Raw genomic sequence first — 268,707 nt, forward strand, 5'->3', positions numbered from 1 at the left:
GCAAGAGACAGACGTACATTTGATTTATCCACTATTTATTCCAAACTTTATTTTGGTTTAAGCATGTTCTTTCTTTATGATTTTGTGTGTTTCGCGTGTCTTGGTGATTTCGTGTCTTTCTGTTGTGTTTACTACCTAGATCATGTATTTGTTTAATCTTTTATATAAAGTATTATGATTAAGCACGCGGCCATCGTAAGGACATGCATGTGCATCAATATGCTTCGTGTAAATCGATATTATTATTCGTAGAATTTGAAACTTAGCATGGTGGAAACACGATATAGAAAGGTTTGCGGTACAGCATGTAATGATGATCTCTAAATGAGTGTGTGTGTGGGGGGGATCTGAAAAGAATCGTTGGTTTCAATATAATATAAACAAAATGACAAAACTATGGTGAAAGCTTAAGCCTGATCTGTCACCGCTTACCGGGTTCATAAGAATTTAGAGGGGAAAAAACCTTTTGGGCATATGCACTATCGGTTTTCAGAACTTGATGTTTTACTCACTTAAAAAAAATATTTACTGTTGGTAAATAATCAAAATAACTGTTAATTAGCATAACAACTTGTGTGTAATGTCTATTGTAACGTATATTTCAAATTTGTATACTGTGGTCAAAAATAAAGGTTGAAACCTTGAAACGAGTATTAGGCGTTTGAACGCACACAATTCGTGCAACGAGGGTGTTTTTCATTCATTGTTCTCGTGCAACTGCCATGACCAATTTAGTTCAAATGTTTACATAATTTATGCGTTATTGTATGTATACGTTTGGATACACCAATAATTAATCATACCAGAGACAAGACTGGCGTGCCTTCAAATATTCCCATATCTACCCATACACCCCAGCCAAATGAACGATTCTGTCGTTATTTCACAGCTATAGGAACAAAAGGTGAAAGCATGACAACAAGGAGTTATTTCGCATACGTTTTACCAAATCCCTACAAAAATGTCTAGGGCGTGGAATTACGTCACAAGTCCTATACAGCGAGTTTCCTTTGTGCTTATGCTTAATTTTAGACAGGCTATTTTGGTTAACAAAGAGCTGGTTTTCTTGTAAGGTGCAGAAAGAAAACTCCTAAGGAATTTGGCTAATAGCCGTACTTTGTGGCACTCCAAGCGGCGGGGTCTCGCGCTGCACCAAGGGCGGCCCTGGGACCCGGTACGCTGCACACCCCCTCGCCCGGTGTGCCTGAAAGGACCGAGTCGGACCGGCTAGTTGATGGTGATGGAAGGGGAGACCGACAGCGTATTGAAGAGTGCGGTATAGCATTAAGAGTATGAGCTGTACCTAATAATGAAGTGATCAAGAATATATTAATCTGAATCTATAGTCGGCAGAGCATACTATAAAAGAAACATCACACCAAGGAAACAACGAATACATTTCAGTTTTAGACATGGGAGGAAACCCCCCCCCCCCATTATAGGGAAGACCCACGCAGTCATAGTAACTGAAAAACCCGGTCCACATGCAAGGCTCTTTGTGCGGGAATCGAACCGGGGTGCACATAGGTGAACGGCAGGGACAGAACCCAATAGCTGACCTTACTGATCAAGTTTTGGGAGTACCTTCCTAGAAAGTTTGAAGAAAGCCTCAATAAGATCAACCAGCAACATTTCAGCCAATATTATTTTAAGCGATAGCTGAAGTGAGAGTGGTGATGATCGGTGAAGTTGGAGAATAGGAATATTGCCGAGCCCCGAGTCTTCCATACATAAGGGAGCCAGTTGAAACGGTAGGTGTAATGCTTTATTCATAAATGACTCAGCTATTCCTTTTGGTGGAGAGCGCGTCACGAGGGGTGTTTAAACGGTTTAGAATGACCAGCTGGAGCTGTTATAACCTGTACGAATGCATATCCGAAACGCTCGGGCCTTTATCGCACGGCCACGACCCTGCCGGATTTAAATAGCAGTTTAAGAACTCGTCGCTACCCCTGGTATTCCGTTATTTAAGGGCACTGGACACTTTTGGTAATTGTCAAAGACCAGTATTCTCACTAACTATATCCCGACAAAGGCCTATGCATAAAATAAAAGAGTTTACTTTGTGACCAAAAACATGGCGCATTATAAAGGTTAATTTATTATAATTTTTTTTCAGTTTTGGTGTTTGTTGTTGTAATTGTCTATTTAAATTGAGATCCACCTATGCCTTAAAGGCACTGAACACCTTTGGTAATTTGTCTATGAACAACTGAGTATTCTCACTTGGTGTGTACCATGCATAAAATAACAAGCCTGTGTAAACTTTGGCTCAATTGGTCACAAATATGTATGCTTCCAAATGCATGAGAAAGGCTTTAAGCCTGAAGTCTTTCTCAGATTCAAATGTTCAAGTGAGAAATTACCTTTTTCTCAATCCCTCAATCACTACGTTACTTCAGATGAAGTTATTAATTCTCACAATGATTTATACTATATGCAACAACTCACCGTATACACTTGCCCATTTCCAAGTAAGTTTGTATGCTGACATATATTTCGTGTAAAAACCGAGAGTGTGGACACTCTTTAAGTTGTTATATGACTTTTAGTTTTGCAGTAGAAGAGTGAGATGGGCGTTTTTATGTATTTCTTATTTACTCTGGGGAAACCTCTCAGTGAAACACTGTTTTTCAGAGGTGCCCAGCGACACAAACACATAAAAATTTAAAATTGTATTAATAAAAATATATCTACAAAAACTAAAGTTACCAAGAAAATACTTCCCGTTATGTAATAATAATAATAATAATAATAACGATAACGATAACGATAACGATAACGATAACGATAACGATAACGATAACGATAACGATAACGATAACGATAACGATAACGATAACGATAACGATAACGATAACGATAACGATAACGATAACGATAACGATAACGATAACGATAACGATAACGATAACGATAACGATAACGATAACGATAACGATAACGATAACGATAACGATAACGATAACGATAACGATAACGATAACGATAACGATAACGATAACGATAACGATAACGATAACGATAACGATAACGATAACGATAACGATAACGATAACGATAACGATAACGATAACGATAACGATAACGATAACGATAACGATAACGATAACGATAACGTAACGATAACGATAACGATAACGATAACGATAACGATAACGATAACGATAACGATAACGATAACGATAACGATAACGATAACGATAACGATAACGATAACGATAACGATAACGATAACGATAACGATAACGATAACGATAACGATAACGATAACGATAACGATAACGATAACGATAACGATAACGATAACGATAACGATAACGATAACGATAACGATAACGATAACGATAACGATAACGATAACGATAACGATAACGATAACGATAACGATAACGATAACGATAACGATAACGATAACGATAACGATAACGATAACGATAACGATAACGATAACGATAACGATAACGATAATGATAATGATAATGATAATAAAAACTTAATAACAACAATAACAACAACACTTGTCATGGTGTTCAAGGCGCAGTAAAAACAAAAACAAATCGAAAGAAAAACAGACACAACAAAATTAGTTTTTGAAAACCTGAGTCATGATAACACAAGTTTTGAGAAGAGATTTGAATTGTGGTGGTATAAAGACACCGACCTACTTGTATCTTCTTCGAATCTATTCATCAACATTAATATATATATAATATTTTTGTCAACTAGGCTTGATATCGCACGTAGCATACAACATCAGACGCAACCTCTGCTTGCAAAGTAAGTGAACACCATGCACACACAGACACCCCCTGGGTGGAGTGGCCCCACAGGTCAATCGGTATGGGAGTTTAGACTCTGACATTTTGGTTGTGAATCTAAGTATGTTGAATGCTTAATATTGCTTAGGCGATCTTTAAAGGATATTGGTACATTTTGTAACACAAAACACAATGTCTACAGATTTACATGTACTTTACATTTACACAGTTTGATAATAATAATGATAACGATAACGATAACGATAACGATAACGATAACGATAACGATAACGATAACGATAACGATAACGATAACGATAACGATAACGATAACGATAACGATAACGATAACGATAACGATAACGATAACGATAACGATAACGATAACGATAACGATAACGATAACGATAACGATAACGATAACGATAACGATAACGATAACGATAACGATAACGATAACGATAACGATAACGATAACGATAACGATAACGATAACGATAACGATAACGATAACGATAACGATAACGATAACGATAACGATAACGATAACGATAACGATAACGATAACGATAACGATAACGATAACGATAACGATAACGATAACGTAACGATAACGATAACGATAACGATAACGATAACGATAACGATAACGATAACGATAACGATAACGATAACGATAACGATAACGATAACGATAACGATAACGATAACGATAACGATAACGATAACGATAACGATAACGATAACGATAACGATAACGATAACGATAACGATAACGATAACGATAACGATAACGATAACGATAACGATAACGATAACGATAACGATAACGATAACGATAACGATAACGATAACGATAACGATAACGATAACGATAACGATAACGATAACGATAACGATAACGATAACGATAACGATAACGATAACGATAACGATAACGATAACGATAACGATAACGATAACGATAACGATAACGATAACGATAACGATAACGATAACGATAACGATAACGATAACGATAACGATAACGATAACGATAACGATAACGATAACGATAACGATAACGATAACGATAACGATAACGATAACGATAACGATAACGATAACGATAACGATAACGATAACGATAACGATAACGATAACGATAACGATAACGATAACGATAACGATAACGATAACGATAACGATAACGATAACGATAACGATAACGATAACGATAACGATAACGATAACGATAACGATAACGATAACGATAACGATAACGATAACGATAACGATAACGATAACGATACGATAACGATAACGATAACGATAACGATAACGATAACGATAACGATAACGATAACGATAACGATAACGATAACGATAACGATAACGATAACGATAACGATAACGATAACGATAACGATAACGATAACGATAACGATAACGATAACGATAATGATAATGATAATAATAATAATAATAATAATAATAAAAACTTAATAACAACAATAACAACAACACTTGTCATGGTGTTCAAGGCGCAGTAAAAACAAAAACAAATCGAAAGAAAAACAGACACAACAAAATTAGTTTTTGAAAACCTGAGTCATGATAACACAAGTTTTGAGAAGAGATTTGAATTGTGGTGGTATAAAGACACCGACCTACTTGTATCTTCTTCGAATCTATTCATCAACATTAATATATATATAATATTTTTGTCAACTAGGCTTGATATCGCACGTAGCATACAACATCAGACGCAACCTCTGCTTGCAAAGTAAGTGAACACCATGCACACACAGACACCCCCTGGGTGGAGTGGCCCCACAGGTCAATCGGTATGGGAGTTTAGACTCTGACATTTTGGTTGTGAATCTAAGTATGTTGAATGCTTAATATTGCTTAGGCGATCTTTAAAGGATATTGGTACATTTTGTAACACAAAACACAATGTCTACAGATTTACATGTACTTTAAATTTACACAGTTTGATAATAATAATAATAATGATAATGATAATGATAATGATAATGATAATGATAATGATAATGATAATGATAATGATAATGATAATGATAATGATAATGATAATGATAATGATAATGATAATGATAATGATAATGATAATGATAATGATAATGATAATGATAATGATAATGATAATGATAATGATAATGATAATGATAATGATAATGATAATGATAATGATAATGATAATGATAATGATAATGATAATGATAATGATAATGATAATGATAATGATAATGATAATGATAATGATAATGATAATGATAATGATAATGATAATGATAATGATAATGATAATGATAATGATAATGATAATGATAATGATAATGATAATGATAATGATAATGATAATGATAATGATAATGATAATGATAATGATAATGATAATGATAATGATAATGATAATGATAATGATAATGATAATGATAATGATAATGATAATGATAATGATAATGATAATGATAATGATAATGATAATGATAATGATAATGATAATGATAATGATAATGATAATGATAATGATAATGATAATGATAATGATAATGATAATGATAATGATAATGATAATGATAATGATAATGATAATGATAATGATAATGATAATGATAATGATAATGATAATGATAATGATAATGATAATGATAATGATAATGATAATGATAATGATAATGATAATGATAATGATAATGATAATGATAATGATAATGATAATGATAATGATAATGATAATGATAATGATAATGATAATGATAATGATAATGATAATGATAATGATAATGATAATGATAATGATAATGATAATGATAATGATAATGATAATGATAATGATAATGATAATGATAATGATAATGATAATGATAATGATAATGATAATGATAATGATAATGATAATGATAATGATAATGATAATGATAATGATAATGATAATGATAATGATAATGATAATGATAATGATAATGATAATGATAATGATAATGATAATGATAATGATAATGATAATGATAATGATAATGATAATGATAATGATAATGATAATAAAAACTTAATAACAACAATAACAACAACACTTGTCATGGTGTTCAAGGCGCAGTAAAAACAAAAACAAATCGAAAGAAAAACAGACACAACAAAATTAGTTTTTGAAAACCTGAGTCATGATAACACAAGTTTTGAGAAGAGATTTGAATTGTGGTGGTATAAAGACACCGACCTACTTGTATCTTCTTCGAATCTATTCATCAACATTAATATATATATAATATTTTTGTCAACTAGGCTTGATATCGCACGTAGCATACAACATCAGACGCAACCTCTGCTTGCAAAGTAAGTGAACACCATGCACACACAGACACCCCCTGGGTGGAGTGGCCCCACAGGTCAATCGGTATGGGAGTTTAGACTCTGACATTTTGGTTGTGAATCTAAGTATGTTGAATGCTTAATATTGCTTAGGCGATCTTTAAAGGATATTGGTACATTTTGTAACACAAAACACAATGTCTACAGATTTACATGTACTTTAAATTTACACAGTTTGATAATAATAATAATAATAATAATAATAATGATAATGATAATGATAATGATAATGATAATGATAATGATAATGATAATGATAATGATAATGATAATGATAATGATAATGATAATGATAATGATAATGATAATGATAATGATAATGATAATGATAATGATAATGATAATGATAATGATAATGATAATGATAATGATAATGATAATGATAATGATAATGATAATGATAATGATAATGATAATGATAATGATAATGATAATGATAATGATAATGATAATGATAATGATAATGATAATGATAATGATAATGATAATGATAATGATAATGATAATGATAATGATAATGATAATGATAATGATAATGATAATGATAATGATAATGATAATGATAATGATAATGATAATAATAATAATTAATAATAATAATAATCGAAGTCAAATTATAGTCTAAGTACAACCCCGGCTATTTTGTAGAGTATTACAATTGTGGGGTAGACAAACAAGCCCAATAAAAAATACGGATGTACATGTATATGTTTTGTTTTGTTTTCTGTGGGAAAAATTGGCCTTGATGCTGAACGATCAGATTATTGTCGGATTAATATTGTATTTAATATCAATATTTCCAAGGGCTTCCGAGAACTAAAACACTTAGAAAGACCCCGACCTCATTGTTTGGACCGACCCAGATGCAATTGATTCTTCTGCTATTTAGAATTGGCATCCTCAAATATTTTCCTGATTTTTGTTTAAAGATTCCCTTTTGAATCGATTCAGAAAGGAAAGAACTCCCATTGAAAAGCACTACGACGGTGGCAATTTCGTAGTGCCGTAAACAAAATGGCGACCCGCATCTGGAAAACACCATCATTAGACTCGCCCCATGTCTTTATCCGCGAAGAAAAAAAAATCATGAAGACCTATTGTGATTTTAACAGGTTTATTATTGTATGCATGTTTTTTGTTGAGGTCTAACAGAACCAGTGATTTCATCTGATACAATGATTTCATTTGATAAACGTGCAGTTACTTAAAGGGACACCCTTCGTTGGGCTACAAAAGGATTCCCTTTTTTGGAATCGATTTAGAAGACGAAAGCAATAATACATGTGGCAATTTCGTAGTGCATAAAAAAAACAAATTGCTATACCGGGACTTCGTACAATCACAGGCGAAACCAAAAACGGGTAATAGGATTCCAATATTATTTGCACAGTTCCAATCTTTGTGCGTGCATGCTTTAAACACGTATACCACTGTGGATATTAAAGGAACACGTTACCTTGGTGGTTTTTCAAACGCTTAAAAAAAAGCGTTTGAAACCGAATTGTTATGATATGGTTTGAAATGTGTTTTAAGAGATAATGATCCACCTACGCCTCGAAATTTATTTTGAGAACAAACACGGTCGGCCATTTTGTGGAGTCAAAAATGTTACCACAAAATGGCGTGCCGTGTTATTTCACGACGTATAAGGAAAAGGCGTGTAAGTTGGGGGCATGATCATTTGTGTGGATCATTATACTCTACTTTTAAAACACCTTTCCAACCATTTATTATACCTTTCATAACAAACGCTTTTCATAGATAGAGCAACTCACCCGAACCAATGCAGCGTGTCCCTTTAAGAATTTTCGTAATCCCCTCGTTTATTTTCAGCAGCCTTATTCAAAATTCAAGTCTATTCTCAAAACTTATCTTATGTCACAGGTTTTCAATGACTAATTTTGTTGTGTCTGTTTTTCTTTGTGTTGTGTTTTGTTTTTGTTTTGTTTTTGTTTTGTTTTTGGTTTACTGCGCCTTGAACACCCAGCAGGGTGGATATGTGCGCATTACAAGTCTTATTATTATTATTATTATTATTATTATTATTATTATTATTATATTTGGGTATCATTGGTAGTGATTGTGTGATAGTTCCTTGTAGACATAGCTGTAAATAAATAGTTCATAATCTGTACGATCTGTGTGAAAAGTTTGTTTGAGTAATCAGTGCACGTGAAGGCTTGGTGGGCCGGGTTTGTGCCATAAAACTACAAGCAGTTTTACGATGATCTCAATGATTTACGCTGTAGTATTTTGCCCGCAGGTTTTAATTTTTCCCCCTTTCTTTTAGACGTCAAAGTCATACAGTTTATTTGTGTAACTATATGAACCGTTAGTATGGATAATACCATCAAATAGCAAAACTATAAAATAGCAAAACATATATATATATTTTTTTTTTTTATTATTATTTATTGATAATAAAACCAAAATTTAAGAGACACATACTGGATAAGTCAACATGTAAATGAAAAAAAATACACAAAACCATGAGAAAGGAAAAGCAAAACAAATGAAACATCACATGTACATAGGTTAATTTATAGTGCCTTTTGCATAATTAACTAGAATCTCTCTTTTAACGATTTTGTATTTTTAATGCCCATTAGTGCTTTTATAGTTTTAACTGCTTGTACAGTTCTATATTTTTATACTGTATGCCATGTTTTAATAATGTCCATCTGCAATGTCCTTTTTGTCTCTTCGTAAATTGTGGCTTCAGGAGATTAACTCGATAGTAATTTAGTTTACTTTTTTAAAATCCTTCAGGGGTGCTGCTTTTTTGTTATTGTATTGTATGTTCTTGTTTTTGTTTTCTTACTGTTCTTATTGTCTGTGCTTGAATTTTTGCCTGATGTGAAATTAATAAATGAACTGAAATGAATGAAAATGAAAGGGGTCAGCTATAGTGTTATAGTAGCAAGCAGAAATCCCTATAATCATCACTACGAAATAAAAGCCTGAATAGGAATGTTTATGTTGGGCATACAATGAAGCAATGATTACGTATGTTGAGTTTCCCTGCGCAAAAGCAAAAATATCAATGCGCTTTATGTAAGGGCACAATTTCCGCGCTTCTTAAGTGTAAATTCTTTGATTACAGTGAAGCAGAGTCATTAAATTGGGCCAGTTTCACATGATTAGTTTGTACACAACAAGAAATTTCACATGTTTGAAGTGTACATGTAGGCCTATTACACATATCCGGGCCAAATTTCATGGCTCTGATTACCACCAACCTCTGCGCTTACGTTCACCATTCTCCGCTTAGGGGGCCAACTGTGCATGCGCAGAATTTAAGGTGCAAGAGCAGAATTTAATGTGCTAGTTTAGAAGCACACAAACAAAATGAATCCTTGCTAAGCTTTGTAATACGCTTTACTTAAGCTCACAATTCAAACGCTGGATCTTTGCTTCCAGAGCAGAGCCATTTGACATTGGGTCTATTTGCACAGGATTTATCATGTGAAGCTGGTGACTAGATTAATTTCCTACTTGACTATTCGCACCTCAAACCCAGCTATGGCTTTTGTCGCGACTAATTTTTGATTCTCAAGAATTGTGGCTATTTCTGCCGCAAGCACAATATTAATTATGTTGTTGTGAATAGTAGTAAGCAACACGTTCACCAAACAGGTTGAGCACGGTTCATACTTCCTGCTAATGCGAATCAAGTTTTCAAGTCAAGGTGCTGTTTTCGCAGCGAAAGTTTCGCAGGAGTTGAGCACAAGTCAACTGAAGCAAATTATTTGTTGTGAATAAATGTGTCGTCAAATTCAAAGCAGGAAATTAAATACCTTGTACAATTTCCAGTCATGGTTGGTCAAAACCCGATCACGTATTATCGTATGATAAGGACGGGTTTTGCAAAACAGTGAATAAATCGCCCCTAAACCAGCATACATTGTGTACAAATAGTTTGCGCTTTGCACTGTATCTTATACTTATTCATCAAAGTTTCATAGCAACTTCGCACACATGCGCGTACACGCTGAAACTGTATCAATTTTGATGTAACAGGTGCTCGCGTATAAACTCATTTGTCCATAATGGTCTTGTTTACAGCGACATGCTACATGGACGCTGAGCTCATACGCGCAATTTAACGCACAAACAGCTATCGTTGATACATTTACCTCCTCTGACCCCAGTGAAGGCGCTTAACAGACCATTCTAAGGAAAGAGTCAGTGGTCTCAAAATATCAGTATTGTGATTAATGCACGAAAGAGAGGGGAACCTTCGAAAGCTAAAATGTGGCCCCTGATTATGTCTGGAAGTATCACTGACAGAAAATCACAAAATTTTGACAATTTTTTCCGTTCGTTTCGTTAAAAAGGTATTCATAAATACCCGAGACAGTTTCTCCACACATATTGGTGGAGAGCGCATCACGTGGGTGTGCATAAACCTTTTGTAATGCACACTGGAGCTGGCTTCCACCTGTCGAGCGCGCAAGATTATCGCGCGGAACGCAATTCATAGCTATCAGCGCATAATCTAAGCGCGCGCGTACACACAACCCACGCGCATCGAACAGATTCTTCACTAAGTTTTGGTAAAAAATATTTCAAACCTCGAATTTTCAATTGTTAAAGTGTCTATAACTGTATTTTTTATTGTTTTGTAACAAAAGGGCATTTATGAATGGGAATAAAAGATTAGTGACTCGTTCTTCAACGTCTGTTTAAAACCTTGCAGGGTCGTTGCCGTGCGATAAAGGCCCCCGCCTTCGGCTTGGGCCTTTATCACACGGTCGCCGACCCTGCCGGTTTTAAACGGACGTTGAAGAATGAGTTGCTTAGTTATTATCAATAGGAATAACAATGTTTGGACCCGCGGTCTTCACTGTGTTGGTGACTGGCGCTGTTAACGGGCCTCGCCTCGGTCCGTTACAGCACCAGCCACCAACCCGGTCATTACCATGCAATGAAGACCGGGGTCGCACTGTTATTCCCCAAGTATGGACCGAGCTGACGTTTTTATAAGGCAAAGTAAACCCAACTTAAAGGCCTATAGGGCCCCGGGCCAGTATATCCACAAAATTTCGCAGTGACGCTCACCTTTCTCCGCTTACTGTGCTAATGTCAAATATCTAGCTAGCTTTCCAGAGCTATAAGAATGCAAATAAGCGAGGGTATAAACACGCTCAAGCATACATTCCCTGCTAGCTGTAAAATACACTTAACGAACGTAAGCGCATAATTGCCTGCTTCCGTAAGCGCCGATTCTTCCCTTATGGTAAGCAGAGGCATGTATCAATATAGACTCACTTCGCTCATTCTGAATACTTTTGCTGATTCAAAAACCATTTTGCTTTTTCGTTACAGTTTTACTCATTACACGGATGCTTGTTGATGTAGAATTGTAAAGGTAATTACAATCAACATTACATCATTCATGTCATTCAATGTTTCACCACAAGACACATGAATGAAAGAACCATTTCAATTTTTCAGTAATAAAAAAATGTGAATGAATCAATTTGTGTACTCAGAATCACTTCGCTGATTTGGAATCAGTTCGCTTAGTCTGAATTATATCGCTTATTTGGAAATCATTCGCTTATTCTGAATAACTTTTTTTGTCATTTAGCAACCATTTAACGATTTCGCTCATCTTTCGTTCATAACCATTACACTTGTTGATACAGATTATGAAAATTGTTTAAACTAATAATAAGAATAATAAAACAGTATTAATATAGTGCAATATGAATTGCCATTCCTCAAAAAGAAAAGCATTACAAGAAAACAAAACTTAGGCCTATGTTCCCCAATAAATTCCAAAACAAATAATAACAAAATTAGGCCAGACCAGCTGTTTACCTTAATGAAACCAATAAAAATACTACAAACAACTATAATGCCTAAAGGATCTGAATAATTACTCTTTACACTAAAAAGTTAAAATTACAAGTATACACTTAACACTACATCTTTATGATTCACCACAAGACACTTACAGTTGTTACATGCATTGATAGTAGGCCTACCATTTCGATGGTCATTTATAAAATGTGTATGCCGTGTAAACTTCCAAATCTCAGGCAGGTGTTATCGTCCATGCACGGTCCACGTTTACGCGTACATGATGCCTTTGATCGAAGCCAAATAAGTAAAGAAACAAGTTTTTATGTTTCACATAGGTTTGTCTTCAGTGATAAGGTTTAGAAAGAAAAGGCTGGCACTTTGTGTTGATTGACAACATACATAGAGCGAAAACACTGCAAAAATAGTGCTATTTATTAGCAAAAAAGAGGTTGTACGTAATCAATCAAAGAACCACGTACATGTCATGTAGAACTTCCTCCATAGTGCGTACACCAGATCGTGCTGCGCGAGGACAAAATCAGAATCGTTTTATTTTCCAAGAAAGAAGCTTCTCAAGAGCCAAAAATTTGAAAAATAAGAACATGTTCTACTGATTGTGTTAATGTAGGTACACGAAAGAAGCTTCTCAAGAGCCAAAAATTTGAAAAATAAGAACATGTTCTACTGATTGTGTTAATGTAGGTACATATTTCTTTTTGTAAAAAAAAATGTAAAATGTATGCATTAATATATTGATTCCGTCGAGATTCCAGGTGAAATCGAACTCAGGTCACTTGGGTAATAGCACCCGCGGTAAACCGCGGCCCAATCGATCCATCAACACAGAATCAGTGATTTTATTCCTTATATAATAAGTGTATTAATATATGACAAATAATTTCAAGATGACGTGACATAAAAAATTACTTCATTTGGCACAACTTCTATACCCAGAGAATCAAAATCTGAACTCTTTTTGAAAATCGGACGTTTATTTTGGGAGATATGGTGTTAACAAGATTGCCTAATTAAATATTCATGTCATTATAACTCAGCTAATTGATTAAGAAATTAAACAAAACCAAGTTTAGTGATTAGGTCACGTACTAAGCTTTTAATCCATATATGACTCAAGTCTGTCATTTCTACCGTTTCTAAGATTACGAATAAACAAAAATCGTGCATTAAACCTATGGCGTTTAGGCGGAAACCAAGAACAACGTTTCTAAAACGTTTTGAAAAACTCGTTGAAAACAATACCTGTTCCGACGGTAGGTCGGAACTAGGTAGGAACAGCTAATAAAAATAATAAAAATCTCGACGAAAACAACACCTGTTCCGACAGTAGGTCGGAACAGCTAATAAAAATCTAGACGAAAACAAAACCTGTTCCGACGGTAGGTCGGAACAGCTAATAATAATAATAATAATAATAATAATAATAATAAAACTAATAAAAATCTCGACGAAAACAATAGCTGTTCCGACTGGATCGGAACAGCTAATAATAATAAAAATAATACAAAACTCGACGAAAACAATAGCTGTTCCGACTGGATCGGAACAGCTAATAATAAAAATAATAAAAATCTCGACGAAAACAATAGCTGTTCCGACTGGATCGGAACGATCGGAACAGCTAATAACAATAAAACTAATAAAAATCTCGACGAAAACAATAGCTGTTCCGACTGGATCGGAACAGCTAATAATAAAAATCTCGACGAAAACAATAGCTGTTCCGACTGGATCGGAACAGCTAAATAATAATAATAATAATAATAATAATAATAATAATAACAATAATAAAAATCTCGACGAAAGCAATAGCTGTTCCGACTGGATCGGAACAGCTAATAATAATAATAAAAATAATAAAAATCTCGACGAAAACAATAGCTGTTTCGACTGGATCGGAACAGCTAATAATAATAATAATAATAATAATAATAAAATAATAAAAATCTCGACGAAAACAATAGCTGTTCCGACTGGATCGGAACAGCTAAAAATAATAAAAATCTCGACGAAAACAATAGCTGTTCCGACTGGATCGGAACAGCTAATAAAAATAATAAAAATCTCGACGAAAACAATAGCTGTTCCGACTTGATCGGAACAGCTAATTACTCAAAATAATTATTAGCATAAAACCTTTCTTGGTGACGAGTAACGGGGAGAGGTTGATAGTATAAAACATTGTGAGAAACGGCTCCCTCTGAAGTGCCGTAGTTTTCGAGAAAGAAGTAATTTTCCACGAATTTGATTTCGAGACTTCAAGTTTAGAATTTGACGTCACGTAATCAAGCATCTGAACTTAAAGCACACAACTTTAGTGTGACAAGTTTGTTATTTTATGCATATGTTGAGATACACCAACTGTGAAGATCCAGAGGAGCTGAAGAACTTTCGACCAATATCCAACCTTCCATTCTTAGGAAAGATAATGGAACGTGCTGTATGCATGCAACTCATGGCCTACCTGACTAGCAACTCTCTTCTTCCCTCCAGGCAGTCAGCCTACCGACGCCATCACAGTGTAGAGACTGCTCTGGTAAGAGTGTACAATGATCTTCTTCAATCCCTGGACAAGCAACACGAAGCGGTCCTCATCCTCCTTGACATGACTGCCGCATTTGACACTGTCGACCACCAGATTCTACTTTCTAGGCTCAACAATCGATTCGGAGTGACTGGTGTAGCACTGAACTGGTTTTCTTTCTATCTCTCAGGAAGAGAACAAAGAGTCCTCATTCAAGGTACATCTTCGGATCCATCTCCATTGCTTTGGGGTGTGCCCCAAGGATCTGTAGTAGGACCTGTTCTTTTCATCTGTTATACAACACCAGTTCAAGATTTAATTCATGCGCATGGTTTCTCCACTATGATATACGCAGATGACACACAACTCTATATTTCAATGAAATCTTCAAATCGGGACCAGATGATGGGGAAGCTTGACACCTGTCTGAAGGAGGTTAGAAGCTGGATGGGCTGCAATCATCTGGTCCTTAATGACAACAAGATGGAAGTTCTTCATGTAGCTTCCCAATTCAGACCATGTCAAGAGCTTTCCCCGATCAATATAGATAGTGGTCAGGTCACATCTTCAACATCAGTGCGTGACCTGGGTGTCATCATTGACAAGAATCTGAACATGCGTCGTCACATCAACATAGTCTGCCGAAACGCCTCTCTTGCTCTGAGAAGGATTGGAAAGATTCGCTCCTTCTTAAACAAAACTACTACTGAAACCTTGATTCACGCCTTTGTCTCATCTCTTCTAGATAACTGCAACAACAGTCTCCTGTACGGCATTCCTAATAAAGACCTCTCTAAACTCCAAAGAATTCAGAATTCAGCAGCACGGCTCATCGCTAGATCAAAGAAGCAGAACCACATCACCCCCATTCTACAAGAACTCCACTGGCTTCCTGTCAATGCTCGCATACAGTACAAAGTCCTGCTCCTCACGTTCAATGCTGTCCATGGTCTCTCCCCTCATTACATTTCTGAACTGATAACGCCATACACCCCAACAAGGTCACTTAGATCCTCTTCACAGCTTCTCCTACAAGTTCCCCCATACAGAACAAAAACGTACGGTAAAAGAACCTTTGCTTTCAGCGCACCCACACTTTGGAACTCTCTTCCTGCTACTCTCCGTTCCCAGATAAACCCGGACCTCTTCAAATCCCATCTCAAAACTCACTTATTCACTAAATCTTTTTTGTAATATTGTATTGTTTAGTTAAATTGTTGCTTTCTCTTGTATAAATTTGTTTTGTAAAGCGCATTGAGAGTACTTGCAGTACTGAATTGCGCTATATAAGCATTTCTTCTTATTATTATTATTAAGACTAGTCTTTGACAATTACTAATAGTATCCACTGTCTTTAAAATAGATATCGATTTTTAGATAAAATAGCACTTTATCACCGCCCGAAAGGCGTATCAAAGTGTTTCCAACATTATTACCCCCCCCCCCGATCACTGGGCCTTAAAGGCAGTGGACACTATTGGTAATTACTCAAAATAATTATTAGCATAAAACTTAAAGTCACCTGGAAGTGGTATTTTTTCAAAATAAAAAATCTGTTCTTATGTTATTTACAAATTTAAGAGTAGACCCCGACCCGAGAGGGCGCTGTTCGTGACGTCAATTTGCCTGTAATGCGTAGAGTAAACACAATTGCAAAGTACATGTACGGACCAAGTCGTGAGTTTGTACGTTTCAAAAAAAATTCAGAAAAACACTTTTTGAAATGTACCAACTCACAAATTGGACGTACATGTACTTTGCACGTGTGTTTACTATACGCATTGCAGGCAAAGTCTGCCTCGATTGACGTCACAAAAGGGGTAGGCGGAGTCAGCCCCCAAACAACTTTATATATTTTTTAAACATATAAATCGTGACAAACAATTACTAAAGAAATTGTTTAATTGTTCGTAAGCATATACTCTTATGTTTGAAAGAAAACAAATTATATTTCCAGGTGACTTTAACTTGGAGACGAGTAATGGGGAGAGATTAATAGTATAAAACATTGTGAGAAACGGCTCCCTCTGAAGTAAAGTAGTTTTCGAGAACGAAGTAATTTTCCACGAATTTGATTTCGAGACCTCAAGTTTAGAATTTGAGATCTCGAAATCAAGCATCTGAAAGCACACAACTTCATGTGACAAGGGTGTTTTATCTTTCATTATTATCTTGCAACTTCGACGACCGATTGAGCTCAAATTTTCACAGGTTTGTTAATATTTTATGTATACATGTATGTTGAGATACACCAAGTGAGAAGACTGGTCTTTGACAATTACCAATAGTGTCCACTGTCTTTAAAGACACTGGGCCTTAAAGCCATTGGACCCTTTCAGTACAGAAAACCAAAAAAAAGTTCACAGATTTACAAATAACTTACATGGTTTACAGAAGGTAGTGGTGAAAGAATGAAATGCTTTTCTTTTTGAGAAAACAGTAAAAAAATATCAATTCTCGTTAACGAGAATTACGGATTTATTTTAAACACATGTCATGACACGGCGAAACGCGCGGATACAAGGGTGGGTTTTCCCGGTATTTTCTCCCGACTCCGATGACCGATTAAGCCCAACTTTCACAGGTTTGCTCATTGATAAAGAAGTTGTAATACACGAAGTGTGGGCCTTGGACAATACTGTTTACCGAAAGGGTCCAATGGCTTTAAAGACACTGGACACTGTCGGTAATTGTCAAAGACAAGTCTTCATATGTGTATCTCAACATATGCATAAAATAACAAACCTGTGAAAACTTTAAGCTCAATTGGTCGTCGAAGTTGCGAGATAATAATGAAAGAAAAAACACTCTTGTCACGCGAAGTTGTTTGCGTATGGTTGATTTCGAGACCTAAAACTCTAATTCAGAGGTCCCGGAATTGAAATTCGTGGAAAAACACTTCTTTCTCGTTAACTATGGCACTTCAGAGGGAGCCGTTTCTCACAATGTTTTATACCATCAACCTCTCCCATCTACTCGTCACCAAGTAAGGTTTTATGCTAATAATTATTTTGAGTAATAGTGTCCACTGCCTTTAGATCAATCCTTAAACCATCTCAGCTCCCTGGGGGGGGGGGGGGGGTAAACAGCTGGCGCTGCGAGTTACCGCACTCGAAAATATCATAAACCATATCTGCCCTCACAGGTTACCGTTTTACCCCTTGGTAGAGAGAAGCAATGGTTAAGCGATGCTCAAGGACACAACTGTCGCGACCGGTATTTGAACCCACATCCCGATGAACCACCAGAACTGGAGTCTGATGCTCTTATCAGCTCGGCCACGACACCTTTTCTTAACTTTAACCAATACTTAGAGACAAAATAAAATTAACCCGATCTTAATGTCATTGTACACGGTAAAGGTCATGAATTCTTGTGTTGGTATTCGCTTTGCATCGAAACAATAACTCTTGCAGTACTTACCTGGTGTCGATATGTGAAAATGTCCAGAAGGTATTCAGTACAACTGTCATTCCTCAATGGTTTTCGGTAAAAACAACACTTCTAATATTGTGCGCTGTAATCATTCATAGCGCAAACAGTAAACAACAACAACAATACACAATCAATACAGAGCGGCAGAGCGACTCATTAAACGACTACCAACGAGCTGGTCTTCGAGGCTTATAACACACAGTTCGATGTCGGTGGATGTTTAATGAGCATGCTGCCTACTGGTCCCGCCTCTTGTTGCTATCGCTATATCACTATAGGCTGCTACATCAAAACGGTGGACTTTGGATTACTGTTGAACTCTGTGCGCATGTTTGATCATGAAGGAAGAAATTTCTACCTCCATGGTTTGATGCTAAAAATAGCATGTGAAGATAAGTGGTGATGGCCACGGTGCACAATCAGCGCGCTATACCATTGTAGTGAGCATTTAAAGTAGGATGGTCAGTTGATTTTATAAAACCGTCCCAATGGTAATATTATGTTAAATTTGCATCGGGGATAAAGAATATATATATATTTTTTGTTTACCCATAAACCGTTGTGTTTTAGCACTTTTTACGAATTTCAAAGCAAGCATCCATGACATTTACCGTGTACAATATCATCAAGATCGGGTTTATGTTTTTTTTTTCCAAGTGTAATAATTGGTTACGGTGAAGAAGAGGTGTCGTGGCCCAGCGGATAAGAGCATCGGAATCAGGTTATGGTGGTTCATCGGGATGTGGGTTCGAATCCCGGTCGCGACATTTGTATGGGTAAAGAAATTAACATTCTTTATCCCCGATGCAAGTTTAACCTCTAGTATGTCGTTGCGGTACCCGCTGCCAAAACATAGGATTCGAACTGCCTTTAGCTGCCGGGCAAACTCGGTAGTATAGTTGTTAAGACATTGCTCTAGAATTGCAAGGGTCGTGGGGTCGAATCCCACCCGAGTAATATGCCTGTGATTTTTTTTACTTGACTCGGGAAAGTACTGAGTAAACAGTGCTTACACACCGGTGTATGGGTAAAAACCAAAACTGTTATCTCAATGGTATTTAAAGGTTTGAAGTCATTCGGAGACGAGTTATCTGTTTTCCATTTTAGTTTAAAGGCAGTGGATACTGTTGGTAACTGTCAAAGACTAGCCTTCACAGTTGGTGTATCTCAACATATGCATAAAATAACAAACCTGTGAAAATTTGAGCTCAATCGGTCATCAAACTTGCGAGATAATAATGGAAGAAAAAACACCCTTGTCACACGACGTTGTGTGCGTTTAGATGGTTGATTTCGTGACCTCAAGTTCTAAACTTGAGGTCTCGAAATCGAATTCGTGGAAATTTACTTCTTTCTCGAAAACTATGGCCCTTCAAAGGGAGCCGTTTCTCACAATGTTTTGTACCATCAACCTCTCCCCATTACTCGTCACCAAGAAAGGTTTTATGCTAATAATTTGTTTGAGTAATTACCAATAGTGTCCACTGCCTTTAACCATTTTATTTGGTATTCTTTTGACATATAATGGGATATCTTTCCTCGCCGTCCACCTGTAGTGACCTCGGTTCGAATCACGCCGGGGGGGGGGGGGCGCGACCATACATGGACTGTGTTTTCAGTCCCTGCCCGATTACATGGGTTTTTCCTGTGGTTTTCTTTGGGGTTTTCCTCACACATTTAAAACCAAAACTTCCCTCATTTTGGCTTCTTGGCTAGTACAGTGATTAAGTTCACTTTTCTGCGAATCCTTGGTTACACATCCGTTTAATTTCTGTTTTGGTCTAATGTTTCTTCATCTTTCACGATGCTTGGATTTCGTGCCCAACGAGTTCCTGTTTCGACTGAAACTCTATCTGTATAATATAAAGTCCACTCTTAAATGTTAAACACTATCAGGACAACTTTTACAGGCAGCGTGGACGGGCAACCACACACAATGCATGCAAAAAGGGACACGTTGGAAGTCTACATACATTGTCTGACACATCGTGTCCTCACATACTATTAATGTGGAAATTAGCTTGTGAATGGTTATTTGTCTTGGAGTTTGCCTGAAAAAGGGTTTTCATTTAATTGCCTCGTCGTCACACGTCTCATCCGGTTTAAAGACGAAAACGGCAACATGTGAGCTTTGCTAAAACTCATTCAAAGTTGTTTCAATAAATAAAGAAATTGAGTTCACAGATTTTATTTGCAAGAAAAACATTCGTTTTGAGTAGCATACTATGTGAGAGTTTCTTTTTGTAAAGCCACTTTGTTGCAACATCCCATACAAAAACTCGTCAAAGAACTGCAATTTTGACGCACGCCGTCAACGGTAGAAGTGTAATTTTTAAATAATAATAATCTTCATACAGTGTAGACTGCGAAAGTGATTGGTGTTAAACGAAAGTGAATGGTGTTAAACTGTGTGTTTGAAAAAATAAGTTTGTCAAGCATAAAAATTTATTTGGTAACGAGCAATGGAGAGCTGTTGATAGTATAAACCATTGCGAGAAACGGGTCTCTCTGAGGTAAAAACGTATTTTTGAGAAAGAAGCAATTTCTCACAAAAATATTTGAATTGAATTCGAGGTCTCGAAATCTTATAATAATGAAATACAGGAAAATAGAGAGAAAGTGTGTAAGAGTTCCGTTTCAATGATAAAAAAATGCTTAGCATTTTGACACCTGCTCTCATATTGGTTTGTAGCACTCAAACACATACAAGAATCTAAAATGTGGTTATGTAAAAGTATCAGTTTCTAATGGCCTAAAATTTGAATTTGAGAATTCTCAGAACGTGTGTTTCTAATGTGTATTATTCTTCCTGCATAAATGCACTTTTCATCCTGCTCCGGATTTTCGGTGGTATCTAAAAAACGCGACCACCTTTTGAAATGAAATTCTAAAATGTTAGCTTTATTGTTAGAATACATCTACATTTAAATAGGATTAAAGGCAGTGGACACTATTGGTAATTACTCAAAATAATTATTATCATAAAACCTTTCTTGGTGACGAGTAATGGGGAGATTTTGATGGTTTAAAACATTGTGAGAAACGGCTCCCTCTGAAGTGCCATAGTTTTCAAAAAAGAAGTAATTTTCCACGAATTTGATTTTGAGACCTCAGATTTAGAACTTGAGGTCTCGAAATCAACCATCTAAACGCACACAACTTCGTTTGACATGGGTGTTTTTTCTTTCATTATTATCTGTGAAGGCTAGTCTTTGACAATATTACCAATAGTATCCACTGCCTTTAAAACAATCGAACTGTTCCAAACACCAAATGTTTACTTTGCCTTTAAGCTCAGCACATGGGAAAATAGTGAAGCAAAAAGCTGTTGTGGTTTCCTTTTAGACAGACAAAACAAAGAATGATAAACAAGGGAAAGTTCGACAGCTGAGAAAATAAATGCCCATGGAATAATTTTCCAACTGTTCCAATATACCACGTTTAATGGGTAGTTATAAACTGATAGTCCGTTAAAACATACAAATCACCCTTGAATACTCTTTTTGTATACTGATTGTCCTGGTTTATTATTTCATAAAGAATAAATCAATTTTATGAACAACGGACAAAGAAATCAATCCTCCCATGATGGCCTTGAGGAACAAAGGCTACACAAATCTATCCCCTCATATTTTGGGCTGGGTGTGAGGGGATCAAGATACGATAGGCCCCAACAAATGTACCCTCCTGTTATAGGCACTGGACACTATTGAGCTCTTGAAAAAAGTGTACATTGGTGATCATAATATTGTTTCGACTTTGACATTTATTTTGACATTTTAAAAGTATCCACATGGTCGAATGATCGAACGATACTGATTTCGGTTGAATTTAATACATCTTTTCGACAACTGCTAATCCTATATACTATGGGGCGCCGTTTGTCCATTAATTGTTTGACCCTTTTAAGGCATGTTTTTACCATGGTTTACAGCAATTAGATGTAAACCATAGAAACTGTTGCCAAATCCTGTTATGGTTTACATACCAGTAAAGTATTTGGTGTGTATAAGTTTATGGTTTACAAACCATGAACATGCAAAAAACATTTACAAATCGTGGTTCATAAACCAAGAAAATTTACGCATCTTAAAAACATGGTTAATAAACCATAAAAACTGAAGCATCAAATTCATGGTTTACAAATCATGGTTTATAAACCATGAAAATTGAGACATCTAAAAAACATGGTTTATAAACCATGAAAATTGAAGAATAAAAATCGTGGTTTACAATGGTTTATAAACCATAACAAATGAACCATAAAATCATGGTTTGTGACCATGGTTTATAAACCATGAAAATCGAGACTTCTTAAAAAACATGGTTTATAAACCATGAAAATCGAGACTTCTTAAAAAAGCATGGTTTATAAACCATGAAAATCGAGACTTCTTAAAAAGCATGGTTTATAAACCATGAAAATTTACACATCTCAAAAACGTTGTTTGTAAACCATAAAAAAATGTGCACTTACAAATCATGGTTTACAAACCATAAAAATGTGCACTCAGAAATCATGGTTTACAAACCATAAAAAATGTGCACTCAGAAATCATGGTTTACAAACCATAAAAAATGTGCACTCAGAAATCATGGTTTACAAACCATAAAAGTGTGCACTCACAAATCATGGTTTACAAACCATAAAAAATGTGCACTCACAAATCATTGTTTATAAACCATGAAAACGTGCACTCAGAAATCATGTTTTACAAACCATAAAAAATGTGCACTCAGAAATCATGGTTTACAAACCATAAAAGTGTGCACTCACAAATCATGGTTTATAAACCATAAAAACGTGCACTCACAAATCATGGTTTACAAACCATAAACAATGTGCAGTCAGAAATCATGGTTTACAAACCATACAAAATGTGCACTCAGAAATCATGGTTTACAAACCATACAATTGTGCACTGACAAATCATGGTTTATAAACCATAAAAACCTATATGATCGTCTCAATTAAACCTCCTTCCAAATTCTGATCGGTTCCCATTTCCCCCATGCCACGTGCGAGCCAGTAATGATGCAATGCACCGTCATGCTGTGATCAATGCACCGGAGGCTTGCTATGGCAGCATGATGACACATCATGCTGCCATAGCAAGCCTCCGACATTTTCTGTGTATTTTGTGGTGTACATGTATTTTGTATGTGATGCTATTATTGCATCAGCATTACACACACGGTGCATTGATCACAGCATTGACACACACGGTGCATTGCATAATTGCTGGCTCGCACGTGGCATGGGGGAAATGGGAACCGATCAGAATGGGAGACTTTCTGGGACGATAGAGGGCAGCAGACTTACCGGGTAAATCCATTGTTCTCAGAATTATGCGCATGTTCAGAACTACGTAAACAATAGACCTTTTCGCAAATACCGGTGCGTGCGCGTAAAGCTAAGAATTAGGTGCATTGTGGTCTTGCTGGTATCCAAATTTGATCCATATATATCCCACAATGCACCTCATTCAACAGTCTGCGCTTGCGCATTGGTATTTGCGATAAGGTCTATGGAAATTTACCCGGTATGTCTGCTGCCACCTAGCGTTGGAAAGTCTCCTATTGGGAAGGAGGTTTAATTGAGACGATCATATATTTTTTCATGGTTTATAAACCATGATTTGTGTATGCACCTTTTTTATGGTTTGTAAACCACGATTTGTGAGTGCACGTTTTTTATGGTTTATAAACCATGATTTGTCAGTGCACACTTGTATGGTTTGTAAACCATGATTTCTGAGTGCACACTTTTATGGTTTGTAAACCATGATTTCTGACTGCACATTTTTTATGGTTTGTAAACCATGATTTGTGAGAGCACGTTTTTATGGTTTATAAACCATGATTTGTGAGAGCACACTTTTATGGTTTGTAATCCATGATTTCTGAGTGCACATTTTTCATGGTTTATAAACCATGATTTGTGAGTGCACATTATGGTTTGTAAACCATGATTTCTGAGTGCACGTTTTGATGGTTTATAAACCATGATTTGTGAGTGCATATTTTTTTTATGGTTTGTAAACCATGATTTGTGAGTGCACACTTTTTATGGTTTGTAAACCATGATTTCTGAGTGCACATTTTTTATGGTTTGTAAACCATGATTTCTGAGTGCACATTTTTTATGGTTTGTAAACCATGATTTGTGAGTGCACATTTTTATGGTTTGTAAACCATGATTTGTAAGTGCACATTTTTTTATGGTTTACAAACAACGTTTTTGAGATGTGTAAATTTTCATGGTTTATAAACCATGTTTTTTAAGAAGTCTCGATTTTCATGGTTTATAAACCATGTTTTTTAAGAAGTCTCGATTTTCATGGTTTATAAACCATGGTCACAAACCATGATTTTATGGTTCATTTGATATGGTTTATAAACCATGATTTGTAAACCACGATTTTCATTCTTCAATTTTCATGGTTTATAAACCATGTTTTTTAGATGTCTCAATTTTCATGGTTTATAAACCATGATTTGTAAACCATGAATTTGATGCTTCAGTTTTTATGGTTTATTAACCATGTTTTTAAGATGCGTAAATTTTCTTGGTTTATGAACCACGATTTGTAAATGTTTTTTGTATGTTCATGGTTTGTAAACCATAAACTTATACACACCAAATACTTTACTGGTATGTAAACCATAACAGGATTTGGCAACAGTTTCTATGGTTTACATTTAATTGCTGTAAACCATGGTAAAAACATGCCCTAAAACAATTAATGGACAAACGGCGCCCCATAATATACAGCCTAAATTTCATGCATTTCATTTATTGAAGGCACATATAAACATATAAATCGTGACAAACAATTACTAAAAAAATTGTTTAATTGTTCGTAAGCATACACTCTTATGTTTCAAAGAAAAAAAATATATATTTCCAGGTGACTTTAACTTGGAGACGAGTAATGGGGAGAGATTAATAGTATAAAACATTGTGAGAAACGGCTCCCTCTGAAGTAAAGTAGTTTTCGAGAACGAAGTAATTTTCCACGAATTTGATTTCGAGACCTCAAGTTTAGAATTTGAGATCTCGAAATCAAGCATCTGAAAGCAAACAACTTCATGTGACAAGGGTGTTTTATCTTTCATTATTATCTTGCAACTTCGACGACCGATTGAGCTCAAATTTTCACAGGTTTGTTATTTTATGTATATGTTGAGATACACCAAGTGAGAAGACTGGTCTTTGACAATTACCAATAGTGTCCACTGTCTTTAAAGACACTGGGCCTTAAAGCCATTGGACCCTTTCAGTACAGAAAACCAAAAAAAAATTCACAGATTTACAAATAACTTACATGGTTTACAGAAGGTAGTGGTGAAAGAATGAAATGCTTTTCTTTTTGAGAAAACAGTAAAACAATATCAATTCTCGTTAACGAGAATTACGGATTTATTTTAAACACATGTCATGACACGGCGAAACGCGCGGATACAAGGGTGTGTTTTCCCGTTATTTTCTCCCGACTCCGATGACCGATTAAGCCCAACTTTCACAGCTGGCGCTGCGGGTTACCGCACTCGGAAATATCATAAACCATATCTGCCCTCACAGGTACCCGTTTTACCCCTGGGTAGAGAGAAGCAATGGTTAAGCCATGCTCAAGGACACAACTGTCGCGACCGGTATTTGAACCCACATCCCGATGAACCACCAGAACTTGAGTCTGATGCTCTTATCCGCTCGGCCACGACACCTTTTCTTAATTTTAACCAATACTTGGTGTGACAAGTGCATCATCTTGTCTTTGTCTAGCGCCCTCAGTTGGCTGCTCCTGCAACTGGATGGTTTCTAGCTAGCTGTATATAGTTTCACATGTTATGATTAGTCTTACTTACACACGGAGAGTTTATGACAACACGATTTGAGAAGCCCAGTTTATTGTTTCATAGTGAGTTATTTCTGATAGTATTTAGTTAGAGAAAATACTATTACACTTGGAGAGAAAAAAAATAAACCCGATCTTAATGTCATTGTACACGGTAAAGGTCATGAATTCTTGTTTTGGTATTCGCTTTGCATCGAAACAATAACTCTCGCAGTACTTACCTCGTGCCGATATGTGAAAATGTCCAGAAGGTATTCAGTACAACTGTCATTCCTCAATGGTTTTCGGTAAAAACAACACTTCTAATATTGTGCGCTGTAATCATTCATAGCGCAAACAGTAAACAACAATAATACACAATCAATACAGAGCGGCAGGGCGACTCTTTAAACGACTACCAACGAGCTGGTCTTCGAGGCTTATAAACACACAGTTCGATGTCGGTGGATGTTTAATGAGCATGCTGCCTACTGGTCCCGCCTCTTGTTGCTATCGCTATATCACTATAGGCTGCTACATCAAAACGGTGGACTTTGGATTACTGTTGAACTCTGTGCGCATGTTTGATCATGAAGGAAGACATTTCTACCTCCATGGTTTGATGCTACAAATAGCATGTGAAGATAAGTGGTGATGGCCACGGTGAACAATCAGCGCGCTATACCATTGTAGTGAGCACTTAAAGTAGGATGGTCAGTTGATTTCATAAAACCGTCCCAATGGTAATATTAGGGACTTTTCGTTTTCGGCGACGGATGGTTCTGCGACGGTTTTTCAGCTAAACGTTGTCGTTTTCAGCACAACGAAGATTCATCCCAAGTACTGTCGTAGAAATTGAGGGACGAACGTCCTCAAAGCCGACGCATGCGCAGATGACGCCAAATGTCATCTTTACCGTCGCAGAACCATCCGTCGTTGAAAACGAAAAGTCCCTGTTATGTTGCATCGGGGATAAAGAATATATATATATTTTTTGTTTACCCATAAACCGTTGTGTTTTAGCACTTTTTACGAATGTCAAAGCAAGCATCCATGACATTTACCGTGTACAATATCATCAAGATCGGGTTTATGTTTTTTTTTTTTCCAAGTGTAATAATTGGTTACGGTGAAGAAAAGGTGTCGTGGCCCAGCAGATAAGAGCATCGGAATCAGGTTATGGTGGTTCATCGGAATGTGGGTTCGAATCCCGGTCGCGACATTTGTATGGGTAAAGAAATTAACATTCTTTATCCCCGATGCAAGTTTAACCTCTAGTATGTCGTTGCAGTACCTGCTGCCAAAACAGGATTCGAACTGCCTCTAGCTACCGGGCAACCTCGGTAGTCTAGTTGGTAAGACACTGCTCTAGAATTGCAAGGGTCGTGGGTTCGAATCCCACCCGAGTAATATGCCTGTGATATTTTTACTTGACTCGGGAAAGTACTAAGTACAGTGCTTACACACCGGTGTATGGGTAAAAACCAAAACTATTATCTCAATGGTATTTAAAGGTTTGAAGTCATTCGGAGACGAGTTATCTGTTTTCCATTTTTGTTTAAAGGCAGTGGACACTGTTGGTAATTGTCAAAGACTAGCCTTCACAGTTGGTGTATCTCAACATATGCATAAAATAACAAACCTGTGAAAATTTGAGCTCAATCGGTCATCGAACTTGCGAGATAATAATGAAAGAAAAAACACCCTTGTCACACGAAGTTGTGTGCGTTTAGATGGTTGATTTCGTGACCTCAAGTTCTAAACTTGAGGTCTCGAAATCGAATTCGTGGAAATTTACTTCTTTCTCGAAAACTATGGCACTTCAAAAGGAGCCGTTTCTCACAATGTTTTGTACCATCAACCTCTCCCCATTACTCGTCACCAAGAAAGGTTTTATGCTAATAATTTGTTTGAGTAATTACCAATAGTGTCCACTGCCTTTAACCATTTTATTTGGTATTCTTTTGACATATAATGGGATATCTTTCCTCGCCTTCCACCTGTAGTGACCTCGGTTCGAATCACGCCGGGGGGGGGGGGGGGGCGCGACCATACATGGACTGTGTTTTCAGTCCCTGCCCGATTGCATGGGTTTTTCCTGTGGTTTTTCTTTGGGGTTTTCCTCACACATTTAAAACCAAAACTTCCCTCATTTTGGCTTCTTGGCTAGTACAGTGATTAAGTTCACTTTTTTGCCGAATCCTTGGTTACACATCCGTTTAATTTCTGTTTTGGTCTAATGTTTCTTTATCTTTCACGATGCTTGGATTTGGTGCCCAACTAGTTCCTGTTTCGACTGAAACTCTATCTGTATAATATAAAGTCCACTCTTAAATGTTAAACACTATCATGACAACTTTTACATGCAGCTTGGACGGGCAACCACACACAATGCATGCAAAAAGGGACACGTTGGAAGTCTACATACATTGTCTGACACATCGTGTCCTCACATACTATTAATGTGGAAATTAGCTTGTGAATGGTTATTTGTCTTGGAGTTTGCCTGAAAAAGGGTTTTCAGTTAATTGCCTCGTCGTCACACGTCTCATCCGGTTTAAAGACGAAAACGGCAACATGTGAGCTTTGCTAAAACTCATCAAAGTTGTTTCAATAAATAAAGAAATTGAGTTGACAGATTTTATTTGCAAGAAAAACATTCGTTTTGAGTAGTATACTGTATGAGAGCTTCTTTTTGTATAGCCACTTTGTTGCAACATCCCATACAAAAACTCGTCAAAGAACTGCAATTTTGACGCACGCCGTCAACGGTAGAAGTGTAATTTTTAAATAATAATAATCTTCATACAGTGTAGACTGCGAAAGTGATTGGTGTTAAACGAAAGTGAATGGTGTTAAACTGTGTGTTTGAAAAAATAAGTTTGTCAACCAATCTAGAATTGATGGTTTTTTTTTTTTAATACGCATGTTTGCACCTTTAAAGGCAGTGGACACAATTGGTAATTACTCAAAATAATTGTTAGCATAAAAACTTATTTGGTAACGAGCAATGGAAAGCTGTTGTAATATAAACCATTGCGAGAAACGGGTCTCTCTGAGGTAAAAACGTATTTTTGAGAAAGAAGCAATTTCTCACAAAAAATATTTGAATTGAATTCGAGGTCTCGAAATCTTATAATAATGAAATACAGGAAAATAGAGAGAAAGTGTGTAAGAGTTCCGTTTCAATGATAAAAATGCTAAGCATTTTGACACCTGCTCTCATATTGGTTTGTAGCACTCAAACACATCGAGAATCTAAAATGTGGTTATGTAAAAGTAGCAGTTTCTAATGGTCTAAAGTTTGAATTTGAGAATTCTCAGAACGTGTGTTTCTAATGTGTATTATTCTTCCTGCATAATAATGCACTTTTCATCCTGCTCCGGATTTTCGGTGGTATCTAAAAAACGCGACCACCTTTTGAAATGAAATTCTGAAATGTTAGCTTTATTGTTAGAATACATCTACATTTAAATAGGATTAAAGGCAGTGGACACTATTGGTAATTACTCAAAATAATTATTAGCATAAAACCTTTCTTAGTGACGAGTAATGGGGAGATTTTGATGGTTTAAAACATTGTGAGAAACGGCTCCCCATGAAGTGCCATAGTTTTCAAGAAAGAAGTAATTTTCCACGAATTTGATTTTGAGACCTCAGATTTAGAACTTGAGGTCTCGAAATCAACCATCTAAACGCACACAACTTCGTGTGACATGGGTGTTTTTTCTTTCATTATTATCTGTGAAGGCTAGTCTTTGACAATATTACCAATAGTGTCCACTGCCTTTAAAACAATCGAACAAAAAGCTGTTGTGGTTTCCTTTTAGACAGACAAAACAAAGAATGATAAACAGGGGAAAGTTCGACAGCTGAGAAAATAAATGCCCATGGAATAATTTTCCAACTGTTCCAATATACCACGTTTAATGGGTAGTTATAAACTGATAGTCCGTTAAAACATACAAATCACCCTTGAATACTCTTTTTGTATATTGATTGTCCTGGTTTATTATTTCATAAAGAATAAATCAATTTTATGAACAACGGACAAAGAAATCAATCCTCCCATGATGGGCTTGAGGAACAAAGGCTACACAAATCTATCCCCTCATATTTTTGGCTGGGTGTGAGGGGATCAAGATAATGATAGCCCCCAAAAAATGTACCCTCCTGTTATAGGCACTGGACACTATTGAGCTCTTGAAAAAAGTGTATATTGGTGATCATAATATTGTTTCGACTTTGACATTTATTTTGACATTTTAAAAGTATCCACATGGTCGAATGATCGAACGATACTGATTTCGGTTGAATTTAATACATCTTTTCGACAACTGCTAATCCTATATACAGCCTAAATTTCATGCATTAAAGGCACTGTACCCGTTTGGTAATTGTCAAAGACCAGTGTTCTCACTTAGTGTATCCCATCATGAGCATAAAACAACACGTGATTGTTTGGGGTTTCCCTCTATAATGGTTGCCTACCACACCTTAAACTGACATGTCTTTACTCCTTTTCTACAAAAGTATCTTCGAGCTTACGGTTCTTTCGACAAAGACGAATAAAGAACAAAAAGCGTGTTGCGTTTCTAAGCGACCATTGTAATATTGACAAGCGTAGCCTATAGGGGACATGTTATTGTCACCAGCGCAAAGAACAAATCGGATTTGTTGAAGTGCTTCTTGTCAGGATCGCGCTGCGTTTATTTATTTGTTACTGTTCTTTAGCCACTCCTGCCACACATTGGTTTAGCCTTCTCGCATGAGGTATAGCCAGAAGCCAATCGTGCGCGTTTAATTTTCCCGCTGTTAGAAACCTGGTTTTTTTTCCAGTGCTTTTTTCGTGTAACATAGGACGCTTTTTCGTTGTCACAGTATATAACGTAATACGTGGGCAGTGGTTATTGTCCCCGTTTAGCTCTGTTATCGTTGTTTAGTCTACCGTTTGTTGGTGTTTTTTTCTTTTGTTGATTTTGGGCGTATTGTGGAAAGTGGTGACATTTGAAACGGCCTGCACGCAGTTCCAGCGATTTTCAACAAACTGCAAAACAATGCGGATGCATATCAGAAAACTGATTGCAGCAAATTTGTTGTAAGTAGGCATGGAGAAGCGGTGCGTGCTTATCCCAGACGCTTCCAAAAAGCTGTTAAGTATGGGAAATGAAGGGTACAGATCAAAGCCGTTTTCATGCATTTTAAGTGAGGAAAGCATGCAGTGGTGCACAAATTCAGGCCGTTTCAAGACTCCGTAAGTTTTGAATTCGGTTGGTGTAACTACGCTTGTCGGATCGATCTTTGAACAAGATGTCAGAAAACGTAAGGAATAAAGATTATGCCTGCTGCATCTTGGCATTGTCGCACACAAGTTAATAAACGAAGACGCTCCTGCTGTGTATGCCTTGACATCTGATGTCACACCGTCGAGGCATGGACGCAAGAAAGTGGCCTCTAGCCTATGTCAATCCCATCCATAATCACCTTTGACCTACATCCATGTGAAGACGACCGAAAGTGCAGCTGCCAAACGTTTCCTCGGACCAATCAAAACACAGATATAGAAAGCTTACGTCACCAATGACGTCATTCAATCCAATGACATCTCTGGTTCTGAAAAGAAAGTACCCGTCTTTATCCTCGCAGATGTAGACAGAAGAATCCTGCTGCTGACCTGGGGCCAATTTCATAGAGCTGCTTAAGCAAAAAAAAAAATGCTTAAGCACGAAAATAGCTCATTTATTGTACGCATATTACTGGCCAAGATTTCATGCCATATACCTTGCTTATGACTCACTGGTATATAGCTGTACTTAGCATAACATTGAGTGGGGTCTTGGCCCGGTAATCTGATTTTACTAAGCAAGGATTTGTTGCTAAAGCAGAATTTTGTGCTTAAGCAACTCTATGCAAATGGGCCCCGGTGAAGGCAAAGCTTAACAGAATTCCACATCGACCTAATCCGCGGCGAGTTTTATTTTGTCCGTGCCAACAAAAAGAGCCCCAACACGTGTCACGTGTCTCTCTTGAAAAAGCGAATGGCGCCATCATCGTGTAGTTTGTCCCAAAGTCTTTTCTCGTTTTCGACGTCATGCGTCCACGTCGATTTGTACGAGCGCTTGATGAATCTCGTGTCGTAGTAATGCATTGTGTAGCGTGGATCGTATCCAAACCCGTAGATGGTTACAGAGTCACATAGGTGTAAGGCGAGCATGACTGCAACCGCCCCTGAGGAGGAAAAAAACAATACATTTCTTTCATTATTTTGTCTCAGATCGTGGCACGGGTGCCAAATTACAAAAGACAATCATTAGAAACAATCAAATTCTACAAACCATAAAACTTGCTTTAAAAAATTATATTTTGTTCGTAAAAAGTGAGTACCTTGAAAAGGGGTAAACCCTGAATAGTGGTTACCAACAGGGTTACCCTGAAAGTGGTTACCTTGAAAAGGATTACCTTGAAAAGGATTACCTTGAAAAGAGTTACCTTGAAAAGGGTTACCTTGAAAAGGGTTACCTTGAAAAGGGTTACCTTGAAAAGGGTTACCTTGAAAAGGGTTACCTTGAAAAGGATTACCTTGAAAAGAATTACCTTGAAAAGAGTTACCTTGAAAAGGAATACCTTGAAAAGGATTACTTTGAAAAGGATTACTTTGAAAAGGATTACCTTGAAAAGGATTACCTTGAAAAGGATTACTTTGAAAAGGATTACCTTGAAAAGGATTACCTTGAAAAGGATTACTTTGAAAAAGGTAACCTTGAAAAGGGTTACCTTGAAAAGTGGTTACCTTGAAAAGTGGTTGCCTTAAAAAGTGGTAAACTTGAAAAGTGTTTACCTTGTAAAGTGGTTGCCTTCAAAAGTGGTAACATTGAAAAGTGGTTACCTTGAAAAGCGGTTACCTCGAAAAGTGGTTACCTCAAAAAGTGGTATCATTGAAAAGGGGTTACCATAGAAAAGGGAATAACTTCCCTCACATGGCTTGAATACACTGCTCATAATTAAGGTCTGTTAAGCCAAGCATGTGGTCCTCAAGCCCCTTATCACGGTGTGGAAATCCTGATTTTCTCACATTAAACTCAATTTAATCAAACCGAGGCTGGAAGAAAAAATATAGTCTGGTTCTTTTTTTGTGCAATGAATTTATTAGTATCCATTACTGCTATACTGAACACAGGGAAATGACCGAGATGGTGCCATCACAATATATGTCGTAACCATGTGAATTTGCCATCAGGGCCCAATTTAATAGAGCTGCTTAAAAGCAGAAGATCTTGGTTAACAATTTTTTGCCTAGCAGAAATAAGCAAGATACCAGTCACCAAGTGTACGTAAGTTGGCTGGTAACCCTGTTCTGATAAGCATAATGTTGTTGTTGTTCTTAATGAGCCCTGATCCACGTGAGACTCGTGCGTCCGCATTATGGTCCCTTAAACTTACCCGTTGTGGGCTTCATGGATTTGCCATCCAGGTACTTGGCGAAGACGTAGCGGAAGAAATTTGGGTGGATTATCTTGACTTTAGTGGGGTCAGCTCGTAACTTGTGGTTTCTCCTGTAGGGGGGGGGGGGGGACAAAACACATCCATTTAACCACCACGTAATAAACGTAAACTTTGCTTTGTACATTAAAAAACAATATTATTACTAGCTTGACGGCAAAAATCAGTTCAGTCCACTCTTATATAAAGTGCTTCATTGTTCTTTAGATTCGCAGTTAAGTCTGACGTACATGACATACATAACACCAACATATGTCCCTGTCCCTGCAGATAAGGACAGGGAACTAGTCTAATGCAATACTTACTTGCCAATCCCGAACATTTCAGCAGCGTAGCTTAAATCAAATGAGTTGAACATGGCGTACAACAAACTCACATTCTGAAATAAAGAAACGAAAATTAATTGGAAAAATTTTCTGCGAGTATACTGGTTTTGTAGGGTGGCACAACTGTGTGAAGAATCAACTGTATATTCATGTAAAAGTGTACATGCATTCACCACATAGCACCACATGATGGCATGCATCAAGTTTATCCATCTCTCTACCGCCAGTCCTACATTATGGCATACATCCATATTAACTTATTTCAAGAGTGAACAAAATATTATGTTCTGACAAGTAACCAGTTTCATAAAAAGGATTCCTACAAAACAAAAACATAATTTTGTTTTAAAACAAAATATTAAACAACACTTTTTTTACCGTTGTTTTCAAAGTTTGGAGATGGGCCGACTGGGGGAAGAAGATGTACAAATTCGTCTTTTGTCCAACGTTGTCGGCGTGCTTTCCATAAGTGACCGCCTTGTTCAACCTATAATCACAAAAGTCAATCAAAGAAATGTCTTGTTAGAAGGCATTTTGAGAAACATTTCACTTTCCGTAAAAAGATACAAGTTTTTATGTCCCCAAATTTAAATACGAGAATTAACGCGGTAATGTTTCTCAGATTGTGTATTCCTATATAGGGATTATTCTTCCTGGATGCGTGGACATTCGTATTACATTGCATTGTACATATGCGTTTCTATCATTAGTTTCGTCATCGTTTAACCTCTTATTATAGACGATGTGACCTCCGACGTCACACGAAAACCATAAGATGATTCGCGCGCATACCTTTGTGTTTTGGCAGCCAGCTAGAAAGTGTACGCAATCTTACAGTGACTACGCAACTCAGTGCCCGGCGAAACATGACGTATATAGTGTTTTGTCAACAGAGGGCGGTTTGAATGTAAACATAGGTCACATCGTCTATAGCAGGGTGATGACGTCACGTATAAAATATCATGACCTTGACTATACCCATTGTGTTTTTATTTCAAACAGCTTACATAATTGTTATCCCCAATGGTTTCATATTGGATCTGGAATGCGAACAAAGTCCAACCCCTTTTTCAGCATGAATATAAATGTCTTTCACCACAGACCTTATGCATTGATGACGTCACCCAGCCGCCATCTTGATGGGCAATTGCCGATGAAGAAACCAAGAAAATGCACTTACTCCTATGAGCCGCACATGGTGCAGTAACTCAATATACTGCCCTATAGAACATGATGCTAAAGGTAGGATTTTAAACTTTGCATGTGATATAGATGGAGGAAGAAAAGTTGTCATCTGTTCTGCTGGTACCAGAATTGCAGAAAAGCAGATTTAATTTGTTTTTGAATTTTTCTACTTTTGTACTTTTCTGCTACCTGAAAATCAGATTGAACGTTTTGGGAAAATGCATTTCTACTTTACTGTTACCAGAAAAGCAGGTTTTACGTTATCTCCTTTACTACTGGCGGACGAAAAGTGGTCATTTCTTATCTGCTATGACAATAGTAGAAAAGCAGATTAAACGTTTTGTGAAAATGCAATTTTCTATCTCTCTGCTTTTCTGCCACCTAAAAAGCAGATTTTACCCTGGCGGCAGAAAAGTGGCCAACTCCTTTTCTCCTTTCAGATACAAAAAAAAATTTTTTTTTTCAAATCAAATTTTACTTAGGCGGCCAAAAAGTGCCCCATCATGCACGCTCATTGGTTTAAAGGATTTGGGTACCTTTTCAAAATGCCCATAGATTTACATTAAACTTACAGATTTGAAGATAATGATGGTGGAAAGCTTCCCTTCAAATATTACTTACTGAGGTGCTGTAGTTTTTGAGAAATGAGTAAAACAATGTCATGAAAATATGTTTGTAAATGATTAAAATAATTTCCGTCTCATGAGACGAAAATTATTTTCATGACATTGTTTTACTCATTTCCCAAAAACTACAGCACCTCAGCACGTAATATTTTCAGGGAAGCTTTCTACTATCATTATCTTCAAACTGTGTAAGTTTAGTGTAAATCTGTGGACATTGTGTTTTTTGTCCTACAAAAGTTACATAGACCCTTTAATAATGCGCAGCCCCATCATGCATCACACTCACACTGCACCATATTTCTATGCACTGCACACATGACGTACTTCCTGAACAAGAATCTGTGCAAGCTGATTAGCCCATCCCAGCGGTCCTGAATAGTCTGGCCGCTGGGCCGAGCAAATTTTTATGCGAACAATTATTTAGAGTAATAACCAATTAGTGTCCAATGCATTGAACCACCTCTTACCTGAAAACAAGGTCGTGTGAATCGATCTCGCGGCCGGCGTGCGAACCGTTGAGTATACCACCAGAGCCAACCACGGCACAGCTCAGGCAGTCCTTGCCTGCCCTCAACGAGCCGAGTGAGGGGTTCTTAAACTTTGGATGACGTAATATGTCCTTCAAGACTGAAATGAGTCAAAGACAATTTCAGGTGTTATTTTGTTAATAAATAAAGCAAGAAATGTTCATGGATACCTACTGACCATAGTATTTACCTACGGGACATTATCATTCTGGTCTTGGTTGCGCCAACATATAGCGGCTCACTTTACTACAAATTGAATTTACTTGTAAACTTAATTGGTTTGTTTTGAAGAGGCTTAACAACTTTAAAACTGTTTATTTTTTATTTTTGTTAATATTCAATTTAACATTGGTTGATATTGCGAAGTGCACAAATGGATACATTCAGCAGACAGTATACAGATATTAACTGGCAACGAGGTAACTAGTATACGTCTATTCCCACGAGGGACTTTCAGTGACCAGAAGAGCGACCTATTTCCCGAGGCCGAAGGCCGAGGGAAATATAGGCCCCTCTTCTGGTCATTCACAGGCCCGAGGGGAAATAGACGTAATGCACACTAGTTACCGAATTATGCAAGTCAATAATATGTTTTATAACACAGCTCGGTCTTAAATGTCAAATAAGAACAGAAAAGGGTATTTTGCACTATTTGCAAAGACTATAGTCCGCTCTGGTACTATTCCCGCAAAACACGCGCGCGCGATCACTATCCTACATTAGTTCATCCCACGTGACCGTGTTTCAGCCAACCAGAATACAGGTGTGTTATAATGCGTACTGTTAAATACTAGCAACACATAATGAGTTGTGGCGTGACGCATGCCTAATTAGCAACTCCACTGCCAACCAATAATGTATGAACGGTTGCGTGAGTTTAATCATTATCACATTTTGCGAGGAGCGGCTAAAACTAAGATGGATTGCAAGTGACGTCATTGACCGCCATCTTTGATAGCAAGTTTCATCCTGACGGTTTAACCGCCCAGCAGGTCACCCCAACCACCCTGTTCTTATGGGGGGGGGTAGTGGGAGACTAGGAGGCAGACCAGATTTCGACCCAGTACGAACCGGTTCGTTACAGTCTATACTTACGTGTAAGGTTCTCATTCTTGAGGCCGAACGGTAGATCATAAAATGACGAGTTATCCAAGTTTGCAATGTCATTTACGTCCAGGAACATCTTGACGTTTGGTTTGAATCTCTCCCTGAACCATCTGGAGTGAGCCGGTAGAGACGCTATGCTTCGTGGACATATCTATGGGTGGCCAGGGGAAGAAAAAGGACTGTGCCGTGCAATTAGGTTTGCTCGAGAAAAGCTAGATGTCGTCACACCATGTATTTTTTTTTCCAATTTCAATTCAGCTCGACATTATGTCCAAACTGCCAAATGTACATGTATACAGGCTATTATAAAGAAGGTTTACTGAACAAGGATAAATAAAAATATACTATTAAATAATTGTATAACTGACATATAATAAATTATTGTTGAAGTGAACTCAAGATGCTTCTGATTTTTATTCGCAAATTGCATCAGTCTGTGATCAAAAACAAAATTTGCTCGTTAGTAGCTCTGAAAACATCATGCAAATGAAAATGGTCGATATGTTCCGTTATGAAGCAAATAAACAGGAAAGTGGTATTCGATTAAAATACTTTACTTACCGACGGTTCAAAGTAATCGATTCTCCCAGGCACACTTTGCTGAAAGTTTGTTGAATCAATCCCATTAGTTATCCGTTGATTATCGACTAGCGATACTCCGCTTCTGGTCGGTCTTTCAATAAAACCACGTTCGAGAAGATTTGACAGCTTTGTCGCTGCGAAATACCTTTGCATAAGAGTCACTGCAATGAATGCAAGAATTGTAAAAGTAGCGAGAATCGACACTTTCCTCCAGGTCAGAGATCGAATACCGGTTATTAGGAGTCGGCATAATGTTGACACTAATACATGTGCTTTCCTCATTTTCCTTGGATTTGAGAGATCCTATGAGAAGCATCACAGCAGTTTGCAACGTGTAGTTGGTGTAACGTGATGTCGCATTGTTGTCAGTTGGGTGTCGTGCCTAATGGAAAGGAGAGGAGATAGTGGTCAAGTTGAATTGATGATAAACAAATTAAATTGCGGCCGAATGTCAGCATTTCAATCGTGATAAAAGATGATGTGACAAAATTCAATACTTTCTGAAAACTTTCAATGGGAGACTTTCAGGACGCTTGGTGGCAGCAGACTTACCAGGTAAAATCCATTGTTCTCGATAATGTGCGCAGGCTCAGAACTACGTAAACGATGGAAACTAACCCGATAAGTCTGCTGCCATGCACCTAGCGCCTCAAAGTTTCCCATTGTAAAAAAAAATACTCTCCCATGATTGAGTGCTCTGTTTCAAACAAATTCAACACTATTTCTGAACAAGTATTGTGTGACATTGTTACAAACCATCTGGGCTTTTTTTTCCTTTCCATTTATGTCTTCTTATTCCGTATAGTTTTCTAAGCTCGGTTTGCACAACTCAGACTGTGACGTTGATATAGACACTTCCCGAATCCACGCCCGGCTTCTGCTCAGGCTAGCTATACATGTAGGCCCATCTTTTTTGTTTTGGCTATGCGTGTGCTATATGCGTTCAGGGCTTCAGACCAGAGAAGCCTGAAGACGAATTCAAAACCGAAGCCGTGTATTCGAAAAGGGCAATTGAAAGGTCCGATCCATCTGACTATCTCAATTTGTTTGGGTAACAACAATTTTTTATTTTTGTAGGGATCGCCATGTGTGCTAACCCATATACGCACAACAAGTGTTTTTTGGTCTAGTGGCTTCAGTGAAAACCTTTCAGAGTTGATGTATACCTAAAGGTATTTATGAATGGGGATCAAAGTGTGTTGAATCGGTTTTCAACTAGTGGTTTAAACCCGCCGAGGCCTGGTTCTTTATAATTTACCTCGACTTCGTCTCGGTAAAATTATCAAGAACCAGGCCTCGGTGGGTTTAAACCACTAGTTGAAAACCTGTTCACCACACATTGATTCCCTTAATTGTGCATGACCATTAAACGTTTTCGGACTGTGACCTTCTAACCCAATTGAACCTTACTGTGTGTGCAGTTCCTGTCGCTCTGTATGCTCATATACTGCTGCATCCGTTTGTAAGTTCCTTCCTGTATGATGATAGCCACGACAAAGTTTACTCCGTGGTGACTATAATTAAGTTGAACCATGGAGGACTTATTCCTCCATGGCTGTGTACATACCTGAGTGAAGTTTGCTCGCTAAAAGTGGGTCAATGTCAGGGCGCACTACATCAGGCCTGATAATTCACGGAGGCATCAGCCTCCACGCCCCTCCATTGCCTTGGTGCCCTTGAAATGCTCAAGAGGAATTTCACACAATTTCCTCAGGTCATAAGGGAGCCCTTTGCCAAGGACAAAATGCCGTGGTGCCCTTACCCTTTCAAAACGCGGCAGTCCTTGTTTACAGATGGACTATAATGTAAATCGTACTTGCCTCTCTTAACTACAGTAGGCCTATTATACACAATTACAGCACAGTTTCTGCCACGTGTATTATTGATTATAGTCACTCCCATTTATTAATTATAATACACAAGCTCAGGCCAAACCGACGACAGCCGGGCAAAATGGCCGGTTGGTGCATGTGTTAGAGTAGAGAGGTGCACGCAGTCCAGTCCTCCGGTGAATAGAAAGGGTAATTTCGCAATGCTCCAATGCACATCCAAAACTCTTCATTCATACATAGAGGAAACGATTCTGGATGACCGTTGCCAACTTAAATTGTCCCGTGAATAAAATATCTGTGTTCAGAGGTTCATAACAATGTATACTTGGTGCACACTTTCTACACGCAAAGCCTCACGAAAAATCCCAAGCAAACCAGATGTTTCTTCGATTCCCTTTTTTTTAATCTCGGGGGAGATGCTTGAAGCTCTTCGAAGTATTTAGCACCATGATGCGTGCATGTCTTTGAGCGTATTATACATGGAGCTATTATTATATGCACGCATTGGGTGAACCAATGCCTTGTGTGACCATACGGTTTGGGTTCAGGGCTACGTATCAAGGTTGTCAGAACAGAGGGTGTCACCCATGCGTTCCGTTATGTTAATTCAGTCAGTGTGACCATGGAGCACTATTGAATAGTACAGTAATGGACGGGGATCAACATTGAAAACTTCCCATTTCTACGTGATCATATGAAGCGAAAATTACACTTGTATTTTTCGGTTTACTGGGTTAACTACAAACAAAACTTGCATTCTTTGGTGACATCATTCTCGAAAGAAGAAGGATGTGGTGTTAATCTGAACCTGAACTCGACTCACAGGAATCTTTACCAATTCGTTCTTATACAAACATCGATTTGGAAATCAATTGTTTTATGTCTATTGCCTAAAGTTTGCGTTTCGGCCTCAAGTCCAAGTGAAATATCTATTACTCGTGGTTATGATTATGTTGAAATCGTTGCCCATTGAATGATTCATACATAACAAATTATACGAACAACTGCCTACGATATACATATAGCTACACACGCAAAAACATACTTACGATTTATTTGCGTGAATATACTGTATTGTATTTGCGTGAATACTGTGTTGTACAATATGGACCAATAAACTTTAGTTTATGGATCAATGGTTCAATAGGCAACTATAAAAGGATGAATGAATTGAACTGAATCATTACCGTTAACTCCATAACAACGTTTTAGGAATAGAGCAGGTCGACCTTGCTCTATCTCATAAGCCTATCTCATAAGCTTATCAACTCGCCGTTATTGGTGTACTAAAATGATCAGCTGATAACAAACAGCAGCGGATTTCATAACACAAACTAACTCTGGAGCGCCTAGCTCGACTGTCTAAAAAAAGCTTTAGTGACTTTTGAAATGGCTGCCGAATGAAAAATATACGATTCTGGGGAAAAAGGATGATATGTCTGGATAGATTATGGTCTAAACTTTCATATGACACAAGGAAGTCCGAAATAATTAATGCCTGGGTGAGCACTGCTCACTTTTGTGAGGGTATGGAAATCAGGCTGCGCAGGAATATAGCCTTCCAATTTGTGAGTTTACAAAATTGAGGGTGAGTGATATAAATTCATGATCAATTGCAATTAGTTTGGGTTAGCATGAGTGAACAGTATTTAGCATTGTTTTTCTTTTAGCATTGAAACTTTCCCTGGTAGACTCACAGTTGTGTGTTCATGGGAGTCAGGATGGGCTGTGGTAGGCCTACATGTTGCAATTTCCACGTAAACTGGTTTTGTTTGCTTTCTTTCTTTACATCTGTGACTTTGAATCAAAACCTCCACCCCACATTTAAGTTCGTGTAAGATTAGTTGAAAAGTGATTCCTGAATAACCAGATGGAGATTAAATAAATTAATTATTCAAAAACGGTTTGTTGAAAAAAGGAATGTCAAAGATGTTGGCTACTTCTTCTTTAGAATACCCATTAGCCGACATAAGCTTGTATTGAATTCCTGCGCAGCATAATTTTTTTTAACCCTTCACAAAAGTGAGCAGTGCTCACCCAGTGTTTTCGGACTTTTTGGTGCCATATGAAAGTTAATAATAATAATAATAATGGTTAAAAACAGACAGAAAGTCAATCATGAGAAATTTTGAATAGGTGGGTTTTTAGCAGAGTTTTGAAAAATGTCCAAAGACGTTGTAGCTCGAATATGTAAAGGAAGAGAGTTCCAGAGTGTGGGTGCGGAGAAACAACGACGTAGAAACAAAGTTCAGACCATAAGCTGTCCATACGGCACCATAACCTTTCCCAGACGTTTTATTCGGCAACGATCAAAAGTGTATAGTTTTTATTTTTGTCGGGAAATAGAATTGCCCTCCTTTAATATGTTTTATAGAAGTTCTGATTCTTTGATGTCTGGGCAGATGGTTTGTCTACACCGGGCCCTGTGGAGTCACAGTGACTATATGAACACAATTAAGGGCTTTTAACAAACTGGTAATCATGGGTGATGATTGGAATAGATACCAGAGCCCTTCACAAATACTATTGGTCTCATTGTTTCAAGGATCTTTTCCCACAGCCTTGACAGTTATTTTGGGAGTTGGGGTACATAGTTTGGTGTCATTGAGTAATGAGGCAATCAGTTTTTAAGGTTGAAATGAGGGTCTGGAAAGTTTCTTCCAGTTGGTAAAATCTCGAATTGCACAACCCCAGAATGGGTGATCTTCTGGAAAATACTATGTGAATTGACCAATGGTAGCATTTGAGACTTCCCTAGGTATCATAAATATTCAGTACTCTTCAGCTATAGACCAATCAGAGATTGGTCTGGCGTCGCTGACCAGCAGATTTTTAGGGTATATAACGTGTCGCACAGAGGGCTAAAAAGTCATTCTGAACTGACGAGTGTTTTGCATCAATTGGTAAAAGCTTAGAGACAGTCTTCGTCACAGCCACATCTCGGGGTGAGTTTTGATCTTTGGTATTAAAGTTAATGTAAAATTGTAGTTGTGATCATTTATTGTTTTAATCTGTTATGTCTAACTGATTCACAAAGTTTAAGGTTTAACATCATTTTACAAGTTAATGATTTCATGGTATTGGTTTTACAGTCGGAGCACTTATCTTTTTGAGTATGTTTCAAAAGAACCTTTTTTTATAGTTAAATCCTGAAAATGTGTTATGTCCTTGCATCCGGAATAAGTTGATGTTTTGAGTTTCATTTCAGTGGAAATGCCAAATATTAATCTGTTCTGAAGTCAGTTGAATTAGATGTGTCAGTGTTGTGTTTAACTAATAAGATGTTCCTTGTTTATTATAAACTATAGCTTGTAGCATATCAGCCCGGGCATGGTGCCGATAAGAGTTTACGTGATGTAGAAAGGAGGTTAAAGTTGATGCTGAAAGTGTTCAGGTTAGCTTGTGGCTTGTTTTGTTTATGTATTTGATTATTCTTGTTTTGTATGCATTTTTCGGTAATCCAGAGTGTTTTCTAAATCATCTACAGTTAAATTCAAGAGACTTGTTTCTTTTAGTCTGTGGTCAGAATATTGGTTTTTTTTATCACAACTGTGCTCCTAAAAGTGTCAACACACTACACTGTGCACCACCTTAGTTCCAAAATTGTTGCCATGGCTACAAATGCCCCAAGGCTGTGTGTGTTTATGTCTGCTAGTCCCAGTCAATGGACCACTGGAAAGACAAGGACAAATTCCTTAGTAGTAAAAACACTACTACATGTATCTTATGTTTAAACTATAGTTTGACCTTTGTACTGGCTGCAGTGTGATGTATTGTGCACGAGTTCTTTATTATTATGTGTGTATTTTAAACCCTTGTTTTATACTTTAAATCTATTCAGGGGTCTGTCTTTCGCAAGTCTGTCTTTCGCAAGTCTGTCTTTCGCAAGTTTGTCTTTGCGAGTCTGTCTTTCGCAAGTCTGTCTTTCGCAAGTCTGTCTTTCGCAAGTTTGTCTTTTGCGAGTCTGTCTTTTGCGGGTCTGTCTTTTGAACTGTGTTATGAGAGTAGTCGTCAATAAAATCATCAAATACTGAATCTACCTGAACTTGTCTCGTGTGCTTCGGAAGTCGTTTTAGTACACTAAATAAAAACCCCATGCTAAACAGCATTGAAACTGTACTTCAAGCTCTAACGTATTACGACATTTTATTTTAATTTAGACATATGGTAGTATTATTCATGTATCGATGTTTATCGTTCGTCTACCACGGAGCATGGAGGTAGAAATAGAGCACGGAGGGAGGCAAGCCCTCAATGCGTCCACCGTAAGTGATAATTACTTACCTGCACTTCAACATGACACTGGGCCCTTCTCAGCGTTCATCCCTCACAATCGCTTTGCTTGATATTCTAGTGTTTATTTTACTTGGTCATTGCAATGTTAAACTGTGTTAACTAAATGAGGACAAACACTCACAGTGAACAAACCCATTTGGTTTGATAACAAATATAAACTGCGCCAATAACGTATCTAAACACTTACAAATGGTCAGATATATCGGAACCTGAAATAGAATGCCAAAAAATAATTATTCATTTCGAGTCACCGTTAATTTCTGCACATGTTGACACATCTTGTGTTGCGCTACGATGTTGTTTGGTGGATTTACGGGCACTTGAGTGGCTTAAGGTCGAATTTCAAAAGTTGCAAAAGCCCCTATTCAAGCTAAATCGTTGTATTGTGACGAGTAAGATCAGCGTTTCTTTTGCCCGCCTTTTATAAATGATTTTTTTGTCGCGTGTTGGATAAATCGTTTGCGATGAACATCAGCAATAGTTGTCAGTAACCAAGCAAAGGGGTCAAAGATGGGAGGCATACAACAATGGTAAGCAAGGAAAGGTGTTTCAAGATAAGATGGCTCAAAATGACCAAACAGGAAAGAGGACGGATCGTTGGTTTGATAGAAGCCGGTACGTCGATGCAAGCTGCAGCTCATCAGATAACAACGTCACCAGAGACGGTCAGTAAATGGTGGAATCGCTACCAAGCTCAGGGAAATGTGGACGACCTGCCATAGTCTAGGTTCCTAGACCATTGGTGTTGCGTGGTCACACACAACCAACGTTCCGATTATGCACGGCAAAAACTGTACACGCTTGTAATGAACGAACGCTAGCGGGCGCTCTGTTTCTAGCGCCCGCTAGCGTTCGTTCATTACAAGCGTGTACAGTTTTTGCCGTGCATAATCGGAACGTTGGTTGTGTGTGACCACGCAACACCAATGGTTTAGGAACCTAGACTAGACCTGCCAAGGAGTGGCCGTCCGAGGGTGACTTCTGCAGCAGAAGAAAGTGAACAAGTCCATCAAGCCTGACACCACTCTTGAGGGATTGCGACGCATCCTGATCGGTAAATGGCAGGGGATTGACCAGGGACAGATCAGAGGTCTCATTGAGAGTATGAGAAGACGACTCCTTGGCGTTCAGGACAGTGTGATGGAGGACATACCAAGAATGGGGGACAGGATATCAGCAGTTTTAAAGTTAAATATACGGCAATTAATTTTATGCTCATATAAACGAAACGAGTTTGTGTCTTTTGTCTTGATTTTGTCGGAGTGTGATGCTTATGTGAGTTCCCTTCTGGAATTGGGGTGAATAGGGGCTTTCGCAACTTTTGAAATTCGACCTTAAGCCACTCAAGTGTCCATAAATCCACCAAACAACATCGTAGCGCAACACAAGATAAGTCAAAATGTGCAGAAATTAACGGTGAATAGAAACGAACAATGAATTTTTTGTATACTATTTCAGGTTCCGATAAATCTTACCATGTGTAAGTGTTTAGATACTTTATTGGCGCAGATGAATGGACAGCTGATAGGTTGAACCAGATGTTATGGAGCGCCGAATGAGCACAGGATGCGCATGATTATGGGTGAACTCTCGGGCTGAATAAAAATGTGAAGTTCTACTTCTACTTCTAGTATTGGGGATCTCATTAAAGCCTATATTCAGCGTCTAGATGTGAGACTGGTGAGTGGTCATTCCGACAATGGACACTTAAACAAAAATACCAGTTGATCATCCGGGTTTTTCAAAACAAACAAAAAGAGGATGAGGGCATTTTTGTTTTGTGTTTTGTTATTTCTTTCAAAGGTGGCTACCAAGCATTTTCATTCAAACTGGACTCTATTTCTTCAGTTTAAATTCACCACTTCCTTAATGTTGCTAAAATGTAAAGTTTAATGGAGTGTCTGTAAAGTGCCGTGGTCCTAATGAAAATGCGCTATATAGAAGCCAAATGGACGTGTTGTAAACAGTTTTCTTGCTGAAATGGCGACCAATGAGTATTTCACGTTCCAACAACAGATTAGACACCATATTATACGTTGAATATCAAGGCTTGCCCTTTCGGCGCCCCGTGATCCTAAACATCCCAACTGAATTCTTGGTCACACAAACAGCACGTTTTGTGCTGGTACCGACGGCATAATATATAATTTTCACAAACCTTTTTTTTTGTATGACTATACTCGCATTTTGATTGTGATTTGATCCGGATGTATGGTATAGACCATGTGAACTCTGTTAACAATAGTGTGACCTTGTACATTCTTTGAGTAATCTGGCAGGCAAGATACTGCACAGGTCTAAAGCTGGACAAGTTTTGAGATGTGCCCCCTTTTATCATATCAAAAGTTGATAAGAATAAGACAGTGCAAACTCCATAACATATGAGATTTTATGTTTTCTTCCATTGAGCTGTGTACAAATCGTGCCTGCAGGAAGTCCAGGCTCTGTTGCTCTTTTGTAAATATGTGATGTCACAGGTCACAGTCATCGTTGACACTGGTGACCATTATTCTGAACATAACGGAAGGGTCGATTAACAATATTGGTTGCATGTTGGTCATTATGTATGTCATGATACCAAAGACTGAATGTTCTTTTAAGGTGGCCATAATAACAGAATGAAACACAAACACAAGTATGGATAATGAGGCATTGGACACTATTGTCATTATTCGAAATAATTATTAGCATAAAAACTTACTTGGTAACGAGCAATGGAGAGCTGTTAATAGTATAAAACATTGTGAGAAACGGCTCCCTCTGAAAAAAACCGTAGTTTTTGAGAAAGAAGTAATTTTTCACTTAAATACTAACTTGAATTTAATAAGAGACCTCCAGGTGAGGTCTTGAATTCAAGGCATCTTAAAGCACACAACTTGTGCGACCAATTGAGTTCAAATTTGCACAGGTTTGTTATTTTATGCATATGTTGAGCTACACCAAGTGAAAAGACTGGTCGTGGCCTTGGTGCCGATCAATTCAATTTAATTTAATTCAATCATCATGATTTAACATCTTTTCCACGGATTGGTCTCAACATGAACTAAGAACAAACTGCAGCACTATGTAAAACCATGGTAATAAAAAACTATGGTTTACCATTGGGATATACCCGACTGTACCCGAGTCCAACTGGATTCACAAGCTTTTGTGACTTGCGATTTGACTTGACTTTGGGAAACCATCATTTTGTAAAAACCATGGTAAACCATATACTAAAACTGTGGTATACCTGTGGGTTACCTTGTCCAATGAACAAGTACAATACCAGTACTACCATACCGATGGTATCACCGTGGTACATCGTGTTATTGTTGGCTCGTGTCGGCTACTGAAAGTCCAACTCAAGTCACACATTTTTGTGACTTGTGCGACTTGACTTGACTTTGGACAAAACTTACTTGGGACTTGACATGACTGAGGAAAATGATTAAAGTTATTGGAGTATTTTGGAGGCGTTGAAGTCGGGAGATCTGGTTGTTACGAAGACTGTATAGAGAAGAGCATTGCCGTAGTGAAGACGAGAAGAACTAATGCATGAATGACCTTTTCAGTGGCACTTTTGTCCAAGTATTTGAGAATCTTGCCTATATTCCTGATGTGATTTATGATGACAGACGAACAATGTGGATGATATGTGGCTAAAGTGTCATCGATGAATAAAAAAAACCTCTAAGTTCCTAGCTTTAAGCAGGCTTCGTACTGTGAGGATGCAGAACATCGCATGGCGTGCGCACAAGACGAAACAACAGATTTACGGAGACATTTCCACCAATCTCTGCTACTGTTGCTCAAACGTAGAGTCCGCTCTTGCTGGCCACTTTTCGTGCTACAGTACCTGGACGTGTTATTGGAGACCGTTCCAATTGGAGACCGTTCCACCTGCCGGCAAAACAATGTTTAAACAAGCTATTAAATCTCGTATCGTACTACGAGATTATGACATGTGAATGTCGAAAAGTAGCCAGACTATTTGAATTTGCATGTCCCGTATCCAAATTGTTTTGGATGTGCAAATGTTTCAATACCAGGGTGAGAGAGCGGTCAACCTTGTAACCGCTCGACACACCCTGGGGACGAGGTTGGCGTATATCCCTCTTAAATCTACATCGGCGTGATCGATGAGATACTCATGCGTCTGAAGTTGAGGACCTTCAAAATATGATGAGGGATAAACACCCCTGATGTGAAGTTTGGAATAGAATCTCGGTTGCGACCGCTAAATGATGATGATGATTACCGTGGTTATAATGATAGATCAACGTGCGTATCTGTTGTAGTACCTTTAGAGGGCAGCATTCTTTTGTGCTTTTAGAATTCCCCTATACTTCCTTTTGTTTTCTCTATTCGGTTTTGTCCTAGGTCTCCATAACTTGTATCGTAGGCCCTACTCTCTAAATGTAGGCCTAAAAGAGTGAAAAACACCACTCTTTGCATTTATAGATATCCCTTAAAGGCAGTGGACACTATTGGTAATTGTCTAAGACTAGCCTTCACAGTTGGTATATCTCAATATATGTATAAAATAACAAACCTGTGAAAATTTGAGCTCAATCGGTCATCGAAGTTGCGAGATAATCGGGGTGTCGTGGCCGAGCGGATAAGAGCACCGAATTCAAGCTCTGATGCTTCTGTTCAGCAGAGTGTGGGTTCGAATCCCGGTCGTGACACTTGTGTCCCTGAGCAAGACACTTAACTATAATTGCTTCTCTCCACCCAGGGGTAAATGGGTACCTGTGAGGGCAGAGATGGTTCTTGTGATTGATTTAGCTGAGTAGCGCATATTAATGTTCCCATGTTCGTGAACATCGATCTATTTTTGTTAGCTTTGTTGCTAAACATCCTCGTTCATAACATTTTAAGATTCCATTCCCCTCAATTAATTGCACTTACAAAATTCTCAAAATCTTCCCTAAAAACGTATTTTAGGGCAAACTAAAATTCGCACATCGTTCAGCAGCAATCTTGTACAAAAATTAAAAGACGAACGTAAATGTACAAGCCCTACACACCAACTAACATACGAGGAAGCCTGGCTGTTTCTGGTTGCGTTGCACCAAAGACGTACAGATACCTGACTGTGGGAAATTATGCTGATACTGCTACGTCAGAGTTATGCAGGCCTAGCGCAGCACGGCATGATTGGAATGTGCTCGGAATTTCCCGAGCGATCAGCACACGGACCAAGACGTTTCTCCGGGGCGCGGTGAGTGAACTGAAGTCAGGTGAGTCGGCTCGCGCGCTGTCGGTGAATTGGCCGCGGTGTGCGTAGACTTGTGGACAAGTCGTTAAATCGGCCCCACGCGCTGAGATAGTGCTCTCGCGAGATCACTGCTCTCGCGCGAACTGATGGCTCCCCGATTTCGACTCCTCATACTGATGGCTCCCCGATTTCGACTCCTCATTAATGAGGAGTCGAAATCGGGGAGCCATCAGTTCGCGCGAGAGCAGTGATCTCGCGAGACCATCTCAGCGCGTGGGGCCGATTTAACGACTTGTCCACAAGTCTACGTTGTGCGTGAAAAGGAAACGAGAAACGTCTTGCACCAAGACTATGTTACAGGTTGCATTTAACACCACACGAGTCCCATACGACTAACCACAAGTTGTGTTTGCCTGGCATGCTGATGCTGCTGCTACGCGATGATAGTTTGCTTTTGCTGGGACTGAATGAAATTTAAAAAAGAAATTAATAGAAATGTACCCTTTTCTTATCCTTAATGCCTATACAAACAGTGACAAATAATCTGTGGCAAAAACAAAAAATAATATAGGTTTTCTCGGTCAATTTCGGAAAAAGAGCAGCCAATTTAACCACCAAGCTATTCTATTTCGCGCAAAATCGAATGCTACTCAAAAGGGTCATTCGATTTCGTTTTGGGATTAGTCAAATGTAATGTTGCGTCATTCGAATAAACAAAATAATCATTCAATTTAACAATTCATCAGAGCAGCATTCAAATTCGCAGACGCTTCTTGAGGCGTGTGTGTCACGAAAAAGAATGACGCTACGCTAAATTGAACAGAGTGCTAAAGGAGTTTGACTCGACCAAAAAGGAAATTGAATGGCCGAATTCTGAATTTGAAACGCAGTAACAACTGGAGATGCAAAACAGCTTTAATTTGAACGCATGAAAATGAAATTGACTGCTCATTTGCCGAATTTGACCGAGAAAACCTATAGTAAAATTATTGCACAGTTTCCGTTGTGTTTACTAATTGGTATGAGCTAAATTATTTCATCGAAGCTAATGACGATGAAATAATATAGCTCATACCAATTAGTACACACAAAGGAAACTGTATTTATTCATCATTAATATTGATATTGTCGAAAACTAACGCCTTCGCATTTAATTAGTTTGAGCATTGAGTCAGATAAAAGCCTTGAAAAGCTATTGTGTCCATTTTATCCTTACAAAAAAATATTCGAGAGCCGATTATTGTTCCCAATGGGAGCTTGTACTTTTATACAAACATTACCGAAAGGGTAAAAAATTGTGCATAAATATTAAGCTATCTTTTAAAAATGTAACTACGATTCCAGTTGTTTACTGCAAGAATCTTGAAAAATTGGTTTTCAGAAACTCGGGCGGTGCAGGGACTAGAGGGTTATAGGCATATGCCGAAAACCTGAAGCGGTTTATGTACACGCAGAAAAATAATCTGCATGTTGAAATACACAATCTGTGAAACGTAACTGTCAGTAATTGTTCTCAGATTCAAGTTTGTTTCAATCCTAAAGTTGTAAATAAATTCCAGAACTTCTAACCCGTGAAAATTTTGTTTCAAAATGTGGCAGAGTTTTTTTGAGGTATTGCCGAAAGTCCATGCAGAAGAAGAATCTGCAAGGCTGGAATACACAATCTGAAACATGTTCACTGTCAGTAGAGCTTACGATTCATTTTCTTCAAATTTGTTGTTGAAAAAATACCTCTCTCTGGCTTACTTCACAACTAGGATTGTTTTCAACACTATTATTATATCAACTGCCCTTCGGTGCTTTTTACCAAAAGTAAGCTTGATGGTTTTCAACTTGTGGAGTAATTACCAAAAGCCCTGCTTTTTCGGCACATAAAATAATAAAAGAAAAGAAATTAGGCCTAGGTCTCACAAACTGCTTCATGAACTATGGTATAAAATAAATGCAGATAACGCAGATATCAGATATGTTAAGATATATTTATTTTACAAAGCCTTTTCTGTCTCCCTGTTTTCTCATAAACCGTCAAGAAGTTAGTGACAAACACCCGGTCAGGAAAATACAATTATTACAATAGGCCTACTCGTTCTCGTTAATTAATTAACTCCATTATTAGGAAGTGTAAAAATAAGAGTCATTTCTCGGAGGATAACAAACACAACACACTATTCCGCGGCTACACTCTTTGGTTTTCAACTACTGTGACTTAAATATTGCCACTTGACACAGTAAAGATATATACAAGTAACCTACTATAATGATATTATGCTTGATGTACAAAACATTGAAAAATAGAACTACAAATAATAATACACTCTTGTTTATAAAATATGCAAATATTCAGATAGGAAGATTTTGTATGAAATGTATGTTTGTCCGTATTAAGTACATTTGCATTTCAACTTAAAGTATAACAGTGTAACTTGTAAAGTTTGAAAACGACAGCTAGATATATTTTTGCTGCGTCATAGGGGTATTAGATGCTGGACACTCATTGGTAATTGTCAAATACCAGTATTCTCACTTGCTGTATCTCAACATATGCATAAAATAACAAACCTGTGAAAAGTTGAGCGCAATCGGTAGTCGAAGTTACGAGATAATAATGAAAGAAAAAACACTCTTGTCACACGCAGTGGTGCTTTCAGATGCTTGATTTCAAGACCTCAAATTCTGAATCTGAGGTCTCGAAATCAAATTCGTGGAAAATTATTTCTTTTTCGAAAACTACATCACTTCAGAGGGAGCCGTTTCTTACAATGCTTTTTACTATCAACCTCTCACCATTACTCTTTACCAAGTAAGGTTTTATGGCAATAATTAGTTTGAGTAATTACCAATAGTGTCCACTGCCTTTAATATACAGCCCCAAAGCTCTAAGGCTTTTGAGGGAGAGTGTGTTAGGGTTTTTGCTTGACTTCATAATTACATGTGATTGCCATCATTTAAAAAAAAGGATGATAATGTATTTCAATTAGCATCTAGGTTAGTTTGGTTGGTAACCAGCTTTCCATCAGTTGATAATTAAAACGTTCAATAATACAAAACACAGTATTAATTACAAAAGTTCATAAAGGTTAGAAGTGAAAGACATAATGACAGATTATTTGATGATAATCTGTGAATTTATTAAGGTGAATAATAATTACATTCATGGCTTAGAAAAAAAAACACCTCAACTGCACAACTCTAAAAAAAACTTTGGTGTTTTGGCTAAATGCATATGCCATTAAATGCATATGCCATTTTGAAATATGGTGGACACAGCACCAAGGCACTGTTTGGTTTAGGTTAATGTATCTGTAGTAAACACCCAAACCAAACAGTGCACTCATATAATGTCCAACATAAAAGGCTGTATACCCTTTTTATCCTTAAAGGATTTGGGTACCTTTTCAAAATGTCCATAGATTTACATTAAACTTACAGGGTTTGAAGATATTGATAGTGGAAAGCTTCCCTTCAAATATTACTTACAGAGGTGCTGTAGTTTTTGAGAAATGAGTAAAACAATGTCTTGAAAATACGTTTGTAAATTATTAAAATAAATTTCATCTCGTGAGACGAAAATTATTTTCATGACATTGTTTTACTCATTTCCCAAAAACTACAGCACCTCAGCACGTAATATTTTCAGGGAAGCTATCTGCTATCATTATCTTCAACCTGTGTAAGTTTAGTGTAAATCTGTGGACATTGTGTTTGTTGTCCTACAAAGGTTACATAGAACCTTTAATGCCTACAAACAGTGACAAATGCTCTGTGGCAAAACCAAACAAATAACAGTAAAATTATTGCCGTACGTGTTGGAAAACACAAATTGGTTCGTTACAGAAAATGTTACACTGAAAGAGTTCCGGGTATCAAAATATCCAACAGGAATACAATATTACATGAATGTACGAACGCTCAGTAGAAAAAGGTCAAACACAGTATACAAATCATGAATGTGACTTTAAAGACACTGGAAATTATCGGTAATTGTCAAAGACCAGTTTTCTCACTTGCTGTATCTAAATGTATGCATAAAATAACAAACCTGTACGAATTTGAGCTCAATTGGTCGTCGGAGTTGCGAGATCATAATGATAGAAAAAACACCCTTGTCACACGAAGTTGTGTGTGCGTTTAGATAGTTGATTTTGAGACCTCAAATTCTAAATGTGAGGTCTCAAAATAAATTCGTGGAAAATTACTTCTTTCTCGAAAACTAGGTCACTTACGAGGGAGCCGTTTCTCACAATGTTTTATACCATCGAACCTCTCCCCATTACTCTTCACCAATATGGTAATAATTGTTTTGAGTAATTACCAATAGTGTCCACTGCCTTTAATATGTGTGAGGCTCGCGAAGGTTCTGAAAAGAACTGGTTGTAAGAACTGGTTGTTGACATCTCACAAGTTCTGCTAAGAACGGCAACTACTTCCGTCAACCCTATGTAAAAAAAGAAACCTTGATGATTTACACGATAGGGGTGTTGAAACATAGGGCTGTCGGAATATAGAGAAAGAGTTCTGTGTATATATATGCCTCCTCCTCGGTTCCCACTAAATTGTATGACCAACATGCAAAGTTCCAAACCTTTCTTAATACAAAACAAGTGTTAAAGTATTTTTCCCGTACCACGTTTGTTCCGATCCATAAATAACTACGGCAGTTTTGTGTATATTATACTGCCTGGGGTGGATTTCACCAAGGTAGTCCTAGGCAATGCTAAGAGATAGGACCAGTCCTAAGTTAGGTTGAGTTACTGGTCCTAACTTAGGACCAGTTCTATCTCTTAGCATTGCCTAGGACTAGTCCTAAGTTAGGACTACCTTTGTAAAATCCACCCCTGGTTCTAGTTAACCAGGCACAGTGTAATAGTTAAACTATTCGCTAAGTAAATTATTCGTCCATACTTGTTATTTCACCGTGTTAAAAATATTGTTATTACATAAATTGGTCTTAAAAATTGCATTTGAACATATGCATTTTTAGAACAGTGGCCTTTTTTAAAGTTAACTTTATGACTTCACTCGTTTTAACCAACCTAATTTATTTCCTTTTTCTATAAAGTAAATCTCATTTTCATTTATTTGTTGTGAGCCAGTGTAGAGCATCAAACACAAGTTCTGATTGCCGAGTCATCAGAGTGGGTTTGAATCCTGGTTGTGACACTTGTGTTCTTGGGTTAGACACTTTACTTTAATTCCTTCTTAATTCCTCACCCAGAAGTAAATGTGACCTGCAAGGGTCGATTTGAATGATTTGAAGCGTGCACCCATTTGACTGTCGATGCTGCATACTCCTAAGGAGTTGAGATTATTTCAGAAATACTAGTCCCTGTGAAAGGGGGTAGTAAAAGTGTAAGGCCTTTTGATACAATGCTTAAAAAGTATTTTGATACAATGCTTAAAAAGTATTAGTTAAATACTATTATTTAGTTTTTTGAATGGTAAACTTTTAAAGTAGTAGAAAAATCTGTAGAAAAATCTATAGCAAAACAATTTTAGTTTATGCACATTATTAGCTGACACAATTATGAATATATTTACAATGCATGATTTTAAACTCATTTTTATTTTATTTTATTAATATTGCAAAACTATAGAAGACAATTTATTCCAAGAATACTAAAGCTGAAAATGAAAATATTTTTTTCATAAATCCCTTTTGAATAACCTGATAATCCCTTCGTCATGTAACTTCAGCCAGAGCTCGCGTTCATTGTCAACGTCGTGAAGCGCCGTCGATCGATCGGTGTGCGTCATGAACTCCTTGTCGTAGTAGTGAAGGGTGAAGCGCGAGTCGTAGCCAAACCCGTAGATTGTGACCTCATCACAGAGATGCAGGGCTAAGAACACCACAATCGCACCTGTGTGGTCACCGAAGAAGGGAATAATTACAAAAATTACACAAAACAAAAATAATAACTTGACAATATTTTTCAACACCCAGATTGCCTGAAGCCAATTTGTTGTCTGGAAGCGTTGTGCACCTTGTTAAATGAAATTTTCATGGGTTTAGTTTATCTGTATCAATTTAAATTTATACCGAATTGAAACAGCCGAAGGGTTCTAAAATGGATACAGACCATTTAAAGAAATCGTCACTGATCGTCTTAAGACTACATTCTCCTGATGACGATCAGAGCTACTGATCGAAACGTCTCAACCATCGGTTCTTTTCAGAACCATAACAACTAAAAAGAGATTTAACTCATGGTGCCACTGAAAACCTGCCTAATTTCCCAAGGAGGGCGACAAATGTTCTCTTACCTGTAGTTGGGCGTTCAGACTTGCCATCTAGGTACTTCGTGAAGACGTACCGAAAGAAATCCGGATGGATAATCTTCAGCTTCTGGGGATCGATATCAGGTTTTCTCAAACGGCTGCCGGGGAAAATCACAAAAAAACACAAGTTGAGAGACCTCTTGTGCGTTAAAGAAAGTGGACTAAGTGGTAATTACTCAAAATAGTTATTAGCATAAAATCTTACTTGGTGACGAGTAACGGGGAGCTTCTGATGGTATAAAACATTATGAGAAACGGTTTCCTCTGAAGTGATGTAATTTTCCATGAATTTGATTTCAAGACCCCAGATTTAGTATTTGAGGTCTCGAAAAGCACACAACTTCGTAAGACAAGGGTGTTTTTTCTTTCACTATTTATCGCAACTTTGACGACCGATTGAGCTCAAATTTTCACAGGTTTGTTATTTTATGCATATGTTGAGACACACCAAGTGAGAAGACTGATCTTTGACAATTACCATTAGTGTCAACTGTCTTTAAACCAACATGAAATATCATGGCTACATTTCATTGAGCTGCTAAACAAATTTCTGCGAGGCACCGTTTAGAAGGAAACCAGTCACAAGTTGTTGTGAAATGGTATTTGGGCTGGTCATATATTTCTGGTATAAACCAAAGTTTTTTGTTCTTTCTTCCCGCTACTTGCTGTGCTTATAGACGATGTGACCTCTGACATCACTCGAAAACCATAACATGATTTGCACGCATACCGCCAGGCGCCTGTGTTTGGCAGCTGGCTAGAAAGTGTATGTAATCTTATCATGACTACGCCTCTTTTTGCCAGTTTGCCCGGCAAAACATGATGTATACAGTGTTTTGTCAACAGAGGGCAGTTTGAATGTAAACATAGGTCACATCTTCTATAGGCACTAGACACTATTGGTAATTACTCGCGAGCTGTTGATAGTATAAGAGGTAATCTCTCAATCAAATATTAACAGACATCAGGCCTGAATTCTTTAATTAGGCATCTGATGAAAGCACACAAAATTGCGCAACAAGGGTGTTTTCTATTTCATTATACTCTTGCAACTTCAATGACCAACTAGGGCAAAATTTTCACAGGTTTGTTATTTTATGCATATGTTTGGATACACCAAGGGAGAATTCTGGTCTTTGACAATTTCAAAAAAGTGGCCAGTGCCTTTAAGCAGCTCTATGGAATTGGGCCTTGGTAACTCTAACAAAACCTCAGTAACAGAAAGTTGTTTTCTTTCTTCAGAAATTGAAACTTTGACTTACTAGCGTCTACCTCTGCTCCTGTAAGTTGGTGGATTCTTATCGTTGAGGATGTTGATGACGTAGTCCATGTCGTAAGTCTTAAACATTGAAAAGAAGTAAGTGGCATCCTACAAAGAAAACAATTTTTTTCATTGTGATTAGATTTAGAAATAGCCTGCCCCCCCCTTGAGAAAACAAAACAAACACTGTGGTTAAGGGTCAAAACAGTGGTAAATACTCCAAACATTAGCAAAAAAAATTTAACTTGAAGAGAAGCACTGCAGTAGCCGTTAGTATATACTATTTGGAAAACTGATTTAGAAAATTTTCACCAAAAATAAATTTGAATCCTTCACATAGCACCATAAATTGCTTACAAAGTGCTGTGGCGCAATATGGTGCCAATCAAACCAGGAACACAGAGGCAAACCCCTTCTCTTTACGATAAGTGCACTGGGTTCTTTTATGAGCATTACACAGCATACGGGACCAACGGCTTTAGCCCCCCCCCCCCCCTCCGAAGGGCGCAGCAATAATGGTTAAGTGTCTTGCTTAAGGACACAAGTGTCACGACCGGGACTCGAACCAGCACTCTGCTGATCAGAAACACCAGAGCTTGAGTCCAGTGCTTTTATTCGCTAGGCCATAAAGATGGTTTGCTTGTTGTGACTAACAATTACCTTATCCTCAACCTCAGGGATGTGCATCGACTCTGGGAAGAAGGTGTAAAAGCTGGTCTTGTGCCCAACGTCATCTCCAAAGTCTCCCGATGACTTTGCATGATTTAACCTGGTCAATCAGAAAGGGGATCAGACTTAGTGCTTGTGTGAATGGGGCATATAAACATTCTTTGTTTCGGAAGGAATGTCATACTGCCAATTTCCCAGAAACTTGCAGATTTTTTAAAATATTTTTTTAATATTATTTTTAAGGGAAGGTTAATCTTTGATAATCAATCTTAAAGGAACATTACAGAATTGGTTTTACTAGCAAAAAAGTTGCTGGCAGTGTAAGCACTTTATGTAGTCCACCATATACATAAATTGACAAACCTGTAGAAGGTTGAGATTGATCGGCCATCTGGGTCACGGGAAAAAAGTGAAAAACCGATTACAAATTTTGCATTGTATCAATGCCAAAACAAAAATGAATAAAATGCTCACTGAGCGATAAACTCAAACAACGCGAAATTAGATTATTTTGTTCTCATCAATTATGAAATTTCAGCCAGAAATATTTCAAGGGATGTTTTCTACTATCATCATCTTTAGACCGTGTAAGTTTTATGTAAATCTGTGATCTTCACGATTTTTGTTTCTTACCAATTCTGTAATGTTCCTTTAAATTAATTGCCAACAAAAACAACAATATGGTTAGAAGTACAGGAGCCTTGGATAGTATAAAGCATTTAAAAAATCATTTCACCTCGAGCTACTGTGGTTATGGAAAACGATACAATTTTAGATCTCCCAGTGTTTAAATCTGAGAAATGTTACTGTCAGATACATTTCTCAGAATGCTCCAATATTACAGATTGGTCTTCCTGAATGACATAACCACTCTAGATTTGTTGGCGATATCTCAAAAACACTACCACCTTTTGAAATGAAAATTTTACAGGTTAGTTTGATTGTACATATATGTATGTATCTGTATTTGTATAGGATAAAAAAGCCAAAGGTATCCCTTATTTTTATGCCCCCCCCCCCATATCACCATTATTCCAGCTCCGCCCTGAAGGGAGTTTAGTAGAAGCCCAGCCTGGGCCCAATTTCATAAAGTTGTTACGGAGAAAATACTGCTTAGCAAATTGATAAACTAAGCCCAAAATGGGTAGGGCATCAGTCACAACAATGTAAACTAAATGGACTTCTGTGCTTAGCAAGTGATTACAGGCTTTATGAGATTTGGCCCTACCCTGTATAGTGGCTCTCATCAAAATTTAAACATTTTCGTTCTTACCTAAAAACGAAATCATGATTGTCGATTTCAGGACCAGCTTTTGATCCATTCAAGATTCCCCCACAGCCAATCACAGCGCAGGTGGTGCATTTATTCCTGTTCTTACTCGTTGTGAGCGGGTTGTCGTTGAAAAGAGAGTGCTTGGTAATAGCTCTAAGTTCTGTTGTGAAGGAAAAACAAACAGTTTTGGTGAAAGAAAGCTAAATGTAAAATTTTAAGAGAGATAACACGCCATTCAAATAAAGTTGGATTTGAAACTGTGCATGGTGGGAGTAATTAGGTGAGATTTGGGGTAGCTCCATGAGTTGATCTCATTTGAGTAGTGTTTGTTCTGAAAAGAACTGGTGGTTTTCAACTCAACGCTTCGATCAGTATGCTCTGATCGTCTTCAGAAGAGTTGACAATAATTGCCATAGTGATTTGTAATGTGACATCACAGTTTGCTCAGCAAATACGATTGATAGACAGTTTCCAATCGTAGCTCTTTGTGAGATCAGCACCGGGACTCAGAGTTCAATCCACACACTGCTAATCAGAAACACCAAGGCCTAATTTTATAGAGCTGCTTTTATAAGCGTAAAGAGCAGGCACAACAAATTATACCTACGGAAATAAGGTTACCGGCCAAACTGGTACACTTTGTGACTGGTAACCTGCTCCTTACTGCTTTATATCAAAACACTCTTGCTTCAGCGGCTCTATGAATTTGGGCCCTGAGCTCGAGTCTGATCGGCCACGACTCACCACTTACTTGTTTTATTCGCATTGTTGAATCCGAATGGCAGCCTGTAGTGTAACAGTCTGTAGTAGTTACGGTACGACAAGATGTCAGCTTTCTCTAGGAAGATCTTTACGTTCGATTGAAAGCGATCGCGGAACCATCTGGAGTATCTCGTCAGGGACGTCACAGTCTTGGGACACTTCTGGAAGGGTTGAATGACAAAACAAATAAATAGGATTTTGTTTGTTTGTTAAAGACACTAGACACCTTTGGTAAAAGACCAGTCTTCTCACTTGGTGTATCTCAACAACTGCACAAAATAACATACCTGTGAAAATTTAAACTCAACTGGTCGTTGAAGTTGCGAGATAATAACAGACGAAAAAACACCCTTGTCACAGTGCTTTCAGATGCTTGATTTTCGGGACCTCCAAAAAATCTAATTCTGAGGTCTCAAAATCAAATTCAAATATTGTAGTGGAAAATTACTTCTTTCCCCAAAACTACGTTACTTCAGAGGGAGACGTTTTTCACAATGTTTTATCCATTGCTTGTCACCAAGTAAGTTTTTATGCCAACAATTATTTTGAGTACCATGTAATTACCAATAGCGTCCAGTGCCTTTGAGGAAAGAAAACAAAGTTTACTCCTCATGTATTTCTAAGGGGCATCAAAACAATGCGAGAGGGGCAAGGTCGCAATTGCCTCTGTTGAAGACACTGCACACCTTTGGTAATTGTCAAAGACCAGTCTTCTCACTTGGTGTATCTCAACATACATAAAAAAAACACTGTGAAAATTTGGACTCCATTGATCGACAAAGTTGCGAGATAACAATGGAAGAAAAAACAGGCTTTCAGATGCCTTGTATTCGGGACCTCAGCTGAGGTTTCTTATTCAGTTCAAATAGTGGATTTTTCCCCAAATGCGGGCCCTGAACAGTTGTGTAAAGATTCATTTATTTTCTGTGGATACAAGGTTTTTGTTATGACAGGATAATTTACCGATGGTCTGTAATGGCCGTCCCTCATGAATGGCAAGTCCTCCAAAGTGACATTCCGTGGCGGTAATTCAGGCTTCAGTGCACTCAAAGACTGCTCCGTCTCAAACGCATCAACAGCAACAACAGGAAAAGGCGGCTTTCTGAGTTCTTCCAATTTGTCTCCCCATTGTTTAAAATTCGAATGTCCTTTAAAATTCCAGTTTAAATTTGAATATTTGGTATCATTATGAAGAAAGATCTTCTCAAGATCTTGGTGTGCTATTTTTGAAACCTTTCCCTTTGGCGTGATTGCATACAAATGGTTGAGGTCCATTTTACGGTTTAGCACCAGGTGGTTGGGGTCCCTTGTCGGCTTGTTGTAAAGGATCAAGTCAATGAACGTCAGAAAGAGGTAGACACAGACAGCTATGAGGAAGCCGACTTTGAGGGATTGGCACTTAAACAATCTAGTCACTGCCATCGTGGAACAAAATGCAATCCAAACAAAAGTCCCACAGTACTGTTTAACAATCTGTTGAGCAACAGTCAGCAGGTTATCAGTCAGACACTGTGTTATCACATGGCACTTTGGCCGGTAACTTGTATCATCTAAGCAGATTTGCTCAGCAGATTTGGAAGGCAAGCTGCTTCATACAGGAGGTTAAAAGAGTGTCAGATCAACCATTTACTTCCCAGTTCCATCTTGGAGAAAGTAAACATCGGTTTTACAACGTCCTGAAATCTGTAAGCCAATGAACAAAAGGAAACCAAATTTATAAATTAATTTTACTTTAATTTAAAGAAGACTGCAAATTGCAACAAAGACAGACTAAGAATTTCCAGTATCGTAGCGTCATACGTTATCGACCCTCATATGTTTTCGGTCTCCAACTTTGACTCCCGTTTATCGCGAAATTGTGCAAGCTGCACCGGTGACAGAAGCTATGCAGTTTACTCACGGTCTGTATTTTCATCAGGCTTAATCATGCTGAGAATAAAGTTTCCTGTCGTTGGTTATGCTCAAACATTTATAAAATGATTGATTTTTGGTACTAATCACTAGTGCATTATTATGCCAACATTCAAATGAGTCAAAGAAACATCATCCAACCTCGAAAGTTCAAAACAAAATTACTATCTGCTAGATTGAGTTTCATTCTGCTTTAGTCACTAGATGGATCACGCGAGGTGGTTACTATTTGGGATTCTATGGTGTGCAAATGTTGGGAAAATATTAAAATATTTTAAGTGAAAATGACAACAATTTTTTTTTTGATTTACTGCATATAGGCCTACTGTAATAAATTCCGATAAGCGTAATAAATATTAAGTCTACATTAAAGAGAAAATATCATAGATTGGTTTCTTATCTCCTGAATGGGGGAAAACGGATTGTTATGAAGTGTGAGTGCATCAAGGTGCGTTGGGGTGTTTTACTTTCATGCCTTATGATATCTCTGGATTCTAATATAGTAGCCATAATGCCTTAGGACAAAAATGTAATTAAATTTGTTAAGTAGTAATTGAATAATATTTTTGATTTATTTTGCACGCCATACTAGCTTCTGAATGTTCAAAAAAATACCACCCAATGAAAGGTGTGAAAACATATGACGTTGCTCCAATGTCGTGCATGCATAAGCACTGTTAATGGCGGACTGTCTCTCGCAACGTAAAACCTAAACTTTAAACATTTCAACACACCATGAAGTGAAAGTGTTATTGATAAAATTTTTGATAGATGATTTGAAAAAAAAAAAAAATAGATTTTGATTGTGAACAATTTTCCTGTTATCCTACTGAAAACACATGACACCAGGGTACAACAAAGGCAAAGCTTTAGTTGCCTGTGGAAAGAAAAACTCCTCAAAATAATAAACAAAACTGTGCATTTTGTGAGGTCCTAGCCTCCCTTTCTTTGGCTCTCATTAGAAAATAAAAAAAAAATATTTTGTTTTTTTGTTTTCGATATTGATATTTTCAATTTTGATAGAGTTGTCGTGTATATAAAAGTTTCCTAAGCTCATCCCATCATCAGAATCTGATATTAATTTATTATTTTAACTGTTTTGTTTAAAATATACAATAGGCCTACAGACAAGCACCACTGCACTGGTCATCTGGTGCAGCATAGACTAGAAGATTGTTATGCCGGTGGTGGAGGGGGGGGGGGGAGTAGGTGGAGAGGGGGGGGGGGAGTCAACTTGATCTTGTTGATATTGATGATGTAGCTACAACGATTTTTTAATTGGTTCTAGGAGTAACCCCATCCTATTCAAACTATGCTTTATTTAGATTACCTTTTTTATTACCTTTATTTACGCGATATGACTCTCCCTCCGAGTCCTACCCTCCCGGCCGGCCCCCTAAACAACGCACTCTGTCCTGTGTCAAACCGTGCCTAGAAAACAGAAAACACTCTTCAAAACCATGGACGGAGATGTTCCAACCTCATGACCTGTGTTGATTGCTTACTTCAATCCAATTGGTCCTCAGCGATCATAGAGCAACGATAAGGACAACATTATAGAAATAAGCCACCAAATTGTCTTACCATTTCAATCTTCTGACATTGATGGAACTTGTTTACTCAAGTCGCTTGATCGTTGTGCAAGTTGTTCGTCGAGGGCGCTAGCCTACTTGTTAATAAATAAAACTTGTTACTAGCAAGTGTATTCAATTTTACTAGCAGGTTTTTTCCTCCTCAGATCTAAACTTATTTTGCAAGAGCACAAAAACATGGGCCTCAGCGCCCTCAGTAAATCGTTGAAAAAATTATGATTTATTGAAAGCCATCAAAATAAAGAGTCAGCTCACATTAAACAGTTTTGCTAAAATCATGCAAAAAAATAAAAAAAAAATAAAAATATCCCGAAAAATGACACTTTTAAAGAACGCAAACAACACTTAGTTTTTGTTGCAGAACACTTATCTGGTTCCCTTTTCAAAGCAGCAAACGTCAGCATGATAATGATATTTTTTGTAGATGGTACCAGTCGACCCGTTCTGCGGGAAAAATAAAAAAATATCAACTTCTCTTACGCGGGAGATTTTGCTGAAAAGTAAAATCTAGCCCAGAGTAAACAATCTTCTCGAGGTTTGTAATGTAGTTTGAAATATGGAGGTGAATATCGAAAAGGTGTGACATTGGCATCAAACTAATTAAACTAGAGAAAGGCAAACGCTCTTCGACGCCGTGTAGATCTATCGCATTCTCTGCAGCTAGCTGTGCAGTAAGGGTCGGAACATAAAAACAGTAGCTGCTCGTTTAGTCGATCGTGCGTTGAGCAGAACTTGATCAGCCATGGCGGCAGCTAACTTAAGGAGAGTGAATGCAACACTTGGACAGATGCAGAAGAACTTGGAATGTTCGATATGGTTGGTATACTAAATAGAAAATAATTATATTAGTATAGTACGTGTTCTGCTTGCTTGTTTGTACTTTTTTGTAACAATTACAATGATTAATGAATGATTAGGCTAATCATTATATTGTCATTATTTTTTAATGACAATTATTAATGAACTTGGAATTGCATGATGAGCCATGCATGACTGAGTCATGACCCATGGGCCATATATATGAAAATAAAAATGATGACTCCTTTGTGGTTTTTATTATTTTATTACTTTTTTTTTATTCCAATTTTGTATTGTGTACAAGTAGAAATAATGAATGTACTTCTACTTGAGTGTTGAGGTACTAGTTCATTCACTTTTCAGTTGACTCACACTCAGTCTCGTCTCACTCTCAGTCTCAGTGACTCAGATGGTCAGTGACTCGAGAGAGTCAGTGTCGCGACACGATTCAATCACAAAGAAGTAAACGCCATTACATAAACTTATCACTACTAAAGTTATATATGAATTATAATAAGTTTAGTATGGACATACAATTTACAACAAAATATTAACAACAAAAAGATCCAGTTACTTGGGTGCTGTACTCTCCTTTTTGTCTCGAACTTTGTCATACACGTATCATTCACCACTCACTACTTTTCTTATAATCTAAGCCTGAGTAGTGAGTACGATACCAGTAGGTACTCCTTTTTTCAAAATTTGTCGTAAAGCGCCCCATTTAGAAAAGATGATTTTTAACAAACGGGAAGAAGGAAAGTATAGATTAGTAACCCAAACTAAAACATAGACCCACTCTTTTTTTATGAATAATTTCTTTGGTTTGTACTATACTAAAACACACCAGATATATTTCGTAGTGAACGATGGGAATCAACAATTTGCTATGATTTTCACAACACCAAGCCACAAGAAATGTCCCAAAATGATAATAAAGATCAAAGGTACATGTAAAAGCCTGAAAAGCCTTTTTTGCTGGCTTCTCTGTCAAAGATGAAACATCACACATTTATTGCTCTAACGATAATTTTTCTGTGCTGCAATTTAATGATTTTTAAGTCCACACACGCAATAAAATCATCACAAGCTTAGCCTTTGAACTCTCATGAGTTTAAGTGTTAGATTTGCCTTTGCAGCGTTGATGCATTAAAGGCAATGGACACTATTGGTAATTGTCAAAGACTAGCCTGCAAAGTTGGTGTTTCTCAACATATGCAGGAAATAAAGATCTTGTGAAAATTTGAGCTCAATCGGTCATCGAAGTTGCGAGATAATAAAAAAAATAGTAACCCTTGTCACATGAAAATGTGTGCGTTTAGATGGTTGATTTCGAGACCTCAAGTTCTAAATCTGAGGTCTCGAAACAAATTCGTGTAAAATTACTTCTTTCTCGAAAACTATGACACTTCAGAGGGAGCCGTTTCTCCAATGTTTTATACCATCAACCTCTCCCCATTACTCGTCACCAAGAAAGGTTTTATGCCAATAATTATTTTGAGTAATTACCAATAGTGTCGTCCACTGCCTTTAAATGGGGGAATGGACCGCTACTACTTCAACTTGCAGGGCGACAAATAGTTTATATATCATTCTAATCCACAGTGAATGATATTGATTTGACTTTGTTCTTCTCTTGTAGCCTTGATTTGTTGCAGGATCCAGTCTCCACGAAGTGTGACCATCAGTTTTGCAAGTGAGTTCAAGGCATTTCATTAATGTTGCACAAACTTGTATGCTTTGCGTTTGAAAGGGCAAGGGCACCAAGGCATTTTCTCCTTGAAGTTGTAAATTTTGCATTTCAAGGGCACCAAGGCAATGAATGACCAGGGCATCGAGGCAATCACCTTTGTTGCCTCCGAAGAAGTGAAGTAGAAAAAGGTTGGAATTGAGTAACGTCAATACTCTCTAAATTGATAGCGGTCCCAACTACTTTTACCCATGCCAAGGTAAGTCCCAACAGTCCCAACTTCAAATGGACTTAAAGGAACACATTGCCTTGGATCGGTCGAGTTGATGTTTGAAAAGCGTTTGTAACCATTTGTTATAAAATGCCTATGATTAGATAGATATTTTAAAAGTAGAACACAATGATCGATACAAATTTGCCTTGAAATTGCAGGATTTTCCTTTTACTTTGTGAACTAACACGGTCTGCCATTTATGGGAGTACAAAATTTGACTCGCATAAATGGCTGATCGCGTAGTCGACGAGGTAAAAGGAAACCCACGCAATTTTGAGTGATACTTGTGTGGATCATTATTTTTATCCTACTTTTAAAATATCTCTCTAATCGATGCATTTTATAACAAACGTTTACAAACGCTTTTCAAAGACCAACTCGGCCGATCCAAGGCAACGTGGTTTGACTGGCCACATTATTGATTGGACAGATTCTCAATTTCGCCGAACTGTTTTAAGTTGTGGATAGGTTTAGTGCATCAAACTCAAATTCTGCTTGCTGAGTCATCAGGGTGTGGTTCAAGTCCTGGTCACAGCTGTGTCCTTGAGCAAGCCACTTAAGACGTAAATGGGTACCTGTGAGGGCAGAGATGGTTCTTGTCAATTATTTAGCTACATACTTAATGTAATGACCATTCAATGGTCATTCTCCAGAATGGTACTGTGTATCTTGATCTTGATATGATGATTGATCGGCTCCTTACACTCAATCGGAACAACACTCAATGAGGTTAGGTCAGGAGGGAGGAAATCCTAGTACGTCCACCCCCTCTGTGTGTAAGAGTCAATATTATTATTATTAAATGTGGAAGTGTCGTGGCCGAGCGGTTAAGATCACCAAATTCAAACTCTGGTGTTTCTGATCAACAGAGTGTGGGTTCGAATCCCAAGCCGTGACACTTGTGTCCTTAAGCAAGACACTTAACCATTGCTTCGTCCTTCGGATGGGACGTAAAGCCGTTGGTCCCATGTGTTGTGTAACGCATGTAAAAGAACCCAGTACACATCGAAAAGAGAAGGGGTTCGCCCCGGTGTTCCTGGCTGTGCTGTATGCGCCGTAGCACCTTGTAAACCATTATAAGGTGGTAACTAATTGGGTCTCAAAATTCATCACTGCAATAACTTTCTTTCTGAAAGTTTGTATATATACTCAGCGCCTTGAGTACCTTGTTTGGTAGCTAAGTGCGCTATATAACACTTCGTTGTTATTATTATTGTTAAATAGTGTTGTATGCAAAGAATAATCTGAATCTTCTTTGTGATTTTGTTGATATAGCTTTTGCATATTGGCCTTGTTGGACTCGCGTCGTAAGACACCTGCTGCCTGCCCACTCTGCAAGGAACCTGTCACCAAAAGGTAATGTACACGTAAGGTTGTGTCCCAATTAGCGGCTACAGCTAGATTTCCACGTCGCCATGCGTTGAGGTATAGGAAGCCCTTTAGCAATAGCAACACCTTTATCAATAGCCGTAGCCATATCCGCCAATTCAGATGCGGCCTTAGACAATTCCACTGTTACTCGCATTACATTGACCCATTATACCACCAGTCTGGTTTTTCTCAACTCTACCCTTTTTAAAGGCATTGGACACTTTCAGTTAACAGTATTGTCCAAGGCCCACCCTTCGTGTATCACAACTTATATATAAAATAACAAACCTGTGAAAATTTAGTCTCGATTGGTCATCGGAGTCGGGAGAAAATGACGGGAAAACCCACCCTTGTTTCGCCGATTTCGATTTCGAGAGAATTGATATTTTTTAAATATTTTCTCAAAAAGTAAAGTATTTCATGGAATAATATTTCAAGAGCAGTCTTTCACCATTACCTTCTGTAAACCCTGTAAGTTATTTGTAAGTCTGTGAACTATTAAATTTTGTTCTGTTCCGAAAGTGTCCAATGGCTTAAATATAACAAACAAATAAGATGAGCACAAATATCATTGGGGTGGGTTTTTGTAATACTTGTTTTTTCAGGATATTTTCCTCTGCCTTCCCAAAATCACCCAAGATTAATTAATCATTTTGTGTGTTTTCTCATTTTGGTAGGAGTCTTACAAGTAATGATCGTCTGAACGAGATTGTCAAAGCTGTAAGAGGAGTCGTCCAAGCTGTAGAGGAAGACACCGGTTTGAGATGTGAGTTGCATATAAACCATAGAGCTTTATATATATTGACTAGAGCGCTAACACCCCGTTATATACGCATCAAGGTTTTGAAGCCGTGTGGGCGCATCCATGTTTATGTACAAACCAATACAAAGGCTTGATATTTTGTACGGCAATTGTACGGCTATTTGCATGATAGTGCGTTTGTTCTTTTATATTTGTCATCGAACCAAAACATGCAGCAAATGTGAACACACAATCTGCTGATGAGCATACAAATTGGGAGCGTCATGTGCGTCATGTTTAAAAGGCGCGTATACTTTTTTTAGTACTTCAATCAAGGCGAACTTACGGTTTTCGTAGCGCATTTGACGCGAATGGGCAGTCGCGTACGAAAGAGCACACACAGAATGTAAACAAATTGAGGCAATGAGTGTTCTCTTAAATAAAATTGTTCCGTAGTCACGCAACACATCAAACGTGTCTGCGCCCAGGGTGGCTTCAAAACGCAGAACAAGTAAACGCTCTAGTCAATATATATAGCTCTATGATATAAATACTTGAGAGTGATTTTCTAATTCTAGGGTTCTTCACTCTTACATACATATAATAATTCAACCAGGCGTGTGATTTATCAGGTTTTTTCCTGATTTTAGGAGTTTTACAAATCTACTTTGAGCCTTTAAATTTTCCTGCACAATTTTAATCAGTCACCAAAAGAAGAAAGAGAGAGAGTCTATTTTGTGGCCAAACCTGTGGCTTTGTTTATGTGGCGATGCACAGTCTATAAACCTCTTTCAGATGTAGAATAAGCGGGGAGCTGGGCCTACATGTACAAGCCATTTATCAGGAATGTTCATGTTCATCAGATATTAGGCCTATCCATACCAATACCAACTAATGCCCTAACGGTTGGACTCTGATAATGGTTGAATGTCTGATCCCATGTAAAGCTTAGTCAGTTTACTAGTGCAGTCATCAGTCCAACACCATTCAGTAACTCAACACTCAAACTGTTGGACTCTGATTATGGTTGAATGTCTGATCCCATGTAAAGCATAGTCAGTTTACTAGTGCAGTCCTCAGTCCAACACCATTCAGTAACTCAACACCCAAACTGTTGGACTCTGATAATGGTTGAATGTCTGATCCCATGTAAAGCATAGTCAGTTTACTAGTGCAGTCATCAGTCCAACACCATTCAGTAACTCAACACTCAAACTGTTGGACTCTGATAATGGTTGAATGTCTGATCCCATGTAAAGCATGATCAGTTTACTAGTGCAGTCCTCAGTCCAACACCATTCAGTAATTCAACACCCAAACTGTTGGACTCTGATAATGGTTGAATGTCTGATCCCATGTAAAGCATAGTCAGTTTACTAGTGCAGTCATCAGTCCAACACCATTCAGTAACTCAACACTCAAACTGTTGGACTCTGATAGTGGTTGAATGTCTGATCCCATGTAAAGCATGATCAGTTTACTAGTGCAGTCCTCAGTCCAACACCATTCAGTAACTCAACACCCAAACTGTTGGACTCTGATAATGGTTGAATGTCTGATCCCATGTAAAGCATGATCAGTTTACTAGTGCAGTCCTCAGTCCAACACCATTCAGTAACTCAACACTCAAACTGTTGGACTCTGATTATGGTTGAATGTCTGATCCCATGTAAAGCATGATCAGTTTACTAGTGCAGTCCTCAGTCCAACACCATTCAGTAACTCAACACCCAAACTGTTGGACTCTGATAATGGTTGAATGTCTGATCCCATGTAAAGCATAGTCAGTTTACTAGTGCAGTCATCAGTCCAACACCATTCAGTAACTCAACACTCAAACTGTTGGACTCTGATTATGGTTGAATGTCTGATCCCATGTAAAGCATGATCAGTTTACTAGTGCAGTCCTCAGTCCAACACCATTCAGTAACTCAACACCCAAACTGTTGGACTCTGATAATGGTTGAATGTCTGATCCCATGTAAAGCATAGTCAGTTTACTACTGCAGTCCTCAGTCCAACACCATTCAGTAACTCAACACTCAAACTGTTGGACTCTGATAATGGTTGAATGTCTGATCCCATGTAAAGCATAGTCAGTTTACTAGCGCAGTCCTCAGTCGAACACCATTCAGTAACTCAACACTCAAACTGTTGGACTCTGATAATGGTTGAATGTCTGATCCCATGTAAAGCATAGTAAGTTTACTACTGCAGTCCTCAGTCCAACACCATTCAGTAACTCAACACTCAAACTGTTGGACTCTGATTACGGTGGTATGCCTGATCCCATGTAAAGCATAGTCAGTTTACTAGTGCAGTCCTCAGTCCAACACCATTCAGTAACTCAACACTCAAACTGTTGGACTCTGATTACGGTGGTATGCCTGATCCCATGTAAAGCATAATCAGTTTACTACTGCAGTCCTCAGTCCAACACCATTCAGTAACTCAACACTCAAACTGTTGGACTCTGATAATGGTTGAATGTCTGATCCCATGTAAAGCATAGTAAGTTTACTACTGCAGTCCTCAGTCCAACACCATTCAGTAACTCAACACTCAAACTGTTGGACTCTGATTACGGTGGTATGCCTGATCCCATGTAAAGCATAATCAGTTTACTAGTGCAGTCCTCAGTCCAACACCATTTAGTAACTCAACACTCGAACTGTTGGACTCTGATTATGGTGGTATGCCTGATCCCATGTAAAGCATAATCAGTTTACTACTGCAGACCACGGTCCAACACTAGACAGTACGTCAACACCCAAACTGTTGAACTCTGATAATGGTGGTATGCCTGATCTGATATAAAGCATAATCAATGTACCGGTACTACTTCAGTGCTCGTTGCAACATCATTCAGTAACTCAACACCGAAACTGTTTAACTCTTTCTTTGGTGGTATGCCTGATCACAGGCAAGATCCCAGGCAAAGCAAAGTCAGCAATTTTCACATGTTTTTGTTTTAAACTGCACATTCATTTTTCACTTACACTAAGACTTGTTTTGTAAATCTCTGCAGGCACTCCACCCAAGGGTCCCAGGGTGCTATCACAACAGAGCCAGACACCCTCAAACATCAAACCTAATGAGGCATCTCCATACAAGAGAACAATGAAGGTGTGTTTCATTGCATTATTACATGATACATGTATCAAAGTATTATGCGCACGTATCTACCTAACAAGTAGTGCTCGGCGAATAGTGAAATTTTGTTATTCGGATACCGCTGGCCTACTATCCGAAATTAACCGGATATTCGAATAGTTTTTTACGCAGCTAGAGGGCGCTATTAAAAAAAAATATAAAAAAAAAAATATATATATATATATATATATAAAATTTGCCGCTAGAGGGCGCTGTTCGTTTGTGAATGAGATCTTATGGGCGGATTGATATTAGTTTTAGACAGTGTCACTATGTTCATTCATAAAAATGACCAGATCTAATTTAAAGATGGCGATTTGCTCTTTCTTTTGATCGTGATTGACTCTACGTGAAGGAAAACTTTTGTAATCTTTGAACAAAATACGTCGGAAATGTCTCTGAAAATACTCTTCACGGAGGTGAGCATAGTTAAATACTTAATTTATGCTGTTTTATGCTGTCTTAATAGAAGTTTCATAAGGATTCAGACAAAACAGTCATATCAGTTGTCGCCCGACGTCCGCGGATATTCGGATATTAAAGAATATCCGGTTATACTTGGTTGTAATTACAAAACTATCAGTTTTATAAAAAGGTATTCGCGCCCTATGCGGATATCAGGTTAAGAAAAAAAAGGCATTCGTGGTTACGGATAGGAAAACCTATTCGCCATTAACCGGATATTCGAATAATTCGCCCAGGCCTACTAACAAGGTACTAAAGACGCTAATGCTTAGTATACAAACTTTCAGAAAGATGGGTTATTGTAGTGATGAATTTTGAGACCCAATTATGTAGCACTTTATAATGGTTTACAAGGTGATAAGGCGCATTCAGCAGCCACTGCCAGGAACACCGGGGCGAACCCCTTCTCTTTTCGATAAGTTACACAACACATGGGACCAGTTGGTCCCATCCGTTGACGGATTTACGTCCCATCCGAAGGCGTAGCAATGGTTATATGTCGTGCTTAAGGACACGGCTGTCACTGATGGGAATAATAACTTCCATGCTTGGCCTTCACTGTTCATTCATTTCAAGACATTTATTTCTACTCTTAACAGAGAATACAAAGAGCAGTAAGAGGGAAAGTGGAAATGGGCCCCATTACCCCAATGCCACAAAAGCCAAAGCTTGTGGGAGGTTTGCCCTAATGTAGATTAAAAGTTATGATTTTTTTAAATAATAAACTTTGATTTTTCCTGATACAAGATTGGATAATAATATATAATATAATAATAATAACAAATTCTTATATAGTGCATTTCACAATCAACCAACCGTATCAATGCGCTTTACATTAGTCCCCTGGTCATTGAGCCAATAAACATCCCTTTAATCTTTCTCAGCTCCCATTAGGGAGTATACAGCCCGAGCTGCCGTGCGCTCCGAAAGCTTTTCATTCACAATATCAACCTCTACCCTCGCAGGTACCCATTTATACCCCTGGGTGAAGAGAAGCAATTTTAGTAAAGTATCTTGCTCAAGGACACAAGTGTCACGACCGGGATTCGAACCCACATTCCGGTGACTTAGCACCATAATGTCATCATGATGTCACTTAAACAGTTTTTCTTCCAATACATATTTAACTATGTGTGAGCTTAGGAAGTGTAATCTTTGTAAGAGGACAATCGCCGTCAAGAAGAAGATGTGCCTGAACACCTACATTAAATAAGATAGAATAGACGTCATGTGTATTAAAATGGCCACAGAGGGATGCAATTTATAAACCTATTTGCAATTGCCAAACCACCTTGTTGGTAGTCAATTACATAGGCCACAGCCCCTCTCGTCCCTGGTATTGGCCTTGGTGCCCCTTCAAAACATTCCCATAAATTTTAAGATTCTTCCAATGGAGATGCCCGTTGCAAAATGAAAATTGCCTCGCCCTCTAAAAGATAGAATTCCAGGCCCTCTGTTCCCACAAGATTAAAATAACTTTACTCTTATAGTGCCCAGGTCATACATGGGTACAATCTATTGTATGTATCCCAAAGCGTCATTATCATTACCGTCAATGTATGATCTATTTTATGTACTCGAAAGTGTCATCAATTGAGCATGTAAGGTCCGGTTTGGATCCAAAGCTAAGGCCATCTACCCTACTCATTTTACCCATAATATACATGTATATGTTATAACGAAAAAAGCGTTATCACTTTAACAAGAAATACGAATGACTTTGAAATGTACCAAGGCAACACAAATCAGGAATACACGTTTTGTTTGATGTAAAAAGACTGACCTTTATTGTTTCTGCACAGTTTACGAAAAAACCCACAAAGCTGGGCATTTTTAAGTTCAAAAACATAAACAAAATTTGGGCACTGAAAGAGTTAATTAGTCACAACAGTATTTATGTTTCATTTGTTGTCTTATAAAAATCCTCAGACTAAACAAACAAGAAAACAAGGCAACCTCCGCCAAGCAAAGTCTAAGACAGCAGATTCTGTGACGATCTACGTGGACAGCGATGACACTGACGTCTCTGAGGCAAGCAGCCCAGGCATTGCACTGATTACTGATTTCAACAGGTAACGCTTAATAAACTCTTCATTCAATACTTTTGGGCTCTGTTGGTTCAGATACAACAGGGCCCATATTTAATAGAGCTGATTAACGATAACATTCTGCTTTTCGAAACATTAAGCAGGGTACCAGTTACAGTTTGTACATTTCAAAATGTATTTTACAATGTAGCTGGTTACCTTATTCTGGTAAGCATACTTTTGTTGTGCTTAGCTACTTCTTATGCTGACGCAGCTCAATGAAAGTTGGCCCTGGGTGGAGATCTGAATTTAAGTTTTTGAGAAAACTTGATAAAGTTGGGTTTTAAATTTGGCCCTATTGTTGAGGCCTGGTGGTTTTAGTGTCGGGCCGTAAATTCACAATGGGACAAGGCCAGTGGTCGTGTATTTTTTGTAATATCTTTCTGGACATAATGTTGACTCTGAATTTGATAATAATCTTTCAATTCTCTTTCAAGTGTACTGAAGTACACTTACACATAGACACGAATGAAATACGTCTTCGATGAGTGCTCATTCAACTCGTTTTGATTCTGGTCTTGTAAAATAAATTTTGGTCCAGTAACAACTTTAAACTCCAAGCCCTGCAGTCTTGTGAATTCCCCCCACCCCCCACCTCCCCCAAAGTCGAGCCCTGTGCATATAGGGTCATAGATTTGTTTTTATAGCTGTGATGTTAATTTATAGCCAGAAAAAAAAAAATATGTGTTGTTAAATATTTTTATAGAAACCTACAGAATATTCTCATCATGAACTTTAGCCTTGCTCAAGGCAGTCGAATTATTCACTCTGAAGAAAGACCGCCGCTGTATAAAAACCCACCCGTATTCACTGTGCGTAACATCGCACGACACGATTCCCCCATACACTATCCGCATGCGTCGGCCGTCAGGCCGACAGCCTTGTAGGGTCTGTGTTGAAGCCACTGACCTCATAATAAGCGAAAAGTTCCCACGGTCAGCTCATTACCATAATGCCCCCGAAAGACCAGACATGTTTACATCACACACCAGCACCACGGACGCTCAGCGAGCATGATAGGGTCCAAAGGTCGTGATAAGGGAAGTGCGTGATTGGACGCCAAAATGAATAATTCATTTGCCTCACATCCTGTGTTGTCTGATAGGTCTGACGAAAGATATACATATTCTTGGGCTGCATACTAGCATATCCGCGAGCCCCCCCATTTTTTTCCACTAGTGGAAATTTGTTCATGAAGCACATTAAACCCGGAAGTTACAGACCCGACAAGACTGTCGGCCTGACGGCCTCCGCATGCGGTTAGTGGTACGAGTGCGGATGACTTGTATGCACAGTAGTCGTACGATGTGACAGTGTGTATACGGGTGGGTCATGCGGTGTGATCGCACACACCACGCACAGGGTATACGGGTGGGTTTACAGCGGCGTCTTTTCGGAGCGAATTAGGCGACTGCCTTAAGCAAGGCTATATGACATCGAATAATTGATCTATAAATAATGTTCAGATATCTGGTACATCTTTGGTTTTCAACCTTGTTTGAAACATGGACACCAAGATAAATTCTCCATAAACCTTTTCAGAAGCACCCAATGTGCAAGCACTAACTGTTGAATGAGGTGTATGCTGGTCTAGTTAGTGGTCAAGTGTTATCCCTAGCTAGACCAGTGCGCACCTCTTTCCTCGCCAAACTTGCGTACCGAGTATTTGCGATAAGGTCTATGACAGTGGCTGTTCATCTTTAATATAAAAATCCGTAATCCCTTTGTGCGTAAAAACATGCACATCCGTGTCACGAAACTGTCCAAGGTTTTTGGTTCATTGGCAATAATCTCAAAAAATGTGTTATGAAATTGGCAACCTTTATAACTATTTGATACTTGCAAGAAATGATTTTGTAAATTCCTGGGTTTTTTTTATTTTTACCTTATACAGTGATGTTGCTGAAGACAAGCTCAAACAGAGAAGCAGCAGGGAGACGAGAAACAGAAAGCCCTTACAGCAAGTTAATCAGGTCCAGACATGGTCACCTTCAGTCGGCTCTTCATCATCTAAGACCCTAAATGAGGTTGAGGAAAAAAATCTCACGGAGCGTAATCAAGATGGGTGTAATCTCTTGGAAGCTCTTGAGAAAGGGTCTCTGGGAGTCATAGGACAGAAAGATGCCAAGGCAAGACGGCAGGTTACTGAGAGACTCAAAGAGCTGAGACTGAAAGTTGCAGAAGGCTTGGTTGTTGACGAGAACACCCCTGCAAAAGGGTCAGTGAAGCCGGGCAACAAGAAAGTAAGCAATCCAAGAGTTGCAGCAAAGAGTCTAAATAAAAGTCGGGATAATGGAGACTGTTTGCTACAGGCTTTAGACCAGGGATCTTTTGGCATGCTTGGAGATTTTGATGTTGATGACAGCCCTGATGCGGACATCAGTCAACCAGGTGGTTCTCATACCAGCTTTTCCCATCCTGATCCCCCACAAGATGTTTCAAGCACCAAGTTATATGATGCAAGAAATAATGTGAGAGCAAATGATAATATGACAGAAGTGTCAGGTCCTGAGAAGCAAAATCAAAACTTTGGAGGTTGTGAGGAGACAGACAAAAATGTCGGGAAAGATAGGTCTACAGTTGGGCAAAGTAAGCTCCCAAGTAGTGAGACTAGTTCGTCAGCGGCAGAGGAGGATCCATATGAGTTCATCGCCAGCCAACGAACCCCAAGGAAGCCCAAACCCAAGCGAGCCAGGCGCCAGAAGAATCCAAGTGGGAAAAGCACCAAGGAATTTGACTACATGAAGTGGAAGAAGAGCAACAGTGCTGAGAAAAGAATAGTTGGAAGTAGTCAGGCAGCAGGAAGTCAAGCCTCAACACAGATCCAACTAATAGCAACCACCTCAAGACGTTCAGATGAGTCCCAGCAATCCCAAGATGAGCAATGTTTCAAAGAACCACCAGAAGTGGAAAGGAGGAAAGTTTCGCCTTCTCTACAGACCGGCAGTAGTCCTGAGAACAATCAGAGATCTTTAAGGAGGAAAATTCAAACAGAGACTGTCAAGGAAGACCTAGAAGCAGAACAAATATCCCCAAAAGGAACTTCTTCAAGAAAAGCACCAGGAACTTTCAAGCAACACAAAAATAAAGAGTCAGACCATGCACTATTCACCACAGAGCAAAGTCGACAGTCCACTGGGTTGCAAGATAAAAACCAGGAGAATTTGGTCGTAAAATCACAATCGGAGACAAATCAAAGGAAAAAGCAAAACAAAAGTGGAAAAGAGGACCAAAGCTTGATCCTTGAAGAACAACCCATCAGAGAACTAAGGAGCAGAGCGAAGGACAACAGATCCAGTAAAGAAGGCATAGTGGAAAGTGGGAAGGACATTGAGAAGGAGAAGACACCGCTAGAAGACAACTGTAAGTCAAGAAACAAAAGGAATGTTTCTGAAGAAGTCATCCCTTCAAATGAGGATGAATGTCTTCATGGATTAGACAGTGATGATGATGATAATACAGATTACAGGTTTGAAGATGGGAGTAACCATGACGACAGTGATGGAGGAAGCTCCTTAGAAGGCCCAACAGATCCAACTTATGAACCATCTGCAGACACATCCATACAAACATCTGCTCCTGAGAGAGTGACAGAGATTAGTCTCCCCAACAGGCTTTCAGAGCACTCTGAGGAAAACCTTGTTGATGTACCTCAACAAGAATATGACGGAGATAGCTCACTTGAAAGCCTGACCGATCCGTCTCATGAATCATCTACAGAAACACCAACAAGACTGATAGCCATCCCTGAGATTTTCACTGACGGTAGTTCTCCAAGAAGGCAGTCACGCCGTACCAAACTAACCCTCATTAGTGCACCACACGCACCTCATGCTGACACACCTTCTGATGGCCATGGAGAGGAGTTGATGGGGTGCTCCCAACCGCAAGTGAAAAAGCACAGTCCCCTTGCGAGTGCTGGTGTTTTTGGTCAGGTGTACAAGAAAGGGCGTCTACAGCAAAACAAGAGTCCTGGAAACGATCCTCATAAACTCAAAGCTGCTAATGTCATGGATGTTGAAGAAAAAGTTGAGAAAATGTATGCTGAGGCAGGAGATGTTTGTTCCGATGATGAAGACAGATCCAACATTGTTGAAGAAGGTGTTGTTGAAGACAGTGCCACAGAACAAAGTGATGAATTAGATCTACAGAGCTCTTTTATTGTACAAGCAAAAGGTAGAGTTGGCTCCCCCAAAGGCACCGCTTCTAAATCAGATGTTGTTGATCAAGAGAATGACGCTGAAGTTGGTTATCTCACTGTTGACCTCACTGAAGAATCTGATGACGAAAAGAACAACTTGGAGCCTCAACTTAATCAAAAAGAAAACTCAATTGTTCCAAGCAAAGAATATGAGACTTCTGGGGTACCTCAAGAAGCTGGACCTCATCACGAAGCAGATGTCTCCAAAAGCGATTGGCAGATTGCTCTTGAATTGGCAAGAGAATTTGACACAGAGCCTCGGCAGTTCTCACTCAGGTCATCGAGACGAGGTAAGCCTGAGCCTGAATCAACGAATCAATTTAACCAGCCGAGCAGAACTAAGCCAGAATTGGAGGTATTGGTGAAAAACAAGAGTGGTGATCGAGCAAGGAGGTCTGGCGAAGTAGCTGAGGAGAGCAAAGCTGAAGGAGAAGCTAAAGGCATAAAGACACAGACGTTATTAAACAACAAGCAAGTAACTCTAACAGATTCAAAGACTGATCATACTATTACCGCCGGAAAGAGAACCCTACGACAAACTTCAAACTCAACAACAACTAACAGCAAGACTCTGAAGGTTCCTACATCAGCAGGTAAAGTCAAAAGGCGCAGTATCAGACGATCGACTGCTGATGATCAGGCGATTGAATTAGATGGTCAAGGGGGTTTGATCGAGTCTTATGATTCTAACAGTGATCATTGTGCACTCTCGACAAAACAGAAAGCGATGAAGCGAACCTCCACTTCTAATGAGCTAGTTCCAGCATCAGATGCCCAGGGGGAAGATTTGCACTACGATAAGGAGGAAAAGACTCCTTCAACGGAGGGTGCTGAGGTTGACTTAAAAATTGCTGAGGCATCTTTACAAGACAGCAGCAGACAAAAATCAAGGCGTTCTTTCAGGAGCCGGTCTTGCGAAAAATTGGTAAGCCATGTTTCAAGAGAGAAAGGAAATCCAGAAAAAACTCCTGCACTTAGTGAACAGAACATTTGTGATGATGTCCCCATGGGCAGCAATAATGCATCAAAAGAAGACAGGCATAGTGGTGAAGTCAAAGATTACAAACGCAGGAGCAGATACAACATTTCAAGCACAAGAAATAAAAGAAAAAGTTTGTGTGGAGATGTTGAAGCAGACAGCAAAGTGAATACTTCAAGAGATCCTTGTGGTGATAGTTTGGAAGTTAACTCCAGAGGATTGGGAAAAGAAGACGAAGGGAAATCCAAAGACGAAATAAATCAGAAAACACCAAACCAGAGAGCTGCCACGACAATTCCTGATGACATTCCACTAAAAGAGGACGATGTTTTAAATTTTCAACAGAAGTCTGACAACGGAAGAGAGATACTTGAGAGTTTGTCAGGATCTGTGAGTCTCTTCACAGCCGATGATGAGCAACAGAAGAGTGAACTTTCTCCCATGACGGCTTCTCCTCAACGGACTCCGACCGATCCACAGCAGACTGGAGCGGAAGATGGAGGAAATGACAGTGGTGAAAGTGACCGGACAGAATCAATTGATCTGCAAGGAGAAAACGGTAAGTCGAAGCATTGGTATTATCAATAAATTCTTAAAAGCAGTGGACACTATTGGTAATTACTCAAAATAAATATTAGCATAAACCTTACTTGGTAATGAGTAATGGGGAAAGGTTGATAGTGTACAAATTTTGACTGTTTCGAGTGCTATGGTTAAAACTATGACTCCCTCGGGAAAATAGAACGCTCCAGGGATCACCGAGGGAGTCATAGTTTTTACCATTGCACAAGTAAAAGCAGTCAATATTTGTTTTATAACACCCCAAACATTTCTAAACACCGTACTATTAAGCTCAGACCTGAATGCTACAATCCACGGACGACGCGAATACAGATTGCGAAATCTTTTACTGTGCTGCATTTCATGTAATCCGAATGGTTACAGACTATTAATTTATCATCCTCGTACACGCAACGGACGTCTGGATAGTCTTCGGACTAGGGCACGGTAAACCGATGCACTATCACACAGCCGTCGTCTAGTAAAACTAAGACATATCATGTGACGCACTCTAAACCAATGGAAAGGCAGAATATTGGTAAGGGGTGTTATAATATAAAACATTGTGAAAAACGGCGCCCTCTGAAATTAGATTTTGAGGTCTCAAAATCAAGCATCTGAAAGCATACATGTACAACTTCGTGTAACAAGGGTGTTTTTCTTTCATTATTATCTCGCAACTTCAACTATCAATTAAGCTCAAATTTTATGCTTATGTTGAGATACACCAAGTGAGAACAATGGTCTTTGACAACTACCAATAGTGTCCAGTGTCTTTAAAGGTTTTGGGTACTTTGTGTACAACACCGACCACAAACGTCCACAAATTTACATTAAACTTTTGTAATACACTTACTTTCTGAGACGCTTTAGTTTTTTGAGAAATGAGTAAAAAAAATTCACAAAAGTAACTTTTGTCTCAAAGAGACAATTTTCTTTTAGTAATACAATGTTAGATTAATGCGGCTCTCCTGAAAACATTGCTCTGTGATTTTCCCTTCTTTCTCTCAAAACTTGACAACTAATGAGGCTTAAACTTCTACAATAAAATTATATTGCATACATCTTCATGCACAGTGAGAAGGGATTCATGTCATGGCAAAAAATATGACCCACAAAAGTTACCAAAACCCTTTAGCAGAAGACTGCTACTAGTGAACTTACATGTAAAACCTAGTGTAAGTCTGTGGTGCATTACTCTAATGTATTAGTCTCAACGCTTCAAAAAAATACTCTGCTCGTCTTCAGGAGAATTGAGCAGATACTGTTCGAAGCATCAGACTGGCTTTATTCAGTGCCAGCACTCCTCCCTCAACGTACCATGTTTCAAAATGACCCATTTGTTTTTCAATACATTGTAATGAAAAAAATCTCCTTTCTGAAGTTATTTGATTGCCGATAAACTTTTTAAACCCTCAGGCCTTTATGGCTTAAAATGCAAAAATTATAGAGATTCCACCATCATCAATATCACAAGTTAAGCCTTCGCTATAAGGATAACTTGAAGTACATATTTATTTTGTTCAGCTCCAAATCTTAAAAAATAATTACTTACTCATTTTCTTTCAGTTCCTGTTACGATCGTCACCATCGGTGAAACCATTCCATCCGGATCTGACACCGAGTCCATTGAGCTCTATGAGGACTTAGACGACTCATCCAGCATTCAGTTTGTCTCTCAAGAACAGAAAAAGCAACCAAGAAAACTTCTTCAGGACAATCAAAGCCGCAAGATCCGCATGTCCCTCACTGAGAGGGAGACTTCCCCAATGATGACCAGGCGGACTCCAACAAGTACCCAGGAGACTCCTGACCAAACCCCTCAAGAAAGACCAAATCGTAGATCATCTAGGAAAGCGAAGAGGTTGCCAGAAGAAACAGAAAGTGACATCGAGGAAGTCTCTGCTAAAAAACCTTCAAATACCATTGAGAAATTGAACTGTAACTTTCCTGAAACTACTCAACCGGAGGTCACCCAAAAGTCTAGAGCAGCAGATAAAACCAGACAGAAACTGGCTGATCCTAAAACTGAGAGGTTTGTAATAAAAGGGAAGAAGGAAAGCTCCTCGGATAAATCACGTCAAACTAACGTGTTGTCGAAGAGAAGACAAAAACCTTCACCAGATTCATCTTTCCTTAGATCTGTTGAGGATTCTTCTAATAGAGAGAGTGAAAAGTTGCTTGTCTCACCACCAGATCACTATCGCAAAACCTTCACAAGGAATGCAGAAGTTGCCAACTCTGAGAGACCCTCTCCCTTAACTTTCTCAGATTCATCTGGCAGAAGGGAAACAATGAAGAGAAAGTCTTGTCCTGATGAAAAGAGTGTCGCCGAAACAAAGCCTTCAAGTAAGAGACAGAGGAGTGCTGGTGCTACTTGTTTCAGTGCATCTAAAATACAGCATGATGAAGTTGGAACCAGGCGGAAAAGTGAACGTCTCAGTGGAGTACGACAAGACATCGAATCCCAGCAGTCTACAAAGTCAGAGCATGCACCAACCTCTCTCCGCCATGAAGCTTCAGAAGACAACTCCAGAGTTATTAAGGATACAGAATCCTCAATGTTTGGATTGCAGACAAGACGCAAGAGTAGAAGTTTATCTCGTCGTGGGAACCTTTTAAAAAGTCAGACTCCTGAAATTGACAACTCCCAGAAAGGGAAAACTCTAGCCTCATCTCGGACGACCCGACAGAAAAGCCAGGAGTGTCTCCAAGTGTCTGACGACTATTTAACAAACAGCCCTTCTACAAATGGTTTTGGAACTGAACTTGGTTCTCAATCACTCTTCGATGAAAGCCCTGCAAAAGATTTAAGACACCAAGACTTTGCCCCGTCTGTATCATCTCAGAATGGATTACAAGTTGGTGAAAGCTCTGGGCAATTTGAGACAGCATCTGAGGGGAGTTCTTCCTTGATCTCGAATCTAATGAAGAGTCCAAAGAAAAACCAACAAGGATGTAGACCCGAGGTAGCTCGGGAAGAGGTAGCTCGGGAAGAGAACCAGATAGAAGATTCTCAGAGAAGCTCAACGGCAATCAAACAGAAGGAGCAGTCGCCTGAAAGAAATTCACCTGAATTGGTTCATACAGAGTCTTCAAATTCATCAGAACAATTAAACAGTGAGCCGAGTTTTACCTCAAAGTCAACAAAGTCTTTGTCTCTGTCTTCAAGAGCATCATTGTCAATACCTTTTCTAGGAAAAATTATCACAAAATGCAGCAACAGTTTGCAGAAGCCTAGCCCTGTAGTAAAGAGAGGAAGTGGAGGCAGCCGGCAAACACCCTCGAAGGCAACAGATGACGACTTTGTGTCTGCAAGTGAAGGAGCTTCAGAAAGTCCCAGCCGCCTCTCTGAACCCATCCCCATACCTCGGAAACACCAATTTGGAAAAGATCTGAATTCAAGTTATCAGAAGAAGCTCTCAGCAGTCACTGAGAGTATCCATGCATCTGGAATCTCTGAAGATGTTATTCCTTCCTCTCAACCAAGTCCAAAGCCACAGCCTAGGAAGAGAAAAAGTTCTTCATCAAGAGCAAGTAGATTAAAGCAGACTAGAAATGAATCAAGGGAAAGTGTCACAAGAGACAACCTGGAAGATGAAATGGTGGAAGACGATGACATACTTCATCATCCACAAGAAACAAACCAGGTCTGTCTCGATGGAAGAGGAGAAATAAGGGAAGTAAGAGATGAGAGCAGTTCTTCCAGTTTGAAGAGTCTTAAAAATGATAAACAAGCCAATTTGGGCAGCCACGAAAAAGCGAAGAAGGATGGTTTTCTATGTTCTACCAAGGATGAAGTGATTGGCAAACACTGCGAAGGAGCCGATGTAGATAACGACTTCAACTCAAGCGGTGATGTTGAGATGGTTAGTGCCGATGAACAACCGCACCATGATGATAATAGCGACGAGGAGGAAGAATTCGGTGAGGAAGAAGGGGATGATGATGATGAGGAAGATGATGATGACGTCATCATCCCGCCAACTCCTCCGTGTCAAGTTTCGACAAACCTCCAAACATTCAAAAGATCCACATTTTCATTCAGCTCAACCTCATCCTTGGCCAGCAGCACCAGCTTCAAGTCAACCAAGAGCCTTGCCTCTGCAACTCGGCTGACTGTTTCAAGATCAAATCAAACTCTCAAAGTGACCAATCCCAGAGAGGTGAAAGAAACAGCTGCCGTTTTACCGGAGAGAAACACCAGAGAGAGTTCTGGCACTGATGAGCCAAGTCTTGACGACTCCTTTGACAGGAGAGTCTTCCCTCTTCATAAAAGTCCTCCAAGATCTGAAGTCTTACGAGAGACTGAACAAGATGAGAATACTCTGGACAAAAGCCAAAGCTTAAGCATCTTTCAACAGAACGTCTGTAAAGCTTCCATGAAGTATCTGGAGACGATACAGCAAGAGGCAGTTATTGGAGATGGTGTTGAAGAGAATGGAGTTGAGGAAAGTGAAGATGAGGATGCTTTAGGGGGAGATGCAAAGATCCAGAAAGGAGAGGAGGAAGGAGGAAAGATAGAAGAAATGTCTGCTGGAGAGGACGGCCTGAATCTCATTGGAGGCGTTGATAATGAAGATGAACATCCGATGACTGGCATTGAGGACCACCATTATGACAGTAAGCCTTGTTACATTTCGTATCCGTACTGATCAAAAGGGCTTTAAGTGCAAATGCTTATTAATCTGGGGTCAATTTCAAAAAGATAGTCCTAACTTAGAACTCTTTAGGAGTTATTTAAAACTTAAGGCTAGTCCTATGTTAGGACCAGTAACTCGTCCTAACTGGAGATAAGATTAGTCTGAACTCTTTGTGAAATCCACCCCTGGAAACATAAATCAAAATCCATACATATATTTTCCACATAAAAGTTTTTTTATTTTGCATATTACTCAATTTTGAGAAAAAGTTTGAACAAGAGTTCACAAATGGGCAAAATCAATTTATGAAATCCATACAAATTGTACTAATGACCTTATACATGTTATAGTTCTGAACCAACAAATTTGCTCTTGTATCACTTGTTATTTGCATCCCTTTGTTCAACAATTTTTTCAATCATTGTTGCAAGAAACTTTTCTTGATCGCATAAGCTTTCATTAATCTTTCTTCTTTTTTAAACAAGAAAAATTATGGACAAGAAGGAGACAGCCCCTATTTTGACAAAATATCTCGAGTTGTAGTAAAAGTGATGCTGAGTCAGTAAATCTGTAAATTAGAATTTGGGTTTTATCGAACAGGACACACTTTTCAAATTTTCTGGATCTCTCTTTTGTGTACCGTCTTTTTTACATGACCTTAAAGTTTTCTACATTTATTTTTTTGCAGCTGAAGGATCCTGTTGCTCAAAGAGCAATTGCAGCCATCAGTTGAACCTGACCAGTGCATCATCTGTTTTGTCTAGCCAGAGTGAACTCATGAGTACACAGGTAATTCTACAAGCTAATGACATTGTATAAACCTTTATCACTGTGTGGTCATCTTGATTTTACTCCATTCCATCTCAATGTAACCAAACTGAGGCTGGACGAAGTAATAGTCTGGTGCCATGTTTGCGCAATGAATGTAAGCATTCATTAAACTGTAATTGGAAACTTAAAACATGACCAAGATGGTGACATTGTGATAAAGGTCTATACCTTGAGTTTCTAAATACCTACGATTTTTTTATTCCTTTGTAAATGTATATGTATACAGTAAAATTAAACCTGAGAAAATTTCATTTCAAAAGTAGGTTGCGTTTGTGAGATATTTGCGAAACTATGGCACAAATTTGCCATGCAGAAAACGAAATATAGTGGAATAAACAATGTGAGAAGTGTTACCGCCCCGCAGTAATCTTCCAATGTTTTATTTTTGGGAGATAAAAAGTTATATCTTTCTTCATAACCGCAGTACTTTAATAATAATAATAATAATAATAATGGAAATCTGTATAGTACCTTTCCATGAAAACATGCTCCTGGTCGCTGAACTACTAAAAGAAGACCTAATTTACAACCATACAGTTAAAACACCCACAAGAAAATACAGTTAACATGTAATAAATGCAGAATTTGTACACAACAATCAATAACATTAACAATGCCTTAGTGCTGCTTAACCACCGCAGTCTCCGCTTATATGGTCAATAAATTGCATGTGATTCTGATGGCCCTTAGTGCAGTTTTTTCGTGGTTGTAGCAATGCCATGAGATTTGGCCAAGATTATCTCAAACGACTTGTTTCTCTCTAGCAGCATCTGTCTTCTCTTTTCATTGTACTAGATTTCTGTCCAATGATGATTCTCGTAAGTTGCCTTATAAAAATGATGATAATATATTTATCCTTTTATCTATTTTCAGCAACGACTGAAAGCTCAGGAATCATTGAAGAAGATGGCTTTGGAGATCGCCCAAATGGAAGCGGATCTTGACGGTGACTCTGAAAAGCACCTAGGTCACAAAGTTTACCCCGAGGTTGAAGATCAAGTCGAGATGGAAGAAGATTCTGTGGTGGATGATCAGGGTATTCAAAGACAGCCGTCAGAAACAGAAGATCCGAAAAAGATGTTGGACATGAACGATGGTGACAGTAACTGCAGTGATGACATCACTCACGATGGTGACAGTAACTGCAGTGACGACATCACTCACAAAGACGACGGCAACACTCCGGCCAACCTTTTCACTCCTGCTGACCTTTTCACTCCTGCTGACCTTTGCACTCCTGCTGACCTTTGCTCCCAGAAGGACTTATACTCTTCAAGTAACCATGACTCCAGCAAAGCGCACAGCATCAAAGCAATTGCTGATTCATACGTACCAGCATCACTTGGGGACAGAGGTCAATCACCTCAAAGGTCATTCAGGAGGCCAAAACCAGTCATCTCCGATGATGAATCAGACTCCGATGAAGAGATCACTGAAATCACTAGATGGGAAATAAATGTTGTAAATTCCTCGCCTTGTCGACCATCAAGAAGTCAGTTAGAGATTCCTGGTGTGACTACGTACGGTAGCGACTCGGACATCAGTGAGCCTGAGGAGGACCCTGATATTCCAAGTGGAAGCCCTCGATCTCCCTCACCACCACCAGACCTGTCTCAGTCCACAGCCAGGAGAGCTTCCCTGGCCAACCTTCCAGAGAGCATCAAAGAAGTCAGCCGTCTGGCCGCAAAGTTCAGATCTGGAGGAAGCAGAGCTGCTGATGATTCCATCCCTCGAGGGAAGGCTCGCTCTAAGAACCGGAGCAAGAGCAGGGCCTCAGAGGGAAGGTCCTGGATGCACATCGAAGACCCCTCTGATGATGACGACTACAACTCATCACCAAGACGATCCAAGAGTGCTGCACATCAGAAGTCGAGATCTGTTCCAGAGCGGCAGACATTTGGATGGAAAAGTAAGACACTCGAGATGAAGTCAGCAAAGGACAGAAGCCTGCCCCGGTCATCTGAGGTTGTAAAGAACAACACCCCTATGAGAAAGTCTAGACAGCCAGGTCAACCATTACTCAATAGCAGGAGGAATTTATACCATTCAAACCAGAGGGATGTTCATTTGACTAGAAGAGGTGATCTGGATCAAGATGGACCATCTGGGAGGGACCAGGTAGACGGCACAGGTAACAATGAGCGAGATGAGAGTCCAGAGGAAAGATCTTTAAGTCCAGTCATCGGCCGAAGTCATCACACCACCCCTGGTGCTAAGAAGAGTAAACCGATATCGTTTGTTTCAACAGGACTAAATCGACAAGACATGGTAAGAGAAACAATTAATCCTATCCCTCTTCATCCATTTAAAATCCATCTGCATGCCTTGTTTGATTATTTTGGATTGAGGACTGCACTGGTAACTGATAACGCTTTATATATGATCAGACATACCACCATAATCAGAGTCCAACAGTTTGGGTGTTGACTTACTGTTTGGTGTTGGACTGAGGACTGCACTAGTAAACTGATCATGCTTTACATGGGATCAGGCATACTACCATAATCAGAGTCCAACCGTTTGGATGTTGAGGTACTTTATAATGATGGACTGAAGATTGAGCTAGTAAACTATTATAAATGCTGTGTATGGATCAGACATACCACCAGAGGTCAACAATTTGGATTTGAGTTACTGAATGGTGTTTTGGTTTTGTGGGGAAGAAACGGTTAATCAAGGGAGTTCCCCAAATTGCCTGTAGCTGTTTGCCTGTACATTTTCCATGTCATATCAAATAATAGTTTCAAGGCAGATTTTCAAGGGTCATATATTTGTCTACAGTATAAAAAAATTAGAGACATTATCACTCAAGAGTGATCAGTTTTAAGAATACCAGTACATCTTTACAGTAAAGGTATAGCAAAAACAAATATGAGACTGCATATTTCAGAAGCAGAGCTTGTAGGCAATGGTCACTTGTCCCTAGAGACATGCATTTTATTGAGACAAAGAATATCGCATAGTTTTTGGCCTGTATCACCAAGGGGTTATTATTCTAGGCAAGAAATTTGTCATTAAAGTATGTGTTCCTTAACTTTGTATTTCTTCATTTTTTTTTTTTTTTTAATTTTATGTAGAAGGACGTTGAGCAACTTGCCAAGATCTTTGGCTGCTGTTTTGCTAGCACCTTCAACGCCTGCACAACTCACGTCATCGTCAACACTGGTAAAGAAATCACAGACCACCCTACACTTAACTTACTTATGCAACCTGCTGGGATTTCCTAAACTTGTTCAGGCACACAGATGGGATTTTCTCTTATTGAGGGCTGGGGGAGGGGGGGGGTTTGGTGAATGTTATTGTTACAATGAAACAATGGAGTATTCACAGTGTCCGTAAAAGTTTTGCTTGCATACACGTCTTCAGGCGTACCGACAAGTATTTAAGTCAGTTTTCCTCCTTCCTAGTGCAGCTTTCATGATTGAAGATAGTCGCACTGCCAGACATACAGGGGCGAGAACCTTCCCTCTGCGCTAAGTGTGTACTGGGGGGTCTTTTACAAGCATTGATAGTTTTATAGCAACACACAGCACCTATGGCTTAACGTCCCATCTGAAGGGACAAAGCAATGTTAAGCGTCTTGCTTGAGGACACCACAAGTGCCATGACCGTGACTCAAACCCATACTCTGCCGATCAGATGAAGCAGAGGTTAAGTTTGGTGCTCCTATCCGCTCGGCCAAGACACTTCCAGTTGGTTTACGAAATATTGAATTAATTTATTCTGTGTTTCATGTACAGATGAGAAAATGGTTTGCGAGAGGACTCTGAAATACTTCCAAGGTATTGCTTCTAGAGCGTGGGTCGTCAGCTTTAAATGTAAGTACAGTAGCACCAAAACCCTTATTAAAGGAACGTTACACAATCGGTAAGAAACAAAAATCGTGAAGATCAAAGATTTACATCAAACTTACACGGTCTGATAATGATGATAGTTGAAAACATCCCTTGAAATATTTCTGTCTGAAATGTCATATTTGATGAGAAATGAATCATCTAACTTCGCATTTGGAGTTAACGCTCAGTGAGCGTTTTATTCATTTTAATTTTGGCATCGATGCATTGCACTATTTGTTATCGGTTTTTCACTTTTCTCCCGTGACCCAGATGGCCGATCGATCTTAAACTTCTACAGGTTTGTCAGTTTATGTATATGGTGGATTACATAAAGTGCTTACCACTGCCAGCAACTGTTTTGTTAGCAAAAACCTGTAATGTTCCTTTAAGTATCAACAGTGGTCCATTGGCTAGACTGCATGACTTGCAATCACAAGGTTGTGGGCTCAAATCCTGCCAAGCTAACCACTGATTTCACAATGACAAGAATAAGTATTGTCGTCTAGTTACTGAATTACAACTTCTTGATTTGTGCAGTTCATAATCATAGGCAATGTTCCTTACAACAACTAAATCTCTTGCATAAATGCAGGGGATTAGATGTTGCCAGCTGGTTGTCTTTATCCCATTGTGGTTGTTTGCCAACTTCCCTTTGACGGGAAGATCATCTAAACAAAACAAGCAAACAAACAAACAATGAGATGGATGGATTTTCATCTTTGGGAGGGCAAGGCCATTTTGAAAGTGGGCACTCCCCTTGGAAAATCTTAAAGTCTATTGTAACACTTTGGAGGGGCACCAAGGCCAAGACCAGGGCCTCTGTGGCCTCCTTAAAATTCCAGGCCTGTTACCGTTACCTCCATCTCATTATTCATGTCAGAGTTTGACAATTGTTTTTTTTTAAAGGCACTGGGCGTGACACTATTGGTAGTTACTCAAAATCATTTTTTGCATAACAACTGCCTTGATAACAAGCAATGGAGAGCTGTTGATAGTATAAAACATTGTGAGAAACGGCTCCCTCTGAAGTAACATAGTTTTCAAGAAAGAAAAAATTGTCCACTTAAATATTTGAATTTGATTTTGAGACCTCAGAACTATTTGTTGAGGTCCCGAAATCAAGCATCTGAAAGCGCACAACTTTGTGTGACAAGGGTGTTTTTTTCTACATTATTATCTCTCAACTTCGACGACCAATTGAGTTCACATTTTCACAGGTTTGTTATTTTATGAATATGTTGAGATACACTAGGGTAGAAGACTGATCTTTGATAATTACCAATAGTATCCAGTGTCTTTAACCATCATCCCTATCTCATGTCTGTTTCTAGGGGTCTCAGCCTGCCTCAAGACGGAAGAGCTCCTTTCTGAAGAACCTTTTGAGGTGCGAGGAGACGTGGTCAACGGTTCTTCTCATAAGGGACCAAGACGAGCCAGACTATCCAAGCCTCCGTATCCACTACATAAATATGATGTTTGCTGCGTTGGTCCATTCACAGGCCTCAATAAAGGTAAGCACTTCTGGATTGGAAATCATGTCAAACAACGTAATTTATAAACTCCTTGCCAACACGCAGTGCACTCACCCGTGTCTATCCTGTTAAAATCGGTAAAATGGATGATATAAATATCAATAGACCCCAGTGCATAGCGCAAAACGCTACAGGTAAACTGAGGTCACGCTCAAACCCAAATCATTTAAAGCAGTCATGTTTGGTAATTGTCAAAGACCAGTATTCTCATTTGGTGTGTCCCAACATAATTATGCATAAAATAACAAGCCTGTGAAAGTTTGGGCTCAGGTGGTCATTGAAGTTGCAAGAGAATAAAGACAGAAACAACACCATTGTTGCACTACTTGATGTGTATAAAAAGGGTCATTCGATTTCGTTTTATGATCAGTCAAATGTAATTTTGCATCGTTTGATTTAACAAAATATTCATTTAATTGAACAATTCATTAAAGCAGCATTCAAATTCGGAGACGCTTCTTGAGGCGTGTGTGTCACGAGAAAGAACGACGATACGCTAAATTGGACAGAGTGCTAAACGACTTAAATCGAAATTGAATGGCCAAATTCTGAATTTGAAATGCAGTAACAACCGGAGAGGCAAAACAGCTTTAATTAAAACGCATGAAAATGAAAGTGACTGCTCATTTGCCAAATTTGCCAGAGAAAACCTATAATAATAATATTTATTGTTTTTTTGTTTTTTTTCTAGAGCAACTAGTCTCGCTTGTGGAGCTGATGGGGGCAAGCACTGTCCAACATCCCTCCTTATTTCCTTACAACGAGGGACGTAAATCCATCATTGTTGCCCAGGCTGATGCCAGGGACTTATCCTATGATTATGACGGTGAGTAATGTTGTCTTTGACCTTGTCCAGTGAGGGGAACTTTCTAAATTGACTACTCAAGCCTGGTTCATACTTTCTGCGAATGCGATACAAATTGTTATGCACAAATTTGCAATGAATAATTTGCAGCAGTTGAAATTTGCTCAACTCCTGCAAAACATGTGCCGCAAATACAGCCCTGTAATGTCAAAATTCGCTTTACATTTGCATTTAAATTTAAACTGGGCTTTAAACTTTGAATTTGTTGAGTGAGGTTTATTCAAGTGGACAATACCCTATTGAATGGAGATCATTAAAGGCAGTGGACACTATTGGTAAATTCTCAAAATAATTGTTAGCACAAAAACTTACTTGATTACGAGTAATGGGGAGCTGTTGAGAGTATAAAACATTGTGAGAAACGGCTCCCTCTGAAGTAAAGTAGTTTTCGAGAAAGAGCTAATTTTCCACGAATTTGATTTCGAGACCTCAAAATTAGATTTTGAGGTCTCGAAATCAAGCATAAAAGCACACAACTTCGTGTGACAAGGGCGTTTTTTCCCCCATAATTCTCTCACAACTTCGCTGACCAATTGAACTCCAGTTTTCACAGGTTTGTTATTTTACGCATATGCTGAGATACACCAAGTGAGAAGGCTGGTCTTTGACAATTACCAATAGTGTCCAGTGTCTATAACCCTTTAAGAGACAATTCATTTCTGTTTAATCTTTACAAAATTACAAGACATTGCTAACAAATTGTCATTTCTCAAATCAATTTTGTTTCTTAGTAAAAGAACCCCTGTGCCACTGTTCCTTATTTATTTCCCAGAGCCACATATCATTACTGAATAACAGAAAATAAAATAAAGAACAAAGTTGAAGGAAATTTAATATGTTGTTATTGATAACACCTCGTAAATGATCACTCCACCAATAGACCGTATTGAATATGACGTCACCGTTCAAATGGCTGACCTACAAGATGGTGTCTGTGAGCGTGTGTGTGTGTATGTGCGTGCTTGTGCCGTAGAAATCAAACCGGGAACGCTGCATGCTTTGTGTTTCTTTGACGGGCATACGGTTTGCCCTACAAGATGGCGACTTTCATAGCAAAAAAGGGGTTATTCAATAAGGTCTATTGTTGTGGTTCTGAAAAGAAGTGGTAGATTAACAACTCAACGTTACGATCAGTATGCTCTTGATTTCAGCATTGAGACAACAAGGTGTTTATTATTGTAGCTTGTTTCATTTTCATTTTCCAGCTTTATACCGGAAGTTCCGAGTTCCCATCATTTCCAGAGAGTGGATTCTTGACATCATAGCAACTTACAAGATTCAACCAATGGCAGACTACCTTCTATCATCAATCGGGACTGCTCAGCCAATCATAGACCTTGACAGTGGAAATAATTGAATAAATTACTTCCCACCAATGGCAGACTTGCAGAAGCTACTTTAAGCCAATCAGAAACATAACAATTAACATAGAGAGGCTCACATTAAACTTGCTTGAAGAGTCATTCAAATCCAGCCAATTGCAGAGCAGCATTTTTTGTACTCTCATCCAACTGAAGTCTTTTGAAAGTAGGAATAACTGAAGTGGAACATTTTGTTTGCTACAAGTCTTCTTCATGAAAGAAGCATCATTTACAAAAATGGTTTTTAAAATGTACTGAAAAGGCAAAATTTGAAAATATTCCAATAAAGAATTTACTTTTGTGCGTAAGATTTGAAGACTAGGTGGTGTTATTTGTGAGAATTAAACTATGTTACAGAGACGACATTTAATGGAAAGTGATGTGTCTTTTAAAAGAACCTGAGGTTCGAGAAAATCATGGCGTTTCAAACAGCGTGACTGTTGTCAGGAAAACTTTTGCTCATCACATTAGGAATAAATATCTACTTTCCAAATAAAATTTTGTATAAAATAAATACAAAACAATGTTTTATTAAATTTTTGCATTTTCCCTCATAACTCAATTTACATGTAATTTTTACCTTTAAAATTTGTTAGTGTTTTACAACGCGATGTATAGCTGACTTATGAAAATCAACTTAACTAATTTTTATATTATTTGTTTTTGTTTTATACCTTTGTATAATTCGTATAATATGTGGAGAAAAACTTGCTTTATGAAATAGAAAAGTGTAAAGTAAAGAATTGCGGGAAAATGTTGATGTAGATAAATTGAAGAAATGTATTCCAATAATACTGTGAAAAGTACGTAAAGGACCAATTAAAACAAATTTAATTAACTAGAAAAAGTCTTTCATTGTCATATATTATAGTCTCGCCACAGATACTTAAAGGCAGTGGACACTATTGGTAATATTGTCAAAGACTAGCCTTCACAGTTGGGGTATCTCCACATATGCATAAAATAACAAACCTGTGAAAATTTGAGCTCAATCGGTCTTCGAACTTGCGAGATAATAATGAAAGAAAAAAGCACCCATGTCACACGAAGTTGTGTGCGTTTAGATGGTTGATTTCGAGACCTCAAGTTCTAAATCTGAGGTCTCGAAATCAAATTCAGGGAAAATTACTTCTTTCTCGAAAACTACAACACTTCAGAGGGAGCCGTTTCTCACAATGTTTTATACCATCAACCTCTCCCCATTACTCGTCACCAAGAAAGGTTTTAAGCTAAAAATTATTTTTTAGTAATTACCAATAGTGTCCACTGCCTTTAATAGAGGAAGGGGAATGGTAAAATAAGTCTCTAAACTGGTGCAAGTCTCTAAACTGGTGCAAAATAGCCATTGTTTGGGCAAAATTTGTCAACACAAAAACATCAGATGAAATCATTCTGAGAAAGACATAGGGTTTAAATGTCATTCTTTACAACAATCAAACCTTGTCCAGAAAATCAAGAAAGATGTCCTGATTTTGTCAATTTATTTTTACTCTTTCAACATGAAGTATAAATTTGGGTGTTTATCGGTAGATAGGCCCTATAACAAGTTTGTATGAAGGCAAGAAAATGCTCCAGTATACATTTACAATTTCCTCATAGGGTGCCCTTAACCAAGGAGGAAATGCCTTGGTGCCCTTGCCTTTCAAAAACCAAGCATACAGGCCTAAAACTGTATCTGAAAACCTTTTAAAAAAAATGCAATAGCTGACTGGCTGTTACAACCAAAATAAGGGCACAATGTGTTGACATACTGAAAATTTAGCCTGGTTTGTTAGTATTTTTTTCCTCAAGATTCACACAATTATTATTTGTCCAAATTGTCAGAGGTTCATTGTATTATTGTTGATCATACACAACATGAACACTATCTGGTACTATTTTATGTCAGTTCTTCCAATCCTGCATAAAGCAGTGGACGCTATAGGTAATTACTCAACAAAATTGTCAGCATCAACATTTACTTGGTAACGAGCAATGGAGAGCTGTTGATAGTATAAAACACTGTGAGGTAACTAGTAACGTAGTTTTTGAGAGGAAAAAAAAACCATTACCGTACACACTAACATTCATTTCGAGACCTCACTGATGAGACCCTCAGCTGAGGTCTCAAATCAAGCACACAACTTCGTGCGACAAGGGATTTCTTTATTCCATTAATTTCTCGCAACTTCGAAGACTATTGAGTTCAAATGTTCACAGGTTTGCTATCTTAGTGCCCAGCTAAGTGTATTTTAATACTTCTCACTACATTTCCTTTTAGCCTCTATTTGCACCTGGTAACTTAGAATAATCCAAGATCCCTACACCGTTTCTATAAATCTATTTTAAAGCCCGGTCCAACGAGAGAAAACAAATCAAAACTACTTTTCCAGAAAGTTAGAATTAAATATTTAATTTTCACAAGGCATGGTGACTGAAAAGCAGAAAAAAATGCCAGTGATCACTCATCGTAACCCCTCAGGCAAATCACATTATTTTTTTCTCTTGAATTTTACAAACAATGCTGTGAATCCAGCACAGGTGTTTATCACATTCAATACTATAGCTCTTGATTTAGTTGTGAGACAGAATTAGCTTTATCACGGAACAAAGGAAATCCCAAATATGGAAAAGTAATCATTATTTTAGAACTTCAACCGGAAGTTGTGTTTTTTTCTCAAGCCACATGACGCATCCAAAGTCACGCTTATGATAATTCTTTTGTCGCATTTGCGAAACTTTTGTTTTGATCATTGATGAACCTGAATTCAAGCGCATGTACGGCAAATTCAGTTCATTAAAATTAATGTTTGCCTTTTGAAAAATTAAGTTGTTTTAATGTTATCAAAATACATGTCAATGTTGGTTGTGTATGAATTTTGGCCTAGCTTGTAGTTAAGAGTAGGCCTAATTAAAGTAGTCAACAATCAGGAGGGCTAGGACTGCGCAGTTCTTTTCAGAACTGATGAGAAGTCTCAATAGCAATAGTTTGATAATGGTTGGCGGCGCGGCCCCCTGCAAGAAAAGACGGGACAATGCCAAGTAAAGATTTTTAAAAGCTTACTTTTAATTCTACTATGGGTGCGTTCGTTTAGCTTCCCTGGGTCGACCCCGTGTGTGGCGGTTTTTTTTCTTCCAGGACGAACGTGTGCAAATAATTACCCACGGTTGTCCTGGAAAAAAAAACTTCACACACCGGGGTCGACCCAGGGAAGCTAAACGAACGCACCCATAGTAGAATTAAAAGTAAGCTTTTAAAAATCTTTACTTGGCATTATCCCGTCTTTTCTTGCAGGGGGCCGCGCCGTCAACCATTATCAAACTATTGCTTAGCAATAGGTTACTAGCCAAACTACTGCACAATTACCTACCATTGCTGTGACTGTAGGCATATTCCACGCTAAGCAGAATTTCCTGCTAAACAGCTTTATGAGAGTGGGCCGCTAGTTCTTCAACTCGTGCACTTTTTACCGGGAGATCTTCCAACCGGGGAGGGACCTATTAACTATAAAAGGAAGGCCAGCGGAACTGGCATCATCAACTGCATGATATCCGGCCTTGTGCTCTGTTCTTTTGCGGTCCTAAAATGATGACAATTTTTTTTTCGATTTCAATACGAAACTCGCACGCCTTTATTTAATTACTTTATCATGAACGTGACTTTGGTATGATGAATGAACCTATACTGTAAAAGTTCAATGGGTGATGGGGACCACTCAGTCTCATTGTTTGATTGCCATAGCAATTAAAATGCAATCTCTTCTCATAATGCGCAAAGATCTTCCCAAAAATAAGAGCCCTTAAAAGGCAGTGGACACTATTGATAATTACTCAAAATAATTATTAGCATAAAACCTTTCTTGGTGACGAGTAATGGAGAGAGGTTGATGGTATAAAACATTGTGAGAAACAGCTCCCTCTGAAGTGCCATAGTTTTCGAGAAAGAAGTAATTTTCCACGAATTTGATTTCACGACCTCAAGTTTAGAACTTGAGGTCTCGAAATCAACCATCTGAACACACAGAACTTCATTATTATCTCGCAAGTTCAATGACCGATTGAGCTCAAATTTTCACAGGTTTGTTATTTTATGCATATATGTTGAGAGACACAAATTGTGGAGGCTAGTCTTTGACAATTATCAATAGTGTCCACTGGCTTTAAGCCAACTTGCCTACTTATGTAAATACAGTGACACAACCATCAATCAGTCACTAATACAATAACATTTCCACATTCACATGGATGCATCATCCTAAGAGCCGAGGCTCGTCAAACTAACTTCAAAGGCCCCCCACCCACTAAAAAAATAATTCAAAAAATAAAAAAAATAAAATAAAGAACGAAAACAAAAGGGGTAACAACAACAACAACACGGTTAAAGACACACGCTCGTCAAAGTACCAACGATAATCATTCTTGCCACGCACAGTCACCTTTCACACCGAGTGCGACGAGCTGAGGGCGCTGTCTAAAAATAGGTACGTGCTGAAGCAATGGCACGGGTCGATCGCGTGTGTCTGTGTCTACCGCTTTTCTGTTCGAGCAAACCTCGTACAGGGGATCGGGGCGGCAGCGCAGGCCGCGCGGGTACGGGTGTGCTGTGCGTTTTGGACGGCGCAATAAAATGGCCACGAAGAGGAAGAGGGGAGGACCAGGAAGTTACCTGGGCATATCGGAATCTGAAAGCAAAAGAAGGAGATCTGAGCTAAATAGAGATTATCAGAAGAAAGGACACAGGGTTAATCTAGCTGATGCGAATGATGAGTTCCAATCAATGCGAGAGAAGTGTCAATTCAAGCAATCAAAACCGGCCGAGTTTGTCAAACATCTGATGACTGTACACAAGAAATACTGCCATGACTGTCCGCGGTCTTGCTTACCTACAACTACTAGTGAGCCTACTAGTAGCAGTAGTATGCCTATACCTTCTACGTCTACTTGTGGTCAAAACCAGAGTGTACGACCAGTTTATTCACCAAGAAGGTAGGCTATAAATCAAGTAAACTATGGAGGTTATAGTGAACTAATGATGATATTAGGGTACATGCCTTACCTTTAGTTTAACCATACGTGTCATAGAATTCCTTTAATGAATGAGTGGATTGTATTTCATTGAAGCAAAATAAATTAAAAGAGATAAACAAATTAGATCACAAATCAGTCAATCAATCAATCAACCAGCTGGTAGGGTTACCGGTAGCTATTGAGGAAGAGTCGTCAACCTCGGAGATCTGTGCTCGATTTTCAATTAAAGGCAGTGGGCACTATTGGTAATTACTCAAAATAATTATTAGCATAAAACCTTTCTTGGTGACAAGTAATGGGGAGAGGTTGGTGGTATAAAACATTGTGAGAAACAGCTCCCTCTGAATTGCCTTAGTTTTGGAGAAAGAAGTAATTTTCCACGAATTTGATTTCGAGACCTCAAGTTTAGAACTTGAGGTCTCGAAATCAACCATCTAAACGCATACAACTTCGTGTGACAAGGGTGTTTTCTTCTTTCATTATTATCTCGCAACTTTGATGACCGATTGAGCTCAAATTTTCACAGGTTTGTTATTTTATGCATATGTTGAGAAACACCAACTGTGAAGGCTAGTCTTTGACAATTATTACCAAAAGTGTCCACTGCCTTTAATGCTGTATTTTAAATTTGAGTTATAATCTATAAAAATAGATTTACCATACTGTTCATTTAGAAATTTGACACCTGTCTCTCTAGTTAATTGAATTTCAAGTTTATGAGCTTAAATGCTCTTGTTGAACCTGCATTAAGAAGGAAAACTGCAGGAAAACTGTGTGTGCAAAAACAAAAATTAATTAATAATAATAGCCACTCGAACAATGAGGGCCGAATTGTCTTGTACCTATACTCCTCTACGTGTTCTTTGCATACGGTGCGCATATGGTACCTGGCGATAATGCCGTATTTACAACATGGAGGACGTCGAAGTGTCAACGCAGCGCGGGAATCTTGAGGGTGCCGAAGCCCCCGACATGCCCGAGAAGAACGGAGAAGAGGAGGTTGCAAGTCAGGAAAATGCAGCAACGGAAGAGGACCCTTATAAGCCCAAGCTCCCCTTTGGGTCGGGCCGGCCCCGTAACACATCGACACAGAGGAAGCAAGCAGTAGATCGCAAAAAGGCAAATAGACTAGCACAGGCACAACGTGCCACTGCAAAGAAGTATCTAAAACACACTGCAGGGGAACATGCCGAAAGATGGGCCACAATGAGGGATAAATTGATGGTCTTCCAGGATGTTCCCGTGCCACAGATGGACCCCATGTTCTCAGGAATGTTGCTCGATAGGTAAGACCTCTAAATGAAACGGCTTACCCCCCTTCCCCAATGAATTTATTAGTAAAGGAAACATGGGCTTGTGAACAATCATTGGACACTGTGTGTATAAAGCATGGACTGGAAGGGAGTCTTCCTCCATGATTAAAGTACTGACTAAGCGATCAGGAACTTTACACCACCTAAGACTAAACCAGGCAAACCTAGTACCTACGCGGCCAACTAATTACAGCTGACTATAGTATGGTATTTTATAGCATCAACCAATTGCAACATTGTTCTCTCTGTCCATGTACGTTCATGCAATGGACCCCCATTTTATGGCATTACTACCTATTAAGGCCAAACCGCAGTTTACAAATGTTGTAGGCCTGGAATTTGACCACTCTGAGAGCAGAGGCCGTTTTAATTTGCAAAGGTCACTTACATCTATTACATATATGCATAATATGTAAATTTTGATGTTTTCTTTTCTATGTACTTATTATTTTTGTGTAATTTTTACTGTGATTTTTATGTAATGCGCCCTCGAATAGGCTGGTCCCGGAGAGAGCTCAATATAAATTCAACAAATTACTATTACATTTGTATAATCTACATGTATAGGAAGTGTAAACAGTCAGAACATCATTATTGATCTTTGTTAACCATCTCTTTGTTTTAACGATGCTTTGAGAATTATCCATTTTGATAAACCTTTTGTTTCAAAATCAGCTTAATTTTTGTCATATTTTAGTCGCCCCTGGTGACTAAAATTGAACCACACACACTTTCACATGCACCATATTAACCACGTTTCGTCATCACATCTCTTTGCTACGAATTGCCATCTTCTGATTTAATACCACATCATATGTATGATCCTTGTCATCATGTATTTGCCACACCATTGTCAGCATAGTTAGGTACAACAATAAACATCTTAAAGTCGTTGAAGTCAACATGTATGTTGTGCGTCTCATTTTCTGAGCATTATTATTTAATGAACCGTCGCCCATCTGTAGCAATTTGGAGGCTACAGGAACTTCTACCAAAACAAAAGGGGCATCAAGGCCTAGACAAGGGGCAATCAACAGAGGCCATTGGTCTCTGGCCCTTTTGCCTCCTCTCCTTGTACATCCAGGTCTGCTGTTTCAAGGAACATTTTGTATTAATAATAATAATAATATTTAAAGTTTATATTGCGCCCCTTACATACAAGATTATCAAAGGCGCAGAACACATGTTAAAAAGTACAGAGTGGAATAAAAAGACAAAGAAAAAAGACTGGTCACCAGGCCAGTGCCCAAACAAAAGTATGGGGATACGTCTGTCCCGCCAACAGAGAACTAATAGTTACTAATTATATAGGCCTATCCTTGCTGGCATCGGTAATGTTTTGACTTTTTCAGGAGACAGACGCCTCTAACCCTATCTATGCTAAAATTCTAAACTAACTGGAAAGGTGACCATAGAAGAATACACACTAACAAGCGGTTTTAAAAAGTTTTTGGGGGCATTTTACTCGTCAAGCCTCTAGCTTATTACTGTATCTCAAGAACAACCTAATCAATCCATTTCAGTTCACACCAGAGTTATTACTCTGGATTTATGGTTGACCTTTCCACCCTTGGGCTGCTAACTCTGGCAAACTCACTTGGAAATGTAAATTCCCCAGGAATGGCCTGGGGTGGATTTCACAAAGAGTAATAGGACTAGTCTTATCTCGAGTTAGGACCAGTTACTCGTCCTAACTTAGGACTATGCATGTAATGTGTATATCTCCTAGGACTAGTCCTTAAAGTTAGGACTGGTCCTAACTCTTTGTGAAATCGACCCCAGGCCACCCCTGCTTGGGAGTAGGGATAATCCACCTACAAACCATAGCCTCTTTTTCCCAAAGGATAGTTGCATCAAGTGGGAAATGAATATAATTTTGTAGGTTCTGAGCACAAAGTTCAACTGATTTGAAGTGTGCATGTTTTCGAGCCACTGTCACAAGATTACCCAGAGAAGCCTCTAACTAACAGTTCTTGGCTTTCTTCTTGGTATATCCTTGGATGTATAGATGAAAATAGTTTTATTTTTGATATTAACCATCACTTTGGATGGAGTACCTCCTTTCATGGTCTCTCAGTATTGTGCCTCTTTCATTGTTTATTTACAGATGACTTCGACTCTCGACATTGTAAGCAAACCTCTTGATTACATTAGACATAGGCATATCTCTTTTGGGAGTTGTGGCTTTGAAAAAGAGGTCATTGTTCAAATCTCTTTATAGGAACACGTTGCCTTGGATCGGTCGAGTTGGTCTTTGAAAAGCGTTTGTAACCAGTTGTTATAAATTGCATGGTTAGAAAGATGTTTGAAAAGTAGAATACAATGATCCACACACATTTGCCTCGAAATTGCATGGTTTTCCTTTTACTTTGCGAACTAACATGGTCTGCCATTTATGGGAGTAAAAAATTTGACTCCCATGAATGACCGACCGTGTTTGTCGACGAGGTAAAAGGAAAACCACGCAATTTCGAGTGATACTTGTGTGGATCATCATATTCTACTTTTAAAATATCTTTCTAGTCATGCATTTTATAACAAATTAATACAAACGCTTTTCAAAGACCAACTCGACCAATCCAAGGCAACGCGTTCCCTTAATGTAATTACTTGAAGTTAGTGGTGCGCCTTCAATGGTGGTGCAGTTACGTAGCTATATGCATCACAGTCATGAAGCGTACGTTTAGTCTCCTAACAAACAGTCGCTATAGAATGAATCTTCTTATTTTCGGCTAGGCCTATCGAACAATTATTATAAAAAAAGATATATATATACAAATACGCCTCGAAACAAGACTAATAACTCTTTCTTCTACGGAACATGCCCATTAGAACGAAACATAAAAGTGATTACAAAAGTGTCAATATGTTCGTCACCGGAATTCCGTCTCTCTCTCTCTGCGTTGCGTGATCCAACCAAGAATCAGGATGCCGGTCGCCGGTGTCCCGGTGTGGCGGTTTCAACTTTCCGCTGTGTTCAGTTTTCCGAATGACCAAATACGGTAGCATTACGTCATGCGATGCCTGCGCACAGCAAGCGAAAGTAGTCCATTTTTAGTGCCGTATTGAGTTATCCATTACCCTCCGGTAGCTGTCATGGCGGCGTCCACGAGTCGAGTACAACTAGCGGCAAACGCGTGGATCGTATGAGTTGTTTTTTATGCAAGCAGAGTGTGACCTGCCTAAAGTTGTACCAATGAATACATGTAAAGATGGGGCAAGAGATTATGTGACTACACAGAAAAGAATCGTAATATAAACAATTTGGGGGTCACTGCTGAGAGAACTACAGTACTCGCCAGGGTACTCGCGGCGGTATCTGACAGGTCACCCGGAAAACTGAACACGCCGGAAAGCTAAAACCGTTCGAACAGCGTTTTGATATGTCCGACTACGTCACCCGTAAAACTGAACCCGGCGGAAGACTGAAACCGCCACACCGGTGTGGCGGTTTCAACTTTCCGCTGTGTGCAGTTTTCCAAATGACCAAATACGGTAGCATTACGTCATGCGATGCCTGCGCACAGCAAGCGAAAGTAGTTTATTTTAGTGCCGTATTGAGTCATCCGTTACCCTCCGGTAGCTGTCATGGCGGCGTCCACGAGTCGAGTACAACTAGCGGCAAACGCGTGGATCGTATGAATTGTTTTGTATACAAGCAGAGTGTGACCTGCCTAAAGTTGTACCCATGAATACATGTAAAGGTGGGGCAAGAGATTATGTGACTACACAGAAAAGAATCGTAATATAAACAATGTGGGGTCACTGCTGAGAGAACTACAGTACTCGCCAGGGTACTCGCGGAGGTATCTGACAAGTCACCCGGAAAACTGAACACGCCGGAAAGCTAAAACCGTTCGAACAACGTGCTGATATGACCGACTACGTCACCCGGAAAACTGAACAGGGCGGAAGACTGAAACCGCCACACCGGTGTCGGGATACGGCGACCTGCATACAGAAAATTTATTTCCATCGATATCGTCTGACCATCATAGAGGTAGAAATGGTCTGACAGTCTTCCTTTCACTGAATCATGAGGATGTGTCAGTTGTAAAATTTCTCACAAGTCGCAGCAATATTGATATGTAGGAATTTATTTTCTGGGAAATACTTTTAATTATGTTTTTCATTTGTATTCGTAAATCGTTTTAAACTCACCAGACGCGTCCCCGTTTCCGATTGTTTCCGATCGTTTCCATAACCAAACAGTGATTGTGGGGTACTCGGGCCGGCCGTCTCGCCGCACAAACCCAGACTGAGGCCCACGGTCTTGTTAATGTTCCCGCCCGGCAGTCAGACCGCCAGTTCGTCAAAGATCCACGGCTCCACCGGAATACAATTTCAAACATGTCCACACATTGGCGCGTACAAAAAGGCGGGACCTTTCGCGTCTAAAACCACTGATGTGCATGGCCCATATTGCCTCCCTAAAATATTTTTTGCATTCGTTTATTTATTGATTTATTCATTCAGGCTTTAAAAAAAACAAGACAATACAATGACAGAAGACTAATCCAACCAAACACGAAAAACAAACAGCAGCCTACCAACGCGAAGTATTAATTTGCTGATGTATAGTAGTGGTCTGTGGAGCGGATCTTAAACAATACGGGAGAAGGAAATATTTTAGTAGTGTACTTGATTCTGTCCCACACGTGTATCACAACTTATATATAACATAACAAACCTGTGAAAATTTCGGCTTAATCGGTCATCGGGGAGTCGGGAGAAAATAACGGGAAAACCCACTCTTGTTTCCGCGCGTTTCGCCGTGTCATGACATGTGTTTAAAAATTGATATTGTTTTAATGTTTTCTCAAAAAGTAAAACATTTCGAGGAACAATATTTCAAGAGAAGTCTTTCACCATTACCTTCTGTACACCCTGTACATTATTTGTAATTTGTTTGTTGTTTCTTGTACCGAAAGTGTATAATGGCTTTAAAATCAATGCCAGCAACATAGAAAGGCTACTTAAAAGTTGTAACCACTGTACTAATTGATGAACATCAGCGAGACTTCCGATAATTGGAAGTATCATCTTGGAGTTGGCCTTGTGCCAACGACTGCGGCGCCTGGCGCCGTCAAAAGCCTTGGCATCACAGACGTGACGGAGGCAAAGGAGCCTCGGAACTTCCGGGCTCTCGTGTTGATGTCAGATCAAGTAGATCTCTCAGTCAATAGGATAGCTGTAAGCGCATAAACTATCCTAAATATTTGATGTTAAAACAGCAGTAACCAATACTATTAATAGCCAATTTGTATGGGTTGTTCGTGGCTTGTTATGATTTTATGACTTTACAATCAATCATGGTTTCACGGACTCGTTCACGCGCGTCCCGTAATAATTTTTTTTATGAGTTCACAGAATTGAGAATTGTTAACAACCTCCTCGGTCTCTACACCCACAATTATGACCTCGTGTTACTAAGTAATACTGTTGTATTTAAAATGCATTTTTGAAATTATTTGGTGAAAACGAAACAAGTTTAGCCATAGAGCAATGGTTTAGCTGACCGTTGCAGCGTCAATTATTTCTGCGGGCATTTTATTATGACCTTTTTTTGCAACAGCGCCACCGTATGGTTGGAAAGGGCCAGTTCTGGTTCCACCAAAAACATAATCCACCTCGTAATAAACGGAAAGCAAGGAGGAAAGAGCATTTTGACAAACGCTTTTGGGGCTGTGAATTTGAGGTGGGGGAATTGTACCACTTAAAGTAAAGGAAAGATTCTTTTCATATCATTTCATATCATTATGATTTATTTGATATTTATTCCCTTTTTATTAATTCAATTGCAAAGGTTTAGAATTGGTTAAATGGAACTTGTGCCAAACATTTTGAAAACAAAATAAATCAAAATAAATCAATCAATAATAGGAATATAATCAAATGATTTGTGTTGATGTAATCCTCATGAGAAATTAGTTTTGTTTTAGACATGAATTATTTTCTCCAATTTATAAAAGGGTATGGGTACTTTTTGTAGGCCAAAAAACACAATGTCCACTGATTTACATTAAACTTACACAATTTGAAAATAATGATGGTAGAAAGCTTTACAGAAAACATTACTTGCTGAGGTGCTGTAGTTTTTGAGAAATGATTAAAACAATGTCATGAAAATAATTTTCGTCTCAGTGATCATGAGACGAAAATCATTTTAGCATGTAAAAACGTATTTTCATGACATTGTTTTACAAGCTTCTCAAAAACTACAGCACATCAGCAACTCAGAAGCTTTCTACTATCAGTACCTTCAAACGGTGTAAGTTTAATGTATAACTGTGGACATTGTGTTTTGTGTTATAACAACATTTTTCTACTATAACTTACAAATTCACAAAAAAAACACTTCTTATTTTTTGAAAAATGTTTTATTAAAAATTGAACTCTCAAAATAAGTAATTATATACATTATATACATACATTTTTTTACAGGAACTTTAAACAATTAAATTAATGACCTCTGGAGGCCGTTGTCCAAACATCGACAAACACAAAATAATAAGTAATATAATAGAGATACACAATACCCACAGTAATGGGATTAAAGGAACACGTTGCCTTGGATCGGACGAGTTGGTCTATACAAAGCGTTTGTAACCGTTTGTTATAAAATGCATATGGTAGGAACGATTTTGAAAAAGTAGAATACAATGATCCACACAAATTTGCCTTGAAATTGCGTGGTTTTCCTTTTACTTAGCGAACTAACATAGTCGGCCATTTATGGGAGTCAAAAATTTGACTCCCATAAATGGCCGACCGTGTTAGTCGACGAGGTAGAAGGAAAAACGTGCAATTTCGAGGCATGTTTGATTATTTGTGTGGATCATTGTATTCTTCTTTTACAACATCTTTCTACCCATATGCATGTTATAACAAACGGTTACAAACACTTTTCAAAGACCAACTCGACCAATCCAAGGCAACGTGTTCCTTTAAAACGGTTAATTAATGATATTTTTAAGGCATTAATTTATTTCTCTACCTCAATGCCCTGAGCCAAGATTGGTGTACCTGGCCTCAAATAAGGCTAGTTTTCTGACCTCTACATTATAACTTTCACTTTGTTAGCCCAAGTCAACCACTGGCCCCTCGGCTTACATAAACCTTTTATACGTATTCAAATGTAGAGTAAGCAATTATAGGTTTTCTGAAATTGCATTATTAGTTTCCCTATAGAGGTCTGTCAGCCCAATATAAAGTAACTAAAAAAATGTCCGTTTATACATCTAGATGCAGGGAATCAAGAATGGTTCATTGAGTTAAAAAAAAGACAATGTACAATGCAAACTCTGCCCTTTTACACAGTTGCTGATACTATGTATAATATCTGTAAAGTGCACTGTCCATCATGAATTACAGTACAAGAAAATAATTAACATATAAATATTTTATACAGCAAGCAGAGTACAAACTAGGCCATGTAACTATAGAGACATTCTCTATAATGTAACCTAATTGTTTCCAGAGTAACCTTGTACAATCTCAGGGCATACCGCATTTATGGCAGTCAAAGGATACTTCTTTGGATTGGCCTTAGGGAAATTTTGACTGTGTTATACGTTCCACACATCAAACCATGGTCAAACTAATAACAGCTCAATGAGTTTTGAGAGGTTCCCCTTTTTTCACACCAAAAATAGATAAAACTCAGACAATGCAATCTTAATAAATATTTTCTATGATTTCACTGTGTACAGTTTGTGCCTGCAGGCAATCCAGTCTCTTTTGTAATCATGTAATGTCACAGGTTACACGGTCTATCCAACTTTGTTGCACTGAGAACAACATCATGTGAGCATTTGTTTTTTCTTTTTGTTTACACTGAAATAATATACTAAATAAACTTTTAAGTCACAAAAAACCATTTACAGTGAATCACAATCAATGTCAAGGTATCGTTTTTATACCCAAATTTGTCAATTATGCAAAACTCACTCAGTATTTTACATGCACAGGGGCCCAGATCCCATTCATTTTTAATAATCTCAATCTCATGCATTTTCTACATTGCAGCAAACTGAGCTGAATTTGACAAAACCTTTTTCTAAATTGTAAAAATTGTTTAAATCATCATTTTAAAATGAGTTTTCGCTCTTCATTTATTTCTGGGAAAAAACCCTGTTTGAAAACAGAAACCTTGGTAAAGGATTTAATGATTTATTGATTTGATGGCAATGATTGTGAATTTTGAGATACCAATCAAGTTTTTCTGAGATCAGTACCCAAACTTTCAAAGGGCAAGGCCACTTTCATTTTGCAAAGTCAATGGAAAACATTCGAAGGGGCACCAAGGCCAACACGTGGGGAAACAGAGGCCTCAGCCTTCGTGTAATTCCAGGCCTTGTGTACACTTGTGTTCTCAGCTATAAATTATTCATTCGGATAAAGACAATCAACAGGAAGTTTGGATTATAGATTATAATCAGATTCTGTGCTGGTGAGTATTGGCCAAGTCCTTGAATTGTGAAATAGTTGAAATCAGCCCTGAACTTTTCATCCAGGGACTCTGAAAAACACAACCATCTGCTATATTGCACAATATTTTAAACATTTCAGTGTTTGTCTTCTTTGAAATTTGTTACTCTGTTATTGAGATTATCTCTGCAGACTTTTAAAAGATAGGAAATTTAGGGAAGTTTTTAGTGTTAAAAAACTTTTTTTTTGAAAAGCCCAGATTTTAAACATGTATTGTCATGAATGTGAAGGTAGCAATTACAACCAGTTATAAGTATCAAATTAAGTTACATTCACATGATCAAAAACTACATTAGCCCATTTTGAAAGTGTATTGATCTCATTTAATGAGTGTTTTTAACAATTACGGTTTCGCAGTTTTAGTAACCCAAAAGGCAAGTTGCCAAGTGAGGTATCATACCATCCTATTGTTTGTTTGTTTGTTTAGAAGATCTTCTAGTCGAGGGAACTGGGCAAACTCCCACAAAGTGGATATAAATGCAATGCTGGCAACATTGGTTTAACGCCTGTGATTATGAATTGCACAAATCAACAAATTATGATTCAGAAATAAGACGACAATATTTATTCTAGTCATTGTGAAATCAGTGGTTAGATTGGTAGTATTTGAATGGTTCTACCTCAAGGTTTAGTAAGGTAAAAATGATGATTTCTATTGTAAGGAGCATGGCAAGATTTGTACTGTACAGACTAAACATTTTAGACAGTAGGCGACATCAATCGAAAACACCAGAGATTTAACCAGTGTAGAGCGTTAAAAATTAACTTTCAAGATTTGGAATGAGAGCCTATCCCCCTAGCTTCTCTTAAAACAACAGAATTTAAAAAAAATTGATTGTCACTATAATAATTGTCCACCGAGCTAACTGCTAGTCTTTATTTGGCGATGCTGTTTTTTCTTTCTTCATCACTCCTGCCAGTAGAGGGAGCTACATTTACTGGGACCAATTTTGTTTTGATCCAGAGATGTTTGTTTGATAAAGATTTCTTTTCCAATTCCTTGTGGGTTGAATATGTGACTTCGCTAACAAAACCAACATCACTATATTAACATGTACAACTTATCCCTGTGTATAAAAGGATTGCTATACAAGTACAGTGTACATGTAGCAGGATGGCCCAACCAATGTACGTGTACCATGTATTTTTTATTCTGTCCCTCAACTTTCTTAGTTTAAATGTACATGTATTAGCACCGTTACACATCTACTGAATATAAATTAATCGCAGGCTGCAATAATGTGTGGATTTTGTTTGTAGTATATACCACTAAATGCTGAGATGTACATCATGTAAGTGCGTCACTTATTGTTTACCACAGGAAACACATCCTGTTTTTTTTTCTTCCTGTATTTAAAAGTCTTTATAGCATATTAAACAGCTTTAAACAGGAGACCAGATACATTTTGTCTTACATAGGCCTTGATAAGCAGCTTTATATATTCAACTCATTTATAAATGAGGTTGAGTGCCCATGGATGATATCACATTGCCATGGTAAAAATGGCTTTGTTGAGCAGGTTCCCATAGCAACTGTCTGCTGTAGAGTATGTTCAAAGCAACGTCTGGTTCCTATGGTAACATGGCAACTGGCTCAATGCACTCATTCCATCATTATTGTTCTACACTTATTCTGGATAACTTAGGCAGGTCATAGGTCAAAGAAGTTTCCACAATTGTATAAATAAAAGTTCAGTCAATCACATTTCTCGGATGCACGTAGTGCTGTGATTGTTGACACCAACCTCTGCTGAGGTGTTTTTATTCCATTAAAAAAACCCATAGACATCCAAAAGCCTCTCTTGTATGTCCTATGAATCACAATAAATAGTGGATTAAAAACCCAACTCGTTTGTGGCTGTTCCATGGCAGAGATCTGTGATGGACTCACTTAAAAGTCTGTGACTCATCCGAGCATGATGTCATCGTCTATATGGCTGATGACTGAGTTGATATTTAGAAGGTGGCTCGAACAGTTTGTTTACATGACAACGCATCCTCTTGACTCTCTCTCGACTACCACAGCCTTCACCCGTACTGGAGGAGGGATCTTTGGCTCACTCTTCTTACGGATGCTGAGACGTCTTAGTGAGGATGTGTTGATGGGGAAGGTGCCTCCTTTGCATGCCGACGGGAGGTCAATGTAGGACTTTTGTAGTTTCAATTTCCCCATGGTGGCTAGGGAGGCCATCTCAAAGACTTCCTGGACTGTTGTTGGACTTGTGCGGGCAGAGCATTCTACGTAGGCCGCTGCGCCAATCTGTGTTGCTGCTTTGGCTCCCTGGAAGGCAAAACAGATATAAGAGAAACAGTTAAAGACAGAGTAAAAGTTAAAAATATCTGGCATTCTCCAGAATATGGTCAGAGCACACCTACCGAAACATAGAGGAGCAGTACACACCGGCTCCTTTCAGAGCCACAACAAACCACAAGATTCTTACTTAGTATATCTGAAACCTTACTTACCTAAAAAAAGTAATTTAAAGGCAGTGGATGCTGTTGGTAATTGTCAAAGACTAGCCTTCACAGTTGGTGTATCTCAACATATGCATAAAATAACAAACCTGTGAAAATTTGAGCTCAATCCGTCATCGAAGTTGCGAGATAATAATGAAAGAAAAAAACACCCTTGTCACACGAAGTTGTGTGCGTTTAGATGGTTGATTTCGAGACCTCAAAAAAACTATGGCACTTCAGAAGGAACCGTTTCTCAAAAATGTTTTATACCATCAACCTCTCCCCATTACTCGTCACCAAGAAAGGTTTTATGCTAATAATTATTTTGAGTAATTACCAATAGTGTCCACTGCCTTCAACAAACAAAAGCTGAGAAGAGCCCTCTGAAAGTAAAGTACCAAGGTAATAATCAAATATTTTCCTCTGAAATACTGCCAAAGTCAACAAAATAGCAATTGATCAACTGCCTTGTAATAACCAATGCTTGTTTTGATTGCCACAATTTAAATAAGCCAATATTCTGATTTGAACAGACACAAGATCCCGACACAACAAAACCCAATTTTCAATGTTTACATTTAATCGTTACAACGAAATTTGATGACATTTTCCACCGGTCGTTCGGTTTGGACTTGGATGGTGTGTTTATTAAAAACTAGTGGATGGAAATCATCTCACTCCTCATAAACCAAGGAGTTAAAAATAGATGAAACTAACCCAGGTGTTTGACGCTCTGAGGGTGCAACCTGAGAGTGTGGAAACACTAAGGAAATCTCTTTAAGACTTGTAAAATAAAGTGGAATTAGGAAGGAAATCTTGAGACGTCTCTTGGGAATGCATGGAGGTGGAACATTATACAAACAGAATTAAGGAGTACAGTGACATTTTTGCATGCAATGGCTGGAGGTCGTAGTACAATTAAAACTTCATTGCAACACCAGAGCTCAAGTGTTGGCCAACCAAGGTTGGAAAACAGTCCATGGGAAGCCATAAATGGGATGCCATCAATGCAAAACAAAAACAGTTTATAACGGCCACAGTTTGTAACACAGCCACAGTTTGTAACAAAGTTACACAAATGGTCGTTGAATATTTATTAAATTTGTTGGAATGATAGCAACCAATCATAGGATGTTTGAAATGCTTCTGAACCCAAAACCACATCCCTTTCAAGAGAATCATTTCTCGAAATTGGTTAAATTATCAACAGTTGCAGTGCTTCTTAAGCTCATCGAGAACGTGTTGATGGACATTAATTTTTGGAATAATTACCAAAGGTATCCCTCCCTTTAAGCAAACTTAGAATGATCATGTCACCCGACAAGGATGTACATAGTATGCCAAAATAAAGACTCCAAGTTGCCAACAGGATGGGTTCTGCAGCTGTTTGGAGCGGGAAGATAAATACCAAGGGCAAGGGGGCCCTGAATTACTGTTCCAGAATCTGTGTTGGAGCATAAAGCATTATTGACCCCCAACGAACTCAATCTGCCCTATTTGCATAGAACCGACAGTCACACCAACAAACACAAATCCGGACTAAACTTACAAGGCAAAATAGCGTGTGTGGATAAAGGGGTTTAAGGATAAAAGCTCAGGTTACATTTCTCCTCTGTTTATCCGGAGTCAAATTTCATGAATCATCCTATTTATAGACCCATATAGATTATCTCCTTATAGATTGTAATATAAACATGTCAATTCGGAGGAGTTTTGAACATCAAAGACTGGGCTTGGAGAAATATCAGTAAAATTGAATGGTTAAAGTTTGATAATTTTAATAGGCACACTGAGCCTTTTGGTTTCAGGAGGAAACAAATTATTCATCAGTCTAACCTTCTCCATGTGTCTAATTGTTTATGCAGTAATTTGAATCCATTTTTCGTTTGCTTTATAAAAAGTATGAGTCTTTTTTCTGTCGATTCTAGAGCTCCAGAGGCATGTTGCATCATCCCTCTGCTGCCCTCTTTAGAGAAATTCCATCATAGTTAGACACACCCTGAAGTAAAAATGTTTGTTGATGACTAACAGATGATGCCCAATTTAGAAGCATCACTCCAGTACCTAAAGGGTCATGGCAGATGTAGAACAAATATCTGATGAAATAAAAAGTTCTGTCTAAACAGTATTAGCAAAATAGTTTTTAAAATACAGCTTGTATCTTCAGGCCTACTATACGGGTTACAATACAGTGCCATTCACTTTTGAGGATAGATGGGTTTGTGCCCCCCAAAAATTGCATTTCTTGGCCGAGCATTCGTGTGCACCCGTCTCGAGCTCTGGTCCTAGACTTGACACTTGTCCTCAAGCAAGACAACTTGCTTCATCCTTTGGGTGAGGTGAAAAGCCATTGATCCCATGTGTTGTGTAATGCACTTATCAGAACTAGGTTACATTTATTGGTATGAGAAGGGGTATCCCAAGTGTTTCTGGCAGCGGCTGCTGAATGCACCGCTGCACCTTGTAAACAAAACTTTATTGACCCATTTCACCTGACGTTTTTATATATAATTCTATGATGTGCGTTATGCAGTGAAAGTGCGCGTTTTAGGGCGACGCGGCATCAATACACGTAAACCTAATTTGCCCACCAGCATGGTGAGCGCGGATCAGTCGTCGCGTGTGACGCGCGTGCAAGGTGCTACGTAACTGGTTTCAAAATTAAAAAATCTCAGAAACCTGTCTGCAATGTTTCTCCTTTTTCAATCGCATGAGCACATCTGTTGCACTATTGTGATTATTATTAATAGAATTTAAAAATATATTAACACCAAATAATGATATGCACGACTTCAGCCGACTGAAAGCAAATCCTTTCATTTCAGCAGACCTAGGATTTGATTTTTCCCAATGGCTTAGTCATCTGCTCTAAAAGTAATTGATTTTTACACACTTTGACACCATCAAGGCTAGAAATTGATGTCATTAATTTATCTAACAGCAGGGGAAGCCATGACAAGTGTAGAGGTGATGTGTTAGTGTGTTCCCAAGGACTTCTTGTGCGCGCTTTTTTTTATTTTTTCGCTCTTCGGCTGTCAATTTCACTTTGAATGTTTTTGTTCTACGTAAAAGGGGAGGTATACATGCACCTACTCCATGCTCAAGTTGAAGTTTTTTAGAAAACTGGAGAAGTATTTTACTCTTCTTGTTTTAGTTCGCTTACTCTGAGCGATGCTGGGAGAACTGTGGACCAGTAGTTAGACTGTATGTATAACTTGCAATTAAAATAAAAGGTTGTGGGTTCGAATCCTACCAAGCTACCATAACAACTAGAATAAACATTGTCATCTAGTCACTGAAACACAATTTTCTTGATTTGTGCAGTTCATAATCCCAGACTTTAAACCAATGTTTGTATGAAAGACATTGGCTGTGTTGCAAGCTTGATGTTTATGTACCCTTGTGGAAGTTTATCGAGCTCACACCATTAAAAAAAAACACATGCACAAAACAGAATGAAAAACAAGAAAAAGTACCCAAACAAACACCTTCATTGCCACAGTTTGCATGTTTTACATGAGCTTTGATAATATTAGCAAACCAAGGTATGAACGTATCCTGTTGCATCAGTCAAGCTGGCTGGGTTGAAAAAAGATCGCTGTACTTTCCGTATTACCCAATATTACCACTGATCACTGCTAGGACATGTTGATTGATAAGGGGAGTAGGTGATAACTAACTGATTAGTATCAGGTGTATCACCTGTAACCACCCACTCACTATGGCAATGCATCCATGGAGGCTGGGGGAAGGGGGGGGGGTTATCTGAGTCCCCATATCACCCCTTCCCTAGTAGAATTAATATAACACCTGTCTGCTGGTTCATTGGCCACCCAGCCCTGAGGCTTATGACTCTCTCTGGATCCACCCATGAGCCATTTACAAGTTAGATTTGAATAGTGGTAATGTGTATGTGATTTCACAATATGGGGCACCAAGGCAAAGACCAGGGCAACAGGCCATGTGACCTTGGTGTGTAATTCAAACCTGCAAAACTTGTGGTACAATTGACCTGCTTAGTCACAAGTTACCGCTTAAATATGTATGAATTCCTCATCAGCGTTAGAGACAGTTGCTGTGTCAAATTGTGTCAGAACAAGCTTAGGCAAACTCCAGATAAACAAACCCTGGTACCATTATGTAATGAATGTTGGTCATCACTCAAATAACTTTGCAAAAAACTTACCTCGAATCATGTGGCATATCAACTGCTTGGATATTCTATGTTGAAGTTACAGAATTGCTAGTAATCTGTTTCAGCTTAGCGCTACTTTTTAACGCCAAGCAAAGTTTTGTTTTGATGTTTGAAGATTTGCATGGTGTGGAAAATGAGAAGTAACTCTAACTAGTAAACTTTTCATGTGGTTTCACCGGCAAGTCCTAGACAATTTGTTGTACTTTGTTTGAATTGATTCACACATTTGGTAATGGTTCACACTCCGAAATCATGTACAGAAGGTGTGAAGCATGAACTTTCTTATGGATGGTGAGGTAGATCATAGAGAAAGGACAAAGAGTAGATCCAGGGTCACGCCACACACTCTTCCTACGTACAAAATGGCAGCGAGTTCTGCCTACGTGCAGACATTCGTGTTTGATTATTATGGCTTTAAGTCAACTCTAAAAATATCTGTGTCGAAGCTGGCCAAGTGTCATGTATCAAACTTGCTGTGATGATTTGTTTTCCTTTCTCAAGCGTCTTAATAATTTTTTTGTGTGCTTCAAGTGTAAAATAACAAGAAGCCAGTGTGGAATTCAAGGGGTCAGGGGTCAAGCAGGCCTGGGGCTCCCCTTGCCCCCCCCCCTGTCTTTGTCTTGGTGCCCCGCCTTAAAAACTTCCCACACAAGGCCTTTATTAGCTCTATCATGCCGTATAATAGTATTCTATGAATAAATAATTGAAGTGATCTTTTGTCTAGTATTTTATCTTGGAAGAAACAGGAATTACGAAAAAAAAAATTCAAAGAGCAATTCCTTGCTGTTTTGCAACAAAATAAAATGCACAGACAGGATTTGTGTTTTCCAAAGGGTTTGTTTGTTTGTTTGTTTGTTTAGATGATCTTCCTGGCAAGGGAACTCGGCAAACTCCCACAAGGGGATATTAACACCATGCTGGCATAGCCAATCTCTCCCACACGGTGATTATGAAGTGCACAAATCAAGAGATTGTTGATTCAGTAACTAGATGACATTGACAAACAGAGATTGTGAAATCAGTGGCTAGCTTGGGGGATTCGAACCCAAAACCTTGTAATTGCAAGTCCCGCAGTCTCAACCATGATCCACGGTCTAATAGTCAGGTCTGCACTATCAATGCATGACTGAGTGGACATTTCATTTTCCTCTCTTCAATACATGTAAGTGAAGTTGGTCTCACTCCCCCGACCATTGTGAAACGATGAACCATTATCAACAAGGGTAAATATTCTAGCACCTGCTGCTTAAAGGGGCATTGTGAAGAGAAACCAGAGGAGAGACTGGGTGTCTTTACAGACTTTGTTTTTAAATTCTTATACCATTCACAAAATGTGGGCAGAGGGTACTCCCTAATGTTCCTATACTTTTTCTTCATTACATTATAAACTGAATTATTCACAGACACTTTTTTTTATTTTTTTATCTTTTAAATAATTTAAAGTGCACTATTCCTACCTCCATGTTCAAACCCAGTTCCCAGATTGTGGTTGAAGCCCATATTCAAAAGCTTCTTGTGTTAGTTTTGGAGCTCTAGTCATACTGATCAATGAGTGATGACATACACTACAGTGTAAGAATACTTAAGACTGTTGATCTAGACAATCTTGAATGAACCTTCTAATCAAATAATAAAACCATTTTAAGTTAGATCCCTTTAAAGTGCTTCGGATCAGTCGGATTTACATGGCAGGAAATTGAAAGTGGATGTGAGGATTGCCGGCATCTTTTATTTCATATCCAGCGTGATTCTAATCTAGTGAATACAGATGACCAACACTAGAAGTGGTGGACCTATAATTGGCTTTGAGAAAGGCTTATGTACTAGCTTGGGAACAAATCAAGGATTTTGTCTTTCTTGCTTTAGAGGAAATGATGGCTTTATACTTGTGATTTATTCTTCTCATTGTTTATCAGTTATACCAACTAACCTTTGCTAATATTTACAAGTGCACAGGAAACCAACTTTGGTTCTCTGGATGCTAGCCATCTGTATACACAATTATACTGACTTGAAGTGCGTGCGGATATGATTGTACTGGCGAAGAGCCATGGCGAACAGCCAGTAAATGTATGTGCTAGACTCCATGGTTTGTTAATATTTTATTGCCACACTTCAGGGTTAAAAAACTAATCCATCTTTGCCTCAACAGTCTTCTTTAAGAACTTTCCATTGAGGGAAGAAGATGCTGACATGTTACATAGGCATGGAATAACACATAGGTCACATGGCCTCTGTTGCCTTGGTCTTTGACTTGGTGCCCCTTATAAAGTTTTCCTAAGCTAACCTTGAATAATAATAATAATATTGAAGTCTTATATAGCGTGTATATTTACTACTCAGGGTGCTTAGTTACATTTAATTAAGGTTAAGTGACCTTTGTAAAATTAAAATAGTCTGGCATTATCACAGCAGATAAAATTTCATGCCATGTTGTGCCGCCAAACCTATATTTTGGATAAAGTAATGAAAGATAACAAATTTGACACCTTGGGTACGTTTCTAGGACTAAAAAAGTATCCACACACATTTTGATAAGGTTAGGATTTATATACAATTTAAAAAGTGGTCCTCACTGCATCTGCAATGTAATCAAAGCCCTAATAGATTAACTGTGAATAAATTCCTGTAATAATTGATGACAGCCGACATTCTGGTTCTTCTCATTATCATCATAAAAGGAATGCACTCCACATTAATCTTCTTCATGCTCCTATTAAACTAACAAGACTTTCCATATGTACACTGCGCTCCTCCAGAAAATATGCCAACCATTTTAAGCTCTTTCTGCACCACTTCAATGTCTGTTGATTTTGATGGCATTCAAATGCCTAATAGTACAGCGTATGGTATACCACAGATAATCAACTGAACAATTGAAAGTATGATATGTACTCTTATTTCCCTAAATCCCCAAGCCAATACATACATGTATCACAGTTCCATCTGTAACACCCGAGGAGGAGGTGAGGGCCCAAGGAGAGGGCATCAGTCTCGCAAGAACATCATCAGTGTCATGAGAATAGCAGAGAGAGTCGGAACGCTTTCATAACAACAAACATTTAACGACTCGTCCACAGTCTATAAAGTCTAAAACTAACCAAGATCCTGTAATATGGAGTGTTTAATCACACACACAAAATTGTGGCTTACTACTTTTTTTGAGATGCCTGCATAAGTCATCAAAACTAAATAGTGGTCTGAAATTCTAGTTGGTATGAGCATGGATGTAGAAATAGATATGGCACTGCTCTAGAATTGCAAGGGTTGTGGGTTTCGAATCCCACCTGAGTAGTATGCCTATGATTTGTTCACAGAACTCGGGTAAGTACTAAGTAAACAGTGCTAACACACATCAGTGTGTATGGGTAAAAACCAAAATTAATATTCTTTATCCCTGATGCAAATTTAACATCTATTAAATTAGGTCTGAAATTCCTTACCTTGTCATGAGAAACTGGAATTCTTCTGTCTTTTGATAGTTCAGCCATGACCTGAATGTTACTCCTTAGATCCATCTTGCAACCAACGAGGATGATAGGACAGTTTGGACAATGCTTACGTACCTCTGTGTACCACTGTGTAACAACAAAAAATTAGTCAAAGACTAGAACATTATATTTGTGCAAATTTGCTTAGCATGAAGTTTCTTCCTTGATAAAAACAGGATTACCAACCAAATTTCAATTTGTTGCATCATTCTTATAAAAATTATAATTATAATTTTGGGGGGCTAATCATCCTTACTCGCAGTTAAGAGCTGAATTGCGAAGGACGCGGCTACAACATGTTCGAGAAGCAGGCATGCAAGGGCGCCTATGGCTGCCAGCCACATCAACCCATTATGACCACGGAGCACAGCCAAGATCGAAAGTGTTTGATTTTTCCCGAGGGAGAAAAACCGGATGTTCTGGAAAACCCTCGAGGCACAGCAGAGAACCAGCGCACAACTCAACTCACATATGGCCACGTCCGGGAATGGAACCGGGGTCACCTTGGTGAGAGGCGAGCGCTTTACGCACACGCCAACCATGCCACCAACCTTGTTACTGGTATACAGCTGTAATTTGCTAAATCCTGAAAATCACGTGGAATTTTGGTTGGTAATCCTGTTTTTATCATGGTAAAAATTTCATGTTAAGCAAATTGTTGTGCTTAGCAGCCCTGTGAAATTGGGCAAATGAAGCCCCTTGTGTACACTTTGTCAAAGTTATCAAATAATAAACTACAACATGTACAAGGGTAATTGACTCGGTTAAGGTTTACACGATTTGGCACTGAACAAAGAACAATATTGATTATAGTGGGATTTGAACCAACGATCTCCTGATTAACATGCTGGTGCTCAACCCTCATAGATGTTGGTGGTCTAATATAGGGTGCGTTCGTTTAGCTACCCTGGGTCAGCCCCGGTCTGCCCCTAGTGCATTCGAATAGCTTTGACGTCATTGCGGGGGCTCACCTGCTTGTGGAGTGGGTCACTTGGGGGTGACTCGATATGCATGGCGTCACCACGAGAGGGCGAGAATGATCGTTCGATTAGCTCTTGTCAGGGGCTCACACGAGTGAGCACCAAGGGGTCGACCCAGGGAAGATAATCGAACGCACCCACTGGGAGATCGTAGGGCTAGATCGCTATATAGACCATGTAGACATTTATGACGGTGTGGCCATCTTGATCTAACTCCATTCCAACTCATTGTAGTAAACTGAGGCAGGACAAAATAAAAGTCTGGTGCCATGTTTGCGCAATGAATGTTAGCAATCATTTCTGTTATGGAAACAGGGAACATGACCAAGATGGTGACAGCGTGATAAAGGTCTATTGAATAACGCCTTTGTTGCTATGAAAGTCGCCATCTTGTGGGGCAAACCATGCGCATCTAAACGCGTACATCAATGAAGCACGCAGCATTCCCGGATTGATTTCTATGGCACACGTACATCCCCCCCCCCCACTTTGTGTATTCCAACATGTGCATTAAATATAAAATCTGTGAAAATTTTGTCTCAATTGGTCATCAAAGTTGCAAGAGAAAAAAAATAGTGAAAGAAAAAACACCCTTGTTGCACAAATGTGTGTACTTTCAGATGTTTACGAAAGGCTTCAGCCTGAAACAAATTATCAGATCGAAATATTTGAGTGAGAAACTATCTCTTTATGTTACTTTAGAGGAAGCCGTTTCCTCACAATGTTTTGTGCCAACAGCTCTCCATTGCTCATTAACAAGCAAACTTTTATGCTTACAATTATTTAGTAGTTACCAATAGTGTCCAGTGTTATTAAACAAGACAGATGTGAAAATGTACTTCATTACACGCAACAGATCATTAGCTGGGACAAATTTGTTTTAAAGAAAATATTGTTAATTTATTTCACTCTACAGTCGTCTCCAGATGAGACCCTGTCATCATTAACTGCTTGAATGGTCAGACAAATTTGTAGCACTTATTAATCTCATCCTTAATTCCACATATATAATAGATGCAGCCTGCCACAGATGGTATCCATGTTCCAACATGACAACATGTCCATGTTTTTAAAGACACTGTACACTATTAGTAATTGTCAAAGACCAGTCTTCCCACTTAGTGTATCTCAACATATGCATAAAATATAGTTTCCCATAAACACCCTAAAATCAACCTGAGAATTATAGGGTGCCTGCTGTTCATAGAACCCACAGGCTCATTCGAGTTGCGGCAATCAAAATAAGCAAAAGCAACAAATACATGTAGGAAGTAAATGCTATTGCCCCAGTTTTTCAGATAGAAATATCTCTCTATAACTTTGTAATGAATGAGCTTTTGAAAGTTGAAGCTAATAATTAGGTAATCATATGTCTTTAGCAATGGAAATAAGCGAGACAAGTACTTGGAGAGCTTTAAAGGCAGTGGACACCATTGGTAATTACTCAAAATAATTATTAATAGCATAAAACCTTACTTGGTAACAAGTAATGGGGAGAGGTTGATAGTATAAAACGTTGGGAGAAACGGCTCCCTCTAATGTGACGTAGTTTCGAGAAAGAAGTAATTTTCCACGAATTTGAGATATCAGAATAAGATTTTAAGGTCTTGAAATCAAGCATCTGAAAGTACACAACTTCATGTGACAAGGGTGCTTTTTCTTTCATAGTTATCTCGCAACTTCGATGACCAATCGAGCTCAAATTATCACAGGTTTGTTATTTTATGCATATGTTGAGATACACCAAGTGAGAAGACTGGTCTTTGACAATTACCAATAGTGTCCAGTGCCTTTAAATATGCTATAATCTCAACTTTGACAGTTTTTCAGATTGAAATTTCTCTCTGGATGACTAGTATGCGTATGAACTTTGTAATTATCAATGAGTTTCCTGAGATTGAAGCTAATTAACATTCGCACCCAATGTTACTTAGCAATCCTGTATTACTTTAGATTGCTTAATAACTATAAACTATCGTGACGTTACTTATCGTGATGGATGAGTCATAGAGTCCTTGATATTGAAAATATCAGGGTTGTTCAAGGATGAATGAGATATCAGCGGTAACCGGTTCGCTTAAGGTTCAGGTTCGTCTCATATCAGCTATTTCATTAGCCTATCGTCAAGGTTTTTGTGGACTGGACAGCTTCGTAAACAGCGGAGCGACTGAAACAGGAGACCACGCACGGGAGTCGAGTGCTGAATTTGCCACTCATGTATCATGTGGTCTTCCCTTTCAGTCGCATTGGGATCGCGGCTCTACGAAGCTGTCCATGATGCCACAAAGGACTTGACAAATGGCTACTATTTCATCAATCGTGGTGCAAATAAGGATACACGGTTCCAAGTTTGTTGTTAATCTAATGTAATATCAGACTAAACTAGGTACATGGGTTAATTCTTGAATTTCATAGTGAGATGCCAGCCTGGATTTATGTAATGATTTTTTATTTGTGGACAGCTCAGAATACATATATCTAATGTGAAAACAGAATTAATTATAAGTCATACTACGACATTGGTTAGAGTCTGTAATTTTGTAGCTTGTTTTGTTGGAAATCAGCAACATAACCCCTTTTTCTTTTGGATTTGGGAGAGGGCGTCTGCCATTGGTCTCTGAACATGACCTGCCCTATAAGGGTCCCTACCTGCTAGGGACTCCCTAGCACCCTGGAATAGTTCACATAGCATATCTATGTCTGAATGTCTCCCAGACTCTAGTACCATTCACTCGACACATGACGAGTTGAAATGTCAGGACAGGGGATTGTCCTGATGAATTAGATCGTTGGTTTAAAGGGAAGGAAACAAATCAGTGCACATTTTTTAATCTTCTTTAAAATTAGTAGAAATGTGCCACTCATATGGAGACAATCGAGAAAAGAACAGAGGGTCTGCAACAATTCTAAGGCAACAAAAAGCTTTGCATATGGCAATACTTGAATGAAATGGGTGGGCATAATTTTGTCCTGCGATTGCATGACTTCCATTCCACCTGTAGCATTCCTTTCCATGTGTAAAGGCAGAATCATGTGCAATGAGAATAACAAACAATTTCTCCAGGGCAATTTTTTCGCACTGACGAAAAAGCATTGATAAAGTAGCAAACTGCTTACCACCCAAAAGGACATATTTTTAAGATATAAATGCAAACAATTGGTTAATGGCATAATATTTTGATTTACTCATAGGCAAAATGACAACACAGCACACTAAGGTTTTGAGACCGCTTTTTTGTCACTTTTAAAAACTTATACGAAGGAGCAGGTTACAAACAATGATCATCACAAGGCATGTCTGGCTGATGACTTCTTTTTTTCACAACACAATACTCTACACCGGATTTGTTGATCTGTTCGGAGTATTGGAGATTTGGCGAATTGGGTCCAAGTTCCTTTATCTCAAACAAGGACTATAACACACATTTTGGAGTAGAATGACGTGTTATAATTCATACCTTGTTAAGGACACTCTGTAGTGTGTGAGGCTGGCTGATATCATAACATATCAGAGTTGTTGTAATCTCTTGGTATGAGAGCGGTCGAACGCTGTCGTATTCAGGTTTACCTGGTGAAGAAATAGCAGAAAGATAATGATAAATACTAAATATCTGTTGTTAAAGTTCAAACTATTGCAACACTTTTGTCAGTTCCACTCCATCCTCTGGCTTACAATGGACTTTCCATTATATAAACCTGACCATAAACTGTGTAAAACAATCAATCAAACTTAGTGGTAGTGTTTTAGGAAAACAATTTTAAAAAAATAAGTTATGTGTTTTTTAGGGATTTTGTGCATACTTTTGCTTATTTTGAATTGATTAATTTTTCAAATGAAAAGCAAATGTGACATAATATTTTATATTATTGAATGCCAAACCACACGTGTTATGAGATGCTATCGACAGGGTGTTGACCCGATCAGGTATCAACCTAATCGACTCTGTAAACACTTTGAAAGAAATATCAAACGACAGTCTCTAACCACCCTTGAAAAGAAGCACAGTCAAAGTGGATAATGCTACCATTTCCTGTAGGCCAGTAAACTTGTGGATAAGTCTTAATGGTCCCACGCAGTGAGATAGTCGAGTTGTGGCGGTGCTATGGCGAGATCGCGAACTGCTGGTTGCCGACTTCTACTCCATGTCGGGTAACCAGCAGTTCGCGCAGAAGCAGTGATCTCGTGTTATAAAAAAAACTACGTAAGAACAGATCTATTGAGAGGAAATCTAGGTCAAAAGGAAAATCAGCAGTTGAAATGTCAAGGATATGCGCATTGTGGCACCTCAGCTTTTTAAGCCAAAAACCCTGAAATAATCCACGGGACAGGAAGTTGGTGATGATAATCAGTCTGACTCATTAACAAGTCTGTACATCAATTAAAATAGCTTCACATGGCATACTGTTTATCTAACGCTGAAAGTACAAACTTTATTTTCCTATATCTGAAGATTTAGCAAAACAGCGCTCAGAACATCAGAAGAAATGTCAATTGTAAAATTAGTTCTACCCAGGATAAAACCACCTCTCTAATTTGCACCTGTTGATAGACTGGAAAGTAAACCAATCATGTTTAAATAACAGGTCTACACAACAGTCTCAACATTTTCATCAGGGCCCAATTTCAATGTTGCTAGCTGTTCTGACATGCTAAGCAATATTTTCTACTTAACCAGCTCTTTGAAATTGAGGCACTCAATCAAAAGGATAGGCTAATTGTTTGACTGCATATTGTGATCTCAAAAGCATGTCAAACAAGGGAAGTCCAGACTACATGTCTACTTACACATCTTCTATCAATGATACAGTGTTCACAAATACAGTTTAATCAAAGGATTCATGGATTTATGAAACAGCTACGAGTCTTCTAGGAATTGCTCTCTCCACCAATCCTTTGTGCCTTTTACTTATATACCTTGATTGATAGACAGTCTTGGCTTTCACTCAGCTGAATTAAGACTAAGATGATTCGGTGATGACAACTTAAGAAAAACACTATGGATGCCACAATAATCCCCTTTATCTGTGGTCTCAGGTCTGTATGGTCTGAGTAGCTTTGTGTAGCGATAAAGAGATTCTGTGAAATCCAATCTCATTCAAAGAGAGTGTTTGGCTTTCATGGTGTATAGGGATCATCACAGTTTTTAATGTGACATTCCAGTGGTTAGTATCATGCAAAAGCTGACAATCAACTTAATCTGCCAAGCAGTAAGCAATACATGGCATCCAGTTTACTATCCATGAAATTCTTCCTACTTAAGTCTGATTTCCGATTATTGGGCCCTTGGAAATTTTAGAACACCTGAAAATGTTGCCACAAATACATGGTGGTCAGCTCTTGTTCTCAATACAATATTGCCATACTTGATAAGACTAATATCATGCCTGCATCCAGTATAGAGGGTTTAATTCTGGTAATGTTTGTTGCTCTGTTTCAAACTCAGATGCTACTTGTTAACATTATATTGAAAGTGGATGATCTTTTTCCTAAATGTCCGCAAATGACGACCTGATTCAAAAATGCTTAGCACAGACAAATATTGCTTAACACCACTACCACACCAGCCAAAATACCACGTTACATGTATGTTTAACTATTTTTAGTGACTACCTGCAAAATTGTGCTAATCAGCAAAACTTTTCAAGAACCATTTTCTGCTGTACAGTTATATTTGGCTTTGATCCTGGCTAATTAAAATAATCATTCCACCCCTATATAATTTCTGTTCATCACATTTTTAACATAATGCTTGTCTGCTTTGTGGAATTATGCAAAAAAAAAGAAGTTAATTGCCTGACCTCATATGGAATTATGGATTCTAATATGGACTCAATTATGCTCAAAACCTTTTCTATTCATAGTAAACATATACTAGCAGTGGCAATGCTGGCCCTCAGTCCACAGGTTATCACATTAACATAACAATAGCCTTGCGGTTTTAGCAGCCTAAACAAATTAGAGGAGTTGAGAGCTCCATTAAGACCACCTCATTGTTGTTCTGTCATTGAACTGGGAGCTAATTAAAGGATTAGGTATTGACTGTGAGAATTCTGGCAGGTACATAACTTGATGCCTGGGGCTTGGTTTATTATTAGTGGATTACTCCCAGGTTCTTGCTGCAACTGTTTCTTTTTCCAAACACCCTGACAGGATGAACGCTTTTTATAAGGGGAAGTCTGATGCCGGAAGTGGCTTGAATTCAAAAAAATTCAACTGGTTAATATGTTTCCATACCCATTGTTAAGTTTGTAATTGTGTAGCTTGGTGGTGTGTGTTTGTTGTTTGAACTCGTAAACAGAACACCCCTTTTTTATTGATGATATTGATAAATTTATAAGTTTTGAGTTGAACTATTAAAGTCCATTTTTCTTGTGGAATATTACTTAGTAATTTAAGAAGAGGTGATTTCCTATTTTTGTAGCCCATCGTGGTCCTCTGGTTAACGACAGTTTAATGTCAACAGTATTAGAGGTTAATGTCTTCTACTAAATAGTGCCCCCCCCCCCACAAATATTTTTTTTTTAAAGGGGACATCAGAACCTCCATGAACTGATGCAATAGGTTGGTATAGGTATAGCTCAGTTGGTAGAGTACTGGCATGTGAATTCAGACATTTCCCGGTGCAAATCCTGCTCTTGTCCAACTAAATTTGTAAAAACAAAGTAAATAGGCTTTGAGGTACACAAGTTATAAATCAATCTTCCACCAGGGTCTAACTAATCAAGCTGGTTAGCAGAAATGAGGGATTTGAAAGGAAACCAGTCAGCAGTTCAATAAGCAAATTTATGTGCTTAGCAGCTTTATGAAATTGGGCCTAGCTATTCTTCAGGGAAGTCACACCTTTCAAAAGTTCAGTTCTCAATCCCAATCATAAATCAAAGATGCACACTTTGTTATTGCCTCGTATAATAGAATTATTCTACTTGACGCCAAGTCTGAATGGTGAGGCTTATTGTATATCACATGTACAAATGTCAATGACATTTGTAACAGCGGTGTACTCAGACAGTTAATTAATTGTAATTAAATGCCATTGACATTTCCCCCCTGTATGCAGAAATCACACTGGCTCTCTGAACATTGTTTATGTTGGCAGAGAAATATTGTAATCTCTACTGACGTTAGTATTGTAATGAGATATTATCAAATTGTTCTTGGACTTGGTATTGCCAATGTTTGCTCTGGGTGTTTTCACAAGTTTGATCAAAAACGCAATTTGACCACGCATTCATCATAGCCATGTCAATGTGCACAACTTCTGTTAATAAGCTGTCTCTACTTTGTCATGTACGATGTACTCGATTGCAATAATAAACGATTAATATTAGTTTATAAAGAGGTATCTGTTTCTAAGAATGTCTCAGCTTGCAGCCTTACTGTACATTGTAAGCTCCTTCGGTAATTTGAAAATGTACACTTTCGGAGCAGATGGTCGATAGACGAAGCTTTAATAAGCAATGGTTTCTATACAAGGGGTGCCGGTTTCAGGCCATTTACTTTCTTTCCCCAAATTAACCATTGGAAATGGCCACAGTGCAAGCTGCAAGCGTCAAACCAGAGCTGCCAATTTTCCCTGATTCAGCAGAAAGTTCCTTGAAATTGAAACCAATCTTTCAATGTTTTGGTGAGCAAATTTTAAAATCTTCCTGAATCCTGATTATGGAAGAAAAAAATCTGATTATGTTGAATGTAATTCCAAATATCTCCTTACATTGTACAAAACCTGCAAGATGCAAATGTTGGCAGCTCTGCTAACAGATGTTAGAAATTTGTTCACAAGTATTATATTAATTGCACTTGAATATGGAGCGTGCAGGTCTGGAATAAAATTGGATTTGTACTTCTATTGTCCACCCAAAGGGTCATGGCCAAAAGAGTGCAGTGAAGTAACAGTGTCCTTGGGTTGGCGTTTAATATGTTGTAAAGATCTCCAAGTGTTGAGATGCTGGTGGTGTGATGGCTTAGTTTTCATAAAGTACGAGATTTTTATGGCTTTCCAGATGAGAGATTTTGAGGCATGTGGAAATGTTGAGTATTATGTCTTACCACCAGTATAATTTGTCAAGCATAGATTTCTATTCAGTTCTAAGTAATTATTTTTATGAGTGTGTTGTATTTTTAACGAGGATTTGTTTATCTTGAGTATTTCTTTCCACCAGAAATTTTGTGTATGACAATTGAACCAACCATTGGAATCCATTGATAATTGAAGGGGGTGTGTATGACAATTCAACCAACCATTGGAATCCATTGATAATTGAAGGGGGTGTAGTGCTCATTAAATATGGATATTTATTTTGCATTCATTGACCTTACATGTATTTGATTTCAAATTCCGTGGAACCATATGAAAATAAATCACTAAGAAATGATTGTATAAAACCTAAGTTTTGAGTTAGTGTGAACGCATCTCTTGATTTTCAATTAAATTAAAATATGGATGTATTTACAGACGCCTTAGCTCAGATTGTCGGGTTAGTTCTTTAATGTCATGCTAAATTGTCTCTCAGTTCAACAAATTAATTTAATTTGATCGATGACTCAAAGGACCTTCAAAAGCCTCTTGACTGGCAAGTTTACGTCAACACTGATTATTAAATACCTTGTATTTATGGTCCATGGTGACTTCCCATCTAGCATGTCTAGGATCAAGTAACCTCTATTACCCTAATACAACACCCCCCCCCCCCCTTTAAGTAAATACAAAACCAGTTGTGCTTTTGGCAGTCCAGCCTACCAGCCTTAACTTGTAAGGTTTCGTCAATCCCACTTGGTCAAATAATGCAAATTAATTCTGCAGTGAACCTAAATTCCGCAAACAACTGCAGCAAACACAACATGTGGCCCTGGTACAAAAGACTTGAGCACACATTGGAGGACAAGAGATTCAATTGAAATAGCATATAGGATTAAGGTCAGTATGGTTAATATAATAATGCCAAAGCAATGGGACTTAAAATGGGTTTTCATTGTGACTGGAGGGAGAGGGCAGACAAACTGAGGTTAACATTTCCTTTTAGTTGAGCAGGTGGCTTGAAAAGATAGGCGTTTTACGGATTGTAGCTTATTTTTTTATCAGTAATTATTTCGCGAGAAAGTAGAATTAGATGTTGCAAACTGTTTACCAATCAAAAGGACCAATGATATCAATTAAAAAAAAGTTATTGGCCTGACGTTTTGACCCTAGCAGAGACTCAAATAATTAGTCAAGTAATAGGCCCATAGTTACATTGACTGCCTAGTTAATCAAATTAATTGTATGATTGAAATAAATACATTTGTAGGCATATCGTTGGAAGTCTTTCGGGTATGCGTTAGTTTCTTCTAGAAAGTCCATGAGAATTGTTTTGGCTCTGAAAAGAGCAGGTTTAATTTCATAGACAAGTGCCTAAAGATTATCTGCTTAGCAAAAACAAGTCAGAAACCAGTCACACATGGCATGCCATTTTGGCTGGTAACTTTAATCTGGTAAGCTCAGATGTTTCAGGTGGATATTCAATTAAATTGTTTTTATACATCCATGGATTATTCTTTACATCTATCTGCATGAAAAACAACTCCAGTTAAAGGAAAGGTACACGTTTGGTAATTACTCCAAACAAATATTTAACTTAAAAACTGACTTGGTAACAAGAAATGGAGAGCTGTCGATAGTATAAAACATTGTGGAAAACAACTCCTTCTGAAGTAACATAGTTTTTGAGAAAGAGGTAATTTCTCACTAAAATAATAAGAGACTTCTAGCCAGAAGTCTTTTACTCCTATCTGAAAGCACACAGATTCGTCCAACAAGGGTGTTTTTTTCTTTCATCATTTTCTCGCAACTTCGATGACCAATTGAGCCCAAGTTTTCACAGGCTTGTTATTTTATGCTTATGAGGGGATACACCAAGTGAAGACACTGGTCTTTGACAATTACCAAAAAGGTACAGTGCCTTTAAATATCGTCTCTGATATTCTGAAATAATATCGATTGGTTTGAAAATATAAAACAAAAACAAGGATGTAATAAAACGAACTCTATGAATATTGATTGAAAGAAACAATGAAATGACACTATGAGTCACACCTATAATATAGCTATCACTGGTTGCTGGTAGAACAGGCTTTGCTTGCATTATTATGCAAATCGTTAGATTTTATTGTCTGTCACATTTAATGACTCAACCTATTTATTGTTGAGTAATTAATTTTAGCAGGAAGCTTTAGGAGGCTGATTAATAAAGATGGTGGTATCTTATATCCTGTATGGTCGGTGGTGACATTAGCAAAAACAAGAATGAGGGATGAATGACTACAAGATTTATGGTCAGAGAAATGAGTTGCAAACTTCTGTTTTGTGAGGTTTTCATGGCATGGAAGTATTTTCCAGAGTTGAGCTTGGGCCTTTTAAAGCCAGTGGACACTATTGGTAAATGTCAAATACCAGTCTTCTCACTTGGTGTACCTCAACATATGCATAAAATAACAAACCAGTGAAAATTTGAGCTCGATTGGTCATCAGAGTTGCGAGATAACTATGAAAGAAAAACCCATTGTCACATGAAGTTGTGTGCGTTTAGATGGTTGATTTCGAGACCTCAAATTCTAAACTTGAGGTCTCGAAATCAAATTCGTGGAAAATTACTTCTTTTTCGAAAACTACTCCACTTCAGAAGGAGCAGTTTCTCACAATGTTTTATACCAACCTCTCCCCATTACTCGCTACCAAGTAAGGTTTTATTATAATTATTTTGAGTAATTACCAATAGTGTCCACTGCCTTTCAAGTGCACGTACATTCAACTCATTGCCAAATTACAAAATTTGCAGCTAACCTGTGTGGCTACCTAGGCATGATTTTGTGTACACTTAGGTCTATTAAAGTTTTATGATTACATCAAATTGGACCCAGATGGCACTTTCCTAAAATATTAATTTTGGCGATCACCTCTTAGGTGAACCCAGTAATATTAGTCCTTGCCAGGATTGGCGTCAATGTCTACACCAGCATGCTTCCCATTCAAGCAGACATTTGAGGCATTTTGAGAGGTTTAAGACTTGGCGACGGCGCTAGGGAGAATTTGGAGCTAGCGAGAATTTGATGATTGGCAAGAATTTGACACTGGAAGTGGTGTGTCCAACCTTCTGGTTGGAGACTCTGTCATCAATTTGTATAGTGCTGTGGCTGGCTTTAAAAGTTGAAACAGATGTGATCAAGTGATCTTTTCATCAGCTTTTATGCTTTAAAGGGTGAGAAATTTTATGTGTGAAGACAACTTGAGACCTATTTGAGATTCAACCATATGGTCCTTTTTGAGCAATGCGTTCCTAGCACCTGTACTTTTAAAACTTAACAAGGTACTCTTTGCTTCTGCTAAGCAGCATTTTTGGTGTTAAGCAATATGCTAAGTGCAGAAAACTGTTGCAAAATGTACACTCCCAATATCCTGTTCAATGAGGGGAGAGGGAATTGCAAATTAGAAACTTCTGATTTTCAGAGAAAATCGGATCTATAAATAAAGCAAAACTTGTGAGGACAGTTTTTTTTATCAAAGGGAAATGGAATCACCACAGAGGACTGCCATGAATGATGGAAATTCGGGTGAAATTTGACTTTCCTAAAAATAGAACTGATGTCTCATGACATGTGATGCAATGTTCAAACATGCCATGAGGGAATTTCCCTTTTGTTTTGCGCATGAGAAATTGGCACCATCTACTGAGAATTTCTGTTTTCTTCAAGATTCTGCTTGGGTTTGCCCCTTTAATTAAATATTTGTTTCTTCATAATTTTAACATCTAAGCTTTGAGTATGCAAGTTTACATTTGATGCAATTTCATAAAAAAAAATTTTTTTTATTGATTTGTGTTGATCATAACTTGTCTGTCAACAAATACATGTAGCACTGAAATAGTCATCTATTGAAAAATAAAAAATATTTTGTCTTAGGAAAAAAGTGCATTGATTTGGTGTATAAAAATTATAATGATTGTAAGCTACAACTGTTTTAAAATAGTTGATTTTAAAAACACCCCACCTTGTTGACTCAGCCATTGTAGTTTTTAATAGTTTATGAGATTGTCTGAAAAAGGTTTCAACTATTTAGACAGCATTTATAAATGAATAACCTCCGTCTGATGTTATTGGATTCAGCCTGTGTTATTATGATTGCATACAGGGGAATCCCATGTTTATACCATGATTCATGATTCATCATCGACTGTAATGAAACAACAGAGAACTGGCCCGAGACCGCTACCGTGCGAAACACATGTCCAGCTTGTCCTGACCGCTGGGTCGTGGTCTCACGCAGCACTTGTCCCTCGGACAGAAACTGAGCAATTACCACTGATATTTGAGTTTCAATGTTATCATTAGCTCACTGTGGGATGTCATTTTCACTCAAAAGTATTGGTTTTTTTTATGGTTGACACTTGTAACAGTGTAGGGTTGTTTTTATAAAGGAATATAATAGCTGTTTTATAGAACATCAAGGTATTTTTCAAATGACTCAAGGATTAAATTAGTGAGGGAGTGGGAATGTCACAAGTATTTTTTATTTTTTTTTTTTTTGTGTGAGAATTTTCCTTTTTTTATTACTTCTAAAAGAGGGTTTGTTTAAGCTGAGTTTCAACTTGGAACTTGGAACAAACATTCAAAATTGTTGAATAAAAAAGGTTACCACAGTTTTGCACCTAAAGACTTACTTGTAAGGGGAGAAATTTTGTTTTTTCCCGGTTACAATGCTATTGACAAATCTGGTTTTACCCCTCCAAAATAGTCAATAACTATTCAGCCCCCTTGGGTCCTGAGGTTTTTAAACCCAAAACCAAATCAAAACTTACAAATTACGAACTCTGTGGGAGCTTTTTCATATTGGCCTCATTTCCAAATGTGGGATTCACCCTGGAGGCACATATGACTCAGAATGCCAATAAAAACCTGCCATGTCTTCTAAAAATATAGATTTTGCCTCAAGCTTGAAAAGGGTACACTCTACAAATAATTTATGGAAAGTAAAACCCATAATAAAGGACCTTAGGGTTCAAAGGGCACATGATATGTTTTAAGATGATGTCAAGTTGAAACTCTCTCATATCAATCACCACAACAGTTGTGAATAATAAAGCTATCCAATCTGTGCAGGTCATAATGTCAGCTTATAGGGAGACAGAATTCTGTGAAGTTAAGAATTTTGTCTTGTATGTAATTATTTTCAATCACACATTTTAAAAGAGCAAATGTGGTGTTTTTTTACAAGGAAACAACCATGATAAATCAGCTTCATTTACAAAACTTGCACCAATTGTTAAATTTTTTAAAACCAGGTAGTTTTATGTAGATGGCGAAATACAATTTTACCATAATACCAGGAAAAGCAGGTATTTCGGCCCTATATATGTATTTACGAGTCTCTAAAAATCATTACCTCCTCATATATCAATGAAGAGTTATACATCCTATATTTTCATTAAAAATTTGCAGAACAGTTACCCAACACTTTTATATTTTAAGTTTATTTTCTTTAATTTTGTTGTTCTCCCAAGTTTGTAAATTACTTCAAATGCTCTGGAAAACAAACATACATGTATTTTTGTTTTACAGCAGTGTTGTCAAATCTGCCAGTGGTTACAAATTGAGTTTTCCCAAGTTATAAATTGAAGAAACAGAATAACACTGTGCACGATTTACCACAGACTTACAGACTTTCCCATGTGTGAAATGTAACATGAACCAGAATCCAACAGTAAATATTCCACCCTTATAATTCTCTGGATTAGTTTTCAACCATGCAAAGAATGTGACACTTTGGCATTCCATTACAATCCAAACACAATTTTGTTTTTGTTCATAACTTCCTGAAAGACCCCCACACAATATTGTTTGAACAGTCCTTTTTCCAGGGGCTTAAATTTTAGGGATGATTTTTTTTCTGCTTTTCTTATAAGCTCCAGATGTTCTTTTGTATAGAACTAGCATCGGATATGGATCAGGCAGCTTTCAAAAGAACAAGTCTAGGTTGGCCATAAAAGTGGCATTCGTGGATATTGAGTTGCATTGGTACAGCATTTGTTTATTTGACAAAAAAATTAATTTAAAGAAACATGTTGCCCTGTGATAAAGTATGTCTGAGATTTTACATGCTGAAAATTTTAAAGAAGAAATTTAACCTCCTATCAAAGACATTCAGAGCATCTGATGATAAAAAAGTTTAGTTGTTAGTCTACACCAAAGCATGCTCTATTAAGAACCAACACAACCTAAAGAGAGATTTCAATTATACACAGGTACCACAACAAGGTAGTGCATGTCTGCACCATCGAAATTCTACGTACTGCTCTGTAGTTTTTATGACATTCAATTTTATGTGGCTTATTTTTATGTGGGTGTGTTTTTGGAGATGTTGTTTGTTTTGCTTTCTTGTGGATAAGTTGGGTGGAGGTAATCTCTTGAAACCACTATTTACAAATCTCTCAAAATATGGGCTTGAAGGTGACCTTTACCCCCCTCTGCTGCCCAGGGAAAACAACTATCTCTTGACAGAGCACTTTCTCTGATGGCAATGTCAATGAAATACTGTGTACCAACCTGTTAATCTTTCACCCAGCAGAAATCATCAAGTCATTAATAATCTTGTTCAAAATGAAGTGGTTTAAAATCACTGTCTGATCAAAGTGCAAAATCCACATACTCAGGTGCAGCTCCACCTAGTCTCTGCTCAAGTATTAAAAAGGAAAACAGGTTTTTTCCCCTGTCATGTTTACTTTCAGTCCAACCACTCCACAAAAAAAAGCTTCATAATTAAAATGTATAGTATTTCTTTTAATTAACCCCAAACTATCATCTGTGATTATACTGGGATCCTTCAGCACTCTCAAAACAATCCAATAGCTTGTGGCTATTCTGTCTTGTAATGGAAAACGTGATGGGCAAATACTACTGGAATTTTTCAAGTCAATTCAATCCCACAGACATAACAATTTTTGGGTCAAGAGCATCCAGTATCAGTAGTCTTAGTAAATTCTTGGCTCAGCTGCCAACATTTGACTACATGCTGATATATAGGGAGACATGATCTGTACCTTTACAGTCAACAACACCCACCAAGGTTTTGATTTATTCCCCTTCATGGTTGGAGTAATAAGAGAAGTTGTGAAACTGAAAGTCTGTAACCTACACACTGGTTGGTTTCTCGCAGACATTTCGATTGGCGTTAAAGACAGTGGACACTATTGGTAATTGTCAAAGACCAGTCTTCTCACTTGGTGTATCTCAACATATGCATAAAATAACAAAACTGTGAAAATTTAAGCTCAATCGGTCATCAAAGTTGGGAGATAATAATGAAATAAAAAACAACCTATCAACCTCTCCCCATTACTCGCTACCAAGTAAGGTTTTGTGCTAATAATAATTTTGAGTAATTACCAATAGTGTCCACTGCTTTTAAGGTAGCCAGACTGCAATGATAACACTGGTTTCCTACTTTAATTTTTCAGCAGCTCTTTGAAATGAGAGCCACTGGAGAGTAAACTCAGAACTTAATCTAGAAATTTATTTTCTTATATGTATTTTGCCTTTAATAATGATAATAATAATATTTTGCTTTATTTTTTGTTTGGTTTACCTTGATTTAAATTTTGAGGTTCAATCATTCAAGTCACTTCTGTAAGTCAATCAAAAAATGCCTCCCTTTAATTTTGTTTTACCTCTGAATTCATTTAGGAGAAAACATCCTTTGTTTCAATTGTACTAATCAAAAAATTACTATATATAGATCTCCAGCAGACTTGACCACAGGGCAAACAATGCCAAAAATGTACACATATGTCCATGGGGTCTGAGGTGGTTGGGGGAGTCCACAAACACATGGGGCGTTAGAGCTGTATTTGTGTAAGGGTGACCAAATGACACTCAAAACATTCCATGGAAAGGGATCAGTGATTGCATTCCTCCTTAATGAACAACATAATTATTTTTTCCTAAACAGAGCTCTGGGCAAAGTTATCCACGAAACTGAATGAAAATGAATACGAGTTCTGACAGAATACTTAAATACCAATTAAAATTCTTTTAGATTTTGGGGACCTGGGTTCAGCTGGAGCAATACTAGAACACCTGGCCAATGTAGGCTGCCCTCTGACAAAATATGAAATGACGGGTCACTTTTCTGTTGGTGTGCACAGTAAGTCAGCAAGGATCATGGCTACACATTTTTGGAGTCCATTTTAAGAAAACTTGAAAACCACTGACATAGCAGTTATTTCATTGTTATTTATATATCAATTAATAATTGCTGTTTCAAGGTAAAAAAAGTGCTGAGTTTGTCAAATACAAGATAAATCCTGCAAAGAGTTACTCAATGTTTGTATCATGTTTATTATTGTTGGTCTCTTTTTAACAGAAAGTGTACCCATGACTGTGGCTGGGCACACATTACTTATTATGTAATTTACAGAGTTTGGGTATACCTCAGGGGATTGAACTCATTATCACCCCCTTGTTTTGGATATGTGACTTACCTGATGTGTCCCAGATAGTCAGATCTATTCTATATTTGTTTATTTCCATTGTTGACGAGTAACTCTCAAAGGTGGTTGGAGAGTAGATCTGTGAGGAAAAGCAAAAAAATTGGAAAACAAACATTTTAAAAAGTGTACAAGTTGTGTAAGTTCAGAAAATAACTACAAATACAGTTCCAACAGTTCCAAGGGGAAACAGTTGTTCACTTCAGATTTTATTATCGCTAAGCACCTTTATAAAAATTAAGCATCATACAATTTCTGTTGCATTTAGACTGTATACTGCTATAGGGCTTCCAGAACCCACATGACACAGTTCTGTGGTTACAGCTATTTTAGCCACAGAGGATGGGTTTTGATGTTTATACACCTTTTTGTCACTAGCACTGAAATAAAAAATTGCAGGTTGTACACCCTTTTCATAATCTGATTCAAATTATTAGGTCAAATGTATTTGAGTTGCTTAAACAAAAGAAAAATACACATGGTGTTACCGCAAACCAAATATACATTTCCATGCAATTCCTCAAATCCTTCGAAAGAAACAAGCTTAGCAAAAAAAAAACTTCAACTACTAATATTGTTTTTCTTTGGTTGTTTTTGCACTAACAGTAACACTGATGATGTGTTTTAACACATTGTGTATATTGTGTAATATACATCAATGTAAGGTCAACAACCAAATATTGATCTTCATCCCTGATGCCAAATTAACACAAACCATCAAATTCTGCTAACTGTTAGTGGTAATTCGCATACTAGTAAAATCTACCAGCTAAATAACCAGGTCACGTGTACTGTTGACTGTTTTTGGTTTAGGTTTTGGGTTTTGGGGTTTCATGATCATTATTCTGAAATGAGACAGAGTTTATGATTGCATTGCCCTTGGGTTCATCCGGGCTGACATTGGGTTATGATGACCCATCAGACTGGTGGACTCATTTCCCTTGTTCCATACCGCTATCTCTTGACACCATGGCGCGTTTCCTATCAACAAAAACCTTAAAGGGATGGAACAACTTAGTTAAAAAAATTTTGTGTTGTTCCTAATCATTTCCATCATACAGTTAGCCAGAGGTGTGTCTGGGTGTCGTTTGGACACCCTGTTTTCTGTTTTGATACCCTATTCGGTCTTTACTCTTTTATGTAAAATGTATTGTAAGTGTATGGTTTGGAAACTCAGTTTGGAAATTGACTGGCAAATTTGGAGAGCCTGTTACCTATAATATATTTTATAAGCCTTTTACTAAATTCCAAAACGGTTATTTTCATTACATCAATGTTTTAAAGACACTGGACACCTTTGGTAATTGTCAAAGACCAGTCTTCTCACTTTGCTGTATCTCAACATATGTACAAAATAACAAACCTGTGAAAATTTTATCCACTTATCTGATGAGTGAGAATCCTGTAATTTTAACATTGACAATTGGCGAAATATTGCCAATAGTAGCACCTCCAACCAAACAAGTCCTGCAGTCATGTACTTTTTTAATATAATATTCAGAAATTTTTTTTACTGCGATAGATTAAACTTTGCTGTCTATTTAAAAAGTAAATTTCAGCCTTTCATTTTACTTTGGAAGAAAAGTTACAAAGACATTCGTAAAAACCAAATTATGAACTTTTTCACAAATTTGAAAGAGCGAAACTTTTAAATAACAGACATTATTGGCTTACATCCGAGAGTGGAATACAGAAATGTTCACCGAACTATTTCTACACAGCAACCTGAAATACATTGATAATGCACGTCGACATTGGATACAATTTCGATACCAAAACATTATTCTCTCTGGTAGAGGCTATACAAACAATAATTTAACCTCAATAAATCGATGGAGCCTTATAAAAAAATGCCACAAGACAACAACACTTAAATATTGTTACAGAAATTCAATACTTACGTCTGTGAACTTGTGACCCAGAAATGTGTTGAGCAACGCAGACTTTCCACAGCCTGTGTCCCCGACAACAACGAGTTTATTCCGGACAACTTCATTCAAAACCATCATAGAACGTTGCCGACGCATTTTGGCAAAGTTTGTCTGTTTCCAAATTGTAAAATAAAGCCTAGAATTAAGTTCGCTGTACCAGCTCTCACACAAAATATTTTCCCGATGAACTGCAATGTTTTGGTAGTAGCTGACTGGTTGAGCAGACGATAACTTGCGTTGTTTCTCTCTGTGGCTTGCTGGCTGTTATGAGACGTGAGTGACAGGTTGACAACTCCAGCGTCACGTGTCTATTTTAAGTATTCATTTATGCGTAAATGCTTGACCAATCAAATGCCGGTATAAGTCTATGGATAATCATTGGCCGACTCGTCCCCGCTTTACTCCATTGACCAATCATTTAACTCGAATGAGACACACCTCCATCACACCCCTGAGTGTAAATTATGATTATGACGACTGAGGGCGCTAGACTATTATTTTTGGTGTCCAGCGAGCGAAAATGTCAGGGGAAAATAATTTGCCCATAAAATAAGGTCCGACATAAATGAAGCATACAAATTATCTCCATAAAGAAAAATAAGTACGACAAATCCCTTGTCTATCCCCCCATCACCAGCATTGTTTTGTTCACTACGAGCAAAATGCAAAAGATTTGTTTTGACTGCTTAACGCATTTGTTCGGATACGATTCATTGTCGTTGTACAAGCGCGTTAAAAACGATCCGACAAACTATCAACACCAACAATGGCGGCTAGTTCGGAAGAAACTCCAGGGTTCGCCTCGGCGCAATATCCCGATTCGAAAGACTTACTCCACGTTGAGGACTCTAAAAACACAGTCAAGCAAATTAAATATGCGACAAGCAGACTGGAAGCTTACACAAGAACTGTAGGTACGACCATGGCGTCTGTGGAGTCTCTAACAATCGGTGAACTCGACGATTTTCTTTGTCAATTTTACACAAGTTTACGGAAAGGTGACGGCCAAGCATACACAAGAAAATCGATGCTTGCAATTCGGTTTGGCCTGCAGAGACACTTCCAATCCTTGCACAGCTGGAAACTCTGTAAGAATGCCTTATTTGCTGGAAGTAATAAGGTATTTCAGGGAATGTTGGTCAACTTGAATTGGAAAGGAAAGAATAATAAAGTGATACACAAGGAGGGTCCGATCTCCGTGGCGGATATGAACAAAATTCAAACATCCAATGCGTTGGATTTGAGTTCCCCGACTGGGCTACAGAATAAGGTGTTCATCGACATCACAGTATATTTTGGGATTGTCGGATGTGAAAAAATGCGTGACATGAAGCCGAATGATTTTACGTTTTCAAGAACTGGAGATAACATTCGTTATGTAATTGTAACAAACTGCAGTCAAAAGACATGTCAAAGTCGTGACATCATTAGTGAGAGCTCATGTGAGGGTGTTATGTATGAAATCCCAGGCTATGACAGATGCCCCGTAGCGTCCTTGGAGAAATACTTATCAAAATTGAATCCCAAACGCCCTGATATACTTTGGCAAAAACCAATCCCACATGTACCAGACAATGGACCCTGGTACTTTAGTCGCCCAACACCACTGCACACACTCGGCTCCAAAATGAAAACGATCTCAGCAAATGCGGGTTGTCGTAAATTGTACACAAACTATTGTCTTAAGGCGACTCCTGTTGGTATTTTACGCATTGCAAGCTCGCTGAGACAGGCTGCTGACAGGGATATCTCAAACAAGGATGGATTGGAAATCTTATGTAGGTCACGGGAAAACACTCAAGACTTTGCATCGGAAGAGATTCTTTCCGATGTTTCTTTATCGCTGCTCAAGGATGAGAACAGTAACAAGAGTGCATCTGCTTCTCAACAATTACAAGAGGACCACCCTCACTCTCAAATTGAACAACCTAAACAACCCAAGCCTTCAGATCTAGCCACAGCAGAAACTTCAGAAGATCTTCCCTCGTTCTCTTTTCTGTCATCCATAAATCTTAAAGATCTGATGAAAGTGGAAGATTCTAAGAGCACGAACAGACAGCTCAGATATGCATTGACAAGGTTGGAGGTGTTTGCCAAGCATCTTGGTTCATCGATACCCTTGGTTGAAGCTATGTCAATGAGAGAATTAGATGAGTTTCTTTGTCGATTCTATGCCAACTTGCGTAAGTTTGATGGGCAAATGTACACTAAGAAATCAATGCAAGGGATCAGGTATGGATTGCAGAGATACTTTCAAACATTGCATAACTGGGACATTTGCAAAAAGAGTGCTGAATTCAAAGGGAGCAATAAAGTCTTTAAAGAGATTCTCATAAGCATACGGAAAGGAGGTAAAGTGGTAATCAAACACAAAACTCCAATCTCAGCAGCCGATATGGACAAAATTCAATCTTCCCCGGAGTTGGATATGAAATCTCCAAGGGGACTCCAGAATAAAGTCTTTTTTGACATTATGGTTTATTTGGGCAAATCAAACCAATACCGCATGCAAGAGATGAAGCCGAGCGATTTCACGGTTGCCAGAGACAGCAATTATAATCAGTATGTCTCAAAATGTGGCCATAGCTTCAGTGAAGATGATCATGAATTTACCAAGGGTGCTATGTTCGAGATTTCAAACTCTGACAAATGTCCTGTGAGGTCATTTCAAAAGTACTTGTCAAAGTTGAATCCAAACCGCCCGGATTTGTTTTGGCAACGACCTAGAGAAACAGCACCAAAGACTGGTCCATGGTACATTGATGCCCCTGTAGGACTTCATTCCCTCAGTGACAAAGTGAAAATAATTTCAACTAATGCTGAATGTAGGAAAGTCTACACCAATGACTGTCTCAGAATTACCCCTGTGGCTGTTCTACGTAGCAAGGGGATGATGAAAGACTATCACAGTAGATCAAGCGACACTGAAAGTTATTCGAATTCAGACAACAGCCTCTTAGAAGACTGGACGCACAATGATGACAATCCTCAAACTTCATGGCAGCGCCAGAGTACACCTCCAATTTCTGCAGCTTCTTCAGACATGCAGGCATCACGAACAGACTCCCAACACCAGTCCAAGAACAAGGACAACAACCAAGATACACTTCAGGCCGAGCACTCGGGGCAAACGCTCCAAGAGAAAAACCCAACTCTTTTCCCGGTCAAACGAAAACGTGCCCCAGGCGGGGGCAGAAAGCGACTCCCACAAGCAGAGAAGAAAAAAGCCATCAAAGCTGCTCAAAAGAAGTACAGAATGTCGCATAGCCGCGAGCCTGACAATCGGCTGAAGCTATCGCCTAGCATCAGTACCCTGTGGCTTCCCCTGTCGTATAAACTTGGACTTGACAAGAATCAGCTCGCAATAAAGCTTCTGGAACTCTATCACGCATCTCAAGGATCAACTGATGTTAACTTGTAAGTTTGAAATGGTTGGTGCAGGCTTGATACTACATCAGGTGGGATTGCCTTCATGTTCCTGGCACTTGCCTTGGTGCCCCCTGGAGAAATACTGCTTGGCAAGTTTCTTTGCTTAGAAGCAAAAGTTGAGTGAGATACCAGCCACAATACAGCAAACTTAATGTAAATTTGGCTGGTAACCTATTTCTGCTAGTGCTAAGCAATACTTTCTTTGCATAGCAAGTTTTAGTGCTTACAGGCTTTATGAAATTTGGCCCTGATACTTCACAGAGGGTAATGGAGGCAAAATTATCTCCTTGCCCACGGGTAAAACGACCCCAATTTGATTGAGCTGCTATTGCCTAACAATTTTCTGCTAAGCATAAATGAGCGGGATACTAGTCTCAAATCGTACATGACGAATGTTATACAGACTGGTTGGTAATCTTGTTCCGATTTTTAGCATAATAAGCTGTGCTATATGTAAGCTCCTGCTTAAAGGGTCTATGTAACTTTTGTAGGACAAAAAACACAATGTCCACAGATTTACACTAAACTTACACAGTTTGAAGATAATCATAGTAGAAAGCTTCCCTGAAAATATTATGTGCTGAGGTGCTGTAGTTTTGGGGAAATGAGTAAAACAATGTCATGAAAACAATTTTCGTCTCATGAGACAAAAATTATTTTAATCATTTACAAACATATTTTAATGACATTGTTTTACTCATTTCTCAAAAACTACAGCACCTCAGTAAGTAATATTTGAAGGGAAGCTTTCCACTATCATTATCTTTAACCCCTGTAAGTTTAATGTAAACCTATGGACATTTTGAAAAGGTACCCAAATCCTTTAAGTGCTTTAAGCAGCTAGATGAAATTGGGCTCTGGTCATTGCCTTGGTGTCCCTTTAAATGTTTCAGTACAAATACATCACTGATTGAGGTGCCCTTTTACTCAGGAAAATCCACCTTGCCCTTAGAAGAGTGTATTATCTGGTATGTTGGTGGTATCAACCATGAAACTTTATAGTACAATAATGGTGGTATTAGCAGCCCTGGTTCGTGTTTCATAGAGCTGTTTTAAAAGCAGAAAATATTGCTTGAACATTTTCTGCTAAGCAAAAATATGCTCGATACCAGTCACAGATTGTACATGTGGCGTTTGACTGGCTGCCGACCTTATTCTGGTAAACATAATTTAATTGTGCTTATATGTAGCTACTTTGGTGCTTAAGCAGCTCTTTGAAATTGGACCCTGGAAGTAGGTCATTGGGCTTGTGACCTTAACTGCTGACCTGGGAGAAAAATCATCATCGATTGGATACAACCAGACTAAAGATCCCATTTCTCTTGCTAAACAAGGAATAGGGATTTTTCTTCTTCTGATAAAACAACTCGTAAAGTATTACTTTTTCATATAATATTTTCTTTGAATAACAAGCTTGATATCTTTTGCAAGTGTTAAACGACCAATTTTTTTTTCAGATGTTGTGCCATCACCGATTTCACATCAGTGTAACTTTTAAGAAGACATTTTACTTAGGTGAACTAGACTTTGAGAAATGGCTTTTTAAGATCTAATGGCCAGATACTTTACAAACAAAGGCTTCTACATGTATGTAATTTATAGAGTCGTGATTTTTAACAAAACGTTTCAATTTTTCTATTTACCTGTACAGCTTTGGTGAAAAATCGACCCCCCTGAGAAGTTGCATCGGATTTCACGGCTGGAAAGATGTGCGTTACTCGGACAGCCTGGTCATGGAAATCACTGGTGTCTCCTTAAAGACGTTTCATATCCTCCTTGAGCAGCTTCCAGATCCCCTACCCATACTTGGAGGTCTGACCACTGAGAATGGGCTTCTCATGTTCCTGATGAAGCTACGGATGGACCCACCGTATAAGTACCTCGCAGCTCAGTTCAGTGTGGCCCAGGCGACCATTGAGCAAACCTTCCTCTGCATCTTAGTCTACCTTGTGGAGCTGTCTTCTGCTTGCATTCAATGGCCACTTAAGGAGACAGTGCTCAGCAAGATGCCACCGTGCATCAAGAGAAGCTACCCTAAGTGTAGACTCGTCTTGGACTGTCTTCAGATTGAAGTGGAGGCACCGGAGCAACTGCGGGATCAGCTACCAATGCTCTCAAGACTGGACAGCACCTTCAAGGCGAAGGCTCTCATCGGGTTGACTCCGAACGGTTGCATCTGCTTTATCTCCAAGTTCTTCTCAGGGGAGATCCTACAAAGTAAACTGTCGAAGCTAAGCTCTGTCTACTATGCCCTTCATGTCGGCGATCAGGTACTCTCGTTACAGCCCGATAGTTTCATAAGCAGCATGCAAGGAGTCTCCATCTTCCAAGCTCCAATTTTGCCTCGAATAATCACACAGACGAACCCTATTTACAAAGAGGAGTCCGTCCTCTTGAACAAGCACGTTGACATGCTGAAACAGCGGCTACGATCTTTTGGAATCTTGAGATCCAAGTTGCCATGCGACATGTTGCCGCACATTGAAATGTTGGTCCATATATGCGCTGTTCTGGCAAACTTTGAAACTGCTGCACAGGGAGATAAATGAGTGTCTTTGCTTGTATGTTAAAAATAGCCTACATGTACATGTACATAGGCCTGTGCAACTTTTGGTTGTTTTCTAACAAATCAGGCTACAGAGTTCATATGATTTACTTTAGAAATCTAGGATGAGATTCACAGAGCTGCTTTTAAGTGCAAAAACAAGCCAAGCTCATAACAATATTCTTACCAGAATAAGGTTACCAGATTAGTCTTTAAATAGTTTCCCGTTTAGTTTCGCTTAGCAGAAGAGTGTCAAAGGAACACCTTGCCTTGGATCGGTCGAGTTGGTCTTTGAACATTGAAAAGCGTTTGTAACCGTTTGTTGTAAAATGCATTTGATTAGAAAGATATTTTGAAAGTAGAATATAATGGTCCACACGAGTATTACTCGAAATTGCGTGGTTTTCCTTTTACCTCGTCGACAGTCGAGGTAAAAATTTTGACTCCCATACATGGCCAACCGTGTTAGTACGCACAGTAAAAAGAACACCATTCAATTTCGAGGCAAATTTGTACTTTAAAACATCTCTCCAACCATAATATGCATTTTAAACAAAAAAGGTTCCAAACGCTTGTTTTAGACCAACGAACAACTCGACCGATCCAAGACAACTTAAGCAGGAACGTGTTTGAAGGTAATAATAATAAATAAATTATATTTATATAGCGCATAATATGAATTAACATCTCTATGCGCAAAGTAGGTAGGGTCATACTTTGGAAATGACCCGACCCCAAATAGAAGTTGTCTATTTTTTAATTTTTTTTTAGAAAGCCTGCTGGTTATAACAAGTTTGTAATCTGTACATGTACATGTATAGTACTAAGCATCATGTGAAAGTATTTCCTCTGAAGTGAATGATGGCTAGAAATCAATAGAAATTATGTCAACATAAATGAATCTCCAAAGAGTGCCTTTCAAATCTATGGTTGTCCAATAAGCCACTTGCCAGTTAGATTTAAATAATGTCTGGTACAATGACTCGCTTGGTTACAATCAGCTGGTTACAATGCACTGTTTACATTTGAATTCCTCAGACTATCAAGACAGTTGCTACGCCGTGTGATTAGGGGCAAGCTTTTGCGTAGTTATGTAAGAGACGGTGAACACCCATATACAATTCTGAATGGATGTGTATGACACAATGGTACCATGGTCTGCTCATCCTGAAAGTTGCTACGCAAAAGCTAGCCCCTAATCACGTGCCGTAGCAACTGTCTCAATAGTCTGAGGAATTCAAATGTAAAGGGTGCTTTGTAACTAAGCAAGTCATTGTACCAGACGATATTCAAATTTAACTCGCGAATGGCTTATTGAATGCTGCTCTCAATATGGCACAGTTGCGGTTGGTACCCTGTGTCACCTCGTTAGTATTGGTGGATTTGACATTATTGGTGAACATTAGCTGCTATACAAATTGGAGCTCCCACTTATGACGTAAAATGAATAATGATATAACAGAGCTTTTCACAAATTTTTCTGAAAAGCACTTGATAAGGATAGTCGAAATGAATGTTTTTTGAACACAATTAAAATCTATTAATAGTCATACGAATAGATTTTCTTATTGATTGAAAACATTTCAAATGAAATTCAGCAAAGATCACAGCTTGGCTTTTTTCACTCGAGTACAGTGTACCTGTTTAACAGATTTTTGAAATTGGGCCCTGGCTAGCTCGTTGGTCTAGTGTTAAGACAAGTACTCTAGCAACATAAAGGTCATGGGTTCGAATCCCTCCTGAGAACTTGATTTGCCTGTGGAATAAAATAACAGAACTCAGGAAAATACTGGATTTACAGTGCTTTTCCACATGAGTGTTTGTGTACAAAAAACTGAATGCAAAATTAACTTTCGGGTGTGTAACTAAGCAACAAGGTGAAGCATCTTGTGGAGCCTTCTTGTTTTTCTTTAATCTTAATTATTGTAACCAAAGTAAGGCCGTGTCTGAAACGGCAACATAGGTTGGCTTATTCTTCAACACTGATCTAGCCGTAGCTGTAGCCGAAGTTGCCTTTTCAGACACAGCCCGAGAATGGGAGAGAAAAATAGTTTTGTTGGTGTGCTGACTCTTAGTATCAATGCTTGTGATTGCCCATAGGAACCAGACGTGCCAAGATGGTGGTATAAAAATCACTAATTGACTTGCAATGAGGTAAATAGTGAAAACATCTATTCCCCTGAGGCACTTTGAGTGGCCAGTAGAGCGACCTATTTCTCAACGCCGAAGGCCGAGGAAAATAGGTCCCTCCTCAGTTGTCACTCAGTGGCCCAAGGGGGAATAGATGTGGAATATGCCAGTCCACACATGTATTTATAAAACACCTCTGTCTTAAAGGCAGTGGATACTACATGTATTGGTAATTACTCAAAAAACCTTTCTTGATTACGAGTAATGGGGAGAGGTTGATAGTATATAAAACATTGTGAGAAACAGCTCCCTCTGAAGTGACGTAGTTTTCGAGAAAGAAGTAATTTTCCACGAATTTGATTTCAAGACCTCAGATTTAGAATTTGAGGTCTAGAAATCAAGCATCTGAAAGCACACAGCTTTGACCATGGTGCGGCAAGGGTGTTTTTTCTTTCATTAATATCTCGCAACTTTGACGACCGATTAAGCTCAAATTTTCACAGGTTATATGCATATGTTGAGATACACCAATTGTGAAGACTAGTCTTTGACAATTACCAATAGTGTCCAGTGTCTTTAAACATGAAATACAAGACTCTTGGAAAAGAGCGGAACGCATTTAATTTCAGCGGATGCTGTTCACGGTTCAGGTCAAGAGAGGGCGCTGTAACCAGTAAAACATTAAAAGATTAGTGCCTGCTCGGGCCCGCTAGATAAGTTGACCCCTCATGACCATGTTTCAGCCATCCAGGGGTCGATTTCACAAAGCAATAAAATCCAAATTGTCAAACCACTCAGAATAAATTTATTCATTGAGTGGTTTTATCCGTTAAATACATTAAATTTATTCAAAACTATTTGCTGATTAGTGGTTCCAGCATTTTTTTTAGCAGCAGATTGGTGGTCATGCATATTTATGATTATGTTGTGTATTGTGACTCATTGTGTATTTTTTAAACAAGAAAACTTCTTTCCCGATGGACCAATGGAAGAGGAAATGATTTGTATACAGCTCATGAATATTTCAGTTTGATTTGCTCGTCATTAGTCAATTAACATTTGCCTTTTATAATCAAGTTGTACACTCTTACAGTGGCTGTGTTGTCTTGATCAAAGCAGGCCTTTGGCTGTACATGGAATTCACAACCCTCACTCAGTTATTGAATGCCACCACCTTTTATTTATAATAAAACAGAATTTGACATTTATAATGCGCACAAATCTGCAAAAAAAAAAAAAAATGCTCATAGATCAAACAAAAGCAACAATAACAGTTACCTGGTACTTGCTCTATGCTGGTACATAATAAGATGCAATCATATGATTTATCATTGGCAAAACAGAATGAGCATTTACACGATCCTGACCATAAGCAGAGTGTGTTTTCAGCCTGTTTGCGAAAGTCTCAAGTGATGGAGAAGCCTAATTATACATGATTGGGAAGTGAGTTCCATAACCGGGAGCTGTGACAGAGAGAGAGAGCTGTCGCCCCAGTACCTACTGGTATATAGCAGGCCTTTATGCTTCATTTTTGAAAGGGCTAGGGCACCAAGGCATTTTCTCCTTGGTAAAGGGCACCCTATGGGGAAATTGTAAATTTCTACTGGAGCATTTCAAGGGCACCAAGGCACTGACCAGGGGCATGGAGGCAATCGCCTTCGTTGCCTCTCTGAAGTATCAGACCTGATATAGGCCTAATTTAGGTTCTGCTATAGACGCATTTTGCAGCTGATCGCAAACAATTGGGCATATACAAATTGTTTCTTTTTGATTAGTCACCATTGCTTGTTATTTTGGATCACACAAAGTGCAGATATTTGTCTTTGGCAATTAAAAATCTCGTCCACATCAAACATTATGTACATTGTTTATAAATGCTGATGAAATGCTTGACAGTGTTGTGTTCATTTAATGTTGTCATATCAATTTAAGCTGTAATAAATGGTTGAAGCTTTTACAATATCCATTGTGTACATTTATCTGTCAGTCTGGTAGTCTTTTTCCCCATTAGAATTCCCTAGATTTTTTTTTGATTCTCACTTCCATTCATTTTCTTTCAATTTTGAAAAGCTCTTAAAGCCATTGGACCCTTTCGGTACAGAAAAAAATTTCACATATTTACAAATAACTTGCAGGGTTTACAGAAGGTAGTGTGAAAGACTTCTCTTGAAATATTATTCCATGAAATGCTTATGACACGGCGAAATGCGCGGATACAAGGGTTTTTCCCGTTATTTTCTTCCGACTCCGATGACCGATTGAGCCTAAATTTTCACAGGTTTATTATTTTGATACAGCAGTTGTGATACACGAAGTGTGGGCCTTGGATAATACTGTTTACCAAAAGGGTACAATGTCAAAAGACTGCAGAGGTTTAGTACAAATAAGGTTTTTATTTTGATTGAGTCACTATCTTGTCAAGTTATTGTTTTATTAATTCAGACCAGGGCGGAGATGGGTGGAGGAAGTACAGTAACTTGGCAATGCTAAGAGACAGGACTGGTTCTAAGTTAGGACCAGTAACTGACTGATTAATTAATTTTCAATTAGTAACCCAATCATCTTGGTCTTGGATTTATATGACAATGTTACACATTGAATTGAACAGTTTGTTCGTACAACAAACAATGGGGAATATTTTCATGAGCAAGCTGTTGTTTCACACACAGAGGGCGCTGTTTTAAAAGTGTAGAGAAAAAAAGGTGACTGGCGAAAAAAACATGTGACACGAACAAATATTAACCACGTGATCCCAGGCACCTTGGCCTTTTGACAGTGAGTCACGTGCGCTCCAGTACAGTGTATATCGCTGGTGGCCTTGTCCATCAGACTGTGTGTGTTCGACGTGCGTACCGGCGAAATTGTGTGTTGTTCATGCAGCTCATTGTTTGCTAGCTTGAATTGTATGTGTTCGACGTTCATTGTCCACAACAAGCAATTTTCAACCCCCTTCTTTTCAGCTTTGGAAAGTGGTCTGCAAAAACCCCGTGTCTTTTTAGGACCAACACCAAAATAAGCATCTACAAAGCACTTAACACCGGTAAGCATAATAATCGTATTGTCACGAAAACGTATTCAACATATCATTTTATTAAATTTGTTATTTAAATTATACTAGAATAAACAATTATTGTTATTTTATTCAGAATATTACTATTTACTTTATAAATTATAATACATAAAATAAATAGGCTATTAGTACTACTACTGAGAGTAGTACTAAGTACAGAGATGCCAAGTCCAGAGGCCAGCTATGCGCGAGATTTTTCAAAGCTCTGTTTGTACGGCAGCTCAAATTGATGAATCTGATAAACTGCGTGCAATCTGAAGATTGTGCAAACATTGTAGATTGCGTTTATGTACACACGAGCGCGATTTGGCAATGCATTGTCGTTAATTTTTTTTTTTTTTCCGGTCTGGCCCCAACCCAATGCTTGATAAAATGGTTGCTGTGCGTGTGAGCGTGTCTCACGCCTAATGCGCGAGACTTGGTAGGTCTGTAAGTGCTTGTTATCACTGGTTAAGGACAGAGGGCTAGGCCTTGGGGTTATCCCAAACAAATTAATAATGTTCACGTCATCGACAATGACTGACACACTGACAGTGACAGTGACACTAGAGTTAAATTAGTTAAGTTTTGAAGCAAAGTGACCAGGTGACAGATAAAGATTTAGTAGTGTCACTGTCAGTGAATTGAATAGATACTAAGAAAAGAAGAATAAACATGATTAGATGGGTCCAATCATGCCAATCATTCATAGAAAAAGTTTCCAACAAAGCACACAGAATGCTGGGCCTCCTACGCTGCAACCTAAGATGCTGTTCAAGAAAAATCTGTGAGAAAGCATACATAGGCCTCGTCAGACCACACCTAGAATACTGCAGCACAGTTTGGGACCCCCACAGCAAAAAAGACATCACCAGAGTGGAGAGTGTTCAAAGACGTGCTGCCAGATTTGTCCTCCAGAGGTACCAACGAAGAGACAGTGTTTTCTCCATTCTACAAGAGCTTGAGTGGAAGTCACTTGAATGGAGAAGACAGGCCGCCAGTCTGTCATTGCTCTACAAGATACAGCACAACATCGTCGTCATCAATGCCTCCCATTACCTGTCTCCAATGATTCCTTCCAACATTAAATCATACCACCCTTGCAAACTCCTGACCATCACTAGCCGCACTCAGCTATATGGTAGTTCCTACTTTCCAAGAACAGTCAAACTCTCGAGAGGAGGGTGATAATCGCAACTATGCCTGAGGCCAGTGATTTTAGCATGGGGACAGTAAATTTATGATTTCGCAAAATCCGGCAGTCTAATGATTTTCAATTCAATATCACAATACCTCACTTTGTAATATCTTGAACAGCTAATACTGTTTCAATTCTATTGAGTAATGAAAGATAATTTTAATCATGACGACAAATGAGATCAATCTTCCCTTACATTTCATCAAGCTTATTCAAATAAAAACAGTCAAAATGCATGCATCAATTAAACTTTTGTAGGAAGTATATATTTCAAATTTTTTAAAACTATTTCTGGTCCTGTGAACTTTTTGAGATACAAGTCCTGTGGTCTTATGGATTTGTTTTCAAAACTTGAGCCCTGGGGTGGATTTCACAAAGGTAGTCCTAACTTAGGACTAGTCCTGGGCAATGCTAAGAGATAGGCTATATGTACATGTAGGACCAGGGGTGGATTTCACAAAGGTAGTCCTAATTTACATGTAGGACTAGTCCTAAGCAATGCTTAGAGATAGGACTGGTCCTAAGTTAGGACCAGTAACTCATCCTAACTTAGGACTGGTCCTATCTCTTAGCATTGCCTAGGACTAGTCCTAAGTTAGGACTACCTTTGTGAAATCCACCCCAGTCCTAAGTTAGGATGTTTGTCCTGCTGCGGGGTGTGACAAAGGGGTGCAAAACAATATCATTAGGAAATGGGTTTTGAACGGATGACACAAAAATAGCTCAACCTTGAAGTCCTGTTCAATCAGGAAGGCATTTTTATGTTTCCTTCCTACATGTAAATGATCACAAGTTAAAACTTACTACAATAATAATAATGAAAGTTGGTGGAGTTCTCGTGTATTGGTGCTCAGTCACGAGAAACGTTGTCATCGAATAATTCTTTCTTCTTTGTCATCTGACCATGTGTCCTTGGGTTGCTCAAAGAATTAAAATCTCTCGGCTTACTGGGCTGATCCAATCAAGTTCTTAAAGTCACCTGGAAGTGGTATTTTTTCAAAATAAAGCTTTTGTCACTAATATATGTGTTTTGATGAGTGGAATGTGAATTAACAGTTAACTAAGGTTTTAAAAAATCAGTTCTTATGTTCTTTACAAATTTAAGAGTAGACCCCGACCCGAGAGGGCGCTGTTCGTGACGTCAATCGATGCAGACTTTGCCTGTAATGCGTAGAGTAAACACAATTGAAAAGTACATGTACAGACCAAGTCGTGAGTTTGTACGTTTCAAAAAAAAAAATTTTTTGTTTTTTTCCGACCAGGTGTATTGCTGCTGAATGCAGAAAAACACTTTTTGAAATGTACCAACTCACGACTTGGACGTACATGTACTTTGCACGTGTGTTTACTATACGCATTGCAGGCAAAGTCTGCCTCAATTGACGTCACAAAAGGGGTAGGCGGAGTCAGCCCCCCAAACAACTTTATATATTTTTTTAAACATATAAATCGTGACAAACAATTACTAAAAAAATTGTTTTATTGTTCGTAAGCATATATACTCTTATGTTTGAAAGAAAAAAAATTATATTTCCAGGTGACTTTAAACCCTGACTGGGAGTGCACTAAAATCCCCTTTTTTTAATAAGCAACAGTTTGAGATAATTTCAAGCATATAGGGCCTAATTCAATTCAATTTTATTTTTTTTTTCATCACAGACTACAAGTAAAAAGTGAAAATTGTTTTCCCTGTGTGCACTAAAAAGATTCAAATTTGATACTTTTAGAAAAACAAAAAATTATTACATTTTAAAAACACAGAATTAATTACAAAAATTTAGTTTAAGCAATAAATAGGCTAGTTCAAGTTTTTCAAAGAGAGAAACGGTATCAAAATCTTACCATTACTGATTGAAATGGAAAAACAACAACAACTACTACTGTGTGACCCTGCTGCATAAAAAAGACTATTGGTAAAGGTTGTAGGACTTTGTTACACTACATGTAGCTACTTAGTTTTGACATCCCATTCTCTTGTTTGCATTTGGATGATCAGGTTCTTCTATCTTCCCTCAATGTCCACTTCTCGGATATCTGGGACTATGGGTTTTCAGTCCCTACCTGATTACGTGGGTTTTTCCTTGAATAATTAACTTGGGTTTTCCTCCCACATCTAAAAACTGAAACTTTTTTCTTTGTCTTCTCTCATGTATCTCTCCGTGGGATTGTAATCTAGGCTAGTGTAGTGAGTAGATTTGCTTTTCAGAGAGTCCTTGCGGTTTCACAACCAGAATTAAATAAATAACATGTGAAGTTTACAGCACAGATTATAAGTAGCCCTGGCGACTTTACACTTTCATATTATACTACAGTGATGCCTGGATATCAGGGTCCATTTCTGGGGCGGATCATTTTCTAAACTCGTAACTTACCTGCAAGAAGCCACTGCAGAAAAATGTGAATCTGTTGAGATCAGTGGCTTCTTGCCGGTAAGATTTAAATTATGAAGCTTTGAAAATTTTCCGCCCCATAAATGGAGCCTAATAGTTAGGACTCTGTATCTGTGTACAGAGGAAGAGTCCTATATAGGGCTAGGATTATAAGGAACTTGAAGTGCACCAGGAACTCCCTAGCAAACTGGGAAGATACTGGTGCTTTTAGCAGGTTAACTACCCAGTGCCAAGGCTGGGTGGCATAAACCTGGCTATTCATGCTGTATTTTGATGTATCAGGTTTTTCATTTTAACTCTGTTGCATTTTGCTGCATGTAGCATGAGCAGGACGCATAGAAAAACATGCATCTAGGGATAAACTTAGTCATAAATGCATCGGATGTATTTGTCAAAAGAATTGTCAAAGAAAGTGCTGCAGCACATAGGACATGTATGTGGAAACTGGACCAATGAGCAACCTCCTTTGACCTCGAGGTGAGGGCGTCCTCCTGCATGCTATGACATATATTTTGATTGAATAAAATTTGAAAATAATAATGCATTGATAATTGCGAACATCCTTGATACATTTACAATGTTCTTTGTTGTAAACCAGAATTGTTTTTGTATATAATCGTTGATTTGCAATGATCAGCTCAGTGAGACGTTTCTACCCATAAAAATAACTTAGGATTATTATTATTTTTCCATTTGGACTCCGTTACATAAGGTCTAGACTTCATGAGGATGCATGTACTTCCTTTGCAACTGACCAGTAGGCCAAGACATGTGATATTGCAAATGACGGTTCGTCATCTGTAATTAAAGTTGAAACAATGAACGGTATTTTTTGTTGGAAGTGGTCAGGCTGTGGTGTCAATTATAACTGGCTACCAGTTGAGAGGAAAACTTTACGTTTCCTGGTTTCTATTGTGAGGTCAATAATCCATTAACTCTTTATGACGATTCTTGAACCTTGTAAAGATGACTTCAAGTTACAAGTTTTGTAATTTGGTACAAAGTCATGGAAACTGTTAACTCACAAATGCCTGGAACTTCATTTTAGAAAGGCTTACATTTCATCCATTGGAAAATCTTATTTCCAGTGGAAACTTTTGGAGAGGCACCAAGACCAGGGGCAATGGAGGCCATATAGGCCTGTTGTGATGAATAGGCCTGTTGTGATGAATAGGCCTGTTGTGATGAATATCCATTTTGGAATAACTAAAGGGATCGTGTTGGTTTTTTGGAACTGTGAGAAATGTAAAATACAATAAAACTAAACAAATCCCTGAAATATTTTATGTCAAAAGTGGCATTTTCTCATCTAGTCTAACTTTGTAACCTTAATTTTTGGTTTCTACAGTGTAACCCCAAGGAGATAGGATTTCTCCCAAAAGAAACAAGAAGTTGGAATCTGTTATTGTAAAAAACAGGAAATCAAAGTAACGCTTTCATTGTTGATAGAAAACGATTAAGATCTAATGAACGGAACCCTTCAAAAGGAGACTTCTCTAATCTCTTTCTCACACAAGCTTTTGTTTTCTGTATGGTGGTCATATTGGAAAGTGAAATAAAATATAAAGTTTCTTGGCCTATTTATGCTTGGTTGAATTAATGTGTTCTTTAAAAACAGAGTCTAATCCATCGAAAGTTCTTTAATCGTGAGGAAGAAATCTTCCTTATTATTTCCCCCGAGTTCTTCCGAATGTGTGTAGGCTACTGAGGGTAAAACCTATTAGTGTAATGCATTAGTTAGTTATTTATTTATTTATTTATTTTAAATCTTCAGACATACACAATCTTCAGACATACACAACAAGTTGGACAGGGGCTGTCAAGGTTAAACAAAAGTATAGCAACTGTCATCAAGAGATGTGTAAAACCAGACCCCTGCCAACGATACAAATATAACTATTATAATAAGGAGATTGCACTGAAACATTTACAAATCACACATCAGAAAACATTAAAACAAAAGCTAATCCAGATTATTAAAAAAAAGCACCCACAACAAAACACCGTAACAACAGGAGGCAGGGACAACAATTATAATTCTTGTCAATATGTCTGTTTCACTAACTTTCCACTTTAGTGTAGATTCATAACAAAGTGTAGATTTGTAAAAAATAATCTACACTTTCAACAATTGAGTGACGTCACAGAAATAGTTTAAGTCCATTTCACGGTACTATGTTCTTTAAAAACAGATTCTAGCCCATAAGATCTTTAAATGTGAAAAAGAGACTTCCTTGTTTCCTTGAGTTCTTCCCAATGAGTGTACGTAGGCTACTTAGGGTTAAACCCATAGTGTAGTGCAGGAGTAATTTCCTTTTTCATTGTGCTTGTTTCACTGACTGTATTCTATAAAAACAGATTCTAACCCATCCATGAAAAAGTTATTCTTTCCCAAAGTGTGCACTGAGTGTATTTAAAAACCTATAGTATAGTGCAGGAGTTATGATTCTCTTTTTCACAAAGCTTCTGTTTCCTATTGTTATTATATTTTTATTGGAAAGTGAAATCAAATGTAAAGTTTCACTACGCCTATTTCACTTACTGTATTTTATAAAAACAGATTCTAAACTATCCAAAGTTCTTTAATCTTGAGAAAGAAAACTTCTCCTTTCGTCCCAAGAGTTCTATCTAATAGTGTAAATGCAGAATATCTCTTTCATCATCTGAAAGTTTCAGCTGAATACAGTGTCTATTTGTTGAAAAAACTGGGGGAAAACTGTTATAGTATTTTCATAAATAGAATGTTGAATTCAGCCAAGTTTAGCAATGTGACAGTGGGTACCAACTTCATCTCTGGCTTAAAGAAACACGTTGCCTTGGATCGGTCGAGTTGGTCTTTGTAAAGCGTTTTGTGACTGTTTGTTATAAAATGCATATATGGTTAGAAAGATGATGTAAAAGTAGAATACAATGATCCACACAAATATGCCTCGAAATTGTGTGGTTTTCTTTTTACCTCTTCCAATAACACGGTCGGCCATTTATTGGCAAAAATTTTGACTCCCATAAATGGCCGACCGTGATAGTTCGCGACGTAAAAAGAAAACCGTGCAACTTTGAGCAATACTTGTGTGGATCATTATATTCTACTTTTAAAACATCTTTCTAACCATATACATTGTGTATACATTTCATAACAAACTGTTTCAAACGCTTTTTATAGACCAACTCGTCCGATCCGAGGCAACGTGTTCCTTTAAGCATGAATTAATGGAGGGTAGCATTACCTAAATGGACACCAGGGAAAGTTGAATTGCCAAAATATGCCTGGTGCCAATTGTAAAAGATTTATCATTGTTCAACATAGTCCTATTGATATTTTAATCAACACTCAACAGGGGCACTTGCGCATCCAAGCATCGATGGTTGGTTCGATACTTCTTTGTCCTGTTTGCATTTTCCTTTCCATTTTCTACTGTAACAAATTTTGACACATTTTTTATTAATAAGTGATCAGCTTTGAAAGCATACATATTAAGTTAATATGCTGGTAACTTTTTTCACGCGCAGACAATAGTTGTAACACAAAAACTTCAAATGGGGGGGGGGTGAGCGTTGAAAAATCTCACGCAAAGCTGGCGTCTGGACTTTGCATCTCTGTAATGTGTCCATATGATCAATTTATCACTAAAATAAATGGTGCTTAAAAAGGGTTAAGGACATGAAATAGTTGTAGATAATTCTTAAAAAGAAAAAGTATTTTCACAACAGAACAATTGAACCATGGAATCCATGAAGATTTATTCATGAAGGTAGAAATGAATATTTAAGCAGATTAAATTTATCTTTTCTAAAACAAACTGAAAGGTGGATTTAATCTTTGGTATAAATGCCTAGACTTTTGACCCTAGCAGGGTCTCTCAAAGGTTGAACTGAAAAAACAACAATCAATAGAAAACTGCTCTCATTTTTGTTCACATCCTTGTGCATGAAATAGTCGTAAAGTGTCTGCCTATAGGGGAACAGGTCATTGCTCATGTGCTTCAGTTGTCATTGCCCACACGTGAACCTTTGTGGTTTTGATCACAATCATCACAGTAGGCTCAGGATATTTACACAAAGCTTTGTAATTGATAATATAAAGTATGATCACATGATGCTTTTAGTTTAGCTGTGCACCTGAACTCACTAAGGGGAGTAACCTTGTCCTACAGCACTTCATTTTCATTTCCTCATTCAAAGGCAGAGCACTGTTTTGGTTTGTGGGAGAGTCTTGGTATTTGCGTGTAGCATTTGGTGTAAGTTTTGAATGTGTCTTTTTGTTCCATAGTCTACACTAGTTTTTTTACAAGCTGGGAACTGTACAACTAAATTGTGTATCACAGCAACTATATTTTAACAAGTATTTTTACTTATGTCTTGTGTGTACCAACTTATTTATAAGGCTGTTTTTAGTTTATTATTTAACAATTTTGATAGCTAGTTCAAACTGTAAGCAGGTGCCTATTTGAACAATAATGTGCATATGAATTTTTTTTTTTCTTTTTTTTTTTCACTTTTACCTTGATCATTTTGTACTGGTTTGATCAGGTCTGGTCAGTAATGGTGTATTTTTTTGATTGCCTTCTTTCAGATACCACCCGGATTCAAGATGAAGACTGCCGTGCTAGCTGGTGTCCTGCTGGTGCTGGTACACGCTGCATACAGCCAAGAGGTACATGTTCAAACACTTTCTTACCCCCCCCCCCCCCCTTTATCAAGAAGAAGATGCCTTCGTGCCCTTACCCTTTCAAAAAGCGTACAAGCCTGTACTTCAATTTCTTTTCCAAAATTTTAAATTCTTTCTAGACTTACCCTCGTAGCTGCAGCCCACCTGCCCTCAAACCTCCTCCCTTTAATATTAATACCCCCTTCCCCCAGTCCTAAAAAATGCGCAAGGTTTGCCCTTTACTTTTTTGCAGTGACTGCCCAACAGGGCAGCCTGTCCACTTACTCAAATGAAATAGTTTTTTTTTTCAACACTGAACTAGCCAGCTGGAGACTGCTTGGGGTGAATTGTAAACTTGTCCTTGCTTCTTGGCCAGCGGACCACTGTCCCCCTGACCATTAATTCTTGTCATTTTGTACCAGGTTAAAAATGTTATCTGCCCTGGTAGTGCAAGCCAGTGTCCTGATGGAAACACCTGCTGCAAGCTAGCGTCTGGTGAGTGGGGTTGCTGCCCCATCCCAAATGTGAGTGTGAAAGACCATTTCCTCTAATAATATTAATGTTGGGGTGATCATAAATAAGTGTGGAGAATGGGATTTGAACTGGTGACCTCCAGATTAACAGGCTAGTCTTGTAAAGATTAATCTTGTCCAATTTACATTTTGAGTTCCCCCAAATTCGACCCCTTATCCTGGTTCTAGTGAGTTTGGGAATATTTTTATAGCCCTGCATAATGTCTAACACCATGATAACTTTACACCAAAACTGCTGGACTCTGATTATGGTATGCCTGATTCCATGTACATTGTACATGTACATGTAAAGCATGATCAGATTCGTACGTACATGTAGTCTAGTGCAGTCTTCAATCCAGCAGAATCAAACAGAACATCCCGTTTGATGTTGATGGATTGCGTTTTTTTCTTTCTTTTCTTTGGGCACTAACCCCCCCCCCCCCACCAAAAAAAAAGAAAAGATTGCAAGACAATCACGAAAAAGGAAAATAAATGATATGTTTTGGATATGGGTAAGAAAACTTAGCTGAAAATACCCCAATGAAATTTCCGTTAGAGAAATTTTCCTCAAGAGAAACTTCAATTTACTGTTTCATTTCAGTTTTAGGGTTTTTTGTTGTGCAGTTGATCCTGATCGCATTAGAGAAAACCTGTGTGCCAACCATTTTTTGGGAAATAATTGTATTCACTCGAGTAACAGGCAACTCTAATGACTGTACTTTTGGCTTTTTTTAGGCGGTGTGCTGCAGTGACCACACCCACTGCTGTCCCAACGGCTACACCTGTGACACTTCACAAGGAACCTGCACCAAAGGAGATATGACCCTCCCATGGGAGACAAAGAACGTCGCCCAACCAATCAAGGTAAAACTTACAACTCTTTCAAGATGCTGTCCAAAGCATTTTTTTTCTTCAGCCAATGCTCTTCAACCATTGGTTCTTTTCGGAACCATCACTACTCAAAAGAAATTAACCCATGGTGCTACCGCAAACCTCACCTAAAACAATGTTCTTCTGTTTCAAGCTTCCAACTTTTCAGCAGATGTCCACCTTGTTCTTGAATATTTGTTAGGGTCATAGAGAACTGGAAAACATTAGAGTGTGGTTATCCACTTCCGTTGTGCAGATAGAAAGCTTTCCACTTTGTTCTATGCTGTACCTACCGACAGACTTCTCTACCCCCTCCTCTCCCCCGTCACACCCCACTCCTACCCCAGATGTTCCAGACAAACATCCAAGTAAATGGGTTTTTGCCCAGAACTTTCGCATTGTGAAGCACCAACAGTTTAGAGTTCTTCTTTTTTAATTCTGTTTATATTTTAATCAATATCTTCCAGGTTGAAGCTGTTATCTGCCCTGGTGGTACAAGCCAGTGTCCAACTGGTACTACCTGCTGCAAGCTAGCGTCTGGTGCCTGGGGTTGCTGCCCTTTCCCTAGGGTAAGTTACCGTTTACAGGATTCGAACCCTCCCATGTATGTAATTGTGAGTGAAAGCAAGTCAAAATCTCAGTTTGTATTGTTTATTTGTTTATTTGTTTGTTGTTTAGGGTCCTCGTTTGTTAAATACACAGGATGAATCAAAAGTTTTGTAGTAATTTGTCCTGGGTATTGAAGTTGCCTTTGGTTTATTTGTATCATAAAGGCGGTATGCTGCAGTGACCACACCCATTGCTGTCAAAGAGGCTACATCTGCAACGTCGCACAAGGAACCTGCACCAAAGGAGCCTTGACCCTCCCATGGGAGACAAAGAACGTCGCTCGACCAATTGAGGTAAATCAATCGAAAGTCTTAAGTTGCATACATTCTAATTAATTTTGTCACAGTGTTTTCTACATGTATGTCAGTCACAGCATTATTTGTTTGATTGTGAAACATCAAAAGTTAGGAAGAAGTTAGGAAGAAGTTTTTTAACAGATTGTTACGACGTCCACTCCTTTTGAACACAGTTTCAGCCCGTCCCGCTTATATATTTTTTTTTCAGAACAAAGTGAGCCATGTTTGGTGTGATGGGCTTGAATTAAGTTCTAAATCAGAGTTTGAGAATCTTTTGTTTTCTTACTGTCTCTGTAACTGGTCTCGATAGGGTGACATACTGCCCAGAACTTTTGTTTCACTTTGTGAAGCATCCACACGTCAGAGTTCTCCCAAAACTCCTGTTTTTTTTAATTGTGTTTATGTTTTAATCAATGTCTTCCAGGTTGAAGCTGTTATCTGCCCTGGTGGTACAAGCCAGTGTCCAACTGGTACTACCTGCTGCAAGCTAGCGTCTGGTGCCTGGGGTTGCTGCCCTTTCCCTAGGGTAAGTTACCGTTTACAGGATTCGAACCCTCCCATGTATGTAATTGTGAGTGGAGGCAAGTCAAAATCTCAGTTTGTATTGTTTATTTGTTTATTTGTTTGTTGTTTAGGGTCCTCGTTTGTTAAATACACAGGATGAATCAAAAGTTTTGTAGTAATTTGTCCTGGGTATTGAAGTTGCCTTTGGTTTATTTGTATCATAAAGGCGGTATGCTGCAGTGACCACACCCATTGCTGTCAAAGAGGCTACATCTGCAACGTCGCACAAGGAACCTGCACCAAAGGAGCCTTGACCCTCCCATGGGAGACAAAGAACGTCGCTCGACCAATTGAGGTAAATCAATCGAAGTTCTTAAGTTGCATACATTCTAATTAATTTTGTCACAGTGTTTTCTACACGTATGTCAGTCACAGCATTATTTGTTTGATTGTGAAACATCAAAAAGTTAGGAAGAAGTTAGAAAGAAGTTTTTTAACAGATTGTTGACAGTTGCTACGACGTCCACTCCTTTTGAACACAGTTTCAGCCCGTCCCGCTTATATATTTTTTTTTCAGAACAAAGTGAGCCATGTTTGGTGTGATGGGCTTTAATTAAGTTACAAATCAGAGTTTGAGAATCTTTTGTTTTCTTACTGTCTCTGTAACTGGTGTCGATAGGGTGACATACTGCCCAGAACTTTTTGTTTCACTTTGTGAAGCATCCACACTTCAGAGTTCTCCCAAAACTCCTGTTTTTTTTTATTGTGTTTATGTTTTAATCAATATCTTCCAGGTTGAAGCTGTTATCTGCCCTGGTGGTACAAGCCAGTGTCCAACTGGTACTACCTGCTGCAAGCTAGCGTCTGGTGCCTGGGGTTGCTGCCCTTTCCCTAAGGTAAGTTACCGTTTACAGGATTCGAACCCTCCCATGATTTTTGAGTGGAGGCTAGTCAAAATCTCAGTTTGTATTGTTTATTTGTTTATTTGTTTGTTGTTTAGGGTCCTCGTTTGTTAAAGACACATTGATGAAGCAAATTTTTTGATTGAAGTTACCTTTGGTTTATTTGTATCATAAAGGCGGTATGCTGCAGTGACCACACCCATTGCTGTCAAAATGGCTACATCTGCAACGTCGCACAAGGAACCTGCACCAAAGGAGCCTTGACCCTCCCATGGGAGACAAAGAACGTCGCTCGACCAATTGAGGTAAATCAATTGAAGTTCTTAAGTTGCATACATTCTAATTAATTTTGTCACAGTGTTTTCTACATGTATGTCAGTCACAGCATTATTTGTTTGATTGTGAAACATTAAAATGATAGGAAGAAGTTAGGAAGAAGTTTTTTAACAGATTGTTGACAGTTGCTACGACGTCCACTCCTTTTGAACACAGTTTCAGTCCTCCCGCTTATTTATTTTTTTTCAGAACAAAGTGAGCCATGTTTGGTGTGATGGGCTTGAATTAAGTTACAAATTAGAGTTTGAGAATCTTTTGTTTTCCTACTGTTTCTATAAGTGGTCTCGATAGGGTGAAAAAAGTTAGGAAGAAGTTAGGAAGAAGTTTTTTAACAGATTGTTGACAGTGGCTACGACGTTAATCGGCGATATCACGATATTATCGAATATCGCGGGTTTAATTTGGAAACGATTTCTATATCGGATGGATTTGGTTTTAATCGAAATATCGATATGTCGCGATATATCACGATAATCGCGATATATCGCGATATATCACGATAATCGCGATATATCGCGATATCGATTAAATATCGCGATGTATTTGCTAGCTGAGACATCTTGCACCCCAAAGGTTTGGAGTAAAACCAGAAGAATAGGTCAATAGAACACCTCTCTTATGCTATGACTGTCTCTTCTACAACTTTCACTTGGAGTTTGAAAACTGATGATGTCAAATTTAATTAATCGCGATTATATCGAATATCGCGATATATTGTCGGCGATATATCGTGAATAAAATAAATCGATATCGCCGAAGCTTAACGCCCACTCCTTTTGAACACAGTTTCAGCCCGTCCCGCTTATTTATTATTTTTCAGAACAAAGTGAGCCATGTTTGGTGTGATGGGCTTGAATTAAGTTACAAATCAGAGTTTGAGAATCTTTTGTTTTCTTACTGTCTCTGTAACTGGTCTCTATAGGGTGACATACTGCCCAGAACTTTTGTTTCGCTTTGTGAAGCACCCACACTTCAGAGTTCTCCCAAAACCAGGCCTCGACCTCTACAGCGGCCACCAGCGGCCATTGCCGCGATTGCCGCGATGCCCCAGCGAATTGCCGTGAAGCCCTTTTACAAATCACGTACCCTTTTCCATTGATTCCATAAAATTATTTATTCGAAAATGTTATTTAATGTTAACATTGTGACCCATTTAATTTATATGGAGGTACAATTCGGAACATACGACGATCCCGCACACTACTAGTTTTCACAATGCTGCTTCTGTGCAATAAAAAATGTGTCGAGAACGTGGCATGGTAACCATATCAAACGTAGTTGAGCTGTTTACTACTAATAACGCAGCACCAGACTACTCCAATGTATAAACTCGCTACAAGTCCCTACGCTAAATTACTCATTTTCGCACTGATTTTGTCTACTGAGATCTGTATTTGTAGCGGATGGGGCGGGGGAGGCGTGCGGCCAGGGGCTGGATACAGTCTATGTTTTTCCCCATGCTACTTCGCTGGTGTCCAAGGCTTGTACTGGATTCTTGTTTGAGACCCACCACTACCAGTGATCTGCCTGCCTTGCTTGCGACTTTGTTTTTCATTGCCAAACACATGTTTGTGTACACACAACAAGCGTGGAATTGTAAAACGTCAAAATCGGATTATATGGAGGTAACGGCAGAGCCCTAATTTTGAAAATCTTCATACTCCATCAAGTTCATTATTGATTAATCAGCTTGCCATCCCACAAAAGATGCAAAAATAAGAAGGAAGGCGAAAGGGCTGGAGTGGCAGCAAAGTGCCAACTTTAGAAGCATTTTTTAATTAGGTGCGTTTGTTTACATTTTTATAGTATTTATTTAGCGCAGTCTAGACTCTAGCGTGGCATAAACGCGCATGCATAATACAACTTACAAGTTTAGCTAAATGCAAGGCCAATTATTTTGTGCTAAGGGGTTGGGGGTTTCGCTTTTAATTTTCATAATCATATTTATATAAAAAAAAGAAGGAAACAAAAAGAAACAAATATTTTTCCAAATCATCGGATTTAGCTGAGCCTCCGGGTTGTTGGTGGGTTGTTGGCGTGGGGTGGGTGGGGCTCGTTTGTCTCGCAGAGTTGGGGTAGTGGTGAGCCAGAGACTTATTGACCTTTTTTCTTTAGATTAGCACGCAGGGAATTAATTTTCTGTATGATTTTTTTTAAACAATTCTTTGTACTGGAGCAATGATATGTTTTCAGATGAGCAGAAGGAAGTTAAATTAAGTCGAAGAAAAAGGGGAGGGGGGTAAAATGGGGTAAGTTAATTACTGGGGTAATAGTTTTCAATTCGAGTGCTGCAAAAAAACTGTAAATAATTCAGAAACAAATATTTTAAAACTTTTATTCAATTTCAGTTGCACAGCATGTTAACAGCGACAATGAAATAAATATGGGTTGGAAAGTTGACCACCATCTTGTAATCAGTGGAAAGTATAATAACATAATCATCAACAAATAAAGGATTGAAAATGGCCTTGGTGCCCTTTCAGATGGCCTTGGTGCCCCTTTCCTTTTTAGAGCTTTTGAGGCCAAGTGGGCTTGCCCCTCTGAAGCTAAAGGTTGAGGCCTGCAAAACTCCTGTTTTTTAATTCGGTTTATATTTTAATCAATATCTTCCAGGTTGAAGCTGTTATCTGCCCTGGTGGTACAAGCCAGTGTCCAACTGGTACTACCTGCTGCAAGCTAGCGTCTGGTGCCTGGGGTTGCTGCCCTTTCCCTAGGGTAAGTTACCGTTTACAGGATTCGAACCCTCCCATGTATGTAATTGTGAGTGGAGGCAAGTCAAAATCTCAGTTTGTATTGTTTATTTGTTTATTTGTTTGTTGTTTAGGGTCCTCGTTTGTCAAAGACACATTGATGAAGCAAATTTTTTTATTGAAGTAACCTTTGGTTTATTTGTATCATAAAGGCGGTATGCTGCAGTGACCACACCCATTGCTGTCAAAATGGCTACATCTGCAACGTTGCACAAGGAACCTGCACCAAAGGAGCCTTGACCCTCCCATGGGAGACAAAGAACGTCGCTCGACCAATTGAGGTAAATCAATCGAAGTTCTTAAGTTGCATACATTCTAATTAATTTTGTCACAGTGTTTTCTACATGTATGTCAGTCACAGCATTATTTGTTTGATTGTGAAACATTAAAAAGATAGGAAGAAGTTGGGAAGAATTTGTTTAACAGATTGTTGACAGTTGCTACGACGTCCACTCCTTTTGAACACAGTTTCAGCCCGTCCCGCTTATTATTTTTTTTTTCAGAACAAAGTGAGCCATGTTTGGTGTGATTGGCTTGAATTAAGTTCTTAATCAGAGTTTGAGAATCTTTTGTTTTCCTACTGTCTCTGTTACTGATCTCGATAGGGTGACATACTGCCCAGAACTTGTTGCTTCGCTTTGTGAAGCATCCACACGTCAGAGTTCTCCCAAAACTCCTGTTTTTTTTAATTGTGTTTATGTTTTAATCAATGTCTTCCAGGTTGAAGCTGTTATCTGCCCTGGTGGTACAAGCCAGTGTCCAACTGGTACTACCTGCTGCAAGCTAGCGTCTGGTGCCTGGGGTTGCTGCCCTTTCCCTAAGGTAAGTTACCGTTTACAGGATTCGAACCCTTCCATGTATGTTATTGTGAGTGGAGGTAAAAATCTCAGTTTGTATTGTTGATTTGTTTGTTTTGTTTGGTTGGTTGGTTGGTTGGTTGTAAGTTGTTTGTTTGTGTGTTTGTTTGTTTGTTTGTTTGTTTAGGGTCCTCGTTTGTTGAAGAAACTTTAGAATGAAGCAAAAGTTTTGTAGTAACTTGTCTTTTGTGAAATGATGTCACGGTTATTGAAGTTACCTTTGGTTTATTTGTATCATAAAGGCGGTATGCTGCAGTGACCACACCCATTGCTGTCAAAGAGGCTACATCTGCAACGTCGCTCAAGGAACCTGCACCAAAGGAGCCCTGACCCTACCATGGGCATCAAAGAGTGTCGCTCGACCAATTGAGGTAAATTATTCAACTGTTTTTGCGTACATGCTCATTATTCGGCTTTCAGTGTTTTCTATGTCAGTGAGAGCATTAATTTGTTTGGTTGTGATAACCAACATTAAGAAGGTTTAAGTTAGGAGGTAGTGCATTCTGCTCTACCAGCTAGGCTTCTAGTGGAAGATACTCATGCCTACATCCTTCATGTCTTAATGGATTGTGAAGGGGGTGTTCCCTTTTGCAGCCCTAGGATAAGGTTGCGCCATATCGCTGGTGGCAGGTGATTTGGGTCGACAGCCAATAAGCTAAGTGTAGTGCTCACTTTGTGATGTAAGTCGATATCTTAGACAGTTAGAAAAAAAATACATACAACAAATCTTGGGAGTACCATGTATGCGAGCTATCAAACATCGCAGGTTCTTACAATTACTATTGTTGAGAAAATAGAATTAGCTGTTGCAAACAACTTACCAACCAAATGGACCGAGAGTATAAATGCAAAAAATAGTTAATGGCCTGACGTTTCGACCCTAGCAGAGTCTTTCTCGAAGGCTAAATGACAACACAACAAACATGAACAGGTAACTAAGTGAAACATAAGCAGTGAAGTGGAAATACATGAATGGGGTTAGAAAGCATACATAAAAAAGCAGGGGGTAAACAATAAATAGGGGGACAAAAAAGGGGGGGGGGTGAAGGGAAGGGGCTGGCTTGACCACAAGCAAGAATATGGAAACACAAAGGACAACATCGAGGGTGGTGAGGTTGGGTAAAAAGTAATTTATATTAGTGAATGAGGCTCAGGCTAAAAGGCTATGGGGAAAAAAGGAGACGGCAAAACAAAAGGTTTATTAGTCGTAATAGTCGTAAACCTCACCACCCTCGATGTTGTCCTTTGTGTTTCCATATTCTTGCTTGTGGTCAAGCCAGCCCCTTCCCTTCACCCCCCCCCTTTTTTTGTCCCCCTATTCATTGTTTACCCCCTGCTTTTTTATGTATGCTTTCTAACCCCATTCATGTATTTCCACTTCACTGCTTATGTTTCACTTAGTTACCTGTTCATGTTTGTTGTGTTGTCATTTAGCCTTCGAGAAAGACTCTGCTAGGGTCGAAACGTCAGGCCAATTACTATTGTTGTAAGGTCGGTAGTATTGGATCTTACCTAAATCTCAGGCCGAGTCCCGTTGGGCCTGTCGTTATACTGGAGAGCTAGAATATAGACTACTACACAGGATGACTGGTGGGCAACGGACTGCCGATGGCCAGGCCACGGGGTGCTGCCCAGCCACCGGTCACGCCCGACTGGTTTATTGCTCAATCAATAACATCATCAATAACATCATCACAACACTCTTCTCCGTTTTTTTTTTTTTGTTTTTTTTTTTTGACAAAGGCATCTGTTATATTCAAAATAAACCTCGAACTTTTTACTTCAGGTTCGGCTTCACTTTATTTTTTAAACAAAAATAGCCAATCAATTGGTGAGAAAAAAAAAGTTGGATTACACCAATATATCAAAATTGCTGTCAAAATATTCCACTTAGCAACTACACTAATTTAGGAAGTTTTTAGAAACTAATGCAAACAAAACAAAAAAACAAACATCATAAAATACTCCTATCACATTTAGGTAAAAATCAAGAAGTTATAGAGGTCCAATTGTACATGTAATAGTTGTGTGAATATTGCCTACCAAAATTCAGTCTGAAAATTGTTACTGACAGTAATGCTTCTGAGATTCATGTTAAATCTTTAAATGTGAACTGAGTACATCCGCCTCGTGTTACTTAGACAGTGAAGCAAAACTTCGTCGACGACGACACCACGAACCTTTGCTACCTCGTAGGCAACATGAATGGCCATTGTAGGGTTGCTGACAAGGGTCGCCCTGGGAAAACCTCTCGGCACAAAGTAGGGGGCGTCGGTCTCCAGGAGGAGTCGCTCAAGAGGGATGTTCTTGGCGACACTTCCTGGACCTTGACTCCCCCAGGTGACAAGTGGTGTTAACCCGACGTATAAATTTGGGAAGGTAGAACACCACTTGCTTGCCGACTGCCATCCCCGGGTGAAACAATGTAAATGTATCTTCCAGTACCGGGGAAGGCAGTCAGAGACTATCTCGAAGCAATCGTCGTCAGCATCCCTACAGTGGATTATTACTGGTTTGTTTGCTTCCCTTGCAGTAGTAAGGAGTTGTCGCAGAGTGGCTTTCTGGGCTTTACTATGCTTACGGTGGCATCCCGAGTAGTCGAGCCCGACTTCCCCCAGGGCACACACTTAGGGTGTTCCAGCAAACGCAGAATCACCTGGTGTATGTCCTGGGAGAATTCGCTCGCTTTCTTGGGATGCAACCCTACTGCTGCATAGATTAAAGGGTCTGCAATTAGGCGCAGCCACCGTGGGGTGTCGCAGTACACCTCTGGGTCGCAAAAATTGGCAATGCAACCCAGAAAACCACTCTGCCCGCCTACTGCCTCCTGGCGACTGTGGAGATACCCGCTCAGAGTGCCAGAATATTTTACACGGTTGAACAGGCGGTCTACATGACAATGGGAGTCGATAAATGCTCCCTTGGGCTCCATCACAGGGGAGCCCCAGGACAGTAGACGCTGGAGTGTTCTCCAGTGGAAGATTGAGGAGATGCGTTTGGGCTCCACCAGATCTCGATCCACCACTGGAGACAGGCCAACGAACACATCATACGAGTCCCAGACTGCCTGTTCTTCCTGCTGGAACGACGAGCGGGCATCCCCAAGACGTTGTTTGCAAATAAAGCTAAGTAACTCCGATGGCGATGTAACTCCCGTGGTGTCACGAACCCTTTTACCAAAAATACCAGCTGGGGCAGGTGTCGGCCTGCGTGGAAGGGGCCGTGTGTTCTTACATGGGTAGCTATTTCTATTGACTTTATATATTCACACACATATTTTTGTGTTATGGTTTTTACATTCATTTGTTTAGGGCCTACTGATCACGGAATCGCCGTGGTTGTTTTACCACCCTCCCACTTCTTGTGGTGTATGTCTGTGTGTCGGTGGGACCCTGGTGATTGGAGGATTTGTCACCCTGGCAAATCTGATTGGGTTGTTCTAGTGGCACATGTGCGTTTGGGACGAACTTTCCCTCCCCAAAAAGACGATTTCGAGCTCTACGCAACCAAAGGGGGATTTCCCTATCCTCACACCTTTTGAGCAGGTCATGATGGAGGACTTGTGACTTTTTCCTCCCTTGTACTTGATACAATATTGGGGAGAGAACTTTGGTCACCAAAAGGGGTCCCTGCCAGGTGGGTTGTAGTTTTCGGGACTGTCCAACCTTGAACGACTTGATTAATTTGTATACCAAATCCCCCTCATTGAAAGGCAAATGGCGAATGTTGCGATCAAAGTAGTTCTTCTGCTGTGTTTGAGTTGAGCCAATGTTTTCCCGTGCAATAGAATGTATTCTACACATTCGTTTTCTTAGGTCCCTTACATAGGCATTCGGTTCGTTCTCTTCTGGACTACTAGGTGGTATATTGAAAACTAGATCAACTGGTTGCCTAACCTCCCTACCCAACATCATAGGTTAGGGGTCATGCCCGTTTGTCGATTTGGAAGACAGCGAATGGCTGCCGTTAATATAGGTAAATCTTCATCCCATGTCAGAACCTTTCCCTTAATGTGGCATCTCATAACCTGTAGAAGTGTTCTGTTATAGCGTTCCACTTGCCCATTTGAACAGGGTCGATAAGGGGTTGTTCGTGTTTTGGTTATGTCAAGCAAATCACAGACAGCTTGAAATAGAGAGCTCGTAAAGTTTCTACCTTGATCTGTGTGTATTTGCGTGGGGCAACATAACCGAGATATAAAGTTATCTATAACGGCTTTTGCCACGGATTGTGCAGTTTGATCAGGGAGCGGGTACGCTTCTAACCATTTGGTAAACCGACAGACCAACATAAGAATGTATTTATTGCCTGATGATGATGGGGTAAACGGGCCAAGAATATCAATATGTATCCGTTCAGTAGGAGCCCCGCATGATACTTTGTCATTGGTGCTTTTGCCAAGCGTGAGGGTTTTTTATATACATTGGTTTCCCTGCATGATTTAACGTGTAAGGAGACATCTTCAGACATCTTGTACCAATACGAAGTCTGTTGCACCTTTTTCAGGGTTCTAGTGATTCCTGGGTGACCGGCCATCTTGGAATTGTGACAAAGGTTGAGGATTTCTAGTTTTAAGCCTGCTGGAACCAACAATAGATATCTACTTGAACATTCGTCGACCCACTTGTAATAAAGTACACCATCTAACAACTGTATGAGTGGGGCATTCGACCATAAGTATTTAACTGCCCTTGACTGGATTTGAAATTCGTTTGGTTGAGGTGTGAACTCGTTGTTTGTAGCTATTGACTGTTCTTTCCACTTATGCAATTGTTTAAGGTCTGGGTCTTTGAGCTGTAAATCCCTTAGCTGGCGATGTGTGTATTTGTTGGCTATTGATAATTCTTCATCCCGTATGTGTTGGTTACTGGTGTTTAATCCCTCATCATTTACGACCGTGGAGGCCATTCCCCCATCCAGTAAAAACTGGTTGGTCGGGTCCGGACCTTCACGGTAGTCCGAGTTGGTATCCGGGGCCGTCCCCCCTTCCAGCACAGGCTGGTTGTAAGAGTCAGGACCCCGGTTGTAGTCAACTAGTTCACTTTGTTCGTTATTTGTGAGCACGTGTTCTTCCCCCTCATCCAGTAAAAACTGGTTGTTGGGGTCAGGGTCCACGTGATCACACCCCCCAGTTATTAGCTGTGTTGGAATTGGTCCGCTAGATGTTTTTGACCGCGTTGTGATCTCGCGAACGGCTAGGGGGATGACGTCGTCAACGTCATCCTCGAACCGTTGCCATTGTACGTGGACACGTGAACAGTGTTTGCAACCGCCGCATGGGAGACTTTCAACGTCACAACCGGCGTAATAGCAGCTGCAACTTGCAATATCGCTGGGAATACGAGAAAGAGAGTCTGCATTGGTATGATGTGAGCCCTTTCTGTGCAAAATGATCATGTCATACTGACTCAGTTCTTCCATCCACCTAGCTAACATACCAGATAAGTTCTTAAAGCGCATCAACCATACGAGACTACTATGGTCGGTACGAACGTAAAATCTACGACCGAGTATGTAGTGGCGAAACTGGCGTGTAAATCGCACTACTGCAAGGAGCTCCCTGCGAGTAGTGCAGTACTTTCTTTGCGCTGGGGATAAAATGTAACTACCGTAGCCAAGCACTCGTTCAACTCCATCTTGGATTTGGAGCAATTCCGCCCCAATAGCAAATTCTGAGGCATCAGTGTCCATTACAAAAGGCTCGTCCGTATTGTTCCTTGGGAACGAAAGTACTGGGCTACTAGTGAGTGCTTGCTTCAATTGTTGGAATGCTTGCTCATGTTCGGTTTGCCACACAAATTTTGCTCGTTTGGTGGTAAGGTCATACAATGGTTTCGCTATACTTGCAAAATTTCTTACATGGGTTCTGTGGTAATTTGCCAGACCCATGAATTTCTCCACGTCTTTGCTAGAGGTTGGTGTCGGCCATTTTTGAACGGTTTTGACGCTGCTAGAGTTGGGTGAAATTCCTTTGTCGCTGACTAGTTTCCCCAGGAAGATCACTTCTTTCTGGAGCAAGTGACATTTTTTTGATTTTAGCTTGATGTTATGTGTTCGGAATCTTCCCAAGACACTTTTTGAACGGTTTTGACGCTGCTAGAGTTGGGTGAAATTCCTTTGTCGCTGACTAGTTTCCCCAGGAAGATCACTTCTTTCTGGAGCAAGTGACATTTTTTTGATTTTAGCTTGATGTTATGTGTTCGGAATCTTCCCAAGACACTTATGAGGTTCCGTACCGAATCCTCAAAGCCTTTCCCAAGAATAATAATGTCGTCTAGATAGGCGAGCACCTCGTTCCAATGCAGACCTCTGAGTATGAGTGTCATTGCGCGCTGGAATGTGGCCGGGGCGTTGCATAACCCGAACGGCATGCGTTGATACTCGAATAGTCCATATTTGGTGATGAACGCAGTTTTGTGCATATCGCTCTCACCAAGCTCAATCTGGTAATAGCCACTGCTCATATCTAAAGTGCTAAAAAATGTTGTATCTTCGAGTACATCTAAGCATTCTTCAATGTTAGGTAAAGGAAATGCGTCTTTGATCGTTACGCTGTTTAAGGCTCTATAATCAATACAATAGCGGACCCTTCCATCTTTCTTTCTAATTAACACAGGGGGAGAGGCCCAGTCTGAAGAAGATGGTTTAATCACCCCTGATGCTAACAAGGCATCCAGGTGGCTCTTCTCTTCTGCCTCAAACCCAAGGGGCGTTCTTCTCATTTTTTGTCTGACTGGCCTGGCATTCCCAGTGTCAATTGAATGTTTAATTGAGGAGAACCTCCCTAGATCCATATTGTCCCTTGAAAATACGTCACTAAATTCAGTCAGGACATTGGCTAATATGGTGGATTGATCAGAAGATAAGTTTTTACTGGAATTCTGCCAGAGTTCAGCAATGTGTGTAGGCAATGTCTGCACCTGTTGCACAGTAGCTGCCTTATGCATGTTTTCTGACTTAGATCCCCTGTATTCATCAAGGTCTGGTAGGTCAGCTATTGAATGATCACTAACTGGTATAATTTCGTCAACTTCTTCGGCTCTACCGATCACGTGTCCCCTTTTTAGGTGTATATAGCGATCACTATCGTTCCGCACTGTTATAAACAGACCCGTTCTAGCCGCCTGTACGGGGTTCGTGTTGCTCTTTAAAGAAACCAAACTATAAGGTATGCTCAAACCTTTGTGGTCATGTTCAGGAGCGTGTATCATGTACATCTTGTCTGTATTGTGAGTGAATTTGACTTCTGCAGTGACTACTGAGTTTGGGGGAACAACAAATTTCCGTCCTAGTTCTACTCTTTGCGTTGAGTACAGTTTGTGTTGGTTTTTCCTCATATCTGCATAAATTCTATTGCCGTTGATAGTGACGACATCACCTTTCAAGTCAATTTTGGCATTATTCGCTTTCAGAAAATCAAGCCCGAGTATGAACTCATCCGAAATCGGAGCAATTAGGATATCCCATGAGTATTTACTGCCTCCTATTTCGAGTGGTATGTTTGGAACTCTGTTAGCAACCATGTTACTAGACTTTTGCGCCCCTCTAAGTAAGACCTTTTCTATTGAAATGAGGGGTGGTTTTATTCGTTTTGCCAATCCCTCACTGATTATTGAAACTTGTGCGGCAGTGTCAATTGTGGCGTGAGCAGGGACACCTTGGATTTTGAGAGGTATAACCAGACTAATTCCATCATAGTTAGATGATACCTGCACCTCTCTTAGTCTGATTCCGAGGTTGCTTTGGTTGGACCTATTTGTTTTGAAAGTTTCATTGAAATGACCGTCACTTACAGCCGAACAGTGGTCAATGCGCCCGGCTTCTAGTAGTTTAAATGTCGCGCTTTACTCGCTGGGGACGGTGATCGCGATCTTGTTCTCCTACTTGGGCAATCGCGAGCAAAGTGACCTATCTGATTACACTCAAAGCCTTTATATTGCTGTGGTAGTCTAGAGGTCTGCCCAGATGGACTTGAGCCACGTGTTGGCGAGTTCGAGACTCTAGGTGGTGTAGGGGGTGTGGGTCTTGACATAGCGAAGGGTTTGGGTTTGGTCAAAGTATCACCAGTAGTCTCATGTGAGGAAACTGACTTAGGGTTTACCGAGCGGTTGGCTTGGGGGTTTCTAACATAAGATAGAATTTCACGCATGTTTTGGTTTATTTCAGACCAGTCCAAGTTTACATTGATCTTATCTTCGCCCATTTGGTTTATTTGTACTCGTCTGATCGATGGCAATGGATCATCATCAACGAATGACACATTTCGAACCCTGGGCCTTCCGGGGCGGGACAAAAGTTTGTGGTTGTGTGCCGCCGTTTGCGTAAATTGCACCGCTTCATTGAGTGTCTTTGGGTCTCTATGAAGTGCCAATTCGGCAGAATCAACGTCACTGCAGCCTTTTAGGAACGCCTCTCTAGCTAGGGTTTCAAACAAATCTATGCTAGCAGTTGGGTAGGCGCGACTGGCTATTTGACGCACGCGCTGCCCATACTCCTCTAGAGACTCGTCTTCCCTTTGTCGGATTGCCGCAAGCTCTGCCCTTTGTATTATAGGGTCCCTCATTTTCCCAAACATTTTCATAAGTTGATCTTTGGTTTTGATATAGCTGCGCCTGGTTTCTGGTTTCTGCCAGGCATAACAATCTAGAGCTTTTCCAATGAGTGCCCCAACTAGTTGCAAAAGTTTCGAGTGCTCATCCCATTGATAACAATCAGCCATCACTTCAAACTTAATTATGAAAGCGTGGAAGTCACTTTTTCCGTCATAAGGGGGAAGCTTGGGCAATGCCAGTGACGGTGTCTTAACAGTACATGTATTGTGGTTTAACTGAGTCCCAATTGCAGGTGGATTTGCGATTGTAGTTCTAGCTATTGTACCATACTCCGGAATGTTATTTGTTAGTTGTTCATACCCTGAAAGCCCGTGTGTTTTTTTAGCATACCCCGGAGGAATTACTGTGACTTGTTCCGCGGGCAATGGCTTTTGTGCGGCGTATTGGGGCATTGTGGGGAGTGGCTTTTGTTGGCTCCCACTGGCCTGCCCAGAAGGGATGAATGGTTTTTGTTCAGTTGACAATGGCTTTTGTTGAGTTTGCTGGAGCTCAGTCAGGTTTGGCTTTTGTTCGCTATTGTCGTCTAACCCGTTATGCACTAATCCCATAATGTGGCTTGGAATTGGAGGGGCTTTATCCCGGATAACCTTAAGTGTGGCGTCTATTATGTGGTCGCCAGTGATCTGTGCAGTGGCGGGAATATGTTTTTGTTTTGAATCCACCATTAATGGCTCGTGGCCCTCCCCCTTTAACATGCTTGTTATTTTGCTTTCGAAGCCCATGCTTTGAACGCACATTTTCCCAACAGCTTCGGTTATGGCTCCCATGTTTGATTTCAATGAACTAGTGACTGGTACAGTGTTTTCCTCCACAACCTTGGTTAGAATACTAATGTGCTTAGTTAGAACGTCCAGGCTGTGAATTATGTTATCTAGCTTATTGTTTTCTTGTTCTGGTTGTTCAGGCGAAATCAAGGTTTCGGTGTGTTCGAAAGAAACTAACTTCTTCTCGCTTAAATGTAGTTCGTGTAGTTTAGTTTGCAAAGCAGGTGTTTCGTGGAAATCATCTATTACTATCGTCCCTTTGAGTTCTTTCATGGAGACAATAGTTTGCGCATATTTTGTTCCAATGCCTGGCAAAGTTGTCAATTCCTTAAGGGATGCCTTATTTATGTTCATGATTATATTTGGTGTACAATAATCCTTGGGGAAATAGGTAGGGCCTAATACAATTATGTAACAAGAAAAGTTGGTATTCAAAGTATGGCTATATTGCCCGTCATTAAGCTATACTGCCAACGCTCCTGTCGCAATGACGCACAACAGGTTGACCTGATTGACAGTATTTTAACTTTGGTGTTTATTTTTTTTTTTTTTTTAACACGTATCGCCAAATTTTTATAAATGAAAGCTGACAATTTTTGTTTCGCTGTTCAAAATTAAAAGTACGTACCACGCATGCAGGAATACCAACTTTATATTAATACAGTGTACATGTAAATGCAAAAATACAAGACGGAGATATATTGTGACTATAGGCTACAACAATTCCGGCAAAAGCTGAAAATGTTGAAAGCTATAACATACTAAAATTGAGCAGTATACAAGTATATACAAACATAAAATTCATTGATATTCCTAAGGTCTGTATGAATGCATAAATACTTCAACAATTTCGGCGAAAGCTGATTATGTTAAAGGCTACATGTATATACTAGTTAAATTCAATGACGTACACAGACTACAAAAATTTCGGCGAACGCTGATTTTCTTGAAGAATATATACTTAAATTCAGTGAGATAATTGTGGTGCTTAACCATCGACAGCTTTCACCAAAAAGTAGATTTTTGTCGATGTAACTAATGATTTAATGTGCTATTAATAAGAAAAACCCCAAATTGCACAACTCCAAATGTTTTGCACTTGGGAAATAAATTAGTCCCGTGAATTCCTCACAGGGACTTATAATTTAATAATTTAACTACTGATAAATAAATCGCACGCAACTATTTACGCAACAATTTACCTCGTCGCCAATGTTGTAAGGTCGGTAGTATTGGATCTTACCTAAATCTCAGGCCGAGTCCCGTTGGGCCTGTCGTTATACTGAAGAGCTAGACTATAGACTACTACACAGGATGACTGGTGGGCAACGGACTGCCGATGGCCAGGCCACGGGGTGCTGCCCAGCCACCGGTCACGCCCGACTGGTTTATTGCTCAATCAATAACATCATCAATAACATCATCACAACACTATCAAATTATATATCCACTTTAAGAATTAAATTAACAATGGAAGTCTATTGCCGTCTAGTGTCTTAAGGCATCCACTTTCTCCTTCATTTTTTTCAGCAACCTTGGTCCCATGGGTGCATCATATGAAATCCTCACCTCACTAACAACACGGTGGGATTCAGTGATTCACAATTCCGATTGGCTCCATAAAGTGACTGATAATTTAACCCTTTGGTGCACAAGGCGGTCACTAGCGACCACCAAAAACACGTCAAATTGGACTTTTATTAGCAGTGTTAACTTAAAAACTACAAACTTAAAAACACCCTATATATATCGCCCTCAATCGGTCGTTTAGAGTGAGTGTTGAGCTTTCGTTTGGTGTGATGTTCAACAGGGGGTGCTATTGGAAAAATTCAGAACTGTATTCCTATATTCAGCGGTGTGATTTCTCCAACCCCCCCCCCCCAGAAATTTTTTTTGATTTAAATAAATTACTCATGAAAACATGAAGCTAGAAACCATATAGAAACCATATACTGCAGACGGACGTTTAAAAACCAAAGACAAATGTATGTAAACAGGCTTCGCGCTTGCAAGCTTTCACGTTTTGCACTCACAGTTCATGATTTTTCAACAGCCTATCCAATCCATGTATAATGTTTAGTTAATACCTGGATGGTTGCCATGGTAACTCAGTAGCATTTTTGTTTCAGGATCCACAGGTCGAGACTGGAATAAAATGTAACAACCGTTACATGTGTAAATCGAACTTCACGTGCTGTATGACCACGACAGTGGGGAAGTTTGCGTGCTGTCCGTTGCCAAAGGTTCTAATCAGTTTCTTTCAATAAATTTGGTTGGGAAGCAGTATTTCATTAGGATGAAAAGAAATTTAGTTCCCTATTTCGTAATGCTGTTAAAGACACTGGACACTATTGGTAATTGTCTAAGACCAGTCTTCTCACTTGGTGTATCTCAACATATGCATAAAATAAAAAACCTGTGAAAACTTGAGCTCAATTGGTTGTCGAAGTTGCGAGATAGTAATGAAAGAAAAAACACCCATGTCACACAAAGTTGTGTACTTTCAGATGCTTGATTTTGAGACCTCAAAATCTAATTGAGGTCTCGAAATCAAATTCGTCACTTCAGACGGAGCCGTTTCTCACAATGTTTTATATTATCAACAACTCTCCATTACTTGTTACCAAGTAAGGTTTTGTGCTGATAATTATTTTGAGTAATTACCAATAGTGTCCACTGCCTTTAATAAGAAAAAAAGGATGGTATACCTTTGTTGATAAGTCCACAAATTAATGACAATAAAAATGTTTCTTGGTAAGAAGCGCTGCAGCTGTTGATAATGTGTAATATTTTGAGAAACACTTCCCTTCAAAGGAATGTGGTTTTAGAGATGGAGATGAACATAAACTTCAATTTGAGAAACGTTTCTGCATGAAATTTTTCTCAGATTGTGTATTTCAGTTATGGATCAGTCTTCCTGCATGGACAGAACCGCTCCATATTTTTGTCCATATGAAAACACTGCCACCTTTTGAAATGAAATATCAACAGGGTAGGTTTGTTGCATATTTATTTTAACTGTAGGATCAAAAAAATTGAACAGATCCATAATAAAAAAAGTAAACTTATACTTGTCCTTTGGTTTAAAGCTAAAAGTTTCTTTGGAAGCCATTTAGAGAAATCAGTGTTTGGAATTTTACGAAAAAATGTTTAGCAAAGTCTTAAAAACCATTAATTACTTCTCAAAAAGCAAGTTTGAGGTAAATATTTTTTAATGTAAGTAGGTAGATATTCTCTGGGTACTGTAGCTGGGGTGAGCTTAAAAGTTTTGTTTTTGTGGGGAAATATTTTATCAAATTAAGAAATGCACTACTCTATCATGTCTATCGATTTGTCACAATGCTACAATTTTCCTCGAATGGAAATTTCAGGCTGTTTGTTGCAACGACCAAGTACATTGCTGCCCCAATGGTCACGTATGCAATGACGCTACAAAAAAATGTGACAAGAAAATGGAGTCACTGCCGTGGAGTGAAAAACTGGATGCAGAAGAATCGACCACAGAGGTTTCAATCATTTTTTGTTGTTACAGTTTTTGCTTTCATCCGGACTGTCATTTTTATTTGCCTTTCATTCTATAGCCTTTTCTACCAAACCAGGATGACGCTACCGATTATTGTTATATTGTTTATTAAAAACTGCTATTTTTTTGTCTGTAGGCCTACCGAAAGTGTATAATGGCTTTAAAGCAAAGGAAAACAAATCTATCCACTCGCTAACTGCAGGATGTTGATCATGGCTTCAGTTCAGCACGGCCATAACTGGAGTCAAAGCTGAGTGACTCTGGCTGTGGCTTTGTTTGTTGGCTTGAGCAGCAATGTTGGAGTATGGGCAGATACAGTTATCTACTCATAGCCACAGCTGAAGCCAAAGCTGAGTGACATTGGCTATGGCTGTTAGTTTCAGCAGCCATGTTGGAGTATGGGCAGATACAGTTATCTGCTCATAGCCACAGCTGAAGCCAAAGCTGAGTGACTTTGGCTATGGCTTCTGGCTGTTGGCTTCAGCAGCCATGTTGGAGTATGGGCAGATACAGTTATCTGCTCATAGCACACGCGCGTCACACGCGGCGACTGATGCCACGCTCACCATGTTGGTGTTCAATAGGTTTTTGCCTAAAATGCGCACTTCTCTGAATAACACACATTTATATTTACCACTAAAATGGCGCATCCAAGATTATTCTGACAATGACGTCAGGTGAATTGGGTCAATAGGCAGTTACAGTCATCTACCCACAGCCAGAGCTCAGTGACTTTGGCTTCCATAGCCAAAACCTTGGCTTTCATAACCAAAGCTGGGTGACTTTGGCTATAGATGGTTGTATGGTTGTGGCTGTTTGAAGCGGTTTGAAGCCATGCTGAAATACATGAATGAAAGTAGTATGTTGCTAAGGTGGAGCTGTAACAGTTGTTTTTTGTTGTGCATTTAAATTCTGTTTTGTGTTGATATTAAAAAATGCATTTTGAGTCTGCACGAATTGCTTGAAATTGAATTGCTTTTAACTTCCACAAGCACAAAAAAGAGCAAACAATTTGTCAATCCTCAAATGAGCCTTAAAAAGGTACCACCATCTTTCTTTATGAAGTCCCCCTGTGTGCAATTAACATTATGAATAGCTAATTCTACAACTGAGAAGCCAGACTAATTTGCGTCATAGCTTCTCTCTCACTCTTTCTAGTTAGCATTTGCCCGTGGTCTCCTCCTCAAGTTGTACCTGGCTTGATTTTACTTTTTGGTAAACAAATTAAGCATTTGAAGGGTCGCCCAGTATTAGTTTGATGACGAGAAAAGTTTGATGATGTGAAATTATGCTTTGTAGATATCTAATGCCAATTCCTGACATACCTCCTCCCTCTAAACCCACCCAAACGCCTTCACCTCCAAATCTCATATAAAATGCTGTTGTTCACCCATTACTGTTTTGATGCTAGTAGTCATTTTGCATTGCATGCAGGCTTTTTTATAGTACTGTTTTCCACCCTACATGAACCCTTTTCGCATTACTCTATTCTCTGGGGGCAGCCCTGGAAATAATGGATCATCCTTTAACACTTGGAAATGGGCATACCCAAGGAACGGCAACCGCCTGTTCTGTAGTAGGGGTAAGCGGTAAAACCACAGGGGTGATTTAGGTGCCAGCAGAACCCAGGAAGTAGGGACCTCGAGGAGCACAGTGTGAAAGTGCGCCAGGGTAACTAACAGTGGAGTCAAACACTTCATGGGGCTGTTTTCCACAGGATTAAGAGACGCAGTGTGAAAAGGGCTATACATGCACCTTTTTACAGTTGTCAATTAATAGACCGATCCAGTAGGCTCCACCCACAACGCACGTGTGAGCAAGAACACGTGGGACTCTCCAATTCCTTTCTGCACAACTCTGCCGCGCGCGCCAAGCATACGCGCATGCATGTCGGACCTTAGTGTCGGACCTTCGTTGCGTTGTGATTGGTCAATACGCAATGGGGCGGAGCTTAATGGATCGGTCTGTTGCAATTTCATCTTTTTGTTTTATTCATTGCTCAGAGGATCGCTCTCAAAAAGAACACTGTGCCGTGCCACATGAAGTATTATGAAGTCTATGGTATTTGTAGTGATGAGATTGTGAGGTTTTTTGTGACACTGACTAAAGAACACTGTGATGTTGCCACATGAAGTATTATGAAGTCTATGGTATTTGTAGTGATGAGATTGTGAGGTTGTTTGTGACACTGACTTTTTACTTTGTACCAGGTTGAAAATGTTATCTGCCCTGGTAGAACATCTCAGTGCCCAAGTGGAACCACCTGCTGCAGGCTAGCGTCTGGTGCCTGGGGTTGCTGCCCCATCCCTAACGTGAGTCACTCTAATGGATTTGAACTCTCTCACTTTTTGTACCAGGAGTTGAAGCTAACCCAAGTTATCTTTTCTGTCATGAGAACTTTTCAAACTTTTATCTGAATTCTGAATTATTTGTGTTTGCCTGGAGACAAAACAAAATGTAAAAAATTTTCTGCGGTTAAAAACAATTAAACAACATGTGTTTTATTTGGTCTGGTTAGTCCTTGGTTAAGAAAAGTTGAATTTACGTCGCAAAAAAAACCCAGTATGTATATTTTTTCTGAGGCAGTGTGCTGCAGTGCCATCGTTTGCAGAAGTGTTTTTAGTTTTTCAAAACCTTGAGGTTGGAGCCTGATTTTTTAATCGATAATAGCGAAAAATTCAGAAGTGTACAAAAATCAAAATTAAATTTCAATGGTGAATGTACGTATTATAAACAAGTTAAAATAGCATTTCCGTTAAAAAACATTCCGCTCAAGTTGCTATTTAAGAAAAGTTTAATTTGCTTCACAAACGTAAAAACAATTAGTATTTTTATTTCTTAGGCGGTGTGCTGCAGTGACCACACCCACTGCTGTCCCAGCGGTTACACCTGTGACACTTCACAAGGAACCTGCACCAAAGGAGATATGACCCTCCCATGGGAGACAAAGAACGTCGCCCAACCAATCAAGGTAAAGCATAATTTGTTGTTGATTGTGTACAGTTTTCCCGGTAGGCCCTATAAATATTGTTTCTGCAACCTAACCCCACCTGAGCCTAGCTTAAAACAAGTTTGTAGATGGCATTCTAGGAAAGCTCCACTAAGAAAAGAAGCTCAATTATAACATCCTTTTCATTTGGCAACTAACACCTGTTATCTCTATGTAATTCCTTTTTAAAATTGTACTTAAATGAACCATGCACAAACTAGTAGGGCTGCTGAATGCCCAAGGCAGATTAACTGCTCATCTATTAAGTTTAATGGCCAAAGTAATTGAATGTTAATAGACCCACTTGCTGAAAAGGACTTATACTCTCCGAGTTTTTGTTGCCAAACTCGGAAATTCTTAGAGGGAGCTTTCTCATAATGGTAGAAATTCGAATTTGAACGACAAAGGAAAAAGTTAGGATAAAGTGGGAACTTCTAAAACCCTGTCCCTATTCCCCAATGCTCTGTAATTCTTCTTGGTCTTGACTTCTCTATTGAATGACACCCAATGCTTCATATCATTCCATCTTTGAATTTTTTTTTCTTCATCAAATTAATTCTTTTTGATTTGTCATCTTTTACTTTGTATCAGGTTGAAAATGTTATCTGCCCTGGTAGTGCAAGCCAGTGTCCTGATGGAAACACCTGCTGCAAGCTAGCGTCTGGTGAGTGGGGTTGCTGCCCCATCCCTAACGTGAGTCACTCTAACGGATTTGAACTCTCTCATATTTTTGTACCAGGAGTTGAAGCTAACCTAAGATATCTTTTCTGTGATGAAAACTTTTCAAACTTTTGTATCTGAATTCAGAATTTTGTTGTGTTTGCCTGGTGACAAAAAAAATTTGATATTTTTCTCTGGTTGTACACAATCAAACAAGGGGTTAGTCCTTGGTTAAAGGCAGTGGACACTATTGGTAATTACTCAAAATAATTATTGGCATAAAAACTTACTTGGTATCGAGTAAGGGTGAGCTGCTTATAGCATAATACATTGTGAGAAACGACTCCCTCTGAAGTAGCGTAGTTTTCGAGAAAGAAGTACTTTTCAACGAATTTGATTTGAGACCTCGGCTTTAGAATGTGAGGTCTCGAAATCAAGCATCTGCTCGAAAGCACACAGCTTCATGTGACAAGTGTGTTTTTTCTTTCATTATTATCTCGCAACTTCGACAACCGATTTTCACAGGTTTGTTATTTTATGATTTATGTTGAGATACACCAAGTTAGAAGACTAGTCTTTGACAATTACCAATAGCGTACAGTGTCTTAAAAATCAACCAATATGTGTATTTATTTCTTAGGCGGTGTGCTGCAGTGACCACACCCACTGCTGTCCCAACGGCTACACCTGTGACACTTCACAAGGAACCTGCACCAAAGGAGATATGACCCTCCCATGGGAGACAAAGAACGTCGCCAAACCAATCAAGGTAATACATAATTTTTGTGGAAATTGTTTGAAGTTAGGCCGTATGCATACTGTGTCTCCAACTTTCACCCACCTGAGCCTAGCTTTGAACAAGTTTGAAGATGGCATAATGGGAAATCCCCACTACAGATTTTCTGGGTTTGGCCACAGAAACTGGGAAAGTATACATCCTTTTCATAAGTGGGTCTGTTTACATTGAATTACTATGGTCATTAGACAGGTGAGCAGTTAATCTGCCTGCTGGGGCAGTCAGCCGAGGGGTTAAGAGCACCGAATTCAAACTCTGGTGTTTCTGATCAGCAGAGTGTGGGTTCGAATCCCCAGCCGTGACACCTGTGTCCTTAAGCAAGACACTTCACCATTGCTTCGTCCTTCAGATGGGACGTTAAGCCGTTGGTCCCATGTGTTATGTAACGCATGTAAAAGAACCCAGTGCACTTATCGAAAAGAGAAGGGGTTCGCCCCGGTGTTCCTGGTCCGATCGGCAGCAAATTGCGCCACAGCACCTTGTAAAACATTACATGGTGCTATCAGAATTAGGTCTCATAATTCAAAACGTAGTCCCACATCTTGCAGGAAATACTGTATGTTACAGCGCCAGGAGCGTCACTGGGTGACGGACATGTGCGCTATATAAGAAGCCACAATTATTATTATTATTACTAGTTTGTGCATGATCCAATAAAGTCCACTGTTTGGAAAAGGAATTACATGAAGATAACAGGTGTGAGTTGCCAGATGAAGAGGTTGTTTTAATTTAGCCTCTTTCTGTTATGGAGCTTTCCTGTTGTGGTAGAAATTTAGTATTTGAATATCGAGGTTAATTCCTTCGGATACTGGGGTAATTTCTGAAACCTTGTCCCATTTTCCAGTGCTCTGTAATTCTTCTTGTACCTGACTTCTCTATTAATCCAATGCTTCATTTAATTCCCCCTTTGATTACTTTCTCATCGTCAAGTTAATAGTCTTTTCGTCTTTCACTTTGAAAAAGGTTGAAGCTGTTATCTGCCCTGGTGGTACAAGCCAGTGTCCAACTGGTACTACCTGCTGCAAGCTAGCGTCTGGTGCCTGGGGTTGCTGCCCTTTCCCAAAGGTAAGTTACCGATAACAGGATTCGAACCTCCCCTGTGTGTTAAAATTTAGTAAAAGGCAAGTCACCAACCGCAGTTTATAATGTATCTGCATAGTCACTAGAAGTTGATTTAAGTGAGGGACCTGGATTTAGATTCGCTGTTAGTGTCGTGGCGGAGCGGGTTAAGTTCAAGTGTGGGTTCAAGTCACAGTCGTGACACTTGTGTCCTTGAGCAAGACACTTAACCATGATTCTTCGTCCTTCGGATGGGACGTAAAGCCGTTGGACCCATATGTTATGTAACGCATGTAAAAGAACCCAGTGCACTCATTGAAAAAAGAAGGGGTTTGCCCGGTGTTCCTGGTTGGATCGGCAGCATATTGCGCTACAGCATCTTTAAAACCATTACATGATGCTATGTAAAAGGAGTAAGTCTCATCATTCAAATGTAGTCCATCATACCCTGAGCGTCATTGAGTGACAATACACACACTATATAAGAAGCCACTATTTTGTTGCATACATGCTTGGCATTTGATCAGGCAGGCCAATTCTATTTAGAGTCTCAACATTTTGGTTACCTAGAAAATGAGTCTTTGGGGTTAGGGAAAACTTGAAGTTAACCTGTCTTTACTATACATGTAGTGATGTCTATTGTTTGTATCATAAAGGCGGTATGCTGCAGTGACCACACCCACTGCTGTCAAAATGGCTACATCTGCAACGTCGCACAAGGAACCTGCACCAAAGGAGCCTTGACCCTCCCATGGGAGACAAAGAATGTCGCTCAACCAATCAAGGTAAAATAGGGAGAATGTTTTCCTTCAGCCTAGTCTCGCTGAGAAGCAAGTTGTACACATGGATGGTTCAAAATCTGAATGCCCTTTGATGGTCTGACAGGAATTCCGGCAGGGTTAAAAGGGAGAACTTCAAATACCCTTTTTCCCATTTCCCTTGCTTGTTTTATTCCCTTGGTGAAAACTGTTCTTCTGATTGTTTTTTGATGGTGTAACGTTTGAAGATACCCACTGTTGTCCACAGGGCTACAGATGTGTTATGTCAGCAGGGACAGGCCCAAAAAGTCTTGTTATTATTCCCTGGATGAGAAAACAAATTCTCGAACCTGTTCAAGTAGATATTTGTCCTCTCCCCTCTGACACCTACATGTACACCCCCCGGCACCCTTTCTGGACTTTGAAGGGTAATTTCTGTTTTGGCCCCAGAATCTGGTGGCAATGTTCCCCTGGTGGCAGTTGATATGGGTTGACAGCCAAATCAGTGAAGTGTAGCCCTCACTTTGAAGTGGCCCTCTGGTCTTGTGTTGGGAAAACAAACATAAATGAACTACCATACTACGGTTTGTAGACAGTCCACAAAATGTACGTTAAGGGTGTATGTAACTTTTGTAGGACAAAAAACACAATGTCCACAGATTTACATTAAACTTACACAGTTTAAAGATACTGATAGTAGAAAGCTTCGCTGAAAATATTATGTACTGAGGTGCTGTAGTTTTTGGGAAATGAGTAAAACAATGTCATGAAAAAAAAATTCGTCTCATGAGACGAAAATTATTTTAAGCATTTACAAACGTTTTTTTATGACATTGTTTTACTCATTTCTCAAAAACTGCAACACCTCAGTAAGTAATATTTGAAGGGAAGCTTTCCACTATCATTATCTTCAAACCCTGTAAGTTTAATGTAAATCTATGGACATTTTTAAAATATCTTAATAGTGAACAACAGCAGTAGGTAGGAGCACCTGCATCAGTCTTAGGCCGTGGCCGAATTGGTGGCTACGGCTGCGGCTACCACCGTTGCCAGGGGTGTTGATAAGGGCGTCCTATACTTGCGGCGATCCGGCCGTAGCTGTGGTCGTAGCCGCCAATTCGGATCCGGCCTTAGACTCTTTTCAAAACCACTGCTTCGGCTCCAGATTCAGCTCAGGCTAGCTTGGCCCCGTGATTGTTTTGACAGTTGCGCGTGGTCAGGGCATCAGACGAGAGAATAAAGCCTAAAGCTGAATCTAAAGTGGAAGCCGTGGATTCCAAAAATGACCATAGTGTTTGATCCAGGTCAACTCACCTTCAAAGGTCATAGTTTATCTAAACACCTTGAAAATTTGTTGTAGTTCTTTGAGGTTAGCTAAAGTTAAGTCGTAGAAATGGTCAGTATTACATATAGGATAGCATTACTTTGGCTAATAGGACATGTAGGATAGATAGATGTGTACCAACGCAGTTGATAATTTTCAGTTAAATAATCATTAATTCACTTCTTCTATGAATTTGTCTTGAATGAATCTTTCTTCCATGCTAAATTTTCTCAATTTATTTCTAGGGACAACCTCCAGCTGCAAAAGTCTGCGTTTTTGTACTTGACAATTTTTGTTATTGTTACTCCAATATGATATGATTATTTACCTTTCGAAAGCTGTTCAAATTCAGTGTATGTTTCTTCCCCATCATTTTTTTTCTTTTCAGAAATAACTTGTTTTTGAAAACTATTTAATAATGTTCAAGATGATGTTACAGGTTGTGTCTCCGCTATGTTAATCCTGAGAAAGATGTTCTGTTACCGGCTCCATTAAATAACACCATCTATGCATAGACTGGTAGTCTGTTTTTGCAAAATGCGCATTCTAAAAAGCGGTAGCTGTAGTGAACATGATGAGCGCAAAACGTAGCCCGTCGAATACACGTAAGTTGACTTCACTAAAACTTTTGTTTATTTTATGTTTCTTTTAAAGACAGTGGACAGTATTGGTAATTGTCATTGACCAGTCTTCTCACTCGGTGTATCTCAAAATATGCATAAAATAACAAACTTGTAAAAATTTGAGCTCAATCGGTCATCGAAGTTGCGAGATGATAATGAAAGAAAAAACACCCTTAGCACACGAAGTTGTGTGCTTTCAGATGCTTGATTTTGAGACCTCAAATTCTAAATCTGAGGTCTCGAAATCAAATGACTTCTTTCTCGAAAACTACGTCACTTCAGAGGGAGCCGTTTCTCACAATGTTTTATACATTACTGCCATAACTCATTACCAAGTAAGGTTTTATGCTAATAGCTATTTTGAGTAATTACCGATAGTGTCCACTGCCTTTAACCATTTAGAGACCATAGATCTAGAGGCTGTATTATTTTGCCAGGGCATTCTAACTGTAATATTTAGTACACAAATCATCAATATTAGTGACAGCTGGTTGTACTGTGATGAGTAATAAGAAAAAAACTGTATTTAACTTTTGGTTAAACAAGGAAAAATTAAGATGGGTTCAATGCCCCCTAACGTCTATGCATACGAAACTTAACTCATGACTTCAACGGCTGGATTATTATGCCAGCCATCTACCAGCATTCTAGCCCTCTTTTGCTATCTACCTATTTATGTCAACCTGTTTGGTAGAGTGCAGAGGTCGAATGTTCTTATGTGCAGTAGCATTGTTGAACCTCTAAGTTTGCCCATTAAGTTTTAATTGATGCTGATATAGAGTGAAGAGTGAAATCATACATGCAGCCATGTGCAAGCAAGTCATTAGATGAGACAATGTTGCCACAAAAACAAATATTTTGACTCGATATTTGATATACAGAGATTTTTACAATAAACTTTCAAAGAAACTTTAAGACTGGAACCCACTCATAATTTGTTTGACAAGTTTGCAAGTGGGATTCATATATTTATTGAAAGGAGAGTTTTAGAAAACATTTGAGGTGTCATTTGTAATTTATAGAAGGGACAGGGAGGAGAATAATGGCAAAAACCTCAGAGCTTTCCTGAAATGATATCAAGCAATGGTAAAGTTGAACACACGGCTAAAATTATTAGTATTATTATTATTTATTCGACCAGAACAACACCAAATGTACAAAGTTATGTATAACAGCACAAAACAATAAATATGTACCGAAGACAAACCAAAATGCAAGTAACAAAACGAAAGAAACAGCTATGTGGGTCAGGGGCTGCAAAAGTAGAAATTACCACTGTATTACCCGCAGGTATGCAGCCCCGCACATCGCAAAGGACAGTGACAGGACGCGACAGGGAAAAGTTTAATACAAAACTACATAAGACTTATACTGGCAGCGTGCATGATTTGACTTGAAGCAGATACACTCATCAGATTACACAATCTTTCTTTGGGATCTGTTTGGATGGGTTAATGCAATAGATTAATCTTTAAAACAAATCCAGCCATGATATATTCTTCCTACTTTAGTCTGATTTTGATTTTGATTTTGAAACAATTTATGATTGAACAGCCTGAAATGTTTAGTTAAGCCCACACCATACAGTGCACATGTAAACCTTGTTCTCAACTAGATGTTCCTACTTTTTCCCATGAACCAAATATCAAGCCATCACGACACTCCTTTATGGAATATTACCCCATCTCATTATATTCTATACCATTTTGTTGCTAACTTTCTTGTTTTGTCCTTTTATTTGTAGAAAGAAGAAGTTTTTATCATCGCCATAGCAACAGCAGCCATTTCTATGAGGTCACAGCTTCATGATAGTGACCCTACTAAGACGTAGTGCAGTCTCATTCAGCAGCAGTGCATTCACCCATTTAGTTGTTTTTTTAACTGTTGGTACCAGTCTCCGACCATGCAGAAATGTGTGATGAGTGGAGTCTGGTACACAGTCTCCTAAACTTTTCTTTACTTGTCATGAAATGTTTTTGTTTTTTTGCATTCATAACTTTTCATCCGCAGCCGAGTTTGCATAAATTTGAATAGTCATATTTCATTATAAAAGTTGCAGTTTTTTTGTAAGTCTTTCTGATTGTTTTTACCCAACAGAATGTTTACGTTTGCTGTTAGTAGATTTTGAGCGGTATCATGAATTCTTCCCTCTGCGTTTAGGGAGCAGGAGTGCACTGGATATGTTTTGCTGCCTTTAAGTTCCTGCTAGATTCTTAGTCGATCTTTCTTGTAGTATTTATAATAATCAGAACCTCTCCTTCTGAAAACAAAGATCCTTGGGATAGGTTAGATTTGAGATATTTGTTAGATCTTAGACATGTTAGAGCATATACGTAGGTTATGTCAATGAATGACAATTAAGCATTTGTTTTTAGCTTGTCAATGAATGACAATTAAGCATTTGTTTTTAGCTTGTCAATGAATGACAATGAAGCATTTGTTTTTAGCTTGTCAATGAATGACAATTAAGCATTTGTTTTTAGCTTGTCAATGAATGACAATGAAGCATTTGTTTTTAGCTTGTCAATGAATGACAATTAAGCATTTGTTTTTAGCTTGTCAATGAATGACAATGAAGCATTTGTTTTTAGCTTGTCAATGAATGACAATTAAGCTTTGTTTTTAGCTTGTCAATGAATGACAATGAAGCATTTGTTTTTAGCTTGTCAATGAATGACAATGAAGCATTTGTTTTTAGCTTGTCAATGAATGACAATGAAGCATTTGTTTTTAGCTTGTCAATGAATGACAATTAAGCATTTGTTTTTAGCTTGTCAATGAATGACAATTAAGCATTTGTTTTTAGCTTGTCAATGAATGACAATGAAGCATTTGTTTTTAGCTTGTCAATGAATGACAATGAAGCATTTGTTTTTAGCTTGTCAATGAATGACAATGAAGCATTTGTTTTTAGCTTGTCAATGAATGACAATTAAGCATTTGTTTTTAGCTTGTCAATGAATGACAATGAAGCATTTGTTTTTAGCTTGTCAATGAATGACAATGAAGCATTTGTTTTTAGCTTGTCAATGAATGACAATGAAGCATTTGTTTTTAGCTTGTCAATGAATGACAATGAAGCATTTGTTTTTAGCTTGTCAATGAATGACAATGAAGCATTTGTTTTTAGCTTGTCAATGAATGACAATGAAGCATTTGTTTTTAGCTTGTCAATGAATGACAATGAAGCATTTGTTTTTAGCTTGTCAATGAATGACAATTAAGCATTTGTTTTTAGCTTGTCAATGAATGACAATGAAGCATTTGTTTTTAGCTTGTCAATGAATGACAATGAAGCATTTGTTTTTAGCTTGTCAATGAATGACAATGAAGCATTTGTTTTTAGCTTGTCAATGATTGACAATTAAGCATTTGTTTTTAGCTTGTCAATGAATGACAATGAAGCATTTGTTTTTAGCTTGTCAATGAATGACAATGAAGCATTTGTTTTTAGCTTGTCAATGAATGACAATGAAGCATTTGTTTTAGCTTGTCAATGAATGACAATGAAGCATTTGTTTTTAGCTTGTCAATGAATGACAATTAAGCATTTGTTTTTAGCTTGTCAATGAATGACAATGAAGCATTTGTTTTTAGCTTGTCAATGAATGACAATGAAGCATTTGTTTTTAGCTTGTCAATGAATGACAATGAAGCATTTGTTTTTAAAGCTTGTCAATGAATGACAATGAAGCATTTGTTTTTAGCTTGTCAATGAATGACAATGAAGCATTTGTTTTTAGCTTGTCATTGAATGACAATGAAGCATTTGTTTTTAGCTTGTCAATGAATGACAATGAAGCATTTGTTTTTAGCTTGTCAATGAATGACAATGAAGCATTTGTTTTTAAAGCTTGTCAATGAATGACAATGAAGCATTTGTTTTTAGCTTGTCAATGAATGACAATGAAGCATTTGTTTTTAGCTTGTCAATGAATGACAATGAAGCATTTGTTTTTAGCTTGTCAATGAATGACAATGAAGCATTTGTTTTTAGCTTGTCAATGAATGACAATGAAGCATTTGTTTTTAGCTTGTCAATGAATGACAATGAAGCATTTGTTTTTAGCTTGTCAATGAATGACAATGAAGCATTTGTTTTTAGCTTGTCAATGAATGACAATGAAGCATTTGTTTTTAGCTTGTCAATGAATGACAATGAAGCATTTGTTTTTAGCTTGTCAATGAATGACAATGAAGCATTTGTTTTTAGCTTGTCAATGAATGACAATGAAGCATTTGTTTTTAGCTTGTCAATGAATGACAATGAAGCATTTGTTTTTAGCTTGTCAATGAATGACAATGAAGCATTTGTTTTTATTGTGACACTCCGATCCAAAATTATGCACTTCTCAGAAATAGTAAAATGGCCGACAGCCAAAGCGTCAACCAAGACATCCAAATGCTGTGATATCTTCAACAATAACAAGAAATGAATTGTTATTTTCTAAAAATTTAAAAACGATTTATTTTTATCAAGTAGGCAAAATTTTTAATGTTGTACTCGGACTCCAATAAAGGTTTAACAAGACACAATTTTGAGTTACTGCTACAGTCTGAAGATGGCTGTTATAAGCTCTTATTGCCATCTATTTGATGAGAAAATAAATGCATTGCTGAGTTTTTTTGGGGAAAGTGCATGGTTTTTGGATGGAGTACGTCACGTACATACGTACATGTGTATACTACATGTACATGTACAATACAGTGTAGTGAGAGTGTAGTGTACCGAAACTGTAGTTTATTGTAAGTAAATTGCAGTGAGTGGCCATAGGCTCTACAGTTGTACATTTGTGTAGCTCACATTGCGGCCCGTTTGTGTAGTTGGTACATGTATCTCAAAATATCAGTTTTGATCAAATCAAATCAATGTCTGCTCTAATTTTCAGGCTGAGATCGTTCCCTGGTCCAGCAAGACCTTGGCATTTACTACCACTGGTGTAGACTCTGTCGTGTGTGACAGCTCCTACCAATGTCCTGATGGAAACACTTGCTGCAAGCTCGCTAGCGGACAATGGGGCTGCTGCCCCCAAGTAAAGGTGAGGGTGCTCTTCAAAATTGGGCCCATTACTTTGATTCTAGCAACTTTCTGCTTGGCATAAATAAGCAAGACATCAGTCATAGATTGTGCATGTGGCATGGTACATTGGCTGGTAACCTTTTTCTGGTTTACACATAGAGTTATATATAAGATCTAGAGGGCGCACCGGCCTATATACGTGCCCCGAAATGCGTGCTTGCCCAACTTGTACTTCATATTCAACGCACGTACAGAAGATGCACGTGTCTCCTTGCGGTCCCCATCGCGTTTGTACATTACTCTATAGGTTAACACATTTTTGTTGCCATACATGTACATGTACATGTACATGTAAGATCTATGAAATAGGGCCTTAGTCTTTTTCATTGGCTCTTCAGCTACACCGTCATTTTTCTGATTGCAACAGAGCCTCTTAAGCACAATAATTTGCATAAAAGTTGTTTTTATGTAGTACTAGCCACATACCGTACGGGTACACTGTATATACAATTTGCAACTGATGTTTGTCTTTGCTTAGCAGAATCGTAAGCGCTATATTACCCGTTTAAGCATCCCTATAACATGGATATGATTTGTGTTTTCTAACTGTCGGGTACAAATGTGTGTGTACCAGATAAATTCATTAAGCAAAAATGGTATTAGGGAACCAGTGATTAGCGTTGTATAATACCATTGGATTGTAGCTGGTATCCTATTTATGCTAATTGCAAGACTCCTCTTTTGCCTAGCAGCCTTTAAAACTTCCATTATAGAGGGATATGAACTGTCCGTTTATTACCAGAAATCAGTTTGATTTGTTTAACCAAACCCCTCCCCCCCCCCGAACTTTTACATTTATTGTATTTCATAAACTAGATCAAATTCTTAAGAAAATTTAGGTATAATAACGATATAAAATAATATTTGCATCTTATATAGCACTCACGACCTTTCAACATTATTACCCCTGGTCACTGGGCCTTAAATCATTCCTTAAAGGCAGTGGACACTATTTGTAATTATTCAAAATATTTATTAGCATAAATCCTTTCTTGGTAATGAGTAATGGGAAGAGGTTGATAGTATAAAACATTGTGAGAAACGGCTCCCTCTGAAATAACGTAATTTTCGAGAAAGAAGTTATTTTCCACGAATTTGATTTTGAGACCTCCAGTTTAGAATTTGAGGTCTCGAAAATCAAGCATCTGAAAGCACACAACTTTAGATGACAAGGGTGTTTTTTTTTCTTTCATTCATTTCCTGCAACTTCGACGACCGATTGAGCTCAAATTTTCACAGGTTTGTTATTTTATGCATATGTTGAGATCCACCAACTGTGAAGACTAGTCTTTGACAATTACCAATAGTGTCCAGTGACTTTGAACCATCTCAGCTCCCTGGGGAGAATACAGCCTGTGCCACCCAGGTAGTGCTTTCAAACCCAAAGATACTTAAAGCCATTGGACCCTTTCGGTAAACAGTATTTTCCAGGGCCCACACTTCACGTATCACAACTTATATATAAAATAACAAACCTGTGAAAATTAAGGCTCAATTGGTCATCGGAGTTTGGAGAAAATAACGGGAAAACCCACCCTTGTTTCCGCACAATTCGCCGTGTCATGACATGTGTTTAAAATATATCCGTAATTCTTGATATCGAGAATTGATATTGTTTTACTGTTTTCTCAAAAAGTAAAGCATTTCATGGAATAATATTTCAAGAGAAGTCTTTCACCATTACCTTCTGTAAACCCTGTAAGTTATTTTTAAATCTGTGAACTTTTTTTTTTTCTGTACCGAAAGGGTCCAATGGCTTTAAGCATGCTTCGTACCCGCAAGCTTTTGTGCTCGCAATCTTTCGCATTTTTGCACGCGCCAGCTTTCACGCATTGGGCTCAGAGTTCAGGTTTTTTTTCCAACAGCCTATGATGTCCCTGATTATATATTTGCCCTACAGGCTGTGTGTTGCTCTGACGGCATCCACTGTTGCCCCAATGGATACACCTGTGATGTCTCGGCCGGTACTTGCAGCAAATCCTCAGCGCCCATCCCATGGGTCTTGAAGAACCTTGCCCTACCGGACGGCTTTGGGGATGTGCAGTGCGATAGCACTCATCAGTGCCCGACCGGCAACACCTGCTGCAAGTTGGCATCTGGACAATGGGGATGCTGCCCCTTACCAAAGGTAAGCTCCTATGCCTTAAAGGCAGTGGACACTATTGGTAACTACTCAAAATAATTATTGGCATAAAACCTTTCTTGGTGACGAGTAATGGGGAGAGGTTGATGGTACATGTATAAAACATTGTGAGAAACGGCTCCCTCTGAAGTGCCATAGTTTTCGAGAAAGAAGTAAGTTTCCACGAATTTGATTTCGAGACCTCAGATTTAGAACTTGAGGTCTCGAAATCATTCATCTAAATGCACACAATTCGTGTGACAAGGGTTATTTTTCTTTCATTTTAATCTCGCAACTTCGATGATCGATTGAGCTCAAATTTTCACAGGTTTGTTATTTTATGCATATGTTGAGATACACCAACTGTGAAGGCTAGTCTTAGACAATTACCAATAGTGTCCACTGCCTTTAAAGGCAAAGTACACATTTGTTTTTTGGAGTGGTACATGTATATAAATGTAGATGTACAGTAAAACTGACCTGTGAAAATCTTGTTTCAAAAGATGGTTGTGTTTTGGGGATATTACCCAAGATCCAGAGCAAATATATCCTCGCTGGAGAACGTACAGTTAAACAAAACTACTATTCAATCAAACTCTCCATCGACGTGATGTAACAAGTTAATACTCAAAAAATGTTTGGATTTGTTTTGTTTGCAAAGCCTATGTCAACGAAGGGTCTATACTCTGCCCTAGGCCCGACACATGACTCTATGATTGGTAAACAAAATCTGACGCGCAACCAATGTGAGCGGATACAATTATCGTATCCGTATGCGTAACCCTTTGCTTGCAAAACCTCTCAATTTACTTGAGGGGGGTTTGTTTGTTATTGAGAGCTGTGAGAGATGAACCTCAGCATTTTTTGTTCCTCTCCCTACCAGGCAACATGTTGCAGTGATCAACAGCACTGCTGCCCTCAGGACACTACCTGCGACATTTCAGAAGGAAAGTGCAACAAGAAGGACGAGGTCCTAACCTGGACCACAGAGTCACTGGCCCTACTGACCCTTGGCAATATAAAGTGTGATGATACGCACTATTGCCCAGAGGGTAACACCTGCTGTAAGATCCTGACAGGAACCTGGGGTTGCTGCCCTCTACCTAAGGTATGGCTCTCTGTTTTAATAACTCTTGGTGAGTTTCACTGCCAGTGAGCAAGTTGGGGTGTTAGGTTTGCAAAGTGGTGTCTTGCCTCACCATCAACCTCTGAGACCCTGGTTCGAATCTCACCAGGGGCACTATATGGATTGGGTTTTTCAGTCCCTCCCTGACTGCATGGGTTTTCCCTGGAATAACTCTCTGGGGTTTTCCTCCCACATCTAAAACTGAAATCTTTATTGTCTTCTCATCTTGTCTAGATGCTGAATAGGCTTTGACAAGAATATACTGATCCATTACGCTCCGCCCCATTGCGTTTGACCAATCACAACCCATTGCACAACAAAAAGTCTGACACTATAAAGTCCGACATGCGCGCACGTATATGCTTGGCGCGCGTGGAAGAATTGTGCAGAATGGCATTGGAGAAGCTCACGTGTTCTTGCTCACACGAGCGCTGTTGGCGGATCCTAATGGATCGGTGTATTACGTATCATAGATGTGCATGTAGATTTAGAATTGGTGGTGCCCATAAAAGAACCCAGAACGCTTCCTTGGTGTTCGCGCCGAACCAAGTGATTGAATTCAGTGCATGAAAAGTTTGACATCTGAAACAGTTAGGAATGGCTGGACGAGCTAGAGGTTGAAAGATCGATTGTTGCAGTCGTTCGGTACGACTCGTGAGCGCCTTTGTTTCAGACGTCGATCTTTCTTATCATGAGCCGAAGCTAATGAAATATTTTGTTAGGTTCGTCTGTCTGAAACCAAAATTTATTTGGGCCGACCTAGAGTCACCCTTAATCTCTTTGGTTCAGCGCGACTCTGGAGCGTCTGTCTGAACTGAGTGTTAAGTTATCCTTCGATATATGACTAGTGTATTGAGATCATTGCCAGTTTTCAAGTAGCATGGTCTTATTATAGCGTCTTAAATGGACTCTTGCTTATTTGAGGGTGTGCACAAGCTTAAGCAGCTCTATGAAGTTTGGCCCTGGTTTCAGCAGGCTTGTGAGCTAGAGTGATAAAGTTTAGTAGGATTTGAAACTTTGGATGGTGGAAATATAATATAGAAAAGTTTGCGGTTACACCATGTAATGACTATCTCTAACGAGTTAGGGTGGTTCTGAAAAAATTGTTGGTTTCAACTCGACGTTTCGATCAGTATGCTCTGATCGTCTTCTGGAGAAAGCTGGACTCTGATGCTGCATGCTGCTTAAGTACCGTGGAGGCGGATTAGCTTGGTGATGCACGAAGGCTGGAAATAGAGGCAGGAAATGGAGCCGTCCCATTTACTTACATGTATGAGCGTCCTTGGTTTCATAACCAGATGTTTATAATAATAATAATAATGATGAACATTTCTAGTGCGCCATGTCTGTCAATGATGACACTCCAGAGGCCGATTTCACGAAACACTAGGATTAATCTTATCTCGAGTTAGGACGAGTAACCCGTCCTAACTTAGGATGGGTTCAATGCATCCTACGTCTTAAGATAGGGAACTTAACTCGTCCCAAGTCATAAGATCAATCCTAAGTTAGGATGAGTTTGATGAAATCGACGGCTGGCGCAAAAAACAAGAACTCTGCTAATACACAATGACACAAGACATCCAAAAGTTTGGAGGCTATTGTTTGCGAAATAGTTATGTTTTGAGATGATTTTTGAATTTGGAACAAGTATCTGCTTTTCTGAGTTGAAGTGGGACACTATTCCAAAGAGATGGTCCGGCATGTGAAAAACAGCGATCACCCCAGGAGTGCAGGCAACGTGGTACGTTCAGAAGCAGGTTGTTTGAGGAGCGGAGCTGTCTGGGAGGTTTGAAAAGAGGTTTAGTGCAAGGTATCATTGAGTTTTATTGTTTTCTGCTTTTTCCTCCAGGCAAGTTGCTGTGCTGACATGCTTCACTGTTGTCCCAACGGTTACAACTGCGTAAGCGGACAATGCCAAAAGTAAACCTGAATCCAACACCTCGCTGAATCAACCCTGGTACTGTAGAACTTAACAAGCGGTTCTTTGACAATCATAGTATGCAAATTGCGCCAAACCCACCCCTTTGTTGTGACTTCAATTTTACTTAGTCATGTAAATCTATTGTAAGTCTAGCGTGGCTTCATTTAGACTGTAATGGAATAAATGTTCCCGTTCTGCACATAATTTACTCTTTCAAGACACATGAAAGAGAATAGTTACATTCTAAAAGGACAAGGTCGGCAATACATGTGTTAACATGCATTATATGGTAATGCGTAGTGTGCTTTTTTAAACTAAAACTACACTTTTTTTTATGGACAACACTGTGCAATATGGATGCATGGTATTATGTGTGTTCATTTTGACACATTACACAGAACACATGACAAGGGACATATGGATTTCCGGCCTTAAAATTCAAACTACGTGACTTGAGACGCTAGACGCTTCCTGTTCAACTTTGTACTTCTATTTTGGGACTCTGACCAGTTGTAACATTTGATTTTATAGAAACTTAAAATGGGATTGAAATTTTAATAGGGGTGTTTTTTTTGTAGCACTGGAGCTTTTCAAAGTTTTTTTATTATTCAAAATAATGATGCTAGAAAAGTGAGCAGTGATTTCATTACAGTATTACATGTGTTTGGAAATATTGTAAAGTTTCATCAAAGTTTAGACAGAGTAGGGTGTTTGTTCCCTGGGTTGTTGTCGGTTCATACGCAATGTAGTGAAAATTGAGGCTTTGTCAACATTGGCGGCTACCTCTCTGGCTATGGCTGCGACTGGATCATCATTGCGTTGAAGGTTAGGTTGCTATTAGCAACAGCCATAGCCACTTTCTGTTGTGCTGTAACTCTTTCAATATAATTATGGGTGTATAAACTTGTTATCAACCCCATTGTAGTCATTGATGTGCATGGTGTGGACCATAAAAACTATGGTAGTAAACTAATGGATGTATAAAACACTTTTTGGAGAAGAGTTTGTTCTGAGAAGAGCCGGTTTTGTCTCAACGTTTTGAATAGTTTACTCTTCTTGCTATTCCTCTGAAGAAGGGCAGAGCATACCGTTCTAAATGAGTTAAAATTGGTTCTGCTCCCAGAGCCTAAACTCCTCCCAAATAGTGCTTTATTCATAATACTATTTTACCTGCAAGTTTACTACGTTTGCTTTTATCATTCATAAGCAATGCTCTATCTTTTCTTACATTGTAGTCATATGTGGCCACTAACTTGGTCATAATCCCTGTGTGCAATAGCAACTATGGAAGCTGATTGCGAGGATACTAAACAGAGGCACTGACTAATTGATTAGGAAAACAATATGGTCCCCAATTGATATGAACCATTTTGAAATTATGTACTCAAGTTAAAAAAAAAAAAGCAGGTATAATAGTGATTATCTTTAATGAAAACTGTATGCAAATTAGACATTGTATTGCACTTGCAACGCATGTTCAAAGGTGTACAACCATTGTCGCATTATGAATATGCAAAACGTTGTATGGCCCCAAATGTAGTTTTTAAACACTCCTTGTTGTCTAAGTAAAATATTTCAAATTGGTTGGCAATGTTTTTGTGTAGGTGCACAGTTCACATGCATTGTGTTATGTGGCTATTCAAACCGCATCTGCAGCCGTTTTGTTTTACTCCTTAACTTTGGTTTTTCCTCTCCAATAAATATTTTGATTTTATACTCGAGGATCTGAAAGTGATGTTTAGTCAATTGTTTTGCACAATGTTTGTACACCTAAAGAAAGTACACCGATTTGGTAAATTTTTTACAATTTGTTTTTCTAACTTCGTTAGCAAAGACTGTCAACTGTTTTTGTTTTTTCAGTGAAAAGATGTTATTGGATGAGAACACTTGAAATTTAAAACATTTCCGTTTTTCCAAAGGTGCTTAAGACAAAATTGCTACTGTGTTGAAATTACTAGAAGTGTTAAAGACTGTTAAAAACATGAAACACTTTGGGAGAGGGGTGGTGATAACCAACACTGTAGTTCAGTCTTGACTATAACCATTCTCACACTGCAAACAGAATTCACGGGACATGTAAACCCCTGGGAAATTCCTGGGGAGTTTAAACATTAACACCACCCCATGCTTAACAGCATTTCTCTTGTGCGAAATTAACACGTTTTCGTTAAACATTTTCCAGAAGTTTTCTCGGGTAGCAGGTGTGGATATGTCAACCAAGTTAGTATATCCCATGTGAAATTCCTTGAGTGTGAAAGGGGCTTGGAAGTGTAATTGTTTTCAAAATGCACTCTAAAAAAAGTATTGTCTTTACTTATTGAAGCACGGTGAATGATTTTTATATTCTGGATCTAACGTTTTGTATGTGGTAGACAGCTTATATTAAAAAGAACATTGAAAATGCTTGGTAGTAGAATTGAAGTTGTGCTGCGACTACTCATTTAGTGAATTCTAAGACAGTTTTATTAGCCACTGCAGAAGTTGGCTTCAAGGACTCATGTTGCTGAAATAGTTTCAAGGGAAAGAGTCCGAGGTTCAGCACGGAAGACGTCGAGAGCAAGTCTTCCTGGCATGTGAGTTGAAAACTTTTGAGTTTTGTTTTCTCCATTTTGTTTAAAAACCTTCTGTAGGGTGTCACGGCCGAGTGGTTAAGAACATCGAGTTCATGATACTTGGTCACAGTTTGGTCCTTGAGCAAAGATGCTTTGCTATAATTGCTTCTCTTCACTCAGGGGTATATAAAATGGGTACATGCGAGGGTAGAGGTATTAAAAGGGCTGTATCCCTAGGAGTTGAGAAAGATTCAAGGAATGTTTAATGGCCCAAATGACCAGGGCATGTGGACATTTGGTTGGTAATCCCGTTTTTAGCGAGGCAGAAATTTCATGCTAAGCAGATTTATGTGCTTAGCAGCTCTATGAAACTGGGCCCTGGTAAGTCCATTCCACAAACAGTTAGGACTCGTCTTATCTCGAGTAAGGACCAACTTCGGATTAATCTTTCGGTCTGCATGCTACAGTGCAGGGTTGGGACTTGTCCTACATGTAAGTCATAAGATTAGTAAGTGCGTGGAAAATGAGAAGTTTCCATTCAATCCACTTTCAAAATCTAGTTGCTGATGTATCAAACACAATATATAAGTATACAAAGATAATTTTTCGAAATTGTAAAAAGATTAAAAAAAGGAATTTTTAAAAAGCCCGCGCGTCGCGATTCTGAAAATGCAGAGGTCACGATTGGTTGTTGGGCAATGGCTGTGACGTCATAAAGGAGACTGACTAAGTCTGGTACCCATACAACTCACGCACGCTACGCAAGCCCCACATGTAATGTGCGCGTGCATTATTTCATTTATTGTCCGCTGATTCTTTCTTCGACGAAGTAAACATGTCAGACTCTGAAAACTCCGGTGACGAATTTTGAGAAGAAATCAGTGTAGATTCTGATGGTTCCAGTGAAGGATCTGAAAGTACCTCAGGGGGATCGGGAGACAGCGATGACGTTGAGCCAGACGATGAGGATGAGGTGGTTCGTGGGGCTGAACCATATAGATTCGAGCCACTGGCAAGACCACGCCAACAGCAAGGTGACGCTGCTGCTGCTGACGACGCCGACCCCGATGAAGAACAAGATGGGAATGACCAAGCTGCCAACAACGAACGATTGAACAATACCGACTGGTAATTTTAATTTCTGAATCATTGACGTACACATGTAGTATAGTTCACTGATTTTACATAAAAAAACATAGCCGGTGAATGTAGGCTTTTGCTGATATTGATGACAGCAAAACACGCACCCATGTACGGTGTATACCAGGTCATTTGGCTCATAGGCCTTACTCGCTCGTCTATCTACACAATCATACAATGCAAAGACACCTTTGTCTGTGAGTAGTTTTCTGTAACTGTTAGTGTCTAATTTGTCATGATGTCAACCAGGTGAAATTGAGTTGTGTACATGAATGTCGAGTTAAATTCCATGCCACAGTTATCTTAAAAATGTCTGACTTATTAATTGTCTTGCTTTTTGAATTGAAGGTGTTCCTGTGGTAAATGTGTGGTGATGGAGTTCGTTCATAACTGCATTTGCTGTAAAGAGATTGCAGCCATACAGGAGAAAATTGTTCATACTGGAGTCGACACTGAGGGTTTCAGATGTTTTACAGACCATCCCTGGTATTCGGCTACATGTCTGAACCCCGGAACACTAGAGACAGCGTACTATGCGTACCGACAACAGTATGGGGCTAGAGCTGTTGAAGGTGACCTTCCACGGTAAGAGTTAATTTTCAATGTTTATAAATTTCAACTTTTTTTTCTGTAAGATTTTTGAACCGAAATAGAAGCACACAACCTGGTTGTTATATTCAGATAATCTATTTTATGAGAACCGGTACATACATGAACATGTATCAGGACACTTTTCCCACCCCCACAATAAAGGCGACTCTCTTGATAAGCCCATTATTCCTTGTTTGAGCCCATTTCGTCAATCCCACTTATCCTGGTAACACTGATACTGGCTAGTACATTGGTCAATTCAACGTAACAAATGGACAAATGATATACAGTTTGTTGATTGTAAAACAGAACGGTATTATTTTTTATTTCACAGAAAGTACAGACATGTGTCTTATCGGCAGGTGATCGGGTGGTGTAATGGTTACCTTGGAAGACACAACAGAGTGCCCCTCCCAGCATGCATAATGGAGATAACCAGAACGACTTTCCCCGATGAAGGAGGCAACTATGAAGGGTTTAGATTTCCTGACCTTGATGACATGTAGATTTACAATATAATAACACATAACTGGATGTCAGTAACACTTTTACATGGTTTAGGAGTAAATATACACTTTACAATGTAAATATGATGATAGTCTTTCAAAAATGAGACTGAACGGTCAAGCGTTTTTGTTAAGTTTACAAAAGAGGCCTTTGCATTTTTTTTTTTTTTTTTTTTTTTTACAAAATATTTTACATTCAAAGTTATTTGAATCTATTTGAGGGAACGCCATGTCAAATTCAATTTTGTGATGCACTCATGGACGAGTAGGAAAAATAAAACAGAATTTGTATTTTACAATAAAAAAAACGTACATGTGTTTGTTAATATTTAATAGTCATAGACCTCACCATGATGTCAAATTTGAAAAATACGTTGTTACATTTTTATTTGAAAATGTAGTGGTAGCCATGGCTAGTTATATTGGTCGAGTTCAGTCGAATAGTATTCTAGTGTGCAAACCAAGTAACAATAAATGCATGCTGAAATGAATGCATAATGAATATCAAAGGATTATGCTCTGTTGTGTCGCCCCCGCCCACCCCCCCCCCCCACCCACACATGTATACTGCAGTAAACAAACTGAAACAAACTAAACTGTACATCTTCCCAGTGAGCAGTGGAATGCAGACACACCATTTTCATGGGCAATATAAAATTACAAAAAAAATCTTTCACTTAGTACAAAATTGGCACTGCGATTTATTAAATCTTGTGGTTTATTCATTTTTAGTACAACAGGTTGGTCGAGTCATTAAACAATACCTTAACAAAGAAGTCCTGCTTACAAAGAGTAAATTGTTGGGTTCCAAATATCCAGTTCTCTTTGTGTTTCTTTGACAGTCGAGTGTTTCACACAGAACATCTTATTGCGTTTCTTTTTAGAAATATGAAACTGACCGCATTTGACTAATTCTTGTGTTTTGTTCAGTGACAGTTAGTGGGCAACAGTATAATAAAGATTGTGCACGTAAACATTTAGCTTATTTAAATCGGGCAAACGCAGCATTCCGAGTTGATATTTGTTGTGGCTTTGTAGGTAGGTACATGCCTTGCCAGTATCTATTTTAATGCTTCACAAGAATTTATCAAAGGTGTTAAAACCAAAAAACTTTCAATTTTGTGTTAGTTGCAACAGTCCTTATTCACAAATTTTCAATGTACCGTTTTGGTTTACACACAACTTTAACCAAATCACAAAGAATGTGCTAGCGGCAACTTTGCGTTTACTTCTTGCGTTTCTTTCTGGATGAAGGTTCTCCCTCTTGTTGGCCCTCGGTATGCCTTTTGTCAGCATGCTTGCTCTTCTTCTTCTTTGTTGCAATACTTGCTGGAACAACCACACCTTCAGTACCCTCTGGTCTTCCCATAGGCTCCACCGCTTTACCAAACCTTGACACAAATTCTTTCACAGCCTGTGTTTTGTTAGGGCGAGTTACCTTGGCTGTTAGATATCCAGGATTTGCCTTCAGCTCCGGGTAGTTGGCTCTGGTGTCTGCCCCAGCTGCGCAGAGTAACAGAACCTTTTCCACGATCCTCTTGTTGAAATCTATAATGTAATAAAATCAATTATAAGGACACAACCCACAATGTGTACATAAAACTTTATGTGGATTTGCCTAATCAACTGGTGAACTTTGATGCATGCAAAATATTGCTAGAGGAATGTGAAGGGTGAAAAACTAGGCGCAAATTGTGAAACGAGGGAAATTTTATACAAAAAATAAGGGGGTGCCCCCCCCCAAAAAAAAAAAGTTGTTCATTTGAAAAAAAACTATAAAAAAGGAGATTTGAACATCAACTGTATCTTTACAGAAATTTAGTCTTTGTACTGTGCCCCAAATAAAAAGTAAAAATTACTTTGATCAGTTGAAGTTTATTTGCAAAGAAATTATTTATCAGGACAAGAAACCTCTTGTGCCAGCATATGTAAATACTTGCACAACCATGCACTTACTGTGAGTGGCCTGTATCAGCATCTTCCTGACAGTATATCCTCCCGTTGTCTGCTTGGCCCTTGGATAGCAGATGCTGAATGCTGGGTTGCCCTCCCTGTCCATGGCCTGTGCCCTGTTGGTGTTCTCGTTGAAATGAAGCGCAGCAAGGTATATTCTGAAATAAACAAGGATGTACTTGTATGATAACATACATGGTGTTGCAGTATGTACTGCCAAAACCTTGGCCGAACCTTTAAATGAAGGCTGGTGGAATGCACAAAATATTAATGCGCTGTACGTGTACATTTTTTTTTGTACACCTTAATCATCCAACCTAAAAGTTTCACCCAATTATGATCTACTCTTTGGAAAAATTGCAAAAATCAAGGGCAGATCCCATAAATTAGTTAGGGGGGTCAGGCCCACAGATTTTTCTTTCTAGTCAATTCCTTTATGCTTGTGCCCAAAAAACATGTTTTCAAATGACTGTACCTGGAGTTAGCCGTGCTCTTTCTGCAAGCTCTCCGTGGCTACATTGTGGGAAGAGTAGACTGTCGTGATGATGAATATTGAGGATATGGTTGACAACACTTGAAAATTTGGCTAGCATCAAATCGCCGTCACCATCGGGAGTAGACGCTGCCGCCCAATACAAGTTGTTGGTTATTCCCTGTATCCAACTCCTGATGTCCTCGCAACCTGAAGCGTTGGACGCACCCGCCTACAACACACGATTTGGGCATTTTGATGGTATCGGCACTGAACTTTAGATACACAAATCGAAGATTAAACTAGACATGGTGTTTTTTGTTAATTACAAAAACACGGTGTTCGGTTGGACGTTACGTGATGACGTAGTTCAAAAACATTTAACCATAAAGATGTTTTTTATACAATGTGTCGTTATTTTATAGTTAAACTTGTATCACACTTTTGAACGCCTTGTTTCTTCACAAATGCAATATGTTTGTGTGAGATTGGCATAAGTTTTTTGTATGCAACTTATGAAAGCCCTTTAAAAATCTAGCTCACCCCTGCACTTGATGCTGTACACAGATTTGATAATCAACAGCGCCCTCTTTGGTGGGCAAAAAGAGAGCGCTGTTGGGAATTCCCCCCAAAACTTTCGCGCCATATGATTTTTACACATTTTATTGTTATTCAATACCTGATGACGTCATTATGACGTAATTAGGCCTGTGTTGTCTTAAAAATACTAAGGTTCAACTATCTATTGAGTTTCAAGGTTCAAATCGATCTCAATCTTGAGTTATGCCGTAGATAAGCTCAAAAGTTTTTTTTTTATGAAAAAAACACGAAGGCGAACTTTGACCCAGGGTAACGACCCGGAAGTTAAGGTGGTACGATTTTGACGTTAACTTTTCAAATGTTGTCCAAGTCTTTATCTATCCGATGCCCAAGTATGAACATCATAGCTTTTATATTCGTTGAGATACAGCAACAAGCAAATGGTCATTTTTTAACATTAAAAACCCTGTCATGACGTCATCATTCTAAAAAAGTGGCGGTTTCATCAACTCACTGGTGCCTATGTACATAGTAAGTTTTAAGTTTATACAAGCTTAACTTTTGTTTAAAATTGCTTGGGAAGGTTCAGAGGTAAAGAAGAACACGAGGAAAATTAAATCTATGAACAGATTGTTGATAGCTTTTTAATTTTCACAGAAAGTAAAAGTGTAAATCTATTACATTTATACCTTTCTTTGCACAGAAAACAAATGCTAAGTTTAATACTTGTTAAAGCGATGTATTTTATTAGTAAAGAGCTAACTATGTGCAAAGTTTGAAGGTTTTGTGATCCTTGTGATGTTTAACTCAAGAGTAAACTTCTTAAAAGGTTAACTGGATTTGGGGAAACTTTATACGAAACAACAGTTTACTAATTTTAGACTTGTGAAGTAAATAACTGTAAAAGACTTATTTATTAAGTATTACAGAGGTTTCGCAAGTGTACGACACGGGAACAGATACAACTACGATAACTGGGATGCACGTTAGATTTTGTTAGGCATTAAATAAACACTTATTTTGAAAAGCAATGATTTGTACACAAAGCTTTACCGTGTAGCGCGCTAAACACTGCCGTGAGTGCCGGTTAGAAACACCCTTCACGAGTCGATGTCACGAATCCGGCTCCCGGTGTTTGATCAAAACATAACCAATGATTGTCTTTTTCTGGTTGCATTTTCTCACATAATTAAAAGTCATACGTATCACTGAAGTAGGTGGCCATCTCAGCGAAGCTTCATCTTTAATTCCGTTTTGATAATTAAGCCATGAGAAGGGCGAACAGGGGAACAATTTGACGCCGAATATGATATGAGCGGACTTCAATTGTAAAATGTTGGTACACCATTAAACTAGCGCTACGTTGTAAGTACAATGACCTGAGACTTGTCAAAACATGAATGGAAATCACGCGTACAGTCAAACGATGCACTATTCCAAGCAGAACACACAGGCCTCGTGGACTGATAAAGGTGTGATCAATGGAGCGGAACGGCCAGCCAAAGCGCTTTTGCAGTGTACGCAGTTATCACGCGGGTCAACACATCCGTGGGCTTTATCGTCCGATTTCGACCAGAGTTTCAGGTCAAATTGGTATCATCTCTGTGGGAAAGTTTGAGCAGGATCACTCATCTATAACGGGATGCAAAATTTATGTTGAAATGTTACGTAGTTTTAGAGATCAAAAATTGTAAAATTGTTCAACTTTTGGTTTGAACCGGAAGTCAAGGTCAAATGGGGTCATTTTGTGTGTAGCGTTTTTTGAAGTTTGATCGACCTGTCCGATGATATGTAGATTGTCAAAATCCACCATGTGGTTCAGGAGTTATGATTTCTTTAAAATATTTAACTTTGATTTGTTGTAATTCAAAACCTGATGACGTCATCATGACATCATTAAGTTTGTGTGGTCTTATTATTAAGGTTCAATTGTCTGATGAGTTTCAATGTTAAATTCCATATCAATCTTGAGTTATGACAACAAATTGTCTTTTTTCACAAAAAACACAAAAAACACAAAGGCAGAGTTTGACCTTCCGGTACGACCGGAAGATGAGGTCAAACGATTTTGGCGTTAACTTTTCAAATGTTGTCCAAGTCTTTATCTATCTGATGCCCAAGTATGAACATCATAGCATTGATATTCGTTGAGATACAGCGAAAAGCAAATGTCGTTTTTCAACTTTAAAAACCTTGCCATGACGTCATCAATGACGTCATCATTCCCAAAAAGTGGCGGTTTCGTCTACTCACTATTGCCTATGTACATAGTAAGTTTTAAGTTTGTACAAGCTTTACTTTTGTTTAAAATTGCTGGAGAAGGTTCGCAGGGAAAGAAGAACGCGAGGAAAAAAAAAAAAAACAGAACAATAACAATAGTTGTTCGGCTGTTGGCCGAACACCTAATGATACTAAACTGGGATACAACCAGAGGATAAAATTGTGAAGCTCGCATCGCTACGGCGAAACACAGCATATGCACATACACGTGTTGCTACGGTGAAACACAGCATACACACACACGTTGAAGCTCCTGTCTGTACTTCCGCGTCACGTGACTCGATCTCCTTTATGACGTTTTTGGGGTCACGTGCATATCATTATCTCAATGTCCTACTTTTACGTTAGGGACCATGGATAAATTAAGAACGCGGCCGCCCGCGGTCAGACTCGTTCTAGAACGAGTCCGTCCCAAAATTGTCACGCGCCCGTCCCAAGATGGGTTAAGCGCTTCACTGATTTTTAAGGTCCCTCATTATCGAACTCTATTGTTGGTGCCTTTTGTTGTTCAGATTACATGGACAAGGCAGCTTGCAAGTAAGCCACGAAGGGGTGAAGGATTAGTGTTTGCGGTCTAGCTCAGGTATACACCAGACAATGGGTTGGAGATGTCCATGTACAGCCAACCCTCAAGTTTGCCAAAGCTAATACAATAATATGCTACTGCCATAACAAGTTGAAGTGGTGACTATTAATTATTCTTAAATTTGAAATCATCGCCAACTTATTTAGATCTACATCTAATTGTTACATTAGGACCCGTGTTTACAGAGATGATTACACTTACAAAATTCGTTCAAAAAGGTACCGCAAAATCATGCTGACCGGCTCGCAATCACACAAAACACAACGCACAATTACATCGTAGTACACAAACACTCCATCTAGCTACACACTCACACACAGTGTTTTCAATATTCAGGCCTAGTAGTCTTGTTATTTTGCGTGCAACAAACTATAATGCAAGAAACATTGATCGCTAGAGGGCTTTCCTAAACAATGTGATAGCGGGAGAGCCGCCCTCCGTTGGAAAAATTGCGCAACAGCTTACGAAATTAGTTTCAACCGCCTTGAGATTAAGACTTTCGGGAGAATCTGGTGTCCGAAAATTGCAATACTAACCAGCGTTGGTGCCCGAGCTAAACTCATACAACATTGGTGCCGTCGCTGGTACCTTGGGCAACGTGGTGAATTTTCAGCAGTTCCTTGGGAAATATTAAGCGTGTTTAAGAAAAACTTCATAACGTGTTGGCTTCATTGTTCAAACATGAAACATTTTGGACACCTTGGATGTACAAAAAAGAGTATAGTTTTACTGTTTACTGTAAGATGTTTTTCCTATTGACTTTGTTTTACTTTGGGGGATTATTTTGCATGGCGGTCGTGCAAAGACGTAGTATTTTTTATTTTTTAATCTGCGGTTGTGTTTTGACTTATTGTGTGAAAAGGGCTACAACTTGGGTTTATCTACCCAGATAAGCCGATTATAACTACACAGTGGTTTTCGGCCTACACCATTGTTCCTTTGTTATACAGTGGGTCTTCCTCGAGACCCGGTGGTTGAGGAGAACGCGTTCCACTCCGTAGTTTTTCTTTTGTTCGATTTGTCACGCAAAGGAACGCGTCGCGACGCGGTCGTTCCCGTGACATAATTTATCCATGGTCCCTTATGGGGGCGGAGGGGGTCATGCGAGTGCCAGGGTTGTCGTTTCTTTTTCCAGTGCAAATACACAGATAATGGTAAAGTAATATTTTATTTGGAATCAGTAGGGCTTGTTTTATAAAGTATATGTGTTTCCGTCCCTCAAAGCTATCATTTTCCACGCACTTTTAAGTTAGGAAGAGTTTTGTGAAATCGACGGCTGTCACTAGTGTTCCATAGTCTCACATTAGTTCAATTTCTGGCCCGTTGTTGTGATGTTTCTCCAATTTGAAGAAATATCCACCATGGTTTTCCCACAGAGTTTGGGCTTACTTTGTGACTTCGCTGATTTTAAAGTTTTTGTTTTCTTTACAAATCTAAACTTTTCTTTGAATAAGATTTCCAATGGGTTACCTAGAGAAGATTAGACACCGAAATGGACTGTTAAAGATAGCAATAACAGAAAAGCTGTTTAGTTTTATAAGGAAGTATGATTTAATTTTTGGCGTGTTATAAATGGTACAAATGTTAAAAGATATGAATATCACATTCATATCATTCTATACAGTATAATACAAGAATTGTTAGTGATGTTGGTCAATTTAGTTTACGGTGTGATTCAAAATTGCTAACGAAATCTCCACGGTACTCTTGATTTACCAGCGAGGCGACCAATTATCTGAAACCAATTTAATAGAGCTGTTAGCAGAAAATATTGCTTGATACATTCCGCTATTAGCTGAAATGAGCAGGATACCAGTCACAATTATTGTACATGTGACACATTATTTTGGCTGGTAACCTTAATTTGGTAAGCATAATTTTGTTGTCCTTAGATGCAGATTTGTGCTGAAGCAGCGCTATGAAATTGCCCCCCAGGTTGTGAAGACCTTTAGTAGGCCCAGTGGCAAAACAAAACAAGCACTTTTGTTGTTGAGCTGAAATATTAATATCATGTTTTGCAGGGTGCACTTTTGGTAGTTGTCAACAAGTTTCTTTACTATGTATATCACAACCTTTGCCTACAATTTCAAGTATGTGAACATTTTTTCTCAATTGGTCAGAAGCACAATTTTTGCTGTGCTTTCAGATACATGATAAGTTATTAGCAGGCATTCCCAATTTTGTTTGCCCTTGGAAAAATCAGAAATTTAAATAGCCTGAAAAGTCTATCATATTATTACAGAAAGCCCTGTACTTGAACTTTTGTTCCTACTTTTTCCATAGAGCCAAATATAATGCTTGTGTTAGTTTCTCATATTCAAATGTCGAGGGTGAAAATTACATCTTTCTTAAAAAATACACAATTTCTCTAATATTAGGGTTAGCTTCTCATAATGTCAACAGCTCCCCATTGATCTTTAACAAGTTATTTTACTAATTTTATTGGTAATAACTTGCTTTTAATGGACAGTGTTTTGTTTGTAACATTGCTATTAAGATACTTTTCCCGTTAACTCAAATCTGAAGGCATGTCGATAAGAAAAACCTTACTGAATCGTCAATTATGTCATTCAAAATCAAGCAAAACTAAGGTGTAGGTTTGAAGGATTTAGAAAGTGTAGAATAAGAAAGGTAGTGTCATTGTTGTGGTATTTGTCAACGAGGCTGATTTAAAACAGGGAAATTATCATTGTGGAACAAACTTGTTGGGTCAATACATGTGATGAGACTGATGTTAAAAGAGAGCCATTTTACAGCCCAAGGTGGGCTAGGTCAATACCAAAGGACTGCCCTATAAGAGTTACATTGCCACTCACCTTATAAATACAACATTTACAGTTTTTGAGTGAGCAATTCGTATTTAAACAAAAATAAAAGTAAACATTTCAAAAAAGGAGTTCATATCATAGTTAACTTTTGAAGTTAATTCTTTGTCTCAAAACTTTATAAGCTCATTATATACATCTAAGATTTACAAATACTTTGTTTAGTTTGTTTGTTGATGTGGTGTCTTGGATAGAATTATGTGACGACATCATTTGGATGGTTCCGCATGGAGTGGCGTGCATCGCATGTGGTCATAGTCGGTCCAGAACTGCCAAACGAAATCCTCTCTGGAAAAAAAAGAAATAATTACATGATTAGCATCGTGAGCTTTTGTTGAATGGGTAAGACTTTGTGGTGGTGAAAGGGAGGTGTCCGAGAGGGGGGTATTTTCCCAAAATGTCACACCGGAATTTTTAAAAAGTTCAAATACCTGATAAAAAGTGCTTTCTTGCTTTCTCTGTTCCATTTCCCCCCTTTTTGCTTTGCCAGAATTTGGAATTTGCTACCCCCTTGGTCGTAGGCCTTTGTTTTGAAGAACGTATGAAATATTCTTTGTGCGGCTGAGTTGACAAAGTTCTACGAAGGTTCGATTTTCCCAAAAGATTTTAATTGCTTCAAACAATTTTTTTAAAGTATTTACTCTAAACTTTCCCAAACTTTCGCCTTTGTGTTTGTGTTGTGTGTGTGCCTACGATAAAACTTACTCTCTACTTTGGTGCGTTCTCCTGCAGACGAGCCCATCTACACACGGGCAAATGCTGTCTATTGTATACTCCACTCCTCCCTCCGGAACGTAGCACTTTGCGTTAAGGGGTAATCTTCTCTTGCAAACGGATTCTCCGTGTTGCTTAGCGCAGCACATGTTATCGCCGCAGTCCTTGTCGTTCTTGCATCGCGCCCCTGTAAGATAAATAGAAGAGTCAAATAAGTTTTTCTTTCTACGTCATTGAAATACATTTGCATCCGTAGGACTTGAGGAAAACAACGATGCACGACGTAAAAAGAGATATGTTCTTTCTTGGTTGTAATATTGTTGAAGAAATTATAAGTAGGTCTTCTCGAGTTGTTGATTTGGTGTTTGAGCGTGGCTCGTAAATACAGCAAATGTCCGTGGCCTTTTTATGGCATCAATGCGTGGCTTAGCCTATGATTTGTGTTTAACGACATGAAGCATTCGATGTGTAACTTCATTCAAGGCCCGTTTTTTATCAAAGCAGTTAAGCAGGAAACACTGCTGGACAATAGACCCTTCCCATGAAATATGTAAATTGCACGTAGCGCGTGCGCACTAACGTTTTGGTTAGCAAAATGAGGGAACGTCGCGCTGTTTTATACACGGCTAATTGGTGCGTGACGCAGACGCGATTGCGCGTCTGCTTAGTGCACAACTCTATGGCGTTTGCCAACCAACAGGGTCTGTACGCATGCGTGAATATTATTAGCATATTTCATGGGAAGGGTCCATTGGCTTTTACACAGAAAAGAAAAAATGAGGGCACAGCCACAGCAATATCAGCCTCATTAAGGCTGGGGTTTTTTTTGTGCTAAGAAATACTTTGTTGTGCTTATTATTTATGTGCTTACAGAGTTTATAAATTTGGTCCTGTACTTAAAAAGCATTTAAATTAAATACTTTCACTTATAAAAGAGTTAATGGTGCATCAAATAATCATAGATTACACGTTCAGTCAAAATACAAAGTACCCTTAAGTCAGCGAAGTACTGCACTTAATAATAGGGGTTTACGCTTGTCAGTTACATGCAACTTCGCCCTGAGCACTTCTCTCTAAATCCAACAACTGTCAAAAGGTGAAAAGGAACACCGAGACCGGCCTTCGTAACAGTAACAAAATAAAACACCAGCAGAAAAAAAACCGTCCCTGACAACTGAAATGAGAAATTGCCGCAAAGCTCCCAAAAGGGAAACCTGAAGTGTATTGTTCTCGTTCCTGAGCGAGATTGACAAATTGACAACAGGATAAACAGTATGGGATTTTGCTTTCTTTTGTGGGTCGACGAACAATAATGGTTGTGTCAACTGAAATCTAGACCAACTAGTTTGTTTTTTTTATCTTTCTTCATACGAGTGTGTGGTTTAGTGTGTGCTTTGCAGAGATATTGTCGTCCGTTTGCTGCGCTTGGGTAGTCTACGTAACGTACAGCTTCCAATTTGTAAATTTCTGTCATGGTATCATGACATGCCATGTACTCAACAACAAAGCACAAACAAGTTGAACATTGGTTTACGATATTAATTCCTTAATTGTTTCCGATGCGGTAACTATTATAAACGTACGGTTGTGCTATCGGAAATATTCAGGATTAGTCTAATGGTGAATTGTACGTTAGTTTTGATATTATAAAGGGTATAAAAGCCCAGTAAAGTTTGCAAACCTCTCGTGTAATAATAATAAGTAAACTATAAGACCTTAAAATATCTGCGCACGTTGACAAAAAAATAAGGATGAAGTTACCGAAACCATACAACAACTCGGATTTTGGTTTGTCCCTTGTAAAGAAGCATTACTATTACCAGCCTGCCACTCAAACGGGTTGACAGCTCACCCGGGGGACCCCCTACAATGAAAACAGCGGGTAACGATCTCTCGCAACAATAGGGAGTGACAGTCGTGATTGTGTGGGTTCGAAGGGAAACTCTCCGTGTGTTCTTATTTGCTCGGGTTTTCTCTCTCCCCCAAAATGACATACCAATGCGCTCCCCCTGGGTTTTGGGAATTATTATCGTTGCAATGAGTGGACACCGCAACTCAGCTCGTAGGAACTGTCTTTCTGGTGTCAAGTTTTAAAACTAAAAGACCTTGCACCGTTTTTCTAGATAGTTGGGAAGGGCATTATTGACCAAGCAATAGATGTACAAGTATTGTCAATGCTGTATTCATTTTGTCAGGTTCCCAGTACGCAACAAGGACATTGAATACTGCTACTAAAAGGAGGTCAGACTGTTTTATCAATCCAAACTCGGTTTGAATTCGTATCAAGACTTGAGTATACTATGTATGTTTATTTGAAGTCTAAGGGTTATCACGACGCAATTTACATGCAACCAGTTCCACACTGCAATCTCAAAGAAGACAAGGCATTTTAAAAGTTCACATATTTGGATCGTATTAAGACCAAAGAGCAAGGCCCTTATTCCATGGTAAGACATTATTTAAACAATCTGCCAAAGTGGCCCTGTAGCATGCACTGCAGCTAGTTGTCTCCAAAGTTGCAAAAAGTTGACTCATGAGACAAGGCCCTAAAGAAAAGCTTAGCAATTAGAAGAATTTGGCACTAGTGTTGATTGTCTGTCACAGTAATGGGGAACTTTCTCTCACGGGACGTTTTCATGTACAGGTGCCACCAGTCTGTTTGTACCCCCCCCCCCCCCCCACACTACGTAGTTCCCAATCAGTCTCAATATTCGCAACAATACCAGATTAATGAAACACAATACAGGATCCCACTAATTTAAATGGAAATCCTTCCAATGAATCTTCACAATCCAACACCTCCTTCAATACACGGCAATCAAAAAGGCATTGTCGAACGGAACAATAAGGGGAGGGGTTGTTTATAGCAGTTAACAGACCCGTGCACCAAGCACGACTCCCACCTCCTCCTTGTCTCATTCAAGAACCAAAGGCACGATTATTGGACCTGACAGTTTCCTAGACTTCCAACCCCAATTATTTTCAAGGATGGAGCATAGTTTCTGGAAATCAAGGGGTAACATTAGGTGAAGTAGATCAAATTAGCCTAATTTAAATTGTGTAATTTTGGAGAGGGTGTCAAAATAGAGCCCACAGGCGAGAGCAAAGTATATTGTTAAACGTATTTACTCGACGTAAACAAGTTACACTTCAAGTAAACACAACAAATACACAAAGAGTTATGATGTGTTTTGCCCCAGCTGAATCACGATACGACCACCCAGTTGTTAAATATTCAATTTCGGTGTATTTTCGTGGCATACAACTTTTTGAAACCATTCATTGTGGTTACAGGTTTCTGCTAATGGCAAAACAACTGGTCAATCAATGTCGATGAGTAATTAATAGCCAATCAAATCGCAGGCTGCGTTTGGTTCATCTTTCACTCCAAACCAAGTGGATTGAAAAGTCGGTCAGTATAGAGGATTAAAGTAAATGTAATAACTCGAATAACACTGTTGTGATATTTCTTTTATCCTGCCATCAAATTTGTGACACATTTTTGAGCCTTCTGGAATGTACATTTCTGTCTGTTTTCTGGCTGCATGTGCGAGAACCCTTAATGTTCGGTAAGAATAAAACTCAATGTAATATTATGACCAAAGTTAGGGTGGATACATCGTTGGCAGGCAGCGGACAATTTTCCAAAATCTTAAGGATTATTTGTTGAAGTATAAGCTCACCTTCCATTCCCAGTTTGAGAACCTTCTGACACGTTCCGAATCGACACTCCAGTCCCCGGTCACAGTGACCGTCACGACGGCATGGCTCTAGTTCAAGTTTGTGCTGGACGCAGTTTCCGTAATGATAGTCACAGTACAAACCCCGCCCGCACGTACGGTCACTCTTGCAAACTTCCAACAACTGTGGGTGTCAGGGAGAAAAAAAAATCATCAGCAAAATTGCACACACAAAAGTAAGATTATGTCTACTCTTGCCTGATCAGCTGCAAACAACAACCTAGTTTGAAAAACTTTCTTAAAACCACAACTATTTCGCCTTAAAGACTCCTTTGTTTTGACATGTTTATTGTGCGCATAAGTCGTGACCCTAATTTAAAAATTAGCATTTTTTTTGCAAAAAACTGCTAACGGATATCTTATGGGGTGCACATTCTAGAAATATTCAGTCTTAGAAAAATAAATACTCACTTCATCCTCCGTTGTGGCATTGTCGTCTCTCGTGGCTCTGTTGTAGACGTTTCTCGGGTGGTTGATTCGAGTGTCATCCTCTATCGAGGCATCGCTGCTTGTTCCACTGTGCCTTCCATACGTCCACGCCAAAAAGTACCCTTCGACGGCTGGTAAAGCGGTTATCACAACCAAGCCGCAGGCAAACAGGAAGCTCAAAGTGACTGTCATGTTGTACAAAATATTATCAGAAGAAGATTATCAGAAAAATTTGGAGTTCAATAAATTTTTCAACTTTGGTGATTAACTCGAAGAGCAAGTGATGTTGCTAGACTGATGTCCTCCTCACAAGTAATCCAAGGATTGGTATTCCGTCTAGTTTTCACAGTCTTGTCACCTAGCTCATCAACAAGGGAAAATCTAAATTCCCTGGGCTCTTAATGTTCAAAGCAATTGGTGAAACAAACAAACGGCTGCCTGATTGAATTTAGTTTGACTGGCGTGCAACGGTGGCCACCAGTCCAGAACAAAAACTCCAGCCAGGCTTTACGTGGATCAGGGGCGAGCTCATGGCTGTCACTCAGCCCGTGCAGAGACGCTCGTTAAAGGGTATTGTTGACTGAGTAGAATGGGTCGAGGCGGGGTAGTCGGATGAAGAAGCTTTGTGTGGTTTTAGCTCTGTCAGTCCCCCTTCATTCATATTTGTGACAGGTCCACAATAACTCGCGCCAAACACCCGTCAGGGTCTGCAGTCAGGCGAAGCCCCAGTTAATAAAGACTTCTCAACCGATTTAAAGGGGATAAGAAGTAGAAATGTAGGCCTTATCATATAAATTAACAACTTTGAATTTGCAGTTTGGTGCAAATATTGTTAAGGTAGTGGACACTATTGGTAATTACTCGAAATAATTATTGGCATAAAACCTTACTTGGTAACGAGTAATGGGGAGAGGTTGATAGTATAAAATTTGGTGAGAAACGGCTCCCTCTGAAGTGACGTAGTTTTCAAGAAAGAAGTAATTTTCCACAAATTTGTTTTCGAGACCTCAGATTTATAATTTGAGGCCTCGAAATCAAACATCTTAAGGCACACAACTTCGTGTGACCATGGTGTGACAAGTTTTTTTCTTTTTCTTTCATTAATACCTCGCAACTTCGACGACCGATTGAGCTCAAATTTTCACAGGTATGTGACTTTATGCATAATGTTGAGATACACCAACTGTGAAGACTAGTCTTTGACAATTACCATTAGTGTCCACTGTCTTTAAAGGAATCAGTAACGGCTATATGATACCGTAAATGGAATATTTGTTTCCGATTTCTTTTTTGAGATATACAAGGCAACTTCAATTTCTGTCGCATTTTTATTATTTTGTGAAACATGCATTGCTTACATTATTTTATGACAAATGGTAAAAACACTTTAAGCATTACTTTGCTTTCACAGAGATGAGCCCCCCAGTTTGATTTATATACTTAGGCAATAATGTACATTATTGATAATTACTCAACATAATTATTAGCATAAAAACTTGCTTGGTTGGTATAACTGGCAATGGAGAGTTGTGAGAAATTGCTCCCTCTAAAGTAATGTAGTTTATGAGAGGTAAATTCTCACTCAAATATTAAAATATTTCAGACCTGAAGCTTTTTGAAAGCACACATGAAATAATTTGTGCAACAAGTTTTGTTTTTTGTTTTTTTTTCATTATAATTTTGCAACTTCGATGACCTCCTATTTAGTCAAAATTTTCACAGGTTTGTTATTTTATGCAAATGTTGATAATTATCAAGTGTGAATACTGGTCTTTGACAATTATTACCAAATGTCCAGGGCTTTAAGTAATAACACTCAATGTGTTGACATGTCCAAGCTAACATTAAATACCATCCACCCGATCATGTGTATTAAATTACGCATTACGTTTACGCCCTGTTGAATTTATTCGGGTTTGATTCACCCTTTTCAGTGTTTTTTCCCTTCTTTCTTTTTGAGGAAACGCTATATACAAACAGATTATTGACTTACCCTGTTTGTTGAAACCTGTCAGCAGCAATCTTACTTCAAGTCTGACAGAAACTTGTCGTGTTGTCCTTGATAAGTCTTTTCGAGATTACTTCCTTAAAAGGCAATTGACGCTATTGATAACTACTGAAAATAATTGTTCGCATAAAAGCTTGTTTGGTAACGAGCAATCATGGAGAGCTGTTGGTAGTATTACACTCCCCTGAAGTAGCGTATAGTCTTAAAGAAAGAGGTAATTTCTCACTTAAATATTAAAATACCTCAGGCCTGAAGCATGTTTTACGCATCTGAAAGCAAACAAATTATTTTGTGAAACAACGAAGTTTTTTTTCTGTCATCATTCTTTTGCAACTTTTATGATCAATTGAGTGCAATTGTTCACAGACTTGATATCATTTTATGCATGCATGCATGTTGGGGTACACCAAGTGAAGATACTGGTCTTTGACAATTACCAAAATGTGCCCTGCGTCGATTTCACCAAACTCTTCCTAACTTAGGATTAATCTTAGGACTTTTTAAGACGAGTTAAGTTCCGTTAGGACGCATTGAAGGAGAGGTAGGGGAATATAACGTTTGGTAATCACTGATAAAATTAAATTGAAACTTAGGTAAGAAGTACAACAGATTTTGGTATACAGTAAAAGCGTTTTGAGAATCACCTCACTTTTAATTAATGTGTTTATGGAAAATTATACCTGTACTATTTTATGTTTTATTTTAAATTCCTAATTTCGGCTTGTTTCGTATTAAAGATTGCTTTGTATACTTGAGCCAACAGTTTATCCTATCTTGTCTGTGTTGAGCAATATATAGCAGTGTGAAACCGCACAATCAGTATAGAAATAACTTTGCACTGTTCAAGTGATTTAACTGTCCCTCTGGTATGTATGGAGTGGTCATAAGTTCTTCCCAAGTCTTTTCGTCTGCTGTTTGGTACCCAAAGTTGTTCCTTCCCACATGAGTAAGGCATGTATTTCGAAGCCAAGACGGTTTGTTCACAGATACTCTTATTAAAGTCACCTGGAAGTGGTATTTTGTCAAAATGAAACTTTTGTCACTAAAATATGTGTTTTGATGAATGGAATATGAAAAAAACAATTAACTAAGGTTTACAAAAATTAGTTTTCATGTAATTTACAAATTTGAAAATAAGCCCGACCCGAGAGGGCGCTGTTCGTGACGTCAATCGAGGCGCGATATTTGAAGAGAAAATGCTGCACAGCGCTGAAAAAGACGTCGGACTGGACCACTAGGTTTTTTTTTTTCTTGTGAGTTTGACCAGCCATGCAGACTGGCTCCATCTTTAGTTGTTTTGCTGCATCCAGTAGCAATACGAATGCAAGCAAACAACTTTTTCGAAGCGTACAAACTCAATGACTTGGACTTGCAAGTACTTTGCACGTGTGTTTACTCTGCGCATCATGGCAAAGTCTGCCTCGATTGACGTCACAAAAAGGGTAGGTGGAGTCAACTCCCCAAACAACTTTAAAACAAATTTAAACATATAAATCGTGACAAACAGTTACTAAAAAAATTGTTTTATTGTTACTTAACATAATTTTTTATACTCTTATGTTTGAACAAATAAAAATTCTATGGTGACTTTAAGCTTTCCGTCTTTGAAATGTAAGTCTTTTTGTCTGCTGTTTGGTCCCAAAGTTGTTCCCTACCACATGAGTTAGGCCTATGCTTCGAAGCCAAGACGTTTCGTTCACAGATACCCTTATTAAGCTTTCAACTTTGAAATGTAACAAACATGGATCCTTCGACATGCTCCTTCTTCTTCTTCTTCCTTTGTAGTGCAGCCTTCATGATTAAAGATAGTTGAATGCACTGTATGACCCACATATTCCCTTTTTTGCATCCCTGAGGAGACATCTTTTGTTCTTTCCATTGTCCCTGTTCTGTAGATCTTCCCATAGACTTTGTACACAAAATTCCTTGTGGAGCACTCAGGTCTTTAGAATTTCCCTATGGAGTCCTTTTATTCTCCCTTTTTTGTTTTCTCCTTGGTCTCCACAAGGTAGTGAAAATGAAAGCACCGGGGCGAACCACTTCTCTCCCGTCTATTTGCAATAAGTGTACTTGGGTATTTTACGTGCGTTGATTATAGAGTCACAATGGGCCTACCTAACATTGGAAAGATTTCCGTATTATGCTACCACTTTTTCATTAATTATTACCAAAAGGAATATCTAATTTGACTCAATTTGATATTTATATTTTTATTCAGAATGCATGAAAATATTGTGGCATGATACGGACATTGTTCATCGCCTTTGATGGAGGTTCAGCTTGACACCGGAAAGAGTGACCGCAGAGCGGGCGCCGAGCTCAGCTGGGCCGGGCAGAATGGCTACGGTGGCCCGTGGGTTCCCACTGCTCTCGCCCCGGTAAGCCCAGCATGATATAGCGCCAAGGCAATCTGGCCCACCCTGCTTATACCACATTGTTGACCATAGTTCCGGGTAAGTTGTCATTCCAATAAAGACCTAATAATTTAAGATTTAACAGACAAAATGTGGTTTTTAGTTATAATATAATCAGCTGGAATTTAGTAGATTTGTATCACACGCATATATAGTATTTGCCTTGTAACCTTACACCATAATGATTGTGTGTAAACGTGTTGAACTGGATAGACTTGGAGCCTTTCTACACTGTATTGTTTTCCAGAGTAGCTTACATTTAAGCCTTGCCAAAATTAGGGTGTGGGGATAGCTCTTTGACCGCGTTGGTCGCGTTTATAGGCTTATGCAACAGTGGTACATAGTATGTGCGAATCCAGTGATTAATTGAGGATGAGCCGTTTTACATTGTATTTCTTTCTAGAACGGCTAAAATTTACTGTTCTGAGTAGGCTTGCTTGCAAGACTTCTTCTAATCATCGGATCAACGGATGCAGGATTATCAAAGCCACATACAGGTACTCAGGTTTTCTCTCTAGCATACCTAGTTCAGCAGTTAAGGTCAAACTTTCAAACTCGGAGCGAACTAGCGTTATTTGCCAACCATTTTCGGAAGCCCGCCCCCTTGCGTGTTCAAACCGTGTGGCTCAAATGTGGCTCACGCTTTTGTCCGCTGGCATCTGTCAGGTCTATGCCAGAGACACGAAACGATGAACTTGTAGCCCTTGAGTAGGGCTCGTCAGCGGTGTACAGTATGTGCGAACCCTGTAATTTATTGGGAAGATATGACCGTTTTCCATTGTATTTCTTCAAGAAAAGTTAGTGAATGTTACTGAGTGAGGGGGAATTCTTTGTGTCGCATAGACTTTTTTTGCCATAGACACGAAAAGCATTAAACTAAAAAGCCCTTGAGTTTTATAATGTATAGTATGTTCAAGTCCAATAATTTTGTGAGGACGATATGAGCCTTTTTACATTATATTTCTTTCCGGAACGGCTAGAATTTGTGTAAAAAATATCTTCGTGATGACGATTCTGAGTAGGCTTGCTCGCGTATTTATTTTAGCACGAATGACTAGTTGTGGACTTTCGGGACGCTTGGTGGCAGCAGACTTACCAGGTAAAATCCATTGTTCTCGGTAATGCGTGCATGCTCGGAACTACGTAACAATGACAATTTACCGGGGAGGTCTGCTGCCACCTAGCGTTCCAAAGTCTCCCATTGTTGCATGGTCCCCATAAGTTGATCATTGGATGCGGTAATATCTAAGCCATACACAGGTTCTCAGCTTTTCTCTCAAGCACACCCGGTGTGTATGGTCAAACTCATAAACTCGGAGCGAACTTGTATACCAAGCATTTGCGGCACCTGGCCCCCCTTGCGTTTCCAATACCTCTGCCAAACTTGTGATCAGTGCTCACTCTGTGTTAGACTGAGCCCCTGTCTTTATCCCTGTCAGGTCCCTGCCGCTAGATCCAGTGATTCCATTTGATGCAATGATAATAAATAACATTCATCATTTTAGTCTGGTTCCCTGACAAAAGATTCATTGACGTCTCTTAGGTCAGGTATCACCCACGGTTAAAAATAGAGCATGACGCAACTTGTCAGGGTCGGGGGTCATCTCAAGGGAAACCATGTCTGCACGTACTACTAGTTGCTATAACGTAACCCTCCTCCCAAAGGCCGCCAGGCCGAAGGGTTACGAGATTATTTTGATCGTCAATTAATGAAAATCTGGTTCAACACGTATAATTTCGACAGCTAGTCACCAGATTTTGCCCCATTTTTACCACTTTTAAAAATCATGAAACTTAGTCCTCAATCAATGTTTAATGAACACTCAAGTCAAAATACCTTTAAAAAAATATTTTTGAAGAAAAAGGACAACAACTTACCAGATCCCGGAGCGATTTCCCAGGTTTATATATTTTGAACTTGTCACATCGCTTTGCAAACGCTTTATTTAGGCACAACGCCTGCATTGGCTATAACTGGCATAAAAACTCCTGCATCTACGGCCGACAGGACTGACATTACGAGTCCGTACCGAACATCAACGATACTGTCCGAATGTTGACGACAACACGTTCGGAACATTTCGGATAACTTCGAAAGATGAGGAACTCCTCCTTTTTGGTCACTTGATTTTGGGTGATACCGGACCCTAAATTCGACAGAGCCTAGTCGGAGAGTTTTGGGTCTGGGAACCAGACTATTATCATTTATGGCAAAACAGTACACTACTGTCAAGTCCGCAATAAAATTTGACTGCATATGTATGGGTGCGTTCGTTTAGCTTCCCTCGGTCGACCCCGGTGTGGCTGGCGGTTTCAGTCTTCCGCCGTGTTCAGTTTTCCGGGTGACGTAGTCGGACATATCAGCACGTTGTTCGAACGGTTTTAGCTTTCCGGCGTGTTCAGTTTTCCGGGAGACCTGTCAGATACCGCCGCGAGTACCCTGGTGAGTACTGTAGTTCTCTCAGCAGTGACTCCAAATTGTTTATATTACGATTCTTTTCTGTGTAGTCACATAATCTCTTGCCCCATCTTTACATGTATTCATGGGTACAACTTTAGGCAGGTCACATTCTGCTTGCATAAAAAACAACTCATACGATCCACGCGTTTGCCGCTAGTTGTACTCGACTCGTGGACGCCGCCATGACAGCTACCGGAGGGTAACGGATGACTCAATACGGCACTAAAAATGGACTACTTTCGCTTGCTGTGCGCAGGCATCGCATGACGTAATGCTACCGTATTTGGTCATTCGGAAAACTGAACACAGCGGAAAATTGAAACCGCCACACCGGTCTGCCCCCGGTGCGTTCGAATAGCTTTTACGTCATTCCGGGGGCTCACCCGCGCACAGTGCCCTGCTTGTGGAGTGGGTCACTATGGGGGCGGGCTGGCCCAGGTGCATGACGTCACTACGAGAGCGGTGAGTGGTCGTTCGATTAGCTTTTGTTTTGTGTAGACCCTGGAAAGCTAATCGAGCGTACCCTCTATGTGAAATTAATGAGGTCAAAGGTTAAAACACACGACAGTTTTTGATGCCGGTCTCTGGCGTTATTCACGAGCCTCGCTCGGGGTGTGATGTCAGATATTCAGGTTACTCCGCTGGCTTCGCGTATGCCACAGACACTAAAACCAATATTCAATAAACGTGCAGTCATTGATTGAAAAGGACCAGTGTACGGTATTTTCCCCGAATTTGATTCCGAGACCTCAGAATTAGATTTGAGCTATCGAAATCAAAAGCACACAACTTCGTGTGACAAGGGTCTTCTTTTATTATTGTCTCGCAACTTCGACGACCAGTTGAACTCAAATTTTACAGGTTCTAAAGATACTCCGATGAGGTCAGTTCACGTCTGATAGGCCTACGTCTGATAATGGACTGTAGCACAGCAGTATCTGCAGGATAGGTCAGGTCCAGGTCAATGTGTGTTTATTTCTACACTCAATAGATCTCATGGGCATGACCTTGCAGGGAAACAAGTGTTTACAATTGACTATCTATGCCATAATAAAGCATTACATACAGTAGGCTTTTGCATCATATGCGTTTTATGATTATATGTCTGTATCATTATTTAGTAGCAAGCCAAATTGATACCTAGTTTCTTGCATTTGCATACAGTTTGTTATTTTGTTTCTATAAATAGAGGTTTGGATATTTCGTTTGGAAGGCAGCGTTATTTGATGCAAAATGTGTGGAATTTGGGCGATATTCGGCAGCGACCAAAACGTCTTCAAACAGTGCAATAATTCGCTGAAAATAGCGCATCGAGGCCCTGACTCGTTCCGTGTTGAGAACATCAGCCATTACAGTAACTGCTGTCTAGCGTTTTATCAATTGGCCATCATGGATGACCTCTATGGTATGCAACCAATGCGAATCAAGAGCCATCCCAATATCTACGTTCTGTGCATTGGAGAAATCTACAATCACCGCACTGTAAGTAAACCTACAAATAACTGCAAACCTTCAGTTTGAGCCGAACAGTATTTTGATGTGTAAACAGCCAAGTAGATCAAAACCGATAGAAGGCCGGCGTCCTACAGCTTGGTAAATCAGGGTGTGTCGTTTAGCTTCCCTGGGTCCACCCCGCGGTGCTCACCCGGGTGAGCCCCTGACAAGAGCTAATCGAGCGATCACACTCGCCCTCTCGTTGTGACGGCATGCACCTCAGGTCACCCCCAAGTGACCCGGCCACCCCACACGCAGGGCACGGGGGGTTGACCCGGGTGAGCCCCTGGAATGACGCCAAAGCTAAACGAACGCATCCATTGATACGTTTATGCTTACACACATTTTGTCTGCTACACGCAAATTTGCTTATGAGTAATTAGCTTTATGAAATTGGGTCTTTGAGGACGCCTACAGTGGTATTTTGAAAGAAGGTGAGACACACAAGTTTTCTCACACCTTTTCTCTTCGAGAAAGACGCTGGAGGGTCGAAATTTCAGATCATTACCTTCTTGTGTTTGCATTTATACCATAATATAACGTCCTTATTGAAAGCAGTTCGCAATCAGCCCACCTTATTTTCTTTTTCTATTAACACAGTTGCAGAAGCAGTTTGACTTGCAGTATTTCATTTAGTTGCAGAAGCAGTTTGACTTGCAGTATTTCATTTAGTTGCAGAAGCAGTTTGACTTGCAGTATTTCATTTAGTTGCAGAAGCAGTCTGACTTGCAGTATTTCATTTAGTTGCAGAAGCAGTTTGACTTGCAGTATTTCATTTAGTTGCAGAAGCAGTTTGACTTGCAGTATTTCATTTAGTTGCAGAAGCAGTTTGACTTGCAGTATTTCATTTAGTTGCAGAAGCAGTTTGACTTGCAGTATTTCATTTAGTTGCAGAAGCAGTTTGACTTGCAGTATTTCATTTAGTTGCAGAAGCAGTTTGACTTGCAGTATTTCATTTAGTTGCAGAAGCAGTTTGACTTGCAGTATTTCATTTAGTTGCAGAAGCAGTTTGACTTGCAGTATTTCATTTAGTTGCAGAAGCAGTTTGACTTGCAGTATTTCATTTAGTTGCAGAAGCAGTTTGACTTGCAGTATTTCATTTAGTTGCAGAAGCAGTTTGACTTGCAGTATTTCATTTAGTTGCAGAAGCAGTTTGACTTGCAGTATTTCTTTTAGTTGCAGAAGCAGTTTGACTTGCAGTATTTGACCGAGAGTGACTGCGAGATCATAATTCATCTTTATGTTCGGGGAGGAGCCGAGTACGCTGCCTCTATGCTGGACGGCGTCTTCGCTTTCTGTTTACTGGACACGGCTACCAAGAAGGTGAACATTGTCCCCAAATGCACCCATCAAGCTAAACATTGTGCTTGATAGGTTAAACAAAGGTCCGGATATAATAACAATTAAAAGTAAAGAAACAACAAGATTTATTTACTGAACGAAAATAAACCTTAGTCTAAGTTTTAATGTAATTTAAAAAAAAAAACAGTTTATAAAACCTAAGCCTCAACAAGTGATGTTCCTTTAAATAAACTGTGCTGAGCTTTTATAACCGGACCATTAATCAATATCTTGTGTTGTAGATTTACCTTGGTCGAGACACTTACGGAGTTCGGCCAATGTTCAGACTCATGAAGGATGATGGGTTTCTGGCCATCTGCTCTGAAGCTAAAGGTTGGTTGAAGTCACTCACAATACACACTTCAGGGAGGCAACGACTCGCTATTGCCCCCATGCCCGGTCATTGCCTTGGGGGCATTGAAATACTCCGGTCATTGCCTTGGGGGCATTGAAATGCTCCAACGGAAGTTTGCATTTTCCTCATAGGGTGCCCTTTATCAAGGAGAAAATGCCTTGATGCCCTTGCCCTTTTAAAAACGATGCGTACAGTACAGGCCTGATACACAGGAAGATACAATTGGTAATTGTCAAAGACCAGTGTTCTCACTTGGTGTATCTCAACATATGCACAAAATAACAAACCTGTGAAAATTTGAGCTCAATTGGTCATCGGAGTTGGGAGAAAATGATGAAAGAAAAAACACCCTTGTTGGAAGAATTTGTGTGCTTTCAGATAGGAATAAAATACTTCTTGCTATAAATCTTTTATTATTTTAGTGAGAAATTACCTCTATTTCAAAATCAGTGCTACTTCAGTGGGAGCCGTTTTTCACAATGTTGTGATCAACAGCTCTCCAATGCTCGTTACCAAGTCAGTTTTTAAGTTAATTTTTGTTTTGAGTAATTACCAATTACCTTCCATTTAAGACGCGCTATACCATTTCACGTTACGTGCTCTTACATGGTGGAGGGGGATTTGTTTCTTAAAAAATCTTGTTTTATAGTCTCTTTTTCCCATCCTTGATGTCTACACTTTCATAATTTGTAATCAGGCAAGTTGATAACTTGAAACACCATTCGTTTTGTGATATTGTTTCAGTGGTTTGGCACAATCGGTTCCGTTCGATGTTACAATATTATTCCGCTCTTTACTACTCTGGCATCGTTCTTTCAGTAAACTCCTTTTTACATATTTGGGGTCATCTACAGGACTTTAAAGACAAACTATTTCTGTATTAGAGTTGAGCTTTTCCCTTTTTCAGGATTGCTGGGACTTGATAATGGAATTGAGAATCTCGACAATGAAATCGTACCATTTCCTCCTGGAAATATAGAAAGCTACGACCTTGCCCCATCAGGGAAAGTCACACTTTGTGAGCGAGTTGAATTCCACTCAATGGAGAACAAGCCTAAGTGGTCAGACATCCCATCGACTGTGCAACCAAATGGTATTTTGTTTTCAATTCAAGTCAAGACATACGTTTAATACTAGCTAGAAATGTTGATTCTCTTAAAGACACTGGACACTATTGGTAATTGTCAAAGACCAGTCTTGCCACTTGGTGTGTCTCATCATATGCATAAAATAACAAAGCTGTGAACATTTAAGCTCGATTGGTCGTCGGTGTTGCGAGATAACTATGAAAGTCACACGAAGTTGTGTGCTTTCAGGTGCTTGATTTCGAGACCTCAACGTCTAAACTTGAGGTCTTGAAATCAAATTCGTGGAAAATTACTTTTTTCTCAAAAACTACGTCACTCCAGAGGGAGCCGATTCTAACAATGTTTTATACTTTCAACCTCTCCCTATTACTCGTTACCTCGTGAGGTTTTATGCTGATAATTATTTTGAGTAATTACCAATAGTGTCCAATAATGTTGTTCCCCCTAAACATACGGGGGGTGTTTTAAGCAATCTTTTAAATATTCTGGTGCCGTTGTGCTGATATTTGCGTCCTGTATAAAGATCTTGAAAGAAAAAAAAAGAAAAAAACACCACACGTTTCTTTCGTAAAATATAACATAGGCCTATATAAATCGTAGTACAAATAAAATAATATGAACAGAAGATGGAGGGGAAAGAATTGATCTAAGAAGAGATTATGGGGCCATCAGATTAAGGACTCTGGACACTTGGTAATTGTCGAAGACCAGTCTTCTCACTTGTATCTAAACATAAGCATATTATTAACAAACCTGTGAAAAATGAACTCAATTGGTCGTCGAAGTTGCGAGATTATAATGGAAGAAAAAACACCCTTGTCACATGAAGTTGTTTGCTTTCATATGCTTGATTTCAAAATTTAATTGTGAGGTCTCAAAATCGAAATTCAACTCTTTGAGTGGCAAATCACTTCTTTATTGAAAACTACGTAAAATACTTTCTCACCGGAGCCGTTTCTCACAATTTTTTAAACTATACCGCTCTCCATTGCTTGTTACCAAGTACCAATTAAGTTTTTATGGTAACAACTATTTTGAGTAATTACCAATTGTGTCCACTGCCTTTAAGCCAAGGCTTGTATAAGACGGCCTGATGGACAGCAAACTACAAACAAGGAGACAAGACAAGCTGGCATTGTCGTCAATCTGTCTTGAAATGTGGGGTCCCGTTGTTATGTGCACATGACTTTGTCGGTTGTGGTAAATTGACTTGGGTACTCTTTCAAACTCCCTTTTTTCATACGAATTATTTTTCTAAAACGACTTGTACAGTATAGCTTTAACCCAGTGATTTTTTCTTTTTGCAAAATTTTGTTGTTTACTGGAAACAGGTGAAGATGTTTATGCAAATATCCGCCTCCTCGTGACCGATGCAGTCCGTAAACGCCTGATGAGTCATCGCCCCATTGGATGTCTCTTGTCTGGTAAGGTTAATTGCATTGTATTGTATTTTATTCACTCCGAAACTTAAAAAACAAGCCCGGTTCATAACTTCTTTCGAACGCAATACAAGTTTTGACGTCACAGGTCTGTTTTGCGCTGGAAATGTTTCGCAGGGATTGGCCACATTCCAACCCATGCGAATTATTCTTGCGAATCTGTGACGTCAGAATTCGCATCTCATTCTCCTTCACAGGAAGTATGAACTGGGCTCTACCCTGATGGGGAGGGTATCTCATTCTCCTTCACAGGAAGTATGAACTGGGCTCTACCCTGATGGGGAGGGTATCTCATTCTCCTTCACAGGAAGTATGAACTGGGCTCTACCCTGATGGGGAGGGTATAAACATCAATATAATCATAAATAACAATAAGTAAAGAAGTCGTACGTAAAACTAGGAGTGTTAACTTTTTAATCACACAGTTTGATTTCTTTTAAAAGTATGAATAATAATAAAAACATTGGGCAATGCAATTAATAAAATTGTCTATCGAAAACTTAAAATGCAAATTTCCTACCAAAAGAGTCAAAGTCAGGTCATTTTATAACCGCCAATCTTGTCAGAAAATGGATTTTTGTTTCAACATTAAGGTGACAATGATGACCAATTCTTTGGCTTGACCCTCCCGAATATACACTCCTAGTTCAATGCACTGACATTATATTTGTTTAAAGGCGCTTGACACTATTGGTAATTACTCCCCCCCCCCCCCCCCCAAAAAAAAAAAAAAAACTGACTTGGTAACGAGCAGTGTAGAGCTGTTGATAGTATGAAGTATTGTGAGAAACGGCTCCTCTGAAGTAACGTATTTTTGGGGAAAGAGGTAATTTCTCACTCAAATAATAAACCTGAAGCTTTTTATCGGCCATCTGAAAACACAAAGTATATGATGCCACAATCAAGGGTGTTTTTTCTGTCATTTTTCTCATGCAACTTCGATGATAAATTGAGTCAAAATTGAGTCAGGTTTGTTATGAACATGTTATTTCAGGTGGCGTAGACTCTAGTCTGGTAGCAGCTCTTGTAGTTAAGTTAGCCAAGGAATCTGGTATCCAGTACCCAATACAAACCTACTCTATTGGGCTGGAGGGAAGCACCGACATCCTGGCTGCAAGAAAGGTATACATTCAAGACACATTTAGAGATTCGAGCAAAATACTGTTTTGTTCCTTCAATGGAAAGATCTTTCCACATCGTCACTAAAATTTGTGAGCATTTGGCCGGTTAAAAAAACATGAATCGATTAGGGCCTACTACAGCATCTCTCCATTGGCTTCGTATTCACGCTCGCATCGTTTTTAAAATTCCCCTCCAAACTTTTTAATGCAGTCGTGGAAGTGGACCAACTTACCTGAAAGATCTTCTCCAACATTGACACATGTGTTCTTCAGCAAGAAACATAACCATTGCTTCGTCCTTCGGATGGGACGTAAAGCCGTTGGTCCCATGTGGTGTGTGACGCACTTAAAAGAACCCAGTGCACTTATCGAAAAGAGAAGGGGGTTCGCCCGCGGTGTTCCTGGCTGTGGCTGCTGAAAGGCACCGTGGCACCTTGTAAACCGTTATAAGGTGCTACATAATTGGGTCTCAGAATTCATCTTTGCAATAACCTATCTTTCTGAAAGTTTGTATATACTCACCGCCTTGAGTACTTTGTTTGGTAGATACGAGCGCTATATAAGACTTCGATATTACTCACTCCATGCACAACTACTAGAAACCTCCGTTCAGCTATCAAAGACACCCTTGCTGCAACTCATGTTTGGAGCATCCCCTCTATACACATTAAACAAGCTACCAATATCGCACGTTTCAAGAGTCTTCTTTTCGATTCATCGAGTACTTTTCTTTAATCATCTGAGCTCTTAGGGACTTTCTTTTGGAGCTGTTATGCGCTATATAAATGCAGTTGTTCTTATTGAAGCACTCTTAAAGGCAGTGGACACTATTGGTAATTACTCGAAATAATTATTGGCATAAAACCTTTCTTGGTGACGAGTAATGGGGAGAGGTTGATAGTACAAAACATTGTGAGAAACGGCTCCCTCTGAAATGCCATAGTTTTCGAGAAAGAAGTAATTTTCCACGAATTCGATTTCGAGACCTCAGATTTAGAACTTGAGGTCTCGAAATCAACCATCTAAACGCACACAACGCCGTGAGACAAGGATTATTTGTCTTTCATTATTATCTCGCAACTTCGATGACCGATTAAGCTCAAATTTTTACAGGTTTGTTATTGTATACGCATATGTTGAGATACACAAACTGTGAAGGCTAGTCTTTGACAATTACCAATAGTGTCCACTGCCTTTAACACGAAACAACTTTAGAGGCTAAATATTTGTATAAGTTGAGTGATGCTATCGTTGGTGGGCGTGGTGAGCCGATGACAGTGACGAGGAGGCTTGGTGGGTGTGGTGAGCCGATGACAGTGGCGAGGAGGCTTGGGGAAAATATATTATAGTGTAGGTAGAAAAATTGTTTCAAGAAAATATTTATTTGTTTCTTAGGTAGCAGCTTATATTGGAAGTGAACATCATGAGGTTTCATTCACTCCAGAGGAAGGAACTTCCGTCTTGGAAGACGTTATTTATTCCTTGGAAATGTGGGACACCATAACTATCAGGGGTTCCATTGGTATACAGTTTGCAGCATAAAGCCGGAACACTCGTACTTGAAGCAGTGCCAGCCGTGTCAACAATGCACACAGTGTGTCAAAAAGGTTTTAGCTTTTCGTGAAAACGCAATTCCACTGGTTCTTGAGGTTTTTATCCTTCACAATCTTAGCATAATTTTAAGAAACTATGCGACTTTTAGGTCTATAATTTAGTTAAATTAATGACCATCCATTTTTAAGCGAATATGTCAACGCAGGAAGAAGTCAACCGTGTAAGTTTAATGTAAATTTGTGGACATTGTGTTTTGTTGTCCTACAAAAAGTACCTAATATAAACCTTTAAAAGTATTTGAGTCAAGGGACAGGGTGCATCTCATCTCTACAAACTATGCAAATCACCATCAGTCTACTTGTTGTACTGTTTACACAGCCATGTACCTGGTCTCTCGCTACATCCAGAAAGAACAGACAGGGTAGTGATATTTTTCAGGAGAGGGGTCTGATGAGCTTGCCCAGGGGTATATCTACTTCCACAAACAACCCTCTCCCGAAGTGGGGGATGCTGAAAGTCGACGCCTCTTGAAGGATTTATACCTCTATGACGTATTGAGATCGGACCGTACCACTGCAGCACATGGGTGAGTGTACCTTGTCAACTGTTGATGAAGGGGAAGTTTCTCTCTAACGGAAGGGCTATAAGAAACCACTCTCTGATAAAATGAAGGAATATAATATAAAGACTGGATAGGAAAAGAGAGACCTTGATATTTTTGTGCATGTCAGTCATTTACATAAAACCAACCAGGTGTTCAGGCCTTGTACTTTGGTCTGGGTTTGATAAGATGAGATATTATTGCATTTGTCCACATCATAAAATACAGAAATGTGGCTTCTATCGGCTATAAATTAGGCCTACACAACAAATAAACAGTAAAGTGGACAGTATTTAATACTCCTTTTGTCGATGAATACAGCTACTTTTACAAAAACAAAACAATAAATTAACGAGACTGTCACTTTAATTACACCCAGTCTTGGTCGGCGACGTTTATTTTGATAACGTGTAGTTGTTTGACGTTGTTTTTGCTGTGTAGTCCTCATTTATACATCATTATGACTTCAACTAATTAAGTTGTTATTTCAGCTCCACCTGACTGCGTTATCAACCACCGAAACACACACTTGGCAGCCATAGGCTGAATTGCGTTCAAAATTACAGAGCATACGAACATACACTATTTTTAAAATTATAGAAAAACATTAAAAAATGTAAAAATATTTATTCAAGTACAATTTCAAAATACAAGATATCCAAAGACTTAAATACAAAATACTATACACTGGGAAGGCATAACATACTTCTTGCTACCTAAACTCTGATAAGTGCTTCTATTAAGTTAATATAACAAAAATCACAAATAGAAGCAGGTTACAACAAAAATATTGCACTATAAGAGCATGCAGCAGGAGGCAAGTTAAACAAATAAATAGCAACAACTATATAATAATTATAATAATATCGTATGCTTGTCCGCCATTATAAAAACCACTCACCAACACCTCAAAAGTACGTTCGTCCGTGGAGGTTCTTCCTCCATGGTTCGTCTAAGGTTGCCAACGTTCGCCAACGGTGGCGGCGCACAACTCGTTTCACTCAAAATTCTTGGCGAACGTGAGCAAATTGGTAATACCTTCTCACTGTTATGAAATGTTTTCTTGTCTAGTTTGGAAGTACGTGTACCTCTACTTGACCATCACTTGACCTCGTACTATCTGTCACTGCCTGCAAGTATGAGATGTCCTCAACAGGGAGTTGAGAAGTATCTACTCCGGAAGGCGTTTGATGGGACAGGACTTCTGCCACCAGAGATCCTTTGGAGGCCGAAGGAAGGGTTCAGTGATGGCGTATCTTCAGTTGAGAAACCGTGGTTCAAGAGTCTGCAAGAGTTCGCAAGTCAAGAGGTAAACGATTGAAAGGTTCTCGTTCGTTAAAGGCAGTGGACACTATTGATAATTACTCAAAATAATTATTAGCATAAAACCTTACTTGGTGACGAGTAATGGGGAGAGGATGATAATATAAAACATTGTGAGAAACGGCTCCCTCTGAAGTAACGTAGTTTTCGAGAAAGAGGTAATTTTCCACGAATTTGATTTTGAGACCTCAAGTTTAGAACTTGAAGTCTCGAAATCAACCATCTAAACGCACACAACTTCGTGTGAAAAGGGTGTTTTTTTCTTTCATTATTATCTCGCAACTTCGATGACCGATTGAGCTCAAATTTTCACAGGTTTGTTATTTTATGCATATGTTGAGATACACCAACTGTGAAGGCTAGTCCTTGACAATAACCAATAGTGTCCACTGCCTTTAAGCGTGATTTGCTAGTGTAAGATTGTGTTGTGCCTTGCACAGCCTTCTCTGTAGTCACACCCCAGACTCCGACCCATCCCAATACAAAGCCCACCCACTGGCTGTCTGGGACTTGACAACTTTATGCATTTTCTAATGACCTCCCACCACACTCATCCTCACTGACCATCTTTCCTGACCAATATATACAATGTCGTAGGTTCCATTCCCAGTCATCATATCCCCTCTTGTTAGCTCAGTGTACACTGTGGCCAAATCCAGTAACCCAAGCCTTCTAGTCACTGTTCTATGTATCCCCTTGTACGATACCACCATCTTTGTTAAAGGTAAGGTACACGTTCGGTAATTACTCAAAACAAATATTAACTTAAAAACTGACTTAAGTTGGTAACAAGCATTGGAGAGCTGTTGATAGTATAAAACATTGTGGGAAACGACTCCATCTGAAGTAACGTAGTTTTTGAGAAAAAAGTAATTTCTCACTAAAAATTAGTCTTTTATTCCTATCTGAAAGCACACAAATTCGTCCAATAAGGGTGTTTTTCTTTGATCATTTTCTCGCAACTTCGATGACTGATTGAGCCCAAATGTTTACAGGCTTGTTATTTTATGCTTAAGATTGGATACACCAAGTGAGAACACTGATATTTGACAATTACCAAACGTGTACCATGCCTTTAAGCCTAATACAGTTTAAATAAGCAATAAACTTCTCTGTGTATTATTAATTTTTTTCTTAAAGTCACCTGGAAATAGAATTTTTTTCTTAGTAATTGTTTTTTTTAGTAATTGTTTGTCACGATTTATATGTTTAAAAACTATATAAAGTTGTTTGGGGGCTGACTCCGCCTACCCCTTTTGTGACGTCAATCTTGCCAAACTTTGCCTGCAATGCGTATAGTAAACACACGTGCAAAGTACAAGTACTTATTCAGCAGCAATACACCTGGTCGGCATTGCCGGAAAAAAAAAAAAAAATCTTTTTTTTTGAAACGTACAAACTCACGACTTGGTCCGTACATGTACTTTGCAATTGTGTTTACTCTACGCATTACAGGCAAAGTCTGCCTCGATTGACGTCACGAACAGCGCCCTCTCAGGTCGGGGTCTACTCTTAAATTTGTAAATAACATAAGAACTGATTTTGTTTAAACCTTAGTTAACTGTTTATTCACATTCCACTCATCAAAATACATATATTAGTGACAAAAGCTTTATTTTGAAAAAATACCACTTCCAGGTGACTTTAAGTGTTATCGGCCAAATAATTATGACACCTGCAGCCGATTTCACGAAACGCTAGGATCAATCCTAACTCTAGTTAGGACGAGTAACCCGTCCTAACTTAGGATGAGTTCAATGCGTCCTACGTATTTGGATACGGAACTGAACCCGTCCTAAGTCCTAAGATTAATCCTAAGTTAGGAACAGTTTGGTGAAATCGACGGCTGCAATTTTAACGTTTACACTAAACAAGTAACATTTTATTCCTTGCGGAAGGTGACAATGGAACCGGCTATTACTGTCACGGAATAATGTTTTAATCTAGAAGTCCACTGAATGTTATGATGTCATAACAGCAAAATATCCAGTGAGCTTTTGCCGTCTATGTCGTCAAATACAAGAAGAACATTTGAAGATCCCGCAATCATCCAAGTTGTTTTATTTGCCTCAAAATGAGTGCTTAAGAGTCAGTTCAGGTAAATAGTTGACATACTTGCTCACGGTCAAAAAATGATTTTTTTTTTATACTTTGTGGGTGGAAGGGCCTTGGGGTGCAAGTAAACAAAATTGCATTTTCAATTCCATATATAGCCCGTTGCCATGGTTACGGCTCATTTTGTTTTTTGGCCATTTTAGGCCAATTTTGGGGTCTGAAAAACTGGTTTTTAGCTCATATTTACAACTCCACCCCACCGAAATGCAAATTTTTTTCAAAAAACCTTGTATATCACTACAAAGTACCATCCTTGGCCTTCGTCAGAAAAAAAATTATTGCTTTAAATATCACCCTTGTGCTATTTTTGCATCATGCAATAGAGTATGTCTTTAGAATTTGCAAAATCGCCATTTTTACCCTATTTTTGGACCCCAAAATGTCAACTTGCCAGGGGTCTCAGAAAATTTTCCTTTCGGCTGTGGTTAGGGCCAACATTGGTCTTTTCATATCTGGTGAGGAAAACTTGGGCAATTGTATCCTGTTGTGACAGTACTGCCTCAAAACTAGACTTTTTTACCCAAAACGTGAAAAAAAAGCTTTTTAAGGGTCTTTTCAAATAATATTGACATACATGTCCCCGGTGAAAAAAAAAGGAATATTTTACTCATACTTCGTGGATGGTTGGGACTTGGGGTCCAAATAAACAAAATTTACATTTCAAATCATTATATAATACGTTGCCATGGTAACAGTTCATTTGTGTTTAGGCCACTTTTGGCCGATTTGGGGGTCTGAAAACTGTTTTTTTGTTAATATTTTACAACTCCACCCCACCAAAAAAACAAAAATATTTCATAAAACCTTTTCCATCACTACAAATTATCATCCTTGGCTTTACTTGAGACAAAAAATTATTGCTATAAGTTTCACCCTTGTGCTATTTTTAGAACGTGCATTAGAGTGTGTTTTTAGAACTTGCAAAACCAACATTTTTACCATATTTTTGCCCTCAAAATTTCATTTTTTTCAGGAGAATATTTTCCTTTCGGTTTTGAATAGGGCAAAAATTTGTCTTTTTATTTTTGGTAAGAAAAACTTGGGCAATTGTATCCTGATGTAACAGTACTGTCCCAAAAATAGACCCTTTTCCATAAAAACCTGGAGAAATGCATTTTGAAATATTTGCTTCGTTTTGAATTTATAACAGAAAGAAGTAATAATTCCATCAATCTGGCCTTTTTTCATAAGCACTCTGTAGGCTTAGTGCATTACCCAACATTGATCAGGACTTGTTGATGACCTAAATCTTAGAATTTGCCCCACCCCGGCCCCGCCCCAATCATATTTCTTGACATTGCATAAAACAAAGTTTTGTGAACAGCGCCTCTTTTTTGGAAGTCACATTTTTTAATTCCCTTCACACATCAAGAATGTTTGGAAAGTCTTAATTTTTATTGGTTCTCAGAATATTTCCCTTTTGGTTGAGATTGGGCTATCATTATGGTTTGCATGTCTGCTGGGGCGAAACACTTTGGTGTTGTGACACTTCTGCATCAAACATTATTTCCAAAAACAAGAAAAATGCATTTTGAAGATATCCCTTAGTTTGAATTAATAAAACACTTTAAAGTAACAAGTACAACGTTTTTATTTTTAAGCCATAACCATGCTTTGCCACTAAAAGTTCTTGTTTTGTCATGACTACTTTACGTATAGTTGTACATGTATATGATTCACATTGCAAGAAGAGAAGTAGTGCGATGAGCATTCTTTACAAGTTGTCTATACATGTACATGGCCTTATAACAGTCTCCTCAGTCTCCTTGGTCCCCTGCCTGCTACCAATCTAAACATTTTCATCCCCATCAGAACAAAGAGGCTCTAAAACTGCGCAAATATTGTCTCCAAAGTATCTAAATGGCCATTCACCTGCTTTAGCCTTCTGTAAGCAGTTCCCCCACCCATGGTGGGGTTCCTTTCAATTGTACTGTTGCATTTTTTTGTGAATTGTCAAATAAATAATAATAATAACAATAACAGAGTTGGTTTATTTAATGTGATAAACAATTCAGCAGGTAATGTTTGACAATGTTTTTTGTTGATCGTTCTCAGAGACATATATAACAAATATGAATTAGTAAGATAGTGAATGGAAAAAATAATCAAACTAGGATGAATAACTTTTGTCACTGCAATTGCATCTTACTAAATTATGTTGAGCAGGTGCAAGTATTTACAACTTCTTTCAATGTTGTTTCATTAAAGGAACACGTTGCCTTGGATCGGTCGAGTTGGTATTTGAAAAGCGTTTGTAACCGTTTATTACAAATTGCATATGATTAGAAAGATATTTTAAAGGTAGAATACAATCATCCACACAAGTATCACCCAAAAACATCTTTGTATGGGTAAAAACCAAAATTAATATTCTTTATCCCCGATGCAAATTTAACATCTATTATATCGTTGCGGTACCCGCTGCCAAAACATAGGATTCGAACTGCCTCTAGCTGCCGGGCAACCTCGGTAGTCTAGTTGGTAAGACACTGCTCTAGAATTGCAAGGGTCGTGGGTTCGAATCCCACCCGAGTAACATGCCTGTGATATTTTTTTCACAGGACTCGGGAAAGTACTGAGTATACAGTGCTAACACACATCGGTGTATGGGTAAAAACCAAAATTAACGTTAGTATCATTGTTTTTAATAAGATCTTGGCAAACTTTTTCCAACACTTTTGAGTGGAGGCTTTTTAATTTCCCACATTTGTGTTGGACATGATTGGATGCTCCAAACCATCTGCAGCACATACACTTTATTGTTTATGATCTCTATCTCTATGAAAAGTTTTACATTTGGTAGCAGGCAGGGACCAAGGAGAGTAGGCCCTGTATTAAAGACAACTTGTAAAGAATGCTCATCGCACTCTCCTTGCAATGGGAATCATACCTGTTCAATAGGTAAAGTAGCCAAGTCAAGAACTCTCAGTGGCAAAGCATTGGTTATGGCTTGGTTGGATACCATTATGTTTAAATAAAAACTTTGTATTCATTACTCAAAGGGCATTGAAACAGTGCCAGATTTTTACAAGCATGCATTGATTGATTTTGAAAAAATTACTATACCTGAGCCAGGTAGTGTCACAACAGGATTCAATAAACCCAAGTGTTTCTCCCCAGAAGACACGAAAACACCAATAATCGCCCCAATCACAACCGAAAGGAAACACTTTCAAAGAAGAGGCGCTATTCACAAAACATTGTTTTATGCAATTTCAAGGAATATGATTGGGGCTGGGCCGGGCAAATTCTAAAACTTATGTCATCAATAATTCCTGATCAATGTTGGGTGATCCACTAAGTCTACAGAGTGCTTAGGAAGAGCTGCAATATTGATAAAATTATTACTTTTTAATGTTATCAATTCAATTTGAAGAAAAAACAATTCAAAATGCATTTTTCTGTTTTAGGGAAAAAAGTATATTTTTGAGACAGTACTGTTACATCAAGATACAATTGCCAAAGTTTTTCTTACCAGAAATAAAGAGACAAACTTTGGCACTATTCAAAACCGAAAGGAAAATATTCTCCTGGAAATCTTGAGGGCAAAAAATATGGTAAAAATGTTGATTTTGCAAGTTCTAAAAACACACTCTAATGCACGTTCTAAAAATAGCACAAGGGTGAAACGTATAGCTATAATTTTTTGTCTCAGGTAAATCCAAGGATGATACTTTGTAGTGATGTAATTGAAATATTTGTGATTTTTGGTGGGGTGGAGTTGTAAATATCAACTAAAAAAACAGTTTTTCAGCAAATCGGCCAAAAGTGGCCTAAACACAAATGAACTGTTACCATGGCAACGTATTATGAAATGATTTGAAATGTAAGTTTTGTTTACTTGGACCCCAAGTCCCTACCATCCACAAAGTATAAGAAAAGTATTCCTTTTTTTTCACCGTGGACGACGTATAACAATATTGTTTGAAAAGACCCTTAAAAAGCATTTTTTCACGTTTTGGGGAAAAAGTCTAGTTTTGAGGCAGTACTGTCACAACAGGATACAATTGCCCAAGTTTTTCTCACCAGATATAAAAAGACCGATGTTGGCCCTAATCACAGCCGAAAGGAACATTTTCTGAGACCCCTGGCAAGTTGACATTTTGGGGTCCAAAAATAGGGTAAAAATTACGATTTTGCAAATTCTAAAAACATACTCTATTGCATGATACAAAAATAGCACAAGGGTGATATTTAAAGCAATAATTTTATTTCTGAAGGAAGGCCAAGGATGGTACTTTGTAGTGATATACAAGGTTTTTTGAAATAATTTTGCATTTTGGTTAGGTGGAGTTGTAAATATGAGCTAAAAACCAGTTTTCAGACCCCAAAATCGGCCTAAAATGGCCAAAAAAACAAATGAGCCGTAACCATGGCAACGGGCTATATATGGAATTGAAAATGCAATTTTGTTTACTAGCACCCCAAGGCCCTTCCACCCACAAAGTATAAAAAACAATCATTTTTTGACCGTGAGCAAATATGTCAACTATTTACCTGAACTGACTCTTAAGCAGGTCTATACATTTGTGTCTTGTATATCATGATACCCTATTTTTGCTGTTCACTAGAACTTAACCGCTAACTTTGATCAAGTAGACTTGGAGCTAGCCCTTTGCACTGACATCACAACTCGATTTTACAAAGACTAGTCCCAACTTAGGACTAGTCCCAACTTAAGACTAGTCCCAACTTAGGACTAGTCCCAGGAGAAATTAAAAACGTATGAATAGTCCTAAGTTAGAGATAAGACTAGTCTTAACTCTTTGTGAAATCGACCCCTGATACGCTTTGTTTTGCTCAGTGTTCACTTAGAAGACTTATAACCGCTAAATTTGATCAAGTACAATAGACTTGGGTCCTTTGCACTGACATCACAGCCCTCTGATATAATAATATTATGTCCATTGCTTAATAGTCTATTAACACATGGGGAAGCAACTCTCAGAATGTAGTGAAAGAGGCTATAAAGACACATCCTTTTAATCCGTCAACGCACACCTGCAATCTCTATGTTTTATGCTTTTCAGTGGACTAATTAATTGGATACTGCACAAACCGGTAGTGCTGTTTAAAGCCCCTGACCCAAGTAATTCAATGTGAACACACTCGCTCACTAAAAAGGATGTATACTTTCTGAATTGTCTGTGGCCAAACTTGGAAATTCTTCAACGGAGCTTTCCCGCAATGTTATTAGTGAGTGATAACGTTAGGTTAATTGGTAGCCATGGCGGCCTTACTCTTTCGTATTGTACTACTGTATCTGTGTACAGAGGAAGAGTCCTATTATAGGGCTAGTGAGTTGGGTGCTTGACTTAGATCGGACGAGTTGGTCTTTGAAAAGCGTTAAAGCGTTTATTATGAAATGCATATGGTAAGAAAGATAAGAATATAGGACCTAATGTAATGATCCATACAAGTATCACTCGAAATTGCACGGTTTTCCTTTTACGTCGCGAACTAACACGGTCGGCCATTTTATGGAGTCAAAATTTTGACTCCACAAAATAGCCGACCGTGTTTCTTCGCGACGTAAAAGGAAAACCGTGCAATTTTGAGACATGTTGTGTGGATCATTAAATTCAATTCGTAAATTATCTTTCTAACCATATTGCATTTCATAACAAACGGTTTCGTGTTCCTTTAAAGTGTTCTGATAAAATTTAAAAAAATTTTCTCAAAACCAACCATGTACTTTCCCTTAAACACATTTTTTATGTATAGGTGAGTGACGCCATGCTAGAGGGCGCCCCTACACGGTTCCCCTTCAAACCTCCACGTACAAAAGAATGCTACCACTACCGCCAGATATTCGAGAAGCACTTTAAGGGGCATGCCAAGTGGACTCCGTACAAGTGGGTCCAAAAGTGGTGTGAAACTAACGAGCCATCCGCCAGAGCGCTCAAGCATTACAAGACAATTACATTTGATGGAGTCGAAGATCAAAATGAAAAAGATTCTTGAGTAGGGACAGGTAAACACAACAGGGGCCACTATTTGCCACCAATAACGAAGATGATAACTTATTATTGTTAATTGATCTTAAAATACCCTAATATATTTTTTTTCTAAACTTTTTAATGTTGTGTGTATTATACAACTTAAACAAGCGCGCACACGCGGTTCCTTGTCGTTTGACTGACGAACGAATATTATTCGTGCAACTGTTTGTACTGATGTTAATTTTACCAGTTGCATTGCGGCCGTTCTCATGGCCCTTTAAAATCAAGCCCTGGGCTTTGCCATTTATTTTTGACCAGTGTGCACTGAGGCTGAACATTTCACGTCACACTGTGAAACACGTGAATTGTAAAGACTAGGGTGTTCCACAAGCATAGTTTTTATATACAAAGTTAATGGAAATCTGTTATAGTGCAGAGACATAGGAAAGATTAGGAGAATGCTCCACAGGGATGCGTTTATAGTGCAGAGACGTAGGAAAGATTAGGAGAATGCTCCACAGGGATGCGTTTATAGTGCAGAGACATAGGAAAGATTAGGAGAGTGCACCACAGGGATGCGTTTATAGTGCAGAGACGTAGGAAAGATTAGGAGAATGCTCCACAGGGATGCGTTTATAGTGCAGAGACATAGGAAAGATTAGGAGAGTGCTCCACAGGGATGCGTTTATAGTGCAGAGACATAGGAAAGATTAGGAGAATGCTCCACAGGGATGCGTTTATAGTGCAGAGACATAGGAAAGATTAGGAGAATGCTCCACAGGGATGCGTTTATAATGCAGAGACATAGGAGAGATTAGGAGAATGCTCCACAGGGATGCGTTTATAGTGCAGAGACATAGGAAAGATTAGGAGAATGCTCCACAGGGATGCGTTTATAGTGCAGAGACATAGGAAAGATTAGGAGAGTGCACCACAGGGATGCGTTTATAGTGCAGAGACATAGGAAAGATTAGGAGAGTGCTCCACAGGGATGCGTTTATAGTGCAGAGACGTAGGAAAGATTAGGAGAATGCTCCACAGGGATGCGTTTATAGTGCAGAGACATAGGAAAGATTAGGAGAATGCTCCACAGGGATGCGTTTATAGTGCAGAGACATAGGAAAGATTAGGAGAGTGCACCACAGGGATGCGTTTATAGTGCAGAGACGTAGGAAAGATTAGGAGAATGCTCCACAGGGATGCGTTTATAGTGCAGAGACGTAGGAAAGATTAGGAGAATGCTCCACAGGGATGCGTTTATAGTGCAGAGACATAGGAAAGATTAGGAGAGTGCACCACAGGGATGCGTTTATAGTGCAGAGACGTAGGAAAGATTAGGAGAATGCTCCACAGGGATGCGTTTATAGTGCAGAGACGTACAAAAGATTAGGAGAATGCTCCACAGGGATGCGTTTATAGTGCAGAGACGTAGGAAAGATTATGAGAATGCTCCACAGGGATGCGTTTATAGTGCAGAGACGTAGGAAAGATTAGGAGAATGCTCCACAGGGATGCGTTTATAGTGCAGAGACGTAGGAAAGATTAGGAGAATGCTCCACAGGGATGCGTTTTTGAGAACCGGTGTGTATGAGATAGACTACGAATCAAAGCAAAATTTAAAATTTGTGTTGCTTTCCTGTTTATATATTCATATATTCATATTTAAACAATTGTTGTTCTCTTTAGGACCAGCTGGGTAGAGCCGCTAGACAAGAACTTTGTTTCTTTTGGGCAATCTGGCTCCAGCCGTTTCGTTTTCCTTCCTCTATATTTTAATTGCTCATTTCTGTATCTGTTAATATTTTTGCATAATAAATGTGCATAATTGTACCTTTCACCTACCCGATTAAATAAATGAAACTGATATAAACATGAATATAATTTTTGGTTCGTGTGAATGGGATGTGAGGATGGCACCCGGCGCTCAAGGTCGGTATCTCTGGCGTTATTCACAATCCAAGCGTCGATGTGTGACGTCAGATGTCCAGTCTACCATTGTAGATAGCAGTAATATGGGAACGGTTGGTGGCAGTTGACTCCCTCGTAGTGTTACCTATGATTATTTGCGTTTTAGGACGTCCTCGTCACGGAATCTGGGACGACCTCTGGGCCAAGGGGCAATAGAAGATGTTCATAAGACCATTGGCCGTATTGATGTTTACATAGCCAGCACAACGAAGACAGCATCAGAAGCTTCAATATACGATAGTTTTGGTGGGTACATTGCATACAATTGAACTAATAACTCCCAAAACCGCTGTGTAAAGGGTTCAAATTTTCGTCACCAATGTAGTCTTTGGTTTTTGGAACCGTTTGACTGTTTTTATATATAGTCGTTTACAATAACAATCAGGCCTAACCCGTGGAATTTTTTTATTTTTAAAAGGTGGCCGCGTTTTTTAGATATCGCCCAAATCCCGGAGTGAATAATGTCCACACATTGGGTGACGCTTCTTATATTATTCGACATTTTGGGGATAAAAAGTGATATATTTTTGCATAACATTACTTCGAAGCAAAAAGTTTCTAAAAATGCATTATACTACCCAAAGCTGCTGTACTTCTTACAGAAGGTTGAATTGCCATTAGTTTCCAGAGTCATTACCAAACGTATATAGACATTTAAAGTTGTCCAGTCAAGCACAATTAAAATATGAATCAAACTGAAAGCTTATTAGAATGGATGAGAAAGTGTATATTCATGGATAGAATGTACGATCCGAAGGGAGTCGGTCACGAATCTACTCTGCATCTAACTTACTTGGTAACAAGCAGTGGGGAGCTGTTGATAGTGTAACACATTGTGAGAAATAGCTACCTCTGAAGTAACGTAGTTTTTTAAGAAAGAGGTAATTTCTCACTGAAATAATAAAAATACTTCAGCTAAAGTCTTTTTTAGGCATCCCGACACACACATTATTTTTGTGCAACTAAAAAGTGTGTTTTTTCCATTATTCTCTTGCAACTTCGATGAACACCAACATTTCACCGGTTTGTTATTTTGTTGATATTGACACGTACTGTTCTTTGACAAAAACGTGGTCAGTGCCTTTAAATTATTTGCCTCAATGCCGTTGATTATGTAATAGTTTTGTCGTGAATTTCCGTTTTAAACAGCTGCCCGTGAACATGTATTATTAGTGCTTAGGCAAAATAGACTGATGTTTTTGCCATTTGTGTAATTGTAATTGTATTCGAATGTCCATTGATGGTGAAGAGTCACAATGGACTCTCTACCTTAGCTACAGGAGGAGCAAAACAAAAAACGAGAGTTTTTAAAACTTCTTTTGTGTATGCGTAGAACAGACCCTAATCCAGGATAGGCATAATAAAACCATGGCACAAAAGATTCTCTCAGTCATCTCGAGCTTTCACGAGAGAGAAGATAGCTCTTCAGCTAGTTATGTTATTTAGGGTAAGCGTTTAGTACAGTCACGAATTTACACTACATAGACGCTGGGCGAAAGTCACTGGACAACTATTGGTAATTACTCAAAATAATTGTTAGCATAAAAACTTATTTAACAAGCAGTGGGCAGCTGTTGATAGTATAAAACATTGTGAGAAATGGCTACCTCTGAAGTAACGTAGTTTTTTTTAAGAAAGAGGTAATGTCTCACTTATTGAATGGTCCGAGGTCAAAGGTGATCATGTACACGGGCTCAACAGCAGAACTCTGCCATAATTCATGAGCCTCGACAGCATGTGTGTCAGCAACATTTGGGTAAGTCTTTTAGGTTTAATCTCCAGGCGTACTGTTAAACATTAATTATTTGACTTAAGTGTAATGGGACCAGTGCCCTATTTCATGGCTCTGCTTACCGTAAGCAAAGAGTCGGCGCTTACGGAAGCAGGGAATTCCGGGCTTACGTCAATTGGTTCTTTACGTAACTGGTTCGCAGTAAATTTTTGTAAGTGCGCTTGCGTAGTCCACGTTAATACTACAAAAGGGCATAGGAAATTCGGCGCTTGCACGTATAAGCGGAGAATGGTGATCGCCAGGCAGAATTTGACGGTGATTAGTCCCATGAAATTGGGCCCTGAAAACATCTTCAGCAGGAGGCCAGTTATCACATAAGACCGTGCATAATAGGTGATAGATTAAGGGAGTAAAAGAGTGATACGAGGTCATAAAAAGTTCGTTTAAACCGGCAGGGTCGTGGCCGTGCGAAACAGGACCTACCCGCGTGCGCGTAATAGTAAGTATATAGGCCTACTTTGATTACCAGTGTATTGATTGAATTATGTACATTGGTGCCAAGCGTAAAGCTTGCCCATCACGCCTATGTTTAAACACTCTTTAAGACGAGCAGAGATACTGTTTCGAAACGTCGAGACCACATCGGCTGCTTTCAACACTCCCTCAAAGGAGATCTTCTACAATTTCTGCCTCCATGGTTGTACCCGCAAGTTTGCTACTTAGTATTTATAGTAACATTTTTTTCACACCATGCTTCTTGCTGTATGCTCTTGTAGTGCAATTGGGGTTTTTCGTGCTTCTATTTATGATCTTTTAAGATATTAAACTAATATAGGTTTTCTCGGTCAAATTCGGCAAATGAGCAGCCAATTTCATTTTCATGCGTTCGAATAGAAGCTATTTTGCCTCTCCGGTTTTTACTGTGTTTCAAATTCAGGCATCGGCCATTCAATTTCGTTTTGAGTCGAGTTAAATTCCTTTAGCACTCTGTTCAATTTAGCGTATCGTCATTCTTTTTCGAGACACGCACGTCTCAGAAGCGTCTGCGAATTTGAATGCTGCTTTGGTGAACTGTTAAATTGAATGATTATTTCGTTAAATCGAATGACGCAACATTGCATTCGATTTCATGCGAAATAGAATAGGCTGGTGGTTAAATTGGCTGCTCATTTTTCGAAATTGACCGAGAAAACCTATAGTAGCACTTAACCGAGCTTGTAGCAAGCAGTGTGTTATTTAATACTTCGTAATGATTTTCTGTAATTTAAAAAAATATTATATATATATATTTCCTTATGCCCTGTAATTTTAAACGCAAATTTTTTGATAAATTAATAATAATGATAAAAGCTTCAAACACCACTCCTAGCCGTGTTTGTGACGTTTCAACACCACACGTGACGTGCTCTCCACCAATAGGATAGCGAAACTGTTTGGGGTATTTGTAAATGGTCAATAGTATATTCATTTTGTTGTTTGATTAGTTTGTTGAAAACAACTTTAACATGTTATCTTTGTATGTAGTCTGATGATTTTGTTATCTTGTCTCATTTTGCTTGTGAGACAAGAGCAACAGTATATACAATTCTAATAATTGTCACTCGGTAATTTTCCAGAAATAAATGGAGTTGCTTTTCAGGAACGTTTGAAATGTGTGTGATTCCTTGAGTTAATCTAGATTTGAGTGTTATGTGAAACGGCGTTATACCACATTTATAACTTATCTAGCACACTTTGAGTATATTTTTTAAAGGGTATTTTGTTTGTTAATTGAAAGATATGAGTAGTATATAATGCGTAAATGACCCCGTTTTCTGAAGGCGGGTCATGACCCACAGTCATGTGGGTCATTGTGGGTCTTCGATGAAGGTGGGAGTTTCCCCGAACGTATCGGTGAATAGTGGATTGGTCGATAATGCTGCAAGGGGTGTATATGCTTATGGTGCATAATGGAATAATTTCATAAATATTTGAGCTATAGTGTTTTTATATGTCTTTTTTGATTGTTTAACTTAAGCGATGTAGTGTACAATGTATTGTGTAACTAATTAAACTATTACACAAGTCATTTTTATGAAAACGAAGACGTGTCAAGCAAGAACATCCAGGTCAAAAATGTAGGAGTCCACCGCATAGTGTCTGTAGCGTTCCAATCGTGTCCAAACATGTTCAAGCGGGTCATAGGACGAATCAACGCTATAAGCACAAACTTCCGCAACCGTTGCGCAATTGAGAAAACTGGTTGTTATTTAAATGACGAGAAATTCAGAACCACAAACTTAGTTTTTATAGCTCCATTGTTGTCGTAATTAAATTACCAAGAAGGATTGCTAATAATATTATATGATTTGATGTATTCTAACTTTTGTCGCGTCGTATTGGGTTTTGTTTGTACACTGATTAATGAGTTGATAATTCTTTAACGAAGTTTGTTAACATTTGTACTATTTGTTGTTTCGTTTTATAGCCTATGTGAAACAATTGTTAACTAGACATTAAGTGTTTGTGAACAAACACGAAGCTGTTCCTTGTTGTTTTGCTTGGATTATGTGCTTCATTGCCCAAGGAATATATAACTGAAAAAAAGGTTTCAAAAAAGTTGTGTAGCTCTTGTTATAAGGTTTTACTTCCCGGTTGACCCGTAAGTAAAGGTCAACATGGGCCCACAGCTACCAAAGATTAATCTGCAATGCCAAGGAGTCTATAAAATCGGTTGTGTAGATCTTGATATATAGTCCCACTTCCGGTTGACCCAGAAGTAGAGGTCAACATAGGGTCACAGTTTTCCAAAGTTAATATTTATTGCCTTAGAGTCTATAACTGAAGTTTGAACATTGGCTGTGTACTTATTGAGATATGGGCCCACTTCCGGTCGACCCGGAAGTAAAGGTCAACATGGGGTCAAATGTGTTTCAAACTAATCTTGAATGTCCAAGAAGTCTATAACTGAAAAAAGTTTGAAAATCGGTTGTATATTTCTTGAGATATGGTCCCACTTCCGGTTGACCCGGAAGTAGAGGTCAACTTGAGGTCACGGTTTGTCAAAAGTTATATTTTATGCCCAAGGAGTTTATAACTGAAAAAAGTTTTATAATCTGTTGTATAGTTCTTGAGATATGGTCCCACTTCCGGTCGACCCGGAAGTAGGGGTCAACTTGAGGTCACGTTTTTTCAAAATTAATCTCCAATCCCCAAAGAGTCTTTAGCAATAAACAGTCTTAAAATCGGCTGCATACTTCTTGAGATATGGTGCAGCAAAGATTTTCTAATTTAATATGCAAATGAGGGTCATGTGGTTAATTAGTTACTAGTTGCCATTTTTCAAAAACAAATTAAAGATGCAAACATCACGACATCGTCTTCTCAGACTCTCCCCGAGAGTCCTCAACCCATACAGGTCCGCAGTGTGTTGCTAGAGCCATAGAGATGTTTAAACATTAGAAATGAAAGTGACTGCACCCAATTTATGAAGTACTACGTTGTACCCATGATGCCAAGATTCTAATTGATTAATTAATTAATAGACGAACATTGATTGCTTTTATGGACTGAAACAAATCTTATTAGCATCAGTGTATATTTCTTCACATAATATGATATTTAGGATACTAACAAATAAATTATTTAGAAGTTATTGTGTTTTTGACCAGTTTAAAGTATAGATTTGAAGAGCCATTGTGTTTGTGCACAGACACAAAACGTGCATTACATGACGTCATGGTGACGTCGTCCAGAATTTTATGTCGGAAATCACATTAACTGGACCTGACTAGTGTATAGCTGAAAAAAGTTTCAGGATCGGCGGTCTAATTTTTGAGATATGGTGTTAACTAGGTTTGCTAATTAAATATTCACAAGCCTAATTAAGGCTTATTAATTAACAATTTTTACATTTTTTACGATAAGAATTAAGCTTATGTTCTAAGCTTCAATTTGGTATAATAAACTCACTCTTTCGTATTATGGTTTAGGAGATTAGGCTGCCGCAAAAACGTGTACAAACACTATGGGATTTAGGGAGAAACAAAGAATAACTAGACATTAAGTGTTTGTGAACAAACACGAAGCTGTTCCGTGATGTTTTGCTTGGATTATGTGCTTCATTGCCCAAGGAATATATAACTGGAAAAAAAAGTTTCAAAAAAGTTGTGTAGCTCTTGGTATTAGGTCACACTTCCCGGTTGACCCACAAGTAAAGGTCAAAATGGGCCCACAGCTACCAAAGACTAATCTGCAATGCCAAGGAGTCTATAACTGAAAAAGTTTAAGCAATCGGTTGTGAAGATCTTGATATATAGTCCCACTTCCGGTTGCCCAGAAGTAGAGGTCAACATAGGGTCACAGTTTTTCAAAGTTAATATTTATTGCCTTAGAGTCTATAACTGAAGTTTGAACATTGGCTTTGTACTTCTTGAGATATTGGCCCACTTCCGGTCGACCCGGAAGTAAAGGTCAACATGGGGTCAAATGTGTTTCAAACTAATCTTGAATGTCCAAGGAGTCTATAACTGAAAAAAGTTTGAAAATCGGTTGTATATTTCTTGAGATATGGTCCCACTTCCGGTTGACCCGGAAGTAGAGGTCAACTTGAGGTCACGGTTTGTCAAAAGTTATATTTTTATGCCTAAGGAGTTTATAACTGAAAAAAGTTTTATAATCTGGTGTATAGTTCTTGAGATATGGTCCCACTTCCGGCCGACCCGGAAGTAGGGGTCAACTTGAGGTCACGATTTTTCAAAATTAATCTCCAATCCCCAAAGAGTCTTTAGCTACAAACAGTCTTAAAATCGGCTGTATACTTCTTGAGATATGGTGCTGCAAAGATATTCTGATTGAATATGCAAATGAGGGTCATGTGGTTAATTAGTTACTAGTTGCCATTTTTCAAAAACAAATTAAAGATGCAAACATCACGACATCGTCTTCTCAGACTCTCCCCAAGAGTCCTCAACCCATACAGGTCCGCAGTGTGTTGTAAGAGCCATAGAGATGTTTAAACATTGCAATGCAAGTGACTGCAACCAATTTATGAAGTACTACGTTGTACCCATGATGCCAATATTCTAATTGATTAATTAATTAATAGACGAACATTGATTGCTTTTATGGACTGAAACAAATCTTATTAGAATCAGTGTATTTTTCTACACATAATATGATATTTAGGAAACTAACAAATAAATTATTTAGAAGTTATTGTGTTTTTGACCAGTTTAAAGTATAGATTTGAAGAGCCATTGTGTTTGTGCACAGACACAAAACGTGCATTACATGACGTCATGGTGACGTCGTCCAGAATTTTATGTCGTAAATCACATTAACAGGACCTGACTAGTGTATAGCTGAAAAAAGTTTCAGGATCGGCGGTCTAATTTTTGAGATATGGTGTTAACTAGGTTTGCTAATTAAATATTCACCAGCTTAATTAAGGCTTATTAATTAAAATTTGTTACATTTTTTACGATAAGAATTAAGCTTATGTTCTAAGCTTCAGTTTGGTATAATAAACTCACTCTTTCGTATTATGGTTTAGGAGATTAGGCTGCCGCAAAAACGTGTACAAACACTATGGGATTTAGGGAGAAACAAAGAATAATAATAATAATAATAATAATAAAAATAATAAAAATCTCGACGAAAACAATAGCTGTTCCGACTGGATCGGAACAGCTAACTAGACATTAAGTGTTTGTGAACAAACACGAAGCTGTTCCTTGTTGTTTTGCTTGGATTATGTGCTTCATTGCCCAAGGAATATATAACTGAAAAAAAGGTTTCAAAAAAGTTGTGTAGCTCTTGGTATTAGGTCACACTTCCCGGTTGACCCGCAAGTAAAGGTCAAAATGGGCCCACAGCTACCAAAGACTAATCTGCAATGCCAAGGAGTCTATAACTGAAAAAGTTAAAGCAATCGGTTGTGAAGATCTTGATATATAGTCCCACTTCCGGTTGACCCAGAAGTAGAGGTCAACATAGGGCATTAGGGTCACAGTTTTCCAAAGTTAATATTTATTGCCTTAGAGTCTATAACTGAAGTTTCAACATTGGTTTTGTACTTCTTGAGATATGGGCCCACTTCCGGTCGACCCGGAAGTAAAGGTCAACATGGGGTCAAATGTGTTTCAAACTAATCTTGAATGTCCAAGGAGTCTATAACTGAAAAAAGTTTGAAAATCGGTTGTATATTTCTTGAGATATGGTCCCACTTCCGGTTGACCCGGAAGTAGAGGTCAACTTGAGGTCACGGTTTGTCAAAAGTTATATTTTATGCCTAAGGAGTTTATAACTGAAAAAAGTTTTATAATCTGTTGTATAGTTCTTGAGATATGGTCCCACTTCCGGTCGACCCGGAAGTAGGGGTCAACTTGAGGTCACGATTTTTCAAAATTAATTTCCAATCCCCAAAGAGTCTTTAGCAACAAACAGTCTTAAAATCGGCTGTATACTTCTTGAGATATGGTGCTGCAAAGATTTTCTAATTTAATATGCAAATGAGGGTCATGTGGTTAATTAGTTACTAGTTGCCATTTTTCAAAAACAAATTAAAGATGCAAACATCACGACATCGTCTTCTCAGACTCTCCCCGAGAGTCCTCAACCTATACAGGTCCGCAGTGTGTTGCAAGAGCCATAGAGATGTTTAAACATTGCAATGAAAGTGACTGCACCCAATTTATGAAGTACTACGTTGTACCCATGATGCCAAGATTCTAATTGATTAATTAATTAATAGACGAACATTGATTGCTTTTATGGACTGAAACAAATCTTATTAGAATCAGTGTATTTTTCTACACATAATATGATATTTAGGAAACTAACAGATAAATTATTTCGAAGTTATTGTGTTTTTGACCAGTTTAAAGTATAGATTTGAAGAGCCATTGTGTTTGTGCACAGACAAAAAACGTGCATTAAATTACGTCATGGTGACGTCGTCCGAAATTTTATGTCAGAAATCACCTCAACAGGACCTGACTAGTGTATAGCTGAAAAAAGTTTCAGGATCGGCGGTCTACTTTTTGAGATATGGTGTTAACTAGGTTTGCTAATTAGATATTCATAAGCTTAATTAAGGCTTATTAATTAACAATTTTAATTCTTTTTTACGATAAGAATTAAGCTTATGTTCTAAGCTTCAATTTGGTATAATAAACTCACTCTTTCGTATTATGGTTTAGGAGATTAGGCTGCCACAAAAACGTGTACAAACACTATGGGATTTAGGGAGAAACAAAGAATAATAATAATAACTAGACATTAAGTGTTTGTGAACAAACACGAAGCTGTTCCGTGAGTGTTTTGCTTGGATTATGTGCTTCATTGCCCAAGGAATATATAACTGGAAAAAAAAGTTTCAAAAAAGTTGTGTAGCTCTTGGTATTAGGTCACACTTCCCGGTTGAACCACAAGTAAAGGTCAAAATGGGCCCACAGCTACCAAAGACTAATCTGCAATGCCAAGGAGTCTATAACTGAAAAAATTTAAGCAATCGGTTGTGAAGATCTTGATATAGTCCCACTTCCGGTTGCCCAGAAGTAGAGGTCAACATAGGGTCACAGTTTTTCAAAGTTAATATTTATTGCCTTAGAGTCTATAACTGAAGTTTGAACATTGGCTTTGTACTTCTTGAGATATTGGCCCACTTCCGGTCGACCCGGAAGTAAAGGTCAACATGGGGTCAAATGTGTTTCAAACTAATCTTGAATGTCCAAGGAGTCTATAACTGAAAAAAGTTTGAAAATCGGTTGTATATTTCTTGAGATATGGTCCCACTTCCGGTTGACCCGGAAGTAGAGGTCAACTTGAGGTCACGGTTTGTCAAAAGTTATATTTTTATGTCTAAGGAGTTTATAACTGAAAAAAGTTTTATAATCTGTTGTATAGTTCTTGAGATATGGTCCCACTTCCGGCCGACCCGGAAGTAGGGGTCAACTTGAGGTCACGATTTTTCAAAATTAATCGCCAATCCCCAAAGAGTCTTTAGCAACAAACAGTCTTAAAATCGGCTGTATACTTCTTGAGATATGGTGCTGCAAAGATTTTCTGATTGAATATGCAAATGAGGGTCATGTGGTTAATTAGTTACTAGTTGCCATTTTTCAAAAACAAATTAAAGATGCAAACATCACGACATCGTCTTCTCAGACTCTCCCCGAGAGTCCTCAACCCATACAGATCCGCAGTGTGTTGCAAGAGCCATAGAGATGTTTAAACATTGCAACGAAAGTGACTGCACCCAATTTATGAAGTACTACGTTGTACCCATGATGCCAAGATTCTAATTGATTAATTAATTAATAGACGAACATTGATTGCTTTTATGGACTGAAACAAATCTTATTAGAATCAGTGTATTTTTCTACACATAATATGATATTTAGGAAACTAACAGATAAATTATTTCGAAGTTATTGTGTTTTTGACCAGTTTAAAGTATAGATTTGAAGAGCCATTGTGTTTGTGCACAGACACAAAACGTGCATTACATGACGTCATGGTGACGTCGTCCAGAATTTTATGTCGGAAATCACATTAACAGGACCTGACTAGTGTATAGCTGAAACAAGTTCCAGGATCGGCGGTCTACTTTTTGAGATATGGTGTTAACTTGGTTTGCTAATTAAATATTCACAAGCTTAATTAAGGCTTATTAATTAACAATTTTAACATTTTTTACGATAAGAATTAAGCTTATGTTCTAAGCTTCAATTTGGTATAATAAACTCACTCTTTCGTATTATGGTTTAGGAGATTAGGCTGCCGCAAAAACGTGTACAAACACTATGGGATTTAGGGAGAAACAAAGAATAACTAGACATTAAGTGTTTGTGAACAAACACGAAGCTGCTCCTTGTTGTTTTGCTTGGATTATGTGCTTCATTGCCCAAGGAATATATAACTGAAAAAAAGGTTTCAAAAAATTTGTGTAGCTCTTGGTATTAGGTCACACTTCCCGGTTGACCCGCAAGTAAAGGTCAAAATGGGCCCACAGCTACCAAAGACTAATCTGCAATGCCAAGGAGTCTATAACTGAAAAAGTTAAAGCAATCGGTTGTGAAGATCTTGATATATAGTCCCACTTTCGGTTGACCCAGAAGTAGAGGTCAACATAGGGTCACAGTTTTCCAAAGTTAATATTTATTGCCTTAGAGTCTATAACTGAAGTTTCAACATTGGTTTTGTACTTCTTGAGATATGGGCCCACTTCCGGTCGACCCGGAAGTAAAGGTCAACATGGGGTCAAATGTGTTTCAAACTAATCTTGAATGTCCAAGGAGTCTATAACTGAAAAAAGTTTGAAAATCGGTTGTATATTTCTTGAGATATGGTCCCACTTCCGGTTGACCCGGAAGTAGAGGTCAACTTGAGGTCACGGTTTGTCAAAAGTTATATTTTATGCCTAAGGAGTTTATAACTGAAAAAAGTTTTATAATCTGTTGTATAGTTCTTGAGATATGGTCCCACTTCCGGTCGACCCGGAAGTAGGGGTCAACTTGAGGTCACGATTTTTGAAAATTAATTTCCAATCCCCAAAGAGTCTTTAGCAACAAACAGTCTTAAAATCGGCTGTATACTTCTTGAGATATGGTGCTGCAAAGATTTTCTAATTTAATATGCAAATGAGGGTCATGTGGTTAATTAGTTACTAGTTGCCATTTTTCAAAAACAAATCAAAGATGCAAACATCACGACATCGTCTTCTCAGACTCTCTCCGAGAGTCCTCAACCCATACAGATCCGCAGTGTGTTGCAAGAGCCATAGAGATGTTTAAACATTGCAACGAAAGTGACTGCACCCAATTTATGAAGTACTACGTTGTACCCATGATGCCAAGATTCTAATTGATTAATTAATTAATAGACGAACATTGATTGCTTTTATGGACTGAAACAAATCATATTAGAATCAGTGTGTTTTTCTACACATAATATGATATTTAGGAAACTAACAGATAAATGATTTCGAAGTTATTGTGTTTTTGACCAGTTTAAAGTATAGATTTGAAGAGCCATTGTGTTTGTGCACAGACACAAAACGTGCATTAAATGACGTCATGGTGACGTCGTCCGAAATTTTATGTCAGAAATCACCTTAACAGGACCTGACTAGTGTATAGCTGAAAAAAGTTTCAGGATCGGCGGTCTACTTTTTGAGATATGGTGTTAACTAGGTTTGCTAATTAGATATTCATAAGCTTAATTAAGGCTTATTAATTAACAATTTTAATTTTTTTTTGCGATAAGAATTAAGCTTATGTTCTAAGCTTCAATTTGGTATAATAAATTCACTCTTTCGTATTATGGTTTAGGAGATTAGGCTGCCACAAAAACGTGTACAAACACTATGGGATTTAGGGAGAAACAAAGAATAATAATAACTAGACATTAAGTGTTTGTGAACAAACACGAAGCTGTTCCGTGATGTTTTGCTTTGATTATGTGCTTCATTGCCCAAGGAATATATAACTGGAAAAAAAGTTGCAAACAAGTTGTGTAGCTCTTGGTATTAGGTCACACTTCCCGGTTGACCCACAAGTAAAGGTCAAAATGGGCCCACAGCTACCAAAGACTAATCTGCAATGCCAAGGAGTCTATAACTGAAAAAGTTTAAGAAATCGGTTGTGAAGATCTTGATATATAGTCCCACTTCCGGTTGCCCAGAAGTAGAGGTCAACATAGGGTCACAGTTTTTCAAAATTAATATTTATTGCCTTAGAGTCTATAACTGAAGTTTGAACATTGGCTTTGTACTTCTTGAGATATTGGCCCACTTCCGGTCGACCCGGAAGTAAAGGTCAATATGGGGTCAAATGTGTTTCAAACTAATCTTGAATGTCCAAGGAGTCTATAACTGAAAAAAGTTTGAAAATCGGTTGTATATTTCATGAGATATGGTCCCACTTCCGGTTGACCCGGAAGTAAAGGTCAACATGGGGTCACGCTTTGTCAAAAGTTATATTTTATGCCTAAGGAGTTTATAACTGAGAAAAGTTTTATAATCTGTTGTATAGTTCTTGAGATATGGTCCCACTTCCGGTTGACCCGGAAGTAGAGGTCAACTTGAGGTCACGATTTTTCAAAATTAATCTCCAATCCCCAAAGAGTCTTTAGCAACAAACAGTCTTAAAATCGGCTGTATACTTCTTGAGATATGGTGCTGCAAAGATTTTCTGATTGAATATGCAAATGAGGGTCATGTGGTTAATTAGTTACTAGTTGCCATTTTTCAAAAACAAATTAAAGATGCAAACATCACGACATCGTCTTCTCAGACTCTCCCCAAGAGTCCTCAACCCATATCATAGAGATGTTTAAACATTACAATGAAAGTGACTGCACCCAATTTATGAAGTACTACGTTGTACCCATGATGCCAAGATTCTAATTGATTAATTAATTAATAGACGAACATTGATTGCTTTTATGGACTGAAACAAATCTTATTAGAATCAGTGTATTTTTCTACACATAATATGATATTTAGGAAACTAACAAATAAATTATTTAGAAGTTATTGTGTTTTTGACCAGTTTAAAGTATAGATTTGAAGAGCCATTGTGTTTGTGCACAGACACAAAACGTGCATTACATGACGTCATGGTGACGTCGTCCAGAATTTTATGTCGGAAATCACATCAACAGGACCTGACTAGTGTATAGCTGAAAAAAGTTTCAGGATCGGCGGTCTAATTTTTGAGATATGGTGTTAACTAGGTTTGCTAATTAAATATTCACAAGCTTAATTAAGGCTTATTAATTAAAATTTTTTACATTTTTTACGATAAGAATTAAGCTTATGTTCTAAGCTTCAATTTGGTATAATAAACTTACTCTTTCGTATTATGGTTTAGGAGATTAGGCTGCCGCAAAAACGTGTACAAACACTATGGGATTTAGGGAGAAACAAAGAATAATAATAACTAGACATTAAGTGTTTGTGAACAAACACGAAGCTGTTCCGTGATGTTTTGCTTGGATTATGTGCTTCATTGCCCAAGGAATATATAACTGGAAAAAAAAGTTTCAAAAAAGTTGTGTAGCTCTTGGTATTAGGTCACACTTCCCGGTTGACCCACAAGTAAAGGTCAAAATGGGCCCACAGCTACCAAAGACTAATCTGCAATGCCAAGGAGTCTATAACTGAAAAAGTTTAAGCAATCGGTTGTGAAGATCTTGTATATAGTCCCACTTCCGGTTGCCCAGAAGTAGAGGTCAACATAGGGTCACAGTTTTTCAAAGTTAATATTTATTGCCTTAGAGTCTATAACTGAAGTTTGAACATTGGCTTTGTACTTCTTGAGATATTGGCCCACTTCCGGTCGACCCGGAAGTAAAGGTCAACGTGGGGTCAAATGTGTTTCAAACTAATCTTGAATGTCCAAGGAGTCTATAACTGAAAAAAGTTTGAAAATCGGTTGTATATTTCTTGAAATATGGTCCCACTTCAGGTTGACCCGGAAGTAGAGGTCAACTTGAGGTCACGGTTTGTCAAAAGTTATATTTTTATGCCTAAGGAGTTTATAACTGAAAAAGGTTTTATAATCTGTTGTATAGTTCTTGAGATATGGTCCCACATCCGGCCGACCCGGAAGTAGGGGTCAACTTGAGGTCACGATTTTTCAAAATTAATCTGCAATCCCCAAAGAGTCTTTAGCAACAAACAGTCTTAAAATCGGCTGTATGCTTCTTGAGATATGGTGCTGCAAAGATTTTCTGATTGAATATGCAAATGAGGGTCATGTGGTTAATTAGTTACTAGTTGCCATTTTTCAAAAACAAATTAAAGATGCAAACATCACGACATCGTCTTCTCAGACTCTCCCCGAGAGTCCTCAACCCATACAGGTCCGCAGTGTGTTGCAAGAGCCATAGAGATGTCTAAATACTGAAATGAAAGTGACTGCCCCAATTTATGAAGTACTACGTTGTACCCATGATGCCAAGATTCTAATTGATTAATTAATTAATAGACAAACATTGATTGCTTTTATGGACTGAAACAAATCTTATTAGAATCAGTGTATTTTTCTACACATAATATGATATTTAGGAAACTAACAAATAAATTATTTAGAAGTTATTGTGTTTTTGACCAGTTTAAATTATAGATTTGAAGAGCCATTGTGTTTGTGCACAGACACAAAACGTGCATTACATGACGTCATGGTGACGTCGTCCAGAATTTTATGTCGGAAATCACATTAACAGGACCTGACTAGTGTATAGCTGAAAAAAGTTTCAGGATCGGCGGTCTAATTTTTGAGATATGGTGTTAACTAGGTTTGCTAATTAAATATTCACAAGCTTAATTCAGGCTTATTAATTAAAATTTTTTACATTTTTTACGATAAGAATTAAGCTTATGTTCTAAGCTTCAATTTGGTATAATAAACTCACTCTTTCGTATTATGGTTTAGGAGATTAGGCTGCCGCAAAAACGTGTACAAACACTATGGGATTTAGGGAGAAACAAAGAATAATAATAATAAAAACAATAAAAATCTAGACGAAAACAATACCTGTTCCGACGGACGGTCGGAACAGCTAATAATAATAACTAGACATTAAGTGTTTGTGAACAAACACAAAGCTGTTCCTTGTTGTTTTGCTTGGATTATGTGCTTCATTGCCCAATGAATATATAACTAAAAGAAGGTTTCAAAAAAGTTGTGTAGCTCTTGTTATTTAAGGTCTTACTTCCCGGTTAACCCGTAAGTAAAGGTCAACATGGGCCCACAGCTACCAAAGATTAATCTGCAATGCCAAGGAGTCTATAAAATCGGTTGTGTAGATCTTGATATATAGTCCCACTTCCGGTTGACCCAGAAGTAGAGGTCAACTTGGGGTCACAGTTTTCCAAAGCTTATATTTATTGCCTAAGAGTCTACAACTGAAGTTTGAACATTAGCTTTGTACTTTTTTAGATATGGGTTCACTTCCGGTTGACCCGGAAGTAAAGGTCAACATGGGGTCAAAGTTGTTTCAAACTAATCTTGAATGCCCAAGGAGTCTATAACTGAACCAAAATTGATAATCTGTTGTATAGTTCTTGAGATATGGTCCCACTTCCGGTTGACCAGGAAGTAGGGGTCAACTTGAGGTCACGGTTTTTTAAAGTTAATATTTTATGCCTAAGGAGTTTATAACTGAAAAAAATTTGAAAATCTGCTGTATAGTTCTTGAGATATGGTGACACTTCCGGTTGACGCGGAAGTAGAGGTCAACTTGAGGTCACAGTTTTTTCAAATTAATCTCCAACCCCCAAGGAGTCTTTAAAAACAAACAGTTGAAAAGTCGGCCGTGAAGTTCTTGAGATATGATGCTGCAAAGATTTCCTAATTAATATGCAAATGAGGGTCACTGGTGGTTAATTAATAAATAATTTTAATATGTTTTATGATAGGAATTAAGCTAAACATCCTAAAGCTTCCATTTGATATTATTTTACGTGTTTAAAAACACATAATTAATTTGTAGGATACTCCTTTATTTTCCTACTCCTGCCGATAGGGGGCGCTCTTATGAGACATTTCAATTGCACGATTTCTGCACCGTATTGTCTGTATCATAGGCCGTGTCCGAAACGGCGACTTCGGCTATAGCTACGGCTAGATCGCGCGCGTCTGCCTATTCCTACACTGGTAGACGCGCTGATCTAGACGTAGCTGTAGCCGAAGTCGTTGTTTCGGACACGGCCTGACTCTGTAATTGTATGTGTACGTCGCAGAGACCAAAACTGTCACAAAATGTCAAGCTATAATTTCCCCTATAGAACACGGCCCAGTTTTATGGCTCTGTCTGCTTCAACGAAACTCTGCCCATTTATTATACAACCACCATTCTCTGCTTACTGTGCAGGCGCTGAAATATCTGTACAATTAGTTCAAAGCAAAGCTTACATATTATATAAGCAGTCTATCTTGCTTGACACAAACGCAGAATTCAATGCTTCTGCAAAGCACTGAATCATTTTCATTAAGCAAGTTCCCATCATGACTCGACTAGTCGCACCTCAAACCTGCCTACGACACTTGTCGAGATAAAATACGGATTCTCAAGATTTGTACCGCTATGTGCCGCAAGGGCAATATTAATTATGTTGCGAATGGGTGTGACTAGTGAAATTTACTACTCGACTAGGCGCACTTCAAACCTAACTACGACACTTGTCGAGATAAAGTACGGATTCTCAAGATTTGTGCCGCTATGCCGCAAGGGCAATATAAATTATGTTGCGAATATAAGCAACACAACTGGTTCACCAAACAGGTAGTCGGGACAAATTTTTAATTATGTTGCGAACGGGTGTGACTAGTGAAATTTACTACTCGACTAGTCGCACTTCAAACCTAACTATGACACTTGTCGAGATAAAGTACAGATTCTCAAGATTTGTGCCGCTATGCCGCAAGGGCAATATTAATTATGTTGCGAATAGTAGTAAGCAACACAACTGGTTCACCAAACAGGTAGTCGGGACAAATTTTGTAGTCGATGTGTGGACACGATTATAACGGAGTAGAGAAAAACAGTAGTCGCGACTCAAATAATAATTTGTAGTCGCGACTTTAACACTAAAGCACACTAGTCGCCCCTGCCTACTTTTGTCTCAAGTAAAGCACGGTTTTTCCTGCGAATGTAAATTAAATTTTTAAGTCACTGTTTTCACAGTGAAAGTTTCGCAGGAGTTGAGCACAATTAGTCAACTGTACCAAATTTTTTGATGCGAATTGTGACGTGAAGAACACATTCCCTGCTAAGCTGTAAAATACGCTTAGCGTAAGCACAGTTCCCTGATTACGTAAGCGCTGCGATTCTTTCCTTTAAAAGCCATTGGCCCAGGACCAAACTACATAATAGCTTTTTAAACACAAAAAGCAGCTTAACCATGCCTAATGTTCAAGTTGTGAATCCAGGTATTCTGCTCAATTTCTGCAACTTTGTAAAGCAAAATGTTTTGCCTGTTTATTATAAGCAGCTCTATAAAACTGAGCCACTCAACCACCAGAGAAAAGTCAGCATAATAAAATCTCTGCTTCTGTATTCCTGTCAAAGAGTTTTTGTTTGTCATGGTCTAATTTCCGAACGTAACGCGAAATACTGGAATTAGTTTAGGCAAATGGTCACCGGCGCGAACAAGGTGACTTTACCCGTAAATAATTCCAAATCCCTGGCAGTCTATTTTCGTCGTCCACGCTCGTTGGCTGAAATGAACCCGGTCCACGACGCACCATGCTCAGGCTTGTCAAATTTTGGGAACAAGTTTAGACTTGTGCTAGTCGGTTACCGTAAGAAATCTATGTATATTAAAAAAAAAAACGCAATAACACCGGTCGAAATAGGTATAACGACCTGGTCAAGTTAACAGTTTTACAATTTTGACTATTCAAATCAAGTTTTATGCCGTACCCATATCTTTGAAAAAACATCCCCGGAAATACAGGTTTTTTAAAATAATTACACTGTTTCTATAAGTTCTGATGCTTTTAAAATGACCATCAATAAAATATATCTTAATCTAAAGCAGTTTTGGGAAGTGTACAACATGTAATTTAATTTTAATCGAATAAATTATGTTTCGGAAAGCTGGGTTTGTTTACACTTCAAGAGCCATTGTGTTTGTGCACAGACACAAAACGTGCATTACATGACGTCATGGTGACGTCGTCCAGAATTTTATGTCGGAAATCACATTAACAGGACCTCACTAGTTTATAGCTGAAAAAAGTTTCAGGATCAGCGGTCTACTTTTTGAGATATGGTGTTAACTTGGTTTGCTAATTAAATATTCACAAGCTTAATTAAGGCTTATTAATTAACAATTTTAACATTTTTTACGATAAGAATTAAGCTTATGTTCTAAGCTTCAATTTGGTATAATAAACTCACTCTTTCGTATTATGGTTTAGGAGATTAGGCTGCCGCAAAAACGTGTACAAACACTATGGGATTTAGGGAGAAACAAAGAATAATAATAATAAAAACTAGACATTAAGTGTTTGTGAACAAACACGAAGCTGTTCCGTGATGTTTTGCTTGGATTATGTGCTTCATTGCCCAAGGAATATATAACTGGGAAAAAAAGTTTCAAAAAAGTTGTGTAGCTCTAGGTATTAGGTCACACTTCCCGGTTGACCCGCAAGTAAAGGTCAAAATGAGCCCACAGCTACCAAAGACTAATCTGCAATGCCAAGGATTCTATAACTGAAAAAGTTTAAGCAATCGGTTGTGAAGATCTTGATATATAGTCCCACTTCCGGTTGACCCAGAAGTTGAGGTCAACATAGGGTCACAGTTTTTCAAAGTTAATATTTATTGCCTTAGAGTCTATAACTGAAGTTTGAACATTGGCTTTGTACTTCTTGAGATATTGGCCCACTTCCGGTCGACCCGGAAGTAAAGGCCAACATGGGGTCAAATGTGTTTCAAACTAATCTTGAATGTCCAAGGAGTCTATAACTGAAAAAAAGTTTGAAAATCGGTTGTAAATTTCTTGAGATATGGTCCCACTTCCGGTTGACCCGGAAGTAGAGGTGAACTTGAGGTCACGGTTTGTCAAAAGTTATATTTTTATGCCTAAGGAGTTTATAACTGAAAAAAGTTTTATAATCTGTTGTATAGTTCTTGAGATATGGTCCCACTTCCGGTCGACCCGGAAGTAGGGGTCAACTTGAGGTCACAATTTTTCAAAATTAATCTCTAATCCCCAAAGAGTCTTTAGCAACAAACAGTCTTAAAATCGGCTGTATACTTCTTGAGATATGGTGCTGCAAAGATTTTCTAATTTAATATGCAAATGAGGGCTATGTGGTTAATTACTTACTAGTTGCCATTTTTCAACAACAAATTAAAGATGCAAACATCACGACATCGTCTTCTCAGACTCTCACCGAGAGTCCTCAACCCATACAGGTCTGCAGTGTGTTGCAAGAGCCATAGAGATGCCTACCCATTGCAATGAAAGTGACTGCACCCAATTTATGAAGTACTACGTTGTACCCATGATGCCAATATTCTAATTGATTAATTAATTAATAGACGAACATTGATTGCTTTTATGGACTGAAACAAATCTTATTAGAATCAGTGTATTTTTCTACACATAATATGATATTTAGGAAACTAACAAATAAATTATTTAGAAGTTATTGTGTTTTTGACCAGTTTAAAGTATAGATTTGAAGAGCCATTGTGTTTGTGCACAGACACAAAACGTGCATTACATGACGTCATGGTGACGTCTTCCAGAATTTTATTTCGGAAATCACGTTAACAGGACCTGACTAGTGTATAGCTGAAAAAAGTTTCAGGATCGGCGGTCTACTTTTTGAGATATGGTGTTAACAAGGTTTGCTAATTAAATATTCACAAGCTTAATTAAGGCTTATTAATTAACAATTTTTACATTTTTTACGATAAGAATTAAGCTTATGTTCTAAGCTTCAATTTGGTATAATAAACTCACTCTTTCGTATTATGGTTTAGGAGATTAGGCTGCCACAAAAACGTGTACAAACACTATGGGATTTAGGGAGAAACAAAGAATAATAATAATAACTAGACATTAAGTGTTTGTGAACAAACACGAAGCTGTTCCGTGATGTTTTGCTTGGATTATGTGCTTCATTGCCCAAGGAATATATAACTGGAAAAAAAGTTTCAAAAAAGTTGTGTAGCTCTTGGTATTAGGTCACACTTCCCGGTTGACCCACAAGTAAAGGTCAAAATGGGCCCACAGCTACCAAAGACTAATCTGCAATGCCAAGGAGTCTATAACTGAAAAAGTTTAAGCAATCGGTTGTGAAGATCTTGATATATAGTCCCACTTCCGGTTGCCCAGAAGTAGAGGTCAACATAGGGTCACAGTTTTTCAAAGTTAATATTTATTGCCTTAGAGTCTATAACTGAAGTTTGAACATTGGCTTTGTACTTCTTGAGATATGGGCCCACTTCCGGTCGACCCGGAAGTAAAGGTCAACATGGGGTCAAATGTGTTTCAAACTAATCTTGAATGTCCAAGGAGTCTATAACTGAAAAAAGTTTGAAAATCGGTTGTATATTTCTTGAGATATGGTCCCACTTCCGGTTGACCCGGAAGTAGAGGTCAACTTGAGGTCACGGTTTGTCAAAAGTTATATTTTTATGCCTAAGGAGTTTATAACTGAAAAAAGTTTTATAATATGTTGTATAGTTCTTGAGATATGGTCCCACTTCCGGCCGACCCGGAAGTAGGGGTCAACTTGAGGTCACGATTTTTCAAAATTAAACTCCAATCCCCAAAGAGTCTTTAGCAACAAACAGTCTTAAATTCGGCTGTATACTTCTTGAGATATGGTGCTGCAAAGATTTTCTGATTGAATATGCAAATGAGGGTCATGTGGTTAATTAGTTACTAGTTGCCATTTTTCAAAAACAAATTAAAGATGCAAACATCACGACATCGTCTTCTCAGACTCTCCCCAAGAGTCCTCAACCCATACAGGTCCGCAGTGTGCTGCAAGAGCCATAGAGATGTTTCAACATAGCAAAGAAAGTGACTGCACCCAATTTATGAAGTACTACGTTGTACCCATGATGCCAAGATTCTAATTGATTAATTAATTAATAGACGAACATTGATTGCTTTTATGGACTGAAACAAATCTTATTAGAATCAGTGTATTTTTCTACACATAAAATGATATTTAGGAAACTAACAAATAAATTATTTAGAAGTTATTGTGTTTTTGACCAGTTTAAAGTATAGATTTGTAGAGCCATTGTGTTTGTGCACAGACACAAAACGTGCATTACATGACGTCATGGTGACGTCGTCCAGAATTTTATGTTGGAAATCACATTAACAGGACCTGACTAGTGTATAGCTGAAAAAAGTTTCAGGATCAGCGATCTAATTTTTGAGATATGGTGTTAACTAGGTTTGCTACTTAAATATTCACAAGCTTAATTAAGGCTTATTAATTAAAAATTTTTACATTTTTTACGATAAGAATTAAGCTTATGTTCTAAGCTTCAATTTGGTATAATAAATTCACTCTTTCGTATTATGGTTTAGGAGATTAGGCTGCCGCAAAAACGTGTACAAACACTATGGGATTTAGGGAGAAACAAAGAATAATAATAATAATAATAAAAATAATAAAAATCTCGACGAAAACAATAGCTGTTCCGACTGGATCGGAACAGCTAATAAAAAGAATAAAAATCTCGACAAAAACAATACCTGTTCCGACTGGATCGGAACAGCTAATAATAAAAATCTCGACGAAAACAATAGCTGTTCCGACTGGATCGGAACAGCTAATAAAAATAATAAAAATCTCGACGAAAACAATAGCTGTTCCGACTGGATCGGAACAGCTAAAAATAAAAATAATAAAAATCTCGACGAAAACAATAGCTGTTCCGACTGCATCGGAACAGCTAATAAAAATAATAAAAATCTCGACGAAAACAATAGCTGTTCCGACTGGATCGGAACAGCTAACTAGACATTAAGTGTTTGTGAACAAACACGAAGCTGTTCCGTGATGTTTTGCTTGGATTATGTGCTTCATTGCCCAAGGAATATATAACTGGAAAAAAAAGTTTCAAAAAAGTTGTGTAGCTCTTGGTATTAGGTCACACTTCCCGGTTGACCCACAAGTAAAGGTCAAAATGGGCCCACAGCTACCAAAGACTAATCTGCAATGCCAAGGAGTCTATAACTGAAAAAGTTTAAGCAATCGGTTGTGAAGATCTTGTATATAGTCCCACTTCCGGTTGCCCAGAAGTAGAGGTCAACATAGGGTCACAGTTTTTCAAAGTTAATATTTATTGCCTTAGAGTCTATAACTGAAGTTTGAACATTGGCTTTGTACTTCTTGAGATATTGGCCCACTTCCGGTCGACCCGGAAGTAAAGGTCAACGTGGGGTCAAATGTGTTTCAAACTAATCTTGAATGTCCAAGGAGTCTATAACTGAAAAAAGTTTGAAAATCGGTTGTATATTTCTTGAGATATGGTCCCACTTCAGGTTGACCCGGAAGTAGAGGTCAACTTGAGGTCACGGTTTGTCAAAAGTTATATTTTTATGCCTAAGGAGTTTATAACTGAAAAAGGTTTTATAATCTGTTGTATAGTTCTTGAGATATGGTCCCACATCCGGCCGACCCGGAAGTAGGGGTCAACTTGAGGTCACGATTTTTCAAAATTAATCTGCAATCCCCAAAGAGTCTTTAGCAACAAACAGTCTTAAAATCGGCTGTATGCTTCTTGAGATATGGTGCTGCAAAGATTTTCTGATTGAATATGCAAATGAGGGTCATGTGGTTAATTAGTTACTAGTTGCCATTTTTCAAAAACAAATTAAAGATGCAAACATCACGACATCGTCTTCTCAGACTCTCCCCGAGAGTCCTCAACCCATACAGGTCCGCAGTGTGTTGCAAGAGCCATAGAGATGTCTAAATACTGAAATGAAAGTGACTGCCCCAATTTATGAAGTACTACGTTGTACCCATGATGCCAAGATTCTAATTGATTAATTAATTAATAGACAAACATTGATTGCTTTTATGGACTGAAACAAATCTTATTAGAATCAGTGTATTTTTCTACACATAATATGATATTTAGGAAACTAACAAATAAATTATTTAGAAGTTATTGTGTTTTTGACCAGTTTAAATTATAGATTTGAAGAGCCATTGTGTTTGTGCACAGACACAAAACGTGCATTACATGACGTCATGGTGACGTCGTCCAGAATTTTATGTCGGAAATCACATTAACAGGACCTGACTAGTGTATAGCTGAAAAAAGTTTCAGGATCGGCGGTCTAATTTTTGAGATATGGTGTTAACTAGGTTTGCTAATTAAATATTCACAAGCTTAATTCAGGCTTATTAATTAAAATTTTTTACATTTTTTACGATAAGAATTAAGCTTATGTTCTAAGCTTCAATTTGGTATAATAAACTCACTCTTTCGTATTATGGTTTAGGAGATTAGGCTGCCGCAAAAACGTGTACAAACACTATGGGATTTAGGGAGAAACAAAGAATAATAATAACTAGACATTAAGTGTTTGTGAACAAACACGAAGCTGTTCCTTGTTGTTTTGCTTGGATTATGTGCTTCATTGCCCAAGGAATATATAACTGAAAAAAAGGTTTCAAAAAAGTTGTGTAGCTCTTGGTATTAGGTCACACTTCCCGGTTGACCCGCAAGTAAAGGTGAAAATGGGCCCACAGCTACCAAAGACTAATCTGCAATGCCAAGGAGTCTATAACTGAAAAAGTTAAAGCAATCGGTTGTGAAGATCTTGATATATAGTCCCACTTCCGGTTGACCCAGAAGTAGAGGTCAACATAGGGTCACAGTTTTCCAAAGTTAATATTTATTGCCTTAGAGTCTATAACTGAAGTTTCAACATTGGTTTTGTACTTCTTGAGATATGGGCCCACTTCCGGTCGACCCGGAAGTAAAGGTCAACATGGGGGTCAAATGTGTTTCAAACTAATCTTGAATGTCCAAGGAGTCTATAACTGAAAAAAGTTTGAAAATCGGTTGTATATTTCTTGAGATATGGTCCCACTTCCGGTTGACCCAGAAGTAGAGGTCAACTTGAGGTCACGGTTTGTCAAAAGTTATATTTTATGCCTAAGGAGTTTATAACTGAAAAAAGTTTTATAATCTGTTGTACAGTTCTTGAGATATGGTCCCACTTCCGGTCGACCCGGAAGTAGGGGTCAACTTGAGGTCACGATTTTTCAAAATTAATTTCCAATCCCCAAAAAGGCTTTAGCAACAAACAGTCTTAAAATCGGCTGTATACTTCTTGAGATATGGTGCAGCAAAGATTTTCTAATTTAATATGCAAATGAGGGTCATGTGGTTAATTAGTTACTAGTTGCCATTTTTCAAAAGCAAATTAAAGATGCAAACATCACGACATCGTCTTCTCAGACTCTCACCGAGAGTCCTCAACCCATACAGGTCCGCAGTGTGTTGCAAGAGCCATAGAGATGTTTAAACATTGCAATGAAAGTGACTGCACCCAATTTATGAAGTACTACGTTGTACCCATGATGCCAAGATTCTAATTGATTAATTAATTAATAGACGAACATTGATTGCTTTTATGGACTGAAACAAATCTTATTAGAATCAGTGTGTTTTTCTACACATAATATGATATTTAGGAAACTAACAAATAAATTATTTCGAAGTTATTGTGTTTTTGACCAGTTTAAAGTATAGATTTGAAGAGCCATTGTGTTTGTGCACAGACACAAAACGTGCATTAAATGACGTCATGGTGACGTCGTCCGAATTTTTTTATGTCAGAAATCACCTTAACAGGACCTGACTAGTGTATAGCTGAAAAAAGTTTCAGGATCGGCGGTCTACTTTTTGAGATATGGTGTTAACTAGGTTTGCTAATTAGATATTCATAAGCTTAATTAAGGCTTATTAATTAACAATTTTAATTTTTTTACGATAAGAATTAAGCTTATGTTCTAAGCTTCAATTTGGTATAATAAACTCACTCTTTCGTATTATGGTTTAGGAGATTAGGCTGCCACAAAAACGTGTACAAACACTATGGGATTTAGGGAGAAACAAAGAATAATAATAATAACTAGACATTAAGTGTTTGTGAACAAACACGAAGCTGTTCCGTGATGTTTTGCTTGGATTATGTGCTTCATTGCCCAAGGAATATATAACTGGAAAAAAAAGTTTCAAAAAAGTTGTGTAGCTCTTGGTATTAGGTCACACTTCCCGGTTGACCCACAAGTAAAGGTCAAAATGGGCCCACAGCTACCAAAGAATAATCTGCAATGCCAAGGAGTCTATAACTGAAAAAGTTTAAGCAATCGGTTGTGAAGATCTTGATATATAGTCCCACTTCCGGTTGCCCAGAAGTAGAGGTCAACATAGGGTCACAGTTTTTCAAAGTTAATATTTATTGCCTTAGAGTCTATAACTGAAGTTTGAACATTGGCTTTGTACTTCTTGAGATATTGGCCCATTTCTGGTCGACCCGGAAGTAAAGGTCAACATGGGGTCAAATGTGTTTCAAACTAATCTTGAAGGTCCAAGGAGTCTATAACTGAAAAAAGTTTTATAATCTGTTGTATAGTTCTTAAGATATGGTCCCACTTCCGGCCGACCCGGAAGTAGGGGTCAACTTGAGGTCACGATTTTTCAAAATTAATCTCCAATCCCCAAAGAGTCTTTAGCAACAAACAGTCTTAAAATCGGCTGTATACTTCTTGAGATATGGTGCTGCAAAGATTTTCAAATTTAATATGCAAATGAGGGTCATGTGGTTAATTAGTTACTATTTGCCATTTTTCAAAAACAAATTAAAGATGCAAACATCACGACATCGTCTTCTCAGACTCTCCCCAAGAGTCCTCAACCCATACAGGTCCGCAGTGTGTTGCAAGAGCCATAGAGATGTTTAAACATTGCAATGAAAGTGACTGCACCCAATTTATGAAGTACTACGTTGTACCCATGATGCCAAGATTCTAATTGATTAATTAATTAATAGACGAACATTGATTGCTTTTATGGACTGAAACAAATCTTATTAGAATCAGTGTATTTTTCTACACATAATATGATATTTAGGAAACTAACAAATACATTATTTAGAAGTTATTGTGTTTTTGACCAGTTTAAAGTATAGATTTGAAGAGCCATTGTGTTTGTGCACAGACACAAAACGTGCATTACATGACGTCATGGTGACGTCGTCCAGAATTTTATGTCGGAAATCACATTAACAGGACCTGACTAGTGTATAGCTGAAAAAAGTTTCAGGATCGGCGGTCTAATTTTTGAGATATGGTGTTAACTAGGTTTGCTAATTAAATATTCACAAGCTTAATTAAGGCTTATTAATTAAAATTTTTTACATTTTTTACGATAAGAATTAAGCTTATGTTCTAAGCTTCAATTTGGTATAATAAACTCACTCTTTCGTATTATGGTTTAGGAGATTAGGCTGCCGCAAAAACGTGTACAAACACTATGGGATTTAGGGAGAAACAAAGAATAATAATAATAATAATAATAATAAAAATAATAAAAATCTCGACGAAAACAATAGCTGTTCCGACTGGATCGGAACAGCTAAAAATAATAAAAATCTCGACGAAAACAATAGCTGTTCCGACTGGATCGGAACAGCTAATAAAAACAATAAAAATCTAGACGAAAACAATACCTGTTCCGACGGACGGTCGGAACATCGGAACAGCTAATAATAATAAAAACAATAAAAATCTAGACGAAAACAATACCTGTTCCGACGGACGGTCGGAACAGCTAATTATATGTTGGGGGTACAATATTTTGTGATTATTATTTCAAACATATATATTATACATTTTTTTTTCTTTTATATTTTATACAAACATACGTTTACTTTATTGTATACAGATGACAGCAGAATGATATACACATACAATACATTATACGAGACGTAAAACATTACAATAATAATAATAATACTAATTTTATGTCAAAAGCACCCAAATCAACCCATCGATGTCCAAGGTGTAGAGAGAAAATAAAA

The 268,707-nt window shown here is 38.6% G+C and overlaps 10 protein-coding genes across 18 annotated transcripts; 5 read left to right on the forward strand and 5 right to left on the reverse strand.

Moving 5' to 3' along the window:
- Window positions 1-30,776: 30,776 nt before the first annotated feature.
- On the reverse strand, window positions 30,777-40,743 carry LOC117300379 (CMP-N-acetylneuraminate-beta-galactosamide-alpha-2,3-sialyltransferase 1-like). 3 transcript variants are annotated; one of them, XM_033784155.1, is made up of 8 exons: window positions 40,187-40,743; window positions 38,599-39,001; window positions 38,026-38,188; window positions 36,871-37,030; window positions 34,971-35,079; window positions 34,572-34,645; window positions 34,207-34,319; window positions 30,777-32,994 (listed from the first exon to the last, which is right to left on the reverse strand). In XM_033784155.1, the coding sequence occupies exons 2-8, from the start codon at window positions 38,899-38,901 to the stop codon at window positions 32,780-32,782; spliced, it is 1,137 nt and encodes a 378-aa protein (XP_033640046.1). In that variant the 5' UTR covers window positions 38,902-39,001; window positions 40,187-40,743; the 3' UTR covers window positions 30,777-32,779. The 3 variants fall into 3 exon arrangements, with proteins under 3 accessions (XP_033640046.1, XP_033640045.1, XP_033640048.1); XM_033784154.1 differs by having other exon boundaries at window positions 40,030-40,743; XM_033784157.1 differs by lacking the exon at window positions 40,187-40,743 and having other exon boundaries at window positions 38,026-38,216; window positions 38,599-38,653.
- A 13,986-nt stretch (window positions 40,744-54,729) lies between these two features.
- On the reverse strand, window positions 54,730-63,729 carry LOC117299795 (CMP-N-acetylneuraminate-beta-galactosamide-alpha-2,3-sialyltransferase 1-like). 2 transcript variants are annotated; one of them, XM_033783318.1, is made up of 8 exons: window positions 63,687-63,729; window positions 61,155-61,874; window positions 60,181-60,352; window positions 59,430-59,589; window positions 58,148-58,256; window positions 57,489-57,595; window positions 56,212-56,324; window positions 54,730-55,808 (listed from the first exon to the last, which is right to left on the reverse strand). In XM_033783318.1, exons 2-8 carry the CDS (start codon window positions 61,611-61,613, stop codon window positions 55,594-55,596), a joined length of 1,335 nt encoding a protein of 444 aa, XP_033639209.1. In that variant the 5' UTR covers window positions 61,614-61,874; window positions 63,687-63,729; the 3' UTR covers window positions 54,730-55,593. The 2 variants fall into 2 exon arrangements, with proteins under 2 accessions (XP_033639209.1, XP_033639208.1); XM_033783317.1 differs by having other exon boundaries at window positions 63,445-63,721.
- Window positions 63,730-64,149: 420 nt separating this feature from the next.
- LOC117300038 lies at window positions 64,150-93,888 on the forward strand. Its single transcript, XM_033783696.1, has 15 exons — window positions 64,150-64,510; window positions 66,132-66,185; window positions 67,729-67,809; window positions 68,502-68,590; window positions 71,595-71,692; window positions 74,114-74,256; window positions 76,166-80,010; window positions 81,582-84,635; window positions 85,344-85,444; window positions 86,360-87,754; window positions 88,564-88,651; window positions 89,227-89,304; window positions 90,654-90,833; window positions 91,546-91,680; window positions 92,925-93,888. Exons 1-15 carry the CDS (start codon window positions 64,437-64,439, stop codon window positions 93,074-93,076), a joined length of 9,567 nt encoding a protein of 3,188 aa, XP_033639587.1. The 5' UTR covers window positions 64,150-64,436; the 3' UTR covers window positions 93,077-93,888.
- Window positions 93,889-107,017: 13,129 nt separating this feature from the next.
- Window positions 107,018-137,714, reverse strand: LOC117299910 (rho-related GTP-binding protein RhoN-like). Its single transcript, XM_033783502.1, has 5 exons — window positions 137,427-137,714; window positions 135,520-135,607; window positions 122,472-122,581; window positions 117,986-118,120; window positions 107,018-110,171 (listed from the first exon to the last, which is right to left on the reverse strand). The coding sequence occupies exons 1-5, from the start codon at window positions 137,550-137,552 to the stop codon at window positions 109,872-109,874; spliced, it is 759 nt and encodes a 252-aa protein (XP_033639393.1). The 5' UTR covers window positions 137,553-137,714; the 3' UTR covers window positions 107,018-109,871.
- A 513-nt stretch (window positions 137,715-138,227) lies between these two features.
- LOC117299909 lies at window positions 138,228-143,752 on the forward strand. The gene is made up of 2 exons (XM_033783501.1): window positions 138,228-140,873; window positions 142,537-143,752. Exons 1-2 carry the CDS (start codon window positions 138,379-138,381, stop codon window positions 143,432-143,434), a joined length of 3,393 nt encoding a protein of 1,130 aa, XP_033639392.1. The 5' UTR covers window positions 138,228-138,378; the 3' UTR covers window positions 143,435-143,752.
- Window positions 143,753-148,384: 4,632 nt separating this feature from the next.
- On the forward strand, window positions 148,385-198,260 carry LOC117300127 (progranulin-like). 6 transcript variants are annotated; one of them, XM_033783831.1, is made up of 26 exons: window positions 148,386-148,600; window positions 156,771-156,851; window positions 157,268-157,369; window positions 158,096-158,224; window positions 158,698-158,799; window positions 159,004-159,132; window positions 159,560-159,661; window positions 159,866-159,994; window positions 160,434-160,535; window positions 160,718-160,846; window positions 163,491-163,592; window positions 163,780-163,908; window positions 164,348-164,449; window positions 164,727-164,855; window positions 175,990-176,103; window positions 177,232-177,366; window positions 179,594-179,695; window positions 180,226-180,354; window positions 180,964-181,065; window positions 181,673-181,801; window positions 182,792-182,893; window positions 183,544-183,672; window positions 190,482-190,631; window positions 192,573-192,800; window positions 193,678-193,902; window positions 195,773-198,260. In XM_033783831.1, exons 2-26 carry the CDS (start codon window positions 156,789-156,791, stop codon window positions 195,845-195,847), a joined length of 3,069 nt encoding a protein of 1,022 aa, XP_033639722.1. In that variant the 5' UTR covers window positions 148,386-148,600; window positions 156,771-156,788; the 3' UTR covers window positions 195,848-198,260. The 6 variants fall into 6 exon arrangements, with proteins under 6 accessions (XP_033639725.1, XP_033639722.1, XP_033639724.1 ...); XM_033783832.1 differs by lacking the exon at window positions 148,386-148,600 and adding an exon at window positions 156,207-156,435; XM_033783834.1 differs by lacking the exons at window positions 163,780-163,908; window positions 164,348-164,449 and having other exon boundaries at window positions 148,385-148,600.
- Window positions 198,261-198,587: 327 nt separating this feature from the next.
- Window positions 198,588-201,137, forward strand: LOC117300241 (P2X purinoceptor 7-like). The gene is made up of 4 exons (XM_033783968.1): window positions 198,588-198,609; window positions 199,272-199,524; window positions 199,885-200,121; window positions 200,462-201,137. Exons 1-4 carry the CDS (start codon window positions 198,588-198,590, stop codon window positions 200,631-200,633), a joined length of 684 nt encoding a protein of 227 aa, XP_033639859.1. The 3' UTR covers window positions 200,634-201,137.
- A 721-nt stretch (window positions 201,138-201,858) lies between these two features.
- On the reverse strand, window positions 201,859-203,360 carry LOC117300242. The gene is made up of 3 exons (XM_033783969.1): window positions 203,062-203,360; window positions 202,590-202,744; window positions 201,859-202,181 (listed from the first exon to the last, which is right to left on the reverse strand). The coding sequence occupies exons 2-3, from the start codon at window positions 202,690-202,692 to the stop codon at window positions 201,859-201,861; spliced, it is 426 nt and encodes a 141-aa protein (XP_033639860.1). The 5' UTR covers window positions 202,693-202,744; window positions 203,062-203,360.
- A 4,956-nt stretch (window positions 203,361-208,316) lies between these two features.
- LOC117299807 (dickkopf-related protein 3-like) lies at window positions 208,317-214,623 on the reverse strand. The gene is made up of 4 exons (XM_033783330.1): window positions 214,155-214,623; window positions 213,687-213,867; window positions 209,995-210,190; window positions 208,317-209,577 (listed from the first exon to the last, which is right to left on the reverse strand). Exons 1-4 carry the CDS (start codon window positions 214,362-214,364, stop codon window positions 209,499-209,501), a joined length of 666 nt encoding a protein of 221 aa, XP_033639221.1. The 5' UTR covers window positions 214,365-214,623; the 3' UTR covers window positions 208,317-209,498.
- A 7,665-nt stretch (window positions 214,624-222,288) lies between these two features.
- LOC117300243 (asparagine synthetase [glutamine-hydrolyzing]-like) lies at window positions 222,289-239,450 on the forward strand. The gene is given in 10 exon segments (XM_033783970.1): window positions 222,289-222,537; window positions 223,726-223,872; window positions 224,133-224,223; window positions 225,153-225,338; window positions 226,665-226,757; window positions 227,767-227,894; window positions 229,289-229,415; window positions 229,826-230,033; window positions 231,120-231,357; window positions 239,211-239,450. Coding segments are annotated over 10 exon segments (1,707 nt in total).
- The last annotated feature ends 29,257 nt before the right edge of the window (window positions 239,451-268,707 follow it).

Source organism: Asterias rubens, chromosome 15 (genome assembly GCF_902459465.1).
Source record: "Asterias rubens chromosome 15, eAstRub1.3, whole genome shotgun sequence".
Taxonomy (NCBI): domain Eukaryota; kingdom Metazoa; phylum Echinodermata; class Asteroidea; order Forcipulatida; family Asteriidae; genus Asterias; species Asterias rubens.

Bases quoted from the DNA above. Each gene is read 5' to 3' on its own strand.
- LOC117300379 (XM_033784155.1), bottom strand. From the start codon at position 38,901: ATGAGGAAAGCACATGTATTAGTGTCAACATTATGCCGACTCCTAATA. The intron at 37,031-38,025 runs GTAAGTATAGAC...GACTCATTTCAG, and splicing joins CAAGAATGAGAACCTTACAC to TCTTGAAGGACATATTACGT. The intron at 34,320-34,571 runs GTAAGTATTGCA...CCCCCCCTACAG, and splicing joins GAAATGTTCGGGATTGGCAA to GAGAAACCACAAGTTACGAG.
- LOC117299795 (XM_033783318.1), bottom strand. From the start codon at position 61,613: ATGGCAGTGACTAGATTGTTTAAGTGCCAATCCCTCAAAGTCGGCTTC. The intron at 58,257-59,429 runs GTAAGAACGAAA...CTGATTGACCAG, and splicing joins AATCATGATTTCGTTTTTAG to GTTAAATCATGCAAAGTCAT. The intron at 57,596-58,147 runs GTAATTGTTAGT...TTTTCTTTGTAG, and splicing joins TCCCTGAGGTTGAGGATAAG to GATGCCACTTACTTCTTTTC.
- LOC117299909 (XM_033783501.1), top strand. From the start codon at position 138,379: ATGGCGTCTGTGGAGTCTCTAACAATCGGTGAACTCGACGATTTTCTT. The intron at 140,874-142,536 runs GTAAGTTTGAAA...TTACCTGTACAG, and splicing joins GGATCAACTGATGTTAACTT to CTTTGGTGAAAAATCGACCC.
- LOC117300127 (XM_033783831.1), top strand. From the start codon at position 156,789: ATGAAGACTGCCGTGCTAGCTGGTGTCCTGCTGGTGCTGGTACACGCT. The intron at 164,856-175,989 runs GTAAATTATTCA...TTTTTGTTTCAG, and splicing joins GTGTCGCTCGACCAATTGAG to GATCCACAGGTCGAGACTGG. The intron at 180,355-180,963 runs GTAAAGCATAAT...ACTTTGTATCAG, and splicing joins ACGTCGCCCAACCAATCAAG to GTTGAAAATGTTATCTGCCC.
- LOC117300038 (XM_033783696.1), top strand. From the start codon at position 64,437: ATGGCGGCAGCTAACTTAAGGAGAGTGAATGCAACACTTGGACAGATG. The intron at 74,257-76,165 runs GTAACGCTTAAT...TACCTTATACAG, and splicing joins CTGATTACTGATTTCAACAG to TGATGTTGCTGAAGACAAGC. The intron at 90,834-91,545 runs GTAAGCACTTCT...TTTTTTTTCTAG, and splicing joins ATTCACAGGCCTCAATAAAG to AGCAACTAGTCTCGCTTGTG.
- LOC117300241 (XM_033783968.1), top strand. From the start codon at position 198,588: ATGGGTACATGCGAGGGTAGAG. The intron at 198,610-199,271 runs GTATTAAAAGGG...AATTTTGAGAAG, and splicing joins GGGTACATGCGAGGGTAGAG to AAATCAGTGTAGATTCTGAT. The intron at 200,122-200,461 runs GTAAGAGTTAAT...TTTATTTCACAG, and splicing joins GTTGAAGGTGACCTTCCACG to AAAGTACAGACATGTGTCTT.
- LOC117299807 (XM_033783330.1), bottom strand. From the start codon at position 214,364: ATGACAGTCACTTTGAGCTTCCTGTTTGCCTGCGGCTTGGTTGTGATA. The intron at 213,868-214,154 runs GTGAGTATTTAT...TGACACCCACAG, and splicing joins ATGCCACAACGGAGGATGAA to TTGTTGGAAGTTTGCAAGAG. The intron at 209,578-209,994 runs GTAAGTTTTATC...TTTTTTTTCCAG, and splicing joins AGAACGCACCAAAGTAGAGA to AGAGGATTTCGTTTGGCAGT.
- LOC117300242 (XM_033783969.1), bottom strand. From the start codon at position 202,692: ATGGACAGGGAGGGCAACCCAGCATTCAGCATCTGCTATCCAAGGGCC. The intron at 202,182-202,589 runs GTAAGTGCATGG...ATTACATTATAG, and splicing joins GCTGATACAGGCCACTCACA to ATTTCAACAAGAGGATCGTG.
- LOC117299910 (XM_033783502.1), bottom strand. From the start codon at position 137,552: ATGCGTCGGCAACGTTCTATGATGGTTTTGAATGAAGTTGTCCGGAAT. The intron at 135,608-137,426 runs GTAAGTATTGAA...TTTTCCTCACAG, and splicing joins TGGGTCACAAGTTCACAGAC to ATCTACTCTCCAACCACCTT. The intron at 122,582-135,519 runs GTAAGTCACATA...TTTCTTCACCAG, and splicing joins GACTATCTGGGACACATCAG to GTAAACCTGAATACGACAGC.